The 288,358-nt window shown below is 44.0% G+C and overlaps 1 protein-coding gene and 1 non-coding gene across 7 annotated transcripts; one reads left to right on the top strand and one right to left on the bottom strand.

Moving 5' to 3' along the window:
* Positions 1-46,904: 46,904 nt before the first annotated feature.
* SVIL (supervillin) lies at positions 46,905-274,691 on the bottom strand. 6 transcript variants are annotated; one of them, XM_078075322.1, is made up of 39 exons: positions 274,318-274,691; positions 212,518-212,593; positions 145,216-145,273; positions 142,372-142,516; positions 139,138-139,229; positions 130,680-130,737; positions 130,431-130,582; positions 127,195-127,849; positions 112,279-112,359; positions 109,152-110,048; positions 108,625-108,795; positions 107,892-107,926; positions 107,261-107,322; positions 106,847-106,986; positions 103,052-103,295; positions 102,058-102,631; positions 101,009-101,234; positions 93,872-94,001; positions 81,488-81,635; positions 77,754-77,843; positions 77,577-77,663; positions 75,754-75,931; positions 73,270-73,442; positions 71,523-71,678; positions 70,134-70,270; positions 69,365-69,512; positions 69,106-69,251; positions 67,609-67,784; positions 65,424-65,568; positions 64,804-65,080; positions 60,274-60,425; positions 57,832-57,937; positions 56,983-57,190; positions 55,230-55,363; positions 52,873-53,028; positions 51,115-51,258; positions 49,968-50,092; positions 47,964-48,119; positions 46,905-47,865 (listed from the first exon to the last, which is right to left on the bottom strand). In XM_078075322.1, the coding sequence occupies exons 4-39, from the start codon at positions 142,479-142,481 to the stop codon at positions 47,779-47,781; spliced, it is 6,756 nt and encodes a 2,251-aa protein (XP_077931448.1). In that variant the 5' UTR covers positions 142,482-142,516; positions 145,216-145,273; positions 212,518-212,593; positions 274,318-274,691; the 3' UTR covers positions 46,905-47,778. The 6 variants fall into 6 exon arrangements, with proteins under 6 accessions (XP_077931448.1, XP_077931443.1, XP_077931445.1 ...); XM_078075317.1 differs by lacking the exons at positions 108,625-108,795; positions 142,372-142,516 and adding an exon at positions 89,960-90,007 and having other exon boundaries at positions 274,318-274,690; XM_078075319.1 differs by lacking the exons at positions 108,625-108,795; positions 109,152-110,048 and adding an exon at positions 89,960-90,007 and having other exon boundaries at positions 274,318-274,688.
* On the top strand, positions 87,392-87,499 carry LOC118540491 (U6 spliceosomal RNA). Its single transcript, XR_004919672.1, has one exon. It is a non-coding gene; the product is annotated as a U6 spliceosomal RNA (small nuclear RNA).
* Positions 274,692-288,358: the final 13,667 nt, after the last annotated feature.

Genomic DNA, 288,358 nt, shown 5'->3' with positions numbered 1-288,358 from the left:
TGATGAGATCAGGGTGGGAGTTAGAGGTTTTACAATGGAAGGTATTGTAAGAGAGCTTTTGCCAGGCCCCAAATGTGGTGCCTCAAGAAACTCAGGCTATGGGATACAGGATGAATGGCTGGGTACAAAATAGTCTCCTCAATCTGCTACTTTGAGACTATGTTGTACCCCAAATGACAGAAAAGCCCCAAAATAACACTGACTTAAGAATGGTTAGTTTCTCTCACATTCTAAACATTCAGGAGTAGATAGTTCAGGGATTGGATGGTTTTCTGTGGTGTCAGGGATCCAAATTGCTTCTAGCTTATGGATATGCAGTGCATGACTTTTCTTCCCAATAGCTTCTTATGGGCCAAGGTGGCTGCTGCAACTCCAGCCTTCACATGTCATTCCAGGCAATGGGAAGAAGTATAGAAAACTAAACATGGCCATGAATTCCCGGATAGTTCTTCCACTGAGAAGTGGGAATTATGTCCTCACCCCTTGAGTGGACTACTTTGTGCACTAGAAGATGGCAGAAGTGATGTTATGTCAGTTTCTAAGTCCAAGTCTTAAGAAAAATGGCAGCTTCCCCAGTCTCTAGGAACATTCTGGAAGCCTTGAGCTGCCATGTGACACACCTGACTATCCTGATGCCCATACTGGAGAGGCCCTGTGGAAGGACTGCATTTGACAGTCTCTGTTGAACCCAGCCTTCTAGCCTTCTCCACCAGGGTGCCAGCCATCACGGCCCCCCTTGGCCAGCCCACCCCCCAGTCGAATATCACCAACTGACCCTGTGGAGTGAAAAACATACCACCCAGTGGACTCTATCCAAGTTTTAAATCCACAAAATTGGGAAAGACAATAAAAATGATTATTGTTTTATGTCACTAAATTTTGGGGTGATTTGTTATGCAGCAATAAATAACTAGAACAAAATTTGGTACCCAGAATTGGGTTGCTGCCATAACAAAAATCTAACACACGGCCTTGGCCTTGGGATGAGGCGTTGGGCAAAATCCGGGAGGACCTTGCGAGGATTGTTAATAAAAGCTGGAGGGACTTCAGAAAAACTGTGGTGAGAGCCTGGAGGGCAGTGAGGACAATGTTATTGGAGGCTGCAAGGAAGTTTGGCACTTTGTCACCTGTGGTCACATGGAAAATGGAAAGGATACCCAATGGATGCAAGGGTCTGGCTGAGGGTTTACCAGGCAGAAGATGGGATGTACCACTAGCTGCTACCAGCTGCCCGGGAGAAACTACCAGAAGAGAGAGGTGGGCTAAGGAAGGTATTATTAAGCCACAGAGCAGAGCTCAGAGGACAGAAAGGGGCAGGATTTCCCGAGTCTTGTTTCCATTGTCTCCCACCATAAGTATCTCATGGTGAGAAATACTTCAGGATAAAGATCAAATCCAGGGTGCTCTCTGTATAGCATGGCCTCAGGGTGACGATCTCAAGGTAGTTGGAAGATCTCAGAAGGACTTCAGGATACGGCTGGTGGGCTTCTAAGAGTCTTAAAGGCATACCTTATAGACTTTCTCAGTTAGACAAGAGGGATTTTAAGAATGTTAAGAATGTTAATGGGCTCCTGGGTGGCTCAGTCAGTTAAGTATCTGCCTTTGGCTCAGGTCATGATCCCGGGGTCCTGAGATGGAGCCCCACATCAGGCTCCCTGCTCAGTGGGGAGTCTGCTGCTCTCTCTCCCTCTGTCCCCGCCCCCACCACCCTAGCTCGTGCTCTCTGTCTCAAATAAATAAAATCTTAAAAAACAAAACAAAACAAAACAAAAACCCCTAAGAATGTTAAGGGCATTGCCCACAACAGCTCCTGACTAAGAGCTGCTGGGAGCCACTCTCTGAGAGCAGGACATGGGTCTAACCGGGGAACTGGAGACGTGAGCCCGGCTGGATTTTCAAATCGCTATGGACCAGTCGCCCATACAGGCTCCCCCTCCTCTCTACTTTTGTTTTTTTTAAGATTTTATTTATTTATTTGACAGAGAGAGAGATAGCTAGAGCAGGAACACAAGCAGGGGGAGTGGGAGAGGGAGAGGCAGGCTTCCCACCGAGCAGGGAGCCCGATGCGGGGCTCGATCCCAGGACCCTGGGATCATGACCTGAGCCGAAGGCAGACGCTTAACGACTGAGCCACCCAGGCGCCCCTCCTCTCTACTTTTGAATGGAACTTTCCTATCCTGACGTCCCCCTCATGTGTTGCATGTGTGGGAGCCATGGAATTCTTTCTCGAGTTCAGTCTTCAGAACAAGGCACACTAGACTTGAGGAGTTGTTCCTGAAGAAGCCCCCCGATGGACCTGCTTGAGGTAATGTGAGGCGGGACCTTGTGCCTGGGCCTGAAGCTGCGGTGGGAAGAGATTTTGGGGGTCCTGGAATTTTGTGTGTGGAACAAATGTAAGGAATCAGCGCTGAGTGTGGCCTGTGGTGGACTAAATATAGTGCATGTTCTTTGAGGTGCGCCCACCATGCTCTGGGTTCGGATCACAAACCAGTGGGGTTTGAGGGCCCATTCATTTGACGTAACTTTACCGTCTAGTTTGAATGCAAATGAAAACATTGTAGATTAATCCCCGGGGTCTACAAATACTCTGTCAGCACTTCACTTCTGGAAAACCCAAGCTGGACTCTGAGGGATGATACATTGACAACACCAAATGGGGGTTGGCGTGGAAGGAAGCGGTTGAGAGAGGGAACCACCAAACAGAGGAGTGACTGGACTCTGAGCCCGCCTGCACATTCCCAGTTTTCCACAAGGCTATGGAGGGCGCCCCTCGTTGGGGGAGGGGACGCAGTCCTAATGGGCTCTTGGGGGGCCCTCGTGGCAGGTCACTTGTGGAAGGGCAGAGGCAGCCACTGAAGTTGAAGAACCACACTCTGGGGGGGCGGTGCAGGGAGCCGAGGGGCGAGGGGTGAGATGCGATGCAGCTCCCGAGACAGGCGGCGGGCCATGCCTCCGAGCGAGTGCTTTTTCCAGCTCTCTGTGCCTGTGTCCCTGAACTCCTTCCCATGGGATGTCCCACTCCACGGGAGGGAGAAGCACAACGTGCAGGTGAGCCCAGGGACAGGGAGGCCCTGCCACAAGGCCCCCGGGGAGCAACCTCCCTCGCTCTGCACGCTCCCCTTACTTTTCCCTTGCAACGCTAGGACTGTCCCCAATTCTGTCCGCTCCGCTGTTCTTCCGAAGGCACGTCTGTCTCCCAAGAAACAGTTTAGAAAGGATGATTAAACCAAGACTCTAAGGTCAGGGCCCACGTGCATTCCACTGTGGAGCAGGACACCCGCGTGTGTGCGGGAGAGAGTGTCCCTCCCCCCGCCCCGTGCTTCTTTCCCTCCCTCCCAGAAATTCCCGTTTTCCGCTCTAGGTCTGTCAGAAACTTTAAGTAACTGAATGAAATGGATTCTATTGCACACAATCCTAACTGCCTCGAGTGAAACAATAAAAAAAGTTTTACTGCTCCTCTGCAGTTTAGTTGTTACAAAGAAAGTAAAGTGGAGCCAGTTTAAGAGGCCGGAACGAAGTTTCCTTTGGGGACAAAAGCTGGAGCTGCCAAATGCCCCGTGGTTGGTCAAAGGGGTGCTCCCTGCGGTGGGAATGCGACAGCAGGCCCCGAGACGGGGAGCGGGCAGAGAGCTGCTCCCGGGGTCTGGTCCTTCTGTTTCTCTTCATAACTTTTTCCTAAATGAGCAAATGCCCTGCTACAGAAATGTCAAGCAGTTTCCAAATGATGTTCCAGGTAGAGCCAGTCAACTCGCCTTTCTGAGAAAGCACTTAAAACGCAGCTTCAGGAGCAGATGTGGGCATTCTGGGCCCTCCTGACGCTAGTAAAGGGGCAGGTGACGGCTGGCCCTGGGGAGCGGATGGGGCAGGGGCTGGCCCCGGCCAGGAGGCAACGCCGCTCACCAGCCCCTAAAACCGCCATCGGGGTGACGAAGGAAGCCTGGGGGAATGGGACATACATTTGAAAACATACATCTTTATTCCAGATTAGGTGTGTCTTCCCATTATAAGAGGGAACAAAGGACCCAGGCTACTGCCCAGGACTCTTGGTGATGGGACCCCAAGCCTCCCCCTGACTGGGCCAGAGAGCCTGGGCCTAGAGCTCACCCTTGCCTTGGCCCCACTGGCCTTCCAGATGGCGCCCGGGACCCCGCCTGGACGGCTGTCCCGGACCACCGGGCTGTAGGAGCAGAGCGGCATGGTGGGTCACCCCAGGTGGGAGCGGAGCCGGGGCCTTGCCCGCCTGGCGTCTCCGTGCTGCCTCAGCCAGCCGTCCCATCCCTGCCACGCCACGGCGGCCGACGTGTCTGGCCCCCAGTGAGGGGCTACACTGCACGTCTTGTTTCAGGAAGCGGCGTGGCCTCTGGCCTAATTGTAGGGGTGGGAGCCCAGAGGCGGCCACAGGCCTTTCCTCTGCCAACAGAAAGGCTGAAGTTCAGTCCTCCTAGGTCTCATTTCAAAGAAAGCTAAAAACCCCCTCATTTCGCCTAAGTGCTGCCTTCACAGAGTGAAAATGGAGACTTTTATTTGTCTCTGCCCACTGCTTTCTGTACCCCACCTGCTTCGGAGGTGGTCTAATGGGTAAATTACTCATGTCCTGCTAATCAGTTCCAGGGCCTGCGACAGGAAAGTGAAGGAGGCCAGTTACCACAAGGGAGGCTCCTCCCGGGGGCCATGAACCCGGCAAATTCTCTGCTTCCAGTCAGGCCTCGGGCTCCAGCTGAGGGCCTTCTGGGAGCCCCGATCTGGGTTCAATTGGGGCTCGTTTGGATGAGAACTCCCAGGACAGCTTCCTACTCAGGCCTCTTGAACTGGCGGCGGGCGTCTGACCTGGGGTAGGAGGAAGCTCTTCCTGCCCCCCGAACCCCCCATCAGTTCCCAGGGGGGCGCGGCAGGGCCACAGGGCCTTACGTGACTCAGCTGGACTGCATTTTTAAAGGAATAGTTTATTTATTAAATTAGAAAATTTGGAGACCCAGTCTTTCTTAAGCTTGTAAGTTCAGCTTCCAATAAATCTAGCATTCATTTTGAACTTGAAATGTTTGACCCCATTTTTGTTTTTTGTTTTGTTTTGTTTTGTTTTTTTAAGAGTTATGTTTTTAAAGATTTTATTTATTCATTTGAGAGACAGACAGAGACAGAGAGAGCACAAGCAGGGGGAGAGGGAGAGGGAGAAGCAGACTCCCCGCTGAGCTGGGAGCCAGACGCGGGGCTCGATCCCAGGACCTGGGAATCATGACCCGAGCTGAAGGCAGACGCTTAACGACTGAGCCACCCAGGCGCCCCCATTTTTGTTTTTTGAGAGAGAGCGAGCACACATGTGCAAGGCGATAGGGGAGGGGTGCAGAGGGAGAGGGAGAGAGGGAATCTTAAGCAGGCTCCATCCCTAGCGCGGTGCATGACCCGGGGCTCGATCTCAAGAGCCTGAGATCATGACCTGAGCCGAAATCAGGAGTCAGACACTTAACGGACAGAGCCACCCTCGCGGCCCTATTTGGTCCCATTTTGAGTCCTCATCTTACCTAGCTGCTACACTTAAAAGCTTGGAAGGCTTTGTGAAATTTTCCATAATAGTCTTAGATTTCCCTGCAGTTCAGTCCAGCCAGTTTCCCTCTGTCCCCCCTTTCCATCCAAATGCCCCATCATCCTAGGGGAAAATACGACTTGGGAAATAATGTTCAAGGTGAAGTTTCCTCAAATGTAAATCCTGGAGCCTTCGTTCTCAGTAGACTCCATTTTGCCATAGGTGCTTTGACGATGTGGCCTAGGATGTTTTAGAGCCTGGAGCCAGCTGCCTCTTTCCCCACACAGACCAGCACATTTCAGGAAGCGCCCCTCTCGCTGCACCTCTTCTGCTTCTATCTGGAAGGCTGGGTGGGAGCATGCCTGCCTCAGGGTGGGCTGCTGACAGTGCCCACCTTCCCCTCAGCAGCCGGGGCCGTATCGGGAGCACCCCTCCCCCTCGGTCCCTCCCCAGGCCAGCCTCCGTCCTCAGCTGCTCCGGTCTCATCCTAGGCCTGGGAGTGAAGCGAGGTCCCTCACTCACCTGGGGCACCGCCTCAGCCCACCTGGTGACATACTTCTGCACCTCATCTCCAGACCCCAACTCACAACTGTTATTCAGTCAACGAATATCATCAGCACATCGCTGATCTTTTAGGATTTCTCCAATGGCATATTCTATATTTTGGAAAACGGGTTTTGTATTAATGGATATTTCCATGAGAAGTGATCTTTCAGGTGTGACTTGGAAGAGAAAGTCATTGCTGGAAAATGAGGGAGGCTTCACATTTTAAACACACACACTACACATGCGCGCATGCACACATACCACAGACATTTACAATAATAGATTTTTAACGAAGGACGTCTTTGGAGAGTTTTAAACGCGTCCCTTCGCATGTTGTCCCTGGACTATGAGTGGTGGTCGTTAACAACGGTCGGGGGCCTTGAGTCACCGTTACAGTCCTCCCAGCTGTAGCCCCCCGTTTACAGGCCTGAGCCGCTCTAATAACACGGGGTTGGTGTCGAGCAGGCTCGGCTGGGCTTGTTGAAAACCAGTAGTTGTGTAACACTCCGACTAGGTAATTTGAAAGTTGCCCTTGGGGATCCATATATTTTAATTTCAAGACCTTAACTCATGAGCAAGTCTGTTCAATGAGGAACAGGCTTGGGGAATTGCGCAGAGCGAAAGAAAATGTCCACCAGGCCAATTACACCAGCTCTGGACCTTGCAGCTCTGGGGCTGGGTATGTCCTGCCTGTGAGAAAGTGTGGACCGTTTTCACTGGTTTGCAGGGTTTCAGGGAGTAGGGATTTCTGCTGTTACTCAGGTTGATTTATTTTTCTTTTCCTTGGTAATTGTTGAAAAACAAAATAAAACCTCCTGTGAGCCTTTTGGAGCTTCTGGAAAAGTCCCTTTGCTGAGGATAGCTGAATCCGAGAATTGTTGAGAGCGGAACTGGAAACCACTTCTCGGCAGCCCTTTCTTTTCCTGGGTGTGTCTGGGTGACACGGGGCTCCCCAGGATGCCGGGAGGGAGCAGGGGCTGTCCCGGGGCAGTCAGTGAAATAGACCACAACACACTGGGTTTGTGTTGGCTGGAGGCACGAGAAAACCTTGCTGATGGCACAAAAGGACGGCTACACCATAAGGGGAACAAAATTCTCCTCCTCACCTCGAATTGTAAGAAAGAGAAAAAGGTGCCCCCAAAAAAGAAAAAAAGAGAAAGTTTACAATGTCTTCATATAAGAGTCCTTTTAACCCAGAGCTACCATCTTATGCTTTGAAGGCCACTTTGAGGCAGTTTCCAACTGTAACCCTACTTCAGGGGGCTTTAAAGTGGGGATGGTGGGCATTCTGTTCCAGGCTAAGTGTCCTGCAGGCGGGTGGGACGGTCACACTTCCTTAGGTGGGTGGGTGGCCATTCCTAAAAACAAGGGAGAGGGTCTGTGGTTGGTTCGATCAGGGTAGAAACTCCCATCGGTATCCCTCTCGGGGTCACTGCCTGCCTGCCCTGGGCACCTGCGCCGTCCCCTTCCTCAGTGGCCACCTCGGCCTGGATCCCAGTGTGACTCCCAGGGATTCGAAAACTTCCCGTCTCCGCAGAATCCTGTCTCCTGTTTTTCTATGCTGACCCAGTCGCCTGGCCCTCAGCCGGACCCTGGGGAGGCCGTGGGTGGCAGGAGAAGGGACTCCCATGGAAGCTGCAGGTGCTGGGCAGAAGAGGACTTCGGTCAGTGAGTCATCCTGTATTGGCTGGGCCTCTTAGGCAGGTGGGGGACTTTACATGGTCCCTCATGCAGCTCATATGCACATCTGTGACGTCACCCTGAGCCCCCCCAGCACTCCTATCTTCTACAGTCCTGCCTCGCTGTTGTCCGGTTTCCCACGGGGCCCTGCCCTGTTTGGGGTCCATGTCACATCTCGCTATGCGACCATGTCCCGCCCACCTTTGCCTTCCCACCCCAGCTGCCCAGAGCTCTTCGGCTCTCCGAAAGTGAATAACCTATGCTGAGTCCCTTACTCTTTTTTCTTTATTGTATTGACTTAGACCCACCTTCTTTGAGAAAGCATTTCAGGTGACTCAGAAGAGGTGTAAAAATACAGTCAGATGGGATAAATTATTTTCTGACTCAATGAACTTCAGTTCTTTCTAGCTCTGAGAACCTAAGAGTTGACACATACAAGAGCCCTTCTACGCAAAGGTTTACCCAGAAACCATCCCAAAATAGACACATAAAGAAGCAGTGAAGCAGTCCTGGGTCTGAAAGGAAGACCCACCACCTGGCGCCTCTTGTTTGGTTATGTGGTGACGGACGGCGGTTCCAGTTTCATGCGTGTAAATCTTTTTTACTCAGTGGAATACATGGCACTTGGAGAGAGGTATGCTTGGGCCCGCAGGAGATGTGTAATGGAACTTCTGGCCTGATTTGGGCCCAGCCCTGGAGATAGGTGTGCTGCGGCATAAAGCCTACGGCAGATGATAGCATGTTTTCCTCCCTCGCCCCTATGAGGGGGGCCAGTTGCTGCCTGCCCTCAAGTCTTTTGAAATGTTTGTAGCATTTAATGGACTATCCAGTGTCTGTACTGGATTTTTAAGCACAGAAACAGACCCTGGGGAGTTTCTACAGAAAAGGAATTTCGTGGAAAGATGGTAGGTAGCTGACAGAATGTGTGGAAATCTGTGGACTCTGGAAATGGCAGGAGCAACGATGGGGAATGGGTAGCAAGGTGACCCTGTGGGACTCGGTCCCATTGCTGCTGCTGACTTGCCACCACATGGGGCCCTGTCCTCGCCACCCTGGAGTCACAGAACTGCCACTCCCACAGCTCTTTCTCAGTGGCCTCAGCTCTGTGCCTCACTCCCTCAAGAATGAAGCCCGGGGGTTGCAGTCCATGCCTCAAGAGGCAAAACTAGTGATTTGACTTTGCTTTCCTCTCTAGCTGTCCAGTTCCGTCATAGCCAGACACCTCGCCCCATAATCCTTGCATCAGTCATGCCCCAAACGCCATTCTAGGACAGATCCAGCCCGGTCCCGCAAGCCCTGCCCTCAGTGGGCACTTCATTTCCAGTAACCTCAGGTAATAATTTAGCTAGCTATTTTCCCACTGTGGTTCATGATCCAATCTCTGAACAATGGGATTGCTCTGCCCTCAGCCAAGTAACAATCTGATCTTTTCCCCATTTCCCTTGGAGTCGGTTAGTGGCAACCTGCTTACAGTGAGCAATGCGTCCCCCTGCTAGATTGTCAACTCCAGGAGGGCAGGAAATGAAGACATGATTGCAATTGTACTCTGCATCACAGGGCTATGCTTAGGAAATTCGTCCCTGGAATTCTAAAATCTTCCCTGTACAGCCAAGATCAGCCGTCAAAGAACTGTGTATGTTTTTTTCAGGGAGCAGCTACATCGTAGGTGAGATACTTGGTCCTCTCTTAAAGGCCAGAGAGCAACCAACCTCAGGTTGTAATCCTCCAGCCCATCACTGTTTCAAGTCAGTGATGAAGCAACAGGTGGGTTTGATTACCTGGATCCAGCCATGCTAACTTGGGGTGGGGAACCCGGAGCAGGGGCTTGCTTCTTCTTGCTTACCTCCTCAGTGAAGTGGATTCAGGTGGAAACCCTTAGACCTTCGTGCTAAACTATTGCCTCTGAGTGACCAGCTGAGACCTCCAAGAGATTCAGGTTTGTGAATATTTGAGATAGCGATTATTTACAGGGCATTGCTTAGAAATTTATTTTAAGATTTTATTTTTTTATTTAGAGAGAGAGAGCATGAGTGTGTGAGCAGGGGGAGGGGCAGAGGGAGAGAGAGAATCTCAAACAGACTCCCTGCTGAGCATGGACCCTGATGCAGGGCAAGATCCCAGGACCCCGAGATCCTGACCTGATCCAAAATTAAGAGTCGGATGCTTAACCAACTGAGCCACCCAGGCACCCTGCTTAGAAATTTTTATAGGTGAATGATGAACTGTTTTGTTGAGTCTTTGCAGAGTGATGATTTATAAGGCACAGCTTAGAAATTGTTCAGACAAAATTCTCTCAGTTCTGAGCACACACTTGTTTGTCTATGTACTAACATTACAAATAGTGTTCACTGGATTCGTTGGTGTCCAACGCTTTCGTTTCTGGGGACACCCGTGTGCCGAGTACTACCGAAGGGGAAGTCGTCATGTGTTAGAGCGTCTTGGAGAAAGCTGCTTGTTCGTAAAATGCATCCCTGCCAAATTGAGCCGCTCTTAGACAGACCTGCCCTGAAAGGGGCCTTCAGATCTTCCACTCGAACTTCTTAACCTAAGGGGAAACAGAGAGTACTTAAGGCCCACGCTGGCCTGGAAATCTCATTTGCCCCTCCTTTTAAGAACTCCAAGACTCTCGCGCTGGTTCTGGCCAAGGAGACGGAGAAGTTAATGACTTGAACCTGAAGGCTGGAGGGTTCTCAGCACTTTCTGAGGCTCCGTGGCTTCTCCTCTTCTGACTGGACGCTTACTTTCCTCCATCATGTGCTAATGCTGCTTGGTTTTGAGGAGCTACGCAGGCTCTCAGGACGAAGCTGGGCCCCCTGGTGCAGAGCCTGCCTCTGGCTGTGGCCCACCTGTCCTCCCGCCTGGATCCCGGATGTCCCGCTCGGGGGAGGGGGGGGAAGCTCTGTCCCCCGAGTGGGCGGGAGGCAGCCAGTGGGCCTGAAGCAGCACAGCTGGGACTCATTCGGGCCCAGCCCAGAGTGGAACCTTGTTCTCTCTCAAGTGCCGGCCAACTCCATCTGCCCCACACCTTCTTCACACGAAATGTTCTTCCTGGCTTCTTTGGAAAGTAACTTTACCCGAGCCCATCCAAGCTGAGGCAAGGAGTTGAAATTTTCACAGAGGCCCCCTGGGAAGCAGGAACAAAAATTAAACAGCTCAAGATAGGATCCTTTTTACCCATTCCAACCCTGATTGCCTGGCTTCCAGCTGGAATGTGGAGCATGTACCTCAGAGCACACACTGAAACAGCCAGAATTTATCAGTGGACCCATATTAACCCACTGGTTCCAGGAGGTGGGATTTCCTGAACCCAAAGCACTAATTTTCGCACATTTTTTTGGACTTTCTTTTCTGACTTTTAGGGAAGAAGGGAGCGTGTGTGGGCAAACAGGCCGATTCGAGCAGCAGAAGGTTGTTTCTCGTTTCGCTTCACATAGCCAACAGAGGAGCCCAGAGAGAAAGGAAAATATGTTCTGGAAGGCCATTTGTTTATTGTTCCTCGCAGGTATGCTGAGGTCTCCATGTTCCTGCCCCACGCTGTACCTTTAGCCTGTAGCCTTTGGAAAATAAGACCTGAAATAACATTGACCCTCATCATCCATCCCTGCACCGATTGAATAGGTGTGGGAATGTTGGACCACAGAGGCAAAATCCCCCCTCTCAGGAGGGGTGCTGGCAGTCTCCGAGCCAAGTCCCCCCCTTCAACTGGACCCCCAAGGAAGAGTCACGAGAGGCAGTGGTGCCTGGGCTGGTGGTGGGGTGCCAGAAAAAAATGGAAAATGGTAGGCAGCTTCTCGCAGGCACTCACAATTGGCTTAATGCTTCTCCCATCCCCTCTTCACAGCTGCTCGGAGCTCACCCCCAGGAGCCTGCCGGGGGCGAGACCGTCAGCGGAAGCTAAACTTCAGTGAGGTAGCGAGGTGGAAGGCAATCCCCACTCTGACCGGTTCATCGGCTTACCCCCCGGGCTGAACAGGTGCAGCCCCTGTAGTTTGCGTGGCCGCGGGGAGCACCTGAGTAAGGACTCCTCATCCGGTTTGTGGGAGCTCCTGCTGCCTGCTCAAGCTCTTCTGCATCTCATGCTAATGCAGAAACTTCCCTGCAAAGATCACCATTGGTACGTACATGTTGGTCCACGGTCTAGTGGCTGGTGGGTAGATAGCGCTGGAATTTTCCCATGAGTTGCAAACGTTCAGAGCTCAGCGGCCTAGTGTGCACATAGCCAGCGCACGTTGGCCCCCCTCGACCATGGCTGCTCCTTTCCCAAACACCCCGACTCTCCCTGGCGGATCCCTGCCTCAGGCCAGCAAATCCGATGCCTCTGTTTTCAGTAAGCACATTGGTGGGGCGGGACTGCTCAGAAGACCCTCCAAACATCCCTCCAAGGCCCAGGGCAGTGGGGGAGGTGCCCAGCACTGAGAGAACCCAGAAGCCTCCATACTGGCCTTGCAGAGTCGGGGGGGAGGGAGTGCTCTCTCAACATGGGGCCTTTCCGAAACTGTGACCTGGCGTCTTAGCGTTTCAGTACCCACATGTGTGGGAGGGCAAGTCTGGAGACCAGGACTGAGGTGAACGCAGTGGATGCCCCCTCTTCGGGCTGCAGGCCAGGGAGGTGAAGGGAGGGAGAGCAGCTCAGACAGAAGGAGGTGGGCAGACATTGCCAGTGGGCCCACAGCAGAGGCCTCCAGAATATTCCAAATGCTGTGATGTGAGGGACCAGGAAACAGTGCCACACTGCTCTCCAATCCAGAAGTATCGGTAGCATTTGTCAGCGCTGGGCGATCTCATAGCCTGTGAAGTGCAAATTCTCCCAGGACGGGTGCAGTATCGAGTTTGTGGGCTAGTTTCCTGTAGGACAAGGGCTCTTTGGGGTGCTGACAAGCAGGAGGAAAGAAAGGAGAAAAGAGGAGGACTGTGGCCATAGTTTATCTCCTTTACCATTAGGCCCTGGGCGGCCCAGACAGCAAATGGTGAAGCAGTCTTTTAAAAAGTAAATAAGGAAAGGACACAAACATAGCTAATAGTCTTTCCCTTAGACCTGAGTCTCATTTACTTACAAACACCCTAGAAGACAGTGCAGCTTTGTTTAAAAGACCTGGATGGTGGTGAAGCAGGTGGGCGGAGAGCAGCTCAGGCAGGTGTGGGGATGAGGTGGAAGACACCCGACTGGGCTTCTGCTGGAGGGGCTGCTTCTGAGCTGCGGGGTTGGGAGCCGCTCCCCGCCCCCCGCACTGGGAAGGGGGCACCCAGGAAGGCGGAGGGCCGGCCAGACTGACCGCACCCCCACAGTCCCATTCCTGGGCTCAGCACGCTGCAGGGAAAACGCCCGGATCATTAATAGAAAGGAAAGCTAGAGAATACTGAATTGCTGATTAGGCCTGCCGCTCATCAGCTCAGCTCTGAGTCCTCATGGGCCACGGATCGTTGTTACGACTGGCGAATAAATGATTATTATCTACATAATATCCCCGGCAAAAGGGCCCAGGCTGCAGTGACTCCAGCGCCATCCCTCAGGGGTGAGGAAGGGCTGGGGACGGCAGCCGTTTTGTGCTCCCTGGTGGCTCTGGGGCCTCCTGGTAAAGCCAGACCTGAGAACGCTGTGAGTGCAGACAGCCAGGGCTTCGTGGCCCGGCCGGTGGGCTGGGCTCGGTAAGGGGCAGCAAGAGGGCTGGGGGGTCCCATGTGGCCTGTAACGGGCACCAAGCCCGCTCCAAGCCATCCCAGCTCTGTGCACGCTCCCCACACCCACCAAGGAGGCTGCAGGCTCCCAGCCCCTCCTGGGAGGGAACAGAAACCCCGTCTGAATGGCCTCTGTCTGGAGCAGAGAGAGAGAGAGATAAGGGGTTGCTTTACTGTTTGGTGAGCGGGGCGGGGGAGCGGGGCGCAAGCACCTTCCTGAATGTGAGTCTGTCACAGCATTTTCTTGTCCTGCTGTCCCTCTGGGCACCGTCTCTAGACCCAAGGGCAGCGGAAGCCGCAGGCCCCCTGGTGGGGCCGAGTAACACAGGCACAGCCCTGCAGTCACATTGAATTTTCCTAAGCTGTCACATCTCAGCCTTTGGAAGGCACCGCTCCCTAGAGAAGGGATCTCAACCCTGCCTGCACGGTCCCCCTTCTGTGCGCCAAATGGCTCCCGCTCCCGTCTGCAGTGGGTCATCAGTTAGCCAGGTGACCGCCAGCCTGCCCGGCCGCTGCTCCTGGGATTCTTCACCCTCCTGTCCTCCAGAGACCCTTCCAGCTTCAGGATGACCAGCGTCAACCCGATACGGAGAGAAGAGCCGGGTCAGAGCTTCCAAAGGCCAACGAGAGCTCCGTGGGCCTTTGGCACCGGCTCAGATGCTGGCTCTAAGCAAAAGCAGGGCTTCCTGGTCTCCGTGGGCCCCTCCTGCCTGCAGCTTCCTTCCTCTGGTTTTGTAATCTCTGTTCATCGCCAGGCACTTTCCATCGTATGTGACTTCATCGTGGACTTCAGGCTCCGTCAGTCCGGCAAGTGGGGACCGAGCCAAATGGTGTTCTGATCAACTTCATCCTCCAGCGTGTTCTGGGCTCGCTCAGCACAAACAGGCCCTTCGCTCCCTGCGTGCCGCTGGCTCCCCCGACGGGCCTGAGGCGCCCCCTGCCGGCAGCCAGCCTCCACGGCACCCAGCGAGAGGCCCCTTCTGTCCTACGGAAGGAAACCCGGCAAGATGACAGGCATTTTTCTTAGCCCCGTAAAACAAGGATAATAGGAAAGAAAGACAGAATTTGTCCCGCTGGTCATACTTCGTTTGGTAACACCCGCTCCCCTAGGCTGAGTTAACCCACATTCTGTGTTTGTCGGCCACTTCCACGCACACGGTTTGGATGCGTCCTTAGCCGTGTGGCCCTGCATGGCACGTGGCACAACCCCCCCGCAAGCTCCGATGAGCTTTATCGCGTTAGGTTAGTGTGCTGTTTGCTTCTTCACCCAGAGATCTCCCTGAGATCCCACGTTGAACACAGAGCCCTGCGCATAGCAACGGTAAGTATTTCTGAATAAATGTGTGAACAACTCTATGAATGACTCAGTGGGTGGTTTGTTGCTATGTGGGAGAAAGGTCTGGTCACTGAAATACCGAAAAATGAAAAAGGCCCGTCCTCCTACGGCCCACTAGGCCAGTCACCAATTGTTCTCAGAAGTCCCATCTGGTACCTCCCATGCCAACGACCCGTTAGCACCGTCTGAACTCTGTTGACAGTCCCCCAGAATTTGTAAGCTAGAAGTTCTCAGAACGTCTTCCTGAACACACAGCATGTTGAAATTTTCACAGGTAGAACGAGGTACAGGCAGATGAGCATCAAGTCAGGCCACATAGAATAAAAATAGACCAATGACCCAAAGTGCTTTTTTTTTTTTTCATTGCCTCTCGGGGCGGATTTCCTGAGGAGTAGGAGTGTGAAGCATTTGCCCCTTGCCTCAGGAAATCCTGACTCCCCAGATGGCGGTTAGAGCAAACACCTCTGTCACCTCCCCCTCAGAACCAGGAAGAGGCCTAAGCAAAGACCTTTCGCTTGTCTTTGGAAGGCCGGGGGACAAGGACAATGGCTTCTGTGGTAACTGGCCAGTCTTAAGGGGAGGTCATCTGCCACAATTTCTGAGCACAGTGAGGCTCAGAGCTGTAGCCTGGCCTGGGTCTGTGCTGGGCAGGCAGGTGGCCCACCGCCCACGTAGTCCTCTCGGAGGTTTGAATACACAGCACCTTTGTCCCATGATGCAGCTTGTTCGTGGTCTGCTCTGACAGGCTGGTTGTCAGAACCGCTGCTGGTAGCCAGGGAAGGCCCCTCTTCCAGATCACAGGGACCCTTCTGTCCCATCTCAGATAGATATCCTCACATTAGGCTGTGGGCACACTCCTCTAATCCCCCACCCTGCAGGGACCACCTTGCCAAGCCCTATTTCGGCATTAGGTCCAAGCTCCTTGATGGCTCCCTGAGGCCTGAGTCCTCTCCCCCACGCCCCTCCCCACAGTGGGCCCCTCTGTCCTCCTGGCACCCCATGTGGTCCCCCTAACCCCAGCCTTTACCTTTCGTTCTCTCAGCAGCCACACCCCACCTGGTCCTCCCTCCATCCGGTCTTTCCTCCAGCCTATAGCACCCGGGCCATATTCCATCTCCTTCACTCATCTGTCCTTGTCTAATTGGAACCGCATCTCGAATGCCCCCTTTTCTCAACTCCCGTGGCACTTGAGTATCAGGCAGGACTTGCCGGTGTTTTTATCTCTGTGACTCTGTAATAAATCCTTTGAGGAAAGATAGTGTGGTGACAGAGGACGGGTCCCCTGCAGGCTTCAGCTCTTGGGCTCTGGTCCTGGCTCCAGGTTCCTCTTTAGCCCTCTGACAAATTACCCCACCTCAGTGGCTCCCAACTGGGGCAGGGAGGGGGGCAATTTTGCCATGTTTGGAGACTTTTTTGGTCGTCACGAGTGGGATGGCGCTTCTGGCGTCAAGGCCGGGGATGCTACTAAACATCCTACACCACACAGGGCAGGCCCTCCAGCAGAAGATTCTCTGGCCCCAAATGCCAATAGCGCCAAAAAGTGAAAAACACTGCCCGGCCTTCAGTCCCCTCGCCTGTAAGGGCGAAAGGTTGTGAACAAATCACCTGAGCTGGTGTGTGTGACAACATGAAAACTGTAAATGCTGTTTCTGTTCTGCTCTCTACCCCTACCCCCACAGCATTTCTTTTCCTGAGGATGACAGCCAGCATTGAACACTTCTCATGGATTATCTCCCTTGATCTTCGTGGAAACCAACTGCATGGCCACTAGGATGGTCCCTGCTTTGCAGACGAGAAAGTGATGCTTGCAGCCCCGAGGAGGCCGCCAAGGGCACACAGGGGCACAGCTGGGACTCGGGAGCTCACACTCTACCACTGGTCGTGTCAGCTCAAGACAATTTTTGTAAAAGCGTTTGGAAACATAGAAGGACCATATAAATGGGATGGCGGTTCTCTCTCTTGCACCACCTCCTCCAATAGTGAGGTGGCGGGCATGCAGCTGGGTTGCAATAAATCCTTGCAGATTAATTCAATATGGCTTCCTCCAGTGAGTCAGGGGAGGCTGAAAAACTGAAGGCTGCTGTGAGGCCTGCAAGTTAGATTACTAGAAACTTGGAAAGTGCTAGAAGCTGGAGAGAGTCTCAGTGGTCCCAGAGGAGCCCGAGACCTTGTGAGTAGGACAGCTCACAGCCCACAGCCAGCCTGACCACCATTCAGAAGACACGCGGCGAACGGACCAGCAGCCAGGGCCCAGGGTAGCCTTCCCTCCGGGGCCAACAGTGCTGTCACCCAAGGTTGTCGACCAAGAGCTTGCAGGACTGGGCAGGACAGTGTGACGTCCACAGCATGACTGTCCCCTGCAGTGACGCCTTGTTCTCCATTGAGAAGGATTTTAATCTCCAGGGAGAGGTGACCATGTTCCTTGTGGGGAACACATGTCCACGAGGGTGGAAGGCCTAGCCCCAGCTGTACGTGCTCTACTGGTTCATAGTTGACCATCATCTTCCTGTATTTAATGGCTCATGAAGTCACTGTGACTTGCCTATCATGACCTGGCCAGCTTTGAAGAACAAAGGTCCTCAGCGCCATTCATCATTTCCTCTTTGTCTTTCCATTCGGGAAGTACAAGATTAAATTTGTATCTGGAAATCTCTTTCCTAGGTTCTCCTCTGAAAATAAGTCTGCAATCAGGAATGGTTCTTATGCCCTGGGCGTTAAAGCCTGAAAGACTAATGACTTTAACAAAATTCTCTGAGCAACACGCAGGAGGCAACGTAGTTCTTCTGGTAGGATGAACATCAGTCCAATAAGAAGATGACATATTGCCCATTCTCCTGTAAATAGAACAGGCCACATCAATTTCTCTTCTGCCTGTGACTGATGACCAGTTTAGCAAGTATACACTGAATAATGATTTCCATGGGGACAACAGCTCTTATGATGAAGTGCTTCTGCTCTAGCTGCATTATTATAAACAGCATCCAATTTATGGAGTTAGGAAGCAGATACATTTCTCAGAAATGTGTCACCATTATCTAGAACCAGCCATAAAATCTAGGCTGTCATGTATTTTCTGGCTGCAAACTTTAAGCAATTAATATTCCTATAAAACAGTCTTGGTCACAAGCCCAATTTAGAAATTAGTTGTTCAATATGATGATTACATTCCAGAGCTGGAACTTGCTATGGCCGAATGTGAATAGCCAAATGTGACAAATCTTATACAGCTTTTCAGACGGAAGGAACTGTTTGAGACATTGGGGATTTTTGGTGAATTTCAAATGAGGCACCTTCACCTTAGGAAAGGGCCACAATCTTGGTCGGCCTCCCAGAGGAAGATGAGTCACTGGTATTTTCCTGCATCAAATACCATGGCTGTTCCCTAGGCCTGAGTCAGTGTTATGGAGGTGGTACACGCATGCCCAGATGGACACTGCACCAGGATGGATGGCAGGGTCTCAACACCGCTGTCCCCAGGAGGACTTAGATGGCACCTCTTTCTTCTTCCCCAGCTCAGGGAGGTCACACAAAGCAGCAAGGACCCCAGATGAGAACTAGGAGACATGAAATGGTGGGAGAATAAAGCTCGGAGTAATATTTGAAAACACAACCCTCTAGAGTATCGAGCCAATGCCACTAGACACTGAGTGGAAAGAATGACAAGCATTTGGGACATTGTCACTGACTAATCAGTCATTTTAACTATACGGACAAGGTCATGCTCAGAATTTTAATCCCTAATGTGTCAGCAAAAGAGTTTTGTTCTATCATTTAGTTTGCAAAACCTAATTCAGCATTCGACGCACACTGAGATATGTCATTCGTTTCCCTGGTCATTTCAGAAGGGCTGTCTTTTGTGTATCTGTAGGCTACCCAGGATGGTGATGAATTCCAAAGATGAAATCACTGTGTTAAACATGGCCCGTTGCGTTTAAAATGAAAGAGCCAAGAAGAAACCACCACTGGCTGATGGTAAGTGTCTGGGGAAATGAACACTCGTACACTCTCGTGAGGGTGCACACTGTAATGTTATGAAACTTGGGAAAGACAATTTGACAATAAGTATCAAAAACTATATCTTTTGACCCAGCCATTTCACTTCCAGGAATTTATCCTAAGGGAAAGAGTTAGTGGGGGAGATGGCGAGGTGAGCATTGCTTGTGCTTTTACAAATGTCCGACATAAGGGGGTTGGTTAATGAGTGTTGGGACATCCATGCAATAGAATGATATACAGCCATAGAATTGTGTTATGCAACATATAATGGAAATATTGTTCAATGCAAAGAGCCACTTAAAAAGTAGAATATATCATAAGATCTCAATTTTATATTAAAAAGAATATATTCTATATGCTTGAGGAAGAAGAGTCACCAAAACATTAACAGTGATTATCTCTGTATAGTGAAAAAGTGAGTGATTTTCAATTTTTCTTCTTTGTGCTTTTCTGAACATTCTATAATAATCATGCATTGGCTTTGTTATCAGAGAAAAAGAAATAATGTAATTATTGAAGATTAGGCAACAATGTGATTGTTGAAAAACATTACCATCTTATAAAGACCATAATAATTTATATGATATATGATACTATATTCTATTAGACCATATTATACTATAAGGTTCTATTAGTCATAAGGGGATGGGTTGGGGTGACCATTTTTAAAAATTTTATTCAAGTATAATTGACACAATATAAAGTGATATATTCATTTCAGGGATGGAACATAGTGATTCAAGATTTATATAAATTACAATATAATCACCATAATAAGTCTAGTTCCCACCCATCACCATACAAAATTAATACAATATTTCACCTATTTTGCCTACCCCTTTTCAAACCCCTCTTCTCTGGCCACCATGGGTCTGATTGCTGTATCTCTGAGTCTGGTTTTGTTTTATTTGTTCATGTGTTTTGTTTTTAGATTCCACATATAAGTGAAATCACATAGTATTTGTCTTTCTCTGTGTGACTTATTTCACCTAACATAATACCCTCCAGGCCCATCCATGTTGTCACAAATGGCAAAATCTCATCCTTTTTTATGGTTGAGTAATGTTCCATTGTGTATATACCACATCTTCTTAATCCATTCATCTACTGATGGACACTTCTGTTGCTTTCATATCTTGGCTATTGTCAATAATACTGCAATGAACATGGGAGTGTATATATCTTTTTGAGTTAGTTTTCGTTTCCTTTGGATATACCCAGAAGTGGAATTGCAGGATCATCTGGTTGTTCTATTTTTAATTTTTTGAGGAAACTCCATACTATTTTCCATAATGACTGTACCAGTTTACATTCCCACCAAGAGCGCACCAGGGTTCCCTTTCCTCCACATCCTCGTTACACTTGTTATTTATTTTTTTGATAATAGCTATTCCGACAGGTGTGCTGTGATACATCATTATGGTTTTGATTTGCATTTCCTTGATGATTACTGATGTTGAGCATCTTTTCAGTTTGGCCATCTGTATGTCTTCTTTAGAAAAATGTCTATTCAGATCTTATGCCCATTTTTAATTGGCTTTTTAATTTTTTTTTTTTTGCTATTGAGTTGTATGAGGTCTTTATATATTTTGGATATTAGTCCCTTATCAGATATATGATTGGCAAATATTTTCTTCCATTCTCTAGGTTGCCTTTTTTTGTTGATAGTTCTTTTGCTATGCAAAAGATTTTTAGTGTGATATGGTCCCATTTGTTTATTTTTGCTTTTCTTGCCCTTGCCTGTAGAATCAGTTTCAGAAAAATATCACTAAGACTGATATCAAGGAGCCTACTGCCTATGTTTTCTTCTAGGAGTTTTATGATTTCAAGTCCTACATTCAAGTCAAATCCATTTTGAGTTTATTTTTGTGTATGGTATAAGAAAGTGATTCAATTTCATTCTTTTGCATGTGGCTGTCCAGTTTTCCCAACACCATTTGTTGAAGACACTGTCTGTTCCCCATTGTATAGTCTTTCCTCCTTTATTAATTGATTGTATATGTGTGGGTTTATTTCTGGGCTCTCCAATCTGGTCTGTTGATCGATGTGTCTATTTTCGTGCAAGTATCATACTGTTTTGATTACCATAGTTTTGTAGTATTGTTTAAAATCAGGGAGTGTGATATCTCCAGCTTTGTTCTTTCTGAAGCTTGCTTTGGTTATTCAGGGTTTTGTGTGTGTGTGTGTGTGTGTGTGTGTGTGCGTGTGGTTCCATGCAAATTGTAATATTTGTTGTGGTTGTGTAAAAAATGCCATTGGTATTTTGATAGGGATTACATTGTTAATCCTTCCAATCATAAGCATGGAATATCTTTTCATTTCTTTGTGGCTTGTCTGATTTCTTTCATCAGTGTCTTACAGTTCTCAGAGTACAGGTTTTCACCTCCTTGGTTAAATATATTTCTAGGGAATTTATTCTTTTTGATACAATTGTGAATGGGATTGTCTTATTAATTCTTTTTCTGATAGTTAATTATTAGTGTATAAAAATGCAGCGGCCTTCTATATAGTTTTGTATCCTGCAACTTTGCTGAATTAATTTATTAGTTCTAATAGGGTTTTTTTTTGAGTCTCTAAAGTTTTTTAATATATAGTACCATGTCATCTGCAAATAGGGACAGTTTTACTTCTTCCTTACCAATTTGGATGCCTTTATTTCTTTTTCTTGCCTAATTGCTGCGGCTGAACTTCCAAGACTGTGTTGAATAAAAGGGGCAAGAGTGGGCATCCTTGTCTTGTTCCTGACCTTGGGAAAAACTTTTAGCTTTTTACTGTTGAGTATGATAGCTGTGGGTCTATCATATATAGCCTTTATTATGTTGAGATATGTTTCCTCTGTACCTATATTGTTGGGAGTTTTGTCATAAATGGATGTTGAATTTTGTCAAATGCTTTTCTGCATGTATTACAATGATCATATGATCATCATCCTTCATTTTGTTAATGTGGTGTATCACATAGATTGATTTGTAGAAGTTGGACCATCCTTGCATCCCTGGAATAAATCCCACTTGGTCATGGTGTATAATTTTTAAATGTATTGTTGAATTGATTTGCTAATATCTTATTGATGATTTTTTGCATCTATGTTCATCAAGGATATTGGCCTATAGTATTTTGTGTGTGGGTGTGGCATCTTTGCCTGGTTTTGATATCAGGGTAGTACTGACCTGGTAAAATGAGTTTGGAAATGTTCCCTTCTCTTCAGTTACTTTGGAATCATTTGAGAAGGATAGTACTAACTCTTCTTTGAATGTTTGGTAGAATTCACCAGCTATCTGGTCCTGGACTTTTGTTTGTTGGAAGTTTTTTGATTACTGATTCAATCTCCTTATTAATAATTGGTCTATTCAGATTTTCTATTTCTTCATAATTAAGTCTCAGAGGACTGTGTGTTTCTAGGAATGTACCCAGTTTTTCTAGGTTGCCCAATTTTTTTGGTGTATAATTTGTTCAAAGTAGTATCTTATGATTCTTTGTATTCCTGTGGTATCAGTTATAACTTCTCTATTTTTTATTTTATTTGGGCCCTCTTTTTTTTTTTTTTTTCCTTGATGAGTCTGGCTAAATGTGTGTCAACTGGGGCACCTGGGTGGCTCAGTTGGTTAAGCGACTGCCTTCGGCTCAGGTCATGATCCTGGAGTCCTGGGATCGAGTCCCACATCAGGCTACCTGCTCAGCAGGGAGTCTGCTTCTCCCTCTGACCCTCCGCCCTCTCATGTGCTCTCTCTCTCTCATTCTCTCTCTCAAATAAATAAATAAAATCTTTTAAAAAAATAAATAAATAAAAAATGTGTGTCAACTTTATCTTTTCAAAGAACGAGCTCTTAGTTTCATTAACCTTTTCTATTTGTTTGTTTGTTTTGTCTCTGTTTCATTTATTTCCACTCTGATCTTTATTATTTCCTTCCTTCTACTAACCTTGGGCATTTTTTTTCTAGTTCCTTTAAGTGTAAATTTAGATTGTTTATTCAAGATTTTTTTTGTTTATTCCTTGAGGTAGGCTAATATCGCTATGAACTTTCCTCTTAGAACTATCTTTGCTGTATCCCATAAATTTTGGACTGTTGTGTTTCCATTTTTATTTGGCTCAAGATATTTTTTGGTTTTACATTTAATTTCTTCATTGACCCATTGGTTATTTAGGCTTCATGTGTTCATGTTTTTCTCATTTTTCTTCTTTAATTGATTTCTAGTTTCCTGCTATTGTGATTGGAAAAGATGCTTGATATAACTTCAATCTTCTTAAATTTGTTGAGACTTGTTTTGTGGCCTAACATGTGATCTACCCTGAAGAATGTCTATGTGCACTTGGAGAATGTATATTTTGCTGTTTTTTGGTGGAATCTTATGTAAATATCTATTAAGTCCACCTGGTCTAATATGTCATTTAAGGCTGGTATTTTCTTATTGATTTTTTTTTTTTGTCAGGATGAAATATCCACTGATGTAAGTGGGGTATTAAAATCCCCTACTATGATTATATTGCTGTCAATTTCTCCCTTTATATCTGTCAATATTGTTTTATATATTTAGCTGCTCCTATTTAGGGTGCATAAATATTTACAAATGTTATATCCTCCTGTTGGATTCACCCCTTTATCATTATGTAATCCTTTCTTTGTCTTTTGCTATAGTCTTTGTTTTAAAATCTATTTTGCTTGATATTAAGCCTTCTTTTCATTTCCATTTGCATGGAATTTCTTTTTCCATCCCTTCACTTTCAGTTTGTGTGTCTTTAGCTCTGAAGTGAGTCTCTGGTAGGCATTGTATGGATGGGTCATATATTTTTTTTTATTCATTCAGACACACTACGTCTTTTGATTGGAGAACTTAGTCTATTTACATTTAAATTAATTATTGATAGGCATATACTTATTGCCATTTTGTCAATTGTTTTCTGGTTGTTTTGTAGCTTTTCTCTGTTCCTTTCTTCTCTTGCTCTCTTCCCTTGTGGTTTGATGACGTTTTTTAGTGTTATATTTAGGTTCCTTTCTAATTATTTTTTGTGTATCTATTATAAGTTTTTGGTTTATGGTTATCATGAAGTTTGTATATAATTACCTATTTATATAGCAGCCTACTTTAAATTGATAATCATTTAAATTTGACTACATTCTAAAAGCACTACATTTTTACTCCCTACTCAGTGTTTTATGTTTTTGACATCTTTGACATATTTTTATTTTATGTATCCCTTACCTAATTATTGTGTAGTTTTTACTACCTTTGTCTTTTAACTTTCATACTAGCTTTATAAGAGGTTGACCTACTACCTTTACTATATTTGCCTTTACCAGTGAGGTATATTTTATTTCTAGTTATGACCTTTTCTTTTCAGCTTAAAGAGGTCCCTTTAACAATTCTTGTAAGGCCAGGTTAGTGATGATAAACCCCCTTAGCTTTTTTTTTGTCTGGGAAATGCTTTATCTCTCCTTCAATTCTAAATGATTACCTTGCCAGAGAGCATATTCTTGGTTGGAAGTCTTTTTGTTTAGCATTTTGAATATATCATGTCTCTCTCTTCTAACCTGCAAAATTTCTGCTGAAAAACCTGATAATCTTATGGGATTTCCTTGTATGTAACCAGTTGTTTTTCTCTTGCTGCTTTTAAGATTCTCTATTTTTAACTTTTGACATTTTTAATTATAATGTGTCTTGGTGTGGAACTCCTTGGATTCATCTTGTTTGGGACTCTGTACTTCCTGGACTTGCTTGTCTGTTTTTTTCCCCAGGTTAGAGAAGTTTTCAGACATTATTTCTTCTAGTAAGTATTCTGCCCCTTTCTCTCTTTCTTCTCCTTCAGGAGAATGTTAATATGCTTGTTGTTGTGTCCCACAGATGCCTTAAGCTATCCTCTTTTTAAAAATTCTTTTTTTTCTTTTGCTGTTCTGTTTGGGTAATTTCTACTACCTTGTCTTCCAGGTCACTGATCTGTTCTGTATCATCTACTCTGCTGTTGAATGCTTGTAGTATATTTTTCAGTACAGTTATTGTATTCTTCAGCTCTGTGAGTTTCCTGCTTGGTACTTTCTTATATTTTCTCTGTTTATTGAAGTTCTCACTATGATCATCTATTCTCTCAAGTTTGGTGAACATCTTTATGGCCGTTAATTTGAACTCTTTATCAGGTATATTTACCAGGTAAATTACTTATCCCCATTTTATTGTTTGTTTTTTTTTTTTTTCTGAGATTTAATCTTGTTCCTTCATTTGGAACAATTTCTTTGTGTCCTAATTTGCTTGACTGTGTTTGTTTCTGTGTGTTATGTGAAACAGCTCTCTCTCCCTGTCTTGAAGGGGTACCTCTATGTAGGAGATGAACCTTATTGTTTAACCTTGCCCTAGTTCTTGGTTGTCTCTTAAGTTGTCTCTCCAAGTATTTCAGACTCTTGGGGTTCAGAAATGTAACCCAGCCCCGTGACTTGAGCCTGATGCTCAAGGGGTATCCCCTGTGTGGGTTGTGGTGCCTGTTGCCTCTGGTAGGGTCATGTGAGCAGTGCAGGTGGGGCAGGGCTGCTTCGCTGCTGGTCTGGTGGTGCCGTGCCAGCAGGCAGTACACGGTGGAGGCGGGCTGTTTGTCCAGCACTGTTAGGTGATTAGAGTGAGGGTATAAAAATGGCACCATCAGTGCAACACCAGCACCAACAAAGTAGAGGTAGCCCATAAGAATGGCATCTGCCAGAGAGTGCAGACTCTCCCGAGAGAGTGCCAACAGACTTTTGCTTGGGGGACTTTCTAGCAGTTCTATTTTTGATCCGATGATCTTGAGGGGAATCAATAAGAGAGGAGTCTGGCCTGGGGAGCTGGAGCTGGTGATCTGCATCCATCTGGTTGGTGGTTCCATGAGACCCAGTGCTAAGCCTCCACGTTTCCCCAGACAGAAGCCATGGCAGGGTAAGGATCAACTGTCCCGGTCTAGGACCACCCATATCCATCCACATGTATATGTGCTCGCCAGCCAGAGTCTATCCAAGTGTGTGTGCATGCACATGCATGCAAGCTGCGTGTCAGCCATAGTCCAGACTGTGAGGGTCCTGCTGTGCTTTGGCACCAGGACTGGTAAAGCCAGGAGGCAGCTGTCAATGCCACTTCTTTGTTCTCTGTATCTTAATAAACAGTGATTTCCTCTTTTCTTGGTATTGAGTGCTCAGTTTCTTAGAACTGTGGGGCTTGTTTAGGGGGATATGTAATTGTATTATGCCCTCCCCCACCCAAATTCCCTTCAGTGTTTCTCAACAGAGGTGGTATTGCCATTAGAGCAAGAAAAATGTCTGTGGCATGGGCTTGACCCAACACTGAAGCATTGTTAGTTTCCCTGGCTCTCCAAATGAATACCAGTGGGATGCTTTCTGGCCCTGTGATAATCAAAAATGCCCTTGCCACTTTTCCAAAGCTGCTGCAGCAGACTTTCTGAAATCAGAGGTTTACTCTCCAAATAGAATTGGATTGATTCTCAAAGGTTTTGGACCTGATTCTTCTCTTAGCCTGTGACCTTTTCTCTAGGAAAGTGATTTTGAATAACCACACATTTGCATGACGGCTTTCCTATTTGTTGTTCCCAGCTTTATAATCCCCCCCTACCTCGGATAAGAACTTACCCCTGTGAATATGTGGAACTTGGGGCCTTGACCTATTTTGTGATGTCATAAATCTCAGATTGTCAAAGGATGTGTCAAGACCCAAATATTTTAACTCATTCATTCATTCAATCATATTTGTTAAGAACCTGCTACTGTGTTAAGGTTCTGGGACGCAGAGAAATCAATCAAGCGATCACATTCATAATATGCAATTGCAAATTGAGATTCGTGCTCTGAGGAAGGGAAAGAATAAGGTTAAAGGGGAATTTGTTATAAAAGAACCACCTAGACTGAGTAGTCAGAGACAGTTTTTAGTAAAGTGATGCTAGAGCAGAGATCCGAGGGTCATGTAGAGGCTAGCTAGATGAAGGGGTGGCTGTCGTGGCATTTGATCATTCTGGACGGAAGAAACAACATGTGTAAAGGTCTTTTTGAGAGGATCACTGGGGCATGGGAGAAATTAGACAAGCCAGTGTGGCTGGAGCACAGACAACAGGGGCATTTGAATAGAGGCCTTATAGGCTTGTTAGAGAATTGGTTTTTATTTTAAAAGCAATGGGAAGCCCTTCGTGGGCTTTAAACAGGGAGTACTAGGATCAGCTATGGTTTCTGGAAAGATCCTTATAAATGCAGTATGGGAATCAGGTTGGAAGAGAATCTCGCTGGATCCAAAGAGGTGGCCACCACAGTCATCCAGGTAAGAGATAAAGACAGTCTGGACTAGAGGGGCAGCAGTGGGAGTGGTGAGCTGTGCGTGGATTTAGAGATATTTGGGAAACAAAATGGTTGGTTCTCAGTGATGGGTTGGTTTGGGTGGTGAGAATAAAGGAAATGAGGATGACTTCCTTTCTTACTTGTGTCACTTGAAAAATGACTGTTGATGCCATTTACTGATGTGGAACCTCAGGAGGGATCAGGTGGGGCTGGCAGCCAGGGTTGAGGAAAAAAACCCGTGAGTTTACTTTTAGACAATTTGGGTTTGAAGTATCTGAGACAATTTGAGGAGAAGCTAAATAGGGAAATGCCTGGGGGGTGGGAGGGGTGGGTACAGGGCAGAGACCAGAGAAGATATTGCAATATTGGGCTTACAGATTTTTGTGAACATTTATTTGTCATATTTGTCTTTTCTTGAGGGTTCTGTCAGATGCTGAAGTGGCTGTTGGTGTGACAAGTAGTGAGGGGTGCTTGAGAGTCTCTCTGGCATCTCCTAAGAAAACAAAAAGAACTTGCACTCCTTTTTAAAGATTGTATTCAAAGTAGGATTAAAAGTAATATTTTGTCCTTTGAACCCCTGAGGTATAGCATAACATACATCATCTAAGATCTTTTAATGAGCTGGCAATATTAATGAATTAAGAATTCAGGTTTTAGGGGGAAAAAAGTGTTTAGAAGCATTCTGACTTGTTAGGATTCCCTAAAGTGCCCTAGTGACATTGGCTGGAAGGAAAAATGGGGATGGACTCTTATGATACAAGATGGAGGCCTATGTGTGTCTTCAGGACGGTTCTTAGTGGCCCCTGCCTGGGATCCTTCCTTAATGAGCCTGTGTTGTGATGTATCCCTCACTTCTCAGGGGCTCCTGGTCACTGTAAAAGTGTAGATGGTGGTGTTTTTTCCAATGCCAACAATCGGTTCTCTGGTTCTCCTGACACAAATGGGTGTTCAATAATTCAATTCGATTCTGACACTGACCACCCAGAGTGAGGGCAAATCCTACAAGGTAAGGGCTTATTCCCTCAAGACTGCCCCCATTTTAGACACCAGCCATGAGGCCTAGACTTCCCATGCTTCTGACAAACCAGCCCTAAATCAAGGCTGTGACAATTTGCTGTAACACCTCACATAACACAGGAACACACTTTATATACATTTTTCACTTTATGATACAGGGTAGTATAAAGGATACAAATGAATAGCGAGATGAATCAGTACACAAGGCAAGGTCCAGGAGGGTCCCAAGTGCAGCACGCTCTGTCCCGGTGGAGTTGGGGTGTGCCACCCTCCTGCCTCACAGATGTGTGCCCCATCCTAGAAGCTCCCCGAGCTCAATGCTACTGGGAATTTTATGGAGGCTTCTTCACATAGACATGATTGATTACTAACTCAATCTCCAGGCCTATCCTCCTCCCCAGAGGTTGCAGGGCGGGGGGTGGGGGGGGTGGGGGGGTGGCAAAAGTTCCAGGCTTCTAATCAAGGTCTAACCTGGCAACCTGCCCCATCCTGAAGCTGTCTAGGGCAACATTGAGAGTTGTCTCATTAGAACAAAAGATGCTCCAGTCATCCAGGAAATTCCAAGAGTTATAGGAGCTCTGTTGTCAGGAACCAGGGACAAAGACCAAAGAGTAGAACAAAAGACAATCCTGTCACCTCTATCACTCAGGAAATTCCAAGGGTTTTAGGAGATTTGTGTCAGGAACCATATCTCTGTCTTATTATACTCCAGGTGGCTAGTGCACTCTGGAGGTGCTCCTTGGGTAGAGCTACTCCTCTGGGATTTCTAGAAACCACCTGCAGCTAGACCTCAGCAGCGACCGCCTCCTGTCCCCCTTTCCTGCCCTGAGCACTACCCTTACTGCCTGGCAGAGGGAGCCCATCTCGGATGCATGAACCACCACTGACTTTCCCGGGCTGGGGCAGAAAACCCCAAATGCAGGCAGTTGAGGACTTGCCCACAGGGGAGAAAGTGTGGGATGGGGAGGAGGCTGTGTTCACGCCACAGGTTTGTGTCTCTGGTGTATGGTGGTCCCACAAAAATGGTAACTCTTCCATCAGAGGCATGTTTTCAATGAGAAAAGTAAGGTAATACTCACCGCTCCTAGAGTTTCTGATCTGTGAGAACACTTACACACATTATTGCTAGTTCTCAAACCCTGGAGGGAGACATCACTATCCCCCATTTCATACATGAGTAACTGGAGGTTTTTAGAGGTTGGAAACCTTGCTCCACGATCACAGTTCAGTGGAAGAGGCTGGATTCGAACCCACATTGTCAGGTGCTGCTGTCTGTTCTATGACATTTCATGGCGCCTTCAGGTTCATGTGATGAGGACGAAAGCCAGACCCAAGAGCCAATCCCTGGAGGCTGGCCACACCCAAACAACAGCTGGTGAATTACCCCAGAAACTAAACCAGGGAGATGAGAGCCCCAAAATGCCTGAGAGACCGGGTTCAGGGTTAGCAGCATGAGATGCACTCAGCAACCTCCACTCATCTGGCAAGATGGAGGTGAATTTCCTCAACTCTTTCCAAGCTCTCATTCTGGGGCCTCCGGGACCCTATTTGGAAGCCGCCATGTATCTTCATGAATGCAAACTTTCTGGCTGAGAGAGCCCAAGACACAGCCAGTCAGGATGGTGGCTCTCACCGGGCCCCCGACCCCCCATCACATGCAGGTATCTGGGCAGGACTCGGGTAAGAACTTGGTGGTAAGTCCATCAGCTGGTGTAGACAAGCCCTATTGCTTAATATACAAATAGCTTTCCCTCAGAGAAAGGGCCCACCCAGTGCTCTCCTGCACCCACTTCTCATACTGCCCTTAAGAGCACTTAACTCACTTTCTTGGGCCAAAGAGACTGGTGGGGGAGGGGAGCCCCTGCTGTCCCGCCGGGGCAACTCTGCTCCTTTATTCAGATCCACAAATGCTTCCACATTGGCTCAAACCCCATCCTCTCTGGAAGCCTTCCTCAGCCCTCTGCCCTGCACCCCGCCCCTCTGCTCTGAATTCCTCTAACGCTTCCTGGTTGCACCATTATTATTGTTTTTAAACAGCAGGTACTTAAGCAACTTGGGCAGGGGATAACGGATGAACATTGCACTTTAAAGTACTTCCTTCCCTCCAGATTCGTTCTTGACCTCTGGGGGGGACCTTCACAGATATTCACCCATCACAGCCAGCGGTGTGCACATGCCATCTCACGATTTCCTTCTGGAAATGCTGATTTCAGAGGTGCATGTCCATGTATGGACATCGGCGGCACGCCTGCCATTTCCAAGGGCGCTGCAGAGGGCTGTCCTGCCGCCGAGCCTGGGGCTTTGCTTAGTCATTACGGGCTCGCTGGGCATTTGGGCGGCCTCCAGCCTGCTGCTAGTATAAATAGCATTGCTGCCTCCCAGTCACTTTTGCATTTAATCACCCGCCGCTTTGATGTTTAACTGTTTCCTGGGGATAGTCCTGCCTCATCAGAGGTGGGGATGTGGTTTCGCCTTTTGTATCCCCCTCACTGCCCACAAGGCTGCTGGGCCCGAGGAAGAGCTTCAAAACAGAACTAGCTAGCCATTTCTCGCGCCCTCGCTGCCTGCCAGACGCCAGGGCAAGCCCTTGCCAGGCACGAGCTTATACTCACAGCGACCCTGTGTGGCCGGTGCCACGAGGCCTCTCATTTGATAAATGGGGAAACCAGCCCTTAAAGCAACTGGGTCATTTCCCCAGTGCGAGGTAGCTGGTAAGAGGTGGTGCGTGGATTTGACCTTGGCCACCAGACTCCACACACCCCTGCTTGGCCCTTCTCCCTGAATTTATTTGGGTAATGCAGGCAGACTCCCATGCACTCCTGGCTCGTCCCGAGCTGACGTGCTGCTCAGGAAGAACCTTCCTCGACGTTAGACCCACACGGGATCACCTGATTGAAAGTTATGCAGGTGCCTGCCCTACTTACCCAGTTAGAAGGCCCCCTGTTGGTGTCTGCCCTGTGATAGCCTGCCTGGCCCACCAGGACCGCAGTGGACTCCCCATTATCATCTAGTGCCTGGGTCCCCAGCCTCGTGTTCAGAACAGAGGTTCTTCCTCGGATTCCTATGAGCAAGGGGAGAAGGGAGGCGAGTAGGGCGTGGGGTTCTGCTCATGGGGCCCTTTGCACCTCAACTATTTTAGAGGAGAACTGAAGACTTGCTCTCTGCCTGAGAAGCTGAGGGCCAACGCCCAGTGGCCCTGTGGTGAAGGAGAGCTGGCGGGACCACAGCCTGAGAAGAAAGGACAGAGCCCGGTCCCTACTTTTCTGAAACTCCTGCCCAGAGTTGGCTCCAGCAGGCCTGGTCAGCCCAGGGCAGCTGCAGCCCTTGACTTTGTCCTCCACTGTCACCTGCTTGGCGCCAGGAAGTGGAGAAGCACACGGCCTCCACCACACTTGTTTCTCTGGTCAGCCAGCCCTAATCACGTCCATCTGTACTTTAAGAAAAGTGGTCCCACGAAGGAGGCTTCTGCGAGATCATCAGAGATGAGAAGGCAAGCCTTTCCAATAGCTCCGGATTAGGCAAGACAGTCTCTTCAACAAGATAGCAGGAGGGGAAGAATGAAGGGGGGGAAATTGGAGGGGGAGATGAACCATGAGAGACGATGGACTCTGAAAAATAAACTGAGGGTTCTGGCGGGGGGTGGGAGGATGGGTTAGCCTGGTGATGGGTATTAAAGAGGGCACATTCTGCATGGAGCATTGGGTGTTATACGCAAACAATGAATCATGGAACACTACATCAAAAACTAACGATGTAATGTATGGTGATTAACCAATAATAAATAAATAAATAAATAAATAAATAAATAAATAAATCCTCGTATCAGTGAGATCATATGATACATGTCCTTCTCTGATTGACTTATTTCGCTTAGCATAATACCCTCCAGTTCCATCCACGTCGTCGCAAATGGCAAGATTTCGTTTTTTGTTTTTTGTTTGTTTTTATGGCTGTATAATATTCCATTTCCTTGTATAATAGTTGCTCAATTCCAATTTTTGGCTACTAAAAATAACTCTGGGATTAATATTTTTGGTATCAGCTTTTTCTGCATATTTATGAGTTTTTATAATGTAGATTCCCCAGAATCTCCTCCATGGAATTACTGGTCAAATGATGGGAGTACTTTGAAGGTTCTTGGTAAATTGCTCTTCAGAGGAGTTGTGGTTTTTTTATATACCTACTAGCTGTGTCTGCTCCACACCTCCCTCTCCAGTTAATTATTATCAATAAAAATGTAAAAATACTTAGGAAAATGATCAAAGGCCATCAACATCTTTAGTCACGATTTTCTCTGTGGCTTCCCCTCCATTGGTCACTTGAGTGATAATGACTACATTTGGGGGGAGTGTCTATAAATCAGACTCTGTGCTAAGCACCCTATGAGCTTTGTCTTGTGTGGTCGTCCCAGCAACCCTGGTCAGGCATTATTATTACCTTGGCTTTGAAGATAAGAAACTTCAGACACAGGTTAAGTGAGTGGCCCAAAGTGCACAGCTTGTGAGTGGTAAGATTGTCTCCTCTACCTGGCTCCCACCACCAGTCCTGAATGCCAGGGCAAGCCTGGGGCCAAGTCTGGGCTGTCTGCCCTGCGTGGATCCCATTCCTGGTTCTGAGTGAGGAACCCATGACCAACTTCCTACTTGGTTGCATCGTGGCAAAGTCAAGGGGTAAACCTGACAGGGTCAAACCAACAAAACCAGCAGCAGCCTTTCACTGGGCCTAACATGTTCAACTCCCACAAAGAGTTGAGTTTAATGATGTGCCTGCAGGATTTAAGCTCAGCAAAACATCGTTCTTTCCCTCAAGGGCTTACAACTAGTTGAGGAGTGAAGGTAAATACACAAATAACAGTTCTAGAAGGTAGAATACGTAAAGGGCCTAAAAAGAGTTAAGCTTTGGGGGTCTTACGCATTGAAAGAAGAGAATGACAGTTGGCTGAGGAGGCACCATGGAAGCCCCCCACAGGGTGAAGAGAATTTCCTTTGGCAGAGATGGCGGGAGGGGACCTCAAGCAGAGGCTCTGAGTGGCCTCTAGGATGGAAGGGTGTTGGAGTGGTGGGCGTTCCATGTGGGAAATGAGGGAAGGTGATTTGAAGGGTTGAAGTTGCCAAAGGCAACTGTCTGCTCTCGACATGGGCTGCAGGACCGCGGGTTGTGTCCACAGCTAGGAGGATGATGCCAAATGCCCATGGACATGGAGGGGAGTTCTGAATTCAGGCGAGAAATGAAGCCTTGAACTAGGGAGCTGGGTGTGGGAATAGAAGCCAAACAACAGATCTGAGAGAGTTTATACAGTGCAGTTTGCAAGCCTGGGTGATGGGCTGAGAGAGTCATTCATGATGACCTGAGCCCCTGGCCCCCTCTTTTCTGCCCACCCCCTCCCTCAGTTCAGTAGCTGTTCCACTGGATCCATCTCTGTAACATCCCAAGGGCATCAGTCCCCTCCAGCTGTCCAGGTCCCCACCACAGCTTGTCCACCTCACTGCATTCACTCCCAATCGACTTCTCAGCTGCCACAATGGCTGTCCCTACACCTTCTCCTTCCCGTGGCCAGAGCTAGGGGGATTTTGTGACTTCTTGTCTGAACCCGGACACTTCGGAAAGTGAAAAGAGGCACTATAAATAATCACACCGGGCAAAAGGCATAAACCAGGAATGTTCTGGGCAAACCCGGACATATGGACTCTGCAGCCAGGGGCATCGTTAGCAAGTTAAGTTTCACCGCAGCACCCTCCTGTTTAATGGCTTCCCCCAGCAATGAGAATAAAGCCTGCGTGTCTTCACCCCCCCAGTGTCGGCCCAATCTCACCCTCCTCTCTCCCTCTGCTTGTGCTCTGTCCACACATAACTTCTTTCAGTACCAAGACCTTACACCTCCAGTCCCGGTGCCCGAACACCCTAGATCTTCATGAAGCCCCCACCCCTCCATTAGCACCTCTTCCACATGCCCTCCCGGATGCTTCTCATGACCTTGCAGTAACTATTCCCCATTCCCAGTTGGTTCTCTAGCACTTACCACTATCTCAAAGTCAGTTATTTCCAGATTTCCAGTTTTAGCTCCAACTTGTCACTCCCATCCTTACAATGAGAAAAGCTGGACTCACTGAAAATTAATGACTTTTTGGTACTCATTAGAGAACTGGGGTTACTGGGTCAGCCCCTGCCCTGGAATCTGCAGAGTCAAAGCCAAGAACAGGAGCAGGAACCACTGGCCCCTTGAACTGGTAGGAACATTTTGACGAATTGCTGGAGATGGAGTATGGACTGATGCGAGAGCAACGGATTCCTGGGGATGGCAGTCTTTTGGGAGACCCCACACTTTCTGGGCTCTAGCTCTCGGAATTTACCAGGTTCTCCTGGGAAGGCCTGGGAAAGGTCCCTGCCTCTGGCTGGGGTAAAGTAAGAGCCATCCTGGTGAATGTACCAGAGAATTCTCCATAACAAAGGCCTGCCTTCTGGGGAAAGGTAGCCCTCCCACCCCACCTGCTCTGGCCTTCTTGCCTCACCATTCAGGAAGGCCACAGACCAGAAGCACGCGGCCACCACAGGGCCGAGATTGGATTGGAAGATTGGATTGAGCTATACCCACTCCCCCTTCTCTACACCAGCAGGGCTAACAGGGCTCCCTATAGGAACGGTAATAGGATAACCATATACTAACCTCCTCTTCTCTGAGGAGGAGGACTTAGGGAAGCCCAAAGTCAAGAGGAAAGACAAAAAGCAAACATAAGGACACTAGAGTCTCTGGCACCTATAGCCACAGAAAACATTAGACAAATGTGCCAACTCCTAGGCAGATTATCGCAAATCCATGAGAGGCCAGTTGACGGTGGTTCCTATTACCCAGTAGAGCATCTCCTGCTTTCAACAACAAAAGAACCACCAGCCCCACCCAAACCCAAGGAAGCACACAGTCTGAAGAGAGGAAACAAGCATCAAAATGAGGCTCAGATATAGCACAGATGTTAAGAATGATCACTCTGGGAATTTAAAGTAATGATGATTAATTTTGAAGGGCTCTGCTGGAAAAAGTCAACCCACATGCAAGAACAGCTGGGGAATGTAAGCCTAGAGATAAGGAAGCCTCAGAGGAAATGCTGGACATTGGAGTTCATCAGTAGACTCAACATAGCTGAGTGAGGAATTAATGAGCTTGAAGATCTATCAATATAACTCCAGTGGGAGAAAAGAAAAATCCAGAAGAGCCAAAAACCGTGGGACAATTACAAACGATGTAACAGATGCATGATCAGAATACCAGAGGGAGAAAAGGGAGAAGAGTGAGCAGAACAAATATTTGAAGTAATAATGGCAGACAACCTCCCAAAATTAATGATGCACAGCAAACCACAGATGCAGGAAGCTCGGTGAAATTACACTAAGTCCCTTTGCGTTTATGGTTTGTCGTGCACCCCCCACTGGCGTGCAAGCTCCTTGAGAGCATCGGTACTTGTTCATCTCCGTATCTCTGGAGTCCAGACAGGGCCCAACACACAGTAGGTGGGCAGTAAATATTTCCTGAATGATTGAGGGAGTCAGACTGGTTTTGACTGCATGCCTGGGTGCTGTTTCCATAGCTGAATAGGACTTTGATGTCCAGGTGTCTCTTTCTCCACCCTGGCATCCTTCATTTAGCTGACCAAGAAGCCTTCTGAAGAGCGATGGTAACCTGCATGGTGGAGGGCCAGGTCAGCTCAGCTCACCAAGTGTCCCATAGCCAGGGTGTGTGACCCCAGGATCTGCTAGGTGCCCCTGGGGTCACCCCAGTTTGGGCCACCATCACCTTCTACCTAGATCACACATCCTCATATCCCACCTGCCACTGAAGCTTCAGTGCCCTCCGACCCTCTTTCCACACTCCAGCCAGAGTGGTCTTTATCAGTAACCTTGACCCTTCAAATGTTTCAGTGGCTTCTCATCGCATTCAGGATAAAAATCCCAACTCCTGAGCCTGGCACACAAGACAGTTCATCGTTGTACCTGTGTCCCTGCTAGCCTCACGGCTTGCTCCAGTCCCAGGACCGTCCCCTGCTCACCCTCAGCCCTTTGAAACGATTTTGCAATTCTCCGAGGTGCCCCCTCAGAGCCTTGGTGCCGATCTCTCCAGCTTCCTCCTTCCTGTCCTGCCCCCAGCACCCGGTTAACTCAATCAGACTTCTGGCTTCAGTCGCACGCCATTTTCTGGGGAAGCCCTGTGTCCCCACACCCCAGGCGGAGTCCAGTGCCCCTCTTGGGGGCTGGCCCTTGTTGTAACCTTTGTCACATAATGTTTCAGCTGTCTGTTTCCTTATGTCTTCTTCCCACTAGAATGTAAGCTCCCCAGGGAAGTAATGATTATCCAGAGTGACACACAAAGATGACTTCCTGCCTACCAGCGGTCAGGCCGTCACCCAGTAGGGCCGCCTGCCGCGGGGGCCTCTCGAGGCAGCGCCGTCTTGTCTGATCACAGCTTGCTATTGATTAGGGCCCAGACTCTAATGTTACATGTTAGCCTGTAGGAAATGGATAAATTGCAAATGATTTCTGTCCACTAGAGGTGCCAATGATTTCTGACTGGTACAAAAGAGGAATCACCGATGTTAACAGTTTATTACTTGGTGGGACAGGAGTGCGTTCTGAAATCTGATTCCCTTCCTCCTTTCCCCTCTGTCTCCCACCTCTGCATAGACAGGAACAGACACGTGTCTGCGTATATGATTATTTTTTTTCTCCCGGCCTTTCCTGAACCAACGTTACCATCCTGTCGGGTGGTTCCGTCATTAACCATTGAATGACTGCACTTCAGCCCGCCACTCAGCCACCTTCAGAGGGAGGCCAGGTGCGGACTTCAGGAGGCTGGCAGCTTCCGGGCGCTCCTGTGCCTTCGGGCCATGATCAGGTCTGGCCAGTGACCCAGCCCAGGGGGTCCTGGGGCCTGGCCATTTCTGCCCAGGTCCCGAAAGAGCAGCCTCAGGTCTAGGGCCGCCCTCGGGCTGGCCACAACTCTCACTGTCTCTCAGGCTGAAGCTCGCTCTCCCACGTGTCCCCCCACCCCCCAGGTGTCTGGCCTCCATCACCATCGGGAGGCTCCCTCTGCTTCCTCCAGCTCCCTCTCTTTCCGTGTCCCCAATAAATGTTCCTCCCAATACATGTCTTGCATGCCTCACCCTGCCTCGGTGCTGCTTCCTGGAGGCCCCAGAATGTCACCTGTGTTCACCATGTATCTGGACGAGGGGCTTGTCTTTAGTCTTCTGAAAATTGTGCTTTGCCAGTAAGTCCAAGGCCATCATTGGTACCATTTTAACGTGCATATCTGGGATAGCATTTACACCAGCAGCAGGTGCTCAGTACATACGTGCAGGACGAATGAATGTGGAAGAAAAAAAAAAGGATTTTGCTTTTAGAGGCTTGCGTGCCCAAGTAGAACAGCATGGTCTTGGTGGCCCGGGAGCCCCAATCTGAAAGTAAACTGGGCCATGTTGCTTCAAGGCAACTGGAAATGCCTCTGAGTCACCTTCGTTCTCAGCTGGTTTGGTGTCTTTCCTTTGAAAGTGCCCAAGTCTCCCACGTGACCTCATTCCTCCTCACAGAGCCCCTGCCAGGGTAGCAAAAGGGAAGGCGTGTGACAGACGGGACGTGAGGGAAGTGCCCTGAGTAGGACAGAGAAGGGGGCATGTATATGGGGACAAATATACAGAGAGGAGCTCAGGGTTCAGAAGCGAGGTGGGCCCAGTGAGCGCTCGGGGCCAAGCCTGTGGGTGGCTGCAGGCCAAGTGGGAAGGGAGCCTGTCTCCTCAGGGCCCCGAAAGCCAGGACGGAAATGGAGAGCTAATTTGAAAATTCTCTCTCATCGCCCTGTCAGGCACAGAATCTATGAAAACCTGTATTTAAAATCATTTTTCTGATCATGACATTTTCTCTGGTTATTATGCAGGTTGAATAGATGATTACAAATCATCCCCCAATGGTGGCTAATTAAATATTTGATAAATAGAATTTAGCACTTTTCATCTACAGAGAGCTTTCCTGACATTAACTAATTGAGTCTAAGAAAGGTGTCACCTTCATTCTGTAGATGACAAAACTAGCAAAGGGAAGACATTTAAAGAAGTTAAAAAAAAAATGTGTGTACAGGAGGAGGGATCCTTAGAGCAAGACTCCCCTGGCCCACAGAAGCCCGTCTTTGGGAAGTTTCATTTGTACAATTTCTCACTGCTTGTATTCCTGCAGTGCTGGCCTCACTGGGTTTGCTTCTGGAAACATTCCTGGAGCCCCAGATGGGGACAGATTGAAAGGAGACAGGATGGGAACTCCTCTCCCCGGGTCACTGGATTCAAGTTCTTTGTGCTGGAAACACATTCGCGAGGGAAGGTGGGGTCCCTCAGGATCTGCTAGGGTCTTGGGGTGGGAGGTCTTAGCCCACCCCGGTGCGTAAGAACTGGCGCTTGCTGCAGAAATCAGGACCCAGGCGAAGGGCGCCCGCGCCGCTGCGGGGCTCCTCGACGTCTGCTGGTGAGCAACAGCGCCACCTGCTGGCGACACAGCTCGTCCCTCAGCCCTGCGGACTCTCGGCCCGTGGCCAGTTTTCCTCTGTAATTTCCCCATTTCCTTCCCTGGCCAGTCCCGGCTCTGAAGTTGTGGCTTCTTCAGCTGGAGGAATGCAGCTGACAGGTTATTTCAGAATCATATAAATCTGCCAAAGGACCATTTGGATATAAACAGCAAACCTCTCACCCTGGATGAAAATTCGTGTTAAGAAATTGAAGTCTTGATGGACTAACCACTGGGAATGAGGTCTTACCTATCCTAGTGGAAGCTGAAGACTTCCTGCCTGGGAGGGCCCAGGGGAAACGCCCCGCCCTGGGGTGGGTTTCGGGGGATTCGTCTAAAAGTTGTGTTTGTGTAGTAAGCACTGTTTTCCCCGAGGCGGTGTGCTGATTTGGGGGTGGCCGGGGGGAAGAGGGGGAAGAAGGAGCTGATGGGGATCTGGGGTTGGCGCAGTCACGAAGCATGGCTTTAGGAGGACCCCACATGAGGCATCTGGTCATCCTGCCGTGGCTCCCACCCGGGTCTCCACGGGGGCTTCCATCTGAATATTTTACTCCCTCCAAGTGAACAGAGATGGAAAAAATCTCCATTTGTTCTCCTGAATGATGAAAACAAGTTCTGAATTACTTTCCAGGCCTACCCGTCCTTTCTCCTAGAGTGCAAGGTGATTCAGCTTCTCGTTTCCCACCCTGCTGCCCCGCAGGACATCGAAGAAGAGTCACTGAGTGAGATCACCCTCAGGAAGCCTGTCCACACAGAAGCCCGGACCAGGGGCCTGGGGCCATTAGAACTCCAGAGCGAAGTGAGGAAAACCCTGCTGCAGCAGGAGGGTGCCAGTCTCTCTCCCACCCCTCGGGAAGCAGCACATTTCAGTCCATGGGGACGAGGAGGTTGGAGCCTGCCTTGCCCCATCCAGCTCCTAGAGGGGAGTTTCCTGACAGCTCTCTGAGGCTCTGGAGCCCTGCACAGAGTCCCACCTGGAACGGAAGGGCCCACCTGCATGGCCCTGGAGGACAGCTGGCCCATTTCTCTCCCCCCGACACTGGCTGGGGTCCTACTGAAGGTGAAATTAAAACTGTCAGCAATGCAGCTTTCAATTTCAAAGATGTGTTTGGAGTCGTGTGAATGAGGGCAGTGTTGGACATGGGCTGAGAAGCGTAATGCCGTGTCATCAGCGGAGTTCCTATGCAGGCGATGGTCCCCCAGTTCCTGCTGGGGGAGTCCTGGCCCCAGGCCCCGGGAGCCTGAATGTCGAGGTTGCGCAAGCACCAGCCGGTTCCCCGTCTTACTTCTCTAGTGAACTCTTCCCAGCGGGTGGTCTGGCTGGCGCGGGCAAAGGCTTTCAATGTGGCAGCTTCCCTCTGTCATTGAAGCCTCCTGTGGCAGGATGATGTTTGCACACATTCTCTTACGCCGTGCAGTCTCATAAAGGGCAGGGACTGGTTCATCAAGCCCATTTTACCGGGGTGACCGAAGCGGAGGTGCAGGGAGGTTAAGGAACTTGTTCAAACTCAATGGCTGGAAGTGGCAGGGCTGGGGTTGCTGTCGGAGAGGCCCCAGAGCCTGCGTTCTTCTTGCCGTGAGACTGGTCCGCCCTCCCTATGTTGTTGCGTTTGTGGCGCCCGCAGCCCCTCCAGCTATCCTAGCTTCCAACGGAAATGGCAATGGGGAGTCGGGAACAGGTGGGCAAACTGTGATCCTCGAGTCCAGCCGTGGGTCAGAGATTGTGAGGACGGGTAGCTGCTCTCCTCTGGTTGTGCGGAAGCAGCAGGGTGCGGTGGCAGAGGCAGAGTCAAATCCAACCTCTACCGTTTCCCAGCAACAGGACGACGGGCCGGAACTTGGCTTCCAAGTTACTCTTCTGTACCGTGGGGGTAACGAGCCCCTCACGGGGCTGCTTCCCAGGCTGGGATGAAATCACCTGGTACAAGACTCAGCATGTGATTACTTTCCCAAGTGCCTACTAATGGAAGAGATGATAATGGGCATTCATTGGTCTTGATTACTCAGCAAAGACACAGACAACCTCATGTGGGTCTAGTCTTGCACTCTATCTACTAGAACTAGGTCTTCCATCTCTGCTGAACCCCTGAAGTTTTCCATGCCTTAGTCTTTTATCTACAATATGCCCAATCAGTCTGCCAGGGCTTTTCAAGGAAAGTGTTGCTGTATTTTAATGTTGCTCTAAAAATTATATAGTCGGTTTTCTAGTAGCAATTTCATGATTGTTGTAAGGTGCCTAGAAGTCATGCATACTTTGATAAAGAGTTTGTTTTAATGGAATAAAAATTGATGGATCTCAAAGCCAAAAAATAAAAAGGACCAACATTTAAAAAGCATTTACATTTAACACTTAAAATGGCAATATAAGTGCAAGATTCAGAAACTTAAATATCTTCAATGCAACCCGAATAATTTCTTGTCTTCTTAAGTAGCTTCTAAGATTAAGCAACAGTTGGCAGAGCTACTTCATGGTCATAGGATATCTAAAAGATGTCACCATTGGGTAAAAACCCTAGGCCAGCATTTCCCACATTCTATGTGGTCTGCCAGAGATTTCAGAAATATCTTTATAAGAAGACTAGACTGGAAGGGGGTTTAACAGAGTCAGCACCTTTAATTATGTGAATATAAAGGTACAAGATAGAAGTGCTAGCACACGGTATAAGACAAGACGGTAAGGAGAGACCAACGAGCCCTGGAACCGAACACACCAGGTCACTGCGAGAAAGGGATGCTGCCCACTTGGCCTAATGCCTCCTAGAGACAAGAGGAGTCAGTCCCAGGTGGTGTGGCCGGATCATCCTCACACCTGAACATGTCCTTTGCCCTGGGTCAATCAGCCTGTTCATTTCCAACTTCCTTCTCCCTTCACTGCCCATCACTTTAGCTGTGAGGCCCTGTTACTCCCCCATCCTGCCCGTGCCGTAGTGGAGAGACTTGTGGGCCCTCCCTCTCTATCTCTCCCTTTCCAAATCTTCCCCTTTGGAGCTGCTGCCTGATGGGTTGATGCCCAGCTGCAGTGAGAAATCCCACCTGCCCTTCCAGGCCTACCTAATGGGACTTCCTCCATGAAGCTACCCTGATTCCTCCCCTCCCTTTCCCTCCAATGGGAAGATCCAGTGTGCACTCTGTATTAGTTCCCTAGGGTGGCTGTGACAGAGCGCCACAGGCTGGGTGGCTTGAACAACAGAAACTTAGTGTCTCACAGTTCGGGATGCTAGGAGTCTGAAATCAAGGTGTCAGCACCTTGGCTTGGTTTCTTCTGAGGCCGCTCTCCTTGGCTTGTGGGTGGCTGTCTTCCCCCTACCTCTGTGTCCAAATTTCTTCTTCATATAAGGACGCTAGTCATATTGGCTTAGGGCCCACTGTAATGATCTCATTTAACTTAATTACTTATAGACTATCTCCCAAGAAGGTCACCTTCTGAGGTACTGGGAGTTAGGACTCCACATAGCTCTCTTTTGGGGGGGGAGGGGTGCACAGTCCAACCCCTACCAGACTCCCACTGCATTATTATTGATACTTTTTGGTGAGTTGTCATCATTCTCTCCTTCTCTGGAAGGCTCCTTGTGGGATCTGAGCCTTGATAGAGCTCGTATTTATATTCTCTGTTGAGCCTCACACAGTGCACACACACTCCATAAATAACTTGAGTGAATGAGCAGTAAACAGTGCTCCTGAGTGAATATGGACTGCTGCCAATAATGACAGGTCTGGAGTAGACAACGTGTGATCCTAGCAACACACTTCAGCAGATGATGTGGCTGCCCCTGCAGTCAGCTCCGACCTGTGGGAAGACCCCTGCCAACAACAAGAAACAATGCTTCCCCCTGGGGGCCTGAAATGTCATCATTGGCAAATGATGCTCCATGCTCAGTCTTTGTGATTCCTGATTCAAAAACCAGAATGGCCTCCTGCAGGAAGCACAAGCATCAGGAGGGGAAGGAGCCACAGCAGGTGGGGATGGAGGCGGCAAGGGAAGGCAGCAGGACGTGAGGCAGGGCGCCTGTTTTATAATCTCCTCCGAGGATGGGCTCGGACACCAACCCTGTCTAACAGGTCCCAAATGCATTGTTTAGTTGCTTGCTTTTTTTTTTTTTTTTTTAATGGAGAAACCGTTAATCAAAAAGTACCAGTTAGGCTTGTCTGTCATTCCTGTCCCCTTTTCTTTTTCTTTGCTTCCACATAGGCATAAGCCTCCTTGTTCAGTGGCGGTTCGATATTTCTTTACCTTTACAGAGATAACACATCCAGTTAGAACCATTTCAGAGTGGATGCTAAAATGGTGTTCTGATGGCAAGGTTGGGCTTAACAATTCAGTGAGATTTAATAACAGGCAATTTATGTCAATTTCCAGATAATACAAGTCAGTTCCAATCTGTCCCTTAAGAGACTTGCAGAGCTCTGTGGCATTTGGTGTCAGAAACATTTCCCACAACTGCGGCGAGGCTGAGAAGGCATGTTGGGGCTGAGGTGTTGTGGACACCGCCTTCTTGTACTTCAGCTTGCATTCACTTCTGCTCCTGTAGCTTTTTTTTTTTTGCAATCCCAGCATGATGGAAAAGCTCAGTAGTGGACTAGTTCGTTATTAGAAAAGAGGGATGCTGGTCTGTTCATCCGTCTTCCCTGCTAATCCTTAAGGATCAACATGCACTGTGCATTTGAATGGTGAGCCTGGGGGGAGTGGGTATTTCCACACAAGCTCCCCACTGGACAGCCCATCCGTGGTGGTGCTTATGGGAACTGAAAGCCTCCAATGTTCTCCCCTTGCAAATCCATCTTTCTGATCTAACTCTTGGGGTACCTCAATTGCATAGTCTGAAGCAGCCCGACCTTCCTTCTCTGGTGCAGAAAGCAAGGATTTGCAATGCGTTTATCCTTTAGAAGTAAGGTAGGGATTTTTCTTTGGGTCAAATGCCATACCAATATATTCAATTTTCCATTGTTTGCTTTTGAATCATTACCTTGATCTGTGACTTGCTACTGTCCGCTTGACCCTTCCTAGTCACGCACTAGTCATTGTTGTTCAGCAAGGCTTTGTACAGAGGCCTGTTTGGACACTTCTGGCCCTTACTCTAGACTGGAGATCAAGAAGTCCCGTGAAAACAAATCTCTAGATCCTTTCTCTGGGATCTAGCTTTATGCTGCCCACCCTCGGCAAGGAATGGGGGAATGCTTGTGGGGTGGAGGACTGGTGGGGCTGGGCCCCCACAACTGCTGACTTAGACCTTTACACTGTGGCCCAGGTGGCCTCAGACTCACACAGGCTCAGATAAATATCCAAGAGGCAGCGTGGGAGCCCTATTGTTAACAGAAAATTATGATGGCGAAGAACAAATGCAACTTTTTTCTTAAAAAAAGAAAGTATGAGCATACATCTCTGTTAATAGATGTAAAGAAAAATCTAGAAGAATATAAACCAAATTTTTGAAGTTCTTGGATTTGAGAAGTGGTGACGAAGACACTCTCCTTGACCAAACTTTAGTCAGGCTTCTCTGAGCCCAATTAGGCCCTGTCCCTGGGCATGTCCCCCAAGAGCACAATTTTAGCACAAATCCTGTCAGGTGGGTTTAGTCAGATCCCCTACCCTCTCGTTATCCCATCAGCCCCGGTGTCTGATGGGGTTTGTCATTCTGCACCATCCCCTGGTGATGTCTGGTCACCCTGGCCTGGCCTCAGCAAGAATCCTGTTAGGTCAGTGTAGCCAGGACTCCCCCTTCCCCTCATGTTTCCTCGTAGTAATTTTCTCTCCACTGACTTTGGCTAGAAATTCCCACTCTTCCTTGTATTTGGAGTTGAGCCCAATCTCTCTGCCCTATACCTTATCACCGCTATCCCTATTGTGAGAGTCCCGAATAACGTGTCTTACTGCCTTAACAAGTGGCATGAGTAATTATTTAGCAGTGGGAACATCATGATTTTCAATTCTGAAATTATGTATTATGTTTGCTTCCTGTTATTTGCATCATATTATTATGTTGGCATTTTTCACATAAATCAAGTGTTAGTATTTTTTAAAACAGCTTTCTCAAGCTACATATGGCCTAAAACCCGCCTATGTAAGGTATACGGAAAGTCTTACGACTTTTATAGAGTTGTGTGACCATCACCACAGTCCAGTTTGAGAACAATTTCCATCACCCCCAAAAGTTCCCTGAGTGAAGGCACCCTTCACTCTCATCTCCATCCCCAGCCATCAGAGATCTCCTTTCTGAACGGATTTTCTGAAATTTCATATACATGGAATTAAACAACAGGTGGCCTTTTGTACCGGCTTCTTTGGCGTGATAATGTTTTGGAGGTTTACCCACGTGATAGTGTGTATCAGCAGTTTGTTCTCCACATTGTTGGAGAGTGTTCCATTGTACGGACGCACTGCATTTTGCTTATCCATTTCTAGTCAGTGGACAAGTGGGTTGTTTGCGGGTTTGTGCTATTATGAATAATGCTGCTATGTACATTCGTGTGCAAGTCTCCTGTGGATAAAGTGTTACTTTTATAATCAGAAAAAAAGAAAAATGACAAAAGTAGAGACTAATATGGATGTGGATTTTCAAGCTGTTTCTGGAATGCATCTTCTTTTAGCAAAATGGGAGCTCTATAAGAGGGGCCAAAGTTTTAAAATAAGGAGGGAAAGACGTGGGTCCCTGAGCCGGATTTCCCTGACCCTGACCTGTGCACGGCCCAAGAGGAGCAGGGACAATGGCTTCTCTCCTCTGGAAACTGATGGTATTCGCACAGGCCCCTCATTGCCTCCGAACGCATGTGGCATGCCATGAGTCCCACGGCAGCTCTGATTTCAATCCCAACCCCAACGGCCTTCCTCTCTTCTGAAGTCCTGTGGTTCAAAAGCAGCAAATTAAGGCAGCTACGTGACTCTGCTGGGTGTAATGCCCGTTTCCCCAGGGTGGTTCACTTTTGCAGCGGCTGTGGAGAAAGGCCTGGAACACTGGTGCAAACTAACTGGCTGAGTTGCTCAGACTCAGCAATTCTAGGTTTTAGGCTGGGTCCTTTCCCCCGTGTGCAAAGTTCAAAAGTTGCTGCTGGGAAGGGAAAAGCATCAGAAAAACCAAGGAAGAGAGGATCCAGGTCTGTAAGCAGGAAAGAGATGCAGGAAATGACTCGGAGGAATAGAGGCAAACAGGAAGTCGGTAGATATAGGACATGGGCACCCGCTTTACAGAGAAGAGGCAGGAAGCCGACTGCCGGCACCTTATCTACACTGCCGATGACACCGATCTTATCTGCTGCCTCAGCAAGCTGTCCACGGAAGCTCTTCCAGCAACCCAAGCTCCTGTCTGTGTAGGCAGGGATCTGGGTGACTGAACTGTCAGCTGCCCCGCCTCCATCCTTTGGACACTCCCCTGGTTGCCCTACGGGCTCTGAGCCCCTCCGTTCCTCTGCATTCTGCCTATGGGCACATACTCTGAATGCCCCTGTCTCCTTTCCCCTCTACATTTATTTCTTTGGCAGGTTCTACTCGTTCTGGTTTAATCTGTAATTCCGAGGTGTGGGACTGCACTGCTTTACTTCAACACCAATACTTTCCTATTTCAGCTACTGTAACGGTAACATCAACACCAGCAGATATCAGCACTTGACAATATCCAAAGAGCTTCTGCTTGATCCTCACCGAGAATCAATCGTAGGATGTGGGCAGGATAGCTAGTATTGACTCCTTTTCTTTCAAACTGAGGCAATCAAGGTGGTAAAGTTCAGGGACTGCCCAATATCCCAGAGTCTCAGAGCGGTGGGCCCAGGAGTGGCTGATAGGCCGCTGACAGGTGCGGGCCCAGGCTTGGGGCACACAAGCAACGTTAAGTGATAATGTCTAAAGCCAATGTGCTCTTATTTGATGTGTTAAACAGACCAAAACGGAGGTGGGTGGGTGGGACAGGTGCAGTGACAACTCACAGCAGGTCTATGGAATTCAAAACCCGGGATGTGGGATTTTATGAATATAGGAGCCTGTGAGGAGTTTTCTCATTTTTAGATTTTCTAAATGCTTATATATTCAATATTCTTAAAAAGACACTGAGATCCTAAATGTGAAATGCAGAAATAGTTTTAGGGTAAAAAGCTTCTGTTGAGTGATGATTTGCAAAAATACGTCTTCAATATAGTACTCAGAACGAATGTTATGGGTCCAAAGTCTGTTCAGTTATATGACCCTATTATTATAAAATCTTGCCCTAAACTAAAAGTTACAGCAGTTAATATTAAATGGCAAAATACTGATACTAGGTTAACATTTACAAAAATACCCACATTTTTCGGAAAGGAACATGCTTGGGATCCAATGTGAAACAATTATTGTGTTTATTCTCGAAGCTTTTATTTTGGAGTCCTGTGTCGCAAAATGACATGTTTTGTGTTTACAACAGGTATTAGAAATTTGAGATTTTTTTAAAATTTCTACTATTTTAGAGTAAAATTGGAGATAATGTTCCAAACCATCAAAAAAAATGCAGAGCAAACTTTTCTGTATATAAACTGTACATAAAAACAAGGCACTATACATTTCGGGGAGATATTAAGGTAGAAAGGTGGATGCGCACAGATTCTTCAGAGCCCATGCCAGGAAGTACAAATCCATTTGTTCGTTTTAGCACCGGAAGCAGCACTCAGAACAAGTCAGACTTAATGCTGAAGGAGACGTTTCTGAACGTGTGTGAAGATACGCAGGGGTGCCAGAGCTAATTTCACAGAAGCAATTCCATCTACCGTTTAATATTATTTTGACACCAAAAGAAAAACAATCTTAAGAGTGAATGAATACATATTGCTTTGTTAAATACATATTTGATTTATATGGTGTTTATATAAATATATATATTTTAGAACCCACAAACTATCAAAATAACACTTTATAAAGAGAATTGCTTCCAAAAAAGGTGGGCAGTGCGGGAGTTGCCGCACACGTGCACGTAGGGACGCCTTTATTAACATTACCTGCTGAATCGTGGAAAGAGAGTTTCCAAAGGGTCCGCTTAAACATTTACAAAATACACAAGTCTGGGACAAGCAGTAGAGCTAATAACTTGAGGTTTTGGAAAACTGATTAAAAAATCTTTTTTTTTTTTTTAAATACCAGTCCAAAAAAAAAAAAAATACCCATTTCCCTGGTCCAATGGTATTGAAAGTGACGACAGAGGTTCCTCCAGCATCTCTCCCGCTCAGAACAGACCTTTTGCTTTCTTCAGGTTCACCTGCTTCCAGGCGGGCAGTGCATTGTATTCGTCCCTCGTCATGTCTAGTGCAAACTGCAAAATCGGGAGAAACGCCCAGCGGGTGAGTACAAGCACTCCCATCCCAGCCAAGCGTGTTGCTTAAACGCTATCGCACATGAAGACGTGCTTACCTCAAAGTCTTCATCAGTGAGATAAAGCTCAAGCTTCAGAGGATCAACTCCCTCGGGCAGTGGCCTGGCTAGCAGATCGGCCAGTGGGTAAATGGTTTTACAGAGCTTGGCTAAGACATCTTCCACGAGGGTGATCTGGTTGGAAACTTCCGTATCCTAGAGAAGAGGAGGGAGCAGAGAGAACTTCACGCCCTGCATCTGCACAAATGCTTTACCGCGCACGGGCGCAAACACAGCCCTACTGTCCACTCTGCGCCCCAGCTGGAGAGGCTCGCTCAGGCAGAAGCAGGCTCTGAAATGGAAAGGAATTGCCCAAAGCCTCACAGTTCTCCTGACTTTTACATGTCTTCCCACCCCACTAAATAAATCCTGGCTTGGGGCTGCCTCAGAAAAATGTTTAGGGACCATCACATGAGTGAATTATGGCATACGATTATTAAATTTGAACTCTAAACACTGGAAGTGTTCAAATAACGGAATTTGTTTAAAAGCATTTAAAAATAACCTTAAGAGGAATCACATCCTTTCCTATCAGCCCCATTTCTTAATCTGGAATAGAGAAAGGTAAGAAAATGCGTCTAGAAGATGCTGTTGAATCTAGATTTTTTTAAAAAACCACTGTGCATTTAATCTGAACAGGTTATTCCAGGTAAATGATCTTCCTCTGTTAAACCCGGAATCCCAGATTGGCTGCCCTCCTTTTGAGTGGCGGGAATGAGCAACTAACAGTGTTGCCAAATTCATCAGTGATGGTTCAGACTAGCGCTCACGGAGTGGGTTCTGGAGCAAGCCTGCACCTGAGACGCGGGACAAGCTACGGCAGGTCTCTGTGCCTCCGCTCCTTCCCTAGAAAAACGAGGCAAACACGAAGACACATCTTAAGAGACTACTGTGAAAATAAAGGAGAAAATACACGCCAAGCGCTTGGAGCCGTGCCTGGCGCCCAGCAAGCACCTGGCGGTTGTGTTGCTACCACAGGCTGGTGTAGGAAGCCCGAAGTCCCTGCACACGATGCTCCAAGCCCACTGCCGCCCTGGGACCTACAGCGGAAGCAGGGCACCAGGGCGGTTACAGCCTCCAGCTCAGACTGCAGGAGGCGGTGATGGTCCACACCGTGCCTAGTGTGGATTGCACGTCTATGGTAAATGGAGCCCTCTGCTATGACTGGCGGGCTCCTCCCCGTGTGGACCGAGTCCACCCGGTTCCAGAGAGGGGTGAGGCTCAGCAGTGCACTGAACATCCATTGTTAAGCAGCGGTGAACTCTTTTTCTTTACACCTGTTCAGACCTCCCATAAAATACCCACGTCCTCTCCCCTGGAACAACAAAACAAAACAAAACAAAAAAACCCCCTTGGAATTGCTACTGCTAGCAATGTCAAAAACTCGTAACTTAAGAAATTTGACATAGCTGTACTAAGCTTTTTTTTTTTTATGTGGTTGGTAATTATAATGTTCTGGTTAATAGTATGTTTTAGTAAATAAAGGTTATGACAAATGCTTCCTGTGCTAACACCAGCTGGTCTCATAAAAAACTATTAATGAGCTATTAACACTGCTTATCAGGAGGGACACATTCATTCACCCAGTAATCTGAGCAGGTTAATCCATCACAGGTTTATTCTGTGTCTCCCCTAACACAAGGTTAATGTCTGAAACAAGAGGATTTTGTTGTGCCTTACATGGCCCTTGAGAAGCAATAGATTTTTAGCTAACAGAAGGAAGAGATGGCAGCTTTTGTTTATGTATATTCTTCAGAGTAATTAAGTTCACCTTTGCTTTTAAGTGCGTTTAACTTGAGCACCAGGTGTAGAAAATTAACCAAAAGCGTTCAAACGATTTCTTCTATTGCTGAGCTAATTCTACGTAGACTTGTTAACGTGTTGTAAAAGAAAAAAACATTTTCTCACTTTGAAAATGCAATTGGATGCCTCTCCCCAAGGGAAAGTCAACGCACAATCTGAAAGGCGGGGAGCTGTCTTCACAGGGAGAGAGAGCGCGCTCACCATTTCTGTGATTTCAGCGATGTCCTCTCTGTGCTCCCAGCTGGGGAACATGTTGGTGAACGTCAGGGGCTCCAGACCAGCGTGGATAAGGTAAGACTTGGGGGGAGGCCTCTTGATATTTTTTCCTGTAGGTACACAGAACGCAATGTCAGTACACCCAGGGGTGGGTCCGAAGAACCGGGCTTTCTCGGATTTCCCTTGAAATCTTCTCTTGTTTGGATCCCTTATGGTTAAAATGCAAGTTTTGAGTAGTTCATAACAACACATGGATGATGTTTATACAAAATGTCAATTTTATGATATAACAATGCATAAAACTGCATGTAATTGACCTGAGTCTGACAAAATGCTTCCAGAACTCTGAGTGGGAGAAAGCCTCTCTCCGTGGCTTCTGGGTAAGACATTTTCTCTTGTGCTCACGTGTGGAGAATACCTTTGCCTTCCTAATGCACCATTAGGTTCAATGACAGTTAAACAGCTAATGACAGCATTTTATAAGCCACTCTAACTTAAACATTTGGTGGAAATTTGTTACTTATCACTGATGAGCTTTTCAAGAGAAAATCGACTATACAAACTCAGTGAAACTAATCCATGAAACCTTAAAAATTAAGATAAGAAATTAATGGCATTTTCACTTTATAAAGAATACTATAAATTTTAGGTTGACAGTATAGTAAAAAGCCATGAGTTCACTATAGATATTTTTTTTATATGTAACGCTAAAAATAATAATGAATAATAAAAAGGTTGCCATCGGCTCTCCAGGCCGTGTGGGGGAGCTTCCCACTCTCAGAGAGTGTGGCACTACGTGTGGGTGGAGGCCCGCGTGTCCCCAGCATGACTCATTCCCAGTGCAAAAGGGTTTTCATCAGTCGAGGGTATTCCACAATATAGTCTTTGACCTTGAGGGTAGCGACTTAGGTGGCCCAGTTATATAAAAGAGAAAAATGAATTCTCATTCATGCTGATAGCCAAGAACACACTAATCTCAAAATTAAGAAGCCTTAAAAAATTAAAGGGGGGGGGAAACTTGGCTTCATCACTGTCTGGCAGGCTTTATCAAGGCTGGCTGGCCCACGCAGGAAGAGGAAGGCCGCTCTGCGGCCCCCACCCGGTGGGCGAAGCTTGTGGCCGTGGCCCTCACCTTTGCAATACTGGAGCACGGTCTCCATGGCGCTCTTCCGGTCGGAGGCCCAGCGAATGCGGGCTGAACCGGTGATCTTGTTCTCGATGGGCCACCAGCCTTGCCAGAGGTACACCTCATGGTGATTGTCAACAAGGAAAAGAGCTGTGAGGGCAAGGACAGACCAGACGATCAGGGGTCCTCCGTGGATGCTACCAGCTCACTCTTCCCCAAACCTACAGGAGGCCTTCCCGCCCTGTTGCTTTTGTTGCGGTGTGGGGGGCAGAATCCCCTTGGCAGGGGCCAGGGGAGGGTGTCCATGACGCCTCAGCCCTTTGAACATTCAATCAGAAAAAGCCTCTGGGCAGAGAGAGGTGGTATCTGTGACGCCGGCCTCTTCCCTTCCCTCTCCCCACCTCCTGTCTCCCCCGGCCCCTCCTCAGTGCAGGCCTGCTGGTGGCCCTTCTGGGAACTGCAGCGAGCTGGGTGGAGGGATAGTGCACGTGCCACTCAAGGGCTCGTGAGCACCGTGTATCTCCCAAGAGCAGATTAAACACTGGAGAGTGCATGTCCCTTGCCCTACAGGTCACTGATGTTCATGCCCCATGTGTGACTGCTTCATAGGTGACTAAGTTCAGGGTTCTTTGTGAGAAAAACAAGCTTTAAGAAGTAGATGTGTTCCACCGCTTCCTCCCCTCTTCTTCTCATCCAGCGGTCACCCTCTTACTCCATGTGGCTAAGGGGCTCTCACACTTACTAGGTCCTCCTGCCCTGAGTCCTTTCCTAACACGTATTTCAGGGATGCTGTGCATACCACACCTGGAAAGCCCAAAGGAGGTTGATAACAACTTATCCTGGGCCATAGCAGGAAGGGGGGGGTGGGCAATAGCCACTCTTAAGAAAGTTGCTAATACTTCCCACAGTGGCAAGGGCACCAGATGAGCTTTTAAGGTGGGGACCTAGGCGGCCAGGGTCCTGCGAGATTCCTGGCTGAGGGGAGAAGGCACAAGGGCTCAGACTCGACTGCAGGAGGGCAGGAGGGTCCATGCAGCCCAGTCTCTGGTGATTGACTGTCCCAACCAGAACAAGAGCACAGAGGTTCTGTCTTGAGGTGGAGGTCAAGTGGAAATAGCCCTGACCTTGGGATCAGAAGACATGGGTGGGAGCCTCAGCCCTGCCCTCCGGCCTTGGCTCGGCAGACACCATTCTTTGGCTGACTCAGCAGATGCTCCCACCCCCTTGCTCCCTGGCCACTTGCTTTCCCAGGCTCCCTTGCAGCAGAGGGTGGTCATGTGACAGAGCTCTGGCCAATGGGATGTGATCAGAAGTCAGCGGGGGCTTCTGGGAGAGCTTTTGCTTTATCTGATAAAAGGGAGAGACATGGCCGTCCCTGTCCCTACCTCTTCTTCCTGTCTTGAAGGAAAACATGATGGCAGGAGCAGGGGCAGCCAACTGTGGACCATGAAGCAACAAGACTGAGGGGAGGCTGGGAGAACAGCAGAGATTCCAGGCCTGACATAATTGTGCTCAACTTATTCTTAACTGACATATTTGGGTGAGTTAAGTAACTGGGCCTCAGTTTCTTAGACTGTAACATATGGTTGATGTCCCCTTCCTTTTGGAGGAGGTGTGAGGATGAAATTAGGTAACATAAGAAAGTTACTTGCCAGTGTACTTGGCAAATAAAAACTGTTACTAAATATGAACGTCAAATAAAAAGGCTCTTTGGAAGGTGTATCTTCTGCGGCTCAGCCCGACGCCCCCTCCCACCGGCCGTACCTGGCTGTGGTGCACTGTAAAGATCTTCCTGCAGGAAGGGCATGGAATTGACCACAGAGGGGTCTCGGGCGGGGTACATGAATTCCGTGGCTGAGAAATCACCGGAGGAACTGCTGAGGATGAACAGGCGGGGTGTGAAGTTAAAATTTCCAGGATCTTTGAAAGAAAAGAGAACAAAGCTGAAGACAAAATGGGCACCAAAGTACATCCCAGATAGATTAGAGAATTAAGGTAAAACATAAAATAATCCAAAAATGAGTGTGAAGATAGGGAAGATTTATCTGAACTTGGAGGTGGGGAAGGCCTTTTTAATCATAATTATAAAACAAGTAATGAAAGGAGAATGGATTTATGTGTTGACAGTATAAAAATGAAAAATTTCATTGCAAAAAAACCCCAAAGTGAAAAGGCAAGTGACACAATGAGAAATATGGAAACTTGTTAATATCTTTAGTATATAAAGAAATATAATAAAGATAAATATCTCAATGAAAATGTGTAAAAGGCAAAAATAAAACATTCACCAAAGTAGAAATACAAATGACTAAAAAAAAAAAAAAAATACATACAGTATTTAACAGTACTTCCAATTTAAAACATTAAGTTAGAACAGTGCTTAGATATCAGTTTGCCCCACTAATTTTGGCCAAGAGGAAAAGGTAACCTACCGAGTGTCTGTGCTGAAAATGTACACTCTCGTATGTATATTGCTGGTGAGAATGAAACTTGGTGCCAATGTCCTGGGGCACCCTTGTTGATATGTACTCTAAATCTTTTCTACCTTTACCATAGCAGTTCTGTATCTAGGACTTTAACTAGAAATAAATGCAGATACTTATTTTAAATTTATCCACAATTCTATTGTATAATGATGAAAAATTGGAAACAGCTCTCTAAACTAAAATTAAACTAAAAAAGACAGGTTAAGTAGAAAATGGCATATAGCATCTTCATGGACTACCCTGCAGCCACAAAAGTCTAAATATGAACAACTTGAGACACTGTTCATAATAAAGGGAAAAATCAGGTTACAAAACTGTATACTGCAATCCAAAATTTTCTTAAATATAGATATGTATGGATCACATAGAGAAATGTTAATTCTAGTTACCTTTGAGAGAGATGATTATAAGGGACTTAGTTTCTTTTTCAACTGCTCTCTGCTTTCAAACATTTTCCATCATCAACATGCATTATTAAATTTTTTTTTTTTTTTTTAAGATTTTATTTATTTGCGAGAGCGAGAATGAGAGACAGAGAGCATGAGAGGGAGGAGGGTCAGAGGGAGAAGCAGACTCCCTGCTGAGCAGGGAGCCCGATGTGGGACTTGATCCCGGGACTCCATCCCGGGTTACCTTTTCCTCAGGATCATGACCTGAGCCGAAGGCAGTCGCTTAACCAACTGAGCCACCCACGCGCCCATCAACATGCATTATTAAGAAAAACCATATAGGGGCGCCTGGGTGGCTCAGCCATATAAGTATCCAACTCTTGATTTCAGCTCAGGTTATGATCTCAGGATCATGAGATGGAGCCCCTGCTTAAGATTCTCTCTCCCTCTCCCTCTGCTCCTCCCCCCTCCTAATCCCTGTTGTGTGTGTGCGTGCAAAGGCTCTCTCAAAAAAATAAATAAATAAAAATCAAAGTTCATGAAAATTGAGAGGTGGTATAATGGAGTGGTGGTTCTGAGTACATCTCACTGTGGTTCAACCCTGGGCAGGTTGATGAACTTCCCCGTGCCTCAGTTTCCTCATCGGTAGAAACCTGGCGGCATTAGGTTGTGAGTGCTGGGTTGATGTACATCAGGTGCTTAGGTGGTGCCTGGCTCATCCTGAACTGCTTAATACTTGTTAGCTCTCCTTATGTTCATCTGTATTGAAGTTGATCTGTATTTTGTGTATTTAAATACAAAACTGACTTATTCTCTAATCTGAACTCCATTGTGTCCCTGCACCCAGGAAGCTGGCTAAACCGAAAGCATCCTGTTCCATAGGATCACAGTGTGTCACTGCTCATCTGGTTTCCTGGAATTTTCGTCTTCCCTCTCTTCAAGTCACGCTTACCTTCAAGGCTCTGTTTAAATGCCCTGTCTTCTGTGGGGCCATGCATGATTTTCCTGGTGGAACTCATCTTCTTTCTTTTTAACTCTCAGCCTCCTTCATTTGTACCTCTTTTATGACACACTAAAGTTTTATTTGGCATTATACCCATCTTGCATATTATTTAGCAGCCTTATTGGGTTGTAGGCCTGTGAGGACCTAGCCTCAGTCTGATTCATTGGGTGTTGTACACAGTACAGGCTCAATAAATATGTATCGACTAAATTAGTGATGGAAGGCTACGGAATGTTCTATTACCTTGAAGCATGCAGTCGTAGGCTTTCCTATCTCTCCTTCCTAAAGCATCCCAGAAGCCCAGGGGCTCGGATCCTTCGTCACACTCGTGTATTGTCACTTTGCTGCTACTATGCAGTCCTGCTTCCAGGGGACATCTGCACGGAGAAAATCCAGTAGGTTTTTTTTATAAGCCCTGGACGTGTTGGCAGTACAAAATTATTCAAGACTAAATCTACAGACCGGTTCACCATCTCTCTTCTACTTTCTAACTAAAACAGTTCTCACTAATGAATGAAAACGTGCTCTGTGGTTTATGAGTGTGTGTGTGGGGGGGCGGGGCAATGAGAGGGACTGGCTTGGCCCTTAGAGAAGAATGTACGATTACATATAAAATGTAATGAAAGTGATATACATTTTTATATATAACATACATACTTACTATTCCTTGTCCTCTCCTGCTAGAACATAAGCTTCACGGGGACGGAGACTTGGGTTTGTTCACTAGCCAAGTCCCTGGTCCCTAAATCTGGGCTTGGCACCAAGTACGTGCTCAATCATACCTGCTGAGTGAATGAGTGAATGAGTTCATTGTTTTTTCTCAGTGGTCCAAGGGGAAAAGCTGATGGACCAGGGATGCCTTTGACTAGCTCAGTGAAGGTCAGTTATCACTCCTCCCCGCTCCCTGGTGCACAGAACAGGGTCTGGAGAGGAGACGCTTGGCTTCCCAGCTGGCTGCCCATGGCAAGGGCCCTGGCCTGCGTGCTCTCCTTAGCGCTGGCTATGCAAACGGTCCCGAGGGAACTCTGTCCCCACCGCACTGCCCTGGGGCCCAGAGGACGGATTGGACCAAATGATACTTCGGTGGCATATTGTGGCCCTGGAAACTTTTCACTTTTACTGTTCAGATGTTACCACCGTCCTCCCGGGGTCTCAGCCTGAGGAAGTGCTAGGCGTCCCCCGAAAGCCGGGGCGATGCTGGGCTCTGGCTGGCTGTCTACGGGGCCTGCTGGGCGTGGGCTGCAGCCCCTTCTAGACGGTGACTGCGCAGGACAACCCACTCCCTTGCAGGCTTTCTCTTCCTGCTTCAGTTTTCCCTCTCCCCCTGTGGCCCTTGAGTACTGCCCCGGCACTGGGTGCTTCCTTGGGGAGCTGCCCGAGTGTGGGGGCCTGCCTGGGACAGGAACCAACCCCAGCCCCTGCTGTGCTGCGCCCCAGAACCAGCCCAGGCAGGCCGACCACTCCCTGGCAGGTGGCTGCCTTGGAGAATGCAGAAACACGGTCGTCCTCTGAAAAGGGGGCATCTCCTAGTCGGACACGGTTGGTTGGTGGTCTCCCCAGCTCTTCTTCAGCTCAATGCTTTCTAACTTTCCACAGCTCTGGCAGAACTAAAACTCTGACCCCTGAAAGATATTTGAAATTTGCTCTCTTTAAATGACTAAGGACTCCAGGCTTTTCGTTCAAAAGACGAACTGTACCTACAAAGAAACTAAAGCACTTGTTGGGGTCATTTCCCTTGCTCCTCACTCCACCTTTTATGGAGGCAGGTAAATCCTCAGAAAGTGGGGGAAGCCCTCACATCAGCAGTTTTATGGGAGATGTGTGTCACACCCACTTGGAACGTGAGAGGCGGCTGACGAGGTTCATAACTACCCCCTGCTGAAGTCACTTTAAGTACACCAGGGTTTCTACGGGCTTCTACTGGGTATCCTTCCCGCCTTAGCCTGTGTCCCACAGGGAAGCCCCTTCTGGAGAGGCGCCCACGCACAACACTCACTGTTCTTTGATTTTATTTGCTGCAGTCCTTCCAACCTCCTTCGTGTGGGCTTGGGCTTTGCATCCGTGCCACAGGTAAATGAGGGCTTTATTTACGTTGAGGACAACCATGGAAGTCCTGGACCTCAGGCTACTACAGTGACAGGCCACTTCCAGCAAATTTCCTTCCACGGGCACTTCTCCTCGCACACAGTACAGCCTCCACTCGCCTGCAGGGGGCACCAGCGGCACAGAGTTAGGCCCGGTGCTGCCCCCAGAGCTGCCCTCCGTCGGCAGTCACCAGCCAGCACCACCAACCAGCCCGGCCCAGCCTGGGGCGGGCAGCAGCTAGCTTACTGCCGGCCCAGAAAGCACATCCTTTTGAAGTTAGAAGCAGGTTCATGATGTAGAAAGACCATTTTTACAAATTTATAAATACCCAGGTAAATCCTGTAACAGGCATATTTTAAGAGGCTCTGACGCTAAGCACTTTTTTTTTTTTTGGATGCTGGCCCCCCAAAATCTCATAATTTATAATGGACGACCTACTGAATTGTTTCCCTCTTAAGAAGAGACTGAGTCACTGAGAGGATTCAGTTTAAGGTGGAGTCATCTGTCAGCCTCCTGCATGCAAAGTCCTATCCTGAAGTAAATTCCACAGGACTGGGGTTGGCGGGGGGGGGGGGGGGGGGGGGGGGGGGGGGGGGCGCTATGAGCTCCCCATACAGCTGCTTTGTAAGGCAAACGTTAGGAGGCTTTCAGGGCTAAAGACACACCTATATAAAAGGAGATTTACTTTAACCCCTCTTGTGTATAAAAATATCTTCCAGGAGAGGGGAAAAAACCAAATTCCAATAGTAAAGTGACTTACTTTGCGCATTTTCTTCTTCCTCTTCCCGTCTCCCGGAGTGCACCACCATGCCCCCCTGGAAACACTGCAGAAAGCAGGGGGGCTCCTTTCCCTGCAGAACCTGGACCTTTCAACATAAACACATTCAAATAAGTAACATGTACTGGGTTTTCAGAGTCTTCAAAATAATACATGTCTATGGTAAAAAAAAATCTGGAAAATATCAAGAAGTGCACACAAAAGCCAGTGATAATACTATTATCTCAAGATAACCACCATAAAAATTCCAGGGCCTAGCTTTCCTTTCCAAGTATTTTTCAGGTATATGTCTTTCCCAGGCAAAAATAGGATTGCTGTTTTATGTTACTTTATACTGATTTTCTTCACGTGATGTATTTCGGTCACCAAAGGCTCTTGAAATGGGAATTTTGACATTTCAATGGTATTCCATGGTATAGATGTAACATGACGGATTTAAACACATTTTCAACAAAGTCTGCCTCTTGGCAAGGAGAACAGCTGATCACTTAGTAATTCTGGGGGAAAGAACAGTCTCTTTTGCAACCATGCCCAGAGTCCACTCACAGCGCCGTGGGGCTGCCGACCACGGCCTCGCCCTCGCCTGTGAACCACTGTGTCCCAGCAGGTGGTAGCTGCTCATAAACTGTGTGGGCTGACTCCACTCACTCTCACTCCAGCTAGACATTTTCCTTTAACAAGGAAACTGTTGACTGAGCCCGGCAGTCCAGGCACACCAAAAGGTAGGAAGCATTTCCCACCAAGTGTTAACTTAACCAAGCTCAGGGCCCATTCTGCATAATTAAGTGCCATTTTGTGGCAGTGTTTTATAGGTCTGGAGTGTTCTTACATCTGTTGGCTTGACAAAAAAAAAAAAAAAAAAAAAATGCAATGCTCAAACTAGAGAGGTTAAGACTCAAAATTCTAAGGGGGATTTTGAAGGCATGATTAAAACACGGCCTTTACAAAAATTAAAAAGGCAGTTGAAATGACCCACAATTAAGAAAAAATTAAAATGCAGTGGTCTCTAACAATTATTTACAATTATTATATGGTCTACAGTAGGAAATATATATTTTTTAGGGAAGAGGAGCAGCTCTTAGAAGGCTAAAAGTGAGTGCTGATCTATTCTGGAGAAAATTCACCTGTTCTCTCCCCTGGTGCTATTGTTAACTACTCATCCGAGGTCATGAAGATATTTGCACATGGCATCATGTTCTCCCCAAAACCCCACAGTCAACTCTTAATTACTAAAGGGTGGGACCCGAGGCAAAGATAATCCGAACATCAAAAAGTACTGTTTACAAAGCTTTGGCACTGGCATTAAACAGGCCCTGCAGTTACAGTGGTGGGGAAGACCAGCACGCACTGTCTCTTTCATGCTTGCAGGGAAAGACAGAAAATAAATAAGTAAACACAACATATTCAAAGTAAACAAAATGACAACTTGATTATGTAGTTTTAAGTAGTGGTAAGAATGGTAAGTGCTATAAAACTGAGTAACAGGACAGAGAATAGGAAGGGATTTGGATAAAATACGTGACATTTGAACAGCTATCTGAATCTTGAGGTTGAAAGTTACTGTGGATACAGAGGAACTTGTGGGAATGGGAAATTGTGCAAAGGCCCTGGGGTAGAGGGAAAGAGGTCTGAGCAGTGGCAAAGAAGCCTAGAGTAGCCCCAGCCATGGTGCAAGACAGAGGGCTGGGGGGTGCAGTGGGAGCGGCGTGCAGGGCCTGCCACGAAGGTGGAGGCGCACCACCCGGAAAACACTGGGACTGCGGTCCAAGTCTGCTGGAGAACAAGGGAATGACATGATCTGACAGGATCCAGAAAAAAAGCACTCAGGCTGCTGTGAGGGATGCAGATGATGGGAATCCTAATTTTTATGTTAATCTCTGATATTTCCCTAGGACAGATTTGTGTAAGTGGAAAAAGTGATCAGAGTTTATGAGGATTTTTAAGGTTCTTGAGCCAAACTGCTTTTCAGGATGGCTGTTTCAAGCTATCCTTCTCAATGGAAGCATCCTGCTAAAAATCCTCACCAGCCTCGACCCATTCTTTATAAAACCTCCAGCAGTTTTAGAAGCGGAAAATAGCATCTCTTTGTTTTATTTACCATTCCTTGAGTATTAGTTAAGTGGAAACTTAAAAAAAAGAAAAAAAACCAAACCACTCACTGGCACTTTGTACTTGATTTGTGGATTTACTATTTGCAGATACAACATCTCCTTTAAGAGCACATGACTCCCGGCCAGGCGGTGGGGAGGTGGGAGTGGAGGCCCAGCCTGGAATCTGGGGAAGCCAGCCAGGACTAAGCGTCACTTGCATGATGCGGTCTTTGTTCACTGGACTGGCTCTTCAGGGGACCCGGTCCCAACCCCGGGGGCTCTGCAGGAAGGCCAAGTCTCTCCTCCCCTGGGGCAGCCACTTCCCAGGACTTACCTGGGCACCCCTCTCCTCATCCAGCTCCACCGTCATCAGAGCCGACGTGCCCTTCTCACTCACGGTCGACTGCCGGCCTTGCCAGAAGAAGTAGACACACTTCTCTTTGCCAGCCACCCGTACTGAGTGCTCTCCCTTTTGTCGACTTCCCACTGCAAACACAAAGAACCCACAAGGGCGGAGTAATCAGAAGAAATAGCTTTTGGGCCTGGGGCTGAGGAGAAAAACCATCTTTCTTCCCGTTAACTGACCCCGAGCCTCCAAATTGGAGAAAAAATGATCTCGCCTTCTTGATACCCTGAGAAAAACACCTGTCATCCTACAGGAAGGCAGCAGATCTCTCCAAGTATGTGACAGAGAAAAACGGTGGCTGCTGGAGCAGGACTCCCAAAGACACAAATGCATTTTCCGTATCACGCCATTTTTTTGGGCAAAAGATTAGCTGGTAGAGAAAAGATATTGAGAACAACAGCTGGGCCAGCTTTAAGCACAAAGGGAAAAACTTAGTCTGTGAAAACGATTCTAATAAAAAAAAAAAAAAAACGAAACAAAAAACCACTCTGAAGTTTCCAAATTCTGTCAGAAATGGAAGAGATCTATTGCTGACGTATCACTTTCATAAACGAATCTGGGATTTCAATCCTATCTGTCCCCAGGACGGCAGCCAGGTTGGAGGGACTCGGTCAACCTTAGCAGCACCCAGGACACAGATCTCACTGAAGAGCAGGCGCGGAAAGTTCACCGGTCAAGGGGTCATCTTAAAAAGGCCGTATTTTAGACCTCGCCTCGCTACTTTTAGGGTATATACCGCACTCCAGACTCCGCTCATTCATTCATTCAGCAGATAGTCCCCGAGCACCTACAGTGTGCCGGGGACTCTTCCCGATATCAGGATAAGCCAGATGGACCGCTCCCCTGCTCTCATTCAACCAACAGATGAGCAAGACAGTCTCAGATAGTCCCAAGTGCTCTGAGGAAGACAGACAGGGGGACGTGACCTGGGGCAGGGTGAGTACCGATGGGATTCCCTGTTGAGGGAAGGCCTCTCTGAGGAGGTGACCGATGACAAGAGGACAGGACCTGCAGGCAGACCCTTCTGGAATGAATGAGGTCAGGAGACTAAGCTGTTACTTCAGATGCCTGCCTGGGTCGTCCCAGAAAGTGGTGGTCAACAAGGGGAGAAAACAGGCGGTTATAAACCCCAACCCCCCTCCCCCCCACTTATTGAAAATTAAAGATGATAACTGGATTCTCTGGTTCTATATGAACTCAGTTTTTCTCAGCTCCAATCCCATTTACAACATCACAGCTGTCTTGAGGTTTGAAGGTAAGAAGAAAGCTCATGTATTTTAAGTTCTTAGGAGGCCAGGGCCATATTTATTTGATTTTTTTGGCCCTTTAGCAAAGCACTCTATAAACAGTTTTCATAAACGATTATAATACTTCTTACAGCACTTTGCCTAAGCACAACCTTCAGTGCCGTCTTTTGTGGACCTGAACTGGTCAAGTTCATGTATTTTTAAGTGGACGAGATGAAAGAGAAACAAACCATCAATGAATAGGTCAGGCATATTCACAATTAGTTTGGAAGCCACTCCTTTGAAATTTCTGCTACTTTAGATAGGAACAAAAGTTTGCCTTTGATTAGCAAATCCCACTCTTCAAAGTAGTGAAGATTAGTCCTGTCAGCTGGGGAGAGATATGCTTAAAACAGGTCACAGAAGTTGATACATATCTTGAAATTTGTTAGCACTTAAATACATTGTGTAAGTATATATTCAGGTTTCAATAATAACCAATGTTTTACCACCTACCATCCTAATGTGGACTTCAGTATCTACATCTAAAATAGAAATATTTTCTTAAAATATTTCATAATAGTTTTCAGTATTTTTCCTTGGAATTCTCGTCAGTATACCCAAATTTAATCGTACACACAACTTAATTCTTATTCCATTTATTTTTAATTTTAGCAAAGATTCAGCTTTCATCAGTAAGACATTACGGACTGTAACCTTTATAGACTTGATCAGATGGCTAATTTAAAGTGTTGATGTCTCGTGCCTCAAAATACTTTCCAGAGTCAGTTTGTGACCAGTAGCTGTGTTTAGGAGTAACAGAAGACACGAAGAACGTAAAGAACTGCTCCTGGTCAGGTGGTCTTGCAGCAGAATCCCATTTACTGTTCACCGATTCACGGCAGCTCCAGCATGTATCATGCTCCGGAGCTGCCTGGCTCTGTTACTGGGGCAGGATCCAACCTGCCAAGGCCTTCCGTCTCCCTTCCCTGGAGTGCACGGTTCACTCCCCAAGGAGTTTCTCTGTGCGCCTGTGCAGGCTGCCTGGTGTCTGCCAGGAGGATGACTGTCCTGTCTCTACAGCCAATGGTTTCTGCTGACCCTGTCCCGGAAGAGCTTCCCGAGCTCCAAGTTCAGTCCTGTTTGCAGGTGCGGCCCTTGAGGGGTACGAGTGATGAGGGGCTGGACCGCAGTGGCCAAGGGGCCACTGTTCATGCCACTGAGCTATGCTTCTCTGCTCCCAGAGGGACCGTCTGGAAATCTGAATGCTCCCTGCTCTAACTTAATGCTCTGCAGCTGGACTTCTTCAGAGTTGTAACTTAGCTCATAAAGAAGCTGCTGGAGCTGGCTGTGAGATGTGCATTGTGTTTACAGAAAGTATTTGCCTGGGCGAAATCATTATTTCTTAGGGGCCTCCAAGAGAATGGTCTCTGAAGGCCTCAGAAATCTTGGATTCATGTGATTCACAGTGATTTTGCTTGTGTTGCTTAGGACATCAGTGACGATTATTTCTGTGTCAGGCACATGCTAAACATTGTACGTACTAGATTATAATAATCTGTAAACATGAGAGACAATGGACTCTGAAAAACAAACTGAGGGTTCTAGAGGGGAGGGGGGTGGGAGGATGGGTTAGCCTGGTGATGGGTATTAAGGAGGGCACGTTCTGCATGGAGCACTGGGTGTTATATGCAAACAATGAATCATGGAACACTACATCAAAAACTAATGATGTAATGTGTGGTGACTAACATAATGTAATAAAATAAAATAAAAAAAAAGATTATAATAATCTGTGAGCTGGGTATCATCTCTGTTTTCTAGGTGAGAACACCGAAGTTCAGACAGGCTAATTCACTTTACCCACCTTGCAGAGCTGGTATGTAGGGCCTGAGAGAAGATGCAGGCTGTATGGCCCCGGGGCCTGTGGCCTTTCCTCCAAGCCCTAGGGCCTCCTTGTGAATGGGAAGGGGGCTGTCAGTGTCCTAATCTGCTCTCTACTCGCTGTGTGACTTTGGGCGGGGGCCCTACTGAGAAATCAGCAGAATGACACGGTACATCCCGGGGTGCCTCGGGGAGGCACTCAAGGACAGTGTGCAGCAAAGCCCCCAGTGCTGTGCCTCGTGGGCCGTGGGCCGGGTGGGCCTCCAGGCCGGGGGCACCCCCCGACAGCCCTGGGTGCAGCCTCCGATCCACTGGCGCCAGCAGAGCCCGCCTTGGGGAACCCAGCTGTCCTCCCGCGGCATGACGTCGCTGCTTCACCCACACCTGCCTTATTGGCATTTATGCTATATGCTTCCTGAAGGCAGAGCCGGATGGATTTACCTACTCCCTAAAATAAGTGTCTTATGCCCAGAAGACAGATTAGGTGCTCAGTAAATGCCGCCAGGTGATTAACAGACTTACTTTTGATCAATTAGGAAAGAAATCAACTGGTTTTGAGTCTGCGGGCGTCTGATCAGCAGACCACGGCCTCCACTGCCTGGGGCCCCGGGGCAGCCACAGCTGGTCAGCAAAGAGGCTGTCTGAGAGGTGAATAAACTCCCGGGGGTTGAATCTCTCGAAATCACAAGGTTGCGACAAACTCCTAAATGGCGGGGCTGAGGGACACTGCTGAGAACTGGCTACTTCTGGGCAGGGAAAAGGGGTTCTCCCTCCAAAGTCCACTGGCTCTCCTCCCTCACTATCTCTCGTGCAAAGCACCCAACTGAGTGTTTTGCTTGAGTATTTCACCAACAGGAACCACGAGCAGCTTGACTATGTATTTATTCTACCCGATCCACAGAGCGTGTTAATGCTCCCAGCCTCAGAGGAAACAGCTTCTTTTATTTTTCATAAATCTTTTGTGCGTTACCACACCATTTGGTTGCAGTTCTAAGTCATCCAGATAGGCTTCACTTAAGACTTTCATTTAAGCAGTAGACAGCCACATGGCAAATGTCATTTGGAGGCAAATCATCACTTTCCCAGAGAACCTCTGGGGACGGGGCAGGGGAGGGAGTGGGGGGAGCAGAGAAACCTTAACTTCTCTAAGGAAACATGACATTCATTAGCAATGCTAGCTCATCAGGATCCATCTTTAAGGTTGACTAAGTGGTTCTCAAAGCGAAGGACCAGATTGGCGCGCTGTCCCCACGGCTGAGGGTAAGGCAGCGCGCACGGGGAAGGGGCTCTAAGACGTGCTCCCTCCCCGGCCCGCGTCTGCGTGAAGAAAACGGAAGTGCTCACTGACCTGCGGTGCTCACCATGTACTTCCACTTGACTACATAGGCGTCTCCCTCGTGGAACTGCCCGATGCTCTGTTTGGGAAGCCTGCTGTAGTCAAATTCGAGGATGTGCCAGACATCCACCGAGACACCGGCAACCTCAAACTGCCTCCTGTCGTCCCCTTCCACCAGGCCGTAGCCGCGACCCACGTTCACCCCGTCCAGCACCGTGCCTGTTGTCGCCTGGGGCACCACCACCATCCGCGCCACATCGTACGGCTTGGCTTCGGCCCTAGGATCGTCCTACAAGGGAACGTGGAGTGTTGGTTCAGGGGCCTGTTCCTACAGCCATTTCTTGTCATACTCACTGCTGTTTCAGAAAGTCAGGCTTTCCAGCTCTGTCCCGGCATTTCACTGCATTTCAGGGAAAGACTACGGAGGCCTGAATAGCCCCCCATGACAGCGAATGGGTCGCCTGTAAACCCGGAGGCACAGGCAGGGCTACTTCACCTCGGGAAGGTAGAATATAACTGGAAACCCGTTTGCTGTCTCCCAGTAAACCCCGGGAAGGCTTTTAAGCTTCAAGGCCTCTGTTGTCGGGACCTCAACCAAGGCCTGAGGTTTAAGACTTGATTCCCAAAAATACCTTTTGCTGGGCAAGTTCGCTGGCGCTCTTGTCATTAGGTCTCTTCAGTTCAGTCCAATCGAGAAATTTCTCTTTGAACAAAATAGTCTCATTGTGTTCTGTAAGTCTCCCGAATATTGCCCAATCAGGTCGCCCCTGTCCTTTTCTGAAAGGGTGAGTGGGTGGGGGAGGAGACAGGAAAAGAACCGAGATTAAGCCATGCGAAAACAAAGGAAAGGAATCGAAAACAGACACCCGTGGCTACTGAAAACAACTCAGAATACATTAGTGGTATAGAGAATGAGTGGTTCGTGTTGTCGGATGAGTGATATTTTAGTATTTCAGCCTGATGCCTAGCAAGGCTTTGTGTGCATGGAGTTGATGTGCCTGAATGGGATGTGAATCCCGTCTGGACTGGACTTTTCTTTCTTTCTAGCAAATTCTTGTATCTGGGATCCTCTGGGGGTGGTATACTAGACCGGGAGCTAGGAGAAGGCAGGAGCCACATGTACATCGTCCTCGCCTGCTCCATGCACTCAGAGTCCCCTGCAGGTGCTCACCACGTGTCTGTCACTTTAATGGGTAGATGGGAGGGAGGCAGAGCTAACCCTGAATTCTCTATTAAGTCCTGTTACAGCGAAGCTCTCTGGTGTCCAGGAACAGATGAAATTCTCCTCTGTTACTAAAATGAGCATACTTCCATAGATCATAAAGAGAATATCTGCATATTTATTTCCAGGCCACCAGACATGACAGTGGGCCGCGGGAGGGGGAGCACAAAGGCACAGAAAGGTAAGTGGCACAGCCCAACCCGGAGGCCTGGTCCCGCCTCAGGATCTCAGAACTTGAAACTGTTCCTAACACTGGTAACTCAGAAACAGGCAGAGTCGAGGAAATGGTGGCTGAAGAGGGTTCGTGCGGGTATTGCTCATCCTTCCAAATCAATCTTTGGTTGTGAATGGAGCCTGGGATGCTGAGCAGCGCTCACTGGGCCCTGCTGTGTTCTGTGCTCCATCACTTCCTGTTTCATCAGGACTACGGTTCTGACGTCACAGCTAGGGCACATCAAGGGGGCTGCCTGTTCCTGGGGAGACTGCCGGGGTGAAGCACGGTATACAAACACTTCCACCTCGTACTCTTCCAGGACTCTGGGAACCAAGTACCAGCCACTCTGGGGAATTCAGGACTCCCTTGCAAGGCTGGGGTCTTTCACGGCAAATGTCTGAATGACCATTGTTTATATAAATTTTACTCTGCAGACTTGCTAGGATGCCTATTGGAGGAGACTTGCTTTCAGCTTTAGACAATGATCTTTTACGGTGGAAGCCAAGCAAGCATGAGAGGCAGTGTGTTGTGGGGTGAGCCGGCGAACGTCTTCCTTCAGGCCGACTTCCATGTTTGAACTGGGCTAAGTCTGGACACCTCAGTACTTCAGCCCCTCATCTGGTAGGAAAGGCTCAGTGCTTAATCTTGGCTGCCCCTTAGGAGGAGCCCTGAGGAGGCTCTTAAGACCCCCAACACATAAGCCCCACCCTACACGAATCAAGACTACATTGCTGGGGCTGGCGCTGGGGCTGGGCCTGGTATGTGCATTTTTTTTTAAAGCTTCTCAGGTAATTCTGATCTGCGACATGGTGAGAACCAATGGGTTAGGCGCTCACTCATCTACTCCCAGTAGGAAATACTAAAATTACAATCATTGTTTCAATACAGTATCCTCCCTCTCACTCCCTGCCCCCCGAAAGGCACAGACATCACCTACTGCCAAATAAATGGCAAATCCTGGAATTCAAGAGCTATACTGAGAAGGTGTGAAATTAGAAGGAAATACGTTGCTTTTGCACCTTCAGATCAATGGCGGAATTCCAGGTCCTGGGAAGCTTCTCAGATCAGCATGTAATTTGTTTCAACAATTGCTACTCATCTGCCAGGACAGCACCTGGAATGCCGCAGGTGGGAACAATTTGTTCACCTCAAGGAAGGAGACTGAACACAGCGTCCAAAAGATGACAGCATCCATAGTCCCGCATCAGTTAGGCAAAAGCTAAGGAAGTGTTCTTTCTGTGAACATTCAGGCTACTGCCTGCAGTCAGTGATGAAAAGGAAACCCTACGAAGAGTGACAGTAGGGGAGCGTGGTGGGGACTCGGGCCCGCTGAGGGAATCTGCACGCGCTCTTCCACACCATCGGCACGTGACGGGAATACCTGGGAATAAGCGGATTGCATTCTCCAGGATCCAATGGGTTGATGTCACAGTTCTCGTAGTCAAAGGTTCCGTTCCATAAGTGCTTTGCCAGCTGAAAAGCTATTTTCCGTTGTGCCAATGTGACTTCTTTTCCATGCCACACGTACACTTCACTACCAAAGTCAAACACCAGTACCTGGGAAGACGGCAGGGAAGAACAGGTCAACGTCAAGGTCCTGCTCCGGTTGAATGAGGGTGTGTACTGACCGAGTGGGATGGGTGTGACCGCTGGCGAGGCCCTGCCACACTAGCCTCTGCCCTGTGGCCCTCATTTCCCTCTTGTCCTGAACTCGCAAACCCCGTGGCGAGTTGTTTAACTGTGTCTTCCTACCTGCCTTCTTTCCTTTCTTTCTCCCTGTCTCCCTCCTTTGTTCTTTCATTCACTGAGCATATACAGAGGCCACTTCTTAAATGCCAGGCCCCGAGGACCAGGGAGGTGGTCGCCCCTCCGTACAGTTCCAGCACCCTCCAGGGCACAGACCATACCGTACTTGCATTTACAGGACTTTACTATGGGTTTGCTGAGTGGATACGTGAATGTAATGCTATTTCTTATTTCCATGCCTGTGGTTTATTTGACTCTTTCCTCTTAGACTAATTTCTTCCTTCATGTCGAGCAATCCAAATCCTACTCAACTCCCAACTAGGCTCAACCGCACCTTCTCTTTAAAATTACTCCTGATTATTTCTTTTCTGTGATTTCGTTTTTCCATTTAATTGCCCATGCATGTCATACAATCCACCTTGCTTTGGATGGCATTCTTTCTAATACTCCTCTATCCAATGAAATTTAAGGTTCGTTTATTCTTTTCCACTTTTTCGCAACACGTATAAAATACAGAATGGTAATGACAATGTATGTATTTAGCAATCATTTACCGGTGTGAGAGAAAAAAGCAAATTTGGCAAACCCAAATTATATAAACATGCATCTATTATTCCTGAAACTTAAGGACTGAAAAAACTTTATTTAATGTTTATAGAAAAATCAAGAGATAGGGCTAAGGACTATTTACATTTTATTCTCTGGTTATACTGACATATGTACTTGACACATAGCACAGCATAAGTTTAAGGTATAAGGCATAATGACTTGATTTATATATATATATTGCAAAATGATTACTACAATTTAGTTGACATCCATCACCTCATACAGATATGAAAAGAAAAAAAAATACAAAATACAAAAAAAAAGAAAAAATTACATTTTGCCTAAAACAGAAAAGCCTGACACATGCCTCCTCTGAGCAATATTCTGAATTCTATCCTTGTATTTAAGATGGAGTGATGGTTTGAATTCACAAGTAAATATACTTTAAAAATAGGTCACTGTTCAAGACCAGGCAGGACCACTGGTCTAAAGTGCCCGAGAAATGCTTTTTCTTTAGACCGATTTTATTGGGCAGCCCCGTGCAAAGTGCTCTCTTGGCGAGGGTGGCCCCCACACACTGTACCTCTTTTGACTGCAGAAGGGAGCACTTGGGAGTCTTCCCCCAGTACTCGTCATCAGGGACAAGTTTGTCATCCACCAGACGATAAATGCAGTTTGTTTCAATTATGGCAGCTTCGTAAAGTTCGTCTTCTTTTGGGTCTCCAGCAGCTTTGGGATGAGAACAACAAGACAGTATGACATTTTACCCTGAAAGGTGGCCGGTTTAGAAGAATGAAGTAGGGAGTAAGAAAAGTCTCATGATTCTCTGAAATAACTCTTACACTGGTAGCTGTTTTGGCCGCCCAGAAGCTTCCAGAAGTCTTTGGCCGCATGAGTGTGTGTATTAATTCCTTCTTCAAGAGTTTGGACATAAGTAGCTCTACAACCAAGTTCCCTCTTTGTCTGAATTAAACTTGCGAGTTCTGAGGCCTGGAGAAAGGGAGGAGGAGCACAATTAGCTAGGCAGACAAGCCTGTGGTGAGGCAGAGTGGCACATACTGAAGTCGGAGGGGAAAAATGGCGGGTCTGCAAGGGAGACCATGTGACCACAGGGGCTGCAGGCCCTAGTTCTTGGGTATTTTCAGCAAGGTCAGGAGAATGGAACTCAAGGACCACGGTATAATTCTCTACAGCAACAGCTCTTTATTTTCAAATTCCATAGATCACTTGTGAAGTTTTGGAGAAATACCCATTCTTTGGGCTTCTGCCCATGAGATTCTCCTTCAATAAGCCTATAGCAGCATTTCATGGGTACCTGGGATAAATGGCTTTGAAGTGATGTGCCAGTTCCTTTTTCACACAGGGGTGAGAATAGGACTTAAAAACTGACGAGATAGGTCATAATCCTTCTAAAACATCCCACGCATGCACGCACCTAATGAATGCTTGTTTGAGAGACATTCAGCAAAAGAAATACTGCCTCTCCCTCCTCACTTGAATCAAACATTTGGCGTCTGAGAAGCCTTGTAAAGATCTAGCAACTGGTAGAACTTTCTATTGCTGTGTAAAGGAGATGCTTAACTGAACAATTTTTATTTTTCAGATACCAACCTTCGCCTTTTCTATGACATTTGCAAACTCTCCTACCCACACGAAGCAGTAATGGGGAGAGAGCAGGAGGAAGCAGTCCCCACTGTTGAGTGACGAAGCTCGAGGTTCAACCAGTCTGGTCTGCACGTGTCTTCTTCCTGTAAGGCAGGAGGCAAAGCGTCACCACCTTCCCAGAGAGGGGAACTCTCCAAGCTGCAGGAAGGACCAGGAAGCAGCCCTGCTCCAGACTCCTGCAATTCTAAAGATTCTCATCTGCCGATACCGGCTCCATGATGCAGAGTGGTAGAAGGGGGTTTCTGGTGACAGCCTTCTAGATTACTCTCCCTTGTTAGTGCTTTCCTAAATGTCACCATGCGTCTTAGGACCACCACTGGAGTCCTTTTATAGCACGTGTGGATTAATTAGGTTCCCTCCTCCAGGAAAGTTAGCAGACGTGCTCCTTTCCCCCTTTCAACTCCTCTCCTGGTCCCTTTCTCTGCGCTCAGCCCACCTCCTGCGTTCCATAGCCCCTGCTAGCCACAACGCAGGTGAGGGCATGCCTTCCCACAGCATCTTCTTCCTGGGGGTTTGCACGCTAAACCCAGGGCAGTCTTGGAGTCAGCTTGGAGGGAAGCACTGCTTTGTGCTGCTTTCCACACCTTCTCCTAAATGACTGTTGATTTAGGCCTTTCCACAGTCACACTGATAGTGTCATCTCGGGGTCAGAACTCGGAAATAGACGTTGGGTGTCTATGCTCATCACTAGTCCGAATGCACTAAAAAGGCCAGTGGTCATGCAGAAACACACGGGACACCCTCCGTGAAGGATATTCCATGCAGCCTCCTCTTGCTGAGTACTCTAGAGGCAGCTAAGTCTTTCCTCATAGCTCACGGCCTCTTTGGTCGTCTCCCTTGCTATTGACAGAGGGGGTGCTAGAGTGGAAATCTAGGTCGGCTTCACTTGCCTCTGCCTTCCCTGGATTCCTTCTCCAAGAACTTGCATCTCTGCCTCTGGCCCACACTGACCTTGCTCACCTCAGCGAGGAGCGAGTGAAGAAGCCCCCATGAAGACTTCGGGGGCATCTGGAACTGCATGACAGCATGGTGGCAGGGCTCAGGGGACAAGGGGAGGCGGCAGCAGAAGCTGAGCTTCTGGAATGGGGAAGACCTGGATGAAAATCCGGCTCTGCCACTCAACAGCTGCTGTGACCTCAGGCACGTCACTAAGCTCTCCAAGCCTCACTGGGCGGCACATCTCCCACCTCATGGCATTTGTGAAGCTTACGTGACAGGAGGTAGCGCAGCGCCCAGCCTACAGTAGGTTCCCTCCCCCTTATAGTCAGACCTCCTGGTGTTACCAGACTCAAACCCCTGATCCACATGTGATTCCTCTCCGCGGCTCCTAAATACCTTTAATCTGTAACAGCATCAGCTTCTTGTAGGGCACCGCGCTATTGTTGGAATTCTGTTCGGTCAGGTTGACGCTCCGCAGGCTGATGTTGCTGAAGTTTTCTTTACTGGCTAAACCTGCCAGAGTGACTTCTGAGAAGTTGGAGTTGGAGGACACTGGGAGGGTTGAATAAAGAAACAATGGTGGGGGGCAAGATGGGCAGGTGAAATGACAACGTTTACAATCAGAGATTCATCATCGACTAGCTTTTTCTTAGAAAGTCAATCCTGAGGGGGAGAACATGCTCAGGTTTGGTTGACGATGCAGCCCAATGCTGAGCCACTGTACTCAGGATTTAACTCTGTACTGAAAGTATCAGCTGCTTGTGGACACATGTCACACCTCACCTTGCAGGGGGACAAGAATCGAGGGACAGTGTGGACCAGCTATTTTGGTATAAAATCAAGAGCTGGACACACGTGTTGCAATTCCACTGAAAGCTGATATAATTCCTAACAATGTTTAGATGTTAATGCAAACACACTCACAAGGAAGACTATGAGAGGTCTTTCAATAAAAGTCTTTATACGTAGAAAAGCAGGCACTGTTGTAGGGATGTGGTTAGTCCTAATCTTTTTCCTGGAGGCAAAGTGATCAACTAGATAATCTTGAGGTCTTCTGCTCTCAGAATTAAGACTGTTGTTAACAAGATGCTGGGTTTTCCATGTACACCAACAAATGTGTACATGTCAATCATCACAAAGCCATCCCCAGGCCCCCAAAAGCGGAGGCAGAGGAAAAATACCTAAAATTTGTGCCAATAAGCCTTTATTTCTTCAACTGATTGTTTTTAAAAAATGTCTGTGCTAGAGAGAAATTCAGAAAATTATTTTGCTGGGATTAGGGTCTTACGCTACTTGACAATTCATATGGCACAGAAGTTTTGAAATATATTTTCTTAGTCAATCAGTTATAATGAAAAGACTCAACTACTTCATGTAAATGCTATATTTCTAAGAAAAACTTTCGGAAGTAGGTTTCTGAGTGCTAAAGGAAAATACAAATTATAGCAAGACTATTCAAGCTGGCAAATGGTGTATGCCCTAATTACCTCCATTAAGAAAACCACTGTTACAGAACAAGGGAACCCCACCTTTTCAGGTTGAGGAGAGCAGAGCAGCTTAGCCTGAAATGGGACACAGAGCACAGAGCTACCTCCTCACTCCTATTCACCACCTCTACCCCAAGGCCCCAACGCTACCCAGTCCACATCCCCAATTCCAAGGCTCCTGAGGCTCCTGTTAAATGCAATTTGGAAAGCATTGGTTTATGCATTAACTAATAATATGAAAATCTAGGGTTAGGAAAAGCAGTAATTTGGGACATTTTCTCATGAGAGATCACACGATTTGCTCTCGAACAAGATTAAGTGGGGAATTACTGTGTTTGGGCTCTACAGAGCTGAAAATGGTTTGAACTACAAAGCTGAGAAGCATCCTTCTCCTCCAATCTCTTGAAAGAAAACTCAGCAAAACAGGATAATTTAAATTAACAAAGTGAATAGATGCTCCACGCTCTAAGAATTTCTGTGAAAAGCCTTTCCATTCCAGGCGGGTGTGCACGTGTGTGTGCAAACTTACTCATTTTTATTTGATGAGTGTCTTTTGAACACATGATTGGCCTTAGCAAGACAGAAAAGATGATTAAAATCACCTAATCACCAGACCCCAACACAGAGGCAGGGTGGTGGTGGTTTCATATACTCACTCTTTTCTACTTTCATCCGCTTCGACTCCATGAAGGCAACGTTTAATCTCTGCTCCGTGTATTCTTGAAGGAGATCTTCTCTGGCTGCCAGCATTTTCAAGGGATTTTTGGAAGCCTGAACCCGACGCTTGGGCCTCACTGCGCGCTTGTGCTCGGCCACAGAGGAGGTCAACCTGGGGAGCAAAGTGGAGTTGTAGTCTTGGTCTGCATAGCCTCCACGCCTGCTTTATTTGGGGGTCTCTGACCTGAAATAACAGTCTCTACAATTTTATTTCCTGATTTCGTTGTAAGTCTTACAGTTCCTCCTCCTGCCTGCCACTCCCTGACATGGAGACAAAGAATCTTGGAGATGGGGGATTCAGGCCCATTTAGTCTTAAGATCCCCGAGGCTCCCCACCCCCCACACCACACCCTGTGGTTTCTGCTTGGAGGGGCATCTGGTGCCACATGGGACAGCTCATTCTACTACTGGATAGCTCTGCAGGGTAGGAAGTTCTTCCTCACCCTTATCACACCCATGAACTCCTCCTACTTCTCCTGTTGGAATATTACACACGTCTACTTCTTCTGTCCCTGGGGAGCGCTTCAAGAATTTATAGCCAGTCATTGCTTCTCGATTTCTCTTTCCTCCAGACTAAACGTTCTTTTTACACAACTGGTTTTCAGTTTCCTTAGGAACTCCCCCACAACTAGCCTCCTCTCAACCCTTTGCACCTTTCTGAAAAGTAACCACTGCTTTGAAGAATATATTGAAATAAAATAGGTCCAAGAAGCCAACTATAACTTCATACACGGACACAACTCTCTGGGGGCAGACCAGACATGGGGACGTAGGCGATCCAGTCACATGGTTTCCTGACAGATTCCACTCCTGCTCTCAATTTCCAACTGCATGGCCTCTGTGCTATTATATATAATATGGTCCTCTGTGTGAGAGTGTGTTTATAAACATAGATATAGCTCTATAGATATAACGATTTAAGCAATGACATTTGGGTTGGGAGAAGATGAGAAATGGTTAAATGCCTGTGTATGCAAATACACCAAATTTCATTTAAAGGCGGGAAATGGCAAACTGTTCATTTTTTAAGATAGAAAATTGAGAAAAACTGAAAAAAACGAGAAATATGCAAAAAATGTATTTGGAGCAGCTTACAGAAAAATGTATGATGACCCCACAGTCTTCTGGAAGAGACAAATGTGTTCCGTAGCTGGGGGCGTAGCCTGCCCAGCGTATACTGTCCCTGGCTTCTGGTAAGAAAACCTCGACACTGGCTCTGGGGCATCCAGAGACCAGCTCTGGCCAATCAGCACCTTCTATCCCCTTGGCTACAGTGATTGCTTTAGAGCTGGGCTCGGGCCCTAGAAAATCAAGCCTGGAACTTGGGCTGGAGGGAACTGTGAGAAGAGAAGCTGCCGGTGCTGGAGTGGCCGAGGAGGTAGCCGAAACACCCACAGCTGGGGTGGCCATTGTCCGCCACCTGGTTACAGCTTGGCTGCAGCAAAGCAGCCCAAAGGAAAACCGGCAAGAGAAGAGAACTCATTCTGAGGAGCCCCTGGAACCTAGTTCACACCTTCACTTTTCAGTGAGTGAACCTATAAATCGCTCCACACCTCTCTTTTGCCGAAGTCCGTTTGACTTGGATTTCTTTCTGGCACCTGCAACTGAAGGAATCCTAAAACCATAATTGCTTTCCTGAGGTGGTTTAGTCATGACCCTGGGTAAAGAGCGACCCTTGGTCATCACTGAGAAGGCTCTCAGATCTATTCATTTCATGAATTATTGTAAGTTAAGTAACACGCTTTATTGATTTTCTAGTTCATTGTAGGAGTTTGAGCCCATGTGATCCAAATATTTTTCAAAGTTACGAGTAAGAGTTCAACATGTCAAATGAAAGACAGTATAGAGACCTCTCGCTAAATTTAGGTTCATCTAAAAATCTGCAAAACAGGGGCGCCTGGGTGGCTCAGTTGGTTAAGCGACTGCCTTCGGCTCAGGTCATGATCCTGGAGTCCCTGGATCGAGTCCCGCATCGGGCTCCCTGCTCGGCAGGGAGTCTGCTTCTCCCTCTGACCCTCCCCCCTCTCATGTGCTCTCTCTGTCTCATTCTCTCTCTCTCAAATAAATAAATAAAATCTTTAAAAAAAAAAATAAAAAAAAAAAATAAAAAAAAAAATAAAAATCTGCAAAACAATATTCAGTTATGCGAACAATCCAGTGACATTACTTTTATGGACCAGGGCAAACATCCATGGCACACGCTGTGTTCACCGACCTTCTGCCCCAGCGCACATCTGTCCTGGAGCGCACGTGTTTTATCTACCTCACGTGTCTGGCTCTAGAGAATAATCATGTGTCTGTAAGGAAGGTCTACGGCAGAAGGCGGTGACAGCGAGAGAAGATCCTCGTAGAGGTACCGTGTGAAGGCTGACGAAGGAACCAGCCATTCTCAGTGGTGAAAGATGGAAACTGAAATAACTCACTTAGGGGCATAAGGATCGAAAATGACATCGAAATCCTCGTCCAGCTCCACGGGGCTTCGAGGCACAGTGTCATCCATGCTGCGGTAAAATCTGGCAAAGGTCTCGTCATCGTCCAGCTTCATCACCTCTTTCACAGATTTACCAGTGACCGTGAGTACAGTCTCCTGCATCCCACCAACTACCAACAGATGAAGAGAATACATGACATCAGATTTGTGTCCAAACACGACCCCCCCCAACTACACAATATCTTCAAATTTATTTCCCCCTACATTCCAGAAGTGGAGAGAACATGACAGTGAGGCCCAGGGTCCCATGAATGCTTCCTGGGCCTTCCTTGACTTCTCCCGGAAGGACTGCCCATCTTCAAAAAGCTTGCACCACGCAGGTGGTAGGAGAGGAGGCCATGAAAGCCCACCGAGCATTTCTGAACTACTGGAGGCGGAAATGGCCTCAGCCTCATTCTAGATCAGAAATCGGTAAAAACTTTTTCTAGAAAGGGTCACATAGTAAACACCGTAGGCTGTGCTTGGGAGGCTATATGGCCTGTGTGGCAAGCGCTCACCCCCGCTACTGTGAGCATGACCTCGTTCCAAACAAACTTCATTAACGAAAACAGGTGGAGAGCTGGAATAGTTTCCTGACCCGCTGAGCTAGATCACTGTTCCATATATGCAATGAGCTTCGAGTTGTTTGAATTCCTTGCCTTGCCAGTTTCGTTATATTACACTTTCATGTTCCTGGTATAAAGCAGTCGTCTACATTATCCCCAACCTATTAGGAGGTCACTGTCAACAGTAGCGACTCCCAGTGCTTAGTATTTGATTGGTTTCAAGTACTGGACATTTTTTTTTAAAGATTTATTTATTTATTTTGAGAGAGAAAGAGAGAGCATGCATGCAAGTGGGGGGTAAGGGCAGAGAGAGAGGGAGAGAATCCTCAAGCAGACTCTGCACTGAGCACGAAGCCTGATGTCAGGGCTCAATCTCATGACCATAAGATCATGACCTGAGCCAAAATCAAGAGTCTGAGCCACCCAAGCACCCCTCAAGTACTGCGCATTTTTATTAAGAGATGACGCTAGTTCTGCATATTATTCCTTTACTTTGTATACTTCATGGACTTTTGTACTGAAATATTTATTTCAACATTTATTCAGAAATCACTTGCAATACATCATCTGCTACCTTATTAGAAACTGACAGATAGGGGTGCCTGGGTGGCTCAGGTCTTGATCTCGGGGTCCTGGGATTGAGGCCTGCGTCGGGCTCCCTGCTCAGTGGGGACCCTGCTTCTCCCTCTCCCTCTGCCCCCTGGCTCATGCTCTCTCTCTCACTCTCTATCTCAAATAAATAAATAAAAAAAAATCTTAAAAGAAAAAGAAACTGACATATACAATTTTAAATTTCATCGGGTGCGAGATCACATCGATTTTGTGTAATACCTGCTTTCAAGTATAAAAGCAAAATTGCTGTGTTCTCAGTCCTGATTGGGTGACATCCCAGGGACTAAGACTCAAGAACCAACCTTACTGGAGGTCCCCAGTCTAGTACAGTATGAAGTGCATCAGACCTGGGTAATCCAATCATTCCTGACTTCCTTTTTAAAATGATAACAAAGGTAATGCTTTCACTATAAATCGGTGAAGTCAAATAGAAAGAAGACAATTTAATGGAGAAAAAGCAATCAGAATTGTGATTTAGAGACTTTTGAGAGAGAAGCAGGGTTTTCTTTTTAGGTTTCTTTAGCTCCTCATTGAAATATGAATCGCAGTGAGCTACGAGCACAAGACCCGAAGCTGCCCTCTGGCTTCTGGGATGTACCTTTGTTATTCAGCCTTCTTAGAAAGGTTTCCAGCCTGTCCAGCTTCAGGTCCGATTCCAGCTGCATGTCTGGTCTGGCTTCAATATCTAGGCAAGCGGGAACCATCCATGAGAGAGTGTCACGGGGACTCTTCTGGTCTTAGACCCACGGGCATACCGGGTGCCTTGGTGACTTACCTTCCAAGGGTTTAGAAACTGGTGTGGTGCCCCTTGTTTTACTGCAAATAGGAGACGCTACTGGAGTTATGGCTGTGGGTGACGCCAAACCTGCAGAACATCAAAGAAGCTAGTTAGTATCTCAGGATCATTTCTGGAGATTCCCAGGACCCTGCTGGATCTCCATCAGTCCCAACGTAGACCTTACAACGTATAGACTTTACACGCATGCGTGCGTGTGAACATGACGTACATCCGGCAGGTACTGTGGCTATGTAGGACAACTGCAGATGTAGACACAGTTTTGTAGTTTCTAAGGACTACAGTAGCTGAAATGGCAGTGAAGCTGCCACTCCAAAATGAACCATGGAGACAGGTGAGGAAACGTGCCCATAACACGTAAATGGAATAGAAGAGTGTGTAAGGCATCAGAATATACTTGAACACATGGAGTTGTGAGTCCTGAAGGCCTTTTAGGGTGGTGGAGGTAGGTCAAGAGAAAGTATTTTGCACCACGTCCCACAGAGGAAGTGGAGAATGGGCCGTGTCACACCAGCTGCCAAGTGGCCCCTGGCACTGGGGTCCTCCTGCAGGCTGAGACAAGGTAGGGGCAGTTTGGCCTTTGGGGACATCAAGCAGAGTGTGATTTTTTTTAAGATTTTATTTATTTATTTGACAGAGACAGCGAGAGAAGGAACAGAAGCAGGGGGAGTGGGAGAGGGAGTAGCAGGTTTCCCGCTGAGCAGGGAGCCCGATGCGGGGCTCGATCCCAGGACCCTGGGATCATGACCTGAGCCAAAGGCAGATGCTTAACGACTGAACCACCCAGGTGCCCCAAGCAGAGTGTGATTTTATTGAGTAACAGCCTAAGGAGTACTAACCTTTTAGAAGAAAGACAAAAAAGAGGATACAGTTAAATTGATCTATGATTGCTGAAGGGTTGTATCCATCTCAGGTGTGGCTGGGAACTAGCAATATGCTTTCACATACATTTAACAAGAAGCGGGGGTGGGGGGGGTGGGGATCTTTTAAAAGTATAAAGGTTAGGGACACATGAAAGAAAGGCATTCCAGCATAGAGAGGGTATCTGGTTGGAACAAGAAACCTTAATAAAGACAAAGATGAGTACTTTTTCCCTCACCTACGTAGAAGGGATTGCAAAGAAAAGTGTTTAGTGCATTTACAAAGAACAAGATGAGATGTTAATGTTCTTTGTATTCATTTGTAATAGATGTGAAATCATTAGATGACATTGCCACTTTATGCATATCCCTCAAAGAACAGCATTTGCAGAACATGTAACTCACTACTGCTCGCTAGGAAAAATAAATGAATGAATCGCTCTGCTCCTTCCGTTAGCTGGAGAGGGATGTATAATAGCATAAAACTTTTAAAGAAAAATACTGAAATGTGGTTTAAAACTTCAGTTTTAGGTGCTATTCTAGAAGTATTTCTTAATAGGTACATATATTTGCCTGATGATGTCTATAAAAATTAAAACATTTATTTCAGTTACCAAACCCACAAAAGGTTTCTATCGGTGAGAAAGCAAACTTTCTTGGAAGATAATAAAGTAAAATTTGGTATCACAGGCAGTACAGGTACCGTAAATCATCACCTACTAAAAGGAGGTAGAGCTCAGGGAACTGGCCCTCCGGACCGTCGGGGCGCCCCCTGCTGCCCCTTCAGGCAGCAACACACGCAAGAGCTCCTGCAGGTGGGACATCCCTTTCCCAACTATAGGCAAGGGTTTCTCCCTAATGGGGGAGGGCATATAAATTTAAATGACAGGACACTGTTAAACAAAGCACTCCCCATACCTCTTCTCAGTGATTCTACCTGCAATAACCAGTCACCTGGTTATGTCTCTTCAGAGACATTTTCATAGCTCTCTTATTCAAAGGCGTATTTTGAGCACTTTCCTTTCAGAGAATCATAGAATACCACAGGAACTAGAGTACCAATTGTTAGGTACAGTCTAGGAACATCAAAACGTCTTAACAAAGCGAGGGGAGAAGAGAGTCTTCTGGAGTGAGGGAATGAAAATCAGGGTACAGCACACCTCTCAGCAACTCACTGATATGCAGCAACCCGCTGAGCTGAGAAGTCTCTGTAGCTGTGGCGAAGGGGCTATTTTATTCTGCAGTGTGTGAGTGTAGCACACTGGATGCCATATGACTGCAGATCAGAAAGAGCTGATGATTCCAGTGAAACATGTGGTAAAAAATATTAGAAAAACAGGATACAGTTTTTTCATTAGATTAAAAGTACAAGAAAATTATTTCCTGAGCAAGCCATATAGCACCTGTTAAATAAAGATCCTGGATTTGTTCAAGAAATGTGAAAGCAAACTCCTGCGCTAAGGGATAAGAACTTCTCTAACCTTGTTCTCCAAACTGGCATGAGAGCAAATCCACTTCGCCTGACATCACTATGCACAAGGGCAGTGTATTTGGTAATAAGGGCCTGCTTACAAATAAACGGTAATTTTTAAGATGGAAGAGGAAGAAAGAAACCAAAGTAAAAAGTTATCGGGATGAAAGTCCAGGCTAAAAGTTGGAAGATCAGAACTCTGGTTCAAGTTCCCAGCTTGAGTTCTTAACCAGCATGGGCCTCAGGGTCTGCTTTTGTTAACACAGGGATGGGGCTCAGGCCAAAGTCGTTTAACATGAGTATACAGGTCTGTGATCTGATGAAGAAAATACGCAATGACTACCTCGTTCGGTAGGAGCAAATTGTCTTCTGTTTTCTTCCACCAAGATTTGAGTTAATCACAATTCAGGGTTTCCCTGCCCTTCCTTCTGCAAATATTTATTATGCGCCTACAGTGAGTTAGGCACTATTTATAAGTGAGGATTCTGAAAGGTTTCCAGGAAAGAGAAGCATGAACTGAGAAAGCTGATGACAACGTACGTTAGCTCTAAGTGCGTGTGAGCGCTTTTATCACCAAGTCAGGAAATTTGTTTTTAAACAATACCTTAGAAAATGAAGGTATATGCAGATAGGTGATGAAGGGACCCCAGATTTTAACCATTTCCCACCAGATAGGGAGCCTCACAGATTTACTGACCACGTGAGGCATAAAGTGACTTCACTGACCATGTGAGGCATCGGTCAATTTCATAAATCTTTCAATACTGACTTCAAATCAATTCTAAGAACTCAGCGGCAAAGAGGTGACCGTCTGCAGGGAATCCCACTTCCTCAGAATGGCATACATCTTTTAAACACCTATTAAAACCGATCTGAAACTAGGGCTTTGCAAGCCGGCGAACTCTGGTTTGATGGAAAGGGACCTAGAAATTACTCTAAAAAAGAGAAGACATAAACTCGTTCTTCATTGACAAAGGCTTATTTGGGTTAACTGATTGCCAGATGGCAAGAAAATGAAAATAATTTAAAAGCAATTATGGGAAAGGACTAAGATTCGTTAGATGATTTGCAATTGCTTTTTGAAACCTGCGCTCAACTTTCAAATGGCTAAATTTTGAAATGTGACTAACTGAATTATACTTCCTACATAAAGATGATGCTATTTAGGAAGAAAAGGTTTTCAGTAGGAATAGCTCACAAAATCTAGCCAGAAAACGTTTACACAACTTCAATAAGAGTAAAAACTAAAAAAGACCATGGCTTGATTTTTTAAATTGAGTTATCACGTGCCACCCTCCCCTCCACGGGCAACAGAGCGTGTGCCCCCCCCGCCCGCACACCTGTTCCCACGAGCCCATGCATGCACACACACACATTCTAACCTTTCTTCACCATTCTGCCAGCCACTGTAAACTGGGTGGAGTCATTGGCCGCTCCTTTGCCTCTTGTCTTCCAGGCTTCTTCTCTTACAGTGATGAGGTGCTTCCTCTCTTCAATAGTCATCTGGCTCTCTCGACTTTCTGTGACCCGCTGTTTACGAAGTGTGCCAAGGAGAAAACGGGACAGGGAAAGGACAGAGCTGTGAATTTCAGCATGCAGCATTCTGTGAGCCGAAGAGCAGGCAAACAAACAGGAGCGCTACACTGTCCAAAAATGTCCGTAACCGTTCTAGCTGAGATAGGTTTGGCAACCTAACTTCCAGCTTGGGTGAGAGATCACCATCAACAACACTGAAACTTTAGGTTAAAACTTTGATTTTTTTTTTTCACTCATTTGTTTGGAATACTGGAACACCAAAATGATACCTTGTACAAATAAACAAAAAGAGACACTCTCTTCATGCCATCAATTTAAAAGTTGCTCAGTTTTACTGAGCTAGCTAAACTCAGCTGATTAGGAAATTTTATCCATCTATTCTCACAAAAGACATGGTCAATCCAGAAAATCTTACCCACATCCGTTCACGAGGACCACGGTCAAGTATAAAAGAGAGAAAGCTGAGTATAGGAATAAGGTGTGCTACAAGAAGGTTTTCTGGAACTCAACATGCTTTCTCCCAGACAACTCTGTTACGTGGGCAGTTAGGGAAGCAGGTCAGCCCCCAAAAGGGGCGTCTGGGTCACAGTGTGCCTGACACTGAGGATGAATCGTGCTATGGACGTAACCTACATACAGACTAACATCTCTACCTAAAAGCTGCTTTCAGAAGCTTCTAATGGGGTTCTGGAGATACCTGCCTCTTCAGTTTCCAAGGCCTTGGTGAATTCATTTGGCCTGGGAGGAAGAGGCTTTGGGGATTGAGGGAAGGGAGGAGAGGGGAGGAGTGAGGACGGGACTGGGCTGAGGTGAGAGGAGGAGGTGCAGGAAGAGGTGGAGGATGGAGTGCAGCGGAGGGGAAGGGGCGTGCCAGGGACAGAGTGTGGATGACGTGGCGGGCGACACCAGGGCGGGAGGCCCTCAACGCTGGTAGGACAGAGTTTGCTTTCCCTCCTCCTCCATGCTGTCCCTCCTCTCATTACCAACCCCTCTCAGAGTTCCTTGGAATTAGGGTCAAATTAGGCACAAATCATGAGGGGGAAATGAAAGAAAGGGGCTTTTAAATTTTTTGATAATTTTTTATTTTGATAAAATTTAAAATTTATCAAGTGGCAGGGAGCATGGGACAGGAAGAGAGGCAGGGCCAGGTGCTGTGGGAGTGAGCGCTGAAGAAGGAAGAGAGGAAAAGCCTCCTCCCCAGAGCAGAAGGAACTTCCCTCGCTCGCTCTGCTGCCCACCGCAAGGTTCCTTCTATGACAGGGGCCCTAAAGCTGGTGTGGCCTCCTGGCTCTGTGCTTTGGCTTTAACCTCAGCGCCTTCTCAGACCTGAGGTGGGCCATTCCTGCTGGGGCTTGCCTTAACCTCTTCTGGCAGGTTCCCCAGCTCTTCTTCCCTTGTTAGGAGTTTTTCCTTGGATAAGAAGCAACAAAGGTCCATGTAATCATAGACCTTCCACTGACCAAAGTCAGAAAACCAGGAGAGCCCTGAGGGGAAGTCCATGACTTCCCTGACTTCCCTTAACTGACCAACAGAAGAAAACTCTTCTAGATTCATTCAGCAAGAAAGTAGAGATTGGCAAAGTTCATCTTCCTAAAGCACTGGAATGATGGAAGGTGATACAGGAGAGGGTTCTTTCTTTCCTTTCCAGGAGAGATGGGCATAAAACATATCTGCATGGGCCACATTTGGGTTAAGCCATGAACATGGACTTCTCCATCATCTAGTTCATGAATCCTTTACAGAATTCTTCTACGGAGCAACACAGCCAGAATTGATTTTGAGATGTTTGGTAATTTAAATTAGGTTAAAAACTCTTTTCCTGAAGGGACAGTGGGGGCTAGAAAGGACTGGAGGGGAACAGACACAGCTGGAAATGGGCTATGGATTAAACACTGCATCAGTGTTACATTGCCTCATCTTCATTGCTGTATCGTGGTTACGGAAGCGAGCTTGACCGAATGTTTGTGTGCCCCAAATTACGTATGTTGAAACTTCATCCCCAGTGTGATGTCTTAGGAGGTGAGGCCTTTGGGAGGTATTAGGTCAGGAAGGTGGAGCCCTCCTGAAGAGGAGTAACACCCTTATAAAGGACACCCCAGAAGGCTCCCCTGCGCGTCCCACCATGTGAGGACAGTCATCATGTGAGGATGCAGCGAGCATCAACAAAGAGCAAGCAGGCTCTCACCAGACACAGAATCTACTGGCAGCCTGATCTTGAACTTTCAGCCTCCGGAACTGTGAGAGATCAATTTCTGTTGTTTATAAGCCACTCAGTCTATGGCATTCTGTTAGGGTAGCCCCAACCATGTATATCATGTATGTGTATATGAGACAGAAGGGGAAGGGGGAAGTCAGCAGCGGTGGCAGGGGACGGGGTGGAGGGAAGAGAGGAGACGGGGTGGGGGCGGCGAGCGAATGCTAACAGTTGGTGGCTTTGGTAAAGGGTATATGAGAGAGCCCTATCATGGGCCCTTTTTTGGTAAATTTTAAATTTTATCAAAATAAAATATTATCCCAAAGTTAAAAACCCTTTTCCTTCACTTTTCCACTTAAGACTGGTGAGATGACCCTAATTCCAAGTAATTCTCTGAATCAAATACTCTTATTAAATAAACTCTGAGATTGACTTGCCAGGAAGACCTCATCAAAATTCAAAAAAAGATAATACATTTTCTTTGAAAATGAAGTTTCAGGAGTGAATTTTAATCAAATCAGTGTAGCACTTGGCTTAAAACATTTTGAAAAATATCTGAAGTGCCAAGAAAGTTTTCTTCTCCAAAGATCCAGACATCATTAGTTCTGCCGAACTTGGTAACACATCTCCAAAGTCCCAGGTGTGGTGGCGGGGTGTGGTTCATGACTCAAAAAAATGGCATCCCCGAATCTACAACTCCATTTCCCAAAGCACTCAGATTCCCCAGGAGCTCCTGCAGGAACATGGAAGCTACGAGCCCAGGAATGATACAGCTGTTAGAAGCTTCCAGTAGTTTGCCAGATCTTTGTCATCTGACTTCAGATGGCTCTCTAGTGGGGTAAGAAATATACAGCTTATTTATCCCCTGAGAAGATTAATACAATTTCTCACAAGCTGCTATTAAACTTTTGAACTCAAAATGTGAGAACAAGACACACATCTTTGTCCATTGACTTTTTTTTAGCTTTCCATTTCATTATTGTCTTGTCTTGTTTTTCCCTTCTAAGTTTTTCTTTCCTTGTTTAGAGAAGGACGTGGTATATATTATAATAAGTATTGTGCCATTTTCCAGGCTTGTCTAGGTTTAGCTGATGATATTTAGGATTGACTGGAGTAGTAAGAGAGTTGGGACAGAATATGAATAGAGGCCCTACTCTATCTGTCCTCCACTCTTTCAAATGCAGATCCCATGAATGTGGTACAGAGAGATGGAAACAGTGAAGGGAAGGAATAAGCATCTGCGTGTACCTGTGTGCGTGTGTGAGCATGTGCGTGTGTGTGTGTGTGTGTGTGTGTAGAAGGCAGTGAAACAAGTGAAAACAGCTGGACAGCTGGGAAGGAAGGCAGGTCTTAGGGATGGCAGGGACTTGGTAGGACACAGTTTGAAGTTAGGCAAAGGATCAATCTGCAAGAATGTTTTCATGTCACTGCATCATTACTGATGGGTTTGCTTCTGTATACCTACTGAGAATGCATACTGCAACTCTTCCCACATGTTGCTGACACAGAGAGGTGATACAAGAAGAGTGAGCAAATCTAACATGTTTTCCTAGGATTAGTACAGATTTAAGGGTAAAATTCTTCCACAACTGGAGAGCTTCATGGATAGAAAATACTGTGATCTGGTTTTTAAATTTTTATCTTATTCACATCTAGTTAAACTAAAGAAATTATAAGAGCACAGATTAAGTAGTAGAAATAAAGTGACAAATCAGTACTACTTACTTTTTTTTTTTTTTTTTAGAATTCTGTGTACTGTTAAAGAATTGTGGCTTCGCCCCCTGCTTCAGTGATTTCAGTCCCTCGTCAGCGCACACAGCCTTCAATGGCTTGAACAAAACATGGAGAAAGATCCCAACTAGGCTTAGACCTCCAACTAACCATTGTCTTGCCACCATCTACCAGCAACTCAGATGAAGGGAGAGGAATACAGGGAAATCTTCTTCTGGTACAGTTGTGAGGCATGTGAGGAAGAAGGAAATGCACGTGAAAGCCCAACAAAGGGACAAACGGTCCATTTAGACAGAACATGTATGCTGTTGTAACACTCTATTTTCTTTTCTGAGCCTCTGCATTAGTGAACACAGATACCAGGTCTGTGGGAGGTAAGAAGTCTCCAAGAACACTGATGAGGTAGTGCTACAAAGGCTGGTATATAAAATGTTTATCTGAGAAAGTTGTCAAGATATAAAAATACAGAATTTTAAGGCTATTTTAATTCTGAAGTGATGAAACATAAACTACCTCTCGTACGTGGTATTTTTCTTTAAACTTAAAAATGCATGGAGAGATATTCCATGTTCATGGATTGGAAGCTGCAATATTGTCAAGATGCCAGTTCTTTCCAACTTGATCTACAGATCTGGTGCAATTTCAATCAAAATCTCAGCAAATTACTTTGTGGATACTGATGAACTAATTCTAAAGTTTATATGGAGAGGGGGAAAGACTCAGAACAGCCAACGCAATAACAAAGGAGAAGAACGAAATTGGAGGACTGACACTACCTGACTTTAAGACTTACTATAAAGCTATAATAATCAAGACAGTGTGGTATTACTGAGGAAAAAAAAAAAACAACAGATCAGTAGATCAATAGAACAGAATAGAGACCCTAGAAATACACTCATACAAATATACTCAACTAACTTTGAAAGGTCCAAGGCAATACAGTGAACTTAAGACGTCTTTTCAACAAATGGTGCTGGAACAACTAGATATCCACTTCCTGAGGGAAAAAGAAAATCTAGATACAGAATTTACACCCTCCACAAAAATTAACTCAAGATGGATCATAAGTCTAAATGTAAAATGTCAAACTATAAAATTTATATAAGATAGCATGGAAGAAAAATCTAGATTACTGTGAATTCAATGATGACTTTTTAGGTACAACACTAATGAAAGAAAGAACTGGTAAACTGAAATTCATTGAAATAAAAAAGCCTTTGCTCTGTGAAAGCACTGTCAAGAGAATGAGAAGACAAGACACAGACTGAGAAAATATTTGCAAAGGACACACCTGATAGAGGAATGTTATCCAAAATATACAAAGAACTCTTAAAACTCATCAATAAGAAAACAACCAACCAACTGAAAAATGGACAAAGATCTGAACAGACATCTCAACAAAGAACATATATGTGTGGCAAACAAGCATATGAACAGGTGCTCCACCTCAAAAGTCATTAGAGAACTGCAAATTCAGACAACAATGAGATACCACTATACACCCATTAGAACAGCCAAAGTCCAGAACACTGACAACACCAAATGTTGGTGAGGATATGCAGCAACAGGCACTCTTATTTTTTGCTGGTGGGAATGCAAACTTTGGTACAGCCACTTTGCAAGACAGTTTGGCAGTTTCTTACAAAACTAAGAGGAGTCTTAACATATGATCCAGCAACTGTGCTGCTTGATACCCAAATGAGTTGAAAATGTCTACACAAAAACCTGCAGATGGATATTTATAGCAACTTTATTTGTAATTGCCAAAAATTGGAAGCAACCAAGATGCTCTTCGGTAAGCAAATGGATAAATCAACTGTGGTATGTGCTTCCTTTGGCAGCACGTATACTAAAATTGGAATGATATGGAGAAGATCAGCATGGCCCCTTGCACAAGAATGACATGCAGATTCATGAAGTGTTCCATATTTTTAAAACAAACAAACAAACAAACTGTGGCATAACCAGAGAGAGAATATTATTCAGCACTAAAAAGAAAGAAGCTATCGAGCCATGAAAAGACAGGGAGGCATCTTAAATGCACATGACACAGTGAAAGAAGCTCATCTGAAAAGGCTACATGCTGCATGATCCCAACTATATGACCTTCTGGAAGAGACAAAATCATGGAGACAATAAAGAAACTGCCAAGGATTCGAGGGTGGGAGGTATAAATAGATGGAGTGCAGGGGGTTTTTAGGGCAGTGAAACTAGTCTATATGATACTATAATGATGGATACATGTCATTATACATTTGTCAAAATCCAGAGACTATGCACCAAGAGTGAACCCAAATGTAAACTATGGACATTGGGCACTAATGATGTGTCAATGCAGGTTCAACACGTTTAACAAATGTACCACTCTGGTGTGGGATGTTGATAGTGGGGAAGGCTATGTGTGTGTGTATGTGGGGGTGGGGGGGCGGGAGGGCAGAAGATATACAGGAAATCTCTATACTTTTGGCTCAATTTTGCTGTGAACCTAAAACTCCTTTAAAAAAATAAAGTTTATTAAAAAATATGTATGTATGTGCATATATATATAATAAATATAATTTATATTTAAACAGTTCAATAATATATCTTTTCTTTTCAAGTTTAGTATGACTTATTTAGAAGAAACAACCCATCCCCACCCCCTCGGTGATAGAACAGCAGGTTTGCTCCAGATTTCAGCCTGTTTTTGGGGGCTGACCCTGATGTCTGTGTGGGGCTGGGCTCTCACAGACCAGCATTCCTAACTTCAGAGGAATGCAGGAGAGTGAGGAAGAGGGGGGTTTCCACTGTGAAGATATAAGGTGAGGTAGGAGGGCCCAGCAGACACCTCGCTCTGATAGGACTCTGTCAGTTTCATATTTGAAATAAGGTCTCAGTGTCTTCCTCAAAGACCTGTTTTGTCACCACTCATCCTAAAGGAACAGTATAGTCATGAAATTTTTAGTTAGACGACATCTTAGAGGTAAGAAAGTCCCAGTTCTGATGAGGAGACAGACGCCCTCAGAGGGAAATGACTAGGTTAAGGTCCCTCAGAAGGAGAGAGGCTAGCATCTGGGATTCATGACAAAGTGGATGCAGGCACTTCTCATAGCTATTTTGACCCCAGGGACATTCCAAGGGGAATAAAAAACAACCACTGGTACTTTGAGTTTTAACAAGGATCATGTGTTATGCACCAACGGAATGATTCTGCCCAAGCCAGGTCTCCTTTCTGGGGTGGGGTTCAGATGAGGTACAGTGAAGACAGAGCGTAAGGGGCAGGAGGTCTGTGGTTTCTCATCTCAGTAAATCACTGCAAGCAGCTCCTGTCTGAATAGCCTCTTCCTTTCTGTATCTTCCTCTCTGGCCCGTCCACACCCAACTGCCTCCACCACATCTCCACATCTTCCTTTATCAAGCTTAGCAAGATAGCACTGTTCCCAAGTGGGAGCAGGAACACTCTGGCGTATTCCTTGGGCTCCTGACTTACCTTAGGATATGAAGATTGGACATTAAAAGGGGGAAATTTTCCTCTTAAACCCGTTTCACGATTCATTCAGTGAATGAATGCCATCAAGTCTACCTAAAAGTCTGACCCATGGATGTGATGTGTGTGACTAGCTCTAAATTTATGAGAACTGATCACACACACACACACACACACACACACACACACACACACACACAACACGCACTGAAATGCAGCAAAGGAGTTACTTCCCCAAATGAAACAAGTTCTTCCCTACTGCTCAGAAATTGCAATGAGGCTTAAAATGTGTAGGCTTTTCCTCACCTGATTAATAGATACAAAAGACAGGTGTTTATGGGCAGCAGGTATAGCAGGAGAATAAGTAGAAGCATATACAGGTTCCTATAGAGCAAAGCAAGAGGATTAGAGGTGAAAAGAGAAGGTGTATCAGAGCTGGGAGGGGAGGAGTAGAGATAAAAACAAGATTTCTCGACCAGGATGTTAATTTACTCATTGCAATTTCAGTTCTCTTTTCAAGAGAGTCCTTCCTATTTGTTTGTTTTCTTAGAGTGCTAACAGAAATCCACACACGCACAGTAAATATACCCAAGTCAGTTCTGTGCAGTAATTACATGAGGTAATGACAAGATTACTGCAATTTCTATGATATTCAGTTACTGAGAGGGAACCGTGACTTTCATCGACAGTTTCAGCATTTAACGTAAAATCTCTTCCTTAAAGTCTTTAAAGTTTGTCATTATATGATTAAAAAAAAATTAAAGAGACAGGATAGCTCCCTTCTCTGGATAGAGGTGGCATCTTGTCTGGGGGTAAGGAACCAAACAGCGAGGGCTTAAAAGGGAAACACCAGTGATGAAGATTACACATGGCGAGGTCGAACTGTGGCTATAATCTAGAGGACACCTATGTTAGAGTCAGGCTTACCCAAAGCAGATTAGAAATGGCACTATCATCTGCAAATCCTCCTTCTTCCTACAGGTTAAAACAAATAGGAAACATTGCAGAGTGCTGGAGAATACGGTTGGGTTAGGGTGTCACAATCATTTTCAAGGATTTAGTGCCTGGGCTCAATCAGACGCATGCACATGCTCGATCACACAGTCAGGTGGTACAAACACCAGGTAAACTCATATCCCATCAGTGGGATAATAATCTTTCATTTGGAGGTCATACCATCAGCCTTTCTCCCCCTCCTCCCCTAGCTCTTTGAGTGGACTTCTTTCTCCTGAATTCTAATTTGGAATTTCAATGTCAGCAGATAATTAGAAAGTGAATGTGGCAGATTTACCTTCGTCGAATTTTCAAGAACATGCTCTGCGGACATCATAGATCTTAGCTTGATTCACTGACCTGATACTACTGAGCACAGCTGGATAGCAAATCCACATCTGTGACTCAGACATAGAGCTGGATTGTAATGGCAAACTCTATAAAGGGATTTTATTTCCTGGAAAAAAAGTCTGATATATTGGATGATTATCTTAAAACTGTAATGAGTCACGACATGCCTTGATGTCAAACATGCCAAAATGAGGTTGAAATTTAAAATAATTACTTGGTAAAAATAAATAAATGCAATTGAGTTGTAACAGAGAGACTCCCGCTTTGAAAACTTTGTTTCATTTTTTTCGCTCTTTGGACGTAATGAGTTAGCCTGGAGGGAACGGTCTACAGATCATGCTCAAGTGCACACATTCCAGACAGTGTGGACCTGGCCAAATCTACAAACCACATGGCTTTCCCATCTTCAGAACTAATTATATATGCTACAAAAGCAAAAATGCTGAAGTCAGGTTAGCCCTTCCCTGGACTAAAACCAAGAACAGGAGAAAGAAGAGAGAAGAGAAGAAGAGTGGCAAGGGGAGAGGAAGGGAGAGAAAGAGGAGAGAGGAAGAACCCAGACCGGTTGTTAAGAGAAATGGGAGAGTCAGCTACGTAAATGATTTGCGCTCAGAAGCTCCAAATCATTCATCCTGATTCGGGGTGGGGGAATACATTTGGAAAACAGGGAACTGCTGTTTAAGTGAGGTATTCTCTGAGACATGGCTAGTCTTTTTGTAGGGAATGAGAAGCTCTAACTTAGTTCCCCAAATCTATTCATGGGCCAAGAGGTATTTTCTTCTCAGGGAGGATCCAGAATGACGTGCTGGTTAGAGCACCACAAATTTGTTTTGTTTGGGGGCAAACTGACAGAAACAAGACCCTTACAGGTTTTTCGAGGCATCCTTTGACATTTGTTTTTAATGTGGCTACTAGACAATCTAAAATTACTTATGTCGCTCACATTCTATTTTTATTGGACAGCAAGGATTTTCATAGGGGCCATGGACGTGATTTATATAGAGTCCTGTCTCTATTTCCTGCCTCCTCTGCATTTCCCCAGGTTGCAACTCATGGGGCTGCGCTTACAACACACAAAAGCCGGAGGAGGGCAAACTGGAAAATGTTTGGCCACCAGTTACGTGCCTTTGATGAATTCACAAACTGCCGGAAGTGATGCCCTGACTGCATAACCAGCTCTCTTCTTCTCTTGGTGGAAAAGATGGAAGGTTCTAGAGCTTGCTCCCCTTAGCAGAGCTCTCCATCAGCAAGTCTGGATCCAGCCCATGTGGCAAGATCCCATCTGCATGCACCATATGGCATGAATGTCTTTCTCTGGGGCAGTATTCAGACGCCCAGCAAGCAGTGGCATCTCTCGAGCCCTCCCTGGCTGTCGGGGACCCTCTGAAGACAGATTAGGTTTAAGGCAGCTCACATCTGAGCCCAGTGAAGGTGTGACTGAACTATACTGCCAGCCCTCGGGAAGAAAAGAAACCAAGGGCTTATCAGGGGCCATGTGAAAACCACTTGACCTCAACAGAACTTGAGATTTCCCAATGTCTGTTACAAAAGCCTAGAATAGATCGGCTTATTTTAACTTCAAAGAGCTTACTGTCTCAGGCCGTGGTGAACTAGGTCACTGAGGAGGAGGAGGAGGAGGAGGAAGAGGAGGAGGAGGAGGAGGCAGAGTGAGTTCACGAAGGCTGCGTCATCTGCAGCGTCCAGGAGCCCAGAGACACGTCTGCACACTCGGGCCCTGGGCACGCTCTGAGCCCCGGCGCTTCTGCGGGCTGTGCTCCCCGCCCCCACGGGCAACTACAGTCACCACCTCATCCCTCCTGCCTTCTGAAAACCTTCGTCAAGTGGGAGGCAGTTCAGATCTGATCCTCTACTCACAGCTCAAATGACCCCTCCCCGTCTTCTCAGGGGTAGGGCGCCTATGCCATTCACTGTTCCCGAGGAACCTAGCCGGCTTTATGCATGACAGCTGTATCTTTCCTTTCACCTGGCCACGTGGGACTGTCAGCTCCCATAGCTTCTCTGCATCTTCCAAAACGACCAACAAGAGGTGAGTGTTAAAGTTATTGTCGAGGGGCGCCTGGGTGGCTCAGTCGTTAGGCGTCTGCCTTCGGCTCGGGTCATGATCCCAGGGTACTGGGATCGAGTCCCACATCGGGCTCCCTGCTCTGCGGGAAGCCTGCTTCTCCCTCTCCCACTCCCCCTGCTTGTGTTCCCTCTCTTGCTATGTCTCTCTCTGTCAAATAAATAAATAAAATCTTTAAAAAAAAAAAAAAAAAAGTTATTGTCGAACCGATGATTTCAAAACCCTTTTAAATAAAGTGTGTGGGCAACAGGGATACATCGAGGGACCCAGAGTTGGTTGTTTTTTCACTTCAAGATTTCGTTCTTGAAATCCAGACTTCACCCACATGCTTTTAAATATCCAGCTCTATTGGAGAACCTTACAAATGGCTGAAATTAAATGTCTTCGGTCATTATCTTTAATATCCTATATGTCTCAAAAGAGAAAATTCAAATTGTTGTCCCAGTTTAACCTAAGAGGACACACAAGTACCATATCAAATAGCATCGGAGTTCCCGCCTTAGCATCCTACATGGGCACCTCCCTTTCATGGAAGTTCCTGAATGCATCAAAAGGCCACATTCACAATTCCTCTCTTCCACAGATGCTAAGCTGCTTTAGAACTAAAAGGGGTACAGGTGATCACCCTGATGGAATTGTTGGTTTTTTTTCTTCATTTCTGTTTAAAGACTTATGACCCTAGAAGTTGGCCAGTGGACGTGTGACCTTGTCCCCAGCCAGCACATGCATTTGCAAACCTAGGGCCAAGCAACGGGAAATTCACCATCAGCTTTGAGAGTGTGCACTGACCGGTTCAAAGCTGGTCATCATTACACTAGTAATTTAACAATTCGTCAGGACTTTTGCAGATGAAATGCTTGCCAGTATCGATAACAATGCATTACTTGATTTTATTTCAATTTGTAACGTATTTTGCTGTACATTCTCAACAAAAGGCACGCCTCCTCGTTGTAAAACACGCTCACAATCACGAAAATAAGTACTCACTGACCACACGCATGTCCTTGTTTTGTATGTTTCAGTTTTAAATATCAGCATAAGACATTCAAGTCCACATTTTATATGTATCTTATAAACTGCTTGTGGTCAATTGAAGATTTTCACTATAAAGGTTTTAATAACACTGTAATGTCAGACTTCATTTTGGAAGGTTTTAAACCAAAGCACACACTTCAAAATGTAGGAACTTGCTTGCGTGACGCATTATGTAAGCAGTGCTGCTAACACTTTGATAGCATCTCAAGACTCTACCTTTTGATCGGTTTCGGCCACTGTGAGACCGATGTGCAGTGTGTACCCACGGCAAGACAGTGCTTCACAGAGTGGGCATTAGTTAGGGCATGCTTGCCTACCTGATGCACTTCCAAGCGTGATGTTAGTGGAATGCTTTTTCCTAACACGGAAAACATTACCTTCTTCTTGAGGGACTGTTCCGCTTCTTGTATGTGCAGGCTGCCGGTGACAGACGCCTTGCCATACTCCTGCTTTCTGATAAGTCTGTTCTTCCAATCTTCTTCACCACTCTTCTTCAATAGCGCTAATCTGGGGGGGAAAACAGGCCAAGCAAAAGGGGTTCAGCACCAAACTCTTCCTTGTAACAGAAGTATAGCTTGGGTAAATTAGTCTTTGGCCAAAACGTGACCACAGCTACCTAATTTTAATCTTTTTGAGTTTCATTTTCATTTATTCTGAAGAATGCCATGTCTGGAAAATTAATATAAGCATCCCCTTTTCTAAGATGCCCCCTCCCCCAAATCTTAAAGCTGATTGCAATGCAAAGCTGAAATCGGACTTGCCAGATAAAGATGCATCATCATTCCACCAGAGGAATATCTCTGTTTTTTCCCTTGCCCTTGAGCTGAGAACAAGGAGATAAAGGTAAACCATCCCCAGAGAAAAATGTCTTCTAATGACCCCTTCTGGTCACTTCATGAAATAACATTTAATGACTACAGCTGGATGGACAGTACTCCTTTGCAGAAAATTTAGCAGAAATGGGTTTAAAACCTTAAAGCTATAAAAAAACTGACAATCGCTTAGTATCAGACCTTTCAAGAAAAGGCAAAAGATGTTTAAGATTTTCGTCTCTTTGTACCCTCAGCCCTGTTCTTTTCCTCCGAAGGCACTTGGTCTCTCCAATCTATCTTAATACAGAAACTATTCTCTACAACCCTGTTTTTAAAATGATTACTCCAACCTTCCTCCTGGGGAAAGCCACATACAAAAAAAGAATCTAATTAATTGAGATTTTTACCTAACCTACTTTAGCTCAACTCTGGTGTGACTTGATACCAAGCTGCCTGGATGCTACAACCAGTACGACCAGTGAAAGGCTGTTTTTGTGAGCGTGAGGCTGCTCCGGCTTGCTCTCCTATGATGAATGGGGCAGTCTCAGGCACTGAAGTCGGACAAACGTAGGAAAGATAAAAGGAAAAAAAGTGACCACTGCAGTCATTTGAGCTGCTGTTCAAACGATGTAAAGATTGGGCAAAGAGGGATTAGACCCCCTTTCCTCCCTGCCAAGCCTGCCAGGCCAGGTCTTTTGAACATCCTAGCGCATGTCCGTAAACAGCATACTGTATCAGTTCTAGCTTGGCCCTGAACTCTGGTCCAGTAGCCTGGCATCCTTTCCTTGTTGGTCATACTGGGAACTGGACTCAATGGTCTCTTAGGTCCCTTCTACTAATTTTCCTGACTCCGCTAATGAAAGTTTTTCTAAGCAAATAAAAAACCAAACTTTGCAGTACTTAAATAAGTATCTACGTCCATCTACAAATTTAGACATAATCATACCTTCACTTGTTTATTCATTCAGTCAAATAACGGAAAGTAAGCAATGAAGAAAAGAACTCCCCCAAAGGGGCAGGAGCTTCACACCCTGGATCTATCCCCTTCTCTTCTCTTCCCTTCCCTTTCCTTCCTTTCTACTATGTGACAGCGGATAAGATCTAGCATGACCATTCTATACAATGCCACCTCATCGATCTGTGATATTGTGATTTATAATAAGAAATACATACTTGGTTTTCATCACCTTTCCTGGCCTACACCCTTGGAATTTCCTAAGTGACAAGAATGACAGAGGTGTCTTTATATTAATCAGGTGACTTTGGGGAAGCACTTAAGGATGGGGAGTGGTTGCCAGGAGAACCAAGCCCACAGTATGTGATTAGAGGGGCGGGAATTTCAGTCCTATCCCCTGACTTCTTGAGAGGGGAGAATGGCTGGCGGTTGAATCAATCACCAATGGCCAAGGATCCAATCAACCTTGCCTATGTAATGAGGTCTCCATAAATACCAAAAGGATGGGGCTCAGAGAGCAGGAAGCTCCACACCCTTTCCCCATACCTTACCCTATGCATCTCTTCCATAACACAGCTGTTCCTGTGTTATATCCTTCTATAATAAGCTTGAGATCTAGGAAGCAAAACATTTGAGTTCTGGAGGATGCTCTAGTAAATCAAACCCAAGGAGGGGGTCATTGGAATCTCCAATCTATAGCCTATAGGGTCAAAAGTCCAGGAGACAACCTGGACCTGCTTCTGGCATCTACTGTGTGTGTGTGTGTGTGTGTGTGTGTGTGCACGTGTGTGTGTGTGTGTGTGTGTGTGTGTGTGTGTATGTGTGTTAGGGGGCGTTCTTAGGGGATGGAGCCTTTAACCTGTGGGATCTGATGCCATCTCCAAGTTGACAGTGTCAAAACTGGGTTGAATTGCAGGACTCCCAACTGGTGTCAGAGACATGTTTGGTGGTGGAGGGAAAAAACGCACATTGGCAGTTAGAGTCAGAATCCTAAGACAGGCCCCATTTGGCTAAAGGTTCCATTTAGCCCTACATTCTGTGGTCTGTGATGTTTGCCAGTACTCTACATGCTACCAGGGCTAGTTCACGTACTTGAAAACAAATTCTCAGTGCCTGCAGGTGTTTTCATCAGACTATATAATGATTTCTCTTTTCTCTAATAATTCTGAGTCAGTTTTATTCTAATAAGAAAAAATAACCGGATAAAATCAAATCGTGAAAAAATAATTAGTATTTGCATAGAGCTTTCAAAGGTTTCAAAGTATCTATAAGTGAGATTTTTAAAAAGTGAGCATGCCAGTATTTTTACACCCAAATGAAGAAGTACTTCCAATGCACCATCTTGTGAGGAGAGACGTTCATCTCCGTGATATTCTCCTTGCAAACTGGTCTCAGAGCCAGCTTCTGTCTCTTACTTCACCTTTGACACAGACCAGTAGTTCTTCATCTTGGCCGGCCATCTACCTTTTTAATCAGATTTGATCCCAAGTGAGCTGAGAGAATCTAAAAAGTCAAATTCATCCTCATGAGTTGGGCTTATGGAAAATCCTGCAGTCTTTGAGGATGTTCTCAAAATAAAGCTCCCGGGTGTCTGGAGCAATGAAAACATAACCCAAATAACCATCTGGTTTCCTTGGTGGCTGCTCTGAGGAATGCCAACCTGACTTAGAAAAAAACAAATTGTGGAATCTACAATCACTTTATGGTCCACCTCATGCTCTACTGGTCTCAAAGAAACTGGAGATTATTCCCAATGTGACAGACGAGGCACGAGTGCACACACAGGCCAAGGATTTCACTGACCGAGGTCACACTGCGTGTCAGGGGGACAGGGAGGTGCGGTCCCCAGGCAGGGGTGCCCTGCCTCCCAGAGCGTGGCTTGTCTCCCTACATTAGTGTGTTAGCTGACCAGACACATTTGTGTCCGAATGTTTTAGAAACTGCATAGTGTTCTGGCTTTCTTATAATGTTGTTTTTTCCCCCTGGGATGGCCTTCAAAGAATTCCTCCATTCCAAAAACCTGAAATCTTGCTTCTGGATGTGTTGGCAGGGTCATCATCAGGCACTTCCAAAGACTACAGAGCAAGTAGAATAACATGGAAGAACCGGTGTTTCAACTTAGCCCACACGGTGCTTGGACCCTGCCCTAGCTTACCGAGTGCAAATGACGGCTAACTTAAAAATAACATGTGCTGAAACCTAAATGCATTATTCCTGTCCTTCAGATTTCCTACTTGGTGTTCAACAAGCCGGGGAGGGCGGGAGACCTTTCCTAACATGTTCTCTCCTCCTGAGATTCCAGGACCCTCCTGAGTCAAGGAGACCACTGTGCGCCGGTGGGGGCCGAGGAGCAAACGTCTGCTCCTACACACGACATAAATTACTGCCGATGCAATTCAAACAACTGTCAACGCTTTTAACATCCACCAAGTCCAAGTGCTATTTGCAGGGCTGTGATGTTGAGAGCCCGGGCATCTGCTTAGTCTGAGGCGGGGAACCCCGTCAGCGGCACTGGGTTAGTCTATTAACCCCAAGGCCTGGCCCGGGGCCACAGCGCTGTGTGCTTCCAAGGCCACCAGGGGAAGTGTCCGCCTCTCCCCCTGCGGCCCACACTTTCTCAGAGGGGAACGCAGGCCTGACACGGCTGTGTTCAGCCTGGTCTAAGAGGCCGGCCTGATCAGAACGGGTTCTGCAGGCTCACAGCAGTCAGGGCCCGGTCAAATGTGGAACAGGCAAACCACGTGCCCCTTAATCTTAAGTATGGTGGTTTTTTTTTCCTTCCCCCTTTAAAAATGCCCCTGCGTTTCAGAGAATCACTGGCACCACACAGATTTCAGATAGGATGGACCAGCACTGATCAGTACTCATATCAGATCTTGGTCTTGGCTAGTTTGCAGGCCACAGGAGTGAGCTCATGTGTCTTCTAAATGAGGACGCACCAGAGATCAGAGAAGGAGGCTGCAAAGGGGAAAGACTCCTCTATCCCTAATTCTTACGACAATCTGGGGGCCCTCTGGTGGCTGAAATCTTGAGCAAGAGCCTCCAGTCCCTGTGGGAGAAGCATGGACACAGCCTCTGGCTGGTGGAGAGCAAGGGAGGGTGGGAGGAGGGGGGTGCCAGGGACACAGGGGCCAGAGCGGGCCTCTGTGGGGCAGACCGCTACAGGCTGGCGAGGGCCAAGGGGCGCATTCTTCGCCATTCTGGGAGTTCAATTTCCCAGTGAGAGATTGGCTTTGTTGCCTTTTTTTTAGGGATCTTCTCCTGAATACGAAAGCACAGATACAGTTGCTTTGGTCACTGTGGATAAGATTTCTGATAGCCCAGTATACTTTAAAAGAGGTTTCAAAGGTCTTACCCCTAAAGAACACACAATTCATTTGACTTATAATATTTTTCAAAGAAGTACCCAAACAGGGGCAATTTAAACCCAAATCCTTTAGGCAGTTATGAAACAGCTGATTTTACTAATCCAGTGGAAAAAGCCAATGGAAGCCTACGTGTTGTGCTAGTTATGGTTCAAACTTGACATTCTGGATGTCAGAAAAGAGGAAGAAAGAAAAGGAGCCTTTAGGGATGTTTCCTTGAACCTCCGGCCTACCCTAAAAGAGAAGCATACTGAGGATTTCCTGTAACTTCTTAGGTGTTACACACTTCTAAGTCCCAGTTATCAAGTACAAAACGGGGATAGCATTGCCTCCCTGTAAGGGCTGCCTTCAGCACTAAGTCCGTGAGAAATTCCAAGGGCGGGAGATGACCCCTGGCGCCCCTCAGGATGGAAGACTCAACACGCCCACCTCCAGAGCAGAAAAGAGATGCGGATACACGAGGCTGAGGAAGCGAGAGCTGCAGCTTTCTAGAAATGATGAAGGAAATCTGCAAAGTCCAGGCTCTACATCTTACTAAGAGTCTGATGTGAACATGGAATTGGAAATAAGCCATGCAAAGAACATGTGAATCGAGAAAATTCACGTAGGACGAGGGCGAATCTTTCTACCACTGCTGCCTCATTGACATTTCTGTCCTCTGCTCAGTGTCCTAGTTGGGACACAGGTGAGCTGCTAACACACCGGCCGTGAGCACGTGGCAAGCTCACCCCAGCTACCAAGGGGAAGCTGGAGACAGGCACCTGGGGTTGGTCCCATTGCCCCCTGTGGGCCTTAGTGGCCCTTGGAACCAAACCCCTCCTTTGGTAAAACGGGGCAGTCAGAAGAAGTTAAAATAAGGTTTGAAAGTTCTATGTTATATGTCACCTCACAAAAGAAATAGGAAAGCCCAGATACTATATGAAGAGCATTCTTATTTGAAATAGGTCAAGCTTCATTCTTTCTTTCTGAACAAAAGGGAGGGATCAGAGCCCCACTTCAGGAAAAAGGATCACAGATGGGCTGTAAAGATACGCAGTTTTGTTTTTTCAGCAAAGTACAAATAAAAATACTATCAAGATAAGGGGGGAAAGATCACTGGAGATATATTTTCTAAGAGAAGTGTCTCTCGTCCTTTATTAGCGGCTATGCTCCTTATAAATTATGCTAATAGATGTCTCTTCCTTCTCATGCAACCGATTATCAGGAGTAGGATCTCTGGGATCAAACTCTCTGGGCCAGGTTTTGGTGGAGAAGGAATTCAAGCCAGCACAGGCCAGACAGCTTCTCTGACTCAAGACCTCACTCTCATTTAGCTGATGGGGTAACATCAGCCCCTTCATCTAAGCCCCGGTCCAGCAGTCTCATCTACTGTGAATTTTAAACAGGCAAAAGTAAGTAAGATTCAACAATCTTACTAATTTGTCAGTTGAGAAAGGCTCCATCTATCTAACCTTCTATGCATCATGCTCAAAAAAACTTGGCTTGAAAAACAGAATGAAGAGTTTTGATCGTGGTTTGATACATAGTCTTAGGTAGTGCAAAATGTATCCGGAGAAATCAGAGTGACCACTGCCTGGCAGAGCAAGAAAGCTTCCGAATGATGGCAGGTGCTAAGGAAGGGTCCAGGTGGGCAGAGCGGATGGTGGGCGTAGCTGAGCTGGTCACACTGGAAAAGTACAGAGATCTTTCCGCATCTAGTCTTTTTATCGCTATGACATCTTTTGCTGCTTAATTCCACGGTGGCTAAAGGTTAACAAGGAAAATACAACCTGAAATATTTAGCTCCGGCTCCTTGTACCTGTCCCATTTAAACATACCCTTTCAATCCTCCATTAGTTTTTTGGTTGGGTTTTTTTTTTTTTTTTTGAATGAAATGAGGTTACAGTGTTACTCGATACTCCAGTGTAATCTCTCATAGCTATTATCTGATATAAAATGTTCAGAAGAGTTCTCCCTTTCACTTTCTGTAGGATAAACTAAACTTAGATTCGAATCCCAAAGATGTCTGTCCCAAATATGGGTTTATCTTCATTCCGTCTACATACACTTTACATAGACAAACAGTTTGTCACAAAGCTGTGCGTGCATTCAGTCTGAAGCCACGTGTCTGATGGGGAAAGAGCCAAGATCTCTGCTCCCATCACGGGACAGTCCAAGAATTTCATAGGTAAAAAAGAAAACGGAACCCCAAACAAATGAAGCAAGCACAAGTCTGCGTCTGCTCACACCCGCGTCTGAGGCTGAAACTGGCACTCCTCCAGTGGTCACCACCCCCTGTGTGCTCACGACATCATCTCTGCCCATTACTCACAGCTTTCTCTACAAGCAACTTGCAAGCTCCATCCCCAACAGAATTACTTTGCAATCATTCGATCGTGTTACCTTTCTTTAATGGACATGGTTTTGCTGGCTGAATCAAGGATGCCCTCCACCGCAGGCACTTTGATGTCTCCGGCAGCGAACATCGCACACGGATTCCTGGAATACTTCTCCTGCCCCGGTTCTGCAGGATCGTGCTGCCTCCAGGACATGGGGGCTACGGTCGGGGCCACAGTCTTCCCGGCAGCTGTGCCCGTCTGCTCAGAAGCGGGCTCCCCGAACTCTGCTGCTGGGAAGGAGAAGAGCCACGTCAGTATTCCCTCCTCCAGGCAGACATTCCTCCAGCTATTCACCCCCAGCGGTCCTGCACACAGAGTGCAATCTGGGGGTGCGGGGGGGTGTCACCCAATCTACATGGATTCATGCCAATCTGTAGCGTGCTATACTCGGCGAGGAAACCAATCTGCCCAGGAGGTTACTGCACACAGCAGATGGTTTTGTGACAACTGGTCTTTTCCTGCATGCAAGGCACAGGAAGAGAGCTTTCACTACACACTACAGAACGTTTCTCCTCCTCCAAAACAATCCTTTTTACATTTCAAATGGCCGGAATCACATGCTAAAACCACCATGGTAAGTTACACGCGATCATTTTCTGTAAATGCAGAAAGAGAATGAAAGCCCCAAGCAGTATAGCTTACTAGTCTGCATACCAGGACCATGGAAGGAGTCTGGAAATCCACAGTCCTGGGTTCAAGTCCTCATTCCCTGTGCTTACTCAGCCCTTTGGGGTCACCAACTCATAAAAGGGGCTGACAGGGCTAGCAGCTCACAAGACCCTTATGTGAGTTAATGTGCCCAAAGTCATCAAGAATCCTTGTCAGGATGTGTGAGAGAGCTCCAGTTATTTTTATTATCGAAAAACTGATTAATCCACTGAACAGTTCAGGTCAGATTCAAGGGGAAGAGTAGGATTCACCTGTGATTTCTAATCGATACGAGTTATAAACTGTCCTCCTACTTTAATTAAAAATAATCACAGACACACACAACCAATCAAGCAGACACCAAAAACCCAGGTGGTTTCTAAAACTTTCGGAGCAGTAACCTACCTCTTAGCGAAAACTTCCTTCTTGGGACATTCTCCATGTCGACCTTCTCTTCAAAGGGCTGCCTGTCCTTCAAGTCCGGGCTCCCCTGTGCGATGCTTTTACCCATGGAGAATTCCTTCAGTTCATCACCAAGGTGGGCGATGGGAGGATGGGCTAGTTCCAGGCTGCCCTTTCTTGGAACAGCGTATTTGGGTTCCTTAAGGCTGTCTCCTTCCCGGACTCTGTTAAAGGTAGGGCAGGATGGCTCTGCTTCCTCAAAGGACCCGTACTTTTTACCACCATCTCCACCTGTCAGGACTCTCTTGCTTTCTGTCTCTGCAAACTCTCTCAACATTCCTCTGCTCCCACTACTCTCTGCTGAAGGCTGCCAGGCTTGGGACTTCAGGATGCTTCTAACCGGAGAATCTGAATTTTCGATCGAAGAAGGAAACTTATAGTCAGTGGCACTCATGCTGTCGTCCACAGACCGCTTTGTCCGAAGATCCCCTGCATACATTGGCATGACTGTAGGTGTCATGGTGGACACAGATGTGTTAACAGTAGGTGAAAAAGGTATGAGCTTTCCACTTTGCACCTGGGAGGACATAGTTAAAGTACAAAAAGCTGACTCAAAAATACTATCTACATGAATCTCAGTTTAGGGAATGACATAGAATGAACTATTACATTTGATGCGGTTTCACTGCTTATCTTAGAGGGAAGACGTATTTTATATAATGCATCTCACTAATCAAAATCATCTGGGTGTAAAGCAGATTGTGCAGCCTATTTTTCTCTCCATAAAGGACCCATTCCAGATGATTTTAGCAAGCAAATTATGAAAACAAGAAAAGAAAGAGGTACTCAGTATGGCTATATTTCTTAGGAAAGAAGTTATTACCAAATTCCCAACAGGTAACACAGTTTATCACCTTAATTCTATCTAGGAGCCAACACCGTGGTCCTGTATTTTAAGCACATACCCGCAACCTGGATTAGATCACAGCCTACCCACCTGTTCCACCTCTCCAAGCGTGACCGGCTGAGTTTGATAGCGAGCATTCATTCTCCTCTGTCTCATGTCTATTCTGTTTCGGGTAGAAATAGCTTTTGAGACTGGCTGGGACAATTTGTTAAACAAGGCCAACTTCTCTGCTAAGCTCAGAGTGGAGGAGTCAGGTTCACCTTGTTCAGCAGAATCTTTACCCTCATTTGCCTGGTCTCTGGCTAAAGCTTTGTGGTGAGCAGATGCCTGTAATCTGAAAGGGATAAAAAAAAAAAATCAGTGACACAGATAAACACAAACAAAAGCCCGTTGCTAAATTTTGAATATTAACTCTCTTCCAAGCATCACTTAATTCTGAAAAGGACTGGTTTCTCCCTACAGAAATTTAAGACAGGTGTAGGCACTGTTGAGCTATTAACAAGCCTGTGAGTAGCAGGGGAGGGTGGGGACACAGGCATTATCAATTTCACGAAGAGCAGAACTTTATCTCTGAATTATTTCTAAAACGTGAATTTCTTCTTGAAGGAACTGAAGTCAGCTTGGATATACCTTATCTTAGAGACAGTGTATCAGTGGTATCAACAACAAATCAGGCCTAGGGAATCCCAAGACATTATCTATGGCATGTCTAGATATTATCTAAATATGTGGTTCAGGGGCGCCTAGGTGGCTCAGTCGGTGGAGCATCTGACTCTTGGTTTCGGCTCAGGTCATGATCTCAGGGTCATGAGATCGACTCCCCTTCCCCCCACCGTCAGGATCTGCACTCAGCACAGGGTCTGCTTGAGATTCTCTTTCTCCCTCTCCCTCTGCCTCCATCACCCACTCCCGCTCTCTCTCCCTCGCAAATAAATCTTTAAAAAAAATAAACATGTAGTTCAGAGGTATTCTTTTCATTTTATAGAACTAGGAAATAATATAGTCATTCTGTCAACAACATATCTGTAATAAGGAGTTTGGATTTTCACTTGCTAAACACAAATGGATCGATTTTAAAGATTCCTTCCCTCCTTCAGTGCAGCATTTTCTCTCATAGCTTTCTACCAGTTTTCTAAAAGGTACTTAGACCTGTAACTCCCAGCACCTTGAAAAGTGAAGGACATTTCAGGTGCTGTTAAATCCCTCCACATTCCGGGTGGAGGAGAAGGCCTCCTGTGACCTGGTCACGGTTGATCTTGGAAGGTTTATGACAACGTGGATTGAGGCCACTGGCAAATCCAGTTCTCAAACCCAGCGGACAGTACATTCTGTCTTAACTGCAAGTAATCACCAATTCACAAGTTGCCCCAGACTAAAGAGCAGTGTCAGCGTTCCAGGGCATCATGAAGATAGGAACAAAGGCAACCTGAGTCTCACGTGTTTCCGAGGTGTAGTGTGGAGAGAGGAGAGTAACGGCCACCTACTTTCCTGGACAGAACCCTGCTTCTGGGTGGGGCCAGATCTATTTCTGCACTGCCGTTTGACTTCTTTTAATCTTATTTTTGGCCTTTGTGTTTTGGCCCCTCACGGTGAAACAGGGGATACCTACATGCCGTAAGGCCATACTTTCAAAACACCGTAATTCAAAGCTTAGTAGTAAAACATCTAAGTTCAGACACCATAAACGATTATTGTCTCAATCCCAAAAAGTCATGGCCTCGTCTCTCTATATGTTAGAAACAGATAAGGTTGTTTCTAGTGTGTATTTATGACTACAAGTGCTTACAAAAACCGGGGTATTACTGGAATTCCAACATTCATGTCGAATCCTCATTTTCCTATTAACCTTTATTAAGTGCTAGTAGTTTAGATGGAGGATGAAATTTCTTAGAGATGACCGTGATTATGAAAAACAGAAACAAAACAAATGGATGAGTGAGTTAGTGCGATCCTAGTTCCAGTACATGATGTGAGCAGGGAGATGAAAGGTTTCCTCATGCAGGCCTACATGAAGTTAGCAGTGTCTCTCTCTCACTACGACAAAGCAGGATGGCACCCCTCCCCACGGCAACTTGTTGCACTGACGCGTTTCTCCAACACATGAAAGGCATTCAGGATTATGAGATGCATCTGCTCTCTCGGACCTCTGCCCTGAGGGCCACATGCAGCTACTTCTGTCCGGTACCTGGCGGGCTGTACAGTGCTCTGAGCTACACTGGGACTAGGAAGTCTTGCCATTACAGGCTGGGAGGCCACAGAGCGCGAAGCAGGGGTAGGTTCACTTTAGAGACAATTGCCAAAGAAGGAACATTCATGAGGAGAGAGAAGAAAAGAAGCGTTAAAGGAAAACATAGTTTTAATTCAGAAACGGTAAATAAATATTTTAACAAAATTATTTACTAAGTATTCTGGGGGAAATTACAAAAGAACCTGAAAAGCAATTACAAACTTAGGAAATAAGAGACACAGGCGACGCAAAGTGAATGGAGTAAGATTAGGTTTTTAAAGCTTGGAAAGGATTTACCCTGACTTCAGAATAAATGTCCTGATTTTGAAAAATAGCTTAAGAAAAAGCTAATATCAACCACCAGAAAATCAGTAGATTACGCTCATGTTTTAGAATGTTGTTGTCAATCTGTTTTGTAAAAAAATCAGTATCCTCATATAACCTACATGCACATCAAAGTAGCTTCAGGGAGCCTTACAAAGGTGATAATTTTTGTTTATATTTACTGTTTTGCTCCCACGAGTAGTTGCTTCTTGGTATACAACAGCCCCTCAAACATTAAAAAACCAAAAGAGCCGACCTGCTCAGAGTTCCTAATGAACATAAGAAGTGCTACTCCACAAATACACCACGAAGCTCGGAGTGCCTGGGTGGCTCAGATGGTTAAGCATCTGCCTTGGGCTCAGGTCATGATCCCAGGGTCCTGGGATTGAGCCCCGCATCGGGCTCCCTGCTCAGCAGGAAGCCTGCTTCTCCCTCTCCCACTCCCCCTGCTTGTGTTCCCTCTCTTGCTGTGTCTTTGTCAAATAAATAAATAAAATCTTTAAAAAAAAAAAATACACCACGAAGCTGACGAGCAGCTGGGTAAGGACGTGAGGGAGTTGCTCGGACAGCAGGGCCACAGGTGCGGGCTGCGGCAGACACCTCTCGGGGTGTCCATGCCCTGAATGAGACGGACGTGCTTTCTCCGGGAAGACCGTGGGTGTGTCCGGCGGAGGCATGGAAACAACAGTTAAAAACCCAATAAAAGTCTTCACTTGACTGAAGCAATTATCTCTGAATGAATTACTTTGGGAAATTCATTCTGAACATACTGGAACGGACTGCTCAAGTATGGAATGTCATCAAACTTCCAAGGAAATTTTTAAGTTTTTTGGTGATTATTTAAAAACAAATTAAAAAACAAAAAACCTCAAACCCCTTATCTTTTTTGAGATATCTGCTGAAATATTTATGGATGAAATGCTATCTGGGGTTCACCTGAAAACAAAGCAAGAGGACAGGGGAAGCGGATGGGGTGTGGGAAGAGCAAGACTGGCCAGGCTGCTGACCGTTGAAACTGGGTGGTCAGTACACGGGGGCTCATTATATTAATCTCATGGTTTACATTTTCCATTGTAAAAAAGATTAAGAAAGGCACAGACCAAAAAAATTAAAATTCCTCTTGAGGTTTTTCTAGGAGATACAGGCAAAACACCCCATTACAAGGTTCAGAGAGACCACAGTAAGGAAAATCCCAAAGAACCAAGGTCTCTGTGGCATCTAACCAAACCATCTCCTGATTGCTTCATTGTTACTTAAAAGGCTTTAAATCTTTTTTTTTTTTTTTCCAAGAAGACATTTCAGCCGAGGCCACGAGGTCACGAGGGGGGACTTACGTGGCTGCAATGGCCACTTCCTCGGTGGTAACGGGCTGGGTGTGGGATCTGTCCTGTAGCCGCCGTAGTCTTTGTTCCACGGCTGCATTTCTGGAGCGTCGCTTTGGAGCGTTTTTCTCATCAAATGATTTTTCCATTTCCTAGGATCAGAAACAATGCGGAATCCTTATACGTTTGAGGAAAGGACACTGGGGCCGCAATGTCTCTGCTCTGTTCCCCTAACAGGGCCCCCGGGAGGGACCCCCCCGTGAGGCTCACATCATTCTCAGAAGTGTGCACCTGTGTGGTGTCAGCAGGGGTCACACCAGCCAGGGGCTCAGAGAGAAGCACGTGGGCTGGGGCAAGGGGGGCCGGAGGGGCCCCGTGCAGGGAGCAGGGGGACGGTTTCGCTTCAAGCACTTCGGCACACCTTACCCTGAAAAGCAGCCTCTTGGCAGCGACACTCAGCTTGGCTCGTTCGTCTACCTTTTCTTCATCTGTAAAAGGCCACAAAATAAAAACTGAACATCATTAGAAAAATGTAGGTGAAGTCTCTGAAAAGTTTCCCAAGGCCGCCCTGGAAATCCTTTGAATATAAGAACGGATGTACCCAAAATTACAATTGGCAATATTTTCCCCTTGGAGGGATCCCATTCTTCTGCTCAGTGAAAAGGTGCTAATTTCCATTGCAATTAACCAGACAAAACTCTGTCTGGACTGGAATTTTCTATGACGATATTTGAACAATTGAAGTTTAAGAATAGATTTTATGCAAGGAATTTCTCTTCTTTATTGTTACATAGTAACAAGAAATTAACAAAAAGCTGCTGCTTTAGCCAATCAGTTGTTTTAATATTATTCATTCCACAGTTCTAAGTCTCTCAAAAATAGGGAAGAGCTCACCCGAGAATCTCAACTAGGTTTTATTAGACTCACAGGAAAAAAAAAACCTGCAGAAAAGAAATCGGTATGCTCCATAATCTCATCCTCTCAAAGAGCAAAACCTTACGGAAACCTAATCTGGGTGAGATGATAGAGAAGCGGCAAAAGGAAAACAGATACTTGCCCTCAGCAGTTGGCATTTCTGAATGCGAAGCAGACCTAGGAAAGACATTAGGCAAATAATAATAACAAAAAATTAGCCGGTGGGAATAGAAGAGCTAAATAAAACATCAGATTAAAAGTTAAAGTAAAAACAAAAGTAAAAATTCAATTGAAATCTTTTAAAGAATATCATCCTGCTAGCAATTCTCGTTGTGAATACACAGGTACAGTGGAGTGTGTGGGCACACAACCCAGCCAGGTGCACGTCTCGTGGAGACAAACCAGAACCGAGTGTGACTTATTAAACACGACTGGTCACTTTGTAGACAAACCTCATCATCTCTATGCATAAGCATAGGATCGTATAAAACTCAGATATGACGAATAGACAGACATTTATAAAACGAATATAAAATCCCTAGTTCTTTGCACTGTAAAATCTGGTGAATACTCACTGTGGATTCTAATTTAACGAGGGCATAAGAAATGAAAAGGGGTAAATGAAGAAAAATAATGTGTCTCACTTCTTACCATCTGAATGCAATGTAAAACTGTATTGTGATACTGTTGTCACGGGCAGTGTTCTTTAAAAATACATGTATACAAGCCACATAAGTATCTCTTATAGATTAGGTGGAAGAATGATGAAATCGCCACGTCCCATTTAAACAGCGCCAGGACCATCACTGTGGGAAAATCCCATACGACTGCTTTTAAGTTCCTAGACTACAGAACTACACATCACGCATGCCTACCTATCCGATTCCTTTCGTTCTGCTGAGGTTATAGGTTGAGTTCTAAATCTCTCGGAAGTTTTCCTACTTTCACCAGGAGAAAAATAGCGTCTTGGTTTCCGGGACCCTCTTTCCCGTTCCACACCGGTAGGCAAGCCAACGCCTTCGGTTGACTTCTCCACCCGGGATTGGCTTTTAGAGTCATCGGGAGGGAGTGTACAGAAGGGAAAGGAGAGACAGAGAGAGAGAATAAAGCAAAGGTTTATGCATCTCAGTGAGGCAAGGCCCAGACACCGCCAAGTCCCGCTGCATGCCCCGACCATGCACTTAAAGGAGGCGGAGATTCCAGCGACCCAGTACTGTAGCTCCCCATTAGTAGGCAGAAGCAGAATGGTAGTTTTTGAGCCATTTCCTGTACGGTCTGCCCTGCACACTGGTGAGCTAAGCTAACATGACTCAATGCAGGACACACCACAAGTTGAGAAGTGAATAATTCTGCCAAGGACGTGCAAGTGACACATCAGGAGGATGTTTGAAACATCACCTACAGTTCGGGTTTCTTGTTGGCATTGACAGACTCCAGAAATGCATTTCGGAGCTGGGCGACAGAGACCTTCGTGTCCAGCATGCCGACGTCCGGGGGGGGCCCTTCAGCTTTGGAACTCTGCGGCTCTGGTTCTTGCCTGGATGTGGGGTCCTTACACTTCAGGACCTGCAGCTGAGGGGGGCCCGTGTAGTCAGACAGGGAGCGGGTGAGGACCTTGCGTTTCTTCGTCAGGCCTTCCTTCCTGTGGCCTGTTGCCCTGGCATCTTGGGACACGGGCTGGCTCTGAACATATAAAACCACTTCTTGTCTGCTGATCCTTTCCGTGGGTTGTTGCTGAGCTGCAGGCGGGGGCGACAGACTCTCTGGTTCCTTCTGATGTTCTGAGGTGACTGTGCTCACAGCAGGCTTGCCGAAGTCTTCGTTTCCAGAGGGATCTTCGTGGCTTCTCGTAGGCTCATGATCCTCCAAAGCCAAAAGTGATTTCCTGCTTTTCTCGAGAGCTTCAGTGAAGAGCGTATCTTCCTCTGCTTTCGATTCACAAATATGGAGAACTGGGGTATCCCTTCTCTCACTCTCTAGAACCTTCAAGGTGGGAGGCTTTCTGACATGCTGGGTGGCTGAGCCCCCCCAGCTGCATTCAGATAAATTTTCCGGGGTCTCTGAGGTCACCGGCGTGGCCGTGTGAATGGGGTCTGCCGGTTGGACATAGCCTCGGATTGGCTGTCCCGTGGAGCTGGCTGCCTTGCTCGAGACCCTATCGAAGGCCGAATTTTCTGACTGAAAGGATGAGCAATGGACGGGCACTGGCTGATGTCTCCTCTGAGTGAAGGGCTCGGAGGCCACCTCAGGGCTGCTTCGAGCACTCTCCTCTTTCACCATTTTTTCTCTAACCTTAACTCTTTAAGAAAGAAAAAGGATTTAAGTTGCAAAGTGCAGTAACTGCTTCACGGGGAGAAAGCATGCGTGGACCATAGATTACCCGTGAATGGAAATCCACCCAAAGGCAGAACCACTGGTGACAGTGCATTTCTGGTGGTTAATGTCAGAAACCCACTGCCTGCCGGATGAACGATTTCGAGTTTCCAAATGTGCGTACAGACATCAGTGTGACGCCAAACTCACTCCGCCCTCCATAAAGCTGAGATGGCTCGGATGCCATCCTGGGTGAGAATGGATGTGCCTTCTGACTAAATGAATGACCAGAAGCCATGGAAAAATCCATTAATATACAACAACAGCATGCATGAGGGCACATCAAGGCTGTTGGTGGGAATCTGTAAACCCTCCACCCATACAGGCCTTGCGTGTGGACTCTGGGGGGAGTTTCCAGGTACACACACCTATTGACCAAATGTGATTTCACTGTCCCCTGGAAATGTAAGAACATTTGTGATTTTTTAATTTTTTTAATTGAGCTCAAAATACAGCAAACAATCACCCCTTTCAAGCACTCAACTAAACATTCCCAAGCTTTTTCATGCAATGCAGACTGTATTCATTCATTCCTAAGACATGTGACCAGTTTGGACATCATTACTACTAACCATTGTCACACCAAGAAGACTGTTAGAGAAAAGATATTTGTTGAAAGAACTAACAGACTAAACGTTTTCTCCCCTTTGGAATCGCTATTGGACCCTTAGTTAAAAACTCACGTGAAGAGAGATTGCTCTCGTTTCTAGAGCTATTTAAATATCTGAGAGCAAAACTGAAATCCAGTTTAAAAGCTACAGCCCTTTTTCTATCACTGCAGAAGCAAAGTAGCCAAGAGCTCTGGCCAGGGGCACCTCAGAGACCTGGATTCAAAACTGGCTCACCCAGTTCTAGCTGTGTGGTCTCAGTCAACTTACCTGGCTCAGTTGCCTTGTTTTTAAATGGAAATCGTAGTGACAAAATGTAATGTGATGTTGGCAAAGCACTTGGATGGCTTAGTACTAAGTACTCTTAGCAAAAAGTAACCATTTAATAGTGTTAGCTGGTACTTATCTTTGCTTTCTGAAATGCCACATAGTGAGAGAGGAGAAACCATTGAAACTGTTCAAGAATGGATTACTAATTGGCAATAATCCTTAAAAAGTAAAACACATTTTTGGAGTGGGAAAAGTGATTTCTTGGGGGAATATAAACCTTCATGTACTGAAGATTAGTCAGCAAAAATAATTATTTATGACAGTTTTGGAAGAGAATAATTCCTTAAATGACAAATGCACCCTGCTAAATTTGATATAAACTCCTACGTGTTTTTCCACATCAGATACAGGATATCTATGTATATTTCGTTAACAAAAAAATCAAAGACACACATAAAAGGCAGTTACCATGAACAATTCAGGAGAAAAAAAAAAGCATTCTGAGTTGTTATTTTTCCCAGAGACTAGCCAGTGTTGGAGGTTTTCATATTTATAAGCTTTGTTAATCAAAAGAAGACTGAAATGTGGTTCAAGTTCTCCTGTGGAATGTGTCCTTCTAATCAGAGACAATCTGAATGTTGTCCTCAGCTGAGAACAAAGTGACTATTAGAAACTCAGTATATGGGTGCTTTGTCCTGCCAGAGACTTAGTCATTCTCACTCCTTCCGCCTCTCCCTGCCCCCAACCTTAAAAATGAAATGATAGGTTTTTTTTTTTTTTTTGTCTGCCTTTAAAACCACATGCCCTAAGTGCAACTGGTGAAAATTAACTATTGGTTTAGGGACAAGGAGACGTGACAAGGAGGAGGTGGAAGCGCTGGGCGGAGGGGGTGTAGACCAGATGGGACACTGGCTGGTTAGTTAGTGTGACTCAAGAGGAGAGCAACCAAGAGGCTCCTCACGACTGCCCCCACTTGACGGTATGCAGGTTGGTTTGAAAGGAGAGAAGCAAGAAGTGTCATCAAAAAGATTTCCAAAAAGAGGAAAAAAGAAGAGGGGGGAATACTATTAGCAGGGATTAGGGCGATCGGAGGCGAAAAGCAAACGTTCAAAAAGTAACTTCCAGCAGCTCCTTGTGAACACATCATTTTCAAATGCACTGCCATTAACAGAGGGCAAGAAGAGAGTTAGCATTTGGTAACATGTGGGACAGCAAGGCAAGTCAGCAGGGAAGAAGCACTCACTACACATAAGCCAAGAGGTTCAGCTCGGGATATACCTGGAAGGCCAGTTGATAAGAGAAGGTGTGTCCCCTTCGGAATCTTTCTGGAGAAACCACTCATGTTTGGGTTTCCCGGTACTATTATGTACAAAAGACAAAACTTCAGATGATTTCTATTCGAATGTCAACACATGTACAGACAATTATAATTTAAAACCCGAAGGCTGGTTTCTGTTAAGTCAAGACTAATCCTGGCTTTTGAAAATGTATAAGCACATTTTGTCATGGGGTTTACACATTTACTTCATGAAACTCCCAAGGACATGTGGCTCCTTACTAAACTCAAGAGATAGAAATAAATCTATCCAAAGCCACCACATAAAGTGTTTTCCAAGTAATCTGAAAGTATTAGGAGTCTGTTATAGTCACACTTGCCCCACATACACCAGACAATTTTCTTGTAAGAAGTTGGATTAAATGTCAACTCATCATCTATAAGTTTTGTCAAGGGACATGGGTAAATAGCCAAATACAAAGATAGTGTCCGTGCAAAACAATACATATCAAATAAAGGAAATCAATAAAAAGAAATTCAATGAGATCATATCTTTAATTGCTCTTATACATTTTCCTTTTACATTTGTCACTGAATAATGCAACCAACGTAACAATGACATAACCAATACTAATTCAGGTCAATTCGATAAATGTTGAGTTCCTACTATGTATGAAACACTGAACTAGGCTCTGAGAAGTAACAAAGGTGACTCAGGCATCACCCCAGCCATTAAAAAACTTACACTATGGCAGGCAAGATAACATAAGATTTACACAGTCATTCCTCGACACATGATCAGATATAACACAAAGCTGAATGTGATGAAGGAAATTTATGCCAGGCTGAAGATATTTTAGAACAGGCCAGAAAAACCCTGTGGTAACCACATAAAGCAGAACATAGGAGGAACAAACTACTGATGTGCATCATCTTACGATGTAGACAGAATGTTTACCAGCTCAAGACCATACCAACTTATTTGTTAAGAGTTTTTCAAATACTATGCTAGAAACACATTTGAGCTCAAAGCAATTTCCAAAAATAAGAATAATAATTATAATAAAAGAATCTTCATTTTCTAAAAATCATTTTAGTTCAAGTTTTAGTTTAAGCTGACAGGCAAGAACCAGTCTGTAACCACTACTGTATCTTTTGCTGTGACCACTGAAATCTGTCATATTCTAGGCTTGGATATCCCCCTGTCTTTCTACACCCGAACCTGTCGGCCCACCTCCCTATCCCCAGCATTACAGCAATTCAGTCTGTAGTGAGCAAAAAATTCAGATGTATGGAAAGCTGTTTTATTTCCAACTATAAAAGGTCTAATTTCTCAACATTCATTTAAACATAGGAATAGTTAGCCTACCACTTGCAGCTAAGAAAGGAGGCGATTACTCTAGCACAGGATATAGTGGGAGAAGAGGGAGCAGCAGATATATTTGCTATTGAAAACCACCAAGTTAATATAACTAATATGCATACCTCACAAAATTATTTTAAGACTCAAATGCGTCTTGTATAATAGGAGGCTTTATAAACTGTGAAGTGCTACACAACTTCCCGAACATGGCTTTCATTGATAAGACTAGAACTTGGTCAGCACCGCAAAATAAATAGATAGATAGATAAAAAAATACATACATACATACAATAAAAATTATCAGGGGCTTGTTTAAGAATATGTTGGGTCAGTATCTGAAAAGTGACACTCATACACAGACATGGGAGGCTTGCTGGGCTCCATTTATTCATCACACCACAGGTGCGAAACTAGCCAAAAAACCAAGTAACTATGTGCATGGTAGCAAATACTGAATTTTTGACATTTCATGTATAGTACGTATGAATGTAATGAAAAAGAACTGCAAGTAGTGAAGGCATCATGCCAAGAATGTGGCAAGCCCTTTCAAATGCTCCTCCTCTCCTTCCTTTTTCATAGACAATATCCTACTGTATGTCTCTGAGTTACTACTTTTATATTGTAAAGTGATGAGTCATACAGAGTCTTAATTCAGAAGTCATGTGATTTTAAGGAACGTGGGTCCAGCCTCAACCAGGAGGACGAGTTTGTCTTGAGTAAATTTACATCAGGAGTGATACAGAACAGTATTTCGCAAAGTAAGGCACTAGGATCCTTGATGTTGGCTGAGGCGCTTACTTGGGTGATATTTTCTGCCGTCAGAACCAGAAAAGGAGAGCGGATGGGGAGACACCTAATCTGAACTGGACACTTTCTGCCCGCAGGCTGTTCTGGGCACGCCTCACCCACTGACTTGCAGCATGTGCTCACTCCTCGGTCCTTCTTCGTCACCCACGAGCGGCATCTGCTACAGGCGATCCCTCCCTTCACCTGGTTCAGCAGCCTTCTTGGTCTCTTCCTCCCCCCACCATCTGTACCTCTAGAGCTCAGGGTGCCCAAGATGGGCTCCTCTCCTCCTCCACGGACATTCAATGCCTTGATGTTCCCATCTGGCTTTCAATTCCACGCTGACCTTCACTTCAATTCCGACTATTGGACTCCACTGGCCACTTGACGCTTCCATTTGGATATCCGGTAGACATCTTAAGTACAACATGTCCAAAAACTGAACTCTTGATTTCCCTCCAAAGTCAACTTGCACGGGAGCTTTCTCTAGTCCAGCAAATGGCGACTCCTGCTTCAAGTTGCCCCAGCCAAAAAAATCGAGATTCCCCTTAGATTGCTTGGTTTCTTTTACACCCCACATCTAAGTTATTGGCAATTCCACTAGGGACTTTCAAAACCTAACTTCTTTCCTCCCCTCTGCTGCTGTCATTCTAGTTCAAGCCACCACCATCTCTCACCCAGATTACTAAGATGACCCCCTAATTATTCTACTTGTTTTCATCCTTGCCCACCAACACTCTATTTTCAGCTTAGCAGCCAGATTGGTTATTCCTCTTTTCCATCCCTTCTATGGCTCTGTACATCATTTAGAGCAAAACCCAAAGCCCTGGTGATGGGTCCTCCCTGATCTGCCCACCCCTCCTCCCCACAGCTCTCACACCTCCTCTTCCCCTCCCCCCATGCTCCTGCCTCACCAGTGACTAGGGCCTCCTCAAAAGCCCATGCATGGAGTCCACTCAGGCCTCTGCAGATGCTACTTCTGCCTGGGCCCTCCACCCCAACGGCTGCATGGCTGCCTCACTTTATGTAGGTCTCTGCTCAACTATGATCCTATCAGAGAGCCCTCCCTAACCACTCTATATCAAAATAGCAACTGCCAGTCGTTTTTCTCTCTCCCTTCAGTGAATTGCTTGAATTTTCTTCATAGCACTTACTACATCTGTCAGGTTGCATGTTTATTTGTTTGCTGTCTTTCTCACTAGGGGAGATGAGCTTCTTGAGAAAAGACTGTTGCATCATCAGCACCAAGAACAGTGTGTGGGAAAGAGCAGGTCTCGATAAGTATTTGTGGGATGGATGAACTGTTGAATGATTATCTCCACAACAACCCTCAGAGATATTCTTACACTCATTTTATAGATAAAGAAAGGAAGGTACAAAAAAATGCACATTAACTGGCCCAGATCACAAGCTGGTAAAGAAAGGCTGGGGCCTGAACCCAAGTGTTGTAAGACCCCTGAGTCTCTATCTTCTCCTCCAGCGCTACTGGATTCCAATTCTGGAAAATGAACAGATAACGAATGAGCAACCCCTCCCTGGCTTGAGGGAGAAATGATGTAGTTGGGGTGCCGGTGTTCACGTGTTCTGGGGCTAAGCAAGGAAGGCACCAAGGGCGTCCTGGCCACAACCAAAACCCTAACTGGATGGTGGTCTCTCAGCTCTGCCTGTTCCACCTTCAGCAGAGAGCCTGGAAATTTCCTGTAAATCCTACAAAACCCAATTATCTTCTTCCTGTTTTTTCTACAAATGCACAATGTGAAATCAAAGGAGTCTGGCAGTAAAGAGCAATTTGGCTCAGAGGGCACTCACTGCTGAGGAGGGGGTGGGAGCGGGGTGCAGGGGCCCAGACTTGGCAAGGTGCGTGAGACCTTGTCTCCTTCCCCCACCAAAACAATCTGTAGCAGAAGATAAGTGTAAGAACCAACCATCTGGAAACGAGAAAATTCATGGGAGGGAGAAACTGGGAGCAGGTGATACTGGGTGTTAAGTGGGAGGAATCAGAAATACTCTGAGGCCCAAGGGACTATTGTAGCTTGACTGGGTCTCTTGGCTGTCCCTCATCCTCTGGCACACATAGAAAATGATAACGTGACATGACACCTACTTCACAAAACCTAATTCCCACTTTCACAGGCACTTTTCAGGCTCAACATCACAATAGCTAAATATCCACTAAACATTCATTGATAAATATTCATGTATCCACTATGCCACAGGGGCAACGCCCACATCAGGGAAAATAATTTTAGCATGCACACCTGACTTCCTTGCACGCTGAGTATTCACTAGGAAATCTGAAATTTAAAATCAGCTCTGTATGAACTATCTTGTAAGTTTAAATCTCAACCGCTTAAGAGGGATTTCTTCCCTGACAATATTATAAACGGTTGACATTAACATTTCTCCAATGATTAAAAAAAAATAATTTCATCAAATTCTTATAGGACTTCTCTGGAATTGACAAGAACAAAATACTCAAGGACTTTGATTTTATATATTCAAAAATCTAAAACTGTAGTACAGAAGACAGATTATTGGTTTGCAGGACCTGGTGGTGGTGGCGAGGGTTGACCGCAAAGGCACACAAAGGAATTTTTGGGCTGATGGAACAGTTCTGTATCTTGACTGTAGTGATAGTTACACCACCTTATATACTTGTCAAAATTTACAGAATTTCATTAACAAGGGTGAATTGTACTGTATAAAATTATACTTTAATAAAAATATCTTAAAAATGTAAGACTTGTAAAAATTGTAATTCAGTGTCCCTTCATAATTTATTTAGACAACAGTTACAGTTAAGGGATTTACTTTGACATAGATGTTTAGCGCAGTTAATGGAATTTTTAAATTCAAATATCTCTTTTCATCTGTTAAAAGCAAAAACTATATATAAATAAATAAATAACAAATGAAAATGTGGGCCAAACACAGTTCCACAAAATCTATGTTGGATCTTCTTCTTTCTCTCCTTCAAAGTTTCTCCCCAAAGCCCAAAGAGGCTGAGAAACCTGAGCAGAGAGCAGAAAACAGCCCAGAGTGGTCACTCTGAAGTGTTGACATTGGTGGAGAATCCAAATTCTTCCTTTTGAATTAAATGCACGGCTCCCAAAATGGTGAATCAAGGTCTAAAACTGATCTGGCCAATTCATAGGCACTCCAAAACTATGGAATATAATGGAACGTTGTAGACCAAGTTTTCCATACACTCTGACTCTCAGACTGACAGGTGGCTAAGGGATGTCCAAACTCAGATTGAAAAGTCTATCATTTCGTAAGAGTACAAAATTTATTTCTGGGGCTGAGGGGCCATTGTTTTTGGAGAAATAGTAGAATATCAGGTGTGCTTTAAAAAATAATAACAAAAAAGAGATCATATCTGAATAATGGCACATAAGGCCTTAGGTTCATTTTCTTTCTTTAAATATTAAATCGATGTTGTTATTTAATGCAGTGTGCCTTAATGTTATGCTCAGCTACTTTTAATAATTAAAACTTAGTTTAAAAAAATGAACCAAGTGGGAAGGGTTGGCTTGGTACAGCAGAACGAGTGGCATGTGCGATACCATTAGGCTATGGCCACTAACTTAGGTCCTTGCAAAGAGAGTCAACGATCAATGGTGGACAGAGGCACAGTGGCGATGTAAACCTTTTCTATCTCAACCGGAGTAATGGTTACATGTTTCCCAAAACTCACCAACCTGCATCCTTAAAATATGTGCATTTTGATGTGAATTATATCTCAATTAACAAATATGCCACTGTTGGATTATAAAGTAAGGATTTCTTGGGGTGCCTGGGTGGCTCAGTTGGTTAAGCATTTGACTTTTGATTTCAGCTCAGGTCATGATCTCAGGGTCGTGAGATCAAGCCCTATGTTGGGCTCACACGCTGGATGTGGAGCCTGCTTAGATTCTCTCTCCTTCTCCCTGTGCCCCTCCCCAGAAAGAAAGAAAGAAAAAAAGAAAAGAAAGAAAGAAACACATAAATAGGACTTCTTGAGTAATGAAAATCTAGAAATACAGAGTCTTCTTGGAGCAGAAGCATGATAAACATGTGAAATAACCAATTTCTTCCAGGTTCCCTCTGAACCAATCTCAGTACCGAATGCCTAAATGCTACAGCCTCCGATGAGAAAGCACAATGACAGAAGGTATGTGCACACAGGTAGAACTATCTAGAAAAGCACTGGAGTTTGAGGAAGGTGCCATAGGGGGCCTCCCAAAGTGGCTCAAGCTTCTAGTTTCCAGCTGGATTTGGATTTTCACATCTCCCCCTTGGATTCTAACCACCCCTGCTAAAATGAAGTGATCCAGGGACTTGGCTCCCTTAGTCGTGAGACTAACCTAGAATCAGCCATTCAGAACTGGAGACTGAGTTCACAAGGCCCCAAAAGCAGCCTTTTTTTTTTTTCCCACATCATGATGCCCACTCATAGTTTAACAATATTTATGAGCACACTGACTCAAGATCATATCCAAGAACTCTAACCTCAGACAAAGTGGAAAGAGCCTTGTCATATGTAAGTGCTACTCAGAGTGTGTTCTGCTGATTGGTGTCCCTGGCCCATGATTGTATCAAAGACCTGGAACAGAGTGGAGATGAACAACGTCACTAAGCCTACTGTTGAGTTCAGCTGACATTTTGCTCATAGCATGATGTTCTTGATGAAGGAAAGGACCCATGATTTACATTCGGCTGCAACGCTCACAGGTTATGGGCTGATAAACCATTTGCAGGTTGACTCTTTCAAGTAGCACTGTTATAGTTTGGTGACATTTCCAAGAAAATACAGAAAACAACAGAACATTCATTCAAAAATGATTGACTGAGCCACTCGGTATGTGCTAGATGCTGGCAGTAGCAGGGAAGGAAACATGAAAATGACTAAGACAGGGCAAGTACCCTTCGTGTAAGGCCTGTACTAAAGTAACGCTATCATTGAGATCATCCTTCCCAATCTTACGGATTGGCATAACACCAAATTCATGTTGCCATGTTTGGGCCATCCTGACCAGAACTGCTAAATTTGGGTAGGTCAGCCTTGTGTGCAGGCAGTAAGGCATTTGAATGTCCCTCCAAGAGGTACAGGTAAGCTGCATTTGTGAGACACCTCAGAAATTCAAGATCTCTTTCTCCTCTTCCCTTTAAGCAGAATCATCATCAACGAGAAGCCAGGTTGGTAACCTTAGGCCTCCCTATGCCAAGCCAAACTTCAGCCTTCTAACTGTGCTGGGAAAATGACCATCTGATAATGAGAAGAACAGAAAGAACAGACTGGTTTGAGAGTCTAAGCACCAGAGAATGTGTAAGAGACTCCAAAAATGATTCTAGTTTCTCTTAAGACAGGGAGAAGTTTATAAAAACTTGGAAAGGTCAAGAAAGCAGGGCAGACAGGAAAGCAGACTCTCTGGATATGTTCTCATTTGTCAACAGCTCAATTAGAAGGAGATACCCAGATGTAATCTGAGCACTGCAGAACATGGGTGGACCAGTACTATTTGTGCTATTAACAGTTCACTTTCAGTACTATACCCCAAGATTGGACCAGCCATTTTGGCAGCCACATAAAGAATTTGCTGTCAACTGAAACTCTTAGGTCTCCTTCTCATGAACTGCTATTAAATCAGGTTTCCCCAATCCTGAACTTGTACACTGATTCTCCCCCCCTCTAAGTAGAAGACTTTATTAAATTTCATCTTGTTAGTTTCCAACCCTAGCACAGGTAACGTGCTCTCTTCCCTCTCATCTCCCTCCCTGCTCCATCCCTCCTTCCACTCTCTTCCTCACCATCACCAAACTTGTTTACAATCCCTCCTCCAGAAATCTGATCAGCCTATCATATCCAGATTATCTGATGAAATGCCAAACAGGACCAAGTTAATGACGAAGGCCTACTTGGAGGCACAGACTTCCTTATCTCATGCCTGGGTAACTGCAACCAACACGTCAGTGGCCTTCCTGACTGGAAGCAACTCTCCTTCAGATCAACGGTCCATACTCCTCCAAAGCAATCTTTCTAAAATGCAGAATCAATCATCCTTGCTTTAAAATGCTTCAGAAGCTTCCCATTATCCACAAGGCAAAGGCTAAATGCCTTTGTTATGTCATCTGAGGCGCTCTATGACTGCTCCCCACCTGGCCCTCAGACTCATCCCACCCCCGCCTCCTAGGTCTTCACTGGGCATTGGGTGCCTTTGTGCTGGGAGCAGCCTCCCTTCCATGGCTAGCAAACTCACCAACCACATCCTTAAGGACTTGGTTCAACTGTGACCATTTCTCCACGGAGGAAAAGTTAATACTCTATCTTGGCATTCCCCTGGCATCCAACCTTGATCTCTAGAACCTTATTTATCCTATCATGTTATAGTTATTTCCTACACTTTTTTTTTTTTTAAATATAGCCAGCTACGAGCACAGTGCCTCACACACAGGAGACCCAATATAATTTTCTTCAATGATTAGCTAAACTATCTCAGAGCTAAAATTAATCCATAAATCAATACCTATGAGGTATGCAGAGATACATGGATTCCCACTGTGTTTGACCTCTCCTAAATTACAAGTTTTCATTTTGCTTATAAGGGCCAAGTTTTCAAGGACCTTATATAAATCCACAGTTTAAACTGGTTCTCTAATACCTCTGGTCTTTCCTAAAAATCTCTGACCCTCAAAGGGCAAAACCAGCAAACTCTCTTCTCCAGTGTGTTGGATAATAGAATGGACATAAATAAGGGGGGAGCAGAGAACAATGGGAAGAACAGGCAGATGCAGGGAACTTGACTGAATGAATGAATGGGTGATGGACGATGGTCTCAACGTTGTCAAAGTAGCCATATGTCTTAATTCAATTCTTTAATCTTTAGTTTTTTCACATATAAAATCGATTTTTAAATAATCTCCAGGATTACTTTTGTTTCTAAGAATTCAAAATTCTTTAACATTGAGTATCTATTCTTGTGAGGGCCTGGGGTGAGCCAGCTCCCCATAGGGCAGAGGTCACTCCCCTGGGAGAGGGCTACAGGGTCACTGGGGACAAGAGAACAGTGAGAGGTTGACCTTTGGTATAACAGAACTTTCTTATGATGTGGCAACTGGCTAGCAGAGAATTATATCACCAGGAAACAAGAACTCAACCCTAAGTTGTCATAGAGGTTGGGAGTTGCTCTTGGTTTGTATCCTTAAGTCTGTAATGACAGGCTTTAACTCCCTATAACTCCTAAGAGTCAACATACTAAAAAGTACTTCCTGCTGCTACAGTGAAGTCTAATCCAGCCCAGCAGAATTAGCTTCACCCTGTGGGGGTCCAGCTCGAATTATAAAACAGTATTCAGCCGAAGACGAACGGTTATTAACTTAGGCGTCTCATTAAAATGAACAGTTTATATGCTCCAAGTTTCTTGTTTGGAAGAAGAGCTAATGACTGCTTTGTGGGTCCACGCAGGCGTGCGAACGTGCAAGGGCACACGCACACGGCACAGCTCTGCACTTACAACCTGGCAGACGTCTGAATTTTAGGACATGCTAGCTAGGGTTCTGGGTGATCTATTCATATTTAATTCAATGAACAGAAATTGATACTTGCCAGTGAGAACAGAAGAAAAAGAAAAAAACATGGGAATGAGTTAACCATATTTTAACAGTCAAAAGCTAGTAGAGCAGGGTGAAAAGATGTTTGGGGTAGAGGGGCTAAAAGGTGAAAAGAGTTCCATCCCATTTCGAGATCTGCGAGAGTACCCGGAGGTCTCTTCTTTGGAGACCTAGGTCTTAGAGACCTAGGTTTTCCAGGACACCTGCCCTGACCTGGATCCTGTGTTAGGAACACTCCTGCCCTGGGGGGTGGGGGGGGGACAGGGGACAGGGGCTGAGACAGGAATGCCTACAGCCAGAGGCCGCTTTCTCCCTCCCTATCACTCCCTTGTGGACATTTCTATCAGGCAGGTTAAAAGACGTTTGACAAGGAAAACAATGAGCTTGAGGCTCTGAAGACAGTTTTTAGGCTGAACCTCTCCCTGGGAGCTGAGCAAATACAATCAGTGACAAACTACAAGGGCATAGCCTAAGCCCCTTTGCTTCTCAGTTGGCTGACTCTGCTTGTCAGCAGGTCTCGGAAAATGGCACTGTGGAGGCTGCCCCGGGCTATCTTCCTGAGCCAATCCACAGGTCTCATGTCACTAGAGCCTGGTCCAAAGCACCACTGACCAATGGCAGCTCTCCAGGGGTCAAATTTCAGGGACGGCTCTACATACCATATTCATTTTCTAATGATACAATTTGCTAAGTGGGAGAAGGAGGGGCAGGGACAGAAGTGGAGTCATGAAAGAAACGGGGGTTTTCTAGAGTGGATCACCACTGGGAAACAAGGTATAATTTTCTTCTTTGCCCAATACACAGGTCACTGAGAACAGGGAGTCACAGGAAAACAGCAGGTGTGGGGCTCAGGTAGTAAGTTTCTGTTACTCACAGAAGTAACAAATATGGTGCACTTCTTTTATTAACTAAGAAATACAAACTCAGCATTCAGGATTTCTATTAGTAACAGGAGCTCAGATTTTTTAAAATTTGAGTAATCCGGGCGCCTGGGTGGCTCAGTCCTTAAACATCTGCCTTCGGCTCAGGTCATGATCCCAGGGTTCTGGGATCAAGCCCCACATCGGGCTCCCTGCTTCAAGGGGAGCCTGCTTCTCCCTCTCCCACTCCCCCTGCTTGTGTTCCCTCTCTCGCTGTCTCGCTGTCAAATAAACAAATAAATAAATAAAGATTTTAAACAAATTTTTGAATAATCCACAGGCCCCAGATCCCTTTGAATTTTATTCTAAAATTCACAATGGCTGAATTAACAAAGAATGGTTCCTATCAGCAAAACTCCCTCTCTAGAAAACACAATTCTGAAATTCAAAATTGAAGGGGCTTGGCAGGATTGGGGAATGGGGATCAGGAGGTGTCTTAGGCTCTATTCTGTGAATATACATATTCTCCATTTGTTTCAGAATGACGTGTTTACCCGAACTCCCTGGCAGCTATAGGATTTCTGAGCTAAAGACCCTGTGACATATGTATTTCCTTAATCATATAAATGTTCAAATGAACATTAAATAATTCTAATAAATTTAAACTTACTGCTCAGCCCTCAAGACTGTTATGAGCTTAGAATGCTCTTAACTGTATAATGACTATTCCGTTTGTACGTGTTAGTGTATATGAATACATACAAAAACTGTGCATTTGATGTCTGGTTCATAGTTGAATTTTTAGGATACCATAGGAAGTCTTTTTTTTTTTTTTTTTAAGATTTATTTACTTATTTGACAGAGAGATAGAGCCAGAGAGCACAAGCGGAGAGAATGGCAGAGGGAGAGGGAGAAGGAGGCTCTGCACTGAGCAGGGAGCCCGATGTGGGGCTCGATCCCAGGCCCCTGGGATCATGACCTGAGCTGAAGGCAGATGCTTAACCATCTGAGCCACCCAGGCGCCCCAAGGAAGTCTTTGATGGTGTATTCGTGAGTGACACATTCATATTTAATTAATGAAAAAAAAAAAAAACAGCCTCTTGCTAGTGAGCACAAAATAAAATGATGAAATGGGAATGAGTTAATTCAGAGATTAATAGTCCCAATACTTGGCAGAGCTAGGTGATGAGAGAGTATAGTACAGCAGTGAGAAAAATATTCTGTTTCAATGCTAGGATACATCCACAAATACATGTAGTATAAAATAATTTCATTATCTGTAGACAGTTTTTTTGGTTACTCCTTAATCTCCCTAAACTTTTCTGTTACTTATTTCCATATTGGATGACATTGCATTTTCATTTATGGTTATTCAGACACTGAGATTTCTTTGGTTATTGTTATAATTCACAAAGTATGTTTTGTCTTTCTTCCTCCCAAATGGAAATCAGACAACAATGGCTTTCTGACACCCAAATTTCCTGGCTCTAGAGAAAGGATATCTATGCAGAATATTAATTCATTTAAATCCATCTTTGCAAGATGAATTGCTATAGTCATTACAAAATAAATCCTTTTTTTTTTTTTTTTTTTTTTTTACAATACAGTGCTATATTAGTTTCAGGTATACAATATAGTGATTCAACAATTCCATACATTACTCAGTGCTCATCATGATAAGTGTACTCTTTAATTCCCATCACCTGTTTCACCCATTCCCCCATGCATCCCCCCACCCAAACATCAGTTTGTTCTCTATAGTTTCTATAGTTAAGAGTCTGTTTCTTGGTTTGCCCCTCCCCTCTTTTTTCTTTGCTCTTTTGTTTTGTTTCTTAAGTTCCACATATGTGTGAGATCAATGCTATTTGTCTTTCTCTGACTTATTTCACTTAGCATTATACTCTCTAGCTCCATCCATGTTGTTACAAATGGTAAGATTTCATTCTTTTTTTATGGCTGAATAGCATTCCATTTTATATATACATATATATATATATATATATATATATATATATATATATATATAGACACACACACAAACACACACACACACACACACCACATTTTCTCTATCCATTCTTCTATCAGTGGACACTTCGGCCGTTTCCATAATCTGGCTATTGTAAATAATGCTGCTCTAAATGTAGGGGTGTATGAATCCCTTTGAGTTAGTGTTTTTGTATTTTTGGGGTAAATACCTAGTGCAATTATTGGACTGTAGGGTATTTTTAACTTTTTGAAGAACCTCCATGCTGTTTCTTCTATCTTTATTTATCTTTTAATGTCATACTTGTTACACATTATGTTCCATCCTTTTTAATGTAAATATATCTCAGTATTTTCTGAATATATATATGAAATGATTTGTGTTTCTCTGCCTCTAAATCATAGAATTGCATGCCTTGAATGGCTTTAAAAAAAAGCACGTGCCTTTTTTAAATTAAAAAAAATACATAAATAAAGCATGTGCCTCCTCAAGAATTCCTTTACAATTTCTTAGTTCTTTTAATCCTCTCTTTGTGAAAGTCAAGTGCTAAGAGGCTGAGGTTAGGCTTATGGAAACTTCGAAGTAATATGCTTCTTCAAATAATTGAGAAAGAAATACCTTTTAAAATTTTACGTTATAGACATTTTTTAATATTAAGATTTTAATTCACACAAAACTATTAAGTATCCTATCTTTTTACCTGGAGCATTCAACCAAGTTTTAGTTATTATTAAACTGATTCAGGATCTCACTGAGGATCTATTATATGTGATCTAGATGACTAACCTGGATGCCATGTTAACAACTCAAGTTTTCATAATATGGTAATCAGAAATTAGACTCTGAATTTTCTTTAAACACATGTAATTGTAAATATCTAATTTCCTTTCTAAATTGGACTGTCAGCTTTCTTTACCCTGTTTACAAAGCACATGAAGAGTTTGCTTTGATAGAGACTAAGGCAAGAACACTTTTTCTACTATGAAATACAGGTTTCCCAAACAACAGACTTTCATTTCAAAATAAGAGACAACAGATCACAGTCCCAAAATTTCAAAGAGTCCAAAGGCTAAAACAAAGGCCTTCAGGACCCCATATCAGGTTTTATAGTACTTAATTCTCTAAGATGCTAACATCTCTAAATATTTTAGTGTGAATGATCAACTAAGTAGGGACAGGTCTTTGACTCAATAAACTTCAATAAGTAAAATGATCTGTTTTAGTTATATTATTGCCACCTAAAGAGGACCACATTTACCGCTCTGTCCTAGTGTGAAATAAATAGGAGTATTTCCCAATACTTTTTCTTTCCTTTTTTTTTTTTTTTTTTCCCCAGGATAAATTTGCTTGATCCTCACCTCTCCTCAATTCACCTGGGAAGCTAATGCCTATTTGGACTGAAAATACTTAAGAGTCTACCTAGACAATTGCCCCAAACTTAGGAGTCTACCTAGACAATTGCCCCAAACTTTAAAGTAGGATGTTTAAGTAAAGTGCATTTTGAATATGGTCATCACACTTACTGAATTTAAATATTTAAATCTTACTTAAATTTAAATATTTAAATTTAATTTAAAATTAAAAATTTAGTTCAAATTTAGAAATTTAAAAAAATTATTTTAAATTAAGAAATTTAAAATTTTATTTAAAATTTAAAATTTAAATTTAACTTAAATTTAGAAATTTAAATTTAACTTAAATTTAGAAATTTAAGTTTAGGAACAAATATTCTCTTCTGGCATTTGAGTTTCTGATTTTATACCTTTTCTGATTTTCCCAAATGAGAGCTATTGTCTTTGTGTATGACAATTCTTTTTAATGAGGTGCTCTTCTACACAGCTGTTTTCTCAGCATGTTGATATACTTGCATAGCTATATGTTAAGGTTATATTCAGGGTATATTGCAGTCATACTTCATATCCTAAACTGAGATCCTTCCACTGTGTTAGTGGTGGTCCTTCTGCTTTGTGATTTTAAATGACAGCAACAAAACCAATCACTAAGAAGTCGGGTATAATTATAGAGAAACACATAAAGAAAAAGACAATTATTAAAGGCATATAAGAAACATGTAAAAAGAAGGGTCCTGAAGTGAGGCTCCCATGGAAGTGTCCCCATGACACCTGTTTAGCTTATCATTTTTTAAAAAGAAGAAGCTGAAGCTTCCTGCTTAGGCAGAACCTGTTTTGATATTGCAGAAATTTTAAAAACCCTATCTCACCTCTTTCTGCCACCTGCGGAACCCTCCACAGAATGCTAAGGATACCCAGACCCTGACCTGGGGAGGCAAAGCAAAGATGGTAACGCAGCCCAGCGTGGGCTGAACGCTTACCTGGCTCGGGCCTCAGAAGGAAGCGGCAGGTCGCCAGCTGAGTGGCTCGGGGAGGCAGGTGGCCGAGGCGAAGAGAGGGACATGCTGTGCATTTGCTTTGGGGACCTTGGCACTTCACTGAAGGTGCAGTCTCGCCCGGGGAACGGGAAGGATGAGGAACTCTCCACCGTGGGGGCCAGGTCACGGACCTGCCCGGTGGCGCTGGGCTCCTGACCCCGTCTTTGGTTTTCCACGTTGAGCAGCACCTCGGTGTCGGAAAGACCGTCGCCCCCGGGGAGGGCATAGTCCTTGGCTTCGACCACGCAGGGCCTGGAGTACAGAGAGCTCGAATCTTTGCCTGGCTCGGCCTGTCGGTCACCTTTCCCTCCCCTCTTGTCAGCAGCATCAGCATCCTTCCTGGACTTGGTGTATCGGGAGGGCGATTCCGGGTCCGCTTCGGAATCCAGCGCTATCCCGTATTTCTCGGCCAGCTGCCGTCTCCTTTCCGCTTTGTACCGTGCGATTCTCTCAGCTTTGGACTCCAGAGCCTGGGTGTCCATGAGACCTGAACCGCAGGAGGAGTCAGCATGGACGCCCGAGGTTTCGGTGCAGAGTTTGGAGCGGGTCTGCTTTTCCACCGAGGAATCTGAAGTGTCTTCCTCTTCATTGGACCGGCCTGCAAGGGGACCACACAACAGAGTTCAAGGACAGATGCACATTTACCGCGCTCTGTTCTGTGCACAGCACGCACCTGAGCGCCCGTGCTGCGGAGGACCCCTTCTCACACAGCGGTACCTAGCCACAGCAACCACCTGGGCTGCAAGAAGTGCGAGACCCGCAGTGAAATCCGCTAGCCCTCGAGGCTCCGCAAGCCACCTACCGCGCCGCCCCCACGGAAGCTCCGCTCCTCACTCCCAGCTGGCCGCCTCTTATTTATTTACCTTTCTGTTTTTGAGCTTAATATTTCATGTGCGAGGCCAGAGAATGAGTTCAGAGTCCTCTAGAAAAGATAACAGCTATCTAAGCCACTGTAACTCGACAAGTGACAGACTGTGGTTTCACAGGATCTGATAATAACCAGAACGGCAGGGGGCGCCTGGGTGGCTCAGTCGTTAAGCGTCTGCCTTCGGCTCAGGTCATGATCCCAGGGTCCTGGGATCGAGCCCCGCATCGGGCTCCCTGCTACGCGGGAAGCCTGCTTCTCCCTCTCCCACTCCCCCTGCTTGTGTTCCCTCTCTCTCTGTCAAATAAATAAATAAAATCTTAAAAAAAAAAAAAAAAAATAACCAGAACGGCAATGGGCCATATCTGTAAGTACCAGGTTCTTCATGTGTGTTGCTTTTTTTCTTCTTTCTTTTACAGAAGTGGATTTTTCCAATTGTAGCACACATGCTTGATACAGAAAATGTCTAACATGAGAACATAGGAAGGTAAAACTCCACCAGTAATCACTAATATATAATAATCAATAATAAATTGATAATTTGCCAAACGTAATAGGCATTCCATAACTAATTTAACCATTCTCATATTCCTGGGCATTTACATTGTTTCTAACATTTTTTTTCATTGTTTCTAACTTTTAATCAGTCTGATTTTCTGACTACTATCACAACAGATAAAGGTATAATCGCTTTAACAAAAAGTAACAAAGATTTGCTAGATTGTCAAGTTGATTTCTATAAAGTTTGCATCAATTTACACTTGAATCTGCAATATATGTTCACTTGCAAACATTAAGTGTTCATTTTAAAAATTTCCTTTGATTACTAGAAAAAGAATATGTACGTTTTTCACTTATTTATTAGCCATTTGTATTATTTTTTCTTCTCTGGAATATCTGATAAAGCTTATTTAAGCTCTATATCCTATTGATTCATAGTGTCATTTTTATTGGTTTGCATGCATTTTTATGAGACCATGAACCTTAATCTTATTCATGAATATTTCAAACTTGTATAACATTCTGTGACATCTATGTGTAAGATTTTCTTTGGAGTACAGATGTGAATTGTTATGTAGTCAAGTCAATTGACTTGGTCATTTGTGATTTCTCCAGCTGTTTCTGCATCTTGAAAGTCCTTTTCCATTCAATTTGAATGAAATAGTCACCTATGTTTTCATGTTTTTATTTTCTTAAAATTAATCATGTGATTAATTGGGACTTATTTTTGTGTTTCGTATAGGTCCCCTCTCCCACTGCACAATAACCTGTTTTCCCAGTACCATTTTATTAAATAAGTCTTCCCTTTCTCACGAATATGTGATGCTTAAATTATCATATAATATATAGATACACATTTTACATACATGAGGGTTCATTTCTGGCTATAAATTTTGGTACTCTGTCTATTCTTGATTCTTCATGTAATTTTAAAAACTCTTAATTCTCTAGTTTTCTGGCCATAGAAGATCAGGAACTCTAGATAAGTGACATGATCACATCACAAAGTGAGATCGACAGCCAATCCCTGAGGAAGAAACTAGAAAACACTGGCCATAAAAAGCAGCAGCACGGAGCTGCAGAGCCAGGGACGGGATAGGAAGAACATCCCCATATGGGTCATCCTCTTCCAAGGTCAAGTTGAATATTTGATATTCCTAACGTTGACAGTTATCAAAAACAAAAAAAGTTATGTTTGAAATACGGTTTAATATGAAATAAATATGCAAAAAAAAAAAAGAAATAAATATGCAATACATTTTAAATGACATGTAAATAATTTACATTCAAATAATTTAAATAGAATGTTTGTTGCATTAACACATAGACTGAGCCCTAACCACTCAAGGTCCAGGTTCACTTTTAATGCTCCCTGCTGCGAGCAGCCGGGCCCTGTACCGGGCACCTGGTTATTCTGTTTAAGGGAGTCTCGTTCAGTCCTCTAGTGAACTCTTACTGAGGATCTCAGACAGCAGGTCCTGTGCCAGTGCCCAGAAGGTGCCAAGAGGGAGACATAGTTCCTGCCCTTTAGGGGTCCCAGGCTGGGGAGTGGGGGAATGAAATGACGTCATCAGTTTCCCATCAGTGTGCCAAGAGGAATTATTTCTTACTGCTCTGATACCAGAGGACCACACCTAGGAGGCGGGGCATCCGCGTCATCGCAGCTTTTCACAAATAACGTGTATTCAATAAGTACATCTACACAATTCCCGTTTGTGGAATATCTCATTTCCCAATGCCACTGGATAAAAAACGCTGCATGGACCATGTCGGGCAGCCTGTGTGATGGCAGCGACCAGGCGAGCATGCTCACCAGTGTGGGGGCTGGCCGGGTCTGTGGCTCGCATGTATCTGGGCGTGTCTTCCTCCAGCAGGCGATGCGTCACTAACCCCGTGCAGCTTGGCAAGAGGATGGGCTGCGTGTCCGTTTCGATTCCTTCGAGGCGCCTGGCAATTCTTTCTTTTCTGTGCAGGACACCAAAAACTATCAATTCTCAGGAAAAAGTGAATACTGCTTCACCAAGCGCTTCTACTTTCTAATTAGGTACAATCCATTTCTTACCTTTTCATTTCTAAAAATTCTTTCCTCTTTGGTTCAAAGATTTTTCTTAATTCTGCAACTAAAATAAAACAGAGAAGAATAAAAAGATACTCCAGATTTCAGTAGTCATGCATTCATTCTACTCATTCATGAAATGTATATTTATTGAACTTATGTTTCTGTTCTTGGCTCCCGTGCAGCAGAGATACACAAAACTGGCGCAGTTCCTGTTTTCCTGGAGACTGTCTTCTAGTGTGAGAGGGCAGATGCCACATGGGAAGCATGTACACACACACACACACACACACACACACACACACGTCACAGGCTGCACTAAGAAGTAAGGGATGGATTAACAGGAATGAGTTCTGTTTCATTCAGGGGAGTCAGAGGAGGCCTGAACATTAAGATCTCTCCAGCTAGCAGATATCTCACTAGCTGTTTTTGATTGTTACTAGGTTCAATAAAGTATTCCAAGCTTTTCATTATGGAAAACTTCTAACGTCTGCAAAAGTAGAGATCAGCACTAGAACCTCCGCACACTCATCAGCAAGCTACAACCACCATGTCTCCCCACACTCCTATTTCACACTATCATTGAGCCTGTAAAAATCTGTAACCAGCTGATTGTTTCCAGCCATCCCTAACGGAGCATAGAGCCATTTACTGCAGTTTAGGTTAACACAGTTCCTAAGCCTCCCCTTACTGGCTTTCGCTGGAAGGAAATGTTAACATTTGTTTCCTTGCTATAATTTGGGTGGATGATGGATAAAGTAACAACCCGAATTCTCCTGGCAACACTGGATGAGCAGACAAATGTTCTGCTGAGGTTGGGAGGGTCTCATGAGATACTGACTATAAGGATATCACTGAGGGGCCAAATAATTGTTTCTTTGGAGAAATGGCCAAATTTGGTGGAAAATAAAGGTCTCTCTTCTCACCTCTTGCTCAGTCACATGAATTTATAAAGGCTCATCTGAGTGGCTCCTGTTGAGGACCCAGGAATACCAGGGAGAGGTGTCGCCAACAGCCCTGGGGGCCCATGGAACTTTGAAAGGCTGAGTCAAAGAAGAAACTCAACGGAGGCATACTAGAATGCTGGAATATTTTTAATTTTCTTTTTTTTTTTTTCCTTAAGATTCATTCATTTATTTATTTGACAGAGAGAGAGAGAGAGAAAGAGGGCCCAAGCAGGGGGAGCGGCAGGCAAGGGAGAGGGAGAAGCTCAGATTTCTTTTTTTTAAGTATTTGTTTTTTTAAGATTTTATTTATTCATTTGAGAGAGAGACAGCAGAGGGTGAGGGAGAAGCACCCCCCCACCGAGCAGGGAGCCGGATGCAGAACTCGATCCCAGGGCCCTGGGAACATGACCTGAGCTGAAGGCAGACACTTAACGACTGAGCCACCCAGGTGCCCCTTTTTTAATTTTCTTTTTTGTTTTAAAGTAAACTCTACATCTTGGGGCGCCTGGGTGGCTCAGTTGGTTAAGGGTCCAGCTCTTGATTTTGGCTTAGGTCATGATCTCAGGGTTGTGAGATCCAGCCCTACATCGGGCTCCACACTGAGCATGGAGCCTGCTTAAAATTCTCTCTCTCCTTCTCCCTCTGCTTCTGCCCCTTCTCTCCCCCTCTCTCTAAAATAATAATAACAATAAAACAAAGTAAACTCTGTGTCCAACGTGGGGCTCAAACTCATGACCTTGAGGTTGAGAGTCACATGCTCTACGGACTGAGCCAGCCAGGCACCCCTGAACTCTGGAATTTAACTTTCAATTGCTTTCATTTCTATTTTTTACTTTTCTTAAGTTGTCATTTTTGTAATGATTCAGAGCTACACACACACACACACACACACACACACACACACACACACACCCCTTTTTTATATTGCCCTTTGTCTTCGGAGATACAAGCCTTGTTTTTATTTATTTTTAAATGATAGCTGCCTTACAATTTCAGTTAGATTGACTTCTGTTAAGATGGTTATACACAACTAATGAATCACTGAACACTACACCAAAAACTAATGATGTACTATAGGTTGGCTAATTGAATTAAAGAAAAAAAAATAGTTGGCTTCAAAAAAAGCCTCTCCCTCAACTGGCTTTGCCAGGAACCAGAGCAGCTGCAGGCAGAAGTGCACTTGCTCTGCACTGTCAAGTATGTTCCTATTTGGAAGACAAGGGTATAGTGGTAATGGTGCATGCCTTTTGAGGAAGCTTGACTAATAATAGCTTCCCAGTTAACCAATTAGCTCCAGCAAGATTATGGTGATAAAACTTCAATGACTGGTAGTGCATATTTTGAAAATATTTTCAAGGATGATATAAACCAAAGAGTATCAATTAATTATTTAACCCCAAAAAGAGCAAGGGGCCATATTTTTCATAAGATCGCTCCAGAAGCTACTGAAACCAAATTCCAAGTGCTCTGAAGGGTAGGTTTTGGACTCAACGTGTCAAACTCATAACTGAGAAACACTATATTACTAGGGTCTTACAGAGCAGAACACCACTGACATTTCCTCCACCCAAATTATTTCAACTAGGTATGCTACGGTCTAAATGTTCATGTCCCACCCAAATTCATCCCCATCACCCAAAGTGATGATATTAGGAGGTAGGACCTTTGGGAGATGATTGGCTCTTCCCTCAGGAGTAGGATTAGTGTCATTATAGAAGAGGCCCCCAGAGCGCTCCCTCCCCCCTTGTACGTGAGGCACAGTGAGAACCTGGCAGTCTGCAAGCCAGAAGAGGGTTCTCACCAGAACCCAACCATGCTGAATCCCTGATCTAGCCTCCAGAACTAGGAGCAATAAATTTTTGCTCTTTAAAAGCCACCCAGTCTATAATATTTTGGTGTAGAAGCCCAAATGGACTAAGACAAGGATAAAAATATTAATTTAATGCACAGAATGTCCTATAACTTCTATTGGACAAGTTAAGATACACTTTTTCATCCTAGTTTGAGACTGAAAATCACTTCTATTTTGTTAAATTTTTAATTTTTAAATTTTTCTATAGAAATTATGTAACTAAAGACATTTAAAAAAAGGATTCCAGCAGTATAGTGAAAAAGCTAAGTAACAAATTTTCCTGGCATTCTTTATTTCCCATATTCTAGAAGCAATGATCAACTAGCTGGTAGACTATGCAAATGCCCACAACAAAACTATACTTCTCCTTCTGCCATTACCTACCTGTTTCAATATTCTGTAAATACTAAGATAATATAAGAAGGGAATAGGCTAATGGTCAGAATAGTCACTCATCCCAGGAACTGAACCCCAAGAAGCCTGGGGCAGTGGGAAAAAGGTGGGCAGGGGGTTTAGCCAAGTTATCCTACTGTCCATGGTGATCTCTGTCCTTTTCTGCACAGAACAGGCTGGGCAGCCCACTAGTGAATGCTATAAGTCTCACTGCTATAAGTCTGAGGATAGCATTTAGCAGATGTTCAGGTACACCTCCTCAGGGTCACACACTCATCAGCTGGCTCTGGAACAGATCACAGATCACCATGGGGTGCTAATGGCCTTTTGAGTGAAAAATTTCTTCGTGAGTCCTGCACCTCAGGATGTTAAGTATCCTTCGCTCCCCTACCAAATGCCTAATCATCACCAGTTGCCATGACGCAAAAATGCTCCCACTTGTTTCCAAAGCCCCCTGCGGACGTTACTGTCTGGGATTGAGAAGTACCAATCCCAGAACAAAGATTCAAATAAGCAGCCAGGCCCCTGGATGCCTGTGCTCTAGGTTATCCCAACGACAGACACCACTAGCCAGGACTGCATTCTTTTCAACCACGCCTAGATTCAAACTCAAAACCGTTTCAAGCCTATAAGCTATAGTCCTCTCCAATTATTTACTGAGGAGTGAAATGAAGTCATAAATCAAACCATACTTTAAACGTATCAGCAAGCTAGGGGCACTTTGGCTCAGTCGGTCGAGCACCCGACTCTTGATCTTGGGATGGTGAGTTCGAGCCCCATGCTGGGTGTAGAGATTACTTTAAAATTAAATAAATAAATGTATCAGCAAGCTTATTCATTCTTAGTGGAAATCCATTTTTATAGAAAAAAAAAAATCCCTTAGGCAAACAAATTACCTCTCAGTCTATTCTTTGTAACAAATCTATTTTTCAGTTACCCAGATTTGCTTCAATCCTATAGACATGAGATTACAGGGGAAAGAAATGATGTGGAAGACAAAAGAAGTAATAGAGAAGCTTCCTTTCCCAAGACTATAATTTAAAAGTAAAATTAGTAAAGCAAACATGCAATATAATTACTCTAGTATATCTATTCCATGGGAAAATACTTCAGTTGTAGGAAAGAGAATAGGTTTTATTTGAATTGCTGATGTGTGCATACTTTTTCTGACCCTCTCCAGGAAAAAAACCAAAAAACAAAAAACCAAAAACAACAACCTCTTTTGGGCTCTTGCAGTCCTCATTAGGCCCTCCGGTTGGAATTTTTGGTCAGGTTTATCATGAAGCATTAAAAAAGAGCTAATACTAAGAAATCACAGAAGTCAGCCCAGCTGTGGAAATCTATGTCGCCCTCCATTGTTTCATTCATAAAGTACTACCACAGGTGTCATCTGGACGATAGTCTTGAATACAGGTGATTACTGTTTATGATCTACCAAAAGCTGTCTTTTCTTTACAACTGTTATATAATTTCAGACTTACAGAAAAATCAAGACATGTTTCATAACATGTTTATACTTTACTTACTACATTTGGTTTATTTTTATCCTTTTCCATATGCATATTTACATTGTTATATATGTATACACATGCATGCATGTACACATATTTACATATTATTTTTTAAAAGATTTATTTATTTTAGAGAGAGAGAGACAGAGAGCAAGAGCATGAGTGTGGGATGGGGCAGAGGGAGAGGGAGAGAGAGAATCCCAAGCAGGCTCCACACCCTGTAAGGAGCTGGCCGTGGGGCTCCATCCCATGACCCTGAGGATCATGACCTGAGCCAAAACCAAGAGTCAGACGCTCAACCGACTGAGCCAACCAGGCACCCCTATGTATTAATTTTTCTGAACCATTCAAGAGTAAGTTGCAGTATGATATTCCTTTATCTCTAAATTCATCAGTGTGTATTTCCTTAAAACAGGAAATAAGAATATTTTTTTAATTGGATTAAGCTGGGGCACCTGGGTGACTCAGTTGGTTAAGCATCTGCCTTTAACTCAAGTCATGATCTCAGGGTCCTGGGATCGAACCCCACATTGGGCTCCCTGATCTGCAGGGAGTCTGCTTCTCCCTCTCCCTGTGCCACTCCCCCTGCTTGTACACACTCTCTCTCTCAAATAAACAAAATCTTTAAAAAAATAAAATAAAATTGGATTAAGCAGTTATAATTCAATTGATTGTATGCTGTGGCGTAATGTGTACAATTCATAAATGGTTCCAGTATTAGTAATACTAGTCATCATATAATACAGATCTAAACAGGCACTGTTGATCTAACCTCTGTTGCAATGAATTTTCTACTTTGCCTTCAAGTACATTAAAACTGTGACATATACTAAATTATTCCTCATTGCACCTGCTATCTTAGCCTGCTGCCCTTGTCTGAGTAATTCTGAATGGTGTTTCTGTGGCAATACAGATTCTATGAATCTATTTCTTTAGTTAGTTTTGATGGGAATCGGATGGTCACTTTCCGAGTCAGGTAATTTAAGGGTAATTGACATCAGGGCTATCATACTTTATAAAATTATTTCACTGCCTAACATGCTGTATCATAATATATAATGCCAATACCTGGCATAATGAGGTCTGCTGGGCAGTTTTCTTGGGGAACACCGCTTCTTTAATAAGCCCAGAGAAACAGGCTTTCTGGTAAAGTTATTGTTGAGTTCAGGCATCCAAACCCAAGTTCAGTAGAATCTTCCAAAGAAACAGAAGTGGCAGGGGACTGCCAAGAACACCTCTCTCCCACCCTGCATTTGACAGGCTAAGAGCACAGGCCAGACCCAGAATGTCCTGAAAACAGATCTGACTTCCCAGAGCAGTAACACACTTTAACTTTTACACTTGGATGGCAGCCACTGATACAAAGACAAGCAGCTTATAAAATCAGTGATTACAAAACTAGAGCAATAAGGGGAGGGGTAATAGCTGAGAGGTGTGGGATTTCTTTTTGGGATAATGACAGTGTTCCAGAACTGACTGTGGTGATGGATGCACAGCTCTGTGGATATGCTAAAAGCCGCTGACCTGTATACTTTAGATGGATGAATTGTATACTGTTTGAATTATATCTCAAGAAAGCTATCAAGAAAGTAGAGTAATATATTTGGTTCATTTCATAATTCTTAAGTGGAAAATATATTTTAATAGCATCATCTTTACATAAGTAAAGGTTTTTAACCCTTGGATAACTTGTTTGTGATACACAGTTAAAGGAAGCCCCTTTACAGAAAAAGCCAATGATCATTTCAATGCTCAATTTCACAAAAGCAAGAATTCCTCACTAAATGAACAGAAACTTCTGTAAACGTATAAACAGACATAAAACTCTATGCCATGAAAAGTTGTAATCAATTCCTACTTTCACCATTATATTGCCAAGAGCTGACAGAATCATTAAAATATTCGTTAAGATGGAGAACTGAGATTATCGGTAATACATGGGTCTTTCCAAACATGCCTGCCTGAATTCATAAAGTGCGGAGTGTAAAATAAGACTATGGGGAATTTACACGAAATTCGGGGGAGGAGAGGCTCTGATACTTTTTAAGCATGTTTTGAAGATCTTGTGAACTTGGAAACATAAATCTGATAAATACATGGTGTTATCTTTGATTTGTGAAAAAGTTTTTTATAACCAATTATGATACATTTTCTAATGAAACTGGTTAATCAACTTAACGTGTTCTTAAATTTTGGCATATGTGGAGTTACAAGCTGTTGAACCTGAAAAGAACCTCACATCTCATATATTGTTTCTAATTTTTCTGACTCTAATATTGCGAGTACTATTGCTCACCAAGAAAAGGACCCGGGTAGATGAAGAGGATGAGTGAAGCGGCTTTTGCTTTAGAACTTTGCCTATCATTCCAATCTTCCAAGATCCTGCTAAAGTCAATTTGTTCACTCTTGTACTTTGTTTGAATCATCTTCATCGATTGTTAAGTTTGACCCAGATCAACCAGAGTTTCTTTGTCTTTCACAAAGAGTCTAAAAAATCAGAAGGGCCCTTCCATGTCACGCCATCCAGGCGGGAACCCACAGCATGTGCCCTCCCCATGGAAGCCTATGACCTTCCTTGAACAGCCAACAGGAGCGAATGAGATCGTAATGCAGCCCATTTCATTCGCAGGTCCCACGAACTATCAGAACTGTCTCTCTCCTTTGAAATCTCACCTACTTCCCTATAATTCAACACAGTATTCTTGTTCTAGGGCCTCTGGGGCAACATGGAATAAGTCTGTATTTCAGCTGACAGTTTTCTAAATACTTGAAAATTGCAAAATGTCCCTGTTTAAATTTTCTCCACAAGGCCAAATCCCTGGGGTCCTTCAAATATCCATCCTCATTAGACTATGTCTAAGCATATCACCTATTCAGTTCCTCAGGATGTACGCCCATTTATCAGTGGGCCTTTTAAACTAGATTTAGTTTCTATTAAAAGAATATTTTTTTTCTGGTCTAATTTCTTTTGGGTTTGATCTCATGTTTGTTTTTTTCTTTCAGAGGACAAAAAAGAAAAAAAAATCTGACCTCTCATCAAACCTGTTTTTTCTGAAGTAAGGGTTACACAGCTGATCTGGGATGAAGGCAGTTTGTGAGCTGGTACTCCCCTCTGCCAGTGTTAGAGTTGGGGGACACAAAGATCTGGTTAATGTTTACATCATTTCTCAGGCAAAACACAGGGGTAGTTTGCTGATGGCAGGTGCAAATGTTTTATTGCACTTCCATCTTTACCAATGAAAATACTAATTCACCGAACATCTGAGTGCCTACCTGGGGAAGGAGATGTGTAAGGTACAGTGTGCACTGGAAGCCCAGCATGCTGCTTGGCAGGGAGCTCTAAGATACTCAGTGTAAATGCAACAACCCTGGCAAGCACCAAGAGGTGGAGGGAGTGGGCAGAGTGGACGGAGTAGATATGGGCTTATAAGCAAATCTCATTGCCCCTGGAGAAAGTGAAAGGTAGGAGAGATAATGAAGGTTGATTCTATGCTGGCTCCCTCTGTCACCCTCCCCACCCGGTGCCCAGGGAATACCCAAGGATGCCTAAAATGAACAAGAAAGGACACAGAGAAAGGTGTAGATGAAACACGCAAGAAGGGAGGTATACCTTCATTGAGGTTAATTCTTGGAATAGGCAGAAAGGAACACAATGGAGGGTATACACTGGAGATTAGGGAATGACTTCCCCTCAATGAAAATCAGGTGACACAATACTTATGTGCCCAGGACACTGGTCAACCATTTAGAGAAAGTCTCACCTTTCGGAAGTGCAGTTAAAATCTTAGCATCGATTCTTCTTCTGTGGTTAGCAAGCTGTTCTTTATCTTCAAGCCAGAACTCTTTCTGAAAGCTAAAAATTAAATTATTCCATTAATAATGTTTAAAGTCAGGGGCGCCTGGCTGGCTCAGTTGGTTAAGCGACTGCCTTCGGCTCAGGTCATGATCCTGGAGTCCTGGGATTGAGTCCCGCATCGGGTTCCCTGCTCAGCAGGGAGTCTGCTTCTCCCTCTGACCCTCCCCCCTCTCATGTGCTCTCTCTCGCTCTCTCTCTCTCATTCTCTCTCTCAAATAAATAAATAAAATCTTTAAAAAAAATAATGTTTAAAGTCAATGTGAATCAAGATATATGATGTTAAGTGCAAAAAATGCAAAACAAAAGTTACATGACTTTTTTTTTTTTTTTAAAGATTTTATTTGACAGAGAGAGACACAGCGAGAGCAGGAACACAAGCAGTGGGAGTGGGAGAGGGAGAAGCAGGCTTCCCGCGGAGCAGGGAGCCTGATGTGGGGCTCAATCCCAGGACCCCGGGATCATGACCCGAGCCAAAGGCAGACGCTTAACATCTGAGCCACCCAGGCGCCCAGTTACATGACTGTTATACATAGTGAAATACATGTGTGTGGATTACAAGTAAAAATTTTATTTCAGGGAGTTAAATGGTAGCTTTTTTCATTTATTTATAGTTATATTACTATGACTTTTTTGTGCAAGGGAAGAATTACAACAGCACAGGCAGGTGGCGTGGCGTCAGCGGGTAACAACATGGCTGAGCTGAGAGTTGGACGCCTCGGTTGGGATGGACACCCTCTTCTGGAGCTACTCGCCCATAGCTGTGGAAGCTTGGATTAATCACTCAACCTTTCTGTGTTCTTCTCTTCCTCAGAAAATCAGCAACTTGTCTAGGTTATGTACATGCTTTCCTCCAGGGTTGAAATTATGGTAAAGTAACACATGCCTTCAAACAACCAAGAAATCAAAGCATGGTGAATAGGTCTGAAAGGCTCATGAAAACTGGGCTTAGAATGGAGGAGGAAATGAAGGGGGTAAGAATAAGGAACTAAGCACTATGTACTTTTCTTCTCTAACTAGGCATATTCCAGGTATAATCTTAATTATCTTCGTCAGACCCCGTGAGGCCTGAACTACTCAGCGCTGTGCTGAGGAACGTTTAATAACGGGCTCCTCCCTCTTGCTCTCCCGCCCCCTTCCGCTACGCTCATGCTCTGCAGTCTTTGCTGATGGTGTCAATACTCCCACTATGGCCGATTTTCAAGCTTCCCACAGGACTCTCTGGACTCCAAGCTGAAAGAGAGGCACATGCTCACTCTCGTGAGGAGGTGCGAGAGGGCCCCCGCACACCACAGGCACTATCATCATCCTTGGTTTGCGGATTAGGAAGCTGTTACACGGTTTGCCCAAGGATGAGATACAAATCTAGCTCCTCTCACACTGTGTGCAGGGGCCCCCAGGCTGCGGGGCACCAACCCCATGGGCCTCTGCGGGAGCGTGCCTGGGGTTGGGCAAGACGACAGAGCTGCCGCCACACAGGAAGAAAACCCAGCATGAAAACAGAAAAACTAATATTCCCCAGTGATATGATCACCTCCAGAGAGGTGAACGACAGGCTTGCAAAGGCTGAAGATCAGTGCAAAGTTGACCTTCACCATGGGCTCGTCCTCCATTTGCATTTCCGCTCTGCAGGGGTGCATGCCCATAGAGGTGTGAGCGGGGACTGGACTGAGGGAGGTGCTGTGCGTACTAGGTAAGTGGGACACACGAATCATCTATACCCCATACATAAATTCAATTTCAAGGAGCTGCCGCACATTCCAAAATAGGGGACGCATCCATCTGCCAGAACCAAGTTCATCTGAAATCTTACTTGTTGCTTATAAATGTGGTAGAGTTTATATTCCATAAATATGACTGCCATGTATTCATATTATTTAATAAAAAGTCTTGAGATTAAGTAGTCTTTATAAACCACACTCCAGATGGCTTGAAGACACCTGCTTAGGTCAGAAATGTGGAATTAGCACTGACTTCTAAACAGTGAATCATGATGCACTGACAACTCTTTTTCAGTGTTTTATTCAGATGTAGGACTTAGTATAAACCTACAGAATTAGATAACTGTAGAAATGGAGCCTACTTAAAGAATGGCATGCTATTGTAACTGGTTATTTAGCTACTTGTGTAAACATCTTGAAAAAGTTCTGTACTTTCTTCGGGAAACTCAAATCTCAGGAAAAGAACTCTATATTAAAACAAAATGGTCCAATCCCTGAAATATTCAGTTTCTCAGGCCATTGACCTTGGGGTACAAATATTATCTCGTATTTTCAAACATAAATATCTGCTTGCTTCTATTTCCCCCCTTTTTTGTGCTTATCAAAAAGCTGCTAATAAAGACTAAGAAACTGCTCCCCAGTTAAACATTTTTCTGAACTTCTATAGTGGGGTTTCCGAGTCATCCCCTGACAGCCCCTAAACTTACTTTCTTCAAACAAGCTACGAGAGTGTCAGCACCAATGAAAAGGACAGCCTTTTCACAGTTGGTCAGGAACCAATGGAAAACCCAAATGCTGTCAGGAAACGCGCTCGTGGCTCCTAACATGGTTTACTGTAAATGCTGTTTACTCTGAGTTCCCTCCTCCCCATCCTGACTGAGTCTGGCTCCTGTTCTGGGTCTCAGATTAAGGTCAGTTCCTCAAGGAAGAAACCCCCTGACCCAGTGCCTGCCTCACTGCAGACCGAATCTATATCATGCACCTCTGTTGTTTTCTCTCATGGTATCCTGGTTTCTTATTTGTAGAACATATTGCAAGTGTCTCATTTCAAATTATTGATTCATAGGGGCTCCTGAGTGGCTCAGTCGGTTAGGCCTTCGACTCTTGGTTTTGGCTCAGGTCACGATCTCAGGGTCGTGAGACTGAGTCCCCCATCAGGCTCTGCGCTGAGTGTGGAGCCCGCTTAAGAGTCTCCCTCTCCTTCTCCCTCTACCCCTCCCTGCCGTATGCTAGTACACACTCTCTCTCAAAAAAAAAAAAAAAAAAAGGATTCTGGAACATTTGTGAAAGAGTAACTCCTTCTGATCATCTAATGGCTAGTAAAACACAAATACCCCAAAGAGCCCTAACATCACCCTCCTCTCACTTTTTTGAGTCGGGGTACCAAGCAGTGTGACTGGTGGAGCCCAAGCCTAACTCACACAATAGATGACTCCAAAGCACTGAGCTCCGCATGCTGGATGGTGCTCTCCTCTTCATGGACCATCACCCCTGGCACAAGGAGTCTCTGCCCAACAACCTCCGTAGGCATGGATGGGTTGCCACAGCTAAACTAAAAGCATGAGTCTGTAATTCAATATGAAATATATAACTCCATATATAACTAAAGTAAATGCTACAGTCTTGATTTTTGAATTATATTTTAAAAGTTTCTACTATTAAGAAGCACCTTTTGTATTTTTTATATATTTTCCATCTCCTCTGAAATAGTGCTCTCTTCAGGACTAAATTTTACATACTCTACCTCCTTCCCTCTGCTTCAATAATCTAAGAAGAGATTGCTCCCTGCCTCCATAATTTTTTTTTTTTAATGTGTCCCATTAACCTACTTAAATACCAGCAGTAGAGGGGCGCCTGGGTGGCTCAGTCATTAAATGTCTGCCTTCGGCTCAGGTCATGATCCCAGAGTCCTCAGATCGAGCCCCACATCGGGCTCCCTGCTCAGCGGGGAGCCTGCTTCTCCCTCTCCCACTCCCCCTGCTTGTGTTCCCTCTCTCGCTGTGTCTCTCTCTGTCAAATAAATAAATAAAATCTTAAAATAAATAAATAAATAAATAAATACCAGCAGTAGAAACAAGGGGAAATTTTAGGGAAGTGAGGACAGGATGTTCTGCAGTTACTAGCGCCTATCTTTGACAAAATGGGGCTATACCATGACAGTGATTAATCAGCACCCACACTGGGAAAGGCTCCCTCCAATCTGTTCACTCTTCTACTGGAGTTCACATTACAGGATAGGAGAGATCAAAGTCCACTACCTCCTATTTGCACCTCTGGCGTCTGGTTGACTAGACTGCTTTGAAGGAGGCAAGTGCTTGCATCTCCAGCCTATTTTACTCTAGCTCATGGCAAGGAGACTGTGATTTGCATGGGTCCGGAGGAGATACTGTTCACCATTTCAGAGCAGTTGTGTCCCTCTGAATCTGTCTCTACTGCTACGTCTGACCTCCTAGTTCACGCTTCTGCTATCCTTAAGTAAGCAATGCTTTCCTCTTCTTCCTTTTTCATAGTCACTTACTAGCTCTGTTACAGCTACACCAACCTGCTAGGGACGAACTGGGAACTAAGCTACTCTGGTCTGAACATCTGTATTCCCCCAGATTCAGATGTTGACATCCTAACCCCCAAACGTGATGATACTAGGAGGTGGGGACTTTGGAAGGTGATAGGTCATGGGGTAAAGACTTCATGAACGAGAATACTGTCCTTGTAAAAAGAGACTCAGAGATTGACTATACTTCAATTAAAATAAAACAACCCCTCTGAGAGACCCAGTGATCTCTCCAGCTCATTCCACCAAATGAGGATACAAGAAGTTGGCAGTCTGAAACCTGAGAGAGGGCCCTCACCCCAATATGCTGGCACCCTGACCTCAGACTTCCAGCCTCCAGAATTGTGAGAAATAAATTTCTGCTGTTTATAAGCCATCCAGTCTATAGTATTTTGTTATAGTAGCTGGAACTAACTAATCTAAGGCTATAAGCCTTAGATTCTATCAAAAATATGGCAAAGATGAGAAATATGGGAGACTGTGCCAAGCACCAGAAAAGTTAAGATTTCCTGAGTTAAATAAGACAGACAGCCTTACTGCTGACCCTGGCTCATTATGGCTCTAGGTGGCCTGATACTAAGACATGGATCCAATCCATCAAGGCTTTATCTCATCTAATGTGCTCACAAGATCAATTATGCCATTTTCAATGCAGGACAAGGCTCAGTCTGATGAGGACATCTGTTTATTCAATGCCATTGAAATGCAAACCCTTTATAGTAAAGAAACAATGTCATACATGATACATTAGGAACAAAAGCATCTGAGTGGAATGAGGGGTTAGATCAGGGTTGGGTCCTTCTACCATCATGAAATGTACATTGGGATTGATGCCTGCATATCTTACGGATAATAACTTTGTGTATTCACTTGAAAATCTCAAAATCTATTAGGGATGGTGATCTACTAAGAAGCATCTGAGATACAGCTATCTTGTTTGGCACAAACGTTAATTTTTACAAGAGCTTATATGAATGATTATGTACCACAGAGTCTTAGCACATTAGGTAAATCAAATTAGTACCCATAACATCTTGCAGTCAAGGGAACTGAAGTGCAGAACGGTTAAAAGACCTCACTGGGGGATGCCTGGGTGGCTCAGTCAGTTAAGCATCTGCCTTTGGCTCGGGTCATGATCCCAGTGTCCTGGGATCGAGTCCTGCATTGGGCTCCCCCTGCTCTGCAGGAAGCCTGCTTCTCCCTCTCCCTCCGCCTGCCGCTCCCCCTGCTTGTGCTCTCTCTCTCTGTCAAATAAAAAAAAAAAAACTTAAAAAAAAAAAAGACCTCACTGGACAGATGGATTGGATGGGGGCAGGGAGAGAAGGAGGGAAGAAGGAAGGATGGAAGGAAAGAACAAGGCTAAAGTTTTTCTTAAAAAATCAAAAGCTCTCTTACTTGATGGACAGACTGCAAAAGAACATCCCACACTTGGAGGTTGGTACAAGAAAGAAAAGATAATAGCCCTTTACAGGTTCAAACTTATATCTGATCTGTAAATAGTTCCCATAAACAGCATTAATGAATACAAAAATAATCTTTTTTAGCTGAACGTACTATTAGGTCAGCTTGCTTTATATATTTTAATAAATCAAACTCTGGGGAGAAAACATATTGCTAAACATTCAAACTCATGAATTAGGAATTTAGGAGAATAATTCTAAAAGCTACCACAAATCTTCAAAACTTATGATTCCTTGCGCAAAGACCACTTTACCTTGAAACTCTTCTTTGACTTGGTAATCCAACGCAGTTTAAGTTTTTCTGGTTGAAATCTAAGGGGAAAGAAAAAATGTAACATTGAAATAGCTACACAATAAGTTTTGTTTAAAAAAAAACTCCAATGAAAAAAAATTCTTCAAAGTACCTTTGAACATATAACTTAAGAAAAAGGAAACCATTAACCAGACAAGAAATATGAATACAAAAATGACACCTTTTAAGAATCAAATTCCACAACATACATTTTACATAGGCAAAGTTTCTTCCTCTCCTGAAATTTAGCCAACATAACTCTGCAGGTGGTCGGGGGGGGGGCGGAATCCGACGTAGTTCAATACTATCATTTAAATTTGTTATAGCTACAAGAATAACTCAAAGCAATTAAATACTGAACAGCACAGTTACATACTCAGGGGAAAAAAAGGAGAAAAAACATTTAACAATTTCGGTCCAGGTAACCAGAAACAGTGAAACTCATCACCGCCTGATATGTTTGAGATGCCTTTAAAGAATGTGTGCGTGGAGGGGTTAATGAGGAGCAGGGGAACAAGTCCGCTGTCTTTATTGTCTTCATTAAAATCTAGACAACAACAACACATCAAATTAACAATTTCTTTATTTTTGAAGATAAGATATGTATTATGTAAAGACAGGTGGTAACAATCCCATGCAGCAAAAACACACATCCGGGTGGACCAGTTAATCAAAACCAGGCAGAGACAAATTTATACCAGTCTAATGGCAAGTAATCTGTTTTACAGCTTTTGGTATAGTAACCATTTGTCCACCAAGAAAACCACAAGCAGACCACTTACACAGAGTTCTAAGCAAGTGCCTTTTACTGTTTAATATTTGGGGGCAGAAGCCTGAGGAAAAGGAGGTACAAAATAGACCAGATGCTGACATGTCATTATCCAGCAAAACACATACAGAATCCCGGAATTTGGAAATTCTTACCAATTAGAGAGATATAATAAAATGAAAGGTATCATGCCAACTAAACACCTAAGCTTTTTTCCTACTTATACAAATATCTTGTTATGTATTTTAAAAAAGAGAACTCAGTTCAAAAAGCTACCAAATGTTGTAGAAGAAAATTCCTGAAGCTGAGGCCTGTTCAAATCACCTCCTAAAAGTGCATTTGTGCTGTAAAAGACTTGGACACAGACTGCCTGAATTTCACATGTGACGGTCAAAATAACTTGAGCATTTCAGTTTTGTTCAATCAGTGAACAGAATCCGCGGTGCCACTCCAGTAGTTAAATGGAAAGCATGCATTTTCCTCTGTACTCAAAAGGAAGCCACTACAAAAACAACATTTTGTTCCAAAGAGTATCACATGAAGATTTAATAAAAAGACAAACACCACTGTCTACTGGAAATAATTTAGTATATATAGCATTTGGTTTAGAAAACTATTTTAGCTAAAGCACAGCATATCCAGAACTGGACCCAAAGTTTGGGCATTGTGATTGAGTTTGCAATTTTTCCTGCATAAAGGCTTTCGTGGTTCAGCAGTATCTCTAACCTACAATAGGAAAAAAATAAAACAAAAAAAACCTTACGTTTTTCAGCCACAAAATAAGCTAATTTATAAACTCACTAGGATCTTTCAAGTGTCCTTTGAGGAAACTATAACTAACGGGACACAGGAGAATACAAGGTAAAATGGAGGATGCAAGGCATTCATCCCGTTATAAAATAAACCCGCAAATGCAGTTCCTCTTTCTCTCGCCTTACCTTGTTTCTCAGGGAACTTGAAAGCTCCCAGACAGCCAGCAATCTCTGGGCTTCTGAACATGGTTGCACCTAGAAAGTTTACTCACTTTCTAGAGCTCTAGAGCTTGGTGCTCTCCACCGGCCGTGGCCTTCAGCCCGTCTAAGCAAAACTGGGTTGAGATTTTTCACAGCCCAGGGCTAGAGCAATCAGGCACTCGTGTCCTTGAAAATATAGTAAACGCAGAGCAGGAGGCTGCAGGCTGGAACAGCTCAAACCCCGTAATCAGATTACAAGCAGAAATCAGGCCTGTGGATGCTGAACCAGGCCGCACTCCGCTGATGGGCCATTCATGATGTTACCACTTCAAAGCAGGGGCCGAATCCCAGCTTATGTTCCAGCTACATAGACAATACTGCAACCTAACCACCACCACGGGGGAGTCCAAAACAACTCCTCCTCGCCCTAAAAATAAACAAGAAGGAACCATACAGAGACTCTTGATGTATTGGGAAGAAGGGAAGCTGCCTAACGATTCCCAGGCTGCTCTGAGTCTGGCTTTGGCTAAGTTAAATGAAATATTTCACCTAACAGGGAAGCCAAAACCCCATCGTTAAGAGTTAAGATTTATGAACAACATATGAGCGAAATTGTGGGAAAAGAAAAGGCAGATATTACTGGAGGTTCAAAAATTTTAATTTGAGACAGAAGCTCTTAAGTCAGGCCTCACCTCTTGGGCTGCCCCCTTTTTATTTTGTTGTTATTTTTTAAAGGGACTTAATTTTTATAAAGCAGGTCCAGGTTTACTTCAGAATCGAGGGGAAGGCTCCAGAGATTTCCCACGTGCCCCCTCCCCTACAACATGCACAGCCTCCGCCATGAGCTACGTTTTTACCAAGGATGACCCTGCCTTGACACATCATAATCACCCACAGTCCATGGTTTACCTGAGGATTCACAGCATTCCATGGGTTTGGACGAACGTGCAAGGACACATCTCTCACTGTAATATCACACAGAGTATTTTCAGCACCCTAAAAATCCCTGGTGCTCTGCCTGTTCACCTTCCCCCTCCTCCCCCAGCAACTACTGCTCTTTTTCTATCTCCCTCGTTTCACCTTTCCTAGAATGTCACAGAGCTGGAGTTACATAGTGTGCAGCCTTTCCAGATTGGCTTCTTTCACTTGGTAATATGCATTTAAGGATCCTTCATGTCTTTTCCTGGCTTGACAGCTCACGCCTTCTGAGTGCTGAATACTATTCCACTGTCTGGATGGACCACGGTTTGTTTATCCGTTCACCTACTGAATGCTTGCTTCCTTGTTTGGGCACCGATGAAGAAAGCTGCTACAAACATCCATGTGCAGGTTTTTGGGTGGACCTAAGTTTTCAGCTCCTTTGGGTAAAGACCAAGGAGTGCGACTGCTGCATCATATGGCAGGAATAGGTTTAGGTTTGTAAGGAAGTGCCAACCTGTCTTGTAAAGCGGCTGTACCATTTTGCATTCTCACCAGCAATGTACGAAAGTTCATGTCTCTCCACATCCTTGCCAGCATTTGGTGGTGCCCGTGTTTGGGATTTTTGCCATTCTGATAGGTGCACAGTGGTATTTTACTGTTTTGAGTTTCCCTGATGACGTATGATGTGGAACAGCTTTTCATATACTTATTTGCCATCTGTGTATCTTCTTTGGTGAGGTGTCTGCTAAACGCTTTGGCCCATTTTTTAGGCCATTGTTTGTTTCCTTATTGTTGAGTTTTAAGAATTCCTTGTATATTTTGGATAATAACCCTTTTTCAGATGTGTCTTCTGCAAATATTTGTTCCCCAGCCTGTGGCTTTTCTAATTCTCTTGAAATTGTCTTTTGCAGGAGTTTTATAATTTTAATAAGGTCCAGCTTGTCAATTCTTTCATTCACGGATTGTGCCTTTGGTGTTGTATCTAAAAAGGCATCACCAGGGGCGTCTGGGTGGCTCAGTCTGTTAAGAGTCTTGACTCTTGATTTTGGCTCAGGTCATGATCTCAGGGTCGTGAGATCAAGCCCCACGTCAGGCTCCATGCTGAGTGTAGAGCCTGCTTGAGATTCTCTCTCTCTCCTTCTCCCTCTGCCCCTTCACCCCCTCTCCCAGCTCACGCTCTCTCTCTCTAAAAAATAAATAAATAAATAAAAATAAAAAGGCATCACCATTCCCAAGGTCATCTGGGCTTTCTCCTATGTTCTCATCTAGATGTTTTATAGTTTTGTGTTTTACATTTAGGTTTATAATCCATTTTGAACTAAGTTTTGTGAAGGGTGTAAGGTCTGTGTCTAGATTGATTTTTTTTCATGTGGCCATCCAGTTGTTCCAGCAGCATTTGTGGAAGAGACTACCTTTGCTCCCTTGCATTGACTGAGGGTCTCTACTCCCGGGATCCCTGACTCCCCGTACTGGCCTGTCTATGTCTCTCATCTCAGGAGCAGTGGTTTGCCCTGGGTCCTCCCCTCTCCTATGGATCCAAGAAGAGTTGTTGATTTTTCAGTCTGTGCAGCTTCTTTCTTATTGTTGGGATAAAGTGGGGACTCCCAAGCTTTTTACATGCAGGACTGGAAACCCTGGAGTCCCCCCATTTATTTTTAACTACAACATGTAAATGGTGAGCCCAAACAGTAATAATGCAATTCCAAGAAAAATATGCAATAATTAGAGGTTGGCAATATTACAGCTAAAAGGAGCATTAAAGAGAACCTAAGAAAATGGTCTCATTTACAAGATGAGGAAACAGGGCTAGAGGAGTAACTTGCTCATGTGGTCAGTGATGGAGCCATAGGATCTGGGGAAGGTGGGCTCCAGACCATGATTTGCCCCATACACCTGCAGGGAGGCAGGGACCTTGAGTATATCCATCTTTGTATGCTTGGGACTGAACACTGTAGCAGGTGCAGAGCAGGCCCCCAGAGAATGTGTGCTAAGTGACCATATGAAATAATGGAATAATCTTTGCTGAAGGCTAGAGGTCACACTCTAAAATGATTTTTACTGATTTTATATCCTGATTTCAAACCAGATGGACTTAAACTGATCTCTAAACTACAAACTTAACTTGAAAAGGAAGAAATTAATCACGGTGCATCCCCAGAAGGTACACCAGCACTGGTTACTCCATGGGTCAGCAGTGGCATTTGGCGTTCTCTCTATACTGCTGGTCACTACAACTCTATAAAACTGGGGAGAAATATGGCAAATAGGGCAGTTTAAAAAAACTCAGCAAGGAACAACATATGTAGCTGTGGATAACTGTAGTGGACATTTTATTGTTAGGTCCAGAATAACTGGGAAAAAAGAAGGAAGTGTTGGAAAGTGAAGAGAAAGGGAGGAAATTGTGCAAGCAACTGATTCTGGAAATGAATAATTACATGAGATGAAATAATATTTATATTTATAAATAATATTTACAAAGTATTTAGCTTATAAAACACAGTATCACCTGCTCATGACCATATATATTCCTGAAAACTACTCTTCTTAGAGAACACTCAATTAGAATGATCTTAAGTATACCTAAATGTTTCTTTTTAATTGTTACTAAGGAATATCTCTAGTTTGAATTTTTAAAATGAAATTCCAATAGAGACTAAAAAGAATTTGGATATTCTCTATAAGCTGGTAATGGACTCTAACCAGAATTATTTGCCTCACTCATCCATTATGGAAAAAAGCAAACAGATTTAAATATGGCTTCACGGTTGAAAAGAAAAAGCACAACATTATTAAGTTATGGATATACAATTTAATTTCCTATTTAATTATCTCATCCTCATGAGATCATAAAGATGAAAGAAATCTATATTTTACATCAGGAGAAAGTATGAGGTTTTTAAGTTTACTCTCCAATAATTAGAAATAATAACAATTAATAATAATTTTCTTATTTTAGGGTGGCTCATTCACACAGAGGAGCGACCAAACAGACAAACATTTCCTCACATCATTCTGTAGGTTAGCATATTTTATTTCTCTGCAGAGAAAATTCAAGTTGTGGTTGTGATTTTCTTAAATTTCAGGGAGAAGATATCTTAATTTAAAACAGAGATGGTGCTGTACTCCCTTTCCAACATCACTTAACCACCAGCTCAGCACAGAGAAAAAGGAGATACTCAATATGCACAAAATTCTCTGCCACTGTGTCCAGTTAGAAACACTAATCATTTCCATTTTCAAAGAACCACAGTTTTCTCAATGCTCAGAATTAATGTTTTATGGAAGTATTTTATGGAATGTTTTTGAAGTTTCAATCTTGAAATTTAAAAGAAAACAAATGTTTGAGTTTCCTCTATATGGGCACACACACAAAAAATGCTCCAGTGGAAGGAGCATAAATATGTAAATGGGGGAGCAGGAGGGAGGTCACTGTCACGGGCATGTCACGTCATGATCTGTGGGTGGTGGATGACCAAGAAGGATCTATGAATGGGCCACTGAGATGTTGACATCCCAAAGTGAAATCACTCAGACAACTGTATCACGTCTTGGTAAATCCAAAGCCGTGGACTCTGGGAAAACGAGCTGAAGGGGCCTTTCTGATCACATGGTCTTCATTTTACTGAGTTAGACAACCGCCCTCAAGGTCACACAGCGTATGGTGTGGCAGTACCAGACTAGAAATAAATTCACATTCTCCTGCTGTCCCCAGGACAACTCCCACAGTCCTGATCAGTCTGTACACAAAATAACAGGGGCCATTGCTGTAAATGTGTCCTGGATTGACATCACAGGGTCCCCAGCCCTCTGGCCTATGTTGGTTTTATTGGTAAAAGGGCCGCTCTGGCCCTGGGAGGAGTCAAGCCAGCTTCTTACAAATCTCATATGATTCCTTGGCCTGGTTTTGGTTCCAGAGATGTTCCTCAAATCCAGCAGTCACTCCAGACATGAGTAAATAGGACATGTCTGAGACCCTCAGGCAAAGACAGAAGTCAGGGCCTGGGGGGTGGGGGTATTACGGAAAAAAGCAAGTAACTTATGATTCTTCCTTCCCTTTCCAAGGTCCCCATCTTATTGGAGATAGACAAGATAAGGATGTTACTATCAACTTTTAAGAGTGTATAAAGCAATGACTCAGTAATTCTACTTCTAGAAATGTACTAAGGAAATTACTTTGAATGAGTACAAGGATGTTTACCACAGTTTTGTTTATAAACGTATAAAAATGGAACCAGCCTACATAGAGAAACATACAGAAAAATGGGTAAATAAATTACACAAGAAAACCAGGTTTGAAACTCAACTGGTGATTTGGAAAAATTTTCATGATGCATTAGAGACAGAGATAAGCACCCCACCTTATCAGAAAGACAGTAAACAGACCAAAACATTAATTATCTCACTACTCAGACATAACTCTGTTCATGTTTTTCCTCCTCTATTGTCCAAAGTTCCCACAATAAGCATGAATTACTTCTATAGTTACCAAAACAATTAATTCAAATAAAGACAGAGGTAATAGATCCTTTTAAAATCCCAAGGCTTAGATTTGGCCTAAACATCCAGGAGAAAACCATGAATGGAATTGTGTCTGTGGGCTCATGCACAACATCAACCTGCCCTTCTCCCCTGAATATATGCATTTCTTCACTATAGGGGTGTTGGCCCAGAGAATTGCCAGAGTCCTTGAAAACATGCAACCCAGTGTTTCTCAAACTCAACCCCATGTGGGCCACAATCGCATGGAAGTTCTGGACCAACTTCCCCTGCCAACCAACACTGAATTCTCCTGTTAAAGCCCTTGCGTAGATTTTCTTCTCTCTCAGCGTTTCTCTATTGCCAACTACACTTTTCCTATTCGAAAGCCAGGTCTCCTAAAGGATTACCAAACTTGAGGGTCAACACCTGAGACACATTCCTTGCACAGTGCCTGACTCAGAACAACAAACTGTAAATACTGGAGGAATGAGTGAATGAAGCGAGCAAGCAAGCAGAGGAGCAATGGGCTCACTTCTACTCTTCCTCATTCTTAGATTCTGGCTCATTCTCAGCCAATTCTATTTCTTTTCTAGGAGGCACAAAGGAGAAGTATTACCACTCCTTCCTCAACTTGAGACTCCTAGGAATGTCTTCTTGTCTTTCCTACAACGTGAAGAAGGATGTGGAATATAAATATTTGCGTGCAGGGAGAAACAGGAAGAAATGCTAAAGATTTGCCAGGGATATGAAGTAACGGGAAAAACAGGAGCTGATTTCTGTAGTCCAACTGTGGACAATGTCAGTATGAGTCCAGGTAAGAAGGGTCACCTCCTAAATGGCCAAGGTCAAAAGATAAGGCATTAGATGACAAAGAATCAAGGTATTAACTCCTCAGGGACTGTGATTCAAAGTTGTGTCTCGGGATTACACGGAGGCTTTACTGAGGGGCCAGTCCTCCTGTCTCCTCTCTGGCTGACAACATTCATGCACCCCTGCAACATGAGAGGAAGCTGTCCTTTGGGGGGTCATCATCATGAAGGAGAAATTGGGAACAAAGCCAATGAAAAGGAAAACAGCCCAACACCTCAGTTGGCAGCTACACATTTTCTACCAAATCTACTGTGACAATGTAAAGAATAGCATAGGAACTGGGTCCCTTACTGACCTTTCACCAAGAGGCGGACACAATGCTAAGTGCCCTGGGGCATTAAACTCATTTAGTTCTCTCAAGGCCTGCAGGGAGCTACTGCTACCATCCGCATCTGCAGGCGGGAAAACGCAGATACAGGGTGTTCTAGGACGAATCCTTGGGCAAGGACAGGCTGCTTGTTAAAATGTAGCTCTAAAGGCAAAACGACCACTTCCTGGTCAATCAAAATGAAATCAAAGAGGTAAATATGAAGGTGAGGCCATGATTAAAGAGAGAATATACAGTTGACCCTTGAGCCATGCAGGGGTTGGGGCACCGACCTCCTGCACAGTCAAAAATCAGAGTAGAACTTTGACTCTCCCAAAGCTGAACTGAAAATAGCCTGTTGACCGAAAGCCTTACCAAGAACATACACAGCTGATTAACTCGTATTTGGTATGTTATGTGCATTATATCCTGTATTCTTGTAATAAACTAAGTAGAGAAAAGACGTTATTAAGAAAATCATAAGGAAAATACATTTACAAGTACCGTCCCGTATGTATTAGAAAAAAAATCCACAGAGAAGTCAATCAGCGCTGTTGAGACCTGTGTTGTTCAAGGGTCAGCTGTGTGGGGAAGTGCTCTGAAAACCGGAGCGCACCATCTCATCCCTGAGTGGCTCTCCATATTGAAAAGAGATGCGGGTGTAGGGTGTATGCGACATTCCTGCCTCGCCTGTGTGCTGTCCCCTCACGCTTCCTCAAGGTGGTCCCTGGAGAGCTGGAAGCCTCCCCAGTCCACAGGAAAGTGAGCTGACATTTACACGGGCAACACCTGACTACACACTGTTGTGAATTACTGATACATTTCTACCATTTTTAACAAGTGCCGCAGAACAATTTTAAAAATGTACTATAAGCTACTACAGGCCTCGACTGAAAATGCCAAAGTGAAGGCTATGTTTTTATAGCCTAGTAAAGGGGTATTTTGTATGCTAGAAGCAGCTGGAAATGGTATTCACATTTTCTGGGGTGGATTTTATTTCTGTGTGCAGACTCTGAATCTGAGCAGAACTGCCTGATGGGAGGCCATCCCACCAGTGGGAAGCCTGGGTAGTCCTTTTTGCTTCCCTTTTATCACATACTGGTTTATTCAGACATTCCAGATTCCTTATTTTAGAGTAATTCTCCTCCTGTGCACGTTGTAAAGGCTTTGTGAATTTTGGTTAGTGGTAATATTTAGGAGAAGTCTCAAATAAAATTTTGTGTTGTATGACTGTGTAAGGTAATTTTGAACAGGCCAAGTATGTAGACATGAAAAGGCGAAAGTACTTTCAATGATAAGAAATATAACTCACAGATATTTCTGTATCAGATGTGTTGAAAGAACCGTGCCCATCTTGCTATAGGAAAGATCTCTTTTTTAAAGAAAAAGGCTTAAGGGAAAACTGCAAGGACTTATGCATGTCTTTGAATGTCCAAAAGAAGAATGTTAACATCTGAAGTGAAAATTATCTCTAATCATTTTAGCTTCTGGCCAATTCTGAATCTGTAGCTACTGATTCTTGGGGAAAATAACCCAGGTAGCTTAAAGGAGGAGGGAAGGTCAACCATTTCTGAGAGCAAGGAAAAAAACAAAAACAAAGGTCAGTTCCATGTTTAAAATATACACTGAAATATACCTACAATGGAATATTATTCAGCCTTAAGGAATGAAGTTCTGACACGTAATACAATATGGATGAACCCTGAAGACATTATGTTCAACGACTAAGCCAGACACAAAGGACAAATCTTGCGTGATTTCACATATATGAAGTATGTTGAGGAGTGAAATTCACAGCGACGGGAAGTAGAACAGTGGTTACCAGGAGCTGGCGAGCAGGGGGGCGATGGGGACAGAGTTTTAGTTGGAGGAGATGAGAAAGTTCTGGAGATGGATGTGAGGCATTAGTTGCAAACTAATGTAAATGTACTTAATGCCACTGAATTGTACACTTAAAAATGGTTAAATTGGTGTTATATTTTAGCACAGTTAAAAAAAAAGTACAGTAAAGGTAAAGCACAAAGTGACACAAGTTACAAGCATGTGCTGAGCATCTAGGCACAGGTCTCCTGAAGGCGCTGGGGCAAAGGTGGATGTTTGGCTTGCACGCCCCCACTACTCCCTTCCAGGTCAGGGAGACGCCAAGAACATTTCTGACCTATTCGAAGCACCCATACAAAAAGGGTCCTTCAACAATGATCTGACAAATAAGTATATAATTAGATATTTAGTGTGTAAAATCTGAAACTGCATGGGGTGCAGAACACTGTTCTTGAGAGCTGCAGGGGCCCAAGCCCCACCTCGCTTGCTCACTGAGGGCGGAACCCCAGCAGGGGAAGGGGGCTGGCATGATTACAATTATCCAGGGAGCTCAGACAAGGCTTCTGCCAACTCCAGTCATTCAATACTCGCTATTTGATGGTTTTACCATGAACAGAAAGTAAGCAAATACTGAATCATTAGATATGAGAATTTTTTATGAGTCTAAAAGTCCAGATGGTAGACCAGTAAATGTATAATATTACTGTTGATACCTGATAGATTATAGCCTTTCTACAACTATACTTGAATGATTTGAAGGAAAGGGCTTTGAATAAAATAATTTCTGGGCTTCCTTGTCTTCAGAAGGGCATCTTCATAAAAACAACCACCACCACCTCACAAAACTAATTAGTATGGAAACTCAAGAAAAATCCAGCAACCTGCCATTCCCAGCATCTCCAATGTTTTCTACAAGTGTATATTAGCTGGTCCCCAGGACCTTCACTAGAGTCTCAGAGCTGGTTCCCAATGCATTTGCTGACTGATGGGGGGGCAGGGGATGTTGCTAAGATTGGACATGTTCTTGATAGCTTTCTCCATGTGCAGTGATCACCAGGAAAGCAGATTCTGTGCTCAAAGACTGAGTGGCATAGGAAGGTTATGACATGAAAATTGAAGATATATTCTACTCTGCTTGAAATGATGAAAGATATACTTACACTTATGAATCAGTTTAACATCTGATAAAAAGGCAAATGATATCAAAGTTTGGTGCCCCTCAGAGTCACGTGGGGTGCTTGTTAAAAATGAAGGTCTCCTACCCCAGATGATTATGATTATGATATGCTCCAAAGTTCAAAAACCACTAGTACAAGCCATTTAAGATTACATCCAGGAAGAAGCAGGAAAATTGAACCAAATGGATGAGTTTGATGAAAGAAGGCTTCCTGGAGAAGATGATGGTGATGGTGAGCCTAGTTGGGAATGGAGGAGAGGATGTGCTAGGAGGAAGGGGTCATGTGAGCATGACAGATGGGAGGAGAGCAGTGCTTTATTAAAGAAGGTGTGAGCTGGAATGGGAGGCCACATTCAGGAAGAACAGGAGAGGCCAGGCCATGCAGAGGTGGGAAGGCAGGAACCTCCCAGAACAAGGAGATTCACCCACTACGAAGAAAATAAAAACCATCACTGAAGTCCAAGCAGAAGAAATTTCAGATTCTCTTCACGCCTTGACACCACGCTGAAACATCATGCTGCATGGTTTTTAGGTGGCGAGAAAAGAGCTTCCAGGAGCACAGACGTACTAGCCCAGTCGCTTCCTATACGTGGCTTGCATGCCTCTTACCATAACGGGGACTGTGGACAGCAAAATAAAAAAAGCTTATAAAGGCCAACTTCTTTTTGATAAACTCATTACTGTCATCCCTCCACGGGTCACAGCCCGGCCCGTGGCTGGCCACGGTGCTGCTGAGCTTTGGTCTCTTTTACCAGACACAGCTGGCCAGCCAGCATGCCACAGACACCAGAAGCCAGTGAGACAGACTGACTGCCCGGGATGGAAGTTACAGGGCAGTTCAGTGTTGAGAGTAAGATGTCATCTGAAAGCTGATATTTCTTGTTATCTGCACAGTATTTCCAGTTAGATGCTCGGCCACTGACCTGAACCCAATACGCAAAAGACAAACATCAAAAATTTTGCCCCTCCCTCCCCGCTCCTTGCCCCAGACCTCTCCTATGTCCTGTGGTGTATTCCCACTTCACTTGCAGAAGCTGTCTCTTCTTTCCCAACAGGATTCACGGAGCAACTACCAGAGGTCAGGTACCAGGGCGGTCGGAATGCTGAAATGAGTGCCTGCCTCAAGGAGATCACAGCCTAGATGAGGAAATCACCTAATAGATGCAGGACTGGTTTTTGCCCAGAAGGTCCTCTTCCACCTTGTTCTCAATGACCCTTTTGAAGTTTCTCTACCTCTTCCGTTGTTCCTGTCAAGTGTGTCTATTTGTCTTCCCCATATATGATCAGGTCTTCCCAGGGGTAATGAGAGACTGTGCCCTCCAGCTTCAGAACAGCCAAGTGCACAGCAGAGTTGAGACAAACATGGTGGTACAACTGCAAGTCCTCACTTCCTAGAACAGAGAACATGCGGCGCTTCCTTCCCGCTCTTATCTTCAAAACACCCAGTGATATGAACGGAGGTATTTTAACTGTGACCACATGGAAGTATGTAAACTGTAGTGTCCTAGTCAATGTAAATTATGTGATGTTTTACACTCATATTGATTTGGAGTGAAGGATTTATTATTGCTCCATTGTAGCTAATCACTTCTTGAGATAATTACCGAAGAATCAAAACACCCGATTAAAACAGTATCATTCACGTGAGTCAGCGATCCTTCCCCTTAAAAAGGCAGCACTTTTAACTTTCCCAGAACAGGGACTAGGCCTTAAAACCAAATCATTGTTTATCATTAAAGTTATATACATATATTTTAAAATCAAATTGGAAAACTCAAGTGCCCACTTGCTAGAATCCTAACTTCCTCATTCAAGATAACTCGATGTAAAAAATTCAAGCAATAGTCTTGGAATTTACAATGCAGTAGACTTTGTGGCTTCTCATTCAGGGACTCAAAGTTTATATTCTAACAAGAAGCCTCTTCCTTCCCCTGACATCTTTGTGATGCATAAAGAAAATGTACCCACTCCAGAGATTTCTCTGCTCTTTCTTGTCCTGCACACAATATTTTTCTCTTTACAATTAGAGGTGCGGCAGTGTTCTTTCCAGTCAACATGCTTTGCATGGAGTTTCAGGGGTCTTCTAAAGTCCTAGGGGAGCTCAGCACCGAGCTAACAAACCCCTTTTTGTACAAGTCAAAGGTTCCTGTGTTAAGAACACGTAACTCAAAGTTATAGCCCATGCCTTGGGGAGCCAGTTAGCCAAGCTGGTCAACAGAGATGGAAACAGATATTTAAAACAGAAAAAAAAGGATTTCTTCAACAGGAGGGGCAAAGTGATTGGCCCTTTCCCTGAAGGACAAGAAGCAGACAGGAGTCAATCAAAGGAAGATGGTGAGGTGAAAACAGGCCCCAGCAGGAGCACTTCAGGTACCTATCCACTCCCCTAGGAGTCCACAGCCATTTGCCTACCCTAACTGCAGGGGGGGGGGGGGGTGCGAGGAGCTGTCTGCTGGCTCAAAGAGCTGGAGAGCTTTGCTGCTACAAGATTTCTGGGGGCTGCACCAGGTACAGAAATGAAAAAGAAATCACTGAGACAAGGGGCATCAGGGTAGCTCAGTTGGTTGGGCAGCCGACTCTTGGTTTCAGCTACGTCAGGTCTCAGGGTCCTGGGATTGAGCCCCGTGTCGGCCTCCATGCTCCATGGGGAATCAGCTTGAGGATTCTCTCTCCCTCTGCCCCTGCACACTCTCTAAATAAATAAATAAATCTTAAAAAAAAAAAAAAAAAAAAAGAAATCACTTAGACAAGCGACATGAACTTGAAGCTCCTGTGTGGTCCCGGGCCACGGAATTAATTCAGGCTCCTCCTCCATGTGCTCTGTGATTAAACATTTCCTGAAAGAGTCCATACTGCATAGAGTAAGTCCTAATACAGTACAAGCTACACAGTGAGTAAAAGCCTAGGAAAAGGAGATCTACCACTCTGTCCTTTGCAAAGCCACCTCCTGTTTTCCATCCATAGCATAAAGTCTGTCTGCCAAGGACAGTGCACATTCCTGTCATCACAGTGCACTAGAATTAATTGAGCAGTACTAGGCCACGTCTCCAGGGTCTGGGCTCTCTGGCTCCTTACAGGATAGCAGTCCACTGCCCCCAGCTCTGCAGGCCTATCCCCAGACGCCAGCCTCCTTGGCCTGCCGGCCTGCCTAATAAGGCAACGTGCAAGTTGACTGGCTGGCTTGTAGGTCACCCACTGTTTACTGTGCAAACTCTGGGCTCACAAGGAAAAGGAGAGCCTACCTTTTGGCAGACAAAGGGTTACACTTTGCCAAAATCTCTTAAAAGGCGGCACTGTTGGTCCATTTACATAATAATAGATACTGGTCTGCAAACCCTGCCAGACTCTAAGACCCAGGGTGGCTTGCAGAGTTAAAGGAACTTACCTCCAGCAAGCCTGGAGTAGCTAGGCTTCAAGGGAAATTTCTTTGCCTCTGCCTCCCCCAGCCCCCTTCCCAGGTCCCTCAGAGAAGGCACACTCAATCTTTGGAGCAACTTATTTAGCATGCATCCTGACTCCTGAGGCGCCAGACTTCAAAAATAGCCACTGACTGTCTCCAAATAGATTGCATGTCCTGAGTACTTAAAAGGGAGTCACTGGGTCAGGTGCAGGAACCATCCTTAGCATTCCACAAAATATGTGCTGGTGAAAACTAAACTTCTGTCTTTTCAAATAAGGAGGCTGCGCTGTGGGCCAAACCGTGCCTGAACACAAACACCCGTTATTTTTCATGCTGTTAAGGTCTGGGCTCAGAGACTCTTCCCACCCCAGGCTCCTGAGACATCTTCTCTACATATAAGGGCAAGAATACATCCGTGGTGATTAACTGTGTCACATTCATCACGGCACAAATTTCCTCCAGCTTTTAGCCATCAGTCTCCTTGTCATTCAGAAGGCGTCCCACCCCACGGTCCACCAAAATTTGATACCTCCCAATAGAGCTTTGAACACTACTGGTATTTCAAATCTCAGCAGTGGAGCTGCTGGGGATGAGAACTGGAGCAAGACGAGGAAGGGTCGGGGAGCATGAAATCGCAAACCTTGAGGACAGCATTCAGCAAAAGTCTCAGTGCGCATGTGAAGTCCAATGTACAGCCCAAATCCGTAATTATGGCAAGCGGAAACTAATCTGGTGGCCTCGTCTTTCCACCCTTCCCCCTGTGCTAGCATCCAATGTTAACTTTTTCGTGTAAACATAAGCTTCCTTCAGAATTTCTCAGATTGCTTATCAGAGGAATGGAGTTTATAGAGTATCTGAAACAATTGTTAGGAAAAACAGATGCTGCTATGTTGGGGATGAAACTATTAGATCAGTTGTTCGTCTTCAGGAATCTAGGGTTTACCTATTCAGTCCCTAGGGGATTCTCCAACAGAGGCATTCAGAAATTCCTGTCTAGATATTCATAAAAAAGAGAGAGAGAGAGAGCGAGGGATGTGGGATACTTAAAACCAAAGGCTTGTCCTTTAGCTCGGTGGAGAGCAGCCTTGGAAAACAGTTTAAAAAGCAAACACCAACCCCCAGATTGTCCTTAACACGCCTTTGCCCTCACAACCTCAACCATAAAGGAATCAGCTTGCACTCTCCTTTACCGCCTCTAAATTAGGCAAAGCAGGAGAGGAACCACAGGGACCCTGGGGTGTGGGGTGGGCAGAATGCTGGGGGGTGGGGGAGGCTGGAGCTGCTCTGGGTCCCTGTGGCCCCTCAGCAGGCAGAGGGAATTCACAGGGCCTCCCCGGCAGGCACCCACCCGCCTGGCTGGCTTTTGTGTTTATTTTACTCCCAAACAGCTAATTTCCCATTGTTCAAGGCCAAGTTCAAGTTAGAGAGCACTGAAGCATTGTTATTCCCCTTTCTTCTTCAACCGTCAGCTCCTGTGGCTGTTTGATTCCTTAATTAGCACGTCCAGGGAGCCTAGGCCAGGAAAAGGAAAGGAGAGAAGACCCAGAGCTAGTGGCGGCCAGCCCTTCCCAGCAGGGCGGCCAGGATCCCTTAGGGAGGAGGCAGGGGCGGCTGAAAAGGGAAGGGAAGGCCTGGCATAGCAGGGGGACCTGGATCTAGCTTGGAATTCCTATGTGGCCAAACCTCAGGGTGTTACAGACCCTGAACTGCAGACAGTAAAACAAAAAGAGTAAGTGCATTTCTCCAATAATCAGCAATGACTACTGAGCTAATCTTACTCTAATTAAATGTTAAAAACAAACAAACAAAACTTCTCCCTTTCAGTCCTTGTGATTCTCTCCTTAACAATAAAGATAGGACTGTGCTCACCCTCCCGCTGGCGTTTCCATCTTAAGCAAGGTTGTCCAACAGGTTTCCAGGACAAGAGATGTATTCATGGACCTGATCATATTAAACCAGTAGCTGCCCATCAGTTTGAAGGTATATGCATTTCGTCAACATCTAGTTAGCAGAACTAGAACCACTGCACTGTCTCCCTTGAAATTAAAACTGTGCCAAGTGCACAGGCAGTAACGGTGGATTTTTATCAGATCTTTGCCTGTTCAGAAGAGGAGAGTGTTCTCTTTAATATTCACATTCTATCTTTTTTGGCTATTAGGCCATATACACTATTGGATTGGGTGGCAGAAAGTGACTTTAAAGTTACTAAGGACTAAATCTTCATTTGCTACCTATTTATATAATACTTTGTTTTTAAGCACACTGTCAGGCTATTTTTATGGATATATTTTTAACCCGGACACATGCTTACCCTGTGTTAAGCTTAAAATACGCTGATACAGCTTGAAAGTCCCTCCTGCAATACTGATTTAACTTAGTCCCAGCTATCCACGTCTAAGAGTATTAGCTCAAGAACCAACCTTTCTTTTAAAAAGAATTAAAAACGCCAATCCTTAACTGCACGATGTCGTCCCCTAGCGGCAAAAAGGAGTTGATGCATTTTCCAAAGTCAATTTTACGAACACGCCTCTTAAATGGAAAGCTTGAAGTCAGGACATTTTTGCTTACAGCAGCAGCTTTAATATCTCTGAGATATATACAAGCTGAAATGTTAGCAAATAACTTCATTCATTTACTCAACAAATATGCTCCAAGTGTCCCTGTTCTGGGGCTGTGGAAACAGAATCGGTAAGGATACAAGAGAAAATTCCACTCTGGTAACCAACGACCAAGCATAAGGTAATGTCCCACATGCCCAGTGGCCTTTTATTTTAATGTGTGTGAAATGTATGTCACAGGAATTAAGTATCAGGTACTCTGGAAGCAGGAGTGATTTTGTATTGCTGGTCTCGCTCATCAAAGCCTTGTCTGTCACTGTCCCCTCCCTTTCCCCTTTCTCTTCCTCCAGGCACACATGGAGCTGGCTGCCGGTGCCCTCAGCAAGCATCTGCTAAATAAAGTGACCCACGAAATCCAAACTAAGGAGGCTTTAGTATCAGCTCCATAAAAGGGCTTTGGCTGTTTTCAACTGTCCCTATTATAAACTAAAATACTGATAGTTATAAAAGCGAGGCAGTCTCATAAAAAAGGAACAGGTCTCTCTTGATCCATACAAACGGGTGCAACAACGCACCACGACAGTATATTCTTTTGTGTATAAACATTACAGTGCTGGGAACGTTTTATTCAGAAGCTCACATCTGACGAAACAATAATCATAAATCCCACAGCTGTACAACACTATTGTTTTACTCTCCCATTCCCCATCTGTTTTTAAGCCGACACTGGTGCAACCGGAATCATTCCTATGTGAGTCCTTACAGGATGTTGGGTGCTAGATGCCCCAGGCAGCACGCAGCACACACGCCAACTCGTGCGGCCTCGCTCCCGGCGGAGAGGGGCTCTGACGCACGCCCACCCCCCCCGCCCCCGCCCTGCGTGTGGAAATCCAAGTGCTCTGGGTGCTTGTGGTCTGTTCTAGGCTCGGACGGAGGAGGGGCAGCGACTTGCTCTGCACCATCTCTGCTGCTTTATACTAGTCTTAGGTTCTGCTCTTATGCTTACAGCATGCTAAGAGGCTTCTCGAAAGCAATAGTAATGTTTGTAAGTGTTTAAGTGTCATATTTGCATATTCTATTTCTCCACATATTACACATCTTCAAATAAGAAGATAAAACCACTTGAATATTTCACAAGACAAAGGACGAGAGAGTCTCTCAGGAGTACAAACACTCACAAAAACCGAATACATGTAGATTCTCATTTCTGTTTAAAATTCCACCTCACCTGCCCAGGTGCTGTTCAGTCTCTTGCTGCTGAGATTTTTCCACTTCGTGGTGAGCTCTCCATGATGGAGATTTAAATGTCAAGGGGCCCACAGCTACAGGTCTCCGTTAGTTATGGAGGAAAGGGGAAGTGGCATGTTACAAGATGTACTGTGTGATCCAAGTGAACAACACACAGAAACAACTGAAAATATGCAAAGTGAGCTTTGTTAGGGGAAATGTTAAATTGGAAAAGAAAGCCTCGTTGATTTTCAAGCAGAATCTGTGTGACTAATATGCTGTAAGTATAAACAAAATTCAAATAATTTCCCCCACATGTTTCTATTCACTCATGTTCCACTTCATTTTTTAGGGCCAGAGAAAGAGTGGTGGCAATATGTTTAATTTCAAGTCCGTGTCCAAATTTAAAGAAAACAATCTCCAGAGTTCTAAATTATTGATTTGTTAAACTTTAAACAAAAGGAGGACTTCGGATTTTCAAGCGCACATCAACTATGGTGCCCCGGGCTGAACGCACCTCACAGGCTGTGGCCCTAATCTCTGGCTTATACTTTAAACTTTTGACAGCAGCCATGTTAATATTTGGATAGTTAAAGAGCACCTGTGAAAGAAGAGGGGGTCTGTAATTTTACACTAAAACTGTACTATCATGTTTTATGCAAATTTATACAAATGTTTTATACAAATTTCACACTATTTTAATAGTGCAAATAAGATACAAATTGTCCCACAGTCCTTTGCAGACTCCAACAGGAGCCGACTGTTGGAAGTAAACTGGTAAGTGCCTGAAGCTTGCCCTGAAACCTTCACATGAAGAAGAGAAGGATATTCTTATAAGAATATAAGCTGCTGTCCCTGAAGTTCCCAACACACTGCAATTGGGAACTGGAGGGGGGCATTTCTCATTCTCCACCTGTTGTCCAGGAAGATTCTAAGCCAAGGGACCCGATAAGCTTTCCATCAGACTCAGGTCCTCAGAAACCAGGTTGTTTTCACTAAACTCTATCCAGGTTGGTTATCAAAATCCAAATATGTCAAATACCTGCTACTCCTGACTTGCCTGCCTCCTTTATCACACACAGGAATTCACGGTGCTTAGGCAATTCACCTTCAGCCCACACCCTCTAAGGAAAAGAATATTATTATAGAAGTCCCCAAATTAGCAACATATTTTATAATTATAGAAATAGGATTTCTATAATTATAAATACACACAATATAGAATATTTTGAACGTGTCAAATTTTATTAAGAAAATTTAACACCATGTACATATTAAGCTACAGTCAATACACAAATCCTATAATTTTTTTTAAAAAGGCAGTATGTTGTGGTTTTTTTTTTTTTTTTTTAAAGATTTTAGTTTTCATTTATTTGAGAGAGTGCAAGAGAGAGCACAAGCAGGGGGAGAGGCAGAGGGAGAGGGACAAGCTGACTCCCCACTGAGCTGGGAGCCCAATGTGGGGCTCCATCCCAGGACCCTGAGATCATGACCTGAGCTGAAGGCAGAGCCCTCCAGGCGCCTCAAGACAGTATGTTGTTAAATGTACAGACTCCAAATCCTATCCTTGGAGATTCAATAAGCCCTTTTATTCTATTCACCCAGTTCTAAAGAGTTTGATTGTCTGAGTCCTCAGCCCCTGACAAGATGCCGAGAAGCTTCCGGAAGGTTAAGAATGCTAAGAAAAGAGAGGAGGAGGAGGAGCTAGTCCAGGGGTGGAGGATTGCTTCACATCCCCTTAGGTCTGTCTTTGCTACCTGACATCTGTTAAGCCAGGAAGCGAAAAGTCCAAGCTAGATTGGCTTCCCTCATGGAATTTGGGGTTCTTGCGGATGGGGCCCCAGAAGCGGCCACCTCCGTGTTTCCAGGATTGCAGACAGGCATGCAGAGCCGCCTTGCGGAGCACTGAAAGGTTTACCTGGAGAGCCGTGTTCCCAGCAAGCCTGCTAAAGCGACATGCAGGGCCTTGCGGGGCAGAGAGTGGACAGGGTGCCTGGATTCCAGCCCCATGCACACTGAGAGTAAAGTGCCCTAACAGCAATGACACTTTTTACAGAGGATGGGGACAGGAACAGAAGGGTCACAGCTATTCGGTTGAGTAGCAAAAAAAAGTCATTTCATTCATCCTACTAATCAGTTTCTTGATGGGGAAAGAACTAATAAGGTAAACACTGAACAAAATACCCTTTGGGCAGGCAAATCTTTTAAACTCGGTTTGCAAGACATAAATACATATTATAGGGAAAAAGTCCACAGCTCATCCTCGTTCTTGATTTCTACCTGTTTCTACTCCGCGGGCTGGATCCACACCTCCCGTCACACACGCCTTTTTCAAATGCCTCGTTGTGGCCCGTGATCATGCTTCACCTTCCATGGCCCTCGCCACAGACCCAGGGCACCAGGCCACTGGTCATGGCGCCCAGAGGAAGTGACCCACTTCAGGGAGCTGTCCTCACCCCCACCGGGGTTTGTGGCCCTTGAGGGAAGAGCAGCTGTCCTTCTAGCCTCTGGGCTCCCCACTCCCCAGGCCTGGCTCTGAGACCACCCCAGGAGCTCTTTGTTGCAGTGGTGCCTGCCCGTCTCTCAGCCCTGTGTCATGAGCTGCTGGTTCTCACGTCTGAGAACGCTGTGCCACAGGCCCCTTCCCCTCGGGGGACGCCCCCTCCAGGGACTCCCCCTCCAGGGAGAGCTCAGCTGCGCCAGGACCCTGCTGTCATTTGTCTCTTAAAACTTCCTTTCCCTCTGGACACAGAGCTGGTGAGAGCATTTCAGCAAGCCATCAGCAACAGAGTGGTTATGGGTTTGGGAAATGGTGCCATAATTAGTGAGGCATGGGGCATAGCCCCTGGGGCATCCGGCCAGAGGGGTCACCCCACCCTCTGCGGCACTCTTCCCTTTCCTGCCTTCTAACCTGTGGAAACCAAGTTCTCGCCCAGTGCCCAGGACAGGCAGAAGTTTTCCACGGCAAGCATGAATCAACACTAGCTCTCTCCATATCTACAGTCTTTAACGGCATACAACATGTTTTCAATATCTCACTTAATCTTCACTTCACAAACGTAGACATTGTAAAAGTGTTCTATAATCTACAAAGCAATTTAGGCAATGTGGCATCACGTGATCCTGCTGGCGTGAAGGGGAATATCCCTGTCCCCATCTCACAGATGAGGAAACTGACCTCCAGAGAGGCTAAAGCAGAGTTAGCGGGAGACAAGGAAAGCACACAGTCAACCTGTGGGTCCCTTACAAGGGTAGGAGACCTAGGAAGGGCTCTCCTGTCCTGAAAGCTACACAAAGCCCTGGATTCCTGCTTGAGGTTTTAAAGGCAGAGGTGATCAACCTAAATCGCAAATTCAAGTATGCAGCCATGGCTGCTCCCAATCCTGGTTCCCTCTCCTTCCCGCTCTCTCCTCCAGCCCCCTCCCTCCCTCTCTCTCTCCACCAGCCCCGTCCCTCCCTCCCTCTCTGCTCTCTCTAGTTTCAGTGGAGACCTGAAGATATTATGAAAAGGATTGTCCCATGTGTTCTAAAACTCAGCAGCAACTAGCTCTGGGGTGAGCAGGGAACAGGAGATATATTTCTTGGGCTATTGGGAGAAGTGCCTCCATTTCTTCTTATGAATCATGTAAAAAGCCTGTTAGGTTTTATTCAAAACTGCTGTTTTTTAAGTCTTGGCGATCCTGGCTATGTAGACACGACTCTGGCTAAGCAAAGGGTGAGGACGAAAAGATTCAACCAAGATTCTCGCTACATTCTTCTGGTGACAGATTTGGAACATGAGCTAATGCACACACCAGCCCAGCCAAAGCTGAACGAAAACAATGCTGTCTACAGCTGCCTCGGGGCATCTTTCTAAGCACAAAATAGCCTCTCCCCACTCCCTCCCAGTGGCAGCTCCAATTTTTTTTTTTTTAATTGATGCAAGGGTGTGGATAATCTTTGTAAGCCAGTATATAATTTGGTTTAGCTTTAGAAATATTTGATCATGCTGATTTAGCAAAGAAAAAAAAAAGCACTCTCTAGCAGGAATAGTTCATCTCTGCAGTAACTAGTTTGAGCAAGTCAGTAACTAGTTTGAGACACAGACAGAAGGTGAGTCTCAGGCCAACTGTGAGGGCTGGTGCCTGACCCTGGGGCCAACGCTTGACTCTGGAGCCCGACTTTGGCCTTGAGGAAAACTCACAGGCCAACAGCTGCTTCTTCCTGTTGCCTAGAAAATTTAGTACAAGTTCTGAATCACAAGACACTTTTTCTTTCTTTTATTTTTTTCTCCAGTTTTTGCCCAGTCTTTCTTGTATGTTTTAAAGTTTTTTGTAGTCTTACAGCGGAAAGCACAAAAACCCAAAATCAATTCCCAGACAGTCACATAGACCCTCATGAGGATTTGGGTTCCTCATGAGATGCAAGAACCACAGCCCACAGGGCAAATGCAATTTATAGCAAACGTGAAAGATGCCCGTGACGTATATATTAACTAGGGTCTCATTACTGGAACCCTCTTCTGTGTCCTCCGCTATTCTGAATGCTGGTCATTCTGAATGGACAAAGTGGAGGTAGAGATAAAGTATCATTTACATGTAGCCCACTAATGAATGGAGAAAATAGCTACAAGTAGCAAAAAAAAAATGCTCTAGTATTTAGCACTTTCGGGGAGATGAGATTGTTACAAAAATCTAACTGAATTCTGGTCTTTAGTTATGTATGACACAGACTAGGAATCAGAAGGAGGAGGCCAAATTCATCTGGGACCTCACGGTAGAATTAGTTACCTTTAGGGTTGGAAAGGGCTTTGGAAATCCTCTGGGGTAGCAGTTTTCCATTTAGCAGAGCATCAGCCTAAAACCCTCCCCGTGCCGCGCCCCCCCCCCCCCCCCCCCGCCCCGGCCCAGACCTAAGGCACCAGGATCCATCTCAAGGTGGGACCCAGCTAGGGATCTTGTGAGAGCTTCCCCAGAGGGTTCAGGGGGCAGCCCGGGGTGAGAACCTCAGCTCCCTGCACCTCCCCAACTGAAGAAGGAACGCATGCAGGTGGGCTAAGGGGGCGGCAGCAGCAAAGGCAAGACTGTAAGGACTCAACTGTTTCTTTTCTAAACACCAGCACCATTTACATAGTAAAGTTTGTCCCAAGGTGGTATATTTAAACAAACATTATTAGAGAATATGTGATGCAAATGTTACCAATCCCAGAACTTGGGGCAAAAAGGACTCCATTCACACTCACGGAGTGGAATTATGATAAAAATTCAGCCAAACAAGTTCCCAGTGAACCAGGGAAAGAAGGAGATGAGGCAATGAAAGATCATTGTCACTAAAATCCTTCTGTGGCCCTGCAGAGCGCCCTCCCACGGCTCCATGCTAGGGGCTCCCTTTTGTAGGAGATGGTAGTTAGAAGGACCACCAGAGTTACATTGATACATATTATGATTAAGTGCCAGTTCACTTCTAACACTCAGATGGCAAGCAGTGCAATTCTAGAAATCAGATATAACCACAGGACCCAGGCACTCCCCTGGAGCGTTCTTTCTTTAAAACCCTCTTTCCTGGCTCCATGGCTCTCTGTCATTAATCTACATTATTCATGTGCTAACTTGAAAGCTTTATATTTTGTTGTGGTTTTCATCCTCTGTATCTCAGAAACATATTACTACAATTATACAAGTTTGTCATCCAAGGAAAACAGCTAACAATACCAGCATAAATAAGTTCCCAGAGAAAAGACATTAAAAAAAAAATCCCTAGAGTTTTATTGGTTCACTTTGTTTTCCAAAATACCACATGCCATGTTTTAATCTAAAACTAATGCACACATCAGATTTACCAAAGCCCAGAGTTGGAGCTAAAAAGGATGATGAAGATGGAAACATGCTCTTTTTCACCTGTAAAAAAGACGCTTCTTAATCGGTATTGGGGAGTGCTGCATTCTATTGTATTTCTCCAAAAGAGGAAATGTGTTTAGGCTAGTGAGCTATACACCTTCACCCTAGCACCAAGCCACTTCGGGCCCCAATTTCGGGAGGGGTAAGCCTGAGGTACAATCTACAACTAAATAATGCAGGTCTTGCCCCAGGCCCGTTTCAGGATCGAACCCATGGCTTTCAGCTCTGATACCATGTAGGCAACTAATGCCAGGCCATAGACTATACTTAACACAAACAGCTGCCCGGAGGTCAGCGGCCGGGGCTCTTGAGAGAGACAGGAGTTCAAACCCCAGCACTGGTGTTTTCTAGCTCTGGGGCTCTGAGGCCAATTATGCCCCACTTAAGATGGAGGTTTGAAAGTTGTTCTAAGGTCGAGGACACTCCCATCTATAATAAAGCTCCCTGCTCCAGCAGGCTTTCTTCTTCTTCTTCTTTTTTAAGATTTTATTTATTTATTTGAGAGAGAGAGAGAGAGTGAGAGAGCACAAGCAGGGGGAGCTGCAGAGGGAGAGGGAGAAGTGTGCTCCCTTCTGAGCAGGGAGCTTGATCCCAGGACCCGGACCCTGAGATCACGACCTGAGCCGAAGGCAGACACTTAATCGACTGAGCCACCCAGGCGCCCCATCAAGCAGCTTCTGTAGACACCACTCCTTGGCACATCATCTGCTGCTCCCCATCACACCCACTTGCCTCTTCCTTTCCCTCTCCATCCGTTTTTCTGTCCAGCAGCCCCTCCCAGCACACATATACACAGACCCCTTCCCAACTCACCACCTGTCTGTTCTGTGCTCTTGGATCATTATCCAGTTTTATTCTCCTGATTGTTTCTCTTTTTACCAGTCCGCTGTCTGCTAAGAGCACTGTAAATTCCACTTCGTCCAAATCAGTGAGTGGTCAGTATCTTCATGAGAGACTTGGTAGTGTTCTTTCAAAACATAGGGCCCTGGATTATTAGGTTATATTTCGATATTTTTGCTTTGAATGACGTATGGAGCTATTAGCCCTCCTAAACGCGTATCCATGCCAACGCAGTTTTGATTATTTTGCAATAAGTCACAGGCAAGGAGAACATGCTGGGATGTTTCATGAAGTGCCCCCTGCCGTGGTCCATCTTCCAGAGCCACTGGCTTGCCTCCCCCCTGGCCCCCCGTTTTCTCTCGCTGCCCAGGGCGGGCAGGTTCCTGGCTCCACAAGCCAGAAAGACTACACTCTCCCACAAAGGGGCTGGCGCAGGTTAAGTGCTCACCATCAGAATGATTTTTGGGAAGAAAGAACACACAAACGTCTCCATTCAGAATACAATATAAATGTGCGTCAGGTCCTACTTTCTAAGCAAACACCTATATATCGTGTGAACTTGTGAACTGCAGTTTTCGTGGCTTTGCAATATAATGTTTTAAAGATGAAATCTGTCAAGTCCGAAAGATGACTAAATCTAATGTTAAAAAGAAAGAGTGGAGAAATACACAAAAAAACCTCTTTAAAATCATTACATTCCCATTAAGATGATAAAGAAGGACTTTCTAAAGGCCTGACCACAGGATGCTCAGAGTTCCTTCTTTCCCCTCCATGGATGTGCCCCTTTTTTTCGGAGTTAAATGAAAGCAAGCGCGGAACGGGACGTAGTTCTTGCCATGAAAAGCACTGAGTCCCAGGTGAGTGAGTACCCTGCAAAGGAGCTCCACAAACTCTGCCTTCCTTGCTCATCCTCTTACCCAATACACACAGTGGAAATGCAAAGAATCCTTCTTTCTTTCTTTCTTCTTTTTTTTTTTTTTTAAGATTTTTTATTTATTTGCGAGAGAGAGAATGAGAGACAGAGAGCATGAGAGGGAGGAGGGTCAGAGGGAGAAGCAGACTCCCTGCTGAGCAGGGAGCCCGATGCGGGACTCGATCCTGGGACTCCAGGATCATGACCTGAGCCGAAGGCAGTTGCTTAACCAACTGAGCCACCCAGGCGCCCCTCCTTCTTTCTTTCTTATAAAGAACATAAGTGGGGAGGAGAGAAGTTAGCACTTTTGTTTCCTGAAAGATGAAACATAGCAATCTTTGTCTTTCACAGAAGGAGTTCTGTGGCACGTGGTGTGAAGTCAACAGGTGCAAACGTGCAGCTTTTAAAACAAAAAATGAGGGGCCCCTGGGTGGCTCAGTCGTTGGGCGTCCGACTCTTGATTCTGGCTCAGGTCATGATCTCAAGGTCATGGGATGAACCCCACACAAGGCTCCGCGCTGAGCGTGGAGCTGCTTAAGATTCTCTCCCTCTCTCTTCCCCACGTGCCCCCACCCCCGCCACTCACATGCTCTAAAAAATAATAATAAAGTAAAAATAAAAAAAAAAGAAAAAGAAAAATCATCCAGCAAGCAAATGCTTGAAGTCACAAACACAGGAAAGCAGCTCTGGCTCTAGGCTAAAAAGTCTCCCAAGAACCAGGATATAATTTATGGCTAGAGAGTTGATCTCATTTCTTCACCTGTAGTTCTGAAACATACCTGGTATTCACATTTAATATAGCAGCTGGCTGGATCAGGAGGAAGGCAGTGGAATGACAGAGGAATGGCCGAAGTGAGCCTTCCCCCTCACAACACTCGCAAGACCTTACTTAATCCAAGTACCCACCTAGGGCTGGTCAGACCACACTCTGAACAAAACGTATATTGAAAAGCACATTTAATGGGCACCTGGGGCATATGTTTTCAAATGACCTAACTGTTATTTTTGGATTTTTACTCAATTCATATAAAATTATACTGCTAATAGATGTAATACATAAAGCTAGAACTTGATCTGCAGAGGTGACTCTTATGTACTGAGCCCACAGTACAGTCTTTTAAGACCCAGCTTACTTTTGTAATTTCTTGATTCATGTGAATCCTACAAAGTAGAAGGTTCACAGGGAAACATTCCAGCCCTCTCCCTTGTTTCCAAATGGCCAGTGATTAATTTCTTGTCTGTCCTTACAGAGTTTCTTTATGCAAGAAAACCCAAATGAATGCCTCTCTTCCCTTTTATACCCCAATACGGAGTACCTTGAGCGCTGTTCTTTTTGCTTTGTCCCTACAGATGTGCAGACAGCATTTTCCCACATTGCCCTCATCTGTCACAGCTGCACAGTATTCCATAATTTACCCCCCAGTTCCCTGTTGATGGGCATCAAAGTTTCTAGTCTGCTGTTTGACACAAAGCTATAGTGTATAGCTTGTGATGGAAGTGTAAGTCTATCTGAAGGCGTTCTGGCTGCAACTGCCAAATTGCTCCTCATAGACATGGTGCCATTTTCATTCTCGTCAGCAATGGTTCTTGGTTCCCCAGCTCACAACGGACTTCTAGATTTTCACTATTCTGAGGCTTCCTGCTCACAGCACATTTTTATTTCCCTTACTCTGAAATCAGTGGAACATTTTTTCACATGTTTTAGACCTATTTAAATGTCCTTTCTCTTTCTGTGTGTGCTATCAGTTTAGATGCTTTGCCAATTTCCCTACAGTGTTTTGTTTGTTTTTTGTTTTCTTAGGATTTCTAGAAGTTTACATATTAATATATTAACCATGTATCCTGGGATATGAGTTACAGGCAGTTTTTCTAGTTTTTCCTTTCTCTTTGGTGGTGTTTTTTCCCCCAGTGGGAAAGTGATGGTGTTTTTTAAATACAGTTAATTTTCATCAATCTTTAATTTCATGGCTTCTGCATGGTCAATCAGTAGGAAACGTCTGCCAAACCCAAAGCGCTGAAGAAATTTTTCCTGTTTCATTCTGGTACTTATTTTTTTTTTTTTTAAATGTAAACCTACATGAAGTAGAGACAATGCTACAATGAACTCCCCCATGCCCACCACTAGATTCAATTATCAAGTTTTGCCATACTTGCTGCCTCTATTCCTTCCCTCTCTACATTATTTTAAAGCAAACCCAATATATCAAGTCATTTTACCCCTGTACACTTCAATATGCATTTAAAAACATTGTAGACCTTTTCTTTCATGGTTATCATGCTATTATCATATATAACAAAATTAACAAGCTATCTGATACCATCTAATACTTGATCGACATTCAATTTTCCCCAATTGCCTCAATAATGTTTTTATAGAGTCGGCTTGTTCAAATCAGGATGTATTTGTGGTTTCATTTTTTTTTTAAACATGTAACTATTTGAATATTTGATTAAAAATTTATCCTGGCATACGATACAACTTACTTATTTTTCCACTTGGTTAGGCAGTTGCCTGAACATTCAGCAGTCTAGTTTTCCCTATTAATTTTAAATCACACTTTTCCCCATTTGTTTTATTTATTTCCATATATATTTGGGACTATTTCTAGATTTCTAATCTGTTCCACTGTTCTGTTTATTCACACACTAGGACCACCTTTTCATTACTAAGGCTTTACAGTGTATGAACTAAGTGGTAGATCTTGTTTATTTATCCATATGAACTTTAGAATCCACTTATCTACTTTTTGTTTAATATTAACAGTGGGTATTTTATTGGTAATGTGTTAAACTGAGGAAGAATTGATATATTCATGATCTTGAATTTTCCTATTCTAGAACATGAGGTACTCCTTTTCATTTTTTCAAATTCTTTTTGAATTCTTCAGGAACGTTTAACGGGTTTCTACACATAGATTTCACATATTTCATGTTAAGTTATTCCTTGATATTTTATCCATTTTATTGCTTTAGTAAATGTGGTCTTTTCTTTCCCTAAGTCTTTGAGCAGGCTGTTTGGAGGTACGGCTTTTAACAGTGTCAAGTTCTTGCTCTCCGCCTCAAAAGATGCTGAGAGGCCTGGGTTCACCTGCGCCGTGCCCCAGGCCACATCCCTGAAGCAGAGCTGGGAGCAAGCCAAATGAGGCCACAGCCTTCCTGTCCTCCTTCCTGTCCCATTCATGTACCAGGCTCAGGGAGCTGGGGATCTGGAATAAGCAGAAGATGGACAAAGCACTGTGGGAGCTGTGGGACTCCTGGCCTTTTGTCAAGCTTTTATGCAACAAATAATTTGTGATTAGCTGTACTGCAAGACAGGTTTGGATTTCTAAGGAAGGTCATAAAAGGCCCTCGGTGATCACGCCTTGCAGCCAAGCAGGACTGGCTCTCTACTGGGAGAGAGACCTGGAGATCGCCGAGGTGAGGACTGGCATTACCTCTGCAGCAAAACCCTCTCTCGCTGGGGACACTGTGCTGTGCCCGCTTTCCTGCTGACCCTGCCTGACCTTCAGCAGGATGAACCAGTGAGGACAAAGCAAGCTCAGCGCTGTGAAGTTGGAGCAAGCCTCCGCCTCTTCTCATTTCCTTCCTGGGGCTCCCTGTGGATGCGAGTGAGCGCTCCCACCGTGTCTCCTCCCTTCTGACACATGTCTACATCCAATCCACCCCTCGGGCGGTTCTGCCACGCCACTCTGGGTCCTTCCCTTCTCTTCCCGCTGCCGTCAGTGGGCTTTGAGACTTTTACAATCCCAGCCTCCTAACTACCTCGGTGCCTCCTTCTCCATGCCATCCTGCACGCGGCCCAAACTCCCACGGTTTCCTATGACCAAGAAACACATACCACTCAGCTTGTCACTCAAGCCTCTCCTTGCCTGAACAACATCCATTCATTCTACCCTTGTCTGCCCTTCCCTCCTGCCCACCAATCTCCATCCTTCCACTTATCGATATCCTATCCATCTTTTACATCTGTGAAGTTTCCCTGGATTCCCTCTTGCTCCTCAACTCCGATACTTCAATATGCGTTTAAAAACATTGTAGACCTTTTCTTTCATGGTTATCATGCTATTATCATATATAACAAAATTAACAAGCTATCTGATACCATCTAATACTTGATCGACATTCAATTTTCCCCAATTGCCTCAATAATGTTTTTATAGAGTCGGCTTGTTCAAATCAGGATGTATTTGTGGTTTCATTTTTTTTTTAAACATGTAACTATTTGAATATTTGATTAAAAATTTATCCTGGCATACGATACAACTTACTTATTTTTCCACTTGGTTAGGCAGTTGCCTGACACACTCCACCAGATTGTGAATGTCTGTGTGTGCACTCCCCTCTGAGCCTCTGGGTTGCCTGAGGCTCTGCAGTGCCCAAAGCACTGCTTGCTTTTACCAATTTCCAAGTTGCAGAGCGATCAACTATTTTATATTTGCCATGCGCATCAGATCTACTTTGTTCTTTCAATATGTAACATCTTCCTTTCTTTTTGCCTTTATGGATAATAGTAATATTTCTACAACACTCACAATGTGCCCGAGAGGAGTGTTGCCTTCTCCTTCCTCAGTTCTGCATCTACACTGGTGGCAATCTCTACAATTCAACAGTCTCCTCATGCCTCACCTAAATCCCTCTTAATGTAATTCTTGGTTTACTTTTGTTTGGTGGGAAAAGAGCTTGTTCACTATCTTGAGCACATTGCTCCTTCAAATTTTTAATGTGTCAAAGCACTCAAAAGCCCCTCTTTTTAAAAGTTTTGACTGTTTCAAATGTAAAGGGCCGACCGTGGTGCAGGCACGGCTCTGGCTCATCGCAGATAGGGACGGTGGCAGGGAGAACCGCCAGTAAGGGGCAAGTGGTTACTCATCCCCAACTGCTCCCGAGCCAGGACAGGATGTGATAAGTGTCTCTTTTTAGCTCTGGCAGGCATGTCCCTATGACATATGATGGGTCAAATGCCACCCCTCGTTTAAGATAAAAATTACTTGACATTTTACAACATCCTGGGACATTCTGGAGGGGGGTGGGGACTAAACCAATGCCAAAGGTAGAGAAGTTCTTGAATTCAAGAGGCACCCAGAAGGTCGGGTTGACCACTGTTAGATGTGGCTACAAAGTGGACAGGTCCCCAGCTCTGCAGTATCCTGCAGGTGAGGGAGAGAAGGATCTTGAAGGAAAGCAACAGCTTGGAGAATGTCTGGTCTCAACCAGTCAGAACTCTGAGTGAATCCTTCAAGGTGACTAGAGCCAGCTGGTTCCTTGGGACCCCACCACTTGGGGTAGCCTCGATATTCCAGGTTCTATATAGATATTATAAGAAAAGGGGGCCATGCCAGCAACAAGGGGGAGAATCTATCCTTCCAGACATTAAGCTGCAGGAGATGCCGAATGCCAGAGTGGGAGGGGTGAGCTGTGGAATGGTGTGAAACCTGTTAGCAAACTGTTGCCTCATTTTTTTATAGGAATATTCTATCTGCCTGAGGGGACAACCCAGATGTTGGTGGGACTCACCTCCCCAGATATCTCAGAAAATATCAATTCTCAGCCCTATTCCCATTACAAGTAAGAGGAGAATGTGTTTGGACCTGGGCGGCCTGTGTGCGCCAGCAGGGTGCTGAGGTCATCCAAGCAAAGGTTCTGGGCATCTGGAGAAACCTGGGCACTTACAACCGACCACAGGCTCTTAATGGCCAACAGAAACTTAATCCCCTCGTTCTAGTTATTCTCAGGGAAAACTTTTTAGAGTGCTCTGCTGTCCTTCTGCCCCTCTTCTAGCTTTTCCTGTGTTGGAAATGTCATCAGGTAAAAGCATTCTTTACGTCCATGCATGATGGCAGCAATGAGATTGGATGTGATCTCCACTCTGGGCTGGGCTGAATTATAGTTGAATCATTTACAAACTGATACTTGATTTCTTTAGTGTGAGAACTCAGGGGTTGGGAGCAGGGCTGTCTTCTCCTAAGTGCTCTGCTCATGTACGCTGTAGTTGAACAAATAATTTATATTTCAAAGAAACAACTCTGGGAGTGCCTGGGTGGCTCAGTAGGTTAATCATCTGCCTTCAGCTCAGGTCATGATCACAGGGTCCTGGGGTCGAGCCCCTCATCGGGCTCCCAGCTCAGTGGGAAGCCTGCTTCTGCCTCTGTCCCTCCCCTCTGTTCGTGCTCTCTCTCTGGCTCTCTCTCTCTCAAATAAATAAATAAAATCTTTAAAAAAAAAAAAAACAGCTTTGGATCTGGTAAAAATAAGAGGATACCATGAGTTCTCTTGTTCTTAAATATGATTTTTCTAAGAGATGTTACATAGTTTAAAAAGCACAAAAGCTTAGCAAAGGAAAATTCAATTTTCAAAATCTCCTTAGCTCCTTGTAAGATGCTTTTCCTAGTCACATGTGTGCTGACTGTACAGCTGATGAGAACAATGTCCACAAAGCCCCACTGCAGGTGGGTCCATTCACATGCCACATGGATGGGTAGGCATGGACCAAGATGACATAGAGGGAGGGACAGGAAGCCAATGGCAGGGACACCCACCCTGCTGTGCATCAGAATCACTTGGGGGAGAATTACAGCCTCTACCTTCTACGTATGAGTACACAGGTCTGGGATAGGGCACCAAAACTGTATTTTTCAAGAGCTTTATCAAGCAATTGTAATGACCATTCAATCTTAGAAAACAATCACCTTGATGAATTATGATCTATTTCAAACTGATGACACTAGGACCCTAGGTGAATATCTTATTTAATCCAGAATTTCCTCTAGATGAATAAATATGCGGATATTCCCCTACAATTTGACATTGAACCAAAAGAATATTCTCTTCCTTTATGTATTTTTTTTAAAGCCCACCTAAGGGTACTTGAAGTCCAGATAATCTTTTTACATAGGAGTTTCAAAAACCTACCCGATTCCACAAAACGAGGAAAGATTTCCTTTTCCCTTGTGGGATATGTATTTATATATTTATGATCAAGGCTTTCTTGGTGTGAACCAGCTATAGAATGCCCGTTAAATCTGATGTCCTGAGCTCCACATCCTCAGGAAATTGGCTTTGGAATGATTGCTCAGGCATCAGGAGTAGCCATTATCATTACTAAGATCATATTTAAAAAATTTTTTTTTTAATTAAATGATATGATATCATTTCCCTAGATTTCAAAGAAATCACTGGCTCAAATCATCTACTTTTAACACCAAAGTTACAAAAAGCATTGTAATAAAATTTTAGTCAAAAAGAAAAAAATCCTTACAGTTTAAGGCTAAAATTGAAATCTATAAATCATCTTAGCCCCAATGAAGGTTAATAATAATAATCTCTGAATCACCACTATCCCCAGCAAATGCTGCTTTCAGGTTTGAGGTTTTACGTTTTATGTATATCGACCCATTTAATCCTCCAAACAACTCTATGCACCAGCCGAGTACTATTATCATGCCCATTTTACAGATAAGGAAATTGAGACAGAAGTTGAGTTCCCTGCCTGTGCTAATACAACTAGTAACTAATAGTGTTGAAATTTGAACCCACTGAGTCCAGCTTTAGGGGCCCCAGAGAAAGCCTGCAGTCAGACACCATGTGTGAACTTTCAAATAAGTGAATCACATTAGCAAATCTTTTAAGGCAAAAGACAACATCTCTTTAAGAAACATAGAAATTTTTAATTGCTACTATTAAAATGATCCTATCACAAGGATCTTTTTTCATTTCCTTTAGATTTAAACAATTTTCTAGACATTTGCTACTTTGTTTTTTTTATTTTTTATTTATTTTTATTTTTTTTAAATATGCTTTTTTGTGGCAGTCATACCTCAATAAAGTGTTTTTTAAGAACAATATATGAGATTTTTTTTGTTTTTTATTTTTTAAAGATTTTATTTATTTGACAGAGAGAGAGGGAACACAAGCAGGGGGAGTGGGAGAGAGAGAAGCAGGCTTCCCGTGGAGCAGGGAGCCCAGTGCGGGGCTCGATCCCAGGACCCTGGGATCATGACCTGAGCTGAAGGCGGACGCCTAACGACTGAGCCACCCAGGTGCCCCTGCTACTTTGTTTTTAAACCTTTTAGAAACATCCTAATTCTCTCAGTTATTAAAAAAAAAAAAAAAATTCACCAGTGTATTCTTCAGCATAGTTTCCCCATCAATACGCAAAGCAAATTCAACACAGAACTGGATTAATGACAGATTTTATTTCAATTTTATTGGCAGTACCTTCTGTGTTTAATTACTCATTTCGTTAAAAGCTAAAAATTGGTTGCTCCTCACTTGTCATCTGCAGTATAAAAATGGAACTGCTTAAAACAAAACATTTAATTACTTTCCTTCGGGAGAAGGCTTAAATGAATCAGAAGTGTTACAAAGCAAATTTTCACTAAGGAGCTTGGCAGATGAGAACATCAAACAGGCTTTCAGCTCGTAATGCTTTTGGCTGATTCCTGTGTCTGTGTGTCTGTGTGTGAGCACGCGTACATGGGTGCATGCATATGTTCGTTCAATTCATTAATTTCTTCACTGCACAACTATTTATTGAACACTTGCTATATACCCAATAAGTGGTACCAATTACTGGGGCAGTGTACCAATTAATGTACCAATTATTGGGGCAGTGATGGTTAGAAGTCTTACATATCAAACATACCAATGTAAATATCTGTACAAAAATACTTTCTAAATCCTGTTTAGGGATGCCTGGGTGGCTCAGTTAAGCATCTGCCTTCAGCTCAGGTCATGATCCCAGGGTCCTGGGATCGAGCCCCGCATTGGGCTCCCTGCTCAAGCGGGAAGCCTGCTTCTCCCTCTGCCTACCACTTCCCCTGCTTGTACTCTCTGACAAATAAATAAATAAAATCTTTTTTAAAAGAAGAAGAAATGAGTAAGGGAGATAAGAAAAAATGCGTAAAAATAGTGAATATTTAAAAGAAATAAATACTGTTTAGATATGCTTAAAAATAACTGCCACTTTGAAATATCCAATTTTCAGAATAATTAAGAGTTCACCACACTTCAAACTTCTGCCCCAACTTCCTCACCTTCATTTCTACAACTCTGAACTGAAGTTGATGCTTTTCCTCCACAATTTGCAAGAACTCACATACTATTCCACCTAAATAATATGCTTCTAAAGAAGACCAAGTTTAGTTTTTAAATACTTACAAACTCAAGGTTTTTTCAACATATAACTGGGTGGCTTATGAAACCACTGCTATTGGAGGAAATACTATTTCTAGTTTTAGGATAAAAACATGTAAACCTGTTCTGTAACTCTGGAGTTTGGGCAATTAGGATATAGATGTGCAAGTTGTTCCACAATCAAATGAATTCGACAATAAAATGACATGGAAGACACAACCCAGATAAATAAAACCTCACATAGAAAACTTGTTAATTTGACACTAGGATTTACTATACTGTATCCGTATTTTCTAGGTAAAGTGTATGGCGTGTCATGTATTTATCTTAACAACAACAGGTTTCATTTTCAATTCCAAATAATACATTAATTCTTTTGCCCAATCCTGACACGACAGAGTAGAGAGTGCAGCTAGAGTCCACTCAGGCAAAGCTGTTCTGCCTGGGCCCAGGTCCACACAGAGGCCAGCGCCAGGTCGCTCTAGAATATTCTCTTGTGTGCCCAAGTTTTCTACAGGTAGGGCTTGTGTGTGTGTGTGTGTGTTCTTCATGTTGTTATCTGGCTATTTAAATCTAAGTCAACTAGAAAACCGTCAATTTCACATTAAGAAATTCTGTCCACTTAACTCAGAAACTCCATGAAGTAGGTGAAAAGAAACCACATGTGGAGAGGGTCCTTGGAAGGATCCTCCCAGGTGATCACAACAGGCTTCTGTGCGCCCTCCTAGGTATACAGTCCACATATTGTCAGTGGCTCCATATTTCAAAGAAGGATTAGACCTTTCTCAAGCTCGTTTCTGTGTGGCTCTCTTTGGATAAGATTTAGAAGACAGATGCCTCCTTGAATATTCCACAGTCGGGCTGAGATGTTGAGGTTTTCAAGTCCTAAAACATAGCCAATGTCATGGGCCATAAAGAACTGTCCTAGGAACTGCCAATCGTGTGACCCAGTGACTGTGGACGCAGGACAGTGGGGCAAGACCGCTTCTGAGCGTCTCACGCAAGGAGAAGGGAGAGGCGTGTTCTCATGGGAGGCTGGTGAATCCAGTCCTCTTCAGGGTGGGACAATGTTAAATAAATTTGATTTTACACAAAGCTCTAGAATCAGCCAAAACCCCAACAGCTACACACAGTTCATTTTAAGAATCAAGACCTCAACACATGATTCTTAGGGAGGGGAAGATTTATGGTAGAGTTTGTCAAATTCAAGTTTTCCTTCATGTCCATAATGCTGTGGAAAAGAAACCACTGGTTTTTGGGGTTTTTTTTATTTGTTTTGGTTTTCTGACTGCAACAGGCTGTTTGGAGCTCCTTAACAAAACAAGACCCTGCTGTAGAGAAGAGGCCTGGCCTCTGGGGCCTCAGGCAGAATGTTTCTGGATTAGCAGCTGCACAAAGCAGAAGTCAAAGCACAGTCCGCCCCAAGCCACCCTCGGCTCTGCCTCTCCCAGAGATCCACCACGCCTGGCACAGTCTGGAGCCTCTCAACCACTGACAAAACCCCAAGGTCTTCGTTCTACTCATGTGTGACTGTCCTCCAGTGGTCAGCGCAGGCGTAGGAGAATTGCCGGGCCTCTGCCTCAAGCCCTCTGCCGCCCCTTGTTTTCCCCGTACAGCGGTGGCCACTCAGCATGGCCACCGAGCACCTGAAGACTCCATGAGCACACGGCAGTGGATTGGTGCTCAACGTGGCCACTCAAGATCCAGGTGGCTTCGCCATCACCTAAGTAGCCCACAGTGACAACCATCAAATCCCCCAAAGGAAAGATAAACAGAGGAGGGACAATGGCCATGGCCTCCAGAATCTAAACAGAACCTCTAGATTAATGATCCTCTTTGAACTCCTCAAAGGATGGAGAGAAGACACGAAGCCCCAAAACATGCTTTTTTCAGTCATCCAATGTTTAAGTTCTTTCCTACACTTCATTTGCTCAAGGATATATATTTAAGGAGATGTGCAATACCAGAGGAGAAATGTTTTCAAGTGGACGGTGAGTCACAGTCAAAGCCTGTGTGAGAAAAAACAAGGGATTCTGTATAATTTGTCGGGCTGTCAGACTTTAAGGACTCTGCTGCCAAAATGATTTTGGTCGGTGAAAATGAAAACTAACCAGACGTATGACAAATGTTTACAATCAGGGTCAAGAGTGTTTACTCGTCAGCAGTTAGCTTTTAAAACACCAGAGCTCTGACCAAAGATGAACTGAATGCCGCTGAAGCCGGGGTATTTAACGCTCCTGGGAAGAGTCGAGAACTCCCAGCCACTGCTGACAAAGCCCACCAATTAATCCACAGGCCTCGCCGTGAGTGCAGCTGAGTGGGCTCATCTCCTCATGGGACAAGATCTATTTTTAAAGGCCAGCACATACACACATACGCTATGATATGGTTTCCCTTAGAAAGTCAGAACTGCCAAATAATTACCACATTTCTAATTTTACACTTGAGTTAATGAACACCAAAGCAGAAGCAGAGACTTGATTTTCATTTTTGCTCTACTAAAATTAAACTACAATGTCCAGTAATCACTTTCTCCCTATTAGTAGCAAACTACATATTGAAAAATGTAAGTAGATATTTTTTGGTTGTTATTCATACATATCCACACATAGACGTAGAAGATACAAGCATAGATAACGTGAAGGAAAGATAACCAATTTGTTCTAACAAGAAACAAGTCTCTTTCCACAAAATAGAAGGATGCCTAAAAATCAGATTCCTTGTTGCAGAATACAATAATTTTTAAAAGATCATGGATAGTATTAATCGCATGACAAAAGGTATCAGAACTGTGTAAAGGGAGATTTTATGTCTCTATAAATATGTCATATACACACACACACATACACATATATTTTAAAAATTGCACACATTAAAACTTACAGATATCCATGGCCATGTTGCTTATGTCTTGACTTAGCTGAAGAGAAGCAGCAAGAGAAAAGAAAATAGAAGAGAAAGAGGAAGTAGAAAGAGGAAAAGAGGAAAGGAAGAGGGAGAGAAAGACAGAAGAGGAGGGGGAAGAAAAGAGAGGAAGAGGAAAGGGGAGAAGAGGGGGAGCAGGACAGAGGAGGAAGAGGTGGTGGCTGACTCGCCTTATATAACCCCTCATTACGCCCCCACCCCTCTGACAAACCAAAAAAGTCAGGTGGTAACGAGCGTCAACTCTGTTGGTTATTTTAAAAACATCTATTCAGCTCAACAGCTGAGCTGAATTGTTTTTGATATATGGTCACCTAATCTAATTAACCACATTTATTCATGCACACTGGAAGCAAGGGTTACTCGGGGCAGGGGGGAACTGTCCCTGCCTCTCCATTCTGGGTATTTAAAAATGGATCGCTGCATTCTTTTCAGGTAAAAAGTAAGTTTTCGGTGAGTCTTGCTGCACTTGTAGGGTGAAACAACACTCCAGTCTATTTTGATTTTAGACAGAGAGCAGTGGAGTGGACAATAATCTGACTAGCTTGTGTCATTCCATGCATGAGGACACCAAGTTTTTCTCTGAGCTTGCATAGCTCAGCCAATTGCTGTGGGAGCTGAAAGGTGCCCGGAGGAGAGCTTCCCCGGAGGCTGGAAGGCTGGAAGGCTCAGAGGGCTGGCGAGCAGTGGGATTCCACCTTCAGGGGGATGGGGGTGCAAAAGCAGAGGGTGAAGGGCATGGCACCCAGGAACAGAGGGATGCCACTGCAGCCTGAGCTCGGGTGCAGAAGGAAGGGTCACTATCTCAGGAGCAATTCACGGGGCCTCCAAAGGAACCCCTACCAACCACCTGAACTGTGGGCTCACAGGCAGGGTGAGGGCCACGACCCTGCATGTCAGCTGGCCCCTTCTCAACCCTAACACATCCTATAGCCCTATGTTTCCTTCAGTGCCCAAGACTTCCTGTTCTCTTCTGTTTATGGGCTCATTTTAATAATAAAGATTCGGAGGAAAAGCTACACACACACACCCACAAGCAGCTGGGACAGCGTGGGTCAACACCTCCTTGTTTAGATGTGAGGTGAGGTGACTGGGGCAGGTTGGCAGGGCTCCCTCTGTGCCCCCATCACACTGCCTGACACCACTCGTCCGGGTTTACCAGCCACGGACGCTTGGGGGAAATGCGCAGAATCGTTAGTCACCCCAGGAAGTACTCAAAAATAGGATGGATGAATGGGTGTTCTGTATGCTTGTGAAGTATAGGCTGTCACATGAGCCACCGTCATAGAAAAATCTCCTCGTCACACATACCACAGCCCCAGTCCCCAAAGGACAGCTTTAGTTTGTACCCGAGTATACAAAAAACTAAACACAAAAACAAGCAAAAAATCATGTAAACTAATTTCTCATAAAACCGCATCACTTTACATCAAGACACAAATTTAGGAAAAAACAATAAAGCAGCTAAAGGTCAGCCCCAGCCCCCGCCAGCCCAAACCACTTTGCTGCTGGATTCACAGCACTTGATCCACGCTGACCATCAAGCAGGTGCTGCCCATGATATCAGACTGAAGGCTCCACCTCATGTGACTAGCAGTGGTGAGACTATAAAGCCCAGATCTTTGCATACACAATTAAAATGTAGAAACGAACATTTACTGTGTTCAGAGCCAACAAAGAACCTACAGAATCGTGTACTGTGTGTGCGCATGCTTGCACTAGGGGGTGTGTATTTGTAGACTGGTGAGAGGAATGGGGAACCCACAGGAAAGTTTCCTCAGATTCGATAAGTCTTCAATTTCTTTTGAAAAGCACAGTAGTTGATATTTTCCCTCTGCAATCTGAGCATCACCTCCCCACGTGGCTATGTCAACAGGTGAGACCGCCGCTCCCCAGCTCATATCAGCAGATGCACAAAGCACAGATCCACTTCCTCAGGACCTGCAACTTCCAACACAGAGGACTAATGCAGTTTAAACTCATTAGAAGTAATTTAAAAGTTCGGGGCACCGGGGTGGCTCAGTCGTTGGGCGTCTGCCTTCGGCTCAGGTCATGATCCCGGGCTCCTGGGATCGAGCCCCGCATCGGGCTCCCTGCTCGGTGGGAAGCCTGCTTCTCCCTCTCCCACTCCCCCTGCTTGTGTTCCCTCTCTTACTGTGTCTCTCTGTCAAATAAATAAAATCTTTAAAAAAAAAAAAGAAGTAATTTAAAAGTTCAATTCCTCAGTTGCAACTGCCATGTTTTCAAGTGCTGGTGGCTCCCCTACAGAACAGTTGCACCAACCTGGGAACACGTCCATCAACGGGGGAGGTTCTACTGGGCAGTGATGACCCAAACCCACGGGCTGCCCCGGATCCTGTCTCAGCAGGTGGATGCTGAAACATCACTCTCTCCAAGGGTGTGTCCCCATATGGGGTCACCTAGACCTCCAGGCACTCCGTAGATCCTCACTTCTATACAAACAATTAGAATGTGACTTTCGTTTCTCATGGGAGCCACAGCCCCTTTAGCAAAAAATGGAAAACGAAGGATCTTCACCTCCATTAAATGAGCTTTCAAAAAAAGTTTTTGGGAGATATTGTAGCCTTCTAAAGCCTGTTCATGGACCTGTTTAAAACATATATCTGGGGTGTCTGGGTGGCTCAGTGGGTTAAGCAGCTGCCTTCGGCTCAGGTCATGATCCCAGGGTCCTGGAATCGAGCCCCGCGTCGGGCTCCTTGCTCAGCAGGAAGTCGGCTTGTCCCCCTGCTCCTGCTCGTGTATTTTTTTTTTCTTTCTCTCTCTAAAATAAATAAATAAAATCTTCAAAAAAAAAAAAAAAATATGCTCAACAAGAGCACCTTTCACAGTGGTCACCTAAATACAACTGTCCTGAAATAACAATTTTGGCTTCATGCTGCCCTAAGTTATCTACCTGTTAGTCTTTTTTTTTTTCCTAACTTGAGCTCATTAATTATAGAAATCATCATCAGCCCTCACATTAGCCAGAGAGATGCTATGAATAAAAATTAGCTCAGAAAACTATTAAAATACCAAGGTAATTTGTTCTCTCAAATCTTAGCGCATCCATTTACCTTGTGATTAGCATTTTTATCTGGAGCTACTGAAAAAATTATAATTTACTTTTCATGAAATAATTACTTTGTGAAGGGCAAATGTTGAAATGTTTATAGCCCCATGAACCAAGAATGCCCTTTACAACTTGTGCAAAATTAAACGTAAAAATTTAACAAAATTAAATGTAAAAAACTAACATACGCTATAGGCAGGAAGGCAGCTAATGAACTTAGTGTAAAACCAGCTTCCCCTGGTAATAAAGATGACTAGACAAATAATCTTAAGAAAAAAGTACACAGAATGATAGATTACAGATTCCAAAGTTTCTGCCATAAGACAGCTTTTCTCGTACTTCTAGTGATATACAGTAGTTTAATGTGACCCAGGTCTTCTCACTCACTTCAAAGTCTTCAGGTAAAACTTAAAAAGGTACTTTAAAAGTACCTTTACTTTTAAATTTTTGCTAAGTTTAAAAATATTTTCAAAACAGATAAAGTCTGAAAGTAAGAAAGAAGTCAAGTTGATTCAGTGATTTATTTCTGGAGTATCTCAGTTGAATGATATCAATGTCAACCTTCACCTCAGCAATTAATCAACATTTTATAGATAGAAGTTTGTGACAGTGAAGGGAACATGAATTAAAAAATTGAGGGAGAGGCACCTGGCTGGTTCAGTCGGTGCAGCATGTGGCTCTTGATCTCAGGGTTGCGGGTTCGAGCCCCACGTTGGGTTTAGAGAATACTTAAAAATAAAATCTTTAAAACCTGTACTTGCCTAAATCAAACAGAATTTTTTTTTTCAAAAAATTATGATCTTTATCAGTATAAATTATAGGGGAAGAGAGCGTTTCAGAAAATAATGCAAACTGTAGACAGATACTAAACCTAACAAGGACCTCCTTTGGGTTAGGAACCATGGCAGCTATTTTAAATTCTGTCATTTAAGCACTTTAAAGAGATATAAGGTTAAAAAAGAAGAGAATCATACTTGAGTCCATTAAAACTCAAACACCATGAGGGCAGGGATTTGATCACTATTCTTCCCCCAGAAGCAATACCAGTCCTGGGCACACAGTCAGTGCTCAGAAAATAATTGATAAAGAATGACTGTCTGGCAGTAAGCTAATAAATGTGAAGGGACCAAAAAAAAAAAAAAAAAGTCAAGCACACCCTACTCCTGTTCTGAACAGGAAAATTCTGTCTCAGGCATCCTTCCTGGGGTTTGCCATGACCACTCTGGGGTTTCACATTAGGAGAAAAAGCAAAAGCGCAAGAGAAGAATAAATTAGGCCACAGGAAAGAAAATTTAAGTGTTCGAATGAACACAAAAGAAACAATGGGAGTGCAGTCTGAAGAGATGGCAGAAACTTCCAAAAATAAAGGATTGAAGACAACGGTGACCAAACCAACCGAGAAGTAAGAACAGGCTGCACATTTCAACGGAAGCATGTCAGTACAGTGAGAAAACTTTTTAAAATATATATGTATTCCTGCTTAAGACATTTCTAACTTGGTCCTGCTCTGCTGCCTTGAACCACACCTTTTAGATGCAGGGTCTCCTTTCCAGGAGAGGCCAGAATGTTTTCAAGCTCTGAAGTCTTTGAATTATACCTATTATCCTTATAGGGAGAAGGGACCTTAGAAATCCTCCATTCCAATGTTCATTTTAATAAATGAGGCTCAGAGAGGGTAAGAACTTACCCAAGGTCACACAGCTGGTTATTAAGACCTGGGCTGCTCCTACTTACTCTGCCATTGCCCCAAGCATTCCTGAGGATCAAACACCCTCGATTTCCAAATGAAATGTTCTTCCTCCCCCAAGAGCAAGGGAAATCATTCTTGGGAGCTTTGGGAGGTGGGCTGAGGCAGGTGGGACACAAAGCTTATTTGCTATCATTGCTTTCATATTATTTTCCTCCCTTTTGCTCCCTGCTCCACCTCCTACTGAAAATTCTCTTTTGAAATATTTAAGGACTGTTAGATGTCTGCAAGCTCCTTGAAGCCTCCAGAGAGAAGACCTGATACAAATCCAACTAAATAAATTCCATCTCAAATGGGAGGATCCCACGTTGGGGCAGAAGGCATCGCATGAAGCTTACTCATCCTCTACGACCGCATCACGACAATACTTATCGAATCACAGAATTTTAAAATATTCAACATTTTCAATCAAAAATGCATGAAATAATAAAGCTAAATGATTATGTGCGTCTGGCTAAAATGAACATCTGGTGGAAATTAAGACCATGAGCATGATTTGGAGAGCCATCTACTCTGAACAGCATGGCTGAGTTTATTTTTCTAACCTGGCTCAAACCTATAGAACCATTAGCTGTGTTTAAGGTACCAGAAGTGATACTTGCAAACAAATCATAGACGTTAAAATGTCATTTGTCCTTGGCTTTCATAATAGCAACTGTTACAGGCATGAAGTAATTGCAAAATAAACAAATGTTGCTAATCTTGTGACCATCCTGTCCATGGGAATCTGAAATCGCAACTTAAAAATATTTTTCTAAGAAAATCTACATGAAACAATACTAAAATTTTCAAAGGTTATTTTACTTTCCATTGCCTACTTTTTAATTGAACGTATTTTAAGGTACTGAGATTCAACTGCATTCCTATTTGTTCTGGCCGCAGTGGCTTGTTTTGTTGAACGTGTAATATGTGTGCAAGTTCATGTGTATACCTTAAATTGTTGGTTAAATGGGGTAAAATTAGGTAGTGTTTTTAGAACGTTTGAAAAGCCTAGGGCTTAAAATATTTAAAATTTTCGATATCTCAAAAAAATCTGAAAATACCAGTATGATTTTTCTATCCAATGACAACTCTATGTCCGAAGTTATTTAACTTTCCGTACTCAGAACATAATCGAAAATCCAGAAACATGAGGCCTCTGATTAACCAAAACAGTTCACAAATTATAGGTGCATTACTTATAAAAGCCCTTTGAGTCTTCACTCAGAAATGGACTGTTCTTTTTTTTTTTTTAAAAGATTTTATTTATTTTTATTTATTTGACATAGAGAGAGATAGTGAGACAGAGAGCAAGCAGGGGGAGCGGCAGGCAGAGGGAGAGGGAGAGGCAGACTCCCCACCGAGCAAGGAGCCCGATGCGGAGCTCGATCCCAGGACCCCAGGATCATGACCCAAGCCGAAGGCAGCCACTTAACTGACTGAGTCACCCAGGTGCCCCTGAACTTTTCTTTTTTTTTTTTTAAATAAAGATTTTTATTTATTTATTTGACAGAGAGAGACACAGCGAGAGAGGGAACACAAGCAGGGGGAGTGGGAGAGGGAGAAGCAGGCTCCCCGCCGAGCAGGGAGCCCGATGCGGGGCTCGATCCCAGGACCCTGGGATCATGACCTGAGCCGAAGGGAGAGCTTAACGACGGAGCCACCCAGGCGCCCCTGAACTGTTCGTTCTTAATGCATAGTTATATCAATGCTGGTTATCTAGGATACAGATGCTAACATAGCTTATTGGAAGTGAACAACTCCTAATTAAAAAGAGAAAATACACCATAAAAACCCAAATGAGTACATTTCATCTGGAATGGACGGATCATATACTTCACCGTAGAGAGAGCAGCACAAGAATTTTTACCCTTACCCTAACCCTAAGAAGTTAAGCTGGAGCAGTGAGGAGACAGAGCATGATTTAGAAAATACAGGTTTTACGAGAGCTCAAGAATACAGCCATCAGTGTAGACCTGAGGCAGGATCCTCATAAAGAGGTGCTCAGAGGTAATGCAATCTGGAGATCACGTGGAGCTGGGAGGGTGAGGGCTGCACAGAGCCCTGGGTGCTGAGAAGTGAACGCGCAGTGAAAGAAATAGCTCAGCGCTTGAGGTCAAGGGGAGCTTTATTTAGGATGGAGGAAACTTGAGTACGTTTTCAACGTGAGGAGGGGGAGCCAGGAGAAAGGCAGACATTAAAAGAGAAATGGGGGACAACTGGGTCAGCAAACAGTGGGAAGGGCTGGCATGAAAAACGAAGATGAGATTAGACTGGAAGACCACTTCTCCTGCGGGAAGCCCTCAGATCTCCCTCCAACCTGATTGCTTCCTTCTCTGGCTTCACAAGGAAGCTGTGTACTTGAAGACGGTGCTACTTAAAGTCAGTGCTGGCCAGAGGCATCAGGATTACCTTGGGTCTTCTTTGTGGCCCTACCCCAGACCTACTGAATCAGAATCAGGACATTAACAAGACCTCAAGTGATGCTTCTTAGACTTTCGAGAAGTACTGGTTTCAAACGGGGTTATGAAGATGGGCATCAAAATCCAATAGACCTGTTCAAATCCAGTTCTACCCTGACCCCATGGTATGTGCCCTTGGGCAAGCCTCTTAAAACCTCAGTTTTTTCCCCCTGTAGAATAAGGATAATGATAGTAATATTTCTCAGGGACCACTATACAAATTAAATGAGACAATGTAGGTAAAGAGGTTGGCAGTGAGCATGGATGGCATGTTATTAGCATTCGTCCCTTCCAGCCTACTTGTTTTGTTTTTAAGGTTTTTTAATTATTATTTATTTGTCAGAGAGAGAGAGCACAAGCAAGGGGAGCGGCAAGCAGAGCAGGCAGAGGGAGAAGCAGGCTCCCCGCTGAGCAAGGAGCCCAATGCAGGACTCAATCCTAGGACCCTGGGATCATGACCTGAGAGGAAGGCAGACGCTTAACCAACTGAGCCACCCAGGCATCCCCCCTTCTAGCCTACTTGTATAACAGCTTCATTAAGCCCCTGTCTGGACCCCTCTAGGAAATGACTTCACTAAGGACAGGAATGAGCTTCATCATCTTCCTCCCACGGCATCCAACTCAGAGACCTGCACACAGATGTGTAATACTGAAGTGAAGCATTCAATACATATGTGCTGAAATGAATCCACACAGTGACATTGGTGAACCAACTATCCCAAGGCAAATACTAAAGCTCTTTCTTTGACTGTATTTATACAAAAGCCAGTTTGAAATAGGTTATGAACTTGTTTGGGATTAAAGGAGCAACTTTCAAAAGAGAATAAGCAAGATACGAAGCAAAATAAATTCCTCTTTAAAAACTTCCTGCAACTAGGAATATCCATAAGACATTGAGTCTCTGAACCAGACATCAAGGTGCTGCATTCTGGTCCAAGGTCAGCAGGGCAAACCACCCCAAGATGCTGCATCTAAGGGATAAAGTTTAATGCTTGGGAAAAGTATATAAGTCAAATCACACCACTAGAGGAGTTTCTTCATTTTAGGCAAGGCTCCAATAATGAAGTGGCTGACTTCATCGAATGCACCATAATTTCCTGTGTTGGCAAAAGCATACATACATAAACCCCATCACACCTGTACTAGTAAGACAAATCTGCTTGCATTATTAGATATGGAAGAAAAAAACAGAACTTATGACACAGAACACCTACTTCTGTAGAGAATAACATAACAATGGCAAAAGCATTTTGCTTTTGCTAAATTTTGATGTGAAGAATCCACAGTCATTCCAATGCATTCAATTCAATTAACTCACTCACTGGGCAACGCGCACTGGGCTAGATCCTGGGTGGCAAGAGAGCTGGGACCCAGGTGCCTTGTTGGGTAGCCCCCTACAGAGGAGTGCACAAGCGACCTATAGGGAGAGGAGTCAAGGGTGACCACGTGGCTTCTGGTTCGGAGTTACAAAATAATGAAGCCCAGAACTACAGGAAGGCTCTAGACTAGGAATCCTAGTCACGGGGATGCCATGGTGAGTGTCACTGTAATGAGTGTCCTAAGGCACCCCTCAGGCAGCCCTACAGTGAGGAGAGGACCTCCTTTGTGCCCAAAAATAAAAATAAGCCTCTGGTGGTTCCCGCCCCACAGCTCTCCGCACAGCCTGTGAGCCTTGAACAGCTGCTCTCAGGACATTCCTGTGAAGGCCAATGGCCCTTTTCTTTGGATTCAAATCCTCAACTGGAGAATTTTAAATGACCCCAGGCGATAACAATGTTGTTCATTCTGAATTGAAATTCACAATCTTCCAGAGGCATGGTTACCAAGAAACAGCAGGTGTCTAAAGTACAAACAAAAATAGTTGGGTTTGTTGAATGAAAGTGATGTAAGCTGGGTGCTTTAATCAAATTTTACTTTGAAAGTTATGCTCCTGGCACCAGAGTTGGTTGATGTCAAAAAAGCATTTCCTTGATGGCTAACAAGCATTGTCCCACTCTCAACAGAAGGAAGCGTGATGAGCAGTGTCTCTGCTCATCTGTGTTACCTCCCTGCACCCGCTCCCCCACACGGATGATCCACCCCTGACAGGATACCCAACTGCTTGGTGCCTCAAGAGTTCCCCTGGTTTGGTGAGAAGAGGCAGCCTGTATGCCCAGCCTGTTGTTGCTTCTCTCTGGAATGGAGGAGAACATTAATACCTTGCAGCTTTTCTCAGCAGGGAATACCACCCACATTTTGGCCAGAGCCATGCTTCACCCTATGGGACGGTCCCACATTACAAGGCATTTCTAATTCTTAACCACACTGCCCCAGATGCCAGCCACGGTTATCGTGAGAACTAGAAATGCCCCCAAGCATTTCCAAATGCCTGCTAAAGTTGTGGTTCTCCCTCTGGTTTGAAAGCCACAGCAGTATTCACTGATGAAACTCATCTCTATAAATATTCTGTTTTTCTACCTGATAAAAATAATTACTGCTCCTACTGGTCCATCTGATATTCTATTAAAAAAAAGTCTTTTTTTTTTTTTAAAGGAGGAATATGTCAAATAAACGATCAATGTGCTCTAGCTCTTTGCTATTTTTTAATAGGAGCAAATCACTAAGCGAAATTACAGAGACCACAGCTATCTCTAGGACTTAAAAAGGTTAATATGGCATTTTTTTTCTTGGATAATTTAAAAATGAAATACAGTTCAAAAACCTAGGAACTAAGGCTTGAGTTTTTGGGGGTTTTTTTTTGTTTTTTGTTTTTGTTTTTTTTTTTTAATTCTGGAACATCAGAGGTTCTATAAACCAAGCTTGAAGAATCAGAGTACTAAGGTAAAGATCCTTCAAAACAAAAATTATATGAAAGGATCACCGGCGATTTACATTTCCATTAATAACAAGAGTGAAAAAAAAATGTGCCCCTCTGAATTCTAACCCCAGACTTGTGATACAATTATTGAAGTACTCTGTATTGTGGATATGCTTTTAGTTCCAAGGCTTCAAGTGCTCATATTTAGACAGAATGCATTTACTAAATAATATTAATTAAATTGTTAGTACAAACTTCTCTGTGCCATAAAGTTCTTTCGTTTTTAAGGAAGAGAAATCCCATCACTCTAAAACTAAAAAACATGCCCAAGGGTACATGGAGGAGTCACAGCAATAACTAACACAGCCTGGCAGGAACATTCCAGCGCTTGAAGTCAGCAAACCTCAGGAAGCATGCTCAGACAGATGGCACTTAACATACAACTGCATTTAGATTTATAGGAAGATTTTTCACTTACTTCAAATTTCTGTTTAATCGTTGTTCCTCTAAGTTAAAGGGGGGGAAAAATCACACTGTGATTCCTTATTTTTCTAATTAAAAAATAAACGAAACACGGCTTTGGATGTCCTCACGTAATTTCTTTGTGTCTCCTTTCAATGAACACTACTTTCAAATTCTAAACAAAAAGCAAAATATCAAAAGTTAGCCCAAAGAACACTGTACAAAATCAACTATCACAGCACAAACCAGGCAATGATATCTCTCAGAAGTGATGATTCAGAACAGGATAAATTTAGAACGGTGCTTTCCAAAAGGCGTTTGGATGCCAAATGCAGTAAATAGGTGAAGGCTACATCCCAAAAGTTTCTCGGAAAAAAGATCGCCAAAATATTAAAAAGAGTCTTCTTTTCGAAGTTTTCAGTGCCCTGGTGTCCTTGATGCTGAACTTCCCCAATCTGGCCTTGGTGTGGCCATCCATTACTGGGTAAATCCACGTGAAACCTGAGGACACTTCAGCCTCGGAGGGCGCTGTCAGGAGCAGTGGGGCAACTCCACATGGGACGGGCCTTTTATGGCCTGAACTGGAGAGCCCTGATCCCAGCTAATCTACCATAAATAGCTCTTGAAACTCAGAGGAGCCCATCAGCTGTTGCAACAAGCCTGGCCCGCAGCTCCTTGAAATGCAATTAGATCATTCGCATTGTCTCTCAGCTTGTTTTATAGAGAAATTAAAAATGCAACAGCAGTCTACTCAACAGGCTGCAACAATAGAGAATTGAGCGGGCAAATGTGTCTCGGATTCTGGTGTTTGCGTTCCGAAAAAACCCACAGGCATTGATAAAGCTCAGATACCGAACGCCAGAACGTAAGTGACAAGCATACACACGTAAATACATTAAACGGCACGTTATGATGGCACGGGTCTATTTACAGGTTGACAAATTGTGTGGACATCTGTGGATTTCTTCCCATTTCCACTAATTGTAGAAAAGGAGCCATCAGAAGAAAGGATGGCGCTGGAAGTACTTTCTCTAAAACACACCAAGATTTTGTCTTAAAATCAAAGACAATGCTCCCAACTAGCAAGATCTACCTTCCGAGGGATCTCAGGTCACTCACCTCACTTCCAAACCAGAGGAAACTTAACTACTGGGAAAAAAAAAAAAATAGTAATAATAATGAACTACCACGCACAATCACTTCTTAAAAGGCTATTTCCATTTTTTAGATATTAAAACTAAATATGACCACCCTGCTTACAAAAATACTTACAATTGTAGGTGTCCTTGCTGTTCCCCAAAATAACAATGTCTTAATTGTTCATCCTAACTCCCATATAAATCAGGAAACCAGACTTTTGGGCTGGAGCAAAAGCTGCAGGCTGCCAGGCCCCGGGTGGTGTGCCTCTCTGGGTGTGGGCTCTCGGACCACCAGCTGCATCAGACAGCAGAGGCCTCCCGGAGCAGGATGTGAATTCCTGTTATTAATTAATCCTGCAGGACAATGCCTCCCCCTGAGCAGTCCTGTGGCCGATGAAAACATGGCAGATAATGCTGGACAGACTAATAATTCAACACCAGCTTCGGGGCTATTTGCACAAGGGTTAAAAATAATTCGTCCAAGCCAAATTGTTTACCCACTTCAAGATGACAAACAAAACCTCACAGCTTGACTTCTGCTTCCAAATCCTGGTCATGGTCATGGCCTCATCTTATTTTTCCCTTTGACCAGTTGTGGTTTTCCTCCACTTAACATTTTATCTTGTTTTATATCTTCATATTTACTGCTTTAAACTCCTCCTGGAGCAAAGCAGGGTAAAAATAAATAAAAACTTACATAAAATAGTTGACTATCTGGTCTTTTAAGAAAAGATAGGAGGAGACAATGAATCACTGTTACCACAATCATGCCGTTTTGCTTTTTTTTTTCTTCTCCTAAAAAAGAGGCACTCCCACAAAACAAACATCTAACTTTCAGATGCTTCTTAAATCGTGGCTCCCTGTTCCCCTGTAGTCATCAAACCGGCCTAGATGAATGCACTGGAGTCTAACAGAATAATTCCTCCCAGCCTCCTCTTCTATTCACCCTTTTTGTCTTTGTTCAACCCCAGTTAATTCTACCTGTGCAATCTGTTTAAACACGTTCCTAAATACTTTTGCTATCTGAACTCAGGAGATCCCCGTGACACGCATTTTTCCCCAAAAGTGACAGTAAGAGATCTGATGTGCGTGAGAGTGGATTTCATACTATATCCATGAAGAAAAAGGAAAATCATGTTATGAGCCAAAATAAGAACTACACTTATACTAGACATTTCCAAGATAAGCTATTTCATATTAGCTACTATTTAATGCTAGTATTATAAGCAATGTGGTAGACTACCATTCTTTCTAGTAATTGTTCATTAAATCCAGCTCTTATGCATTTTAATCTGGCTTTTGTGTGCTAATCAAGGAACCATATCTATTTATGACACTTGCTTCTAAGAGAGACGATATCATATAACACCTATTTTATAACAATCAACATGTGGAAACCAAAATGAGAAACACCACAATATTTACAATCATTCCAAAGAAAATAAACTGTTTAGATATAAACTTACCTAAACATATACAGGAGCTGTATGCTAAAAATTACAAAATGCTGATTAAAAAAATACCCAAAAGACCAACGTAAATATAAATAGACATATACTGTGTTCATGGGTCAACACAGTAAATATGTCAATTCTCCCCCAAAACAATGTATATATTTAATGCAATTCCTATCAGCATCCCAGCAAAGATTTATGATAGATATAGACAAGCTTATTCTAAAATTTATATACAGAAGCATAGAGCTTAGAACAGTTAAAACAATCTTCAAAAAGAATAAAGTGAGAGTAATCAATCTATCCCATATTAAGTTCTACTATATAGCTATGGTAATGGAATAGACAACCCAGAAATAGACCCACACACATATAGCCAACAGATTTTTGACAGAAGTCACCTTTTCCACAATAATGTTGGAGCAACTGGACAACCAATGGCAAAAAGAAAGGGAGGGGAAGGGGAGGGGAGGAGAAAAGGAAAAAAAAAGAAAAAGTGACCCTTGACCTAATCTTCATATCTCATACAAAAATTAACTAAAATGGATCACAAAGTTAAATGTAAAATATAAAACTATAAAAACACAGGCACCAACTACTGACATATGCAACAACCTGGATGAATATCTAGGAAATTATGCTGAGTAAAAGAAAGCCAATCCCAAATGGTTATAGGCTGTATGATTCCATTTATATAAATTCCCCCAAATAATAACATTGTAGAAATGGAGAACAGGTTAGTGGTTATCAGATATTAGGGATGGGGCGGTAGGGGAGTGGCTATAAAAGGGATCCTTGTTACGGACCCTTCCATTGTTCTAGGGACTGTATCAATGCCATTATCCTGGTTGTGGTATTGTTTCATAGTTTCACAAGATGTCACCATTAGGGAAAACTGCATAAAAGGTATATGGGATCTCTCTGTATTCTTTCTTTCTCTCTCTCTTTTTTAAGATTTATTTATTTTAGAGAGAGAAAGAGAGAGAGCACACGTGAGGGGGAGAGATGGGGGAACGAGAAGGGGAGAGGGAGGGAGAATCCCAAGCCCACTCCACACTGAGCACAGGCTTGATGCGGGGCTCGATCCCATGACCCTGAGATCATAACCGGAGTCGAAACCAAGAGTCGGATATTTAACCGACTGTGCCCCCCAGGCGCCCCTCTGTTATTATTTCTTAAAACTGGATTTGATTCTGTAATTGTCTCAAAATTTAAAGTTGAATTAAATATTTTTTTTATTTTAAACATTTTTTTAAAAAACCTACTTCAAATAAAACTTCCAAATGCATCCTGTTTATATAAGTGGGCTACTTACTATAATCGTAATTTAAATAAATCTATATGGGTTTGCCTATCATCAGTGCCATCTTAAGAAATTCAAATTGGTGGGGCACCTGGGTGGCACAGTTGGTCGAGCCTCCAACTCTTGGTTTCAGCTCAGGTCATGATCTCAGGGTCCTGGGATTGAGCCCCATGTTGGAGGGGGTCCATGCTCAGTGAGGAGTCCACTTGAAGATTCTCTCTCTCCCTCTCCCCCCTGTGGGCCCTCTCTCTCCCCCTCTCTCTCAAATAAATAAATAAATCTTTAAGAAAAAAAAAAAGAGAGAGAGAAGAAATTCAAATTGGAAAGGTTTCTTTTTCCCTACAAGAATGGAAGTCATTGATCCAAAGGAAAATATTTGATACAGAAGTAACAGAAAGCATTGCTTTTCAATTAAATATGCTTATTTGGCAGGTTGTATGAATACTTAAAGAGAATCTCTAATACCTAGGGCCCCCCCAACAATAAAACAGGATACCTCCACATAATATTCAGAAGTGTAAGCCACTGCCCAAGATGGTTTATTTTCGAAACCCATATACACTCGAGAAACAGCAAGAAAACAACTCTTTAGAAAAGGAGACTGAGTCATCTCAAAACCTAATGCTACTATAAATATCATAGGAAACAAGTTTTCAAACTCCAGGGTTCTACAGTCCTGAAGTTTTCATTCTTTTTTTTTTTTTTTTTAAAGATTTTATTTATTTATTTGAGAGAGAGAGAGAATGAGAGACAGAGAGCATGAGAGGGAGGAGGGTCAGAGGGAGAAGCAGACTCCCTGCCGAGCAGGGAGCCCGATGCGGGACTCGATCCCGGGACTCCAGGATCATGACCTGAGCCGAAGGCAGTCGCTTAACCAACTGAGCCACCCAGGCGCCCCTGAAGTTTTCATTCTTGAAAATAAAATGACAAGACACAAGTGACAGCAGGCAGATGGAGAATGCTCCGTGCCCCTCATCCTCTCAGACTCGGTAACGTCACACCTAGACGCAAACATCAGGAACAGTCCCTCCTGAGCGCCAAACTACCTTCTACCGGACTTTTACTCTAGGAAAGGTTGGCTCCAGGGCATGCCATGCAATGCACAGATGATGTGAGGTGAAACTTTTTGGTTCATCAAAGAGTGGGGCGCTAGTCCATGAGCATTCTGTGGCTTCTCTGTCTCCCAACCCCAGAGTTCCCTCAGCCCCCCCTTCCCCTTCCTCCTCTTATTCCTTTCTTCCTTCCACAACCAAGGTCTCCCCTCCCACAGTCCCATTGCTCCCCCATTGTTTTGCAGCTGGATTCTAGCTCCTTCCACACTCCAGGAACGGCTTCCCCAGCAAGGGACCCTCCCCGTGCCCCATCTGGACTTGGCCTCTCTGTTGTCTGGACACTTTCTGCCTACTTCCACCTTCATGGAATGTCCTCCTTTTAGGAATGTCTTTGACATCACGGTCTGGTCCTTGCCATGCCTTGACAATGACTCTCCTCTGTCGCTTCACTGCCCCCCTTCCTCCCTGCCCCACAACCATCTAGTGTTGCCCAAGAGGCTGACCCTAGAGTCTTCTCCCTCCCCGCTCCCACTGCACCTGCAGAATTCAGGACATGGGGGGGGGGGGTCCCTGAGATCAGAATACCAGGCTAGCTCACAGGAACAAGAAGCCCAAGACAAATAATTCCACATTCGTCCTTTCCCATCAAGACATTTGCTCCTGGTTCCCTGGCGGGCAGGCTCACACCAGCCCCTCCTCATCCCCTCAGCCTCCCTCTCTGCGGCCACTTCCCTGCAGGTGTTCTCAATGCCTCTTGGCAGAACTGCTGTTTCGAGAGCCTCCAAACTCTTCCTCCCCCCCGCCCCGACCAGCCCCTCCCCAAGCCCAACCTCTCCCCTGCTTACAGAACCTTTTAACCAGCCCCAGCCTGGCCACTTCTTACCCAGCCAAAACCTCCTCACTGGCTCCAGCAGCCCTTCTCCTGGGCAGCTGGTGACTTCTCATTGATGGAAGCTCGTGCAACAACTTCTTAAATTAAATGTTTTTGAGGAATAAATGTAAAACTATCCTTGCACAAGCGTCACTTCCACTGTCTTGCATTTAGGGATTCATCAGTAGGAGGAAAAAGCAATCGAGGCACACATAAATACTCTGGAAACTGCACTTAACCCAGAGATGATCTCATACAGATGTGATGTACTTTAATGAATATACTGCTAATAGTTGTGTGACGATTATAGGGGACTTTAATGTCTTGCTTCATTACAAGCATCATATCTAGATACACCAGGAGGTGTGTGACACATGTGGATATGTCCCAGCATACATGTGCTAGAGGAAAACAGAAGGTCAAGACTGGCTGGCCTGTTGGATAAATTCCCAAGACCCTAGCTTCTGCGGCCTGGCCCCTTCCTACCTCATGAGCCATATGTTCCACCAACTTGCCCCCGAGTAGTGACCGTGAGAAGCCACATTGACCATCGTTGCTGTGTCCAGGCTGTTCCCTCTGCTCAGAATGCCTTTCCTTCCTTCTCCGTTAGAAGACCCCCAAGACATCCTTCAAGACTCAGTTGACTTCATTTCTCCTGTGAACCCCTTCCTGACATGGTCTAGGAGTTCCAACCTCTAGACTGCTAGCATCCAGAAGGCAGGGACTCCGTCTCATCTCTATATAGCTAGAACTCCATAAATGGAATAAATGTTTGTGATATGAAGACTGAAAACCACAATCAAAATAGCTTGTACTTATGTATATATACTTTTTGCTCATTTCAATGCAGGGACAATGTTCTCCTTCTTTATTCAGGTTTGACTCATCAATGCCTGATGCCCCTCCAAAGTTGGAGAATGACAAGAGGAACAAGTTGGCTCCTCAGTTTATGGGCAGCAAAGAAAAGAGCAAGAGCCAGCACAAGCACCTCGCCTGCCACTCTTCCTTCCATGAAGCACCTATTTCTGAAGTAAGGATGATGTCAGCGCATTGGCAGAACCGTCTGTGTGGGGAGAGCAAGGTAGCAAACTCTCCATCTAACTGTGTCTGCCTTCTGAAAGGGTCTGCTTTATAAATGGCAATGAACTTGAACAATCATGAGAAGTACTTTTTCAAGCTGCTCATTTCCAGGGCATGAAAAGATGAGGCAACCAGTTTCAGATTCCGCCCTAATTTCTGCTCTAACAGAACCAGACTTGGAACTATTTCATTTTTTTTTTTTTTGCCCATTTTTGCAGTAAGCTTAGAATTTTGACATCAATGAGTGAAGACAGGGCTGTGCCTTAGTTTCCTGACAGATACACTGCTAGGAGTCTCAGATTGTGGTCCTCTGCACACAGACAAATAATTTTGTTTTGGTGTAGATTTTTAAAAAGGGGGAAACTATTCTTGGCTAACATTTGTCTTTCAACTACCCTATCTCCCTCTCCCAGATTATCTAAATCAATCAATGACTGAGTATCCGTCTCTCTGTCTCACTCTCTCAAAGCTTATGGAGAGCTTCACTGGCTTTGGATGACAATCTTTCAAGCTCCAAGGTCGTGTGTAGGTCACTGGCTTGAACAGCCGATGAGCAAGCCAGCTCTTCTGTCCCAGGCTGCTGCTTCAAGAGCAAAGGGCGGGCAGCAATGCTCAGCATGCTCAGAGCTGCTGGCCTCGTGGTCAGAATGAAATGGCAGTTTGCCGGGGGGCAGCCTAGACCACGTCTTATAAGTCCTGGCTCCAGGGACACAGCCTCTCACATGGCAGGACCAACATCACATTCCTGGACACCAGGCTCAGAGTCCTGAGAGTATTCAGAGGTATACAAATTGTGACATGCTCCTTTTAGGCCAACATACATCTAAAACTATGAGATCTCTGTCAATGGTACCCCATGGCAGAACCACAGGGGTTGCTTCTCAAGTGGAAATATGAGCCTAAAGTTGTACAGCTGATGCAGTGAGGACCTCCCATAGCAGAGCTAGAGAAGACCCGAGAGGCTTTCTCCTTTTTGTGTTGTTGTGAGCATCACAAAGCCTAGCACCATAAATGGTTTCCTCTGCTGATCCCAAACACCAAGAGAGAATGGACAAGTCTTACTCCTGAATGAAAAATACAAAGTACCTATGGTTCTCCTTAAGGAGCACTGTGACAATTCAAACATCCACACCGTGTTATAAAGGAGAACACCCAGGTCCCAGAGATGCACTGGGGATGGGGAGCATGTGCGCACCTTTCTCTGCAGCCATGATCTCCAGCCTCCACAAACCACGAAACCCCACGCACCCTCGGTTGGAAGCACAAGTGCATCTGCATCTCCAGCTCAATAAGGTTCACATTGTAAAAGTACGTTCTCATTTTCCTCCAGAAACAGTTATAAGGGACGTTGCACACTTGGCCAACCCACAAACGTCTGATAAACCTGTAATAAAGTGGAACCACAGTACCAATAATTCCATAAAACTGAACCACTGCATGCTGTAGCTTAAAATGTATCTGTGGCTCCAACTCGGGATCCTAAAACACAACTCCCTGGCAATACAAATGGTGACTTCCTACCCTAAGGTTTAGGCACAGACTCTTATTTTGGGGGCAGGATCTACAAAATTGAGGGGGGCACCAGCTGAAAACTGGGGTGAGAGAAGGGGGTAGGGAGTAGGAGTCAAGTGTGGGGGCAGCACGGTGAGGGGTAGGGGGCTGAGTTCCGGGCGATGAGTAATTTCTAGAGTAAGTGGAAGATACTGAAAACTGAAAAGTTCAAGGGAATATGATGGAAAGATACAGGAATCAAATAATGAAGTTTAGCTGCATGAAACATTTACTTCATTTTCTTAGATTTCTCATTTCCCCGCATCAGGTGAACACTTGCTTTCAGTCCGGAGACCAAAAATCGCTGGTTTAGACTAAGACTCCTAGGGTCCCGTCCAGTTCCAGAAAAACAGATTCTGTAATTCTGAGGCAAACCGCCATCTCAGAGTCGCCAAAGAAGAATGGAGAGGATTAAGAGAGAAAAGAAAAGAGGGACTAAAGAAAGGAAGAGAGAACGTAGGTCAGCACGAGGCAATGTGAAGTGAGAGTCACGCCACAGTAGGACTGGAAACGAAGATAAGGGTACTTGATCACAAGGCAGCTCCGCTCCAGCAGAGGCTCGGTCTGTAGCAGACGGCCCCCTGGCAGCCCCTGCAGTCACGGGCTGGCCTCCTTAGACCAGAGCGGACCCCACGTTAGCATGCATGAAGAACTCCCATCAGGGGCTCCACTAAAGATGGCTGCAACCTTTTTTTTTTTTTTTTAAAGATTTTATTTATTTATTTGACAGAGAGAGAGAGATCACAAGTAGGCAGACAGGCAGGCAGAGGGAGAGGGAGAAGCAGGCTCCCTGCTGAGCACAGAGCCCGATGTGGGGCTCCATCCCAGGACCCTGGGATCATGACCTGAGCCGAAGGCAGATGCTTAACCATCTGAGCCACCCAGGCGTCCCAAGATGGCTGCAACCTTATTAGCGGGACAGAGGCCACAGGCCCCCTAGAGGAAAGAGAGAGAACATACATGCAAGCACATCTCCAAACGATTGTGCTTGTTTAGGAGTTGTACCAGGCCCTCCTAATGCCTGGCTACGGGTGCTCTCCAGCCCACATTCCTACCCTCAAGGCCATGGCCTTGAGGACGTGAGCTCCATCAAGTCAGAGATTTTTGTCTGTTTTGTAGACTGTTGTTAATCCCCGGTGCCCACAGTTGTGCCCAGGATATAGTAAGTGCTCAATAAATATTTGTTGAAGGGACAGAATAATACACATTTGACAGGGAGCATGCCAAAACAGAGTTTTTCCCAAAGGTTACTTTACCCCTCATTGCTCCCATCGCCACCCCCTCGACCCTCCCCAGTCTGTGATCATGATCCCTGCTGGCTCTGGGTAGACTATTCCACAAACCTGAATGAGTTTACCTCCTTCCCAAATGTTTCTCTGGGCAAGATTTGCCTCATGAAGCAGTGCCTGATTTTAGTACAGGACTCCTTGCAAAACTCTCCGTGCATTCTGATCTTTGGGGCATGGCGTCATGTATGCAAATCCACTGCACCTGGGCCAAAGTGCACGCCAAAGCCCCGTTTGCAGGCCTTTATGGTGAACTAACTGACGTGGTAATAAGTCCTGAAGCCAGGATTACCTTCCAGAGTCAGGCTCACAACAGGCCCTCCCTAAATGTTTTCTGATGGTGGCCAAGTAGGCAAGTTCAGTCCTTTCTCCCCAGAAACACGATACTGCTTTCTATACCAACAAGAATTAATTCAAATCCCTAGTGAACAGTCCAGGATATGAAAATTACAGTAATCTATTCTTGTAGAGGAAGAAGTATGAATCATCATTACACGGTCTGACAAAGAGCAAAATGATTAATCCCAGGCTGCACGGAGGTTAGGGTCCATGGCCATGGCTCCTCGTGGGCTACAAACCAAACAGCGGGACCCACCAGGCCAACATCAGAGAGACAACATTGTGGTTTTCATCCCAGAGGTGAGAAGCAAGGAATGACAATGCTATGTTCCCAGGACCACACTTTAAATCTTTTTATTCTGAGACGGCAGAGAGGGGCTCTAGGGCCCAAAATCCTTGTGTGTTCCTTCTTCCGACTCTGGTGTAAACTGCTCAAGCTCTGGGGTTTCCTTATAAGTAGGAACTGTAAGGCTTGCAGAATCACAGCACCTCAAAAATGATTACAAACCCCCATCGCCCCCAGGGGACCATGGCAGGCTACACATAGGACAAGCAGGGCGATCGATAACAACTCTTGACCACCAACAGAAGAAACTACAGTTTTGAAGGATGACCTTGGCCTTTTCCTGAAACTTCCAAAAAGCGCTGAAGCTCCCCATCTACCAGCAAGAAACCACAGCTCCAGTGCACTGGGGAAGCTGGTCAGGGCGCCTGCAGCCCTGAACCATCACTGGTGTTGTTGCTTTTTTCTTTTGCACAGCTGTGTTCAATTTTCTGTCCTTGGGGTTTTAAAGGAACATTTATTCTAGGGCCAGGATTCTCAAGTTTTATGGTTATACAACTCTCTCCCAGGGCCAAAGAATGTCTGAAAAGCCTAAACCCAGCAAAGAGAATTAGTAAAAGGATCCAAATGAAAGTGAAATAAAAAGTTAGGACTCTTTCCAATTTGTATTCAACCTCTTACTTAATCATATTGTACCTTCTGTTTGTCCTTCAAGACGTTTGCTACCTATTTTCCATGCAAATATAGGCGTGCGTGTGTCTGTGTGTGTGTGTAGAAAGGTGTATTTACATTCTTCCATGGTTTCTGTTTCCCATTCTATGGCAAATTTTATTTTAAATAAGGCCTACATCTTACATTGGGTTTAAGAAAAGATCACAAAAAAGATTCCTTTAGGCTTTTTACGTGCTTGTTTGTTTTTCCTATTTAGAGAGCTGCATACCTCCTAGTTTTGGGTAGTCATACAGCATTTTTTTAAGAACTTATATTTCTACTTAAAAAGTCAAACCAGTAGCATTTTTCATTGCAATACTCTAAGCCAAGTACATTATCAACATCCAAAAATCATAGCTCCCCAACACAGCCCCAAAAGAGAGCATAAGGCCCTCACCAGCCCATGAAATGCTAACCAGCTTTCTGAATGCAGCCACATAAGGTCATTTCAGAAAATCCAGAAGTCCCTTACCTGTCTTCTTCTGTTCTTCTCTCTTCCTGTCACCTCCATTCCCACATCTCAAAGAAATCTGCCCAAAGTCTCTGTCTACATCAATTCACGAACATCACTTTTATGTTTGCCTCCTGGCATCTCCCAAAGGCTAGTCGCCTGTTTCATATACTCATCTGATCTGACAAAGCAAAATTCAGGCTTTGGGGCCTGAGGTTTGTGACATAGCACACACCACCCACATTAGAGGCCTGGCTGCATCCCAAGACAAACAAGACGTTTTTGAGAAACAAAGTAATGTGCACAGATCCACCCTGAGCGGAAAGAAACTGAATCAGTGCTCCTCCATAAAATGATCTGAAATGTGGTCAATAGCACCTGCTTAATACAGTCCAATTCTCCGAAAACAATTAAAAACACTGTAAACTGACCTTGTCTGCCCCCAGTCATGGTGATCACCTGAAGCCAGCTTCTCTTAAGAAGCAGTCATGAGTAGAACAGACCAAACCCTCTCTTTGCAGTCACTTTCTCTTGCTCTCTTTAAAATCAAGATTATCAAAGGGCCTATTAGGGGCACCTGGGTGGTGCAGTCAGTTAGGCGTCCAACTCTCAGTTTCAGCTCAGGTCCTGATCTCAGGGTAGTGAGATTAAGCCCCGAGTCGGGCTCTGTGCTGAGCATGGAGTCTGCCTAAGACTCTCTCTCCCTTTCCCTCTGCCCCTCCCTGCTGCACGCATGTGCATTGTCTCTCTCTAAAATAAATATATCTTAAAGAAAAAAAAAAGCTTCTGTTAGCATGGCCCTATAGGCAAAACTATAGGTTGAAGTTCAAATGATTCCTCCCAGATAACCACTGTAATTCTCCCGTGATTCGAAGTTGCCGCAAGTTAGTAAAATCTCTACACCTGGGTGGGGAGCAGGGAAAAGAGGCTTGGGAAGTCAGCGTTTCTCTTAAGCTGGTGATTTCCTCATGGATGACAATCGACTTCTAACCAAGTAGGACACACCACTGTATTGTTTTTTTATAATCATAAGTGAAAAACCCTATGCTCTAGAACAAATTAAGATGTTTCTTTCAGAATAAGAACGCTTGAATGAAAGTAATACTGAAATGTTCTTCCTTCAAAATCTCCCAATGCATGTCCCCTACATGTACAATGAAACACAACCAAACAGTAATGACCACATAAAAGTTTCTTTAAAAAAAACACACACATAGGGGTGTCTGAGAGGCTCAGTCAGTTGAGCGACCAACTCTTGGTTTCTTCTTGGGTCATGATCTCAGGGTCATAAGATCAAACCCTGCATCGGGCTCCACACTCAGTACGGAGTCTGCTTGGGTTTCTCTCCCTGTCCCTCTCCCTCATGCTCGCTCTCTCTCAAATAAATAAATAAAATATTTTAAAAATAAAAATAAATAAATAAATAACCACACACAAAGGTAATCCTTACCAGGAGCCTTCAATCAGGGCTTGAAAAGTTTTCTAATTTCTAATGTTTTCTAATATCATGTTCAGTTAGAACACACTGGATTTCAAAATACAGTTTCTGTTAGGTCATTTATATTCCACATAAGAAAAGGCAGAAATTTGAACTAAGAACACTCAGATATAACTTCAAAACCCTGACTTAATAAAGTATGAATGCATGCATGCACAAACACACACATGCACACACATCTTGTAAAAGAAAAAACAGCACCACTTGGACTCATCCAAAATGAACAGCCTATAGTCATGTGCTTAAAACATGATGTTTGTTCAAAACATTAAATGGGCTTTATAGCAGTAGCAGCCGGTTTTCTGAAGAGAAGGTAAAGACTGGGTTGTTGCTTGAAGGAGCATGTATCTTAAAAAGTGCTTTTCCACAATCTTAACTAGTAAAAAAGCATGGAGGAAGAACATGCTAATGCAGATGGTAAGATGCATAGTCAATGCACTTTTGAGGTTTATGAAACACTACTTCCTCAGGCATTTGTATGGGGGCCTTTTGAGAAAGTTACCATGTTTCTCTCCACCTCGCATAGTCTTGGTAATCCTAGTACTGAGTTCCACCCATGTCTGAAGACACACAAAGCAGCAGTGTATATATAGCCAGGACCTTTCGCTGCATCTAAAAGCATGGGCTGCCTTTTCTCTCTATTCTGACTTCAAATGATGATTTTTAAACAATTCAATCTAAACTTCAAAAAAGCACATTAATAAAATCCTCCTCTCAGCTTTCTCCCAATCAAAATAAAAGAAAATCAAAACCATCAGAGAACAAAGCAAAGAATGACACTCTTCTCTGGACCCCAGCCTAGTGCTACTCTCCTGCCCCACCCCAACATACAAGTTAGCAGCTTCCTAGATGCAGAATTTACACCCGAAGTTGCTGGCTCCAAGGGAAGAGATGGCCTTCAAACCCTACCAGCACTCCGGGGAGATTCAGCAGAGCAGGAAAGGATCCCAGAGCGATTTTCACCAGAGTGCGGTTCCAGCAAAACTTCTAAAATCAGTTGCCCTACCTCTCCCGACTCTAGCATTTCACATTCCCTCTTCAATCTACTGTTCCGGAGTCTCCACTACTGAGCTGCTCTTGCCAAGGTCATCAACAGCATCCATTTGGCAATTCCAATAGATAATTCCATCCTCTTCTTCCTGATTTTTCAGTAGCATCAGCTCTGTGGACACCACCCTCCTTTCACCTGAGCTTCATGACCTCATACCCCTCTATTTTCCTACCTCCCTGGCTGACCCCTTCTTCGGTTTCTTTGTGGCTCTCTTCCATCTCATTCTGAGCCTCATTTGTGCGTATACACGCACATACACACCACACACACACACTTTTCATCCTTTCTTATGGATTTGCCTATCATCTAAATGTTACCTACATTCAGGATTGCTCCTCTGAGTTCCAGACTCGCATTCAACTGTCTACCTAAGATCTCTACGTGTATATTTACCAGGTACCTCAAACTTAGTATGTCCGTAACAGAGCTCTTGATTCTCAAAGCTGGCCCGCCCAATTCAAACAAAAACAAAAAAACAAAACAAAATCTCCTCCCCCAGTTTTTACTCCCCTCAGACGTTGCCAGAGCCAAAATCTGGGAGTCATTCTTAATTCCTCCCTTGTTCTCACTCCCTGTATCTCAGCTACCACCAAGTGCTGATGGTTACACCTCTAAGACATATCCCTTTTTATATATACAACAGTTTTATTGATATATAATTCATATACAATACAATCCACTAATTTAAAGTGTATAATTTAGTGGCTTTAGAATATTTATACACCTGTATGACCACTATCAAATCAATTTTAGATATTTTCATCACCCCCAAAAGAAACTATGTACCCATTAGCAATCACTCTCAATTTTCCCCTAGATACTCCAGTGCTAGGCAACCATTACTCTTTCTGTCTCTCTAGATTTGTCTGTTCTAGAAATCCCATAAAAATGGAATTATGCATCATGGTCTTTGTGTCTGGCTTTTTTCATTTAGCATATTTCTAAGATTCATCCATATTGTAGCATGTATCAGTACTTCATTCTCTTTTACAGCTGAATAATATCTTATCACATGGATATACAATATTTTATTTGTTCATCAGTTGACAGACATTGGGTTTTTTCCATTCTTCAACAATTATGAATGAGACTGCCATGAATATTTGTGTTTTTATATAGACATATGTTTTCATTTATCTTGGTATATACCTAGGAGTGAATATGCTGAATCATAAGGCTACTCTCTTTAACTGTATGAAGAATTGCCAGACTGTTTTCCAAAGCAGCTGCTTTGGATAGATTTTGCATTCTCACCAGTAGTGTATGAGAGTTCCAATTTCTCCACATCTTCACCAACACTTATTACTGTCTTTCATAGTGGCTATGAAGTAATATCACATTGTGGTTTTGATTTGCTTTTCACTAATGGCTAGTGATGTTGAGAATCTTCCCATGTGATTACTAGCCATTTGCCTATCTTCTTTGGAGAAATATCTATTCAGATCTTTGCCTATTTTTGAATTCAGTTATCTTTTTATTACTGAGGTGTAAGAGTCTTTATATATGCTACATATAAGTCCCATATCAGATTATATGATTTGCAAACATTTTTTCCCATTCTGTGGGTTGTCTTTTCATTCTCTTGATAGCATCTTTTGATTAATTTTGTTGATGTCCAAGTTATCTATTTTTCTGTTTCACTTGTGCTTTTGGTGTTGTATCTCAAAAAAAAAAAATCATTGCCTATCCCAAGGTCATGAAGATTAATACCCATGTTGTCTTCTAAGAGTGTTATAGTTTTAGGTCTTACATTTAGGCCTTTGATTCACTTTGAATTAATTTTTGTATCTCGTGTGAGGTAGTGGGCCAACTTTATTCCTTTTCATGTTGATATCCAGTTGTCCCAGATCATTTGTTGAATAGGATATTTCCCCCAAGAATTGTCTTGGCACAACTGACAAATATCAATTACCATAAATTTATGGGTTTATTTCTGATCTATAAATTCTATTACAAAAATCTATATGTCTATCCTTATGCCAGTACCACACTGGCCTGATTATTGTGGCTTTATATAAAGTTTTGAAATCAGGAAGGGTAAGTCTTCCAATTCTGCTCTTTTTCAAGATGTTTTGGCTATTCCGGATCCCTTAAATGTCTATGTGAATTTTAGGGTCAGTCTGTCAATTTCTGCAAAGAATCCATCTGAGATCTTTTTTTTTTTTTAAGATTTTATTTATTCATTTGAGACACAGAGATACAAAGAGAGAGGGAGCATGAGGAGGGGGAGAGGCAGAGGGAGAGGGAGAAGCAGGCTCCCTGCTGAGCCAGGAGCCCGATGTGGGGCTCGATCCCAGGACCCTGGGATCATGACCTGAGCCGAAGGCAGACGCTTAACCATCTGGGCCACCCAGGCGCCCCTCCGTCTGAGATCCTGATAGAGATTGCACTGAATCTACAGATCAATTTAGGGAGTACTGTCATTTTAACAATAGTAAGTCTTCCGATTCATGGACATGAGATGTTTTATCACTTATTTAAATTTTCTTTAATTTTTTCAACAATGTTTTGTAGTTTTAATAGTGTAAATTTTATACTTCTCTGATTACATTTATTCCTAAGTATTTTTTTCATGCTATTAGAGGAGGAAATATTTTCTCAAGTTCATTTCAGATTGTTCACTATAAGTGTATAGCAATAGAACTTATTTTTGTATATTGATCTTATACCCTACAACATTTCTGAACTTGTTTATTAGTTCTGATAGTGCCATGGATCCCTTAGGATTTTCCATATCCATGATCATGTCATTTGCAAACAGGGATAGTTTTACTTTTTCCTCTCCAATCTAGGAGCCTTTTATTCCATATCCTTTCTTAACTGCCCTAGCTAGAACTTCCAGTATAATACTGAATAGAATTGATGAGAGTGGACATCTATGTCTTGTTCCTGGTCTTAGGGGGAAAGCTTTCAGTCCTTCACATTAAGTGTGACGTTAGCTGTGGGTTTCTCATAGATGACCTTTTCAGGTTGAAGAACTTCCCTTCAATTCCTCCTTTGTTGTTGTTGTTTGGTTTGTTGTTGTTTTAATCTTAAAGGGGTGTTGGAATTGTCAAATGCTTTCTCTCCATAAGACATAACCTTTTCACACTTATGTTTCCTTCTGTACACACTCTCTATACTATCTCCATAGCTCAGTCTTTCTCATCTTCACAGGTCTCTACTTCAGGAAGTCCTGGACCATCCAGTTCAAAAGTCTCTATCCATCACTATCTCTTCTCCCGTCTATCATATAAACTTCAGAGCACTCAGCCATTATTATTATAAGTACAAATTCTGATAACCCCTGTATAAGGTTTAGTATTTGCCAGCATGTATTTATCATCTTAATCCTCACAACAACCTTACTAGGTAGATGCTATTATCACCATTTTATACATGTGGAAGCTGAAAGAGAGTTTAAGTATCTCGTTCAAGGTTATACAGTTTATAAATGGCAGAGTCAGGTTGAAAACCCAGGTCCAGGCGTGCCTGGGTGGCTCAGTCATTAAGCGTCTGCCTTCGGCTCAGGTCATGGTCCCAGGGTCCTGGGATCAAGCCCCGCATCGGGCTCCCTGCTTGGCGGGAAGCCTGCTTCTCCCTCTCCCACTCCCCCTGCTTGTGTTCCCTCTCTCTCCGTGTCTCTCTCTGTCAAATAAATAAATCTTTAAAAAAAAAAAAAGAAAGAAAACCCAGGTCCCCTAGCTCCCAAGACCCTTCTCTTAAACATTTGCTATCATATCTATCAGTAATTGCTCTTACTTATTTCTAACTTTATTTGCCAATCTCATTTATTGATATATTTTTAGTATCTAACACCATGCACGGCCGGTGTTCATTAACGACTTAATGAACAAATGGAACATTGGTCTCAAGATGCCCCACAAAAGAGGACTCTGGTAAGTACTGCTGACTATACACACCCATGAGATTCACAAGGCTCATTTGTTTTTGAGATCCTTCAGTAAGAAAAGTCACTTAATTTTAATTCAATGTTTTCTAAACTCATTTGAGCACAGACCCATCTTCCCACCTCTGTCCCCACTGCATTAATAGTATAGGGAACTGTGTTCCAGGGAACACAATTTGAGAAATACTGCCCCAGAGAGGCAGTCCAGAAAGCACAGTTCCCAGAAGGGTGCTTCTGTTCCCCTTCCTGTGCCCATCTCTGCTCTCATCTAAAAAGTCTCTCCCATAGCCTCAGCTCAGTACAAAAAGAAAAACCCAATATTAAGTTTTCCTTTTCTTTCCTGGAGCTCCTAAAGGGCCCATAGGACACTAAGGAGATATAAAGATTTTCCCAACTATCAAAAGGGCTCATCTCCCCTGTATGTTTGTGGTCCTGTAACTTATCACAGAGGGAGCTTTAATTTTCTCAGAGCTCTGGTTTCTTGAATGTGATTCAAACAAATTCACCCTTCATGATGTACTTTAATCTGCATTCTCAGGATGCAGGCAAAGCCAATGATGTGTTAACCACAAAATTGCATTTCTTTCCTAAATACTTACTGTAATGCTGATATTTAAATCATACCTTCAGATATAGAATGACTTCAAAATCTTCATATCTCAGCTCTGTAAGTCTTCAAAGTCATCTATTCGAACTCTCTCTGAAAAGGGGGAAAGAAAAATTTCAACTTTGAAACCTAAGAAAGAAAATAGCAAACAATATAAGACAACCACATGTATGAGCAAAGCAGGATACACTGCTGTGATTAATTTTCTGCTTCTAAAGAGCTTTTACTCTTTCAATTAGTCATCTACAGCAGCTATAACAAATTACAGGCAGTGGTTAGAGTACCTTTTTAAACCTCTTATAAAAAATACTCAATAAAAATTTGTTTTCCTTCATCTTAAAGCCAATGAATAAAGTCATTTCTATGCAATGGTTCTCCAAAGCTCTAATTTTTCCATAGTGACTGAAATTTTATACATTTGGTCTAACAGCAAGAATTATGTTGAGTAAATATGAGTACTTTCTAAAATACAAATTTACAACAGATCCAAATAAGGGGATATGGGAAAAATAAGCCTTGTAACAAAGGGAGACTTGAGAAAACAGAGAAGGATGGGTTGGAATTCATCAAAGAGTAGGATATGTATAGCCAGAAGAAACTGACAAAGGCCCAATTCCTTAGAAAAAGAGATATGGAATAAAGAAGTTGGAGACTAGTGGAACCCGTCTAGGGCAACCAGAGTGAGTGACTGGGCTAGAACTTGGTCTATGCCATTAATTCCAGGCAGAGAAAAGCTTCCACATTTATTTTCCTCACAGGCTGGGGAATGAGGGAAAACCCCACTCATATTGTAAGTACGACAGAGGAGGACTACAGCATATGTACATTTCCCTGTGTGATTTTCCTACCTGCAGGTAATCTGTATACAAGATAACTCGCTTGATAATTGTTCATTTCTTACACTCAAAATGGCTGCCTGCCTGTGTGGCATCCCAGTGACTCAGCCTGGGAGAGGGATACCAAATACAAGCAGGGCTTCAGCCCTGAGAGCCCAGACTAAAGAAGAAAGCCCCTAGATTTATTAGTTGGTTAGTGGTTAGTTGGTTAGTGGTAAAACAGCGTTGGCTTGGGAAAACCTATTGCTTCAGGCTACTGAGGCACTTCCTCCTATCTCCTCCCAATGTCTGTTCAGCACTTCTTTGTACTACCTTTTGAAAACATCATCTTAGCAAAGAGTTCACTCAAGCACAGAAGGCCCTGGAAGGGACAGGAGCCCATGACACACCAGCATTGTAAAGGACCAGAGCTGGCATCAGTCCTCAGTGGTGTCTGGGAGGCATGGTGTCTGATCCTATCTTACTTAACTCGTGTAGAGAGAATGGGGTTCCTCTCCAGAGAGTCCGTGCTGGGGCAACTGACAAGGCAATCACCCTGTGGTGATGACGGAGCACAGGGGAGTCAACCCACGTGAAGTTCCCCCAAAGCAAAAAAACATTATTGTCACCCCTGCCCAGTAAAATTCAGACAGCTATGAACTCATTACTTAAAGCCACAAAGATGGTTGTGGTAAACACAGACAAACTATTGGGTTTAAGTAGACTGTTTTTTTGTGCAAAAAAAAAAAAATCTTTTTTCCTCCTCCCCCACATATCTGTTTATTACTAAAAAGTTTTGGAGCCTTGTGAATGGAGCTAGACCAATTTAAGCCTGGCTTTCCCCTGGGGCCCCTCCTTAGTATACTAAACTGAGGAGGAATTTGCCTGCTTTAGAAAAGGAGACCCACTTTCTGTACTGGCCACAGAGGAATGAAAAACGAAATTATTTAAAAGGAAAAGGGCCAAGAGAACCAAAAGAAGCCAAGAGGTAAGGGCAGGAGAAGAAATCCTCATCTCTCCCTCTTAGAGAGCTCTATTCTGACCAGACTCCCATGTCTGTTTTGTCCTTGGCCCATGTCCCTCAAGCGCCCTGTAGAGGAGGGGTTCTCAAGCTTGAGTGTGCAAAAGGGTTCCCTTGGAACTCTACAACTGCAGTTCGAGAAGAAAGAGAATCTACTGTGGAGATCATGAGCCCAAGGACCAAGAAGGAGTTTGAAAGGCCTGTACCTGCATCACTAGTTCTAGGAATCTGGTTTGCCCAAAGACAAAGGGATAGTCACTAGGTAATAAAACTTCATAATATAGCAACGGACAGGAAAACAAAACAATAAATCAGCTTTAATGCACTCAAGATAACTCGGGGAAAGAAAAGGGCAAAACCACAATCAGGAAAGGGTCCAAATTAAGTGACAGGCTGAAGTTTAGTAAACTAGTCAAACCTGCAAAAGAGCAGCAAAAATTCCAGAGGAAAACAGGGCAATGGGGAAAGGAGAATCAATGTGCAGCAGGAAGAGGCACCCAAGTCCAAGTCTTAGCTCGTCTTGCCAGGGCTCGCTCCATCCTTCTGAAGTAGTTCTTCCTGGTCAAAAACAAACTTTCACCTCGCTTCCAGATGATTATCAACCCCTGTGCAAAACCTCTCACATGAGTTTGTGACTAACTGTAGACCAACTGTATCTGGAGGGAAGATACACCAGAGAAAAACATACTTTATCTTACATTTCAAAAGACAGGTTTGACAGAACATGCTGATGGAGGTGTCCACAGTGAAGGGACATTTCTGGTGAGTTTTATTCATGTACTACTTTACTACAGTGTCAGGTGCCTCAAGGTCCAGAGCATTTAGCAGGGTCTTACTCCCCTCCACCAGGCATCCAATAATGGATTCCTATTACAGATCCTAGGGATGAGGCTTCCATGAGACCCACTTTTGCTCTGGTTACTTTCTCCCATCTTTCTTTTCCTGGATGCCTAGAGCAAGGAAAGGAGGTTCTTTAAGATATTATCAGGAGCGGGGTGCCTGGGTGGCTCAGTCAGTTAAGCAACTGACTCTTGGTTTTGGCTCAAGTCATCATCTCCTGGTCATGGGATGGAGCCTTGCATCTGGCTCTGCACTCAGCATGGAGTCTGCTTCAGATTCTCTCTCCCTCTCCCTCCTGATCACTCTCTCTTTCTCTCTCTCTCCCTCTCTCAAATAAACAAATAAAATATTTAAAAAAAAGATATTTTCAGGAGCCATGGGCATTTCCTCCTTATCCCATACAAATCTCAAGATATCTTTCAGGATTCAGCTTAGATGCCTCCATTTCCATGAGACCCTTCTCCAACTGTCTTACTTCTTCCTCAGCGAGCTTTCTGTCTCTTCAAATCATGCCAATTATCTAATTATAGATGACCACTATACTTAATTCTCAACCATCTAGGATTTGATTAGCCAGAACAGCAATAATCTAATAATAATAATAAAAATAGTAATCATTGTTATTATTTGAACATTTATAAATAATAAACAAAATTCCTCCAAATCAACAAAACGGTGTACCTATTAGAAGGCACCCACTGACTGGAACTACAGAATAACCTGTAGACATCACCACGGGTCTGTAGCTGTGTGGGGACAGTCCCATTCCATCACCCCTCAGATATGTACTTACTATATTGGTGCCTGAGGTGTCATTCTGCTAGCATTAATTCCAGGACCACACAAGTTGATGGAAAATGTGGACTGGTCATGTGCAGGAGCCAAGGTTAGAGGCAATTGAGCAATGACAACAGGAGAAAGGTGACACAGGAGAGAGGGCAGCAGGGACACTGTGGGGGGAAGGGGACTCCCTTCAAAGATCACTGGGCCCACTGAGATGACTTTAGAAAGAAGAAAGGACAGTTATTGAGGACACACTAGGACCATCTAGGTTTCATTTTAATATGGGGGAAGGCGTACAAAAATCTTGGCTAAAGAACAAATAACAGACCATTTTAATAATACTAACCATTGGCCCATTTTATTTGTCAAGTAATTTATAGGAGAGTTTGTCATCCTGAACTATTACGCTTGTATTATTTTTGCACATTAGGATAATATCCATAGAATGGTGAATATTTTCCTAAATACTGGATTCTTCATGAACTACATGTTGGTAGCCTTCACTGAGTAATGGTATACTAAATGCATCCCAAAGTATAATTCAACTGTAAATATCCTTTTGTACTCCTCTTGATTGAGAGATATGTCTTTCATATGTTCATGCTTTTTTTTTTCTCTAAAATGAGACTGTGGGTTTTTATCTTGTATGTTTTTAGTATTTCATAGGCATGAAGTCAGTGCTCAAACAATAGATTCTGAAAGACTGACAGGGGTACCAGTGGGCACAGGGCAGCTCATTCCCCCTGCGAGGGCTCTGGCAGTCAGCACGCCACCAGCTGCAGGAAGATGCTCACCATCAAAATAGCAACTGACGCGGGGACACATGAAGGAGAGGGAGCTAAAATAAGCACCTCAATCCTCCCCGGTGAGATCCAGAAACTCCACCACCCTGCTGGTCTTGGGGCTATCTTCCTAGGGGAACACGTTTCCCACTCGATGGGCTTTCTGCTGCTAGTTCGGTAGGTTTCCTATTAGGGCATACATCCCATTACAGCAACAGGTCTTAAAAGGGAGCATGAGATCCTCTTATGTTTTCGAACATGCTCCTACAAAACCTTGGGAGGTATTACGTTTCAAAATCCAAAGGATGTGGGTATTATCTAAAATCACAAGTGTAAAAATTAAGTTAAGGGACAGAATTCTCAATTTTACCTTCTGTCATATATTTTTTTCAAAATCTTTGGTGCCTTCTAGGACTTGCCTTGTAGCAACCACAAAATGCATAAACAAGTAGCAAATGAACATTGAAGAAAAAGTCAGCTTGCTATTTGATAGACACATGTACTTGTGAATTTGACCTTATATTGTTTATAGCACCCAAATATAGTACTGTGGGCCAAATATTTGCATCCCCCGAAGTTAATATGTTGAAGTTCTAGTCCCTAAGGTGATGGTATTTGCTGCTGGGGCCTTTGGGAGGTGACTAGGTCATGAAGGTGGAGCCTTCATAATGGGATGAGTGTTTTTATAAGAACAAACAGTGAGAGCTTGATTCTTCTCTCTGCTCTCCACCATGTGAGGACACAGCAAGAAGGTGGCTGTCTGCAAACCAGGAAGAGGGCCCGCACAAGTCACCACACCGGCCACCACCTTGATCTTGGACTTGCTAGCCTCCAGACTGTGAGAAATAAGTGTCTATCATTTAAGCTACCCAGTCTACAGTATTCTTGTTGCAACAGCCCAAACTAAGATATATAGTAAGAGCCAGATTTATATTTAGTAATTAAATACATATGTGTGTATGTGTCTATACACATGTATATACATATACACACACATATACATAAGTATAATTATGTATATAATGACAAAACACATAATGTGCTAAATTACAAAACAGAAAAACAGGATGCAACATTTCAACATTTCAAAGTGTGCCTCAAAAAGCACCATGACTGGGGCGCCTGGGTGGCTCAGTCGTTAAGCGTCTGCCTTCAACTCAGGTCATGATCTCAGGGTCCTGGGATCGAGCCCCGCATCGGGCTCCCCGCTCGGCAGGAAGCCTGCTTCTCCCTCTCCCATTCCCCCTGCTTATGTTCCCTCTCTCACTGTGTCTCTCTCTGTCAAATAAATAAATACAAACCTTAAAAAAAAAAAAAAGCACCATAACTTTCTCCAAGGTCTCCAAGTCCTTGAACTTGAATAGTCTGAAAACCATCACCTGGGTATATTTCCACAGGCAGTTCCAGGAAGCACTCTAGAGGTATAGCTGCCACAACAAAAAGAGAATTAAGACCCTTCACAGAACCAAGTGCTCACTGTTTCTTCTGTCAGAGGTAAATGGGGGCTTCCCAGTGGATTGCAGTGGGCTCAAAGCAACCACAATATCACGATCCTCCTTTGGACTCCTAGACACTCATGGTCGATCCATGTGATCAGAACTTGGTGAAGACAAATACTTTCTATCGCTCTCCACTGACCTCATACATGCATGTTTTCACAAAAATAAGATGATTATGCTAGATCTTTTTTTCTAAGTGAACAATGAACACCAAATAAAAAGCCTATTGATATTCAAGCTGCATCTGATAAGAAAACTATGCACTATGGGCTGGAGTTCACTCTCTGTATACTCTGCCCATAACCCCTCGTGATGGGGAGGGAAGTGATGGGTCCTGACTGACTCTGGGTCACAGTCTCATCCTAAAGTAATGTCTTCTGGGTGCATATCACAGTGGTGGGTCTCAAGAGCTTCAAGTATGAGAAGCCCCTTTCTAATGTCAAATTTTTCTTGTATCCACCCTCTGCCATCAGTTGCATGGTTAGTCAGATAATGTCGAAAGGCTACTATGAACCTAGTGATGTGTCTCACAGATTTATATTTTATAAGTCATAGTCACTTAGGAGTACTTAAAGTAATAGTGCTCCTGTTGATGGGAATGCAAATGGGTGCAGCCACATGGAAAACAGTATGGAGGGTCCTCAAAAAATTAAAAGTAGAACTACCATATGATCCAGTAATTCCACTACTGGGTATTTACCCAAAGAATACAAAAACACTAATTCGAAAAGATACATGCTCCCCTATGTTTATTGCAGCAATACAGACAATAGCCAAGATATGGAAGCAGCCCAAGTGTCCACTGATAGATGAATGGATAAAGACAATGTGGTACATACACACACACACACACACACACACACACACACATATTACTCAGCCATGAAAAAGAATGAAAATTTACCATTTGCAACAACATGGATGGCTCGATCTCACAACGCTGAGATCATGACCTGAGCAGAAACCAAGAGTCAATTGCTTAATGACTGCACCACCCAGGCACCTCTAAAAGAAACCATTTTTGAATGGAAATAGCAACCAAAAGAATTAGGAAGAGGGAGAGCACTAAAGATCTTGTGCTGGAACTTCTAACTAACCAAACTACGGTGGGCTCAACCCTTCCGATGGAGGAAGCAGGGATGTCCTCTCTGATGGAGGAGGACCGCGCACCTGGGAAATCACAACTTCCTCCTGAGCCTCCAAAAGTAAAATAAGCAAGCTAGACCAGAGAACTGATACTGCTTAAAAATGTGACCTGAGTCAACATATGCAAGTATAAATCATACACATGAGGATAATCAGCAACTGAATATTACTCTGTATAATGTCATAAAACTCTGATCCTCACTGTTAACAGAATTTTAATCATTCTTTGAACAGCATCTCGTATCTGACAACTGTGAAAGTGTGATAAGTGTGTCAAAAACACCTGTTTTCAGAGTATTGGGGGAAAGTTTAGTTAACAATAACAGCAGCTAATACTCATAAAGCACTCAGTATTTCCTAGGCACTGTTCTGAGCACTATCTATATATTAACCACTTCATCACCACCACTAGCTTCTATTAGTATCCCCATTCTACAGATCAAGAAACTAAGGTGTAGAAAGGTTGTCCAAGGTCACACAGGTGGCTAGTAGCATTTTTGGCTCCAGAGTCCTCACTCTTATTCACTATGCTATGCAGCATCCCTCATTAAAAAATAATTTAAAAGCTTTAAGAAAGATAAAAACCTTTCACAAGATTCTACCCACTTCATAGTCAGTATCTCCACTGTGTTAAATCTAACACAGGTTAGTAGAAATTATTATAAATATTACCATAAATATAATATAAATTATTATAAAAATTTTAATAACATAGATTAGTTTCTGACTTCTCTACCTAGGGCAAAATGGATCTTCACCACTGTGAATGTTCAAACACCCGTCTGTATCCCACACCTGGTGGGTGACACCTTACTGCCAGAAAAGAAACAAAAGGACTCTCTCCCCAGGTCTTGGGGTAAGGCTCAACCTGTCCTACAGGCATTTGTCATATAGATGCCCCGCGACCCTGCTACCATTGCACTGAGGTCCCACGAAGGGTGCTCATTACCCTTGAGATCAGTTTAATTTTGTTTATGACAATCAGATCAGACAGATGCGAACTTAGCATCTACTGAATACAAGGCCCCATGTTAGGTGCAGAGAAGAAAGAAAAGAAACTCAGGCAACAGTGAAGAACTGAAAGACTGCTAAATAAAAGTAATTTAAAGGTCCAAGTAGAAGAGACTAGAACACAAAATTGAAAGGATATAAAGGAAAGGGATAAATCCTGAGGTCCCTCTTCAAGGAAGAAAGCCACTCAGACATTGGCACTTGAGCATGAAAAAGCAGCTCACGAAACCCTCCCACCTTAGTGATGGGAATAGAAAATGGTACAGCCACTCTGCAGATCAGTTTGGTTGTTTTTCTTATAAAGTTTAAACATACACTTATCATCTGACCCAGCAATCCTGGTCCTAGGTATTGATCCAAGAGAAAATGAAAACTTACGATCCCATAAAAACCCGTACATGAATGTTATGGGAGTTTTATTCATAATTACCCGAAACTGGACACAAGTGTCCTTTAATTGGTGAATGGATACACAAACTCTCTATCTACACAACGGAATACTACTCGGCAATGAAGGAGCAAATCACTGAACAACATGGCTGTATTTCAAGTGCCTTAAACTAAGTGAGAGGAGCCAGACTCAAAAAGCTATAGACTGAATGATTCCATTTCTATGACGTTTGGAAAAGGCAGAACTGTAAGGACAGAAAACAGACCCGGGGTTGCCAGGGGTGAGAACTGAATGGAGATGTTGATTACAGGGGGGCATAAGAAACATTTTGGGGTGATGGAGATTTATATTTTCATTGTGGTGGTTGCACAACTGTACGCACTTATCAAGACATGTCGCCGTATGCTTTTTAAAAGAGTAAATTTTAGGGTGTGTAAATTATATATCAGTAAATCTGACTTTTTTTAAAAAAACAGCACTTAGCAATTATGCCAACAAAATTATCTCATAGAATGGGGCTATTCTTATCTTCTACAAAGTTCTACAAATCATTTATCGAACTTCCTCTATTAACTCCCAACCCCAATTTCTTCTCGTATGATATTATTGGTTACCCATTTGTAGGAGAAAAAGCTCCCTTAGGCATATAAAATATCTTAAAGTAACCTCTGGTCTTTAGATAATTATGGGAACTCTCCTGTATTAAAAATAGACTTGGGTAAGTGCCTCTTTCTCCTCATGCTAAATATGTGCCTGCTGATCAATGAGGGAAGTAGGCAGGTAAGACTCCAATGGCTTTGTCCATCTACACAGATGGTCACTACAAAACCATTAAATCACCAAGAAGTTCGAGTACTACGTCCCTTACATGTTGAACTACACTGAAGGTAAACCAAGGTTTCTGCCAAAATCTTTAGGCAAGAAGTCAATCTAAAATAAATCTTGACTTTCATTGCAAACCTTTAGTAAGGTAGGAAAATCACAAATATCACTGTACTATGAACAATGTAACTGCACTATGGTTTGATCTACATATGCAGACTAAAAACTGTACGCATGATTATGGTTCTTTCCTTCATTCAATATCTAGCAGATACATCCTGATTGCCCATGTGTGATAGACACGAAAGATACAATGACAAACCAACACCCCTGTCATTATGGAGCTCACGTTCGCTCGGGAGTAATAAACAAATTATAAGGACATGAATCAAACTGATCAGTTGATAATAGACTGTAGGTTTATAAACACTTGGGGGCGAGCAGGGTAAGAGAATGGGGGGCTTCTAGTTTAGATAAAGTGAGCAAGTATCTCCGCGGAGACCTGGAAGAACTTGGGGAAGCAAGCTGGTGAGTACGGGGAAGGAGAATGGTCAGGAAGGGGAGAGGAGAACAGTGCAAATCCTCAAGTCTTGGGATGGGAGTGTGACTGGGTGTCCAAGGGAAAGTGAGATGGCCGGTGTGGCTGGAGGGGGTGAGGGAGAGGAGGAGTGGATGGGGAGCCAAGCAGAAAATGCTGGTCAGAGACAGCTGGCTCAGATCAGACAGGCCTGTGCCAAAGAAGGACTTTGGGTTTTGTTCAGAGGTACCAGAAGCCACTGTTGGGTGTGGCAAGGTTGTGACATGATCTGGATTTAGTTTTAAAGATTAACTGTAGTTACACTAAGGAAAATAGGCTCTAGGGGCAGGTAGATGGGGAAGTGAACCAGAAGAAGCAGACAGGAGAACCTGACAGGAGGCCACCCCAGCCTGGGCAGAGAGTCAGTCCTGGACGAGGTGATGACAGTGGAGGAGGTGAGAAGGAACCAGATGGGTGCGCAGGGGCATGACGTGCCACTGACTGAGACGCAAGGTGCTGGGATGGTGCAGATTCGTTCTGTATTCAGTAGCATCCAAGCGAGTCTATAGAAAATGTATATTACATTCCTACCAGGGAGTGAGAGAGGTGAATTCAGATAAAGAAAAGGTGACTTTGACCCAAACATCATTAGTCCTTAAGACTTTAAAAGCTTTACTGGGGAAGAGTTGACTCAGGACCAGTTTAGACATTAATTTTATCTTGCAATAGCATCCCCACTGACTAGGTTATTTACTATATACAGCTAAGAAATGGATTTCTGTAAGAAACTACATATTCCATCAGTGAACTTTCCAGGAAACAAAGATTTCCAGTGAAGCTAATAAAAACTTCAAAGCTTTATCAAATATATCCACAATGCTTTGAAGAGCCCCTGTATCTAATCCTTACTAAAAGAATGTCAGCAAGATTGAAGAATATGGTTATTCTTTACTACATTCACATTATAAAAGAGCTCCGTCCGATGGGAAACAGAAGTCAAATTATAAGACCCTAATTAGTTTACATGTTAAGGCCTTTTATATAAACACTGTTTGCTTGACATAATCCACAACAAAGCATTTATCTGCTTCACAGATTATGTTCTTCAGCTGCCCTAGGATTTCTTTTTGTTTTTAAAAGATTATTTATTTATTTGAAAGAGAGAGAGAGAGAGATGAAAAAAGAGAACACGAGCAGGGGAAAGGAGCAGACTCCCCACTGAGCAGGGAGCCCGATGCAAGGCTCAATCCCAGGATCCTGGGATCATGACCCGAGCCCAAGGCAGACACTTAACCGACTGAATCACCCAAGTGCCCCTGCCCTAAGATTTCTATGATGAGGAAGCTCTTTCTGAGTTTGCCGAAGCTGGATCTAACCTAGGAAGAGGCCAGGAACAGAAATGCACAACGGGATTAAGGTTGATGCCCACAAATTAGAATGAGGTGCAGTAGCAGGAAGGCCAGCGAAGCGAAGCTCCCACATTATGGGACTCTGTGCACGTCTCAGATCACATCTGTTTCATCTAAGACAAGATTCGCGCCCGGGATCCAAAACACAAGGAAAAGTTTAAATTGTTTTGATTGGCCTAACTGTAGCCTGCTAATATGTACAACGTCTTCCAGGAAGATATCACTCCCATATTTTCCATCTTTTCCTCCCTCTTTCTCCTAATTCAACAGCACAGAGCCTGATGGGAAATCAGATCAAAACACACTTGGGGATGCTGAGCATGGGGACCTCTGGAGACAAGAGGCATAGACATGACTTTCAATCTGTTGCTGTTGGTGAGAAAATGTTTCAATCCAGTTGGAACCATCCAAATTTGAAACCATCTTATAAACTTAGTCTGCTTTTGGTTTTTTAAAGGTTTTACTCAAAAGAAATGAGCTCCCAAAAGTAACCATAACCTCTTCAGCTTCATCAGTAGCCAAGAGAAAAATGTCCTTTTAGGAGGGCCCAGAAAATACAGGGCCAGGAAGGGGACTTCATAACTCCTCGGTGTCTCCTCTTGGTAACATTCTGGAAGTCCTTTCATGGTTTTCCAAATGTCTTCCTACATCATTATATCTCTTCGGATATATCCTTGGAAAGATCTGTTCTAAAACAATTCACTGTTTTGCTCTAAAATATTTTTTTTTAACTCAAATCTCTGAATTTAGTGACTTTTCCCAAGTATCAGCTCTTAAAGAGATTTTTTTCTGGCTTGTTGCTTTAAGATGTCAAGATGTATTCTGCTTTTCTAATCTCGACTTAGGACTTCCTTCACATAGCCCCTCACTGTTACAATAACCAGATGTTTCTGCCTCTTTCCAGAAGACAGCAGCAGCGAGGCTTTAGGCCCTAGGCTCCCCCCAGGTCATCCATTTAGATATTTACCTTATTTCTTCCCAATGGTTCCAGACAAATCTTCTCTATCTCTGTTTTTTAAGATCTCAGAGTTAAAACACACACATACCCACGCAATATCAAATCCTCTGCCAAGAATGAATTAGTGTGGTTTTCTCTTTGGACTCATCTATAATGACCTAAAGATGTATTATATCTGGATTCTCAGAGGTCTGCTAAGTATTAACCACAACGATGTGAAATGTTAGAAAATTGGGTCAGTCTGTACCTCCATTATTAATCCAGTCTGCTATCACTTCTTGGTGAGATTCTATTAACACATTCTGAAACTGTCACTGACCCACTTGAGAAACTAATGAAACTTAAAAGCTCCCTCTCCAGAAATATTCCAAAACAAAATGGTGGCTGTAATTGCCATTCTAGAACACGAGTCAGCAAACTGCAGCCCATGGACTAGCTCGGGGCCACTGCCTCTTTTTCTTAGTAAAGTTTTCTTGGAACGCAGCCCCGCTCATTCATTTCCCTGTTATCGATAGCTGTTTCCATGCTACCACGCAAAGCTGAATAGTTTTGACGGGAACCCACAGAGCCCATGGAGCCTGAAATGTTTACTTCTGATCCTTTACAGAAAGTTTGTCCACCTCAGCTTTAAAACCAATAACTCTTAAGACAATGCGTGTAAATCCTACTCTGTGTGATGTTGCAAAGTTACTTATCTAGATTATCATTTTCCTCGGTTAAAATTAAATGACAGAGTTACATGCAAAAGCACCTAGTACAGTGCCTGAGATTCAGTAGGCAACTAATATATGTCCCCTTCTTCTACTGGCCAGCCACCTCCTGGTCCTTCAGTTCCTGGTTCAAATGTCTCCTCCTGCAGTATTCTCCCTGCAGAGCTGAAAGCTCTCTCCTCTTAGCACCGTAAGTTATTTTAACACTGAGTATCCCATATTCTCATTACTCACTTGCCTTTCTTCCCATCTAGAATGTGAATTCCTTTAGAGTAAGTGTCATATCTTATTTACCTTTGTTTCTCCAGGGCCTGGCACACAGCAAAATCCTAGCAAAGATTTTTTTCAAAGAATGAGTAAAGAAATAGAAAATCAACACTAGAAATATTCCTAATTCTAAAAGATGCCATGCAAAAATCATTAATAATATCATTAGTAAAAAATACCAAACTCTCCAAACTGAGTTTCATAAATAATGAGCACATTTTTTTTGATCACCAACTTAAGGTCACAACATGCTACATATTACAGCAGTTTTACCGAATAGGCGAGAAACGAGTTAACACTCCAACCATGTGTAGGTACAAAGAAGTTCCTAGAACCCAAGAAAGAAATAATGACGACTCTCACTTAAATCCAACGACTTAAAAATACTATTGCTACTCAAGCATCTCATATATTTTTAAAGATTTTATTTATTTGAGAGAGAGAGAGAGAGAGTGAGCATGAGTGGGCGGAGGGGCACAGGGAGGAGAAGCAGGCTCCCCACTGAGCAGGGAGCCTGACTTGGGGCTCAATTCCAGGACCTGGAGATCATGACCTGAGCTGAAGGCAGACACTTAACCCACTGAGCCACCCAGGCACCCCTGAAGCCTCTCATCTTTAAATGGCAATGTAAAGTATGATTTTCTTTGTCTATAACAAGAGCTTGAATTTAGATTTCTAATATTAGTGATACACTTTAGCATAAAATAATGTCTTTGAAAATACAGTCATTTTGGTTTTTCATGGATTTAGTTAAAAAACATCCATTCATTTGAAGATTCATGAGTCAGGCACTGAACTAGGCAGTGACGATATAACAGGAAAGAAATAAAGTTTTTGCCCTCACACTAATAAAACAAATGAGCTTAAAGAGATCTTAGAATTAATTTTGACAAGCTTCTTCTTTGAGTTACTTATATTCCATTAGTTTTCCATTGTATGATATTCCATAAATAACTAAAAGGGTCTCATGTTTCCAAAATAGAGACAGGTTTCCATATTGGATGGTTTCCTGTTGCTACTACAACAAATTACTACATATTTGGTGACTTGAGACAACACAAATTCATTATCTTATAGTTCTAGAGGTTAGAAGCCTAAAGTGGGTCTCACTCAGCTAAAAGTCAAGTGTTGGCAGGGCTGCATTCCTCTGGGGGCTCTATGGAAAGAATCCATTTCTTTGTTCACCTGCATTCCTTGGCTTGTGGCCCCTTCCTCCATCTTTAAAGCAGCAAAGACACTGCAGACTTTATCACATGACATCACTCTGACACTGATTCTCTAGCCTTCCTCCTTCACTTCAGAGGACCCTGTGATTACATCGGACCCACCAGACCACCTATGGGAACCTTCCCATCTCTCAACATCAGTTGACCAGCAACCTAATTCCTCTTTGCCATGTCACCCAACACAGTCACAGCTTCCAGGGATTAGGTCATAAGCCATGATTCTTTAGGGAGCTGTGAGAGTCTTCCTACCACACATAGCTTTGGAGCAGTCAGGTCAATGAGGCAAGGTCACATATATGACCCAGCGTGAAACCTGGAACACCATCACTCCTAGACGCCAGTCCTCCCACCTGCTGGAATGTTGCTCCTCCCCAGCACCTCCGAGAAGCACATGGTCTTTGTCCTTCCACGTGAGCCACCGTACAAAGTTGCCATTCCCATTCATCAAACTAGGTTCTATCCACCCTCTCAATTGTTTTAATAATAAAGCTAATGATTTTTCTCCGGTCTGCCCCGACCCCAAAATGGAGGGACAGCCATGCCCTGTCTTCCATCCCTTTATTCTAGTGAGGGATAAAACCCCCCTTTGCCCATGTGTGACACTAAGATTTAATTATAGTAAAAACGTATTCATCTCTGTCCTGTTGCAGTTACTTCTCCGTTACCTCAACATACATTCATTCATTGTTTTTGAAGTTCAGAGAACAGTGGGGCGCCTGGGTGGCTCAGTCGGTTAAGCGTCTGCCTTCGGCTCAGGTCATGATATCAGGGGTCCTGGGATCGAGCCCTGCATCGGGCTCCCTGCTTGGTGGGGAGCCTGCTTCTCCCTCTCCCTCTGTCCCTGCTGCTCCCCCTGCCTGTGCTCTGTGTGTGTGTGTGTCAAATAAATAAATATTTTAAAAAATATAGTTTAAAGTTCAAAGAACAGAGGGGTGTGTTCGTGTGGATGTACGTGTGCATGTGCATGCCATAAACCTCTTGAGAGCAAAGACTGCCTAACTTGCTAAACACAAATACTTAGTAGACACTAGTCAGCTAAGCAAAGACTAAGCAGTCTCTGACCATGACAGTGAAAGAAAAGACATATTTCTGGCGTCCTGTAGAGATTTCCTGTCATAGAAGGTAAGTGGAAAGAACCAGGTGGTGTGGCTGGCTCAAGCAGGGCAAGGGAGGTCATTCTGGGCCCTGAGATGTCACCTCAGGGGGCCACAGCAGCCGGCTCTTTGGACACTGGCTGGGGGGAGCCGGAGCCAGCTCTTCTGTTTTTGACAACAGCATTTGGCCACACAGAGGGCTCCATTCCAGCTGGCATCCACCTAGGATGGAGTGCCCATTTGGCTGTATGGAGCAGATTTTCCAACTCTGTTTTCCTATCGGCACACAGTTGTGACCCTTGGGTATTGGAAGCATCTACTGGGAATCAGATCTAGTCACTTGTACAGGAGTTCATCCCAGGTCATCAGAACCTGTTTGTCCACTAGGCTAGAGATCACTTACCTTAAGAATACTTCAGAACAAAGGTTTATAAAATACTTGATCAACTGGGTGTTTAACAATTGCTATTTAAACTGTGATCATTTTTACAATTTCAAAGTTAACAAATGTAAACTTGAGAGACTGAATTGTACTGACCCTCTCTTTATGTGTCTCAGACATCCAGCATCCTATTCCACAAGTTCTCCCTCTTCCTTTCTCCCCCTCAGCTCAGCTGCCACCCTAAGGACACAGTTGTCCAAAAGTGCATTCACTTTCCACCCCCTAGGCACGTTTCTAGGCATGAGAAGTGAAAACTGCTGGAAGATTTCCATTTCCCTTGCTCCTTTTCTCTGCCACGCACCGCAAAATCCCCAAACCAAAGAAATAAATTCTCTCAGGGTAACCAGGCTTGCCCAGCCCCATATGCTTAGTGTCACTATAAGCGACAGCTGGGACATAGTTTCACTGGCTATTTCTGGTCAGTCGCCCAGATTCCATGAAGACAGAGGGAAAAGAACTGCCTTTCCCATTCGAACAACATTCCCGTTGTTACCTGTGCTCTCGGGTAAAATCCTCCAGAAGTTCATCCATGCTTGCTGCCCCCACCCACCTTCATTTCTTAACACTCTACCTTCAATCCAGAGAACCCCAAAATGCGCAAGCAAGAAGACACCCCAGAGATCATCCTGCCTCGACCCCTCAGTCTATGGGTGAAGACATGCTTATGAGAAACAGGTTAACGCCATTGGAAAGGCTTTAGTCTTCATACTGGGACAGATCCCCATCATGAAGCCGAAGTCTGCCCTGCATGGAAGACCACAGGTCTAGGATCTTGCTGGAGCCCTGCATTTGCGCATGACAGACGTACGGCGGAGGGAAGCTAGAGGAGTTATGTCCAGCACAACATAGCAATGCTAACCTGGAGTACAGAGAACAAGCTTTTGTCCGAGCAGAAATAATTAAATGTAGTAGAAGCCTCCAGAGCTTGGTGAATGTTGAGACACCAGCGCCCTCTGTGCCCTCCTTTGCTTCTCCTGTGGTTCTCCCACATTTTAGGATGAGGGGACCTTGAAGCTGAATGCATGGCCACCTCCTGGCTGTGGTGTGCTTGTAGTGGCCCATGTGCAAAATCAGAAACCCTGGGTTTGCAGCTGTTTGTAGGCAACAGAGGGATTCTCTTGCTCTGCTGACTTTTCCTGGATTCTCAGATGTAGTGGTGATTACATATCCTTGTGAGAATAGAAGCAGCTAGTAAGGCCACCGAAGCCATGCTTTAAGAAAGAGTGGCAACCTCAATCTACATGCTCTATTCCTCTCTGCATTCCTAAAAAAAGATGGGACTTTTTTATTAAATATTTTATTAGAAGAAGAATAACCTAAAATAAGAAGCACTGAGTATAGGTTGGAAGGTCTAAGGACGTGTGAGGAGAAAGCCAGACATTTTCTAAACAACTGTGTGTTAGGTGCACTGCTACAGGCCAGGGGTCCAGACCCACCTTTATAGAAGTCTGTTACCTGAGGAGATCAGCTTCTAAAACACACAGTCTGGCCCATGCTGTAACATGGGTTTTGTCCAGTGGGGCCCACACCTCTTCTACCTCCAACAAGTGCACCTGACCCAGCTGGCTTCTTGGAGGAGGCTCCTGAATGACCCCTTTAGGGATCAGTTAGGTTTATCCCATTGGGAAGGAAGGGAAAATGCATCCCAGGTGATAGGAACAGCATGTACGAGGCCACAAGGTTGAAACTGAGCCTATTTCCAGAAGGCAGATAGTAATTATGCATTACTAGAACATGGCGCAATGAGGCGGGGGATGGAAGCCTGCATCCGAAGGCCCTCTATGCCAGGCTGGGACTCTAGATGTTAGCCCTGGGGTTACAGCCAAAGATTCCAGCTGTAACAAGTACCCCAGGCATTTCAGAAGGGTGACGGAGTTCCATGCAAGATCAAGAACAGCAAAGCAAGGGGGAGGGATTAGAAGGTGGTTGCAGATGAGGCTCCCGACTGGGCCAGCACGCCAAGACATTACCTGCTGGGCTCCCCCACCGGAGCTGTCACAGGGCAGGAGATGAGGGCTGAGAGATGCGCAGAGCACCACAGGGCTGGAAGGAGGTGAGCTCTGTGGAGGTGGAGCAGGCAGGGAATAGGATTTTGACCGGTAACACCAGAAAGGGGATGGCACAGGGAGAATGGAACTGGTGGAGTCCAGCAGCATGGCTGTAAGAGGACAGGCTTTCTGGGTGAGACTTCAGGCACATGCAGGAGGGCAGGGAAGACAGGTTGGCAGCAAGTGTGTGACACAGAACGACAGCTTCATAAGCACTTAGTGATGAGGAGATGGACTCTAGCTACCTCAGCACAAACATGCAAAGGCAGGACAATTTCTAAAGTCAGAATGGCATCCGTTCATGAGAGAGAGAGAGAGAGAAACAGAGAGAAAGGGAAAAGAAGAAGACAAGGAGCTAAGGTTTCATTAAATGAACATCTCATGATTGTCTCAAAATCACTCATCAGCTGACCGAAAGGTAACTACTTTTGTGCTTTAAAGTTAAAATCCTTGTACCTAAAATTTCCTTTTCTGATAATTTCGCTCAGCTTCAAGGCTCTGGAAAAGTCTGCCTACCTCCTTCTTCCCTGTGATCACCTGGGAGTGGAAGCCAAAAACCAAAACTTACCCTCAGGGCACCTACTCAAAGATATTATTAGATCATCAGAATTGGATTTGATTCTTCCATCAGCCAGACTTCATAGCTGCTATAAATCAAATTGTATGCATTGCAATAAAGCTTCTCCTCTCTGTGCTCCTTTGAGCTCATCCATTTACTTAAATAGAGGCAGGGCTTCTTAGATAGGCCAGACGTTCTGCCTCCAAGTGACTTACCACACACTTCCTCTCAGACTTGACCAGAGGGGAAGACTCAGTTGTGACAACCAGCACACGCCCTTCCTGCTGTCCCCCCACCCCCGCCCTGCAGACCATCAGAGAGCTTTCCTGGGAGGGACGGGTGAACCCAACAAGTAAAAAACTCTTGCCATGGACACCAATGCTGGTCTTGGCTTTTGCATTTCTTCCATGTCTATTTGGGAAGAATCTCTGATGCTTTAAGTAGATAGCTTAACCTATGGTCCTCGATATAGTGACCATACAACACACTCCCTCTCACCTTCCATGAGAGAGGACCAAGGGTGGGTTAGCACAGCCCACAAACCTCTGGTCAGGGAACACAGCCGCTATGTCAGTCCACCAAGAAATTCATGGAATGAAGGGACTAGTCCTATCCCCAAGGAACTTTTGATTTGGTCAGGGAGACGCATTTATTACATCATTAAGTCAATGTTTATTGAACACCTACTGTGTACCAGGCACTGTTCTAGGCTCTTGGCAGTAAGTAGCCAATGAAACAAAAAGAAATCCTTTGCCTCATGGAGCTAACATTCCCGTGGTAAATGAGGACACAACTTTTCAACACATAATTAACAAAAGGAACTAAACCAGTGGCATAAGGTAAGGACAAAGTGATGCTGCATTTAGAAGGAAGGAGGAGGAAATGCATCTTGTTGGAATAAGGGAGGCTCCATGAGGAAACAGGAGCCTAGAAACTTCGTTAAAACTCAAATATGCCTCTACAGGCTCAAGTATATATTATGTCCAGGCATGGTGATGGGACATACAGATATTTCCAAAAAAGGTTACCACATCGTGCTTTATCCCGTGCTTGATGACTATTCTGCTGCTGTCCCCTTGGAATGGTAAGGAGGCTTGGCTATGGGAGGGAGACACTAGGGATTCAAGAAGGCCAGAGCAGGTGGGGTTCAAAAGTCATGTTAAGATCCTCCTAACACTCAGGTTTATAATCAACTCATGGTTATCTTATCCCTCCCAACCCAGTAAAACACATACCGCCCACTTCAGACAGCTTTTTATCACATTTTCCCCCTGCGTAGCTCCCAGTTATCAGGTGAAATCCCTGATTCACCTGCACTAAGACCTCTCCTGGAAGCCAAATGCAGAGTGCTCTTTGCCTTGCCAGGCCCTCTCCCTCCAAGGCACTCTGCTCTGAAAGCACCCTGCGTACCTCACCACGGTGAAAAGTACATGCACAAAACCATCCTCTCTCCAGACCGCCCTCCAAGAGCATGAGGGCTAAGAGTGAGCCATTCAGGAAATACGCTTAAGAATGAGGGTTTAAAGAAAGGTACCTCCAAAGCATGATGATAAATGCACCAGAAATTCCAGGTGCAATAATCAAGTTGAATACCTTTGCTTAATTTTTTAAATGTGTGAAAAGAAAATAAACAAAACAAACACTTCACTTCCTTTGGGTCATCAGTTGAGAAATTGTAGGATCAATCCCCTTTGGTTTGAATAAGCCTAGAAAACCGTCTTCCCAATTCAGCCAGGCTCCCCTTCCAAAACGTCTCATCAGACAGGTGTGCAGTTTCTACTGAAATATCTCCATCAGTGAAGATCTTCTTCAAGGCAAGCAACCTGTTCATTAGACAGTCAGGGGTTTCAAAAATTCTCCAGATGTTTTCCCCTCTCTCTCTCTCTCTTTTTTTTTTTTTAAGAGAACAAGGGGTGGGGCAGAGGGAGAGAGAGAATCTTAAGCAGGCTCAAACCCAGAGCAGAGCCCGTTGTGGTGCTCGATCTCACAATGCTGAGATCATGACCTGAGTTGAAAACAAGAGTCAGACAATTTAATCGACTGAGCCACCCAGGCACCCCTCCAGATGTTTCTTTATATCCTCAACCCACTGGCCCTAGGACCGATATGACTAAAAAAGTAGATCAGTATGAATTTAAACATGTTATAAATCCAATCATTAAGTAGAATAATTTTGAGAAGATAGGATGAATAAAATGAGAATTGGCAAGCAGGAATTGTGATTGTCCCTAAGAACAAAATATGGTGAATGGACTTCAGAAAGATAACCTTTAGGGAGACAGTAGGTGAGAAAAAAGCCTGAGAGAGAACGAGTCTCATCAGGGTGAGGCCATCACTTGTCATGGGGCTTCAAGAAGCTGGGACCGGGATAGGGGCTAAGGCAGCTGGCTATTACGTTTTATCAAATTTATGTGTGATTAAAATTAGTCCCTGTACTTTAGCAGTCATTTATAACACATCTTGGAAATTCCAACATTCTCTCTCTGCATGTGGGGCTATGACACAGAATGGCCATGGGACACATGCAGTCTAAGGAAAGGAGTAAATGCTCAGCTGGGTCACACCTTCATCCTCAGGTATGCCTATCTGGAAAAGCTGACTTAAGAAGATATGCTAAGTTTTTGTTTGGGTACTTGTTTTTGAATCACTTATCTAACTCAGAACAGTACCAGTTATTTTTTGTGTGTGAGAGAAAATATCTACAATTCTCAGTTTTTTGTTTGCTGCTTTTGCAGCTGACCTACACATCAATATTGCAAACACATTCTGAAATCATCAATAATTACCTTTCATTGTGGTATTCGAAATTCAAAAAGAATTCACCATTCCTTCTGGTCTCCAATGTACCTACACTAAGGTGGGGGCGTTAGTTTTAAAAATTATAGGATGTCATTTCCAAAACTGAGAAATATACACACATGAGAGATGGAATAAACCAGTTTGCATATATTAACCTCTGAAAATATTGGACCACATCTTTCTTTATCAATATCCCTCATTCCCATATGACCTTGCACAGAAGAATTTGAAATCGACACACAATTTCTATAATTCTCTAGTTTGTTTTTTCTACTTGGTAATTTAAATCATGACTAAAATTGTCTTGATTGAATCTACTTTAACCTGACCTAACTTGAAACATTTGCCATTAGCTACTGCAAGCAATCAAGGGAACCCCAATTACAGCACACAGTTCCCTTTTTTGCCCAATAACCAGCTCAGTACTATTGCAAATTATGTCAAACAAGCATTGCAAACAGCTCACCCACATCTGCAGAGGAAGGCCAACATCCACAGACCAAAGTAGATCTTACCAGTACCAATTATGCTTCCTTTATCTTGATAAGAAGGCAGCAAATCGAATTATAACGGATGAACAAACTATTACCCCCCCGCCAAGGATGCATTGAAAATTTCTAAGATCTTGCACTAAAATGAAAAGTGCTGTGATTTTTATTTTTTTATTTTCATTTTTTATTTTTTTTTTTAAAGATTTTATTTATTTATTTGAGAGAGAGAGAATGAGAGACAGAGAGCATGAGAGGGAGGAGGGTCAGAGGGAGAAGCAGACTCCCTGCCGAGCAGGGAGCCCGATGCGGGACTCGATCCCGGGACTCCAGGATCATGACCTGAGCCGAAGGCAGTCGCTTAACCAACTGAGCCACCCAGGCGCCCAGTGCTGTGATTTTTAATAACTGTAGGATTATCTAATTCTGTTTGGGGATGTTTTACTGCTGTGAGGACATCTGCCTCTGGGGACTGTCTCCCCTCCAGTGATGACTGACAGCCCTGTTCTCTGGACCAGACTGAGTGCAACTTCAAGAAGCCAGAAGTCACCAACCTTCCCAGGTGATCCAGTACAAGGTGTAGGGTAGGGTGGCTGCCCTTGCCAAAGCCTGGAATCTGAAGATATCATTCAGAACCCGGGTTTCTGTGTCTCCTCCACCTGCTTCGTTATTTCATGCCAGACTCCCCAGGATATCTGTTTGCCCTGCTTGGCAGCAGCAGAAGACAATGTTTTTCCAGTGTTCCTTGTTTCACCCATCTCCAGCTTCACTTAAGCCAGATGCTTTGCCTTGGTTTGTTTTTGTCCTGTGTACAGCAGGAGCAAAAGGCCCTTAGGTACCAAAATGCACACAGAAGTGTGCTACACGTGTGAGAAGCCCTTTTTACAAAACTGTCGACCTACAGAGATGTCTACGGTGACAGGGCCCCAAACCCCCCCAACAAAGTCTAGCCTCTGGAGATGCTCAGTTGCCCAATGGTCAGGATATATTTAAGTGTATTAACACATTTACTCCACGGACTATCAGGCAGCCAATAGAACAGGTACATGTGAAAAAGAGAATTATTAAGATTACAATATATAGGTGAACACTTAGAAGAGAGAAACTACTGAAAGGAGAATTTCACATTGTTGCTGATCACAAAGTTGCTGATCACAACTTTACCAAAAGTATGGCTGCATATGGATGTGGCCGTGGAAATTATGAAAGTATAACATACATACATATACGGTGCAAATAAACTAAAAGAGGAAGATGATCACTGACTATTACATTCTAGGAGTCTATGGAAACAGTGATGGAGCTCTTGCCAAGCTTAAAACACCTGACATTTCAGGGGTACCTGGGTGGCTCAGTCAGTTAAGCAACTGACTCTTGATTTCGGCTCAGGTCATGATCTCAGGGTTCTGGGATGGAGTCCCACATCAGGCCAATAACATGAGCATACAGCTATTCACTGGAAGGGCGGAGATGAGCCCTGGAACCTCCCCACTCATGAATCTGTCCTCTTTTCTCTCCAGCACACTGCAAGGGATTCATACAAATAAATCAGGGATCCTCCTTATCTGAGTAGTCACCATCCAAATCCCTACAGTTATGAGCTTTTTTGGGGAAGCATGTTTTCCAAACACTAAAATATTTCCTAATAACCAACCATTTTATGACTTGAGTCCCCACTCAAAATTCCATCCTCGTCCACAGCCAGCATCTACACCTGATCCTGTGAGTGGGGGTCTTGTACCTCCCATGGAACGACATGTGTCCACAGCAAAGGCTGCAAATCTTGCCCCGCAAATACAGAATTTCATGAGGTTAATCAAAATGACATCAGAGAACTTCCGCAGTAACAGGTAAAACAATGGCAAATGGGGACTGAGCAGTTTGATGTGGAAACAATCATTTCAGAGAAAAATTTTAAGTTGGTGCAAGATAGGGATTTTAATACAGAGGGAGTTTAATATTAAAGAATGTAAAAGGCCCAAAGGAAAATGACTAAGACCTCGAGTATTTTTGTAAAACTAGCCCATCTTGAAGATGTGATGTAAGTGTCAAATGTGATTTAAAGTACCACAATATACAGTCATACATTCTGTCCAAAAATTTACTCCTCTCAAAACACTCAACATCTGACTTTTGCATTGCTCATTCTAAGAGATAGCCATGGTCAAAATGATAATATAAATTTTGTTAAACGTAAACTAAAATAAATCTATTTTCATATTTTTCAGGTTATTTTTTTTTGTAAAATAAAGTCCCAAAGCTTCATTTCATTAAATTATGAAATTTTGGTCCCCACTTAAGTAGATTCACTTTAAATGGCCTTTTTCTGGTTCCAATTATCCTTGGATAACAAGAACCTGCTGTAGAATCTTCAGAAAGAATTTCTTAAATATAAATCAGTAATGTGAAGGATATTTATATCATTTCAAGCCAAGCATACATTTTAGAAGCAGGAAGTTCAGATCCAGACTATGAAATACTAGGGGGCACTGTGTTTTTATTTTGCCCCCCTCATCAAAAATAACGCATTTCATATTTTATTTTATACAAAATAAAAAAAAAGGTTACAAAATCACCAATGAGCAATGACTATATTCGTCTCAATTCTCCTAAAACGTGTGAAAATACAACAATGTATTTGCCATCCTGAATTAATAATTAAGTTTCTAGTTTTACATCCTATTTTACATGAACAAAACCATGGAAAAATCTTAAGTTTCTTAATAGTAGCTGATTTGCATATTGTGATTAGTTCTTCACCTGCAGTTATCTGTGGCTCTGTATAATTTGTGGTCCAAACTTCACCTGAGAACAATCAAGTTTGCTGAGTTTTCCTATGTTCAAAATATTTATTACATGAAAATAGTTAATATTCAGGGCTAACATTCACTTAGATAATGAAAGCTATTCTAGTATCATAAAAACACAAGGCTTTATTTTAGAAGCATCAATTATTCAGTGGAACATTTTCTTCTAGAAGAATAAGAGAATATTTCTTCCATTAAATAAAATTGCAACATTCTTTAACAGAAAGATATTTTTTCTTTTGCTTTTCAAATCTGTAACAATAGTACAAATCTAATTAATCAATGAGGAACAACTTAAAATATGTGGGATAATAAGTTAAAAATTCACTTATTAGGGACTTTCCAGCTTCTGTGACCAAAATAATAAACAATTCATGATTCAGTTTGTTTATTAATCCTGTCTCAAAGGTCAAGACCAAGATTATCAACTCGGTATTGCTGTCAAATTTGCTTATCTCTCAAATGAGCATAAATGAATGGCTCAGATTAAGATGTGACTAAAGTTCTTTCCAGGAAGGACAACAAAGTCCCAGCTCCCACAGCCACCAGAGGCTGAAGAGGGAAGATGTGGAATGTCTGCCATGCTCTACTGGAGACACATGAATTATGTCACGACTATGATCTAAGAATGTGAAGAATAAGCTTAAAACCACCCCTCAGATATTTGAGACTCCTGCTTCATCCATCAGATGAGCCTTCTGCAGTGGTCCCCTGCCAGGAATGGAGTGAGCGAGCAGTGGGAAGTGTGTTGGCCAATATACAACTGGAAATTCAAGGGCCAGAGGAGTCCTTGCTCTAGTTCACTCAGGCAAGTTACTATCAACCTTTGGGAAGAACTTCAGTTGTTCTACGGGTCTAAAGGCAGCGGGGAGGTGGCGGCTTTTGCAGGGAAGCTTGATCAAATCACAGGAAACAAGAAATCATGAATTTGGCTCCTTAATTTTGCCAACTCATTTGGAGGCAGACGTTCATCAACATTAAGGCTGCCTTTAAAAGGAAGGATATTATTAGACTTACTATCAGCCCTAAGACATGATGTGATTAAGATGATAAGAAACCAGACTCACTCTCCCCTGCTCTGCTGGGCAGTCTTCCCAGCCATCGAAGCAGGTGTGCTCAGGAATCTGCCAGACATGCTCAGCCACTTCCCAACTAGGGCAAGTCACTTACCTCTCCAAACCTCCTCATTCTTTTGTAAAATGGGTATAGGAAACTCCTAAGATTCTTAGAGCATTAAGTGTCAAGCATGCAGCACAGTTGCTCATCATAAACAAAATGTACAGGTGGTTAGTTATCATTTTTTCTGCTACATACAGAGTATAACAACTTTCTACTTTCGCTGAAATTTGAGGGAGGCTGCATTAGATGTTTTCCCTAATTAGAGCTGATTCTTTCCACCTAGAACTGTGATAAGGAATTCTTTTTTTTTTTTTCTGTGAAAATATAGAAAACATAATACTTCAGAACGTAGCATTCCAAAGTCCTTTTTCCTAACCATTACTCCAGAATAGATATGACCCATATGGTTCAGGCTTAATGATTAGTAACACTCACATAGTGCCAGGCACTCAAAGTGTTTTCCATATGTTAACTCATTTACAACTCGTAATAATCTTCTGAGGTATAACTGTCCTCATCCCCATTTTACAGATCAGGAAACAGACACAGAGCTGTTTAGCAACTGGTCCAGGCATCAGAGCCACGCCAGGATTCACGTGAGGCAGTGAGGCTCCGGAGTCCATACAGGACCTCTGTTTTGTGTATTTATTTGGGAGATGGGGAGAGGAAATGCAGAGAGAGGAGAAGAAGGAAAAAAAAAAAACCTTCTGGGAGACTCTCTTCTCTCCTGGCCCACACACATATATACCGCAAAGAAAATTTCAGTTGTGAACACATCAACAAGTCCATTCTCACTGGCTGGTTCTTCAAATAAAAATGCTCAATTTCTTATTAAAAGGGCAGTATTCTTCTAGAGCTACTTGGAGAAGTAGGGGAAAAGAGGAGCCTGGGCACCAAACAAGAATGGTGTCACGCACAAGAAGCAAACAAAGAGGAGACCGGATGGAGCTGTCGTTGGAGAGAAGGGTGGCCTAGGCCTTACTGCAATCTAGACCCTGTGAATTCCAGACTTTTGTCCCTCTCCCCAAAGTATTCTTCAATATGATGTCTTCACACATGAGGAAAGCCAGAATAACAGTGGCTGCTACAGAAGTGCATATGGAAATACATGTGTTGGCCTGCGCAAGTTCATTACCAACATTCATCAAATCTTCATTCATCATTACATATTATTCCCATTTTAGAGGCAAGGCTAAGACAGAGAGTATTTTGCCCCAAGCCACAGAATTATATAATTGTATTTATTATATAATTGAAATTCCAGCTTCTAGATGCTATGATAGGTTAAGGAGTCCAATGAGGTCCCTGAAAGACAACCATCTCCCCTGTTGCGTAGAGAGACCCTTGAGAACTGTAATGGGTGGTGACCACTGCACCCAGCAAGAAGACATGTACCTGTGTATACAAGGATGGGAATAACAAAAATTAATGTATTTACTGTTGTGGTTACATTGCAGCTGCATTGCGAGTGGTTCCCAAAATACATTTTATTTTTTTAGTTTTTTTCAAAGATTTTATTTATTCATGAGAGAGAGCACGTGTGCAAGAGAGCATAAGCAGAGGGAGGGGCAGAGGGAGAGGGAGAAGCAGGCTCCCCAGAGCAGGGAACCTGATGCAGGGCTCGATCCCAGGACCCCGAGATCATGACCTGAGCTGAGAGTGGACGCTTAACCAACTGAGCCACGCAGGCACCCCCCAAAATACAATTTAATGCTTTCTTAATAATATCCAAAGAGAAAAGGAAAACTAAAGAAGAATTTGGAATTTGTGGGAAATTTTTTACAAGAAATTGGCACGCTAACCAATTTGTAATTTGGGAGGGTGAATAACCTTGACATCTCCCATGAGAAAAACGCTCCTCAATCACCTTACTCTAAAAAAAGGGGTTTTGAAGGAAAATAAATCCCATATTTTGTATTAAAAAAAAAAAGTCTAGGTGGCTAGGTGTAGACAATGGGAAGCTCATTCATACTAACAAATTAAAAGTTGCTTAAAGTTTTCTTCAAGCTCTGTTTCAGAATCAAGAAACGGCCTAACGGGTGACAAGGTGGTGAGGCTCTATGCCTGATGTGGTTGCACCTGTTTAAGCACAGAAGAGACAGCCCAGCTGAAAAAGCACCCTCATCGAATGACACCGTAAAACTGTATTTTAATGGGCTGGAAAGACAAATCTGAACAACTGGTCGACAGGCTGGATTTAACTCGGCCCTTTTCTTTGTCTGATAGCTGAATAAAAGAATGGATTTTAATAATTGAACTCACGGGGTGCCTGGGTGGCTCAGTTGTTAAGCGTCTGCCTTCAGCTCAGGTCATGATCCCAGGGTCCTGGGATCAAGCCCTGCATCGGGCTACCTGCTCAGCCGGGAGCCTGCTTCTCCCTCTCCCACTCCCCCTGCTTGTGTTCCCTCTCTAGCTGTGTCTGTCAAATAAATAAAATCTTAAAAAAAAAAAAAAATAATTGAACTCACTATATTTTTCATGATAACTCAGGACATGCTGAGGCCAAACTGACAGAGATTTTTTTCAGCAAGATTTGCTAAATTTTTTAGTGAGTGGTACTGGGGGGGCGGGGAGGGGGACACCGGATGTGAAGTGACATGGGGCCACATCTCCAGGCAAGAGGGTGGGAGGCGGATCAGGTCCAGGCCCCAGCTCGCTTCAGGGTCCCCACACGCCACGTCATCAGGGCACTAGAGGCTGGTGAAAATGGAAAAAACAAACCCAAGAAACTGAACCATGGTTTGGATTCTAAACCCTCCCTTTAGACAAATTTGTAAGGAACTGGAAAGTGATTTTCAAGGCTTACTCAACACTACTGGGCTCTGGCTTACCAAGGAAAGATGAAGGAAGGTAGGTTTCCAAACTCAGGGTGGAACTTGCTATTTTTCTTCAAAAAGTAAAAAGATGATGCAACAAAGAGTAAAAATATAGATGAAGTAAATGAATTCACCTAAAATAAAGAGGGGCCTCAAAGGCAGGCTTCTTCAGCAGATACTTTGCCAAGACAGATTTGTTCAGTGCATAAGACAAAACTGTTGCGATAAAAAGGGAGCTTGAGAGTTAGATGAAGATGGTGCTTGTGAGAATGCTGAGACTCTAGCTTTGTTCATGTGTGATGGAAATTCGTGATAAAATAAAGATCATCACCAGCCAGTTGTTCACTGAGAAAGTCCTTTGATGAGTATTTCCCCGAAAACACTCTAAGCTACCACGCAATCCCAGGGACACCCTCTCACCAAGAAGACAAACTTACAAAATCTTTCCACCACCAAGAACCTGAAAATGTTACAGGAAGAATTCTGGGCACCCCCTCCCCTTGGGGAATCCCCTCCCACAGCTTATAAAGCAGTGAAGAAAGTCATGTCATCTCCATTACTTGTGCGGGACACTATCTGGCTGCTCCCCTGCCCCCACAACCACAGCATGAGTTCATTCTTCTCTGCCACTCAGGTACTTGAAGAAACCAAGTTTGAGAAGTGCTGAGTTCAGCCCTTAACCTCAAGGCGCACCTGAGTCCTGCCAGGAGGAGGAAGGAGACAAGCAGAGATACTGTTGGTACCGCTCCTTCCTGTTGTGCGTACTCCAGGCCGGCACCAGCCTGAACACAAGCCTCCCATCCCCCGACACCACCAAATGATGGGAGGCCCTACCAGCACATATGAGGGTTGTGTCTGCCTTTTCACTTGGGAATCCTTCCTCTCTCCCCATCAGCCTGCCCCACCCTCCCCTCACTGCAAGATAGGGCCAGCAAGGACCCCCACTCCCCTGTCCACAGCAATGGGCACTTGACCCAGGGCACCCCCTCCTAAGGAATGCCTTTCCTAAGACCTGATTTAGCAACAGTAGAAAAAAGAGGGTCTCCTTTCTTGCAGGGCCAATGCTGTAAGGGCTGCTGTAGCTGTCTTTCAGACCCAAGAGAAAATGAGGCCAATATACAGAGCACACTTGAGTCCCCATGGAAGCCAGCTTCCCCCTCGGATTTCCCTAGCATATAAGTCAACAAATTCCATGTTTGACTTAAGCTACTTTGAGTTGGTGGGGGGGGGAGGAGATGTGCAAGCCCCAATTTTCCTCAAGAAAATTGCTTTTTTTTTTTATAGGAAAAAGAAAAACTTTGTATCTAGTAATATACTCAGTTACCATTTCCGGTAAAAAAGATTCCTCATTTGGACAGGAAATAATTTGTTACAAATACATTCATAAAACAGCCACTTATGTTTTGCAGAAAACTGTTCTAACTTGATACTTAAAATCTTATAAGTAAATGGTTTAATTATAAGGTTCCAAGTTATCCTTTAATATATTGTAACGCTCCGATACATCTGAAGGATCACATCGAATACTTATTAAAGAATTATATCATGTCAGACAGGACATGGTAGCATTAAAAAAAAAATAACCCCCAAAGATGTTTCACAGCGAACTGTTCCTAGGCTTAAGCCTCAAAAAGACTTGTAGAAAGGACAGAGTAGGTCTTACTTTGAATAAATGTTCCATCAGAATAAGAAAAGCTTCTTAAAGGAAAAACTCCACTCACAAAAGCACAATCAGAGGTCTAAATGTAGCATTTACATGTCCGGCGGCGGTGGGGGGGGGGGGTCGGCATGGAAGCCAAAACCCTCCTTGGAGACTAGCCGCAGGGATGCTGACTTCCCCGCCGGCTTCTGCACAAGCTGAGCTCTGGTGGGGTCCTCCAAGCAGCCACCGGCCACTGCAGGCTGGGGGCTTCCGCACCTGCTCCCCAGGCAATTCGTGCAGCTGTAGCCAAAACTGGCAAGTTAGCTCAGGCCACACATGGATGAGGTTTATCAGATGTGGTAGGAATGATCAATGAGGTTATTCCATTTCATAAATTAGGCAACCGTGACAGGGATCAGTTCAAAATTTATTACGGTGACACAGAAAATATATCCCTAAACCGACAAAGCTCACAGACCTTTGATCTTTCATGACTTTCAAACCTGCTGTCTGAGGCCAATCTGCTCCCCAGACATGTCACCTCCTCAGGGAGCTGCCTCTGGGCTGCTAATCTTCCTGGTACAAACCCCCGACTTCTCCCTCACTACCAACATCCTTCTCTTTTGCACATCTGCCTCTTAGGATGGGCCTCAAACTCTAGGAGAATCAGGGATGGAGTCTTACTGACCTTGATTCCTGGCCCGGATTCTAATGGAACTTGACAGGCTGCCTAACAAATAAATATTCATTAAGTGGATAAATCATATTTCCTTTTGCTTTATTGTAAAAACAAAAGGAAGAAAATGATTAAAAAAAAAAACAACCTTGCCTATTAGGATCTCAATAAAGACATTCTAAAAATGTGAAGGAGCCCAATGTAGGCTGAGGGGTAATGTGAAATAATCTAGGCATTTGTTCTTAATACAAGAGAAAGAGAGGGGCGCCTGGGTGGCTCAGTCGTTAAGCGTCTGCCTTCAGCTCGGGTCATGATCCCAGGGTCCTGGGATCGAGCCCCGCATCGGGCTCCCTGCTCGGCGGGAAGCCTGCTTCTCCCTCTCCCACTCCCCCTGCTTGTGCTCTCTCTCTCGCTGTGTCTCTCTCTGTCAAATAAATAAATAAAATCTTTAAAAAAAAAAAAAAAAAAGAGAAAGAGAGAGCTTAGTTTCTGATAAAAGAATAAAAAATCTGACTTTAACAGATCCTGATTCTCCCCCCACCTTCATGGTTTTTCATCGGCATTCTTAAATTTCTCTAGGTTCAGTTATTGGAGATTCCCTCCTGACACTGGATTTGAAGGTAACTCAGGTAACTCAGGTCAATTCGGGGTCAAACGCCAGAAAGGGAGCATGTCTGCTCTTCTGCTCCACAGGCTGGCCATACTGAGGGGAGCTGTGGGCCCTCCAGCCATCTCTGCCACCTGTTGTCAGGAACCCCCCTCTTGAAAATCACATCTTCCACCCCAAATGCATTCCTTTTCTCCACTCATGTGCTGTTCATTCATGACAAGTGAAGCGGGGAAGGAGCAGGAGGACAGAACACAGGCCCCTCTGTCAGCCAGTCCCCCCACAGGCACTCCAGCAGCCCCTGGGGCTCTGGGAGCAGAACAAAGACCCCAGCGGGGGACCCGCGGGGGCAGACACGTGGACCCAGGCAGGCAGGCGACTTCTGCTAAGTCAGTGGCCTCAAACGGGTAGAGAAGCACCAGTGGGGAATCCCTGCAACATGGGCTGCTTCTCACCCCACCTGGAATTCCTCAGTACCCCAAGAAATGATCCAGCTGGTGGTAAAGGCAGAGCCCCCCCGCTGTGAGGGAACTGTCCGGCAGGGTCGGAAACTGTGTATTTACTGCTGTCCACTGAAGGCTTCTGTTGCCCCACATCCATGTGTCGCAGCCTCATCCCCAGTGTGATGGTATTTGGAGGTGGGCCCTTTAGAGGGAATTAATTCCTAAGGGTAGAACCCTCATGAATGGGATTCGGTCCCTTAAAAAAGAGCCCAGAGAGCTCCTTCCCCACTTCTGCCAGGTGAGGGCACAGCATAAAGACAACGGGCTACAAAGAGAAGTGGGCCGGCACCTGGATCTCGGACTTCCCAGCCTCCAGAACTGTGAGAAATCAATGTTTGTTATTTAAACCTACATAGTCTCTGGTATTGTGTTAGAGCTGCCTGAACAGACGAAGACATTTATTAACATTGAAGCGCACTAGTGTATCCTTCCCAGCCTACCACCCCAAAACCGCAACCACTCTTCCTCAGCCACACCTGAGATGTCCCGCAAGGTTTCTAAGTCCACGGGGCTCACACCTGTCCCTCCATCCACAGCATTTCACTTGTGTTCACCTCGCAACAGAGCATGCGCCGCAAGTGTGACGTAAAATATACTGTTTTATGACACGTTTGAAATGCTCACCCCATGTCTCTCTTCTCTCTCACTAGAAGGGATTCTATTTTCTCATATTCTTTTTTTTTTTTTAATGTTTAAATCTCCCAAAGCATCTAACATAGGTCCTCATGCACAGCAGGTTCTCCATTATTCGTCCACCAAATCCCTTTTAAAGTTTAATTGCTCAGGTTATTGCTCATTTCCCCCTCATTGTTCCCTTCATCCACGACCAAGACATTCATTTACTGGCAAAATTGAAAAGTTAACTATTGTTTACTTTTACTTGAGGGAATGTGGGAAGGATGATCCTCGGACACAAACTCTTCAAATAAGAAAGCCAGGATAAAAGATGCAAGAACTTAATGTTACTCTGGGGACACTACATCAAAAACTAATGATGTACTGTATGGTGACTAACATAACATAATAAAAATAAATAAATAATAAATAAATATAAAAATAATAATTAAAGTTACTCTGGGGATTTAATCATTCATTCACAAAACATGCTCAGCTTTGGAGGGACAAGGACAAAGGCATCACCTCTGTCCCCAAGGACTCGCAATAAACAGAGGAGAGAGAACGTAGGAACAGAAAGGTAGAACCGAAGTCCCAGGCATGCTGTGAATGTAAATACACGTGGGCTCTCTCCATGGGCCCTGGCTGCTCGGTGAACGTCAGATTTCAGCTTCCTGTGAGAAGCCCTCCCTGACCAACTAGTGTAACGTAGGCTTCTCCCCCACCCCCCTCTTCCTCACAGCACACTCTGAGCACCTGCCCCATTTGTAATCCTGAGTTTCTTGGCTCCCTGCTCATGTCTGTCTTTCCAGAATGGAAGCTCCATGAAGCAGGCCTATTCTTTGTTCCCCTTTCTACCTAGCACAGTGCCCTGCACAGAAGGTGTGTGTGGACAAATGAAAGCCAGGAGGGCCAGTCCCACCACGTGGTTGGAGGTGGACGAAGTCAGAAAAGCTGTCCTACATCAGAGGAAGGTCGTGGGAGCAAACAGTCTCCCAGAGGAACAGAAGAGTCAGACCGACCCGAGTGGTTCATCTTGCTCCCTCCCTTTACTTGCATAAAATGCGGAGAGCTGCCACCTAACAGGGTCATTGTCAATGCCCCCAGGACAGTGTCTGGTTATTCAGTGCCTGAGCAATTACTGCCACTTCCTCCCCTCTCCTCTTGAGCCACCTGAGCTGGAGAACACACACACGTGAAGCATAAAACCCTCCTCAGCACAATCTAATGGGCCCAGGTCACCAAGGAGGGTAGGAACAGAAGCGGGGCGGTGGGGGGGGGGGGGAGGGTGTAGGCAGGTGGAGAGGAGGGAGGGGGATTCCATGAACAGAATGTAAACTCCAGCTTACACTGAATTGGGGTGAAACTAGGAGCTGTGGTGTGTTCTACACTTAACCCCCCACTGGCCATTCAAGTAATAATTCCATTTCACTGCTCCATTCATCAGTTCATCATCATTTCTTCCATCAAGGAGGATAAGCCAGAGAGATTTAAGACCTAACCTCCAAAAACAAAAGACATGCATAGGTACCTCTCAGGAGTCCTGGGGCGGGAGTAGGGTGTACTGCTCTAACTTGTAATACATTTTTTAAAAACAGTACCACTCACTTATGCACAGAGTTTACGTTTGAACTGAGATGCCTGCAGTGGATCTGTTTAAACCATGCAAATGTGGTGCCAATTTTTAATGTATTATTATCTTTTGAAATGCAAAGGGAGTAGAAATGAGAACTCCACAATTATCTTTTTGAATACATGTAATATAAATCACAAAATGCTGGAATTTCTTTATCCTTGGATATTGGTAATTGAAGGAAAATTAGGGGGCAGGGGGGCATTTTCTCCTTCAATTCGCAGCTCTGCCCAAAAGATTTTGCAGTACAGCCAAAGATAATGTAGGCTGCATAAATATTCATGGTCAAAAGGAAAAAGGGATGTATGGCAGGCTGCATAATGCCTCCCGCAAAGACGTTCACGTCTTAATGCCTGGAACCTGTGAATGTTATCTAATATGGCAAGGACTCTGCCAATGTGATAAACTTGAGGATCTTGAGATGGAGAAATTATCCTACATTATCTGGATGAACCCAACATAATCCCCAGTGTCCTTAAAGGAGGGAGGCCAAGGGAGACTGACTCCAGAGGAAAAGGTGGGATGAGGGTGGGAACAGACGCGGGAGTGATGTGTTTTGAAAATAGACCACAAGCCAAGGAATGCAGGCAGACACTAGAAGCTGAAAAAGACAAAGAAACAGATTCTTCCTAGGAGCCTCCAGGAGGAATGGGCCTGACTGGCACCTTGATTTCAGCCCCCTAAGACTCATTTTGGACTTCTGACCTCCAGGACTGTAAGAGAAGATTTCTGTTTAAGTCTGTGGCAATTTGCTACAGTGGCAACAGTAAACTGTAGTATGATTGTTTGAGTCCAAATTGCTTGATCACAAAGCTAGTTGAGAAAGAATAAATTCTTATACTCAAACACGTAGCCTTCTAAATCTGACCTAATAGGTGCTGTGTGGCTTTTATCTTTGCAGAAGTGTCAGCTCTGGTTCCATTTCAGACGAAGACCCTCCCGTCATTATCATATTCAAGACGTTAAGCGGAAATCCACATGCTACTTTTATTCTATTATAAAAGCATGTTTTCTTGAATCTTACTGTGTGTTTAGTTCTTAGATATAATTCTTATTACATATTAGGATTCAAAATATCTTTTGGGGGTTGTCTGGGTGGCTCAGTCAGTTAAGCACCCGACTCTTGATTTTGGCTCAGGTCATGATCTCAGGTCCTGGGACTGAGTCCTCGTTGGGCTCCCCGCTCAGCCAGCAGTCAGCTTGAGCTTCTCTCCCTCTGCCCCTCCCCCCCACTCATGTACGCTCTCTCTCTCTTAAATAAATAAATCTTTTAAAAATATATCTTTTGGAATCGACTCCACTCCAATTTTAAAATAGGAATAAAAAACACAGCAATTCATCACACCAAACTTTAAAGAATATAATCTGTCTATGATCTACTCTGTGTCTCAGGCTGTATTTGTTAGCTGAATAATATACACAGAAGTTTGAAGAACTCAAAATTAATTAACTTTATTAATTGTATACCCATTGCTTTCTCTCCACTTCTAGAAACTGTTTCAGTGATAACGATCAATAAAGAGATGCCTCACTTGAGAGAATGGGTAAACATGTTAGCTGTCCCACCTTACTCAGGACCTTAAACAATGATTTATCCTGGAAACATCTGAAGCATTTATAAACAGAATAATAAAGAAGTGAAAGAGAATAGCCCCATATTTGCTTAATAAGAATAATATGTAACAGCTTGAAATTCTAAGAAAGGACAGAGAAAATAAATTCAAGTAACTTTGTAGCAGAATGCTTTCATTATATACCTTGAGGGGCGTATCTTCTAGTGGTTATAAAAAACTACAAGAAATGGTTACTCCTCCTTGCTAGTCCTGACTGGTGGTGGCACCACTGGTGTTGAAATTCAGATGCTCTTCTATGTGTCTGCAGGTAGCATAAAGCAAATGCCTAAACATACACTTCCTCTTGGCAACCCAGGTTTTCAACATGGGAAAAGGGAGATATAAATGCAGAATTAGGGAAATGTGAGGAATGGCCCAGTGATGGTGGATTTGAATGGGAGAGTATCAGTATGAATTAATACCTTTTTTCTTAAATTTATGTCCTAGACCTATCTACAGAAAAGGTCTAGAAACGAGGACACCACATCAGCAAAGAGCACACATGGTACCCAGATCTTTCTTGATTTCTAAGTACCATTCCCACAAAAAGGAATCAGGTTCCAGAAGAAATGCTGGGTTCCAAATTTGTGGCAATGAAAGCACAACGTGAATCCGGAAATTATATCGTCCCTTTAAAAATAGAGTGATCTTAAGATTTTCACCTAATTGACCAAACTTCGGGTTACCCAAGGAGGGATAACTTAATTATACCTGCCTCTTGATGCAATTAAATAAGTGCACAACATCACTTCTGGACAAAGGTGTTCAACCTGAATCTAATAATTAGGAAACAAGGAGACAAACGCAGAACGTGGGACACAGGTCATGACTACTAGTCCAGACTTTGGAAAGAAAGGACAGTTTCCTGAAAAACAGAAAGTGGCAAAATCTCTATTCTCGACCAGCAGAGACTGAAGAAGCATAACCAAAAGAAATGCATGAACACTAACTGGGCAGGGAGGGCATAAAGACATTTTTGGACAACTGAAAAAATGTGTAAAGGAACTGTACATTAGATAATATTGTTCAATAAATGTCAATTTTCTGCAGGGTGATACTGGCATTGTGGTTAAGAGGAGACTGTCTTTATTCTTAGGAAATGCCTTAAGTATTTATTTGGGGATAAATTTCATGGTATCTGCAACTTATGTTCAAATGGCTCTACATGGGAAAAACTGTATGTAATGATGATCAGAAGAATGAAAAGGATGAATAAGAGTCACTGAATTGTTCTTCCCATTTTTCTGTAGGCTTAAACATTTTCAAAATTTAAAAAGTTGGAAGAAATTCCAAGGAAAGGGAATTTTAAATGTCTTCAAAACCATCATGTCATTATTTTGCCCTAAATTGATTTCTGCTAATTACTATGTCTGTCTGCTTGAAGATATCTATGGTAGTAGTAGCAGTAACAGCAGTTGTATTAAAGAATCAAAGAAAGTGGGGCGCCTGGGTGGCCCAGTCCAATAAGTGGCCAACTCTTGATTTCAGGTCAGGTCATGATCTCAGGGTCTCGAGTTGAGCCCCTTCGTCAGGCTCCACACTCAGCGGGGAGTCTGCTTTATTCTCTCTCTCCCTCTCCCTCTGCCCCTCCTCCAACTCGCACTTGCATGCTCTCTCTCTCACTCTAAAGTAAATAAATAAAATCTTTTATTAAAAAAGAATCAAAGAAAGAGTAGTTTACAGAAATTAAGTGATTTTAAAATAATAATTAAATAGGTTATAGCCAGTTTAAAATAAAGTGGCATATTTATAAATAATAATAGCCAAAGCCACTGTGCTAAATACTTTTCATGTATTATCTCACTTACTCTCATAATGCTTGAGATAGGTACTATCATCATTCCCACCTTATAGCTGCAGAAGTTCAGGCTTAAAACGGTCACATAGCTACTATATTATCAGGGCTGTGATTTGAACCCAGGTAGTCTGACCCAACTTTTTCAAATGTATAAACTTGCATTCATGGAAAGAGGAAATCAGTCATCAGGAAACAAAAGATTTGCACACATTTTGAGAAGGGTGAATGTAACCATAAGAACATGCAACCAGAAAAGAACAGAATGCAGAATGCCTAGAAAAATATACAATCTGAAAACAAACAAACAAACAAAAAAGAGCTACTGATATTTAAAAATACGGTTGCTAAGTAAAAACTTCAATAGGAGAGTTAGAAGTTAAAATTATGGAAATGTCTCGGAACACAGAGCAAAAGGACAAAGAGATGAAAAATGAAAGACAAGATAAAAAGACAGAGGATTAATGCAGGAAGCCTAACATCTGACTAATAGAAGTTCTAAAGACCACAGAAAAGTGAGGAAAGAAAGGAAAAGAAGCAATTATCAAAGAAATAATATAAGAACACTTGCCAGAGCAGAAGAGAGACGTGTGTTTAGACTTCAAGATTGTGCTGGTTGTCACTGCATTGTCTCTCAGCCGTCCATCCACCCCATTTCCCTCCTTGATGATACTGGAGCTGGACATGGGAAAGGTTTCTCCTTTGCCAGCTGACATCGGGCAGGAGGAAGGGGCTTCTCTGTGAGGTGTGCTCTTGCCAGGAGATACACACCAGTGAGTCTCAGCCTGAGCACTTGCAGGTGGATCCCAGAGAGTCTGGCAGGCTCCCTGCAGGCAGCTTCCCACAAGATGTAACAGCAGCATGCCTGTGAGTGTTCCCGAGTGAGAACTAGTAGGCAGGCAACCCAGCAAGGCTGGTGGGCCCCCTGGGTGGTGGAGGGGGAGGCTTCCTAGGGAGTTGCACTGCCACATCAGCAGGCAGTATCCCACTCGGGCCTACATGCAGCACCTCACCCACCTGCTCTGGTACCAGTGGACCACAAGGCATGCCCTCTCGAAGAGATGACTCTCAGCTTTGGGGATAGGCGAGGGGCAGTCACTTCTAAATCTGATCCTGCATCAGACCTAGAGGAAGCAGCTGCTCCCTATGTCTGTCATTCCTGTATTCTTTACTGGTCCTCTTTTCCCCTTAGTAGCTAATCCCCCGCTAGCCCCTTAGTAGTTAATCCCTCACTGCTAGTTAATAATTCTTTACACTTCCCCTGCCCAAATTCCTGTTTGATTTTTGTCTCCTGAATGGAACATGATACACCCACTGACTACGAAATACAATAAATGAGAAAAGACTCATACCCAGACACTTGACTATGAAATTGCAGAATATTAAGGAATGAAGAAAAAGAGAGAAACTCTAGGAGCTTCCAAAAAGGAAAAAAGAATCAGTCAAAAAGATGTTTTAAAAAAAAATGAGACCAGCATGTGACTTTTCACATCAGCAACTATAGGGCAAAATTTTTGATATTTAGAGAAAAAAAAATTTCAAACCTATAAATCCATACCAATCATAGTGAAGAATATTTTCAACCATACAAGACTCAGAAAACTTACTTCAATCCAAGGAAGTCATGTGAGATTATATTCCACCAAAACGAGAGTAAAAAAATAAGAAAGGGGAAATGTAGCATACAAGAATGATAGGACAAAGCCTAGAATTCCAGGAAAATGAGCAGGAGAAGATCTAGGAAGCAATGAGAAAATCAATGAGTGGGCTCCAGAAAGGACATCTTCAAGATGACTGCATTTATTTCAAGGAACAGACAAATGAGTTAAAACCTAGAAATTATTAGGGATACAGTAAAGGAGACATGGGTCTTCCCTCAAAAGGGAGGGGGAAAAAAGTCAGATCAATAAAAACTCAAGAACAACTGCCAACAACAAAATATAAGACATGATCCAAATGTGCCATGATTCTGAGCACTTGGTGAAACTTAACAGAGGAACCTGTTTGAAATCAACATTAGAAATTTCCTCCTTTGAGCAATGCTTCAGTTGTGATATTGGAATTATGGGGAGGGAAGTACAATTATAGCACACTACTTGGCTCTGCCACAGATAGTATTTACGTGAACACACTCATTGGCTTGTAACCTTGAGACTCAACCTATGGACAAAGCAAAGCAAATTGTGCCAGTTAGAGAAGGTAAATGTTATCAACTTCAACACTTAAAAGTAAAGACATAGCTGAGAAAGTTGAAAGATGGACAAGTGGAAAAAAAAGAGGCAGACAGAAGAGTAGCAGTACTTAGTACCCAAATCGCACAAAATTTGAGATAAAAGGTGGTAAGCAGGTGGAACAAAATATAGAGCCTTATGAATATTACAATTGCAATAGTAACGAATAGAGTTCATACAGTGATAAAACTAAGAAGTTACACATGCCTCTGTGTGTGTGTGTGTGTGTGCTTCATCTATCATAGCAGAGAGTCAACAGACAAAACCCAAAGCAGATACATCAAAACAGCTGAGCAAATATGTTATTAGAGTTACAGAAGTAATAACCACTAATAGAATTAACAGGAACCATTAAAAATGTCTTGCCTCTGGAAAATAAGACTTTTTTTTTTCATTATCAGCGCTTCTCTACCACCTGATTTTTTTCAGCCATGTTCATCCATCACTGTGATATTTAGAAAATAACCATCTAGCGCCAGAGTTGGCAGACTTTTTTCTGCCAATAACCGATGGCAAATATTTTAGGCATTGTGGGCCATAGAGGTCTCTGGCAGCTACATAACTCTGCCATTGTAATGTAAACAATCTGTAAATGGATGGGTGTGACTGTCCCAATAAAACTTTATTTACCCAAACAGGTGGCAAGCCAGCCTCAGCCTTCAGGCTGTAGTTTGCTGAACCCTGATTTAGTCCAGTGTTTCCCAACCTACATACTACGGGATACTCCAATATATTTAAGAGTATTCCTCAAAAAAAAAGGGAGAGAGATTCCAGGATCAAAGACTTTAGAAAATGCTAGGTTAAATAAGCCTAAATAGTCTTCTTTACTCCAGGACCACAGCCCCGAATATGCTGATGAGCTTTGAATACCCAACATGGAAGTAATCTAGAGTACACAACATTACTCCAACTTGTCTGAATACATTGAAGGAGCATCAAAGGCCACTGGTGTTCAGTGGAACAGTCTAGGAAACAGTATCATAATCAAATTCCTACCTTGTAAAGATGAATAAATAAGACTGGACAAGTGGCATGTGACTTGCCCAGGGCTACTTGACTAGATGGTGTCAGAATGGGACTAAGGCCGGCCAGCACAGGGTGCTTGCTGCCTCTCCACAAGGCTGACCAGTGAGGTGCCTAAGTAAGAAATCAGAGCAAAGCTAGTAACATCTCTATCCTGAGTGACCTCAGGGGACACACTTCAAAACAATGTAATTACATCAATGCAACAATACTTAAACTTCAAAAAGCTGAAGACTTTGGAGCTAGATTTTATTATTTTCTCTACAAACATCATGATGTAAGCCGAAGTATATGATGAGTCTCATTCACTAGGAATCTGTCTCCTCATCTCTAACATGGGGGTAGGGGAATAGAAACAATAGAAAATAAAAAGGAAAAAAATAAACTTTTCTCTCAATTTTTTTGTGATTCTGGCACATTATTCAGTGGTACTAAGCATACTTTATGTGTTATGGCATATAAGTAACAAGTTCCTGTTGATTAAGCTCTATCTGAACGTAGGGCACCATACAAAGCACACAGCATGTGTGTGGGGGATAAAAGCAAGCTGAGGAGGGCCAGGGATAAAAGAAAATGCCTGGGGAAACCTAATTTATGTGAAGATAGTACTGAAATAGGAAACAGAGCAACCTACTTCCAAACTGAGATGTTCAGGATATAAACTGGAAAAAAAAAAAAAGAGGAGAAATGCAGCATTTAGCCAGGTGGTCCTGGCAAGGTGGGCTCCAACAGAATTGGGTATACCTGCTCTGAAAACAACATCCTGGTTCATGAGGTGGTTTCTGACTCTTAAAATGTCGTATGTCATTTTCTTTTAATTCACAAATCAACCATCCCATTTTCTTCATGTTTTTCAGGTGTACTTTCATAGCCTGTGATTATTTGTTTTTTAATTTTTTTATTTTTATGTTAATCCCCATACATTACATCATTAGTTTTAGATGTAGTGTTCCATGATTCATTGTTTGTGCATAACACCCAGTGCTCCATGCAGAACGTGCCCTCCTTAATACCCATCACCAGGCTAACCCATCCTCCCACCCCCTCCCCTCTAGAACCCTCAGTTTGTTTTTCAGAGTCCATCGTCTCTCATAGTTCATCTCCCCCTCCGATTTCCCCCCCTTCATTCTTCCCCTCCTGCTATCTTCTTTTTTTTTTTCTTAACATATATTGCCTTATTTGTTTCAGAGGTACAGATCTGAGATTCAACAGTCTTGCACAATTCACAGCGCTTACCAGAGCATATACCCTCCCCAGTGTCTATCACCCAGTCACCCCATCCCTCCCACCCCACCACCCCCACTCCGGCAACCCTCAGTTTGTTTCCTGAGATTAAGAATTCCTCATATCAGTGAGGTCATATGATACATGTCTTTCTCTGACTTATTTCGCTCAGCATAATACCCTCCAGTTCCAGCCACGTCGTTGCAAATGGCAAGATCTCATTCCTTTTGATGGCTGCCTAATATTCCATTGTATATATATACCACATCTTCTTTATCCATTCATCTGTCGATGGACATCTTGGCTCTTTCCACAGTTTGGCTATTGTGGACATTGCTGCTATAAACATCGGGGTTCATGTACCCCTTCAGATCCCTACATTTGTATCTTTGGGGTAAATACCCAGTAGTGCAATTGCTGGATCGTATGGTAGCTCTATTTTCAACTTTTTGAGGAACCTCCATACTGTTTTCCAGAGTCATAGCCTGTGATTATTAACACGGATGGAGTTGTAAAAACATTCTTAGCCAACCTAGCTAAGGGGAAGCTACCCTCAAACTCTCACTAATGGTGGGAAAATGCAACCTGTTTCTTCCAGAACCATGGGAATGCTACCTCTGCCGACAGAATTCCCATCCAACTACTTCCAGGTCAGATTGCTCCAGAGGTCATCAGTTAGTAGCCCATGGGAAGAGGAAGAGCAATTGCAGCTGACCTACACACCTCACCTTGGCCCTGTCCCAATATTACAACCCACAGACTGTCCCTGAGGTCACAATTCCTACTCTGAGACTTGTCCTAATGGCCTCACACGGTGGGAGGTTGTCCAACCCTTGAGGCACGGTCATCAAATCCTTTAGAGACCACTAATTATCCAAGACTTCCTTTGTTACACTCCTAAAATTCCCGGTGCTTGGGGCCAGACTAGGAGAAAGCAGCTGCAGGGCAAGAAAGGTGAAAGCCCATCTAGGTGTTGATACAAGGTCCCTAGATTTAAATGCAAACCAGCCTCTGGCCTGCCCTGCCCGGTACAGTCTGTTTAAAATGGGGCAAGAGCAACTGAGGAACTGAACATTTTAATTAATTTCATTTTTAAAAATTGAAGTGGTATAAAACGTTTCTGCATTAAGCACAAATGTATTGCTTTAATAGGATTACATTTCACTTTAAATACTCTATTGCCTACGATGGTATTGGTCTATTGCCATGTGTGAGTCTACATAAGCATATCGCTGATCTACGTGGTGTTAAGATGATTGATGAATCAATTTAAATGATTTGTTTTCTACACACTCATATACACTGTAATGTGTCTATGTGAATGTTTTATCTAGACAGCACAAGTTACAGTGATAATTATGTAACTCCTAATTGGTAAGTAAATCAAAATATGTTTTAATTAAATATATAATTTATTTTTCTAGCTTATAAAGTAAATATCAAATTTTCAAATTTAAAACAGTCTTACCATTGATATAAAATCAAGTGGAGATACAAAATCTAGTACTATAATTAGAACAGTAAGGGAAAAAAGGGACTGGAAGAAATAAAAAATGTCATGATCAATATCAATTGCAATTTGCTGTGGCAGAGAAAAATGAAAAAGCTGTTTATTGCATCAAACAATCAAAGATGATAAAGCAGACAATTTAGCAGATAATTAAGCAGATTATTAAAGGACAATTTCAGCAAAGACACAGTGAATGTGATACAAAATTTCCTTTCAACAGTCAAAAAGGGATCAGTGAAATTAGTCTCCTGAAATCAGAATTAAATGACCAACAAAAAAATTTTAAATGATTTTTAACAAAATCTGAGCTTATAACTTTGGCCAGCTATAAAACACCTCAGATTCTGGAACAATAACAACAAAACACACACACACACACATATATGGAGAGATGGTAAAAAAAATGTATTCAGTTATGGAAATTCTGTTAGAAAATTATGAGGAAAAGATAAAAAAAAGATATTGCACAAAAAAATGAAAGATTTTAAATTAAGCAACCAAATAATTGCCCATAGAATACAAGATCTTTCTAATAATATCAAAGATAAATAAATTCAAAATTTTTTTAAATCACAAGAAGACTTCTGTAGCTTTAGATGAGTCATGCAATATAAGAGACATTGCCAAATTAGTACTTTGGGTGCATTTTTGTCTTAAACGACTTCCAACTTATAAACAATGTTGTCAATTCATAGCTGAAAATAACTGAACTCATGGCATAGATACTTTTGAATCTTTTCCATCTGTCAAAGAAGAATTTTCACTAGATATGAGAACATAAACCTTCTATCGTAATAGTGCTCCAGCTAAGTTGGGTCAAAAAATCCAGACTTACTAAACTTTTAAAATAGGAGACTGGTATTTTTCTCTTAGTGCTTCATTCTACTGTTTGATATAAATTTGTAGCTGGTTTTCTAAAGCACAGCCTATGAAAACTGTCATGGGTATCACTGGTAAAATTGTTTAGTATATACACATAAATGTTATGAATTACCATCAGTTTATAGAATTGTTGAAAGAAATGGAAAATAATTAATGCAATAATCATGTGTTCTCTGCAAGCAGATCTTTGGTTGGACTGGAAAAGTTTTACTAAGATTTACCCTGTAGTTAACTCCAGTTCGAGATTTTCCTTTAACAAAAAAATCTTGCCAAATACTCAATAAAGACCAAAAAAAAAAAAAAAGAAAAAGAAAGAAAAAGCAGTGTGATTTTTGTTTTCTCAGAGATATCACACTGCATATCAACAAGCTAAATTGGAAGCTCCAATAAAAGAAAAAGCTTATTTATGACCTTGCCAAACAAGAATGAAAATGTAAATCAAAATTGATACTTTTCATAAATCAAAAATAATGTTTTATGCATTCTTCTAACTTGCATCAATATGCAGAAGATCTAATTGAAATCAAAAGCATTATATAAATTGTCTTCAAAATCCACAAGAAAAACTTGAAGAACACTTTATGGAGATTTTTAAATTTAGAGTTCATTTTTAATTTTTATAATATCCCTTTGAATTTAATTTTAACAATTCTGAGTTGGCATAAGAGTTAATGAATATGTATAACTTAAACAGACACAGCTTTAAAACTGGTAAGTTTTTGTTTCAAAAAATGATATCAATTTTTCTAAAAAACATTAACTAGTTTTGTCAATTAAAATGGCAGATATTAAAGGAAAATGGTTTTTGGCACTTGATGCAGTTATTGGAAAACTTAAGTATGTTTGGGACTTTGTTACACAAATCTACTTTTTCAACTATGAATTTTATGAAATCTAAATACAGACCAAGTATTTCAGATGAAAATGTAGTGTCTGAATTTAGATCTGCTATAACTCTAATATACCCACCAAATTTTAAGACTTAGTGCAATAAAAAAGTCTCATAAATATTTTTATATTGATTACATGTTGAAATGATAGCATTTGGGGTTGAAAGGGTTAAAGAAAATATATTACTGAAATTAACTTCCCCTGGTTTCTTTTAATTTTTTCAATGTGACTACTAGAAAATTTAAAATTAGATATGTGGCTCACATTATATTTCTGTTGAATAGTTAGAGACTCTGACTACTCAAGTAGTCTTTTCCCAGAAGCATCAATATCATTGGAAAATTTCTTAGAAACACAGACTCTCAGGCCCCAGCTGAAACCTACTGAATAGAATCGGAATTTTATTAAAAATTCCAGGTTTGGCCAAGATGCAGTAATAGGAAACAGATTTGTGTTTTGCTTGAAACAATAAAAGAAAGAAAGAAGAAAAAACATGTGAAACAATGGTTTTCAGGAGACAGGATATCAGAAAGTAAATGAGGCGAGCCTATGATTGTCTCATCTTATTGTCTTAAGAGATTTCCTGGCAAAGACATAGGAGAGGAGAACAGAGGAAGGGCCCAGTGACTTTCTGAGTTGAATATACAGAGCTGAGAGTCTTGGAAGACAAAGAGTTTGGAGGACAGAAGGGAGCTGTACACAGAGAGAACTTCAGAATCCGCAGAGTCCCCCTGAGTACTCAGCTGAGTACTGATCAGTGCATGTGTGAGCAAACTACCAACTACCTGTGGCTAGGGGAAAAAATACCAGAAAGGATTAGAGGTAACACTGACTGGTGCTCACAAAGGGCCAAGAACAGTACCTGTTTCCACCAAACAGACTAGAAAACCTCATAATTCAGAGGCATTCGGTACTCAGGAAGATCTTGCCTCTGTAATGGGGAATAATTAGCCCTAGACTGAGCATTGTTCCAGTCCCACCTAACAAGAATTATAAAGCAAGACATAAAAGAATCAACTGTCTCTGTCTAATTTAGCTATGTCCCAAAACAAAACTCAAGAACATTTGTATTAATACAAAAATATCCAGCACCCAAGAAGATAACAATATCTAGCATTCAATAAAAAATTTCCAGGCAAGCAAAGAAGCAGGAAAATTCAACCCCTAATGAGGAGAAATGTCAATCAATTGAAACTGACCCAGGATTAAGACAGATATTAGAATTAGCAGACAAGGACTGGTATTCACAATTTTAAGTAGAGACATGGATATATAAAAACACAAATCCTTGTAGAGATGAAACCTGCAATGTGTGAGATGAACAACACTAGATGGAATTAATGACAGATGGACATCACATACGAAAAAATTAGTGAACTTGAAGACATAGCAATAGAAACACCCAAAATAAAAAATAAAAAATAAGAAAGGAATTAAAAAAAAAACAAAACCCAGAACATGAATTAGCTGTGGAGACAGCTCAAGCAACTTAATATATATGTAATTGGAGCCTTCATGGGGTAGAGATGGGACAGAAAATAATATTTGAAGAAAAATTACTAAAAATATTCCAAACCTAATAAAAACATAACCTCAAAAAAAAAACAAGGAGCTTGACTAACCCCAAGCACAAGATACATGAAGAAAAATACACCAAGACACAGCATAATCAAATTGCTCAAAACCAGCAATGAAGAAGAAATCTTAAAAGCAACTGGAGAAAAAGAACACATCAAAGAGGAACGAAGATAAGGATGACAGCGGATTTTATGTCAAAAACAGTGCAAAGTCAAGCCAGTGAAGCAACATCTTTAAAGAACTGAAAAAAAGAACACTGCCAATCTAGAATTCTATACCCAGCACAACTATCTCTCAAAAATAAAGGCAAATAAGGATTTTATCAGACATATAAAAGCGAAAAGAGCTCAGCAGCAGCAGTCCTGCATAAAAAGAAATGTTAAAGGAAGCCATTTTGAGCAGAAAAAAAAAGACATCCCACAGAAATATGGATAACAAAGGCGTGAAGAGCACTGGAAATAGCAATTACTTAACATTTTTTTTCATTATTTAAATATCTTTAAAACAGAAGTGACTTCTAAAACAAAAATAACAATTTATGTGGAGTTAATTACAATATGTAGAAGTAAAATGCATGACAATGGTAATATACAGCCAAGATGGAAGCATACTATTGTAAGGTTCCTACATGTGAAGGGGTTTAACATCATTAAGGGTAGACTGTGGTAAGTTAAAGATGTAGACTGTAAACCCTAAAGCAACCCTAAAGCATACCCTAAAGAATAACAAAATGGAGAGATACAGTATGGTAACCCATCAAAGGAGAGGAAATGGAAACATGAAAAATATTCAAACAATCCAAAAGAAGGCAGCAAACATGCAAAGAGAATAAAGAATGGGATAAATAGAAAACAGATATTGTCATATTGGAAACATAAAAGCAAGAGCCAATTAAACACTGCCTACAAGAAGGGAAAACAAAGACACAAATAGATTAAAAGTAAAAGGTAGAAGATGACATACAATGATGTCACCCATCCAAAGAAAGTTGAAGGGGCTTTAATATCAGGAGATTTTAGAGCAAAGAATATCACCTGGTATGAAAAAGTCATTTCATAATAATAAAGTGACTAGTTCATCAGGAACATATAACAATCCTAAACATCTATTCACCTTAACAGCTATGCTTCCAAATATATGAAGCAAAACCTGATCAACCAGTAAGGAGAAAGACAAATTCACAAGCACATTCACATACTTCAATACTGCTCTGTCAATATTTAATAGGAGAAATAGAAAAATCAGTTAATACATAAAAGATTTGGATGAGATCCTCCAGTGATCGGAATGCACCCCGAAGTCTGAGAAGCACTGTTCTACACTACTCTCAATGACAGACAGTCCATATTCAGGTCAACTTCTGGTAAATTTTTCTTTTGTCTTCTTACTGGTATCATCATAACTGGTGCTCTTTTGTCTGACTTCTAGGCTAAACAGGAGTTAGAGAAGGTATTTCCAGGAAAGCTAATCTTGAAAAATAAACCAGAGAATTTAGAGATGGTAGAGGTGAAAAATTCTAAACATTTTCATCTTAATGAGCTGGAAGTAATATCAGTCCCACCACTTAGATTCAAATTCCTTGAGATTTAAGGTACTCATCTATAGGACTACACCCTAAGAGCTACTGTGAGGGATTATGTAGACAATGCTTGGCACATGGGCTAACACAGAACACCTGCTCAATAACACATGCTTTTCCTACCTTTTCCACCACACTGACTAATCAGTATGAACACTCCTGATGCAAACCTAAGCTTTCCAGCACATCTGCTTGAGTAATCCCAGAAAGGATAGGGAAGGGAGTATCTTCAACAGCAAAGCATGCCAGTATCTCTATTCTGATCACTGAAAATTCTGAGACACCATTCAACTAGCTAATACTTTTCCTTCTAACCCTCAGTGAAGAGCTTTATTTATGGTGGTAATTTATGTTCTTCCAACAGCTGTTGCCTTACATCTCAGAATAGATTAACAGAGAAAGGTTGAGTTGGACACCTTTATAACAAAGCTTCAAATTATGGCAAATATATCAGAAGTAAATATGACTAATCTAATTTTTTAAATCCCATTGGAAAATCTCTATCACTTGTTACTGACTGAAATCAAGAGTGGTAAAAACAGGGACAGAAGTCAGAAGACCTAGCTTTCAAGCCAGACCCTGCTATCTGCTTCCTTTATCACCTTGAGTAGAACATTTTTCTTTGTGAGCCTTAATTTTCTCATATATACAAGAAAGATAAGAAGACAAGCTCTGTTCATCTTATAGAGTGTAAAAAGAATTAAAAGGAGATGCGTGTGAAACCATAAAACGTACATAAGTGCAAAGTATTATTTTCAATGATCGAGGTAATTGGAGGGGGTATAGCTGTTAAACATTGAGTTACTAGTTTTTTCTCCTTTTTATTTATTTATTTTTTTTTTTAAGATTTTTTTTTTTTTTTTTGACAGAAAGAGACACAGCAAGAGAGGGAACACAAGCAGGGGGAATGGGAGAGGGAGAAGCAAGCCTCCCGCCGAGCAGGGAGCCCAATGCGGGGCTCGATCCCAGGACCCTGGGATCATGACCTAAGCCGAGGGCAGACACTTAACGACTGAGCCACCCAGGTGCCCCAGTTTTTTCTCCTTTTTAGACGTATGCACTCAATATGGTGTGAGCAACCATGAGTTTTTAAAACTCAAAAATTTCCCAAATTACTACTTAAAAGTTTTCTCTGCAAGTAATAAAGGAATGTAACAACAAGAAAAAGTTTGAGTAACTCATCCAAGACTATATCATGAAGCCCTAGGAGTGAAGAAATTCTGGCTTAACACTGACCCAAACCTTCCCCCCCAAAAAAACCTTACTAGAAAGTTAAGAAAAGAGTGGCAATGTTATACTTAATAAAGCTAGAAAGAAACAAACAGTGGCTGTGGCCTTTGGAAGATGCACACATTAAAACAACCACCACAATCAGTGTTTTCACAATGAGCTGGCCACAAATCTGGAATAATCAATGTCTTCAGCAAAAAGCAGGCAAATGCTTGAATCGATCCTCCAAGCCCAACATGGACTGAGGGTACTAAAAACTCCAGCCCTAAATTGTAGTTAATTCTTAAATTAATTCTTAATTCTTAAAATTTTACTACATTAGCATCAAGCTGCTCTTCTGGAATCCTCTGTTATACAGGTGACCTTCATTGTGATTAACTACCATGGAGTTATTGGCTCAGTGCACTGGAAAGTAAGTGTGACCTTAGAGTTGGAAGATCCATATTTAAATCTCAATCCTGTCACCCACTAGATAAATGATTTTGCCCAGTCATTGTACCTCCATGAGTCTCAAAACTCTTCCATAAAATGCAAATAATACTACTTACCTCACGTGGTGGTTGTGATTACATGACATTAGTTATGTGAAAGTGCCTAGCACAGTGTCCTGCCCATAACAGTGCTCAGAAATATTTATAAACTTGAATAAGCACCTCTTGCATTAAATGACGATTATTCACAATGAGTCTTTTTCATAGTACTTTAACTGAAACGTCCAAGTATTCACTGTTAAGAAGACTTTTCTCTTAGCAGCTGTATGTCCTACCAGACTATGAATGATACTTCAGGGAATAATAATCATAATCATAAAAATCCTAGAAAAAAAAACATCTTGAGAGGGAAAAATTCTGTCATACTATGCAATCTTTTCATCTTTTAACTGTCTCCACTTTCCTGTCTATACTGAAACTAAAACATTAAATCACAGGCAGGTGTCCTCAGGTTTACCACACTTGGCGATGATAACTAACTTGGTAAGCCCAACCACAATGGAGGCAACTCTCCCACAGCTCTTTAACTCTCCCCAGTTATCCCAAGAATTGATAACAATGGGGAAACCATTTGGAAAATACAAGATGAAACAGAAAAGCCATTCTTAGGTAACAATTCGGGAATCCCTGTGAACTTGGCAATCAAAGAGGATAAAAAGCTTGGAGGAGAAAAAGGTGTGGGTGATGATTATGTAAACATAGCACTGAACTTTTGAAAGCCAACTTCCAACTGAAATGGGAAGTGATTGAGAAGAACAGGTGTATTGGAGACCCAGTTATGCAGGTAGGAAATAGGAGTGGGTTTATCAATGTTACTAGTTCTAAAATGAGATAAGATCCTACTATTTGAACCTAGAACCAGTATCTGTGCTCAGAATGAAAGTGGGTTTTCCATAATAAGTTTGCAGTTTCCTCTAAGGGGTGTGTGTGTGTGTGTGTGTGTGTGTGTGTTTTAAGAAGCCTAGACGCTAGAGATGGAACTAATTTGTTAATGGAAAAAACAAAAACAACACAGCACTTTCACTGCCTGCTATAACGAGCTTATGTTTTCTTCCAACACTCTGAGAACCAAGTGCAGCAAAAAATGCCACGCAATGAAAACTTTTAGTTTTTTAAATAAAGTGATGAGGAAGTTTTTTTTAAAACACACACACACACACACACACACACACACAGATGTTGGGTTTACATAAATAATCAACCAAAACATTTTTCTACCATATAACTTTCTTGTCAAGCATATATTTTTCTTTTTCCTGGAAACTCAATGTCAGAAGTATATGATGATAATGACTGTTTTACAATAGATAATTGGATAATTCTGGGGTCAGAATGAAAAAAATATATAAATCCCATCTTATATCAAATTCATTTTTAGGAACAGGGTGGAAATAGTCTAACATTGTTTGAAGTAAGTTGTCTCTGTACTTGAGCTCATGGTCTATCAATTTTTCCAGGAATGTAGGTTCTTAACCTTATTCTTAGAGCTTTTGGACTTAAAATCCAATGGACTAAAAGTTGCAGTCTTTTTTTTTTTTTTTAAAGCATGTTTACTTCCAAATATTCAGGCATGGAATCTCCTCATTCTGGTACACAGTTTAAGGACAGAGTTCTTTCTACTTGCACTGCTATCAAGAGCTACATCTGAAACAGGACATATAGACATAGCCCTAAAGCAGAGTGTGCTTGTCAACATTTCTTCTTGAGCCCCAGAGTGATTCACTCTAAAGAAGGCTGCCCATTGTCCTCAGATATGCTCTCTAGAAGAAGGCAGGATCCAACTTCCCCTTTGAGCTTCACCTTTTCTTAAAGAGTGGTAGATTACCTCCACCTGCCCAGCCGGTATTCTTATAATCACACCTGAGTTTTGTCAGAAACACAGACTTGTCATCCTTAAAAGGCAGAAAAGGGGAGATTAAGCCAGGTAGCCTACATCCTGCTGGATGTGAAGATGAGACTCCTGAGAGCCTGTCGGTGTGCACTGATATGCTTCTCCTTCATGAGGAAATAACTCTTTCCTTCAAAAGGCCTGAAATAGAACCACTTTCCTCACCCAAACACAGCTGAGAACAGCAAGGCAGAAACCAGAGGCTGTTGGCTACGATGCCCAGCACCAAGAAGAAGTGGAGAGCCGTGGGGTACAGTCCCTCCAGGGTGACAGTAAGCCTGGCAACCAGTTTCTGCAAAGCTTGGCAGAAGGAAAAGAAAGCCTCTTTAGAAATACAGTTGGCAAAACACTGAATATAAAGGATACTCTGAGCAACTGCATAATTACAGACTCAGAGTAACTGTCTAAACTGGATCCCCATAGTATATCCTTTGTATGTCAGTGGAATAGTCTAGACCCCCCTGCACATCCTTTAACAAAACGGCTCTCTAGGCTTCCTTCTTCCTTCCTTTACAGCAGTGATGGAGATGGATGGAGAGGGAAAAGTAAACCCAGGAAGATACGTACTCCAACTTATTGCCTAAGGTTTATGACTTTGGATCTGAGTTCAAACCCAGATATTACTACTTACTGTGTTACCTCATTTGAGGTACTTAACCCCCAGGGTTTCAACTTATAAGACCGTGCCGATGACAAGAGGTACGACATGTCAAGCCCTCGGCGCAGGGCCTGGCACGTGGTGTACCCAATCCACGACCCTCCTATCAGCAGGAGCCCCACCCCCACCACTGCGTCTTCTGTGTCTCCGTTAAGCCTGGAACATGCATCCATCACAACACCTCTGACACTTTCCTATGCTTTTGTGCTGACAATGCATCTCCAGATTGTAAGCCCTGTGAGGGCAGTGTTGACACTATATTCTCGGTACTGAGCATGTACACATACACGCATAAGCTTGCATGCACACACACATGGGCGTGTGCACACACGCATACACACACACACACACCCCACTATGAGGTTAACAAATGTTTGCTGGACAAACAAGTGAATGAATGAACAGATTGCTGGGTTACTTTCATTGTTTATTACTATATAATTCCAGTTTTAAAAACCTTTCTCCAGATGTTGTTATAGATGACTAACTTGTCTAGGTTAACTGAGCCTGCTGACCACATGTGGATGCCAACTAAAGCAGCATCCCTCGGTCTGAGTGAACTACAGTCTGTACTAACACAAACTCCTATCCCAGTGCTATAAACAGATTCCCATATCTAACTCCCCTAGATTAGATTTCCATAACTGTGCTCCTTTCTAATTGGGGAGTTCTAGAACCAAACTCCATTTTGGCACAGGTAAGCATCCTTTCACTTTTTTCAGAATTTTAAAAAGGGAGAGCAAGAAGAAATGTTAATGAAGTCGTTAGCATACACACACACACACACACACACACACACACACAATTTCAGAGAAAATGCAGTGAGCAAATACCAGGTGGGAGGACTCCAGAGCTCATGGCAAACACTGCCAAGCAGAGGCCACACGAGCCACGGATGTTATCCCTGAAGCTCTGGCTCAAGGCAGGGCAAGAACATCCTTTCCCACTGCCTCTCAACAGCCAATCCGCTCCTTTCCTCACTCTGAGGATACCCCTCCTCGTTCATAGCTTTAGAGAGAAAACTAAAGGTTCCTAAATCCAGGATCTCCTCAGACTTACTCTCCAGTATCTTTTCATGGACATAGAATCACTGCTTGGAAATACCCCTGAGGAGCCTCTAGAACAAGAGGCCCAGCACAGTCTTAATACACCCATGACTTACACACAAGCCATACTGGCCACAAAGCACAAAATACCTTCCAAGATCTTTCAGAAATATAATTTGGAAAAAAAAAAAGTAAACATTAATTCTGCTCTGTGTAGGAACAATTTCCATTTGCAAGGGAAAGTTTATCCAAAAACAAGCCCATGTTTCAGTTACTTTCAAGGTCCTGCCATGTGAATGAAAAGCCAAAATAAATTTCAAACCATTTTCCCCAAAGTTCTAGCCTTTGAAATGCCTCACTTGACCAGTTTCAAAACTGGTGTTTCCAAGTTTCAATTCCAAAGAACCATTTTTTTTTAAAGATTTTATTTATTTATCTGACAGAGAGAGACACAGAGAGAGAGGGAACACAAGCAGGGGGAGTGGGAGAGGGAGAAGCAGGCTTCCCGCCGAGCAGGGAGCCCAATGTGGGGCTTGATCCCAGGACCCTGAGATCACGATCTGAGCCAAAGGCAGATGCTTAACGACTGAGCCACCCAGGCGCCCCGAACCATTTTTTTTTTTTAAGGCAAAGTCTCCTCTGAATAAAAACTGTGATCGAGTATATTTAATGTGATTATTATACCTGACGCAGGTGACAGCCAAACGGGACTGGCTCACGACAGAGGCAGAAGGAAGAGTCTGCAAATGGTAAATAGCAAACGAGGAAGAAGGAATCTACCTCTCAAGAAGCACTGTCAAAAAAGGGGAGGAAGAACTGTAACTTCGAACATTGCTTAGAGAGTAAATCCTAAAAGTTCTCATCACGAGGAAAAATAATTCTGCAGCTACGTGTGGTGATGGATGTTGACTAGACTTACTGTGGTCATCATTTAATCTATCCAAATACTGAATCGTTATGCCGTAGACCTCAAACTAAGGTAGTGTTGTATGTCAATTTTATCTAAATAAAAAATTGAGAGGGGGAGGGAAAAAGAAAAAGAACAGGAGAAGAGAGCAAGAAAGAGCAGGGCAGCCCCGAGAGAGACAAAGACACAAAGACCCGCACTGGAAGCCGGGGGCAGTGCAGACACAAAGAGGCAGCGTGCAGAGGAGGGGCCAAAACGGGGCGGCCTGATCAGCAGGAGGAGAAGCTGACAGCAGTCATCAGAAAGGATAGCCTACCCCGTGTCAAAGAGCAGGCTGGATGGTGGGGGGAAGCAATTAAATACCAATGACAGATGGAGATAAGGGTATCCAAGGCAAAGTGTCCCTAAGACACTTGAAACCGAGGGCTGCAGGGAGATGGCTGGGCAGCCGCAATGGAGGGAGCAGGAGGGGTAGCATGTCAAAGAGGAGACACGGGGTCCCAGGATGAGGAGAAATCTGCCAAAGTCTGGGGGCCAGAGAAACGGCTACTGGGATGTGCGTGGGGAGCAGGCCTGTGGCTGCACAAGAAACGCTAGAGAAGTCCTGACCGAAGGAGACGCCCTCCACAGCTCAGCAGCTTCTTCCTCCTCCAGGGAGAGAGTCGTTTCTAACCTCTCCGGAGCCCAGTGCCGAAGGGGCAACATGGTCCCCGTGACCAAGGGCTGCTGGCTCATCGTCCAACAGTCCCCCGGTGGAAAAGACCAGACAGGTTAAGATGGCATCCACCCATCCCAGTGGATGTATCTGGAATCCACCGGGCAGGGTGTAGCACTCCACACCATTAAACAGGAATAACCACTTGGACAGAGTCATCTTCTGAAAGGAGCGGGGCTGGCTGAAGACAGATAATGGGTCCAACAGCCACGTCGGGCCTCTCTATGTGGCTATGTACGTGTGCATGCCGGTATGTGTGTGCACGTGTGACAGGAAAGAGGGATGCATGTGTCAGAAAGCCGGCAACTGCACTTGAGAGCCAAGACTTAAAACTGCAATATAAGAACAATTTTAATGTGCAGCAAAATGTAATGAGGAAGAGAGTCGCCCCAGGTAAAGAACCCGGTGAATAGCCCAATGAGGACCATGGCAGTGGGGACACACACAATGAAGCCTCAGGAAGGGGGCGGCTCCGCCTCCTGCTTGGTACAAGTTGATCCTTCCAAGACTCAGCCAGTGTGAGCTCGGAGCTGTGAGTTAGGAGATTTTTCCCTTCCAATCCCAGCCCAGGCAAGGCCCTCAACGGCTGAGCCTCAGTTTCCTCTTGTGCAATACAGAGCCGCCTGGCCATCAGCCCTGAGAACCAAACAGAGCTCTTGAAAATCTCAATGCAAATGGCAGTAAAACCAACTGAAAGCTGAAACACTGCACAGTTCGAGTACTGCTGTGAAAAAGGGACCAAGTAAGAGATACGTGGACGTGTAGATGGAGCACAGAGGGGATTAAGGGTTTAGAACCATGGGTCTAACTCAGCAACTATGAGTCGCCCAGGGACCTGAAGCAGCAGTGGTTTCCAGTGCAAGAGCCCCTAAGAGGTAGAAGAGCTTCAGGCTGGGTTTTATACATGTCCAAGTGAATATGGCTTATTTTATAACCTTTTATAGAACAAAGGGATTGCAGCTGACTGATCCTAATAAAGGGCTGTGATTTATGCTGCTACTCCTAAAGAGCATTTATTCACTTCCATGCACAGTGATGAGGAGGGCAGAAGGCTTCTGAGTCCTGGGCAGGAGTCAGGGCCCAGGGAGGCTCTCTCCACACACACAAGGCCTTGTCTCTCTAGTACATGCACCCCACATGCGATAAACCACAGAATGCCCAGTCCATCTTCCTGCACACAGATTCCCCTTCTCGGATTTTAAATGGTGCATCACCTTGGTACTCTGGCTTATCTGAGCTGCCATGATTACAACACCAACATGATTACACAAAAGGTACTGTCTCCTACCACAGCCCACATACGGCACAGGTTTAGTCTGTTGTTTCTGAACTGTGAATCCAGCCAGGGCTGGGCTCAAGCCCTTCTTCATCTTTATAGGTTTTCCAGGCCTGCCACATTGTAAACACTCAACAGAAGATTTGCTGAATTAAACCAAAGAGCCACATCATCTTGGATAAGTAACAACTTGTGGGAAACTCAAGTTTTGTCATGGATAAGATAAGGGATGTGGGCAAAACACCATCCAGCTCTGGCAAATGCAAAATAACCCAATATTCTGAAAACAAAAAAAGCACTGTCTGAATACACATTGTCTTTTTTATATACTTCATGCAAAAGAAATATGTATGTAATTAAACCTGATTCATATGTCTAATTCAAAATACATTTTTAATATTAGACCCATCCCTTTGTTAGTCAATGAAACACAAAAGCTGTGTGGGTTTTAAGTATGAAAAAACCATACATACTGGTTATCCCTGAAAAAATTTGTTCAAAAAAAATGTTAATTCTGACATTTCCTTTTAAACGTTCTCCCCTAAAAGACTGTATCTAGAATAACACTGACCTAACAGAAATAAGACTATTGACAATGGCTACAGTTTAACAAAGGCGTCTGGATTTTTACCTTCCTTGGTTACTGCACAAAAGCAGCAAATGTAAGTACAGTTGCCCCAGCAGCTGGTAAGTTCTCTCCCATATGCAAAGAAGTTGTGAAACAGCTGGGGAATGCAAGATGCTTTTGAACAAGCTGCTATGTGATCCAAAATAACGCGCTGCCTGTTCATCTTCCGTACAATGGAAGCGACAGCCCAGGGCAGGTCTGGCGCATGCCCTGCAGCTGCTTCTTTCTTTGCAGCAGGGACCCAACAAGTGGCTACAAATGGAGTAAGATGCACAAAAGCGGAAACCTTGCTCCCAATCCTTTGCATGCTGTCACACGGTTACGCGTGCAGCTCATTTTCCAGGGTGGGAGAAAGCTGCATTTTATACCCAAATGTAAAACCTCTCTGATGCTTTAAATGGCAACCCCTCCCTATACTCCAGACCCATGCACTTCTTGGTGACAACCTTCCCAGTTAGGGTGGTGTTTGATGACATTATAGGGTTTCTTGTGCTTTTGCTCATGACCGATTGTTTAAAAGATAAACTCACAAGAAAAATCCACAGCTACACACTAGCAATGTTAAAGAGGTCTTTCCAAAACAACCTGGCATAAAAACGGATTTCTCCACTTGTATTTGCTAAGTTTAAAGCTTTTGGGCTTTCTAACATAGGAACTAGCTCTACTGGTTGTTCACTAGTTGTTCAGCCTGAGCATGGCCTTACTTCTTTGTATCAGCTTCCAAGTTACAGTCCAGCCATTTTCAGATCATACATCATTTACCATATTTAAGCAAATATTTTTGAAATGGTATCTCAAACCCTCCTCCCTTCCCCACCAATCTGGTGGCTCACCTTTAAACAGATTCCAGAAAAATATCCTATTTTCCAGAGAAGTGTTCCCTCTTGCCAAGACTGGGCCAGCACAAGTTTCAAAGAAGTGGATATTTTTCTTCAGTGTTATAAAGGGCGACTGAATGAGCAAAGAGAATAGCTTCCTTTGCTCCAGTGTGTCTGGTTTTGCGTTTGTTTTTTTCTTTAAGTCCTGTCATCCTAGCCATTAGGATACTGGCTTCAAATTTAAAGGAAAGATAAATGGCTAGAGGACTGACCACAAAATTATACAGTGGTAAAATTAGGAAGAAAGCTCTACAGTTCCGGAGCCCCTTGTAAATTCCTTGGGCAACTAGACAGAATTTTCCATCACTACCAACCCCACCTCCCAACCGCTGATTCCAAAAGAGGAATCACTCACTGCATTGCATGGCAGTATTAACTAAGAAGAATAGCAAGTTCAAGGCAAATATCAATGAACTATTTTACCTCTTCGGAGGAGACAAGGAAAGAGAGAAAGAATCTGTTCTTAAACATCATGGTTATTACTTAACATTTGTTGAATAGCTACCATGTGCTAGACTCTGTGCTACTAAGTACTTTATATAGATTATCAAATTTAACCCTCATAGCTTCAAAGCAGGAGGTGCTATTATTATCCCTGTCTTAGAAGAGGAAAACAAAGTTCAGAGAGGCTGAGCAACTTGCCCAATATTGCAGAGCTATAAATGGTGGAGGTGGCATTTCAAGCCTGCCATTGTGATTTCAGATGCTTGCCCTTAATCATCATGCCTCGCTGTCTCCCCAACTGGCATTGCCCTGGGACATTCTGAGTCACAGATGTCATTCCAGAGTTTAAAACAATATCTTTCTTAAAGGCAATGCATTTTAAGAACATTCAGACAATAACAACAGCCCCTATTACAAACTTGAGCTCAATGATGCATAAATGTGCACAGATAAAATCATGTTGTTGGATGCTGAAAAGGCATTTGAGTTTTAACTCATTAGGCAGTTAATTAAGGTTGGCCATATTTCCAAGGTAGACTTAATGTTACACACATATCCAGCACGGTGGCCAAGTCACACCACTGAAACAGGGGAGGAACTGCAGCTCTTGCAACAGGGAAGGCAAACAGAGATTCATGCCATGTGGAGCTTCCACCTCAGGCCCACCTGCCTCATGAGACACCACAAAATGCAGAGGAGAGCTATTTCTGACTCTCTTTGGAGTTGTCAGAAAATTCTAAGGATTTCTGGAAGAAGCCTTAGAAATCTTAAACTTAAAGAGTTGGTTTAGTTTTGGTGCTGGCCCTAACAAAAGTCAGCAAGATGTAGAAAGTCCGCCTAACCCTAATGCCTAACATCACCAAACCCCAACCTGGGCTTATAGCACATACCGTGACTCTTTAATCAGCAATCAATAAACAACTCTTCAGTATCAGCCTTTGCCAAAGACACTGGGAGGAGCAAACAGTACTCTTTAGAGCAAGCCAGACTCTTTAAGCTTCAGTTTACTCATCTGTAAAATAAAAATAACCGCCTCGGAGAAGAATGGTGAAGATCCTTCCAAAGTGTGTGTGAAGAGTCTCTCATCCACTAGGCACTTTATAAAAACCAGTTCCTGCCCTTTCCTTACTACAGAAGGGAGTGGAGGCAGATAAGAAAGCATGTGAATTCTATCCATTGATTACTGGGGGGTATGGTTTCACATCGGAGCAGAGTGCCCCGGGTTTTTCTTCAGCACCTCCTCGTCTCACGTCCAGAGCCCCGAACGTCTGGTGCGCGGTGGAGATGTTGCCCAGGCCACTTCAGGGACAAGACTTGTGCACAGGCTGGGTTTGCCTAAGTTCCCACAACCTCCGGGAAAACAAGGAGCCCTCTTTATTTCCCCTGCCATCCTTCTCCCCTATTGCACGAGGAACTTCCTGGTGCAATAAGCTGTCAGACTTCACCAGAGCTGTAATGCCTTCGCCAGAAGCGCTTAACCCCGCACCTGACCCAGACTGCGGCCTGGACTGGAGCCTCCCGGCCGCTCACCCACAGTAATGCAATTACCGCCTTCTGGAGGTCGGCTCAGGGTGCCGGCGGCTGCCGGCGGTCCCCGGGGGCCTAAACCACTCCCTTCCGGGAGCCCGCACGCCACCCGAATCTGCAGGGAGGGGCGTGGACTGGCGGGCTGGCCTGGCGCGCCGCGCGGGGACTTCAAACCCGCGCGGGCCCTGCGGAGGCGCGACCCTGGCACCGGAGGAGGGGCGCGGGAGCCCACGGCAGCTCTCGCCACTCGCCCGTGCAGTCGGGAGAGGAAACGGGCAGTGTCGCAGTTCTGAACACTCGCGTGCACCCCACCCCCCGGGTCGCCCCCCTTCCCCGCCCCTCCTCCCAGCGTAACGGGCCACGGAGCTAACTTCCCGAAACTCCGCAGAGGGAAATCCTGCCCCGGCCCGCACCTCCGGGCGGGCGCGCGCCACGGCGCGCGGGGGACGGAAGTGGGTGGGAGCAGTGGCCGCGCCGCGCCTTTGTTACTGCTCCGGGACCTCGCGGGCCGCCGGGAGCACCCCATCGCAGCAGCCGGCAATCGGCCGCCTGCTCCCAGGTTCCCGTCGCCGACCCGGGCAGTACCGCCCAGAGCCAGAGTAAAAGTGGCCCCACCTCCGGCCCCCGAGCACGGCGCGCAGCGGCGCGTCCTAGTGTCTGCCGGCCTTAGTCTACGCTGCCGTTCCCTGCCCTGGGGCCACCGCGCGGAGGGACGTTCCTCACCTTCCTGAGCTTTCCCCAGACCTCTGGGTGGCAGAATCGCCGCTTCCCGGCGGACAGCGGCTTGGCAGCCCCAGCTTCTCAACAGCGCCACGGCCACTCCCTGCCTCCTTTCACAGAGCGAGGATCGGGTCCCCCCTCTCGGGATGATTCACTACGCTCCTTACCTGGAGGCTCGAACAAGTCCCCTCCCCTCCGCCGGCCCGCGCAGCGATCGGGAGCTGGCGCCCTCTGCCGGGCCACCAGCGGGAGCACCCGCGGGACCGAGCGAGGAGCAGGACAGAGGGTCGGAACCTGGAGCCCACCCGAGCGCAGGACCCCCGCACCCAGCACCGACGGTCATCCCTTCCCGAGCAGTGGCCAGCGCGCCGGGGCCATCCTGGCCGCCGTGCCAGTGCTGAGGCCAGACCCCAGGGGAAGAGGACCAGAGCTGTCCTCGCGCCCCCCGGGCCACTGGGCGCGCCCGGAGTCCCCCACTTGAGGGCCAGCCGGTGCAGCCCCGCCCCCAGGGATGTCCCAAAGAAACCACCATGAATCGCGTCTGCACGTCTAGTTTTAAAACACTGGAAAAGCAGTTTTACTGAGGGAAAACAAAGTTTGTGTCTTGTATCTCAGTAGCCTTCTCCTGCTCGAATTAAAGAGGCGGAGGGGAGGGCGGTGGCCCGTCACACACACACCCTCCCCCGGGTCCTAGGGCTAGGAAGCGGCTTGGGGTGAGCTGCAGGCGTATCCGCAGCCCCGGGCCACCGGCGCTCTTGGGTGCTGGTGGAGCCCTGGGTCTGGCTTGGGGCTGGAGGCCGGGGCCGCCGTGTCACTCACCCGGCCGGGAGGAGTGGCTGTCCGAATGACTCGCGCTTTCGCCAGAGTAAACACACTAACAGCAGGTTAGCCTATCCACTTCCCCCTCCCCGCCACCGGTCCTGAGTGAAACTTTGCAGGGCGACTAAGAGGAGGGGCAGGGGAAACCTACACGCGAGGGCCCGCGTCCCACCACCGGGCGCCCGCACACTCACACCCCAACTTCACAGCCCCACTCACCCGTTCGGCTCGCCCGCCGCGGTCGCCCACCTGCCGGGCGGGCCCCCCCCGCACAAAGTTCCCCGCAGCGACGAAGGTGGCGGTCGCTCCGCAGCGGCGCCGGGCGGGGAGGAGCACACTGGCGCGGGACCTCGGCGACCGCGGCACCGTCCCCACACTAGCTGGCTCTCGGCGAGGGGCCCGGCAGACTCGCCGCCGCAGCCGGAGCAGAGCAAGTTGCGAGGCAGGTCAGGGCCGACCGGGAGCCTCGGTTCCCGAGTGCGGACGCGCGAGTCCCGGCGCGGCAGGCGGGCGCCGGGTATTACTTGTAGGGCCCCCGGGTGTCGGCCGCCGGGCGCTCTGAGTGGCTCGGACGGCGCGCCAGGCCGGCGGGGCGGCGCGACCCACCCCCTCGGCGCGCTCCCGCCCTGGCCCGGCCCGGGGACGCGCGCAAGCGCACACGCCTGGCGGCGCCGGGGCTCCCCGGACTCTCGCTAGCCTCCAGCCATGCCGCCCGGGGCCCGGAGGGGCGCCGCTTACCCTTAGAGACCCGGAGCGGCCGCTCTGAGTTTGAGCCGTTCGCGGGATAAAACCCACCAACGCGTGCGAACGTTGCAGTCGGTAGAGCTCTGGGCCAGTTGTCAAGGAGACCGCCCTCGGCGGCCCCGTCACAACTGTGAAGTCTCCCGGCCCCCTCCCCCCGCCCAAAGGCGCATCTGGACAGGGGACCGTGCCCTATCTCAGTGGTTCTCACACTTGACACTTCAGCCAATCACAGTCCCCCGAGATTTGTTAAAACACGGCTTGTTTTTGCCTCCCCCACCTCCCCCCTCTTTCTCCCCTTTCTGATCCTTTTAGTCTAACGAGGGCCCGAGAATTTGCGTTTCTAGGTGATGCTGAGGCGGTTGAGAACATCAGATCAGTTAAAGTTTGTAAAGTAGATGGTAATCTGCAAGGCAGTAGATACATTTATCTTGTTAAATCCACTTGTGTGATTTATCTGTTTCAGTAGCTAGTGTTCACATTGCATTTCGTTCCAACCCCGGCTTCTTTTCCTCCAAACGCTAGACTCTTATTTTTCCTCTTGGGTATGCACCGAGCTTTTGTGTATACCAGCCCCCATCAGAAAAACAAAAGGTGAGTACATTAGTTTGCTAGGGCCACCATAACAAAGCACCACAGTCTGGCCTAAGCAACAGAAATTTATTTTCTCACAGTTCTGGAGGCTAGAAGCCCAAAATCAAGGTGTCAGCATAATTATTTCTTCTGAGGCCTTTCTCCTTAGCTTGTAGATGGCTATCATCTCTTATAAAGACACCAGTTGTGCTGGATTTTAGGGCCCACCTATATGACCCCATTTCAATTTAATTTCTTCCTTAAAGACCCTATCTCTAAACACAGCCACTTTCTGAGGTGCTGGGAGTTAGGACTTCAACAGATGAATTTTGAGGGGATACAACTCAGCCCGTAACAGGGAGCTTCACTGCCCCTAAGAGCCTAGAACAGAAACTGAGTTCTGCTTTCCCATCCTTGTAGGCTGGCCTGAGGACTCACATACTGGTAACAGAGTGCTGCGCTTGATAGCTGGAAGGGCTTAAAACCTAGTAAAGAAACCACACTCTCAACTGAACATATGATCCTCTGGAAGACAACACCCAATGTGTGAAATGAATATTGGGAATCTATCAGGAATCGGGGACCCCTACCCAGCAAACATTTCAGAACTAGCCCTTTACTTTTTGTTAATGACTAGGTACAAGTCACCTTTACCTTTGTCTTGCTTTGTTGGAGCTATGATCTCCACCTGGCGCCTGTGTCATCTCCAGAAGTTTCCAGAAGAAAGGACTGTATTCAATAAATATATTAAAGACTCTTCATTCCTCCTGCTAGCTAGAGAAGACAGGAAGGAAGGACAAGGGCTGTCTGCACTGACCCTATGCTAACCAGAGTCATGGGAATGACTGATCTCCGGCAAATCAGTAATTGCCCTGAATTTGGAGCCTCGTCCCCAGTCTTCTGATTCTGTCCTACTTCATATCTTTGCCTGGTGGCTTTGTCTAACACCAGGCCCGGCTTCTCCCCAAGCCCCAGATCCAAATGGCTATGGGATCACCGTACAGCTCCAAACTCAGTATGTCCATCATTGAACTCTTACCCCGCCCCCAACCATGCCCTCCACCTGCATGCAATCCCCATCTGAATGGATGGCTCAAAGGCCACTCCAGTCATGCCAGCCAGAAACCTGGGAGCCATCCAAGATGTGACCTGCTTGAATCAACTTGCTACTGTGTCCTTAAGGCTCCACAGAGGCTTCCCCTCTTCATTCCCACCGCCATTGCCTCAGCCAAGGCCTTTTGTATGATTTCTCATCTGGTGTTTGACACCAGACTCCTAACTAGACTCTTTTCTCCACAAGGCTTCTTGGCCAGCATCCTCTACACTACTTCTTCAAGCATCTTTCAAAAACAAAAACCTTGTTATCCTCTGCCCTTCTTAAAACGTCTCAATGGATTCCCTTTGTGTTTCAGGAGAAAACTCAAGCTTCTTTGCTCGCCTGCCTCCAGAGGTTCATCTTTGATCATTTTCCCATTGATGCCCTTCCCTGAAGCCCGGGACCACTCATAATGCCCTGCAGATTCAAGAGGTCCCATGCTTTCTGAACACAAATACTTAGGACATCCTTGGTCTAGAGAGAAGGTGTCATTCACCCCTTTCTGAATTAGGGCCTCTTGTTTCTCTCACAGCCCCCCATGTGGGTCTCAGGTGTAGCTCTTAGAACACTGGGGCAAGATTACTGGGTCACTTTTCTGTGTCCTCCATTAAACCATGAGCTCCTGGAGGACAAAAACCTCATCCATTTTTCGTATGTTTGAAGTCTTGGAAAAAAAAAAAAGTTTGCTTTAAGGAATGAATTAATTCTTGGGAATTCAGAGGATCTGGCCAAACTTAACATTTGCTTGCAAATACCTTATCTGAAGCAATCTTCACTTTTCTGACAATATTTGGTGAACCCTCTTAAGTCACCCCCTGTTTGAATTATAGATTCATCCTTTAGAATCTTGAATTAACTTCTATGCTTCCTAAATACCCAGAGTTTCCTAGAGTTTTTCAAGCTGCCGGTCAGGAGATCAATTTTGTGGGTAAAGATAAGTATCTTTGTTTTATGAAATCAAATTAGTATTAAAACAATCAAGTGCACCCTACATAGTAAATATTATTTTCATGAAAGTTTTGTTTTGGTTAACTGTATTTGCAAGCTGTGTGCGTGCGTGTGTGTGTGTATGTGTGTGTACGTGTACAGGGTTGTTGTATCATCAAATTTATTCCTTTCTGTGGGTCATGGTCAAAAAACTGGCACAACACTCTCTTAAGCAGCACTGGAGCCGTGCCCACCATAGGATACATTTCTGGAGACGTTAGAGAGGGTGGAGTTAAGCAGAGAACATTTTCTGGAAAGATATTCTGAGCCACTGTCTTAATCCGGGAATTGGCAGAGTGGAGAGTGAAACACAATCCTCCCTCTGCACATAGTAGGTGCCTTGTAAATGCTTTTATTGACTGGTGCATGCGTGGAGATGGGCAAAACTGTGCAAGATGTGTGTGGGAAGTTCTCTTGGCTGGAGTCTGACAGGGCGTAAGAAGAAATGAGATCCGTGTCACACAGAAGATGGGAGAGGCCTGGTTTGTCGCCAGACATTGCTGGTGTTCCCTGAGGTTTCCAAACATGAGCAGGAGGTACTATGACATGGGATTTCCTAACCCGGTTTCCATCCCGAATGTTCCAAAATCAGAAGTATGTTATTAACTGAGCCTTTGCTGAAATAAAAGTACCACTTTCTCTGTGCTCGAGTTGGAAATATAAGAAGCCCAGAGTGATCTGCAGGGCTCAAAGCAATGTGTTCAGTTCAAGAGTCAGATTTTCTCATCTTGATAATCCAGTAGTCTGGAAAGCCTATTGAGAGGGACAGAAATGAGATAGGATTATGTAACAAAGAAAAATAACAAGTGGCCCTTATAAAACTATAACCTTGAGAGTTATGCCAAGTATTTCCATCCATTTTGAATGTCTTTAACCAAGGAGCCTAGATCCAGCCCACAAATATTTAGAAGGCAATGTTCTCGCTCTCTGGTCTAAAGTTTAGAATCTGTAAAAGAAGGTTGCCATGTAAATAAAGAATACATATTCCTACTCTTTTTTTTTTTTTTTTTTTTTTCATTGCTTAAGTCATTCTGGTCTGGGCAGAATAGAAGAATAAAAATTTGGGCCAGGGGAAGATAGACAAGATTTTTGAAAGGAGAGACAAAAAGGGTAGAGCAGAGGTAGCTAAAATTATAACAAAAAAGAAATTCTAGAGGACAATTCTCTACTCTCTTGCTTCTAAGTAGAAATACACTTGGCCGTGAATGTTATTATAGAATTATATTTTGAATTCGAAAGATGGACAAAATCTGAAAGAAATCAGACTGTGGCAAGCATGAGTTTTAACAAAACCTTAAGATGGGTTCCAAATTCTACTTCTTTGGCTTTGGGGGAAAAAAAACAAAACAAAACAAAACACAACAGGATGGGTTGGGGAAAAGAAAATGTGGCTTTGAAAAATTCCTGGGGGCTGAAATATTCTTTGATATTATTTATAACACTGGTCATGTCTCAACTCTCCAAACAACTAGATGGATATCAGTTGAATTTTCTCCCTGAAATACAGAGAAGATTCTTTATCTATATTGAATCCCTCCTTCCTTATCCTTTGTAATTTTACCATTAACAAAGCCATATTTAATACCTTGAAAATTAGCAGTAGTTTGGGTAATTACTAGTTGAGGAGTATGTGACTGAAGGTTCCAATAAAAATTGAAAATAGAGTGGGGCAGAACTAGCTTAGCAGAACTTGCTCACTTCCTTCAAAGTAGCTGCTCTAGGAGGCCATGTGCTTAGTTCTTTATGCTGTTGTCTCTTTGGACACTGGCAGCTCTTTTTTAAAGATTCAAATTGGTAGTGAACCTTCATCCTTTGCCTACTTGATTTTGCCTCCACTCTGCCTTGCCTGTTACTTCCTCCTTTTGACCTCCTGTTGGCTGCAGACTGTTTCCCAGTCTAGCATTGAAGTTTCCTTGCTTCTCCAGCCTCTGGAGATTGCAGAGCCAGCCCAGTGGGGTTCAAAGTTGTGTTACATTGAGCCAGTTATCTAACCTCTCTGTTCCTCAGCTTCCTCACCTACAAACTGGAGTGATAAGAGAACCCCCCACTTTGAGGACTGTTGTAAAGAACTTTGGATGATACCTCAAACATGGTAAGTGGTGAATAGATATCAGAGATTGTTCTTAGTTATTGTAAGTGAAAACTGCAGCCATCATCTGTCCACCGAGAGATGAATGGATAGAGAAGATGTGGTATATATATACAATGGAATATTACTCAGCCATCAGAAAGGATGAATACTTACCATTTACATCGATGTGGATGGAACTGGAGGGTATTATGCTGAGCAAAATAAGTCAATCAGAGAAAGAAAACTATCATATGGTTTCACTCATATATGGAATATAAGAAACAGCACATAGGGTAAGGGAGGAAAAACTGAATGGGAAGTCATCAGAGAGGGAGATAAACCATGAGAGACTCTTAACTATAGGAAACAAACTGAGGGTTGCTGGAGGGGAGGTGGGTGGGAAGGTGGGGTAATTGGGTGATGGCATTAAAGAGGGCACGTGATGTGATGAGCACTGGGTGTTATATGCAACTGATGAATTACTGAACTCTACATCTGAAACTAATGATGTACTATAAGTTGGCTAATTGAATTTAAATAATAAAAAAAAAAGAGGTGAAGTCGTGACAGTTGCATAGAAATTAGCCAGTGAAGAAAGACGGAAAGAAAACCTCGAGAAGCTGTTCTGCTAGCATTTCAAGGGTCTTGTTACACGAACTGTTTGCTCCAGAGAGTCAACTTTCATTTTTATGCCAGCATAAAATGACCTGAGTGACCTTGAAAATACCATCTCTACCTGCTGCAGCATTGGTCAGTGATTGTTTCTGCTGTCCTAAGACAGATGACAGTCCTGGGATGGTCCACTCACTGCAAGCCTAGTGGGCGGACAGACCCCAACCCAGCAACAGCACGTGCTATTTTGAAATTTTCCTGAACTTCTTTGAAACCCAATCTCACCCAAAGCCTATATGCCTGTTCCTGCCAGTTCTATTTCTGGGTGAGACTGCAAACTGCTGGCTGTTGATCAGTGCTGTGGACAAGGATCCTTCACGGAGCTGGAGGTCCTCATGATTCTCTTGTGTCACTGAACCGCTGCACAGAGAATGCATTTCTTATCATTCCACCCTGTTTATTAAAAACAGGCCTTTTATCTGCCTTATAAAACCTTGCCTAGCTCTAAACCAGGATTTTATTTAATATGGCAGGATAAAAAACAAATAATTCTCCCCCTAAGGATGAACTACAACAACACAGGAAATAAATGACTAGCCACGCAGTCAGAGGTTCCCAGAGCATTTTCCTGCTGGGAATATTGATCTAAGACGTGCCTTCTGACTCTAACCTGGTATGCCTTCAAGGAGATGACCTGAGAAAAGACGTAAAGAAACTAAACTCCAGTACATTACAGCCAACGGGCTTGCCTAGCCCTGACACGGATGTGCATTGGAAACACCCAACGTGATCCTATGGCAATCAAAAGACCTTTCCTATGACACTTGACACCATCTGTGTGTAGTGGCTCAGCTGACACAATCAGGAGGTTCGAAGTCAAGCTACAGGACCGTCTTACGACCTGGTCTTAGAAATTGTAGTTAAACCCAGAGGCACATCCTTCAAGAGAGCTCAGAGAGAACTAGCAGGAAATCTGCACTGAAGATCAAAATCTGGAGTTAATCACAGGACTTAAGACTAGTGCCTCCTTCCAGACAGGGTAATAGATCTTTCCTAAGAGATGAGGGCTACAGTTGCAGATCGGGCCAGCAAAATGCCCATGTTGCCAGGGCTCACGGCTAGGGTTTTGGGGGGTGACAGACGGGCATGGTGGCAGACCCTAGACATTGTGTACATCTGATTGTTTCACGGCTGGTTTCTTGCCACCCGTGGTACTAGCTGACCCAACTCTGTTCCTTCCCCACTCCACACTGCCCTTCTTTCCAAAGTTAACAGGAAGATAGCAGTATTGTTAGGTTGTTTTCAGCTAAAAGTAACAGAAAATTCTTTTCCTGTTAGCTTTGAGAGTGAGGCTTCGTTATGGGAAGTCCAGAGGGCTTTAGGATTCACTCTGTCCAGTGGCTCTAGGTCTGCTTCCCTGTGGGTTCTTTTGGGGAGCTTCATCTTCAGGTTGGTGGCAAGAAGATGCTGCAGCTGATTCCAGGCCTCATAGCTGGGCTTGACAATATCCAAAGAAGAAAGAGAAGTCTTTTCTAAAAGCTTTTTAAGAAGACTGAGAAATAAGTTTCCCCTAAGGCCCCAGGAACTTAAAACCTCTGTTTGCCTGCCAGGGGCCTGAATTATTTGTGCTCATTGCTAAGATGGTCACCAGCAAGAAGAGTGGCAGTGCCCCTTGACCAGTCAGGCCTACCCCTCCTGTCGAGGGTGTTGATCATGTTCTCCTTGGGGCTCCATGACTCTGGGGGGAAAGGAGAGAGACCTAAACAAAATTGGGGTTCTATTACCAAAAAAAAAAAAAAAAATCAAAAGAATGCTGAATAGGCAGTTATGATGTCCTCTGCCATAGCATACGTTGTTAATCATCATGCTGTCCCCAAATATTCTGCTTCTCTGCCTTCTGTACTACTTGGCCCTGTTGTGGTGCCATGTCACCCGATCTGGCCAGTGACCTGTGAACTGAAGTGGTATGTTTTATTTATTTATTTATTTTTTGAAGTGACATGTTTGATTTCTGCGCCAGAGCATTTAACTGTCTGTCCTAGTTTCTCCCGATAGTTCTCATCCTCTGCCCCAGGGACCAGCAACATTTCAGATGATGGCTGCCCTGCCAGCCTATGTCCTGGAGTCAGGACAGTGTGGAGCAGAGCCTCCGGGCCACTGGCAATGGACAAGTGGCATGATAAAGATAAAAAACACACTTTGATATTTGAGCTAATTTGTTCCTACAGCAAAAGTCTTGTGTACTTTGACAGATATAATAGCTCACATCTATTCAGTGTTTACTGTGTTCCAGACATGTGATAATGCATTATCACTAGTTCCTGTGGATATGACACATCAGGAGTGGTGGAGGCTCCATCCATTTACCCACAACCCCAAAATGACTTTAGTCCTAAGCACTTGTACAAACTGGCCCTTACCTAGGAGGTACCTAAGTACAGATTGCCCCACCACACAATGGACATAATTGTCCTAGGGACTTGGGTACAGAGAACAAATGGGTTTTGGGGTGTGTGTGTGTGTGTGTGTGTCTAGGGGTCATCAGAAAGAGGAGATCAGGAACATTCAGGTATACACACAGGATGGGACTTCAATAAGAGGACAGAGGGGAAAATATGCTGTTGGAATAAAATTATCTTTTTTTTCTGCACATCTTACAATCAATGCACTGACTGCATTTTATTCCAACTATCTTTAAGGATGTTTTTATAGCAAACAGTTTGTAGGCTAGAGATAATGTCTTCCCTAGAGCAAAGATCACCACCTTGGAAAGTAGAGATAGTATCTTTCCCTGAAGCAAAGACAGGTATACTTACAATCCAGTATAATAAAGATAACATCTCCCTCCGCAGCAAAGTAGGTGTGCTTACTGCCCATTATAAAAGTGTCAGGTTCCTTAAGCACAGGGTTCCTCTCCTGGAATGCAACCCGCTATGTGTGTAGCTGTCATCATCTTGTGGGAATTAATGCTTGTGGTGCAAAAATTCTGATATGCTAGTTACTGCTATAGCTATGAGTAACAAAGCATCCTTTGTCTCTGACCCAGGAGTGTCGTGTCCCCTGGAAGCACTCACAAAACTGTGGTAAGCTAATTTGTTAGCTTGCAAGTGGGGTAAATCTCATATGTGGTTGTTGATGGACAGGTAACATTCCAAATTAAGTATATAGAGAGACATTAGTGAGAAACCTTGCTTATGAAGACTTTGCCCAGAGAAATTAATCATTTTCCAAGTAATATTCTTTATATTCCTTTCTTAAACCTGGCAGACTCAGATGATTGAAACTCCCAAGGTCAGGTATGGCCTTTGGGCTGGGTTGCAGATGTGCTCAGTTGCTCTCACCTGCTGTCACCTGTTAGAAGAATTTTCTCTGGAATCTTGACATCCACCTGAGAACCTAAGGAACCAGCTTGTGAAGATAAATCAGAATGTTCTCCCAAAGCATCACTCTCAGATTGCCCAAATGAAAGTCTATTCTGGTAGCCCTGCTTTCTGTTTTCAAATATCATGAGACCTTGGCATTCCAAGTTTCCAAATTAGAAATGAAATCTTCTCAGTGAGAATCCTATTTGAACAGAGAGTGGAATTGATTCTAAGTATTTGGTATAAGCTTCAGTATCTAACTTAAAATATGTCACTTGCCATGTCCCAAATGAAACAAACTTATGACAATCAGGAGTCAGATAGCAATGGGTTGTACAGAGCTCTTTGCCCCCAGTCACACATTTTCCTCCACAATTCATATCACCAGTCATACATGGGGTATGGAGGCAAGTATATTTTTACCATTGCAAGAAACAAAGACAAATAAAACAATGTGAATGGAATTGAGACCATCCAGGCAATAATCTTTAGACCCAAGATCCAAGTCATTAAGTCAGACTTCAATGGCTTTTATTTTTTTTAAGATTTTATTTATTTATTTGACAGAGAGAGAGACAGCGAGAGAGGGAACACAAGCAGGGGGAGTGGGAGAGGGAGAGACAGGCTTCCCGCCGAGCAGGGAGCCCGATGTGGGGCTCGATCCCAGGACCCTGAGATCATGACCTGAGCCGAAGGCAGTCGCTTAACCAACTGAGCCACCCAGGCTCCCCTTCAATGGTTTTTTTAAAAAATGAATCTTCATGTGTCAAACTGTCAACCATATCTTATCTGGATCTATAAGATTCAGGGGAAAAACTTCTCTTGGAGTAAAAATGAATCATCAATATGGCATTTCTGCAAAGAACTCAACCCATTTACTTTCAGGTATTAGTTCATTTATTCATTAATTCAATCTTAATCATTTACTGAAGGCTTATTAATGTGCTAGGCTAAAACAGATACAATCCCTGCTCTCAGAAATGTTCACACAAGAAGGGTTTAATTTTGAAATATGTTAAGTGCTATGAAGAAAAAGTAAATAGTGCTTTGAAAACTTACAAGGGGAACCCTAACCACTTCTGGGAGGTTCAAGGAAGGCTTTCCAGAAGATGGGCATTGGAGCTGAAATCGCAAGGCTTTAAAGGGATTTAGTGCACAAAGAAGTTGGGGATGCAACAGTGATGACAGGGGAAGGCTAGAACATTATTTCAGGCTAACAGAACAGCATGTTCAAAGCCCTCGTAGCACATGCATACTTGCTACTTTTAGGACAATGAAAAGGATCAAGTCCAAAATTTGGGGCAATTGAGCTACAAAATAAATAATGATAGCAATAGATCATAACTTATAGAAAAAAATAAATATCCATCAGTCCACAGAGATAATCAACAATTGAATAAATAAATAAACAGGGGACGATAGCTCTTTCTTGCAGTAGAATCCTAACTTACAAATGTAAAAGCGATGACGAAAATAGAAAATCACCATTCGAAAAACACCACAGTAATAATGATTGCATGCAAGAATCATCAACTGATGATAAAATCGGTGAGTAAAAGTATAATGAGAAACAGAATATTTACATAGATTCAAAATGTCTCTTCTCTCCACTCTCCCTCCCCTCAATGAAGAGTACCTTTACAATGAAGAAACTTGGCTGATACCATCTTAACAAGAGCTCGAAGTTAACATCACCAATACTGAGACATTAACATCACATGCCTCCTGATATAATACACTGAGAATACAACATCACCTCTGTGATATTCTTGCCAAATTATGTATAACCTGAACTTAACATGAGAAAACATCAGACAAACCCAAACTGAGAATTATGGTACTAGGTAACTGTCCTGTGTTCTTCAAGATTAGTCAAGGTCATAAACAATAAAGGAAGAACAGGGAACTGCTCCTGATCAGAGACAAAGAAGACATGATACTCACATGCAATGAGGAGTCATCGATTGGATCCTGAACCAACTGTGGAAATCCAAGTAAGACCTGTAAATTAGTTCCTAGTATTGCATATGAACATTAATTTCCTGTTTTTGATAATTACACTCTGGTTATGTAAGATGTTCACATTTAGGGAAGCTGGGTGAAAAGTACATGGGAAATCTTTGTACTATTTTTGCACCTTTTTTTTGTATGTCTGAAATTATTTAAAAATAAAATAATTTTTAAACGTAAAATATTAAATTTAAATAAAATATTCAAATACATTAAATATACATTTAAATAATATATTAAAATTTAAATTAAAATAAATAAATAAAATAAAAAAAGAAGGAGCTAAAGGAAAAAGGGTAGGGCAGCTGGAGCAGAGAAAGTGAGAAGTGGCTGGTGAGGTGGGCACCTTGAGACTATACAGGGGTTTATTTGTAGATGATGTTAGAGATTGAGTCTTTACCCCTAGCATAAAGGAAGACATTGAAGGGTTTTAGGCAGGGCAGAGATCACAATGGCTGCAGTGGGGTAAATGGGTGAGCGGCAGCCTAGACTATATGGGGAGATCAGTTAACAGGATATTGCAAGCATGCTTGGTCTACAGTGGTGATGACAGCAAGAATGGATGAATATGAGGAGAGTCTAGAGGTATTTAGGAAGTAAAGTCATGAAGTGATGTGGGTGTGGAGAACAACCAGGATGTGGGTGTCGAGAATGACTGTACATTTCTGGCTTGCCCAACCAGAGAAATAGAGAAGCTATTCACCAAGGGAGAGCAAACACTGAAAAAGGTAGAGATGTTGTGAGTTCAGCCTTGGGTACTTTGAGTTTGAGTTCCCTTTGATGGACCCAAATGTTGATGTCAGAAAAGGCAGTTGGATTTTAGGGGAATGAAGCTCAGAGGCAAATTCTGAGGTGGAGATAAACCATGATCATTGAAGCAACTTTTCTCCAGAATAGTGGGGGAGAGATAGGCAAACAAAATACTTTGGATTTATCCTGGAAAGTACAAAACTTGTGTTATGAATAAAGTTCCGTGTGAGCAGAAAGGAGGGGCAGCTACTAATGTGGGGAACTGAGAATGGGTTTCATAGAAGAAGTGCTGTAGAGATGAGCCTAGAAGGATGGGCAGGAGTTTGTTAGGTTAGTGCAGAGGAATTTTTGGACAATCTGCATGAATATTCCTATATTTCTTTAAGTGATAAGTAGGTCAGCCCCACAGATCCTGCTAACAGGCAGTGGGGTTTAGTCAACTATGTGGGCTCTACAAGCAGAAAGAAGGCAGCGCATTTTCAGTTCTCCAAATGGTCTTTCTTTGCCCTTTTCCCTTATTGGGTATATTTTGAACTTTATCTATAATGCATAAATGTTTCAGAGTTTTTCTTCTTTCTCTCCTGCAATGCTCCTTCCATCAAAAGTGCCCCAAAACTATAGGGCACTATAGACAGTTTCCAAGGTGATTACTTGTTGGTTCAGGTGTTAACTGTTTGATAATGACTTACTTAGGTTGTCACCTCTGGGGCATTTCCATTGTAATGTAATGAGGGATTGAAGCACTCCCACCAGAACCAGTTACAAACTGTGGGGCATTAGCTTTGTAGCAGGAATTACAGGTTCTGAAGGACTTTCTTCAGGGCCCCACACTAAGTACCCATATTGCAAATGACCCCATGTCATTTAGAGCTATTTTCCATCCCCACACACTGAGAGATACACTGCCTTCCCATCAATATCGAGATCACAGTGTTCATCAAAGTGGGAATAGAAGGGAGGATACATGCCTGAGGATTGAGTATCCAAAGCTTCCAGTGATTCTGAAAAATTGCCAAGAGGATTCTGAGAAGCTTAGAGGAAGAACTTTTTTCTTCCTTCTCCCCCCAGGTTTGTGAGCCACTGCTCAAGAACCCTTAATTCTTCTTCCCACAGAGTCAGAGTAACTGAATTTGGCTCTCCAGGATGACTGAATTACCATGCGGGATCCCCCTGTGATCTTGGCCACCTTCTGTTTGAGGACCAACTCTTAGGGGAAGCCATGGCTTAGACAGCATTTCCATCCAGGCACACTCTTCATGAATTTCTTCAGATAGTTTCAAGAATACTTCCAGAATAGCATGTACCCTTCACCCAGTGCTTTTGTTCATGACTGCAAAATGGAACAATTTTAGCAGAAAGTAATATTAGAACATTTATTAAACAAGCCATAAGCAGTTGGTTAATTGAAATTGCCATCAACAGTACCATTTACAGTGGCATCAAAAAACATGGAGACCCTCAGGTACAAATTTAGTGAAATATATACAACATCAGAGCATTGAAAACTACATGATGTTGCTGAATAAAGAGGCCTAAATAAATGGAGAGAAATATTATGTCCCTGGATTGGCAGATATTGTTTTCATATTAGTTCTTCCAAAATTGATCTACAGAATCAATGCAATTCCAATAAAAATTCCCGCAGATTTTTAAAATATATAAATTGACAAACTGCTTTTAACCTTTAGATAGAAATGTAAAAAATCTGTAATACCTGAAACAACTTTGAAATACAAGAGCAAAGTTGGAGGACTTATACTACTTAATTTCAAGACTCATCTTAAAACAATAGGAATCAAGACAAGTTGGTATTGGTGTATGAATAGACATCTAGATTGGAGAATCAGAAAAGAATCCAGAAATAGATCTACACATATACAAACAATTGATTTTTTTTTTTAAAGATTTTATTTATCCATTTGACAGAGAGAGACACAGCGAGAGAGGGAACACAAGCAGGGGGAGTGGGAGAGGGAGAAGCAGGCTTCCCGCCGAGCAGGGAGCCCGATGTAGGGCTCCATCCCAGGACCCTGGGATCATGACCTGAGCCGAAGGCAG

This window comes from Halichoerus grypus, chromosome 6 (assembly GCF_964656455.1).
Source record: "Halichoerus grypus chromosome 6, mHalGry1.hap1.1, whole genome shotgun sequence".
Taxonomy (NCBI): Eukaryota; Metazoa; Chordata; class Mammalia; order Carnivora; family Phocidae; genus Halichoerus; species Halichoerus grypus.
The sequence above is the reverse complement of the archived record's forward strand: the minus strand, read 5'-3'. Positions and strand labels throughout refer to the sequence as shown.

What these genes read in the sequence shown, in the direction of transcription:
- SVIL (XM_078075322.1), bottom strand. Translation starts at nt 142,481, where the DNA reads ATGCCTACGGAGGTTGTTGGGCAGAGACTCCTTGTGCCAGGGGTGATG. An exon ending in CCCGGCCAGCCCCCACACTG is followed by an intron (nt 127,850 to 130,430) that starts GTGAGCATGCTC and finishes GTCCCCTTGCAG; the next exon opens with GCCGGTCCAATGAAGAGGAA. An exon ending in TGCAATCCGCTTATTCCCAG is followed by an intron (nt 65,569 to 67,608) that starts GTATTCCCGTCA and finishes TCACCCTTTCAG; the next exon opens with AAAAGGACAGGGGCGACCTG.